This window comes from Elgaria multicarinata, chromosome 11, assembly GCF_023053635.1.
Source record: "Elgaria multicarinata webbii isolate HBS135686 ecotype San Diego chromosome 11, rElgMul1.1.pri, whole genome shotgun sequence".
In the NCBI taxonomy this organism is placed as follows: Eukaryota; Metazoa; Chordata; class Lepidosauria; order Squamata; family Anguidae; genus Elgaria; species Elgaria multicarinata.
Window position 1 is genome coordinate 10,376,158 of NC_086181.1, and position 288,358 is coordinate 10,664,515.

At 43.8% G+C, this 288,358-nt stretch overlaps 3 protein-coding genes across 5 annotated transcripts; 1 reads left to right on the top strand and 2 right to left on the bottom strand.

Annotated features, from left to right (window-relative positions):
- Window positions 1-366: 366 nt before the first annotated feature.
- CISD3 (CDGSH iron sulfur domain 3) lies at window positions 367-5,140 on the bottom strand. The gene is made up of 3 exons (XM_063136505.1): window positions 4,916-5,140; window positions 3,530-3,658; window positions 367-3,093 (listed from the first exon to the last, which is right to left on the bottom strand). The coding sequence occupies exons 1-3, from the start codon at window positions 4,988-4,990 to the stop codon at window positions 2,908-2,910; spliced, it is 390 nt and encodes a 129-aa protein (XP_062992575.1). The 5' UTR covers window positions 4,991-5,140; the 3' UTR covers window positions 367-2,907.
- Window positions 5,141-17,955: 12,815 nt separating this feature from the next.
- On the bottom strand, window positions 17,956-137,425 carry MLLT6 (MLLT6, PHD finger containing). 3 transcript variants are annotated; one of them, XM_063138509.1, is made up of 20 exons: window positions 137,295-137,425; window positions 113,168-113,247; window positions 107,002-107,056; window positions 103,095-103,204; window positions 102,392-102,495; window positions 101,053-101,146; window positions 95,662-95,766; window positions 76,435-76,533; window positions 48,094-48,271; window positions 45,837-46,433; window positions 35,734-35,918; window positions 34,281-34,398; window positions 32,659-32,725; window positions 30,859-30,998; window positions 27,179-27,367; window positions 24,098-24,186; window positions 22,604-22,959; window positions 20,980-21,088; window positions 20,513-20,869; window positions 17,956-19,767 (listed from the first exon to the last, which is right to left on the bottom strand). In XM_063138509.1, the coding sequence occupies exons 1-20, from the start codon at window positions 137,401-137,403 to the stop codon at window positions 19,723-19,725; spliced, it is 3,186 nt and encodes a 1,061-aa protein (XP_062994579.1). In that variant the 5' UTR covers window positions 137,404-137,425; the 3' UTR covers window positions 17,956-19,722. The 3 variants fall into 3 exon arrangements, with proteins under 3 accessions (XP_062994579.1, XP_062994580.1, XP_062994578.1); XM_063138510.1 differs by having other exon boundaries at window positions 27,179-27,361; window positions 95,662-95,769; XM_063138508.1 differs by having other exon boundaries at window positions 95,662-95,769.
- A 54,748-nt stretch (window positions 137,426-192,173) lies between these two features.
- Window positions 192,174-197,448, top strand: EPOP (elongin BC and polycomb repressive complex 2 associated protein). The gene is made up of 2 exons (XM_063137463.1): window positions 192,174-194,244; window positions 196,858-197,448. Exon 1 carries the CDS (start codon window positions 192,308-192,310, stop codon window positions 194,210-194,212), a length of 1,905 nt encoding a protein of 634 aa, XP_062993533.1. The 5' UTR covers window positions 192,174-192,307; the 3' UTR covers window positions 194,213-194,244; window positions 196,858-197,448.
- The last annotated feature ends 90,910 nt before the right edge of the window (window positions 197,449-288,358 follow it).

Sequence of the window (288,358 nt, forward strand, 5' to 3'; positions counted from 1 at the left end):
AGTTGGAAGGGGCCTATAAGGCCATTGAAGCCAACCCCCTGCTCAAGGCCTAAAAAAAGAAGCCGAAAGTTTTGTATAATAAACTTTTCTAATAGCATCCTGAGGCTTCGCTCCCTTTTTGTGTACATTTTGGATGCTCACCCGCCTTGCACCATCATTGCGGTCAATCCACCAGCATTGTCAATACATACATGAGGGATCTTTTGGCGTTGAACTCTGGGTGCTTAGGAAAAACTGATACCCCTAAAAGCTGAGAGAATGAGAGGCTATAACAAGGTATTTCAATGCAATTCTTTATCAAAAAAAGAATTTAAAATGAATGAAAATTACACATCAGGGTAATTAGAACCATATAGACATCTGGGGAATTAGAATCATACATTCATACTGATTAAGGTTAAAGATAATCAAGCATTTAAAGTTAATGGTGAAGCTAGCAACACTGGGATGCATAGAAAATCGTAGTGTTTGTATTCAAGGGAAGTTTTAATTTTTAGCAAGGGGTGTGTGTGTGTACATGTGTGTTTGCGGCTTATCATAGAGAAGGAGGAAGAGAAAGAAGTTTCAGCCTGGGGTAATTTCAATGGGGAACAGACTGTTTTGGAGGATTGTGAGAGAGTTTTGTAGGAGGGGGTTAGAGCAATTGTAGGGGTTTGGAAGAAAGTGGATGGAGAGGCATGAAGAGCCATAGAGATCCAAAGCCAAGGGAGGAAAAGAGAATAATTGGAGTATGGACTACTTAGAAGGAAAATGAAAGATAATGCAAAGATTTACCTTTCAATACCTGCTGACTTGCAGTGATGGGAAATTCTGTTGGAAAGGGGAGACAGAGAGTAGGAAAGGGGGACAGCAGGGGTTGCTCTTCCAAATAGGAAGTATGAGGGGCCCATGAGGGAGGAAGGAAAAATCTTTTTCGCCTATCTCCTTCTTTGTGTAATCTATGAATTTGCAGATTTTATTCCTCCTCTCTCATAATTTAGTCATCAAAATAAATCAAAAAAGTATTTCTTCTAAGATTACTCATGGATGTTGGAAAATGAATTTTTAGGTGCCAGGCATCAAAGGAAGAAAGACAATGGGCTCCTCTTTCCTTCCTGATGTGAGAAAAGGATGGGAGTTGATAGGTGCATCTCTCTTATCATAAATCCAGGGATGTCAAAAAGAGTCATTTAGGCATGCCTGTTTACACCATGTTGGGTTTGGAGTGGGTGGTCCAACAGCTTTAAAAGACACTGAATTCTTTATTTTTCCTTGCAATTTAAACAAGGTCAGAAATCAATGTAAGATAATTCATGGTTGGAAATCAGTGTAAAAAGGTTCATGGTGGAGTCTTCTGTGGTTGTTGTCCTAAGGCAAGATCTGAAATTTGCAAGTGTTAACACCAAGGAATTAAGGCAATCAGAGCACAATGGCTGGCCAGAAAGTTGCATGCAAAAGGTCTGCAGCTCCATTTGGATTGTGGGGAGGCCTCAATATCCCATTGAAGCTGTTTTCTGCTCTTCTCCAAGACCAAAAACGCTAGTCCCCTTCCAGATACAGGCCCCTTCATCCCAAAAGAGCAGAATGTGGGGGCTCTTCGTAACCAAGGCTGGAAGGGGAGATAGTGTGCCAAAGATTAACTCGCCTCCCCCTTGGCCTCTGCCCCCTCACCCTCTGCAACTCATTTCCCCTCAACTTCTATTATTCCCTCCCTTGCCCCCAAACACATTTGCATGTCCATGTTATGGGCACATAAAAGGCTCTCTATATTCCATGAGTCTAGGGCAATGAAGAAAAAGTGCAGATTGCAGTACTAAAGCCCAAATCCAGCTCAAGAATCAGTTCATAGCCTTTCTGGTTGTGTAGAAAAGTGTGTAGGCAATGCATGGTGAGCCTAAAATGGTGGCCTTCCTGCCTTGACCAGAAGCACAATAAATTACGCAAAACCACCCAGATGCAAATTTGCATTAATAATCAGGGTCACAGAATTCAGCCTACTTTGGTGCAGAATGTTGATTTCTTTTTCTACTACTTTTTGTATTTTAAATTAACAAAGTACCCAAAGGTGCAATCACGCAGCGCAAACAGATTGTTGCTACTTGGGAATGTTTACCTGTTGGTTTGGGGATAGGTGAAAAATCTTCCACCAGGTGTGTTTGAGCTGCAACAGCTACCTGTTTTAACATTCTTTCCCCACCCCTGCATCATTTGTTAATCCTGAACCTCTTCCTCCAAGTTCCAATCTTGACCATCTAGCCGTCTGGGGTGGAGGCCACATCCTTTCTTTGTTCTTTGCAGTGCCTAGAACATGGAGTTGTTGATGTGATGTGGTCAGCAGTAGCTACCAATGAAAATCTACGGGCCATGTTATTTGAGTTGTGGGCCTATTGGTAGCAGGTGAATCAAATAAACAGTTTTTTAAAAAAGTTTACAGGGTATTTTTATTTCAAGGGGGTGTGAGGAAGCAGGCAAATCTCTTAGAAAAGAGCAAAACTCCCCCCTGCCTCCACCAGTGGAGGCTGGTGGCTCCAATGTCAGTGGGGCTGCAAATCCGCTCTAGGTTTCAATCAGAATTCTAAAGAACCAATCCATGGTGCTGAACTCAATCCCTCCCAAAACGGGTTCAGGAACTTGGATAGTTCCTTTAGAGTTTTGACTGGTTCTAACTGAAACCCAGAGCAGATTCACAACACCACTGACATCACAGCTACCAGCCTCCTTGCCTTCCACGTGAGGATGGCCAATGTTCACTCATGTCATATAGCATTCACAGTCTTTGCTTAGACACCAGGGGCACAATGCAGAGGCATAATTCCCATTCCTTTCAATTACACTTGTGCAGAGCACCCTGGTACATCGCACCCAAGGTTTTTCTTCTGGTAATTTCTGTATTTCTTCTGTTCTTCAAAGGTCTCTCGTTCTCCCACATCACACCTGTGGCTGGGAATGAAGATCAGCTTTTTGCACGAAATCTTCCTTGTGTGTGCCATCGCAAAATGGAGGGTTCTTGGTGTATTTGCAGCCACATAGCCTGGCCTCTTTCGCTTCCTCTGGTTTGAATCTCAGGGGGGAGATTTCTGGGGCACTTTTTTTATGGGATCCATCACAGAAAGGCTGTTTGGGACACAAAACAGAACCAAGATCTGTTAAACAAACATCACAGGAGAGGTTTGCTCACTGCCAATAGATTTCACATTATGGTTTTGGTGATGATATAACAGAGTACTAGCAGACCAATTGGGACTGTATTTAAATCTGGATGGATAAGTTTCATTTTCAAGCCCAGCATTGCTTTTTGAATGGCACCTCAGTTGGGCTGCGTTAAGCATTCTGTAAACTCCTTGTTTCAGGAAACAATGTTCTCACTGGTGCAAAATAATGTTGGCCTCGCATGCTGCAGCATCACTGCTCTTCCTCCTGCTCAGCCAGTGGACCGATGCATCACCTCCTTTCAACTTCATCAAGACAGGGCTTTTGAAAAGGGAAGATCCCAGGTTACTTAGTACAAAGAGAGGTTCGCAGGAAAACTAGAGGATGGCTAGAGGGTTACCTGCTTTTGGCTGTATCCACAGGCACACCAAGCATAACCTTTCCCAGCTTTCAAGTCCACCTGAAAGGGGTGCTTGGCTGCGATCACCGGCCGGACTGAAGATGTTGAAGCGGCTGAACAGTTCCTTATCTGCAATGCGGTGAGAGTGGGTGAGGTGTATGGGGAAAGAGAATTAACATTATTTAAGGAATGAAACCACTGGCTTGCCAATGCACAGAGATGCTGGATTCAAAAGTAAAAGGGGGAAGGGAACCTCCAGGTTGCTACCTGACAACCCTAGGCACTTTGCCCATGTCAACATGCATCAGATCAGGGCTAGGCAACACAACGTCCTCCAGATGTTTTGGATGACAACTTCCATAATTCCTGACCAATGGTCACGTTGGCTGGGGCTGAAGGGAGTTGGTCCAAAGTATTGGAGGACAACAGATGTTCTCTACCTCTGCAATAGATGGTAGGAGCACAAATCCTGCATTTCGAGCCCACTCCTCCCTGTAAGGGGGAGATGTACGAGTCCCTTTTTCAGACACAATATGCTCCAGAAAGCAAGCGTGTTTCACATACAAAGCCACCCTCTGGAGCACTCAGGGTCTGACCGATGGCCATATTTTGGGTCCATGATAGAAATGTGCTGGGTTTTGCCTTGTCCTTTGGCACAAAACTTGGCTCACTTCCTCAAGTCATAACAATGTTTTGCTCAGCAGGCTGGTTTCTGCTCATGACTGTGACGGCAGTTCTGCTTTGCAGCAGAGTGTGTTGAACTGGCTGGCTTAAGCCCAGTTTCTTTCAACTCTCTGATACAAAGGTTATATCTACCATCCTCATACCACTTTAATATTAGTCGTGGCTTCCCCCAAAGAATGCTGGGAATTGTAGTTTGGGAAAAACTCTTATGTCTCTTAGCAATCCTTAGCGCACTGCCTGCAGAACTACAATTCCCAAGATTCCCAGGGGCGAGGGCACAGTTGTCAAATCTGTTATGCATATAATGTGAATTAACACCCCTGCCCACCCCCAACCTTATCAGTCTGTTGCACTCAGGAGTACTAAAGGAGCGTGCTTTAGCCTCCCAATGTATCCTTCTGGGTGGATTTAACCAGCATCGGGGGGAGGTAGGTTATACATATGGGTTCGAGAGTAGTAGTTATTCCAGATGAATGGTCCTATGCATGCTTACTCAGAAGCAAATCCTACCGAGTTCAAAACACATGGGCCAGGTTTGCAAACGAATTAAACCGGCTCTAAAAATTGCTCAAAAAATAGTAGTCAGACCCTTTGCAACCTCTGCCATGGATTTAAACGACGTCGAGGATTCATTAGTACGGCATCTAGCGAAGGGGGCCGGACAAGGGCCTTTTTGCAAACTTTCTCTTCTCCTGTGCTCACCTGAGAGAAAGCAATCCAAGCGAAGGACCCAGCCGCTGACGAGACGAGAGCGCCCGGTCTCTGCAGTCCAGGCATGGTTTGCAAGCGAGCGGCGCGGCTCCTCCCCTTGCCAGGGTCACCTTACTCGTCCCGGCCTCCCCACATCAGCCTCGCAGGAAGCCGCAGGAATTGCAACGCCCGCCTCGTTTGCGAGCCCTGAACCCGCAACAAAGGGTTCCTAGCTGCCCTTTGCCTTCATCGCGAAAGCTCGAAGTCTGCAGAACGCAGCGAGATTGAGGGGTTGTTTTTGTTGTTTTGGCCGCCTGGACTTTGGATTGTTGGAACGAACAGGTTACAGATGTAGACCTCGCTTTGGCGGCATTTTGCTTGCAAGGAATAAAACAGGTGGTAGCAATAACCCCTTTCATTTCTTTTTCAGCTGCAAGAGGAGATTGGCATTGCGGTTCAAAACAAAATAGCAATAAAGGGCGGAATCCTTTGCATGTTTAGACACAAAGAAGTCCTATAACTCGTACATTCGCCAGCTAACAATCTAGGAATTGTAGACTTTTTTTTGTATAAACATGCATAGGAGTGTGCCCACAATTAATAATTACATTAATATTTAGCGTGTAATATGTTCTGCAAAGTGTTTCACATACATTGAGAACAAATGGTCTGTTCAACAGCTAACTTGACAGTGGTTCTCACGCTTCAGGGTTTCTGGGTTGTTTTCGCTTTACAAAATGTAATGGTCGGTCTGGCCCTGTTCAGAAGACACCATAAACCACCGTGGTTATGGTGTTTTTGTGTTTTTTTCAAACAAAAAAGCCTTCACCACCATGGTTTAAGCCACAGCCTTCCTCAACCTGGGGCGCTCCAGATTTGTTGGACTACAACTCCCAGAATGCCCCAGCTGCTGGCTGGGGCATTCTGGGAGATGCAGTCCAACACATCTGGAGCGCCCCAGGTTGAGGAAGGCTGGTTTAAGGTGTCTTCTGAACAGGGCCTCTTTAAGTATAAAAATACTAGTTGTTTTTCCAACAGAGGAGATAAAAAAAAGCAGTGGTTTTATCAACTTTCTTTGTTGTTCTGTGCTTCGGTTTCCCTCACTTTCTCTTTTTAAAAGTTTTTGCTGGCATCAGTTGCTACCTTTTCTTGGGAGAAGGGTGTAACCTGAGATCGGTCACCTTGGTTTTCTGCCAGGGTTCCTGTACCTTTCAAAGCTGTGTGACAGGCAGAAATTAAGTGGAGGAAGGCATGCAGATGCAACTGTGGGAATCACTTCTGATGGATTTTTGCCCATGGTGCAGCTGATGGTATGCCAGGACAAAAAGAGACTTTAAATTGGGGCAATTGGAGCATCTGGCTCAAGTGACTTTTGCTCAAGGAACAAGGCATCTGGGCTGACAAATGTGTTTTTTCCCCCTGCTATGGACCACTTGAAAATTGCTGGGAACTTAGCAGACCATATACTTAAAAACCCACCAACTTGTTTTCTTCTTCAGTGCTATCATCAAAATCATAATAAAAACCGTAATCGTATCATGAAAATAATACACCCTAGTCAAGGCCACTGAGAAGAACCTCTTCAACTGGTAACTATTAAGGAAAAAATAAATTGATTGCACCAGCACTGTATTATGAAAGTCTTTGGCCCTAGAACAAGGCTTTGTTCGCCTAATAATCTGGCCCTGGTAAAAAAAATATGACTTTGATCTCAATCCTCAGGAAAAAAATCTCAAATGTAGGGCCAGGTACAGGAAGCATCAGCTCCAGCTTTTTGAGGGCCCTTGGGCAAGACACCTCAATGCCTCCGCCTTCTAGCTACTGTTGTCACAAGCTGCTATTACCCTATTTCTTCTATTCTAAGACACACATTTTCCCCATATAAACATCCCTAAAAATGGGGTCCTTCTTAGAATCGCGGGTGTGTCTTAGGGTTTGTTTTTTTCTGTTGGTGGTACTGAAATTAGTGTGCATCTTACAATCGAAGAAATACGGTACTCCTTCTCCTTTCTCCTCTACTGGTCCTCCTCACCACCTCAGTTTTCTGCACCAGAGCAAGATGCAGGTGAACAATCAGGTTGCAATAATGGACAACCTGGGATGTGGGCTCTTTTCAGATGCCTAACCATGCCTGTCCTTGATACCAACCTTTGAGTACAGATACTTTTTATTGTTCCACAACCTTTCCATAGACGTTAGACCAGAGTTGGAGAAAGTCAGAGAAAGATCTCTTACACTAGTCTTCTCCAGTCTGGTGCTTTCTGGATGTTTGGACTACAACTCCAAGCACTCCTGACCATTGGCCAATGGCTGAGGCTGATAGGAGCTGTAGTCCAAAACATCTGAAGGGCACCAGGTTGGAGAAGTCTGTCCTACACAGATAGCTCTGCCACCATTTTTTCCTTGTGGGGGGATGACACAATGCACAGTACACTATTTTGTCGATTTAAACAATGGCGAAAACAACAGGCTGCTCTGTTGCTTATCTGGAGACCCATTGATTAAAAATGTTGTGTAGCCGGCTCCCTCCCCCATTGAAGGCACTATTCCAGCAGGTCATAGAGTTCTCCAGCAGGAGTGGCTGAAAGCACCCCTGTCGCTCCCGTACAGCCGGCAGAACTTTCAGTGCATGATGGGATAGGGCCGGGAGGAGCACCAGCCACCCGGGAGGATGCCAGGACTTTCAGCCGCACGACGGGGGGAGGGGCATCATGTGTGTGGGAGTACCGGAAAAATAAAGAACGGTCAGTTGCCTTTTCTCCCCTCTGTTGCCTAATATGTCATCCGAACTAGGCCTTGGAGTGGGTGGGGGGAAGAATTATGCTAGCTCTGGAGCTGCCGTACCTCATTTCCCTGCAATTGGAGTAAATGGACGAGAAAAGTAAAAGAAGAAGAAAGAAAACAGACATGGGGAAAAGTGGCTCCCTTGGTTTCCCCCCCATAGGATTACTCTTTTAGACTGCAGTCCCATGCACCTGTACCTGAAGTCTCCAGTGGTCCTTACTAGAGAGTCCACATGCCTAGCAGTACACACCCTGTTTCGTTGTGTGTCCCCTGCCCCCCCCCCCCCAAACCTGGACTTGTCTCTGCTTGGGGAAGTCGGAAGCACATAGCAACATGATAATCATTTCCAGTTATTTTGGGAGTGCTAGACGTTCTATTCATAAAGCCAGATTTAAACAAAAATGTATTTTTTTAAAAAAGAAAAGGCAAGACTTGTGTGTGTGTGTGTGTGTGTGTGTGTGTGTGTGTGTGTGTGTTATTTTATTTGGAAAAAAATTCTCATTAAGAATCGAAAGAGATTCTTGGTTATACAGCAATGATTCAAAGACATTTTATTCTGCATTACACATGGCAGGTATGAAAAGGAGGATAGCCAATGGAGGTGGGGGGAAAACGAAAGTAAGTAAGCAGCAGTTGGTATCTTAGGGTTCTTCCCTGTGGGTATCCCCACCCCTGGATTTTCTCATAGGAAAAATATGTAAGACTGAAATTTAACTCATGCTTTCTCCAAGTGAGAAGTGCCTGTTCATTAAAGTGTTCTAAGAGAAATGTAATACATTCCCAGAAACTCACCTGGCCATGTTCCCCACCCCACTAAATACAGGGTTTAAAAAATAAGAAAAAAATGTACATACACCTTGGTGTTTTTTTTTGCAGTCTCATTAGTTGCTGTAATCCTTTTCTATTAGTGTTGAACTAAACACAAAAGCAATATCTGAATTCAAATGTTGGCCAATACTTCCACATTTAAAATTTAGTAAGCATTGATAATTGATGCTTTGCAGGGAGGGGATGTGTCCCCATATGGTTTGCAAATCTGCCACCTGTTCTTTGTGCATCTTTGGCATTTGCATATTCCCAGTTTTGTAACTTGCTGTCTATAACTTGGTTGGATGGTGGCATCGTACACCCGGTAATCTACAGCGTCAGTTTGAAGTATGGTTGTTAACATACATTTTCGCATAGTTTGAAGTTATGAAGGCTGAATGGCAGTAGTCAACGTTCTCTGAAAAAAGGTGCTAATTAATCTTCAGAATTCTTTCTTTCTTTTTTAAAGGGTCAGAGTTTATTTGCAAATTTAGAAAGCTCTTTTTGCCTTTACGTCCAGTCAAATCATGCTGAAACATGAATGTACTCTTAATTCAGACAAAAACGTTCAAACTCTATTGTCTTGGGAGTGCCATTGCACTGGTTTGGTTAAACCAGTTCAAGGTGTAGATACATCTTTTTCCAATTCACTTCCCATTAGCTTCATTGTGCTGCACCAGAACCAAAACTTGCATGAAACCATATTTAGGCTGTGCAATGAAAAAGTGGTCAATGAGTAAAAGGCGAAGTTCATTCTTGCAATTATATCAGGGGTGGGTGGGAATAGGTCATGTTCCATGAATGTGTGCTTCCACCCTTCAGAGCATTTGAAGATTGCTGGATGCAGTTTTCCTTTCTCTTTGCAACAGGCTTTTGCTCACCTGGTACAGCAGATCAGCTTGTTGGATCCTGTTTTTGTGCATGGAGTGCATCTACGAGAGTCAGGAGCCTTTGGACATGGACTTGACTATGAATGCTTTGCCATAATAAATGTGTTCATCTTGAAGGTGACCCAAGACTCATTCCTGTTTTCATGACAGAGAGAAGCCCTAGTTTAACTGTAGTGATATTGTCAAGAATTCCATTTTCTTGTTAAGATTTCGCTGCTTGGAAGGAAGCTCCTTTTCATGAGGAGGGCCTCATTAAAACCTTTAAGTCTCCAGGATTGTCAAGACTAGAGTAGAACTTTTGCCAAATTTGACAGACTGATCTCAGCTGGGCAGTGGCAAGAGCTTTTCTCTCTCCACCTTCCACTCCTGGAAACTGAGGAAATGGTTGGCTAGGAGACTTTCCTCACATTTGTCAATGGCCTGTTAGGTTATAAAGCCGGGGGGGGGGGGGGGGCTAGGGTGGCCATTTTGTCTTTGTTTTGGTCGTTGGTTTTGTCTTCATTCTGATCCTCAGTCTTCATCTGGCTGTGCTAACTGGCTTTTGGGCCTGGGAGCCTTTGTATCCTGAATTGGGCCCTGTCCTGTGGGAAGACCTTTACCTAGTGTTGTATAGGAGAGGCTAAGTATTGCTTTGTTAATTTTTCCTGCAGCGTTGTTCCAAATATTTTGTTGTTTCAAAGGGTTTCTCTGATTGCTTTGGTTCCCCCCCCCCCCGATTTTCTCTGATATTTGTACACTTGTTTTTTACCTCTTTCCCCCTATCATGAGTCAATTAACTCATGATAGGCTGCCGTGTCATGTGGTTTGGATCCAGATATACACTGCACCAACTGCACTGGTGGAAATGGATTTCCCTGCCCCCTCCTACCCACACCAATTCCTCCACCATCCTTAACATGCTACACAGAGTCAGGAGATCCTTCTGAATGGGGTGAGCTTCAGTGTGTGTGTGTGTGTGTAGGATCCCCAAATACCAGGTAAAAGACCTTACCCAAGCTCTTGCGGAAGTTCCCTTGCTTTTGTAGAAGGCAGATCCTGGACCCAACCCATTATATTGAAAATTTCTAACATGGATAGTTCTGACATGGTGAATTATCACATTTAAATTATCTTTACATTTAAAAAAGAAGAAAGTCACCCACCTATTCCCGCATTACCACTCTATCCTTAGTTACATTTGAAAAAAACACCCACCACTTTTCATTACTGTTGTTGTTTTAAAAAAAGTCTTTGATATTAATATTATTTATTACAATAAAGAACAATCAAGCAGCATGAAAAAAATATATCTTAGCTACATTACCTTAATTGCCAAAAATATACACATCTTTTCCTCTTATTTAATTAAAAATTACAACAACTGAGGAGGGAAGGGTGTTAGACACAGGCAATGTACTAAAATGAAATAATAGCATCAAAAGATGGGTAAAGAAGTATACCCCAGTGCAACCAAACGTAGACGTTATTCATCTTTTTCCAATGTTATTTTTGTTCTCTTCCTGCCAAGAAAGAGATATTGGTGCTCTTTCACCGCACGTTCCCAGTCTGCTTTAAATATGACTTTCTACCATGGATCTTAAAGCCTGTGCTAGCTTTCTGATGGTCAGAATTGCAAGTTGGTTTCATTCTGACGTTTGTTGGAGAGGTGCTTCAACTGCAAAAGGTGCAGAAAGAGCAATCAAATTGATCATGGAGCTTGGAGCACCTTCCCCATGAAGGAAAGGCTAAAGCATTTTAAATCATGGAGCTGAAGGGGTTCTCTGAGAACATCTAGTCCAACACCTTACCATTGTAGGAAATCCACTACTATAGAATCCCTGCAACAAAGGAGAGTCCACTGCCTTACAAGACAGTCTACTCCACCGTCCCACTGCTCGTACCATAAATTCTTTCTAATGTTTAGTCTAAATCCTTTTTTCTTGTATTTTGTACCCGCTTGTTCAGGTCCCAGCCTGTGCTGTAACAGAAAATAAATTTGCTCCGTCATCTATGTGGCAGCCCTTCAAATATTCAAAGTTCGCTATCAAATCTCTTCTTAATAATCTCTTGTTCAGGTAAAACATACCCAACTCCTTCCAGATGTGTAATGGCCAAACAAGATGTTGGAGATCCTACCTCATCAGATTTTCCATTTCTTTTCTTTTTTTAAAATTAAAAAACAGCCTATGCATACGTGTATATTGGATTAGCTTGGGACCGTGGTACTGGGGCACAGGTACACCCTTTTCCTTATCTAAGGCTATAATCCTATACATGCTTACCTGGGAGCAAATCCCATTGAACTCTACAGAACATCTAAATAGCTGTGCACGTGAGTGCACTGCCTTAGCATTCCCGGGAAAATACCAGATTGGTGGTGCTGGATATTTAGATCAGGAAAGCTGTGGCAATAATGGGGAAAGTGTTCATCCTTTCAGAATGCTATGAAGGTGGTTTGAGACAGGATTTTGTCTTCCCATAACACTAGGTGACTCATTGACATTGGATGCATTTGCACACAACAGTAAGCCAGGAATTCTGACTTATTGAACCACCATGTGAACAAGCTATGTATTGGTGCCTGCAGCCTGTTGATAACTGGTTTGGCCCTCCCACTCAAATGAGTGGGTGAACAAACCAGACACATGGATGGGATGATGGTTTATTATGATACCCAAAGCAAGTCAGGATTTGTAAGCCACCCACAAATTCTGGTTTAAAGGGGGGTTACAATCTAGTCAACTGCACCTCAAAAGGGATATTGTAGAGCAGGGAACCTCAACCTTTTTGGATCTGTGTCCACATTTTGGAATCTGAGAAACTGCTGTGGGCATCACCACAAAAGAGCTCCTGTGGAGGATGTGGCTAGTCCCATGGATGGAGCTTTTCAACCCTGCAGTCAGATGGTGCTCACAACTGGATTCTGCCCTTGGGCCAATCCCCTTTCCTTTCGTGTCATGTCTTTTAGATTGTAAGCCTGTGGGCAGGGACTGTCAAGAAATATTTTTGTAAGCTGCCGTGAGAGCCTTTTTTGGCTGAATGGCGGGATAAAAATGCTTAAATAAATAAAATAAGGGTTGCCGTGGGTGGCGGCCAGTCAAAAGGGAGTGGGTGAAGTGAGAAACAGTGAGCCCACAGGCAGAGGGGAAGAGAAAAATAGCAAGTCAAAAAAGTACAGGGGAGAGAAAGACAGAGGCTAGGAGGAGAGAGAAACAGCAAGGTATAAAGGTTAGGTGGCAGATAAATAGTGGGACTAGCGATTGGGAGATAAAGGGGTGAGTAGGAGAGAAAGAGCAAGGCTGGAGTCTGGGAGTGGAGAGACAGAGGAAAAAGCAAAAGGGAAAGGTCTGTGTGGATGGAAGACGGCTGAGTGAGACAAGGAAGCAACTCTTTCCTTCTCTTTCTGCCTGCTGAACAGCTGATAAGCGGCAGGTTCAGGAACAGGAAAGAGAGCCAGGGGCCGTAATGTTTTTCAAGTTTTTTTAAAAAATTAAAAATAAAATTCTGACAAGTAGACAAGGAATGGAGAGATTTGGGAGATGTACAATGGTGCCCACAAGTACTGCGTTCAAGACTCCAATTCTAGAGCTAGAAGCAGGCAACCAGAATGATCAGGGAGATGGAGCAACTCCCCTCTGAGGAAAGTAGTTCTAAAACCTTATTTTAAAGTGAAATGTGGTCTATTTAGGCCACTGTTCTGGTTTGTCACCAAAATTCGGTGGTAAGCCGCTGTTTTGCTGCTATAACCACAGCCAATCCAGCAGGGTGCTTGCTTATGTGCACTTGAGGCTGGGAGGGCTGCATGCAGCCATCAGGCCACGTGCAGCTGGCTCACCCTTGGCTTAGGAAAAAAGCAAGCAAGGGGGGACATGAAAGTGTATGTAATTATACATGGGATGGGGAAAACAGGCAAATATTTTTCTTCCTCATAATACTAAAACTTGGGGTCATCCCATAAAACTGGATGGGAGATTCCGTACAGATACTTCTTCAAACAGTGCATAAACTTTGGCATTCGCTACCGTAAGATGTAGTGATGGCCACAAACCGGGATGGCTTTAAAAGAGGATTAGACAAGTTCACAGAGGATAAGGCTATTGATGGCTATTAGTTCAGTATCAGAAACACTGGGCCCCTGGTGAACACAATGGGAGGGTTCTGCTGTCTTCATGTCCTGCTTGTGGACTTCACATGGCATCTGCTTGGCCAGTGAGCAAACACAATGTTGGACTAGATAGGCTTTGGTCTAATCCAGCAGGGCTTTCCTTACATTCTCCTCCATGCATTCCAGATTGAATAAACTCAGATTCCTGGCTTACCATTACATGCAAATCGTGCTACTGATTAACAGCAGATTCAAGACCACCCAGAGGCATCTGTCTGGTAACTGCTGGAAACAAGTTGCTGGCATAGATGAATCCTTGGTCTGATCCAGCAGACTCGTATCTTGTTATGCTTTGAATGTTGAATTCTACAGGCCTGATCCACCCATGCAATGCGACGGTTCTTCCATGAGGCAAGACGAGGCATTGTGTTTGGAGCAGCAGACACATCTGACCCATGCAAGCACAATCCACCAGAAAGTTCTCCTGTGCAAGAGGACTGTAGTGCAACTCCATCTGATTCATCTTACAGGTTCAATGGGAGAAATGCAGTGTGGGCATGAGACCCCAAAGGAGTGAGATTGCCCCTTGGTTGGGCAATCAGGTTTGCTGGGGGACTCCAGGGGTGGTCAGACATTTTTGAGCCTGAAGAAGAGAATCCAAATGGCACCCCCTTTCCCACAAATCAAGAGATGGCACAATCAAGTGCAAAGCCTGTTGTAATGAACTATTATACCGTTGTACAGCTCCAGCTTATTTCAATGGGGTTGCACAGAACGTCCTGGTTGATGGTGCCCCAGGAGTTAGGTCTGTCTCCCAGCCTTAAGGGCACCCAAAATCTACTGCTGCATCTTGCCTTGTGGTCAGGCTGCATATGGACCACTGTCTTTGGTAAGGTGAGGGAGAGGGCGAATTTTGACAAGCAGGAGTTCAGGTTTGGCCCAGGAAGGCCACTTGCTGACCAACCTCAACAGAACAATTTCAGGTAAAAACACAAAGACCTCATTGATCCATGCCAATAGAAAGTAATGTCCAAAATAGACTAGTCTTATAGGAGAAAACATTGCAGCTGAAACAGAGACTGGATGGAGATTGGAGCCGATACTTTAAAATGGGAGAGGATGCCTTTGGATGATGCCAGAAATAAATAAGTGCTTCCTTTCTCTATCCCTCTTCACTCTTGAACCTCCACATCTTTCTCTGCCAAGTCTCTAAAAGGAATAGCTTGAGATCAACTCTAATCCAAGTGACTGGGGAAGCCGGTGAGGATTTCCCAGCAGAATTCCGAGCTTCAACCACCACTTCCAAAATGTGTGACTTCCGTAGATACAAACAGTCTGGCCAAGCATGATTCTGCAACCTCAAGAGGTCATGCAAAGTAAGAAAACTGGAACAAAGCTGTTCATTTCACACAACTAAGGCCTTAGTTAGATCTAAGGTTTATCCCTGGGTCATCCCTGTTCATGTAAATGACACACAGGGGATCCCAGGAGCAGGCAGGGACGACCCCGGGATAAACCTTAGGTCTAGTTAAGGCCTAAGTGTGAGTAGAAATTGATTTTAAAACGAGAACTTGGCCTGGTTTATTTTCCTGTGGAGTAAGCCTGGCTTCACCACACCCACACCTCTTTCTAAATTCTTTTGGCAGACAGACTGATCAATGAATTAAACCAGTGGAGGCTGATGGCTCGAATGACAGTGGGGCAGTGAATCCGCTCCAGGCTTCAGTCAGAACCATTCAGAACTCTAAAGGAGCAGGAGAACTCTAAAGGAACAGAAGGAGCTATTCAAGATGGAGAAGCACTTTCGATAGTTCCTTTAGAGTTCTGACTGAAAGCCAGAGTGGATTCACCGCCCCACTAACATCAGAGCCACCAGTCTCCACTGAATTAAACACAGAGTGATCTCTCTTGCATTCCCCGCTATGCTTCAGGTGAACACTTGCACCCCACCACTATCTTTTTTTTAAACAACTGCTTGTAAGTTTATCCAAATGAATGTTTTCTTGGTGCCTTAAAAACACACGCCCTGCACTGTTATTAAAGGTATATTTTTTAAAAACTGCTCGTAGAGAGGAGAGGTGGGACCCCAGCCAAGCACAAGCCCCATGCTAATTAGAATAGCAGCCAGATGACTTTGGCCCTAAACACATAGAATATTTTTGCCCCAAGCTCAATCCTGCAGAGAAGATCATACATACAAAGAAAATGTGCCAAGTATGAACAAGGATGTGCTTGGATACATCTCGATATGGAATCTGATGTTCTTGGGATGCTGACACCAAACATCCCGGCTATTTTCATGGTCACAATTGTGAGGAATGCATGCAGCCCCAGCTGCATATTTTATTCCTCTCTTAGGTCAGACATGCATCTATATATCTGACTGTGAATGTGGGAAGCAAACTGAAAGGTATCCTCTTACCACAGGGATTCTGCCATTGCCAGGAGCATGATATTCCCTTCACTTTAACTTGGGGCTCAGGGTGGGTGCTGAGTGGCTTGTAGCGGCCCAATGGACAGAACGTACATGCCTGAATGCATCTCCAGAACATCTCAATAACAACAGTCAGGCAAAGATTTTAGCTGCCTGCCAAGACAGGATCCTAGACCTGAAGCCTCTGCTGCCCCGAAAGCAGAGCTATCCACTGTGTAGAGACTTTTGACTCTAGCCATGCAATCCTGATGGGAGATGAAGACGTTTTTCAGGTGATGCTATTATTCCAGGCCTGCACAATTATGACACACCCACCCTGGCCGGCCAGGCAGCCATGTACTGCGGCTCACCTGGGGCTTGATAAAATGGCCCACTTCCCTGGTTCCAGGTGAGCCCCCTGGTGGATTGTGCTGAGCCTGGCAGATGACAAGTTCTGTAGGCCTGTATCATTCCTTCAGCCAAGAGGTAGTAGTACACTGATGGTGGTGGGAGGTTAAAGGACAAAAATATCCCCACAGAAACCGCCAGGGGGCAGCAAGAAAATAGCGAGTTTAGATTTTAGCACACAAGCCTTGAATGTAAAATGGGATGGATCTGGGATTCCCCACCACCCACAAGGCCTCCTGCCTGTCAATTCTCTTCTGCAAATCTCTCTCCCACATCCCCACCTCAGCCTTGCAAAGGAAACACTGGGCTGGGAACCATGTGTTTCCCTTGTAATATGTAGTTCTATCCTCACTAAAGAGGTACAAACCTCTCCACATTGAACTGGGCAGAAGTCTCGTTCCCACCCAATGCCCAACCTCTTCCCCATTGTTTACAGAGCCTTTCCCCCATCCACCCACCCACCCATTTTTTTAAAAAAAGATCAATTTGCTCCCTTGCACCTGTCTACCATTTTCACTTGAGTGCTTATTCATTTGCCTTTGTTAAGCAAAAGGTGGCCACTTTAGAACTCCATCCGACAGTACCTTCACCTCTCCCCTCTGCTGCATCCTGCACCAAATTTAGTTGGGAATCTATAGGTTGCACAGGTATAGATGTGCAGATCCAGCATTTTATTGATGGAAAACATTAAAAAGTTAACCCTGCAACTCCAGGAAGAGGAAATGAGTACGGTTGGGAAGCATAAACCCCACAATCCAGCTAGGAGGCCAGAAGTTCACAGGCCTAGCTGGATGAGGAAATCTGCAATGGCTGCCAAAACGCCTACTTCCCCCAATCCAGCTGTTGCGTTGCACACACGTAGCTCCAGTCAGAAATCTGGAGACAACACCAACCAATTGCTTGGGACAGAGAGCAAGGGGCTGGATTTAGTCCCATCCCCACCCTACCGCTTGCTTTCTACTCCTCACCCCACAGCTGATGGATGCAACGGTACTTGTGGGGTGCTTCCAGACGACAATGGCATCCTGCAATCACCTGGCCTCAAGCATGGGATTTTTAAAGGGTGTGTGTGTGTATTAGATAACATCATCTTCCATTTGAAACCCTCCCATGTTTTCCCACTGCTTCTTCCACCTTTTTCCTTACCAGAAAAGAAAAAAATCCATTCGAGAAGAAAAGACGAAATAACTGCAGAAGGCATTTTGATTGGTAGCATCAGGAGCCCTCCGTCTGGAAGCACCCATAGACAGGGGGCAAGAAGACGAAACCACCAAGATTAGTGAAGGACCAGCATTGAATTGGAATGTGGCAGAAGTGCTGGTCTGGTTGCATTTCAAAGGTGAGTTTGCTGTCTAAGCAATAAGTGCATCCTGTGGGTGGAGGTTTCTGCCTGTCCGTTTTGTCAACACTTGGCTGAAGAGAAGGGGAGAACGTCAAGCAGTGTCCCATTATCTAGCTGCTCCTTAATTTGTGCCAAAGCTGCCATGACCACAAGGAAGGGAAGCTTCCTGTTTTCCATTTGGAATAGCTGCTGCTCTCGTCAGTTTCCAGTAGCTTTCTGTTAAACAAAATGTGTACAAACAAAACTACCTACAGACACACATACACACAAAATTCAGAGTCAAGCGCATCTGTTTGGGTAAAACAAAAGGAACAGACCAAAAGATGAAGTCCTGAAAAGTTGCTTCTATTTGCTTTCCTTCTTTTCTTAAGTGCCCAGCTCATCCACGTGGCAGGTATTTATCTTTTGTTTTCCAAAAAAGAAGGAAAAAAACCCAAAATGAAAATACACACAGGGGAGGGGGGGGGAAGATGATTTTGAACAGCAGTGGTCAATCCTGGGGTCATTAACACATGTTCACCACCAATGTTTGAAAATAGTGCAAATTGGAAGAGGTGGCGGAGATGTGCCTGAAATGACTGTATATCTAGGGAGGCGTGAAAACTTTTAAAGTCCCTAGGTGTTTCGGTCCCCCGGAGTCTTGCCCCTTAAGAGATCTGGATTTATCCAGCAAAGACAGGGCTGGGGGTTTCCTCAGAGCATCTGACCTTGATTCCCCTTTCCCTTCATCACAATATCCTTCCAAAAAAAAAAACCCCAAACCTGCTGGAAGGGAAATAGGGTGCTGGTGCCTTTCTTGAGGCATGTCGTTACAAAAAGAGACGGAAAGAGAAAAGAAGGCTTTCACTGGCGTGAAGATCAATGTTCTCCTCAGCTAGGATCTGATTTAGCCTAGATCCATCGATAGGGGTGGAAGATGTCCTTGACCAGAACGGAGCTGCTTTGGAGATGGAAGGAGCAGCTCCTGCCCTTTCACACAGTCTCCATCCTGCCTCTTTGGTGTTGGCTTTTGAGCGGCTGGCCTGACAGGGTAGGGAAGCATCAGTTATTTGAGTGCTTCCAGATGAGGCTTTTATTGTGCAATCGCCCTACCTTGTTCACAGAGTTTTACAGGAGGGTCCAGATGCCACTGTCTCCCCCTCGTGGCCTTCCTGTGTTTTCCCTCCAATTCTTTCGCCTTTTTTCTCATTGAAAAAAAAATCCATTGAGGAGAGAAAGGCGGAATAGCTGCCCAATGATTTTCGATTGGTAGTGCAAGGAGCTGGCCAGCTGGAAGCACCCTTTGTAATGGCCTTCTTAAACCGTAGGCTGCTCACGAAGGCTCCTGAAGGCGAGGAAGAGAAGAGTCTTGTCCAAACGTGGAAGCCAGGGGCTGTTTCTTTCAGGTCAGTCTTTAGGATTTGGGAGAGCCAAGGTGGCTGTTCCTGGCCACACTGAGCTTGGCTTCTTTCCCCAACAGAACCACCCTTACGCAGGAGTCAGGAAAGCCACATCTATATGCTCATCTGCAGACCTCATGAGAGTGAAACTTTTGGTGCAGCGTTCATGTACGTGCGTACGCGGGGTCTCCGACTCCGTTCTCCCCCTCATACGCATTGGAGACCTCAAATGCTCCATCTCATCCCCTTTTGCTGCGGCTGGATCTTCCTGCTGCTCAACAGCTCGATGGATTTCTTAGCCCTGGTTTGGAAACGTCCTGCTCTGCAAAGGTAACATTACCGCCAGGGTGATGCGGCCATAGCCTGGCTTGTAGATCCCACCTGTGAAGGGGCATCCTTAGGTATCCGATCCGCAGACTGCTTCCCCCTTTCCCCCTGAAGTGCAACTTCTCATGAAATAAGTGCGGCGTAGTAGACAAAGCCAGCAAAATTGGGTGGGGGTGGGAGAAGGGTTTTTTTGCTCCACCCGCCTCCTTTGGAAGGGACAACAGGTTCAGAACCAAGGAACGTAGACTCCTGGCGCACCTCTGCTTGGTGCTGCCCTGCCCGCGGCAAGGATGACTTCCCGGGAAGCCCCGCGTGTGGATGCTCTACGTGACGGGATCCTTGGCTCAGGGAGAGAACGTTTTCCTATGGCAGCCTGGCATCGCCGTTAGCCCTTGTCCTGAACTGGGGCTCCTCCCTTTTCATTCATGCTCTGGAGTGGGGGGAAATGGCAGAAGCATAGAACGGTGTGAACAGGTTGTATATCAAGCAAAAATAAAATAAAATAAAAAAGCAAGAGGGAAAGGAAAGCATCTTCCTTGGAACGGTCATTCCAAGCATCATCATCAATCCTCACCAGCATCTCCTTTCGCTCTCGGCTCCATCCTCCTTTGATTCTTGACTCCTCCACCTAACTCTCCCTTAAGCTGGGAGTAGGCAACCTAGTGCCTTCCAGGTACATTTGGAACTACAGCTCTCATAAACCCAGACCATTGGCCATGCTGGCTGGGGCTTATGGGAGTTGTAGTCTAAAACATCTGGGGGGGCAGATTGTGGACCTCTGCCTTAGGCCTCTGCTTCTCAGTTCACTGCCTGTACTCTAACCTCCTTCCTTCAGCTACTTTCACCCCTCAGCTCCTGGCCCCTCAGTCCCCTTGCCTTACAGAACCTCTTCCATTGCATTTTCCAGCCTTCAGCTTCTCTGTTTCCATAGTTCTGCTATCCCTTTTGCCAGTATCTGCAGAAAGAATGCCCCCTAACCTGTCCCTTGATTATGTATGAGATTCCCCCGCACGGCCAATATGACCTTTCACTCTCCACCCCATGCAGTTTGTGATCATTCCACAACCGACCCTTTTCTTTCAGACGTTAGAATACTTGTGTCCATGCTGTGACACCTCAGCAGCTCAACTCTACATAGGCAATATCTATTTTTAGCCTGTTTCTAAGATACCCACCATTCCTTTCTGGCTGCCGCCGTCACCCTGCAGGCTGAGGAAAGGGTTTGTTTGTGCGGTGAGGACAGGCGGGATAGTTGCCCCAGCTGTGGCTGACATCAGGCTGTTCCCAGGGGTGCTGAGCGGTGGGGAAGCCATTAAGGAGCTGGCTGGATTAAGCTGCTGAGGGGAGATAGAGGCCAGGAGGGTGCTGTTGGTGGCAGAAGGGGCAGCGCTGCTGGACTGGAGGAGGGAAGAGGAGGTAGCCGGCCCAAGGCCGGTCATGGACAGCTGGGAGGAGCCGGTCATCTGGAGCCGCTGCAGATCCCGTTTCTGCTGAATCTGTTGAATCATCTGGAACACTAATGTCTGCTGCTCCTAGAGAAGAAAGGATCATTAGGGAAGGTCCGAGCAGTTCTCCCTCCCCCACACACCTACCCTCCGCACGAATAATTGCACCAGGCAAGGGCTGGAAACGCGCTACGTACCGGGCTGAGCGGCTGCGACGTCAGGAGCTGCTGCAGTTGCTGGAGCTGGAATTCGTGCTGGCTGAGGAGCTGCCTTTGCTGCTCCGTCAGGGGATTCATGCCAGGCAGGCTGGAGGAAGGGGAGGCAAATGGAATGGGGCGGTTAGCACCATGCAGCCCTCCTGGGAAAGGGGGTCACCAGGGATAGACAAACGGGTGCTTTTGCTTCTGAAGGAAGAAGCGGTGGGACCTGGGAAGGGCTAGTTCTTGGAGATGAATACAGAAGATACGGGGTGTGTGACGCACCCCTGCTTCTGAGACAGATTCAGAGCGCTCCCTACAGCATCTGCTCAGTTGGTACCCTGCCGGGCAACCTGAATGGCTTTATCTACCCTTTTCTCACTTCTTTGTCCTCCAAAATGCAAACCAAATGCCTTTTCCTGAATAGGCTGACTTGTTCCAACCACCTTGGGTCTTTGAGGTGTAAGTTACAATCATTAAAAAGTTGCCTTGTCCAGCAACTAGGTAAATTTCTGGTTTATTTATTTATTTATTTATTTATTTAAAACTTTTATATCCTGCCCTATATCATTAAGATCTCAGACTGGCGTACAGTGGTTTGCTGGCTAGACCACTGACATCAGAAATGGAGGCTATCACGTTACTGGGCAGACCAACCATCAGTCCCTGCAAAGGGAACTGAGTGGAGATCCCCATAAAAACATCCCCCTCAGTCCTACTAGAGCTTTCCGGTATACCTTCGCTCGTTCTCAGACCATCCCCAATGCAATAAACTTGGCATATGTTCCAGGACCCAAGACTTACTCAAGCAGGCAATGGGACTAGATAAGATAGACTGACTTTTTGGATTTTATTTGGAATGCTGTGTATGTGATAGTTGCTTTCTGTAGGTTTCCCCCCTTGTTTCTCTTCCCCCCCCCCTTAAATAAACTCCTTTTTATATTTGGACATTTGGCTGCGTTGTTTCAAAAGGGATTTCTCACTGAACTCTTCCCCATGTGAAAGACTGCATGGTTACAAAGCTACCGCTTGTGTTTTAAGGTTTTTTAAAAAGCGGTTTGGGGAAGTTCTCTGTTCCTGGTTTTTGGGATGGAAAGTCCAAACCCCGGTCTTTCCCCTTTTTTCCTAGGTCTGGTCTGAAGGGAAGGGTCCTTGGCAATAGGGCTTAGAAACCCCTCAAGCACTTGCACAGCCCAGACTGTGTCAGGAGGTTCATCCTGACTGGTGGCAGCCTATCCGAAATTCCTTTCCTGGGGAACCCATGCAAAGAAGAGGTCCAACAGGTGGGAAAGTTACCCTCCCTCCTGCTCTCGTAGCATAAGGGATTCATTGGAAAGGTTATGACAGCCTTCCCCAACTGGTGCTCTCCAGATACGCAGGACTGCAGCTCCCATCATCCCCAGCCAACAGATGTAAACGTGGAAGCACAACCAGGAGCAGCAGGCGTGAGTGAAAGCTTGAAGGCCCAGGTGGCCACTATTAAATGAACTTTAAATAAAAGTTTATTTAAATTGGAACAAGGGCAAGGAAGTAGAAGCTCTTTTGGATTTGCAAACCCACCTTCCGAATCCTCCGTTCCCTCACTGGAATTGCCCCCCCCCTCCTCCCTGCTTCACAGACTCACCTGCTTTGGCTGGTGGAGAGCTGCAGGTTCTGGGGAGCGCTGCCTTGCGCCAAGAGGGGGTTCTGAGCCTGGGTGGCCACTGCTCCGTTCAGCCCTCCGAGCATGCCGTTGATGGGGACTTGCTGGCCTCCTGCCAAGCTCCCGAGGAGACCCTCCACCAAGCTGTGATTGGCCGGGCCGCCTCCTCCGTGGACCGTCCCCATTGCCCTGGCCAAGCCGTTTACTGGCGGCTGCTGCTGGAGCCCAGTTGTTAGTGGGAGGGAGGCAGGGCTCTGTTGCAACAAGGGCAGCGGGGGAGGAGTGCTGTGGAAGGAGAGGGAAGAGCTGCTCCTGCTTGGGCAGCCCGAGTGAGGATCCTGGTAGGAGGAAAGGAAGGCGGGAGGGTTAGGGCAGTGCATTGGGAACCACAGCCCCGGCACAACTCTACTGACACCTGAGGCAGGAGAGAACACGTGCTGCTGCCGCCGCCGCATCACCCCCCTCCCCACGCCTTTCTGGGTCTTTTAAGAATTCTGCAGCCGCTTCCTCTACGCCAGTCGCTCCCCGCACGATGAGAAAAACAGAGGGCCGGTGGCTGCTCTAGGGAGCCCCACCAGCCGCTCTCTCGCTGCGGCAAATGCCATGGAGGGAGAGTGGCTGTCAGGGCTCTACGGAGCACCTCAGCGGAGGGCCGTCCTGGGGGTGGGGAGCAATGCAATTCACTGCTCTTCCTGCTCTGTGGCCTGATGTGGGTGCCTCATCCTGCTTCATGGGAGGGCCAGCCCTGGGGAATCAGATCCAGGGCTGCCTGCATGCTGTACTCAAAAAACTAAAAATAATAAAAAAGCAGCCCAAATGCTGTACCGAGAAGATAGGAATTCTGCGAACTACGTTGATGGAGCAAAATGTGGATCATTTATCTTATTCTGGGCACTGAAGTCTTACACCCAACCAATAGAAACCTTTTTTTTTGGGGGGGGGGTCACAATGCTATTGAGATTTCAGCAAGCATTGCTCACACATTCTCCAGCAAATCTTTGCAGGTCTTAAAAAAACCCAAAAGAAATAAACACTGGGAATCTGAGGAAGCTGAAATCTGTCCCAAAGACTACAAACTTCAAAATGGTGGCCAAGCACATCGCCATTATTTATTTATTTACAACATTTATATACTGCTCCACATCTAGACAGATTCCGGCGCAGTGACTTTATGTCAGCAATGCTTTACCTACAGAAAGCTCCATGTTTAGCCCCCAATAAAATCTGGTGAACATCTGCCTGGAGAGCTTCAGTCAGTCAGGCTCTGTGCTCCTACACAGCTGCCATCCAACTGAAGGCAGTCGGAGCAGGAGATCTTCCTAGTCAATCAGCCTTGTCTGCCACTCAGCCAACCGTGCTTGACACCACTGAAAACACCCCACCAGAGATGGCCATGCGGTACAGCCACCTCTAGCTGGCAGGGGAGGGCCTGCTAACGGGCAGTGAAGGAGGGGAGCAGAAAGAGATACTCCATACCTCGGAGGACGTGGAGAGCGAGTTCTCGATGCCAAAGCTGTTCTTGCAGGGTGGGCTCTTGCTGATACTCAGAGAGTCGCTGTGGCACACTAGAGGGGAAGACAGAGACTCAGGTTTCCACAGTGCCTCTCAGCAACAGCAAAGCCCCTTTCCACAACTTAGTGAGGGTGAAACTGCAGGTGACATGAATCACGTGGTGTGCCCTGGAGGGTGCTGTTGTTATTATTACTAAACGGCTTGGGGCCAGGCTATCTGAAGAAACGCCTCCTCCCATATGTACCTGCCCGGACCCTAAGGTCATCCTCAGGGGTCCTTCTCCGTGAGCCCCTGCCAAAGGAAGTGAGGCAGGTGGCTACCAGGAGGAGGGCCTTCTCTGCTGTGGCACCCCGGCTGTGGAATGAGCTCCCTAAGGAGGTTCGCTTGGCATCTACATTATATGCTTTTAGACGCCAGGTGAAGACTTTTTTATTCTCCCAGCATTTTAACAGTCTATAAATAATTTTGAACTTGGTGTTTTAAATTTGTAATTTTTCATTGCTGCTGTTTTTATTTGGTTGAGCTTTTATATTGTATTTTATATTATGGTTTTATATTGTTGTTTTATACTTTGAATGTTTTTAATTTTTGTGAACCACCCAGAGAGTGCCGGCTATTGGGCGGTATAGAAATGTAATAAATAAATAAATAAATAAATAATTTCCAAACCGCCCAGTAGCCAGAGCTCTCTGGGGATGTTCACAACAATTGACAGATAAAATACAGCATAAAATTGTAAACTATACAAGATTTAAACTAATTTAAACAGCTAAAAACAATTTCAATAAAATACTAGACATGTTCAGACACCTGGCATAAATGCCCCATCATATGCCATTAAAGGCCTGGGAGTAGAGGACAGTCTTAACCTGGCACCGGAAATATGACAGTGTTGGTGCCAGGCAGGCCTCAGTGGGGAGGTCATTCCATAATCAGGGGGTCACCACTGAGAAGGCCCTCCTCTCCTTCGCTGCCACCTTCTGAGTCTCCTTTGGAGGTGGCACTCGGAGGAAGGCTACAGATGTTAGGGTAGGATTTTTCTTTGAGAAATGAGTAAGACGGGGTGGGGGGATGGGGAGAGAATTCTGGATTTGAAAGGGAAGCTTTAGATTTTTGCCTTCCATTACAATCCTGATCTGGATTGGGGACCCCTGACCTGCAATTTACATGCAAGGAAAAGTTCTCATTGAAACAAATTTATTTTTCCTCCTTAAGGAACCCAAGGTGACGTATATAATCCTCCTCCTCTCCATTTTATCCTCACAACAACTACCCTGTGAGGTGGGTTGGGCTGAGAGTCTGTGACTGGAACAATGTCACCCAGTGGGTTTCCATGGCCAAGTGGAACCCGGATCTCCTGACTCCCAATCCAACACTCTAACCACTACACCACACTGGGAACTTGTCTCCCCCACCTCCACAAAGGGTAAAGGCCCCTTCCCCCACACTAGGGCCACTATCTGGATTGGACACTCCCCTCCCCACCCACCCCACAGGCTCTTTCTCAAAGAAAAATCCTTCACTCAAAGGGGAAACCATGTGATGAATATAATGCGTAGTTTGGCTCTTAGCCTGACTGGCCCCACACATATCTGAGATTAAGGCTAAGAGCTTCATTCTGGGCCATGCAGTAGAGCTTGCCAATGGGTCTGTGCCTCTTTTTATTGTTTCAGTTTTAAAAAAATATATTTTAAAATTGATTTTAAAATTCATTATAACTGGAAACAATAACCAATACCAATACAACGCATCTCCTTGCAGGCGAACGAATCATATAATCGCATAAAGTATTGGGCGTTTGTATAATATGGTAAGTACGGTCTATAGTATGTGACCCTCTCCAACTGAGCACAGGTATCCAGTGGTTGTGGTGTATTATCTTTGTTGTTTATATATTGCATGGAACCAGACCAAGTCTCAGGAAAGGTATCAGTTTCTTGTTGCTTGTGTTGTGCTCTCTGTTGCTTGGTGAACTCTCCAGCCAAGATGATATTCCATAAATAGCTGTACCAGATGTCCAATGTCAATAATACATTTGACTTCCAATATTTTGCAACAGCAGGTCTTGCCGCTACAAACGTAAGCATCAGCATTCCTTTATATCAGGGGTGTTGCCGAACCTCTTTCAGCCCGAGGGACAAATTCAGTTCTGGAGTAGCTCTCAGGGCCAGCATTCCAGGGGTGGGTCGAGGCGAAGGGGAAAGGGTGTGTGGCCAAAATACCAAACATGCCGGCATAGTTCAGCTTAAAGCTCCTACTGCCAGTGTCTGAGCCTCAGGAGAGGCATTTCAACCTTGTAGAAGGGCGGGAAGGGGGGGGAATGCACAAAAGTCGGAAAACCACAAAATGATTGGTGGTTGGGGGAAAGAGGGTGGGGCCAGCTGGGGAATCCTAGAGGGCCAGACTCCCAAGCAGGCCAGATTTGACCCATGGGCCCGAGGTTCAACACCTCTGTTTTATATGTTAATTGAGCATTCTGATCAGAACAAATAGATCACAAAGCTAATTCAGAGTACAATTTTTACCTTTAGGATTTTCTCACATTCATTAAAGGTATCTATCCAGAACCACCTCACACTCCCACCATACATGGGACTAAATACTAGGCTATTGCAACCTCTTCAACAGTGTGAATTCATTTTGGCATAAATTCTATTTGGGACAATTGGTATTGCTTTAGTTGAATGTTAATTAATTTTTATTAAACGTATATGCCAATTTCCCAATTTCCTACTATGCACAGAAGATAAATTCACAAGATAATGCAAAGCATAATAACCACCAAACCAACAGCATACACATAAAATACAGTTTAAAAAAGCACTTTTAAAATGCAGTAAAAGGCAGCCAGCATCAACCTCATAAATATCCTTTAAAGGCCCTGGTGAATCCAAATATGTTGACCTGACAAGTGAATGATATTAATGTCGGTGCCTCCTTAGCTAGTCTGGGCAGGCCATTCCATGGATGGGGTGCCAGCACTGAAAAGGTGCCGCTTAGGAGTCAAGTACCACCCACAGATCAGGGACAGGTGAGTTTTCTTACCATTGGGAGCTAGGATGTACTGGGCCTGGCCCGAGGGCCCATTGCTGGTGGTCACCACTGGGAAAGGGACAGAGAGCTGGACATTCAGAAGCTGCAAGCGTTCCTTTTTAGCGGCCAACGTCATGATCTGCTCCTGGAGACGCTGATTCTCTTTCTGCAGCGAATGAAGCGCCTTGAGCATTTCTACAACTGCATAAAACGTGGGCAGGAAGGGGGAAGGGAGAGGAGAGAGATACGGAGGGGTGTCAGGGTGCAGAGGGATTGGGGGAACAACAGCAGTGACACAGTTAGAGCATATATGAAATGGCAGCCATGTTAAGGGAGGCACAAGGCTATCCCAAAATTCTTCCCTGAAACAGTCGTCACTCATTTGCCTATGCAGCCTTTCTCAACCTGGATGTGTGGGACTACAACTCCCATCATCCTCAGTCAGCATGGCCATTGGTTGGGGATAATTTATTTATTTATTTAATTTATATCCCACCTTTTTTCCTCCAAGGAACCCAAGGTGACGTACATAATCCTCTTCCTCTCCACTTTATCCTCACAACAACAACCCTGTGAGGTGGGTTGGCCTGAGAGTCTGTGACTGGCCCAAAGTCACCCAGTGGGTTTCTATGGCTGAGTGGGGACTAGAACACAGATCTCCCAACTCCCAGTCCAACACCTTAGCCACTACACCACACTGAGAGTTATAGTCCATCACATCTGAATGGCACCAGTTTGGGGAAGCCTGGTATATTATATTTGCCTGCCACCCTTCTTCCAAGGAGCTCTGGGTGGCATACAAGGGATTATTGCTTTTTCCCTCATAACAGCCCTGAGAGGTAGGTCAGGCTGACAAATAAGCAAGTAGGCCATGGTCCTACAATATTTCTGGATGGAAGTGTACAGTAATGTAGGTTTTCTACAATTATTATAAATTAGAACATTTTCTTGGAAACTTTCCAGGAATTTTTTCCAGTTTACCACCCACACCCACCCTGAAGGCCCTAAATCGGGGTAAAGGACCTGTGCTTTCAGGATGTTGTTGGACTACAACCTCCATCACTCCTGGCCATTGAGCATGCTGGCTGGGACTATGTGGAATTGGAGTCCAACAACATCTGGAGGACTGTAGGTTTCTCACCCTTACCCTAAATCAGCTGTGATTTGACTTGGCGTATTTGACTTATATTTAATAAACAAAACTAAGACTTCACTTCATGCTAATTTGACATGCTGTATAAATATCTCAAAATTGTTTCCGGTAGCCAAAAATATTTCAGCCAAACTCTTTAATTAAAATCTAATGAAGCATACTTAGGATACAATCCTGAAACCGCTTACCCATTAAACTCACTGGGACTTACTTGTGACTAGGCACAATCCTATGCATGTCTACTCAGAAGTAAGTCCAATGTATTTTAGTGGGACTTACTCCAAGGTAAGTGTGTATAAGCTTGCAGCCTTAGAAATTATTGCTTACTGGGATATGTGTAAATATTGTAACACATGACAATTCTATAGCATGCACCATTGGCATTGTGCTAGTGTAATTTGTGCTAGCGGAACACAATTTACATTATCTGGATACTGCTAAAATAGGGGGACCACATGGAAAGGAGGACAGGGCTCCTGTATCTTTAACAGCTGCATAGAAAAGGGAATTTCAGCAGGTGTCATTGGTATATATGGGGAACCTGGTGAGATTCCCTCTTCATCACAACAGTTAAAGCTGCAGGTGCCCTGCCCTCTTTTAAATCTGGTCACTCTAGTATATCTCCTGCAGCTTTAACTATGGTGATGAAGAGGGAATTTCCCTAGGTTCTCCATATATACAAATGATCCCTGCTAAAATTCCCTTTTCTATGCAACTGTTAAAGAAACAGGAGCCCTGACCTCCTTTTCATATGGTCACCTTAGCTATTTCACATTATCTGAAAAAATGTTAATTATCATTTTGAAAGTGCCTGATTTGACTACTGTATCCGTTCATTATATTACTAAATACAATGTAATTTTGAGGGGGAAATAGAAAAGTTAACCATTGAAAAATGCAGCAGTGGCAAAAATGTATGTGGTGTGTGTGTATGTGGAAACCTTCCGTTTAAAAAAACATTGTGTGGAACATTTTCTCTCCCACATCACTGGGGACAGGGGATTTGAGCACAGGTCTCACCAGTCTGATCCTAGCACTCTAACCCAGTGGTTCCCAGGCACAGGTCCCCAGATGCTGTTGGACTACAACTCCCATTATCCCGACACAGAATGGCTCATGATCAGGGATGATGAGAGTTGTAGTCCAACATCTGGCGAGCTAAAGTTGGCAACCACTGTATCTAGCCATCATAGCACACCAACTCTGCAGGGTCCTTCTCTCCATAGGAGAGAGAAGCCATCCCAGAAGGGTTGAGAACAGTGTGGTCCTAGGAGCTGTCTTCATGGCGACAGGTTGGCACCGCCTCCCTCCTCAGCCCCATGCTTTAACTCTCCTGAGGAAGCGTTGGGTAATTCCGATGCTGAGGAGGGAGCGCAGGGTTTCTGGGCAGCCATCCGGGTTCCGGAGCCGCTCCCGCCCTCTTCCTGGTGGGAGGCGACCAATCGCTGGTCACCTTACATCGGGCTCCACCCATGGGTTGGCCTCGGATTGCCCACGGAACGATGTTACACAGCAGAAGCCCCATGTCGTCTAATCGATGGGGCACAGATCCACAGCCCCCGCGGGGCTTTCCCTGCATGTAGACAGCCCCTTAGTCTGCTGAGAGCCACATGAACAAATCATTTGGGACAAGCTCCTCTTTTTTTCAGAGAGAGAGAGAGGAGTCTGTATTGCTTCTACCTCCTTGATTTAACACTTCTCTCTGTCTGTCCATGTACTGGCAAAACTATGAGACCTCTTTCAGCTGGAGGGCCAAATTCCACTTCAGAGAAGCTCTCGGGGGCTACATGCCAACGGGGCAGGGTTGAAAAAACCCAGCAAATTTCAGCTTAGAGCTGTTACTGCCTGTAACTAAGTTTTCAACCTGGACATCAAGTTAAAGGAAGCCAGATTATAGCTGGACATCAGGAAAAACACCCTGACTGTTAGAGCAGTACGACAATGGAACCAGTGACCTAGGGAGGTTGTGGGCTCTCCCACACTAGAGGCCTTCAAGAGGCAGCTGGACAACCATCTGCCAGGGATGCTTTAAGGTGGATTCCTGCATTGAGCAGGGGGTTGGACTCGATGGCCTTATAGGCCCCTTCCAACTCTACTATTCTATGATTCTATAAACGGGGGAGAAACTGCACAAAAGCTGGGAAATCACCAAACAATCTGTGGTTGGAGGAAAGGGGGCCCGGTCATCTGGGCAGGATTTAGCCCCCAGACCGGAGATTCTGCACCCCTGATGCACTGTGGCCTGGTTCAGACAACACACTAAGCCATGCTGCTTGCATTCCCTTAACCATTTTGTGGTTAAACAGCACGGTTTAGGGTGTTGTCTGAACAAGGCCTTTATCTCTCTCGCAGGCCTCCTGTTTTTCACTTTTTCTCTAGTGGTCACAGGCAGGTAGAAATTGAGCAGGAAGTGCTTTCTCCAGCGTGGTGATGAACTGACGGGAGAAGCTGGAGGGACAGAGGCTGATCCTGCCCTGAACTGCCCCAACCTCTGCCCTTAACCCAAGGGGCCCCTTCCATGCAATCTCCTGTGACTCACTGTTGACGCCGGCCTCCCCGTTGCCCTGTTTCTCCAGGAGCTGCTCGATGTTCGGGGTGGCCTGGGGGACATTTTCCAGCTGCCCGCTGCTAGTTGATACGGTCTGGTCAAAGAGGGTGGGGAGGCTGCTGATGGGGGACCTGCCGGGTGAAGGGAAAAAAGTCGTCAGAAGAGGGAAAGGCAGCCCACGTCCCTCCCTGTCCCATAGAAAACCATCCATTCCACCCGCCTCATGCTCAGAACTCCACGTTAGCTGGATCCAAAACATGGGAAGTTCCATTCTTCGAATTAATGCATTATAGGCAGATTCTCTATGCGTTCTGCATAAACGTCTTGTCAGCCTGACGTTCTCTGCTTTTGAGATCTCCGCCAGGTACTGTATATTTTAGGCTTATCACCAATCCGCACGGCCATAAGGGCTAGAAGCTTAGTCTCTCTTTTTAACTGAAATCTGTGTTTCTCCAGATGCTGAATTCTGCACTTGGTTCCCAACCCGGTGTTTGTAGAAATGCAGAATGCAGACAATTTTGTCAAGAGATGTTTACAAAATCCAATTATATTGAATAGGGATGCAAATCAAGATGAAAAATGTAGCTGCTGCTCCCCTCCTCCACGTGTATGGCGGTGGGTGGGGAATGACAGAAAACAGAGAGAGAAACACCTACATCAAGAACTGTAAGGGAAATTAATCAATAGCTACCTCCCAGAAAAGTACACCTTTTTCTAGAGCCGGGCTGGATAGAAGGACGATCACCAGGTGTTTTGAACTTCCAGTATTCTTGGTCATTGGCCATGCTGGCAGAGGTTTATGGGAGTTGAAGTCCAAAACAGCTGGAGATCTATCTTCTGCCCACCCCTGCTCTAGGGCACTGAGTACCCAGGATTCTGCCAAATACAGCTTTGTAAAAAAAAAAAAAAAGCCACAGAGTTTAGTAGTCTGCTTTTCTTTTCTTACTAGCCTCTTAAGAGGCTAATAGCCTGCATTTCCATGTTAGCCACAGAGGAGGAGAAGCCCTCTCTTCTACAGCCAGAAAACACAGGCTTGTTAAAAAAATAAATCTTGCCTTCTATCAAGTGGATTGATGGAGGAGGGATGAGGTGATCTCTCCCCCCTCTGCCAGCCTCCTGCATGTCCACGCTAGTTGTGGAGGCAGAGGCATAGTTTCCTCAGTAGCTAGCCCAGGTACCAAGCAGGCTGGCCGAGGAAGGAGAGATCACCCCATCCCTCCTCCACCAATCCACTTCCCCCACCAGCCTGTTCACTCGCCTGCATGGAATACCTGGTCCACCGATGGCTACCAGGATGGTTGCTAAGTTAGGGTGACCATAGTTGTATGGAAAAATTTCAGCGGGTGCCATTTGTATGCATGCAGCACCTGGTGAAATTCCCTCTTCATAACAACAGTTAAAGCTGCAGGAGCTCGGCCCCTTTTTTAAAATCTGGTCAGACTACAAAAGAGGGCAGGGCTCCTGCAGCTTTAACTGTTGCGATGAAGAGGGAATTTTATCAGGTGCTGTATGTATACAAATGACACCCGCTGAAATTCCCTTCTCTATACAACTGGATCCCCGTCCTCCTTTTCATATGGTCACCCTAGTAAGTACAAGGCTGGCCAAATGTCTAAAAAGCTGTGTTAGTAAGCCTGTTGTGCATCCGCTGGCTTTGCCTTCTCTTCAGTCTACCATGTGGGGCAACCCTTTCTCTGGATGTAGATCTTACCCTGTTCTTGATAATACGTCAGTGAATTATTTCCCCGCCCCCTGCTCCCCACACCCAGCTTTTCAGGCAAATAAACTTACATGGAAGAGAGACTTTCTTGGGGTGAGGTGCCTCTGCAGGCAAAATTGCAGTCTTCCAAATCTGGTTCTGAAAATGGAAAGAGCAACGGTGATCTTTTAAAAATAATTTACAGACAACCCCCACCTCAAGCTCTAGTTTTACCAAATGAACTAGAATTGGGATGGGCAACACGCAGCCCAATTTTGGTGGCATACTATGACCTTTTTATTTTAATCCCCCCTTTTTGGGGCAGAGTGGTAACGTGGCCTGTGGGGGCGGAGAATGGCCACCAGACTGCCTGAGCTAGAGACTAGACTACATGTGACAAGAGGAGGCCCAGGCCTACCCCTGGGAAGATGATCCTATGCTTAAGAGCAAAAGGGCCAAGTAGTTGAACGGACTGAAACCCTTCCAGCTCCCATTGTTTAACTGCCTATAGGGTCTGCCCTCCAGTGCTTTCCCCCCAGGAGAGTTCACTGCAGGGGGGGGGCACTCTGGGCATATAAGCTTCAGTGGGGGTGGGAGAGGGTTTAACATTCTCTATGCATCCTTTTTGCTCTAAAATTGGGCCCTGATTTTTAAGGGGCAGACCTGGATTTACAGAAATCAGTGTCAGCTCTAAGTTTGGGAGGCTGTTGGGCAAGATTACAGTAGGGGAGCCCTTTTCTGAATAGGCCTACCTCCTCCTCGCTCCTGTCCCTGCTGCCAACTCACTTGCCCTCTTCCTCTGGGCCCAATCCATGCAGCCGCCCAGAAGGAGAACACAAGGCAAGGCAAGGATGCTGCTCGGTCTCCTCCTCACTCTTGTCACTGCTTTTATGCTCAGAGAGGGCAGGTGGACAGGTATCAACAGCAAGGACGGAGGAGCAGGGCAGGTGCTCCAGACAGCGGGGGGCCCTGCAGGAGTGTGGGCATTGGCAGGTGCCCAATGGTGCCTGTCTCTGATGCCATCCTAGTTGTTATGTCTAGCTTGGTCTGCAAAATTCCTATGAAATTTAGCATACTAGTAATTTTGCAGAGGTGGGCCCTGACCTGGCTAGTATTATACTCCTAAATTTATAAGTGTCATATTATGCTACTTCCCAGTTGCCCTACACTCACCATTGACGCAGTTAATCTTCTACATTACAACACATTCTATGCCCCGTGCTGCTTTGAAACAAAACCCTCTTAAATCTCCCTGTGAAATTGAAAGTGTTCGATGCAACCTCCACAAACATACCCACTTCCTGACTTGAGGAATGTTGTTGCTCCCACTTGCCACCAGATGGCACCCTAGTGCAGTCATCATCTCTCTCTCTCTCTCTCTCTCTCTCTCTCTCTCTCTCTCTCTCTCTCCTTCACTGCACATGCGCGTGCCCCCTCCCCCTCTGCCTGTGTTCATTTCCCAAATGTTCTTCTAGGTCAGATTTCAGATGCTTGGCTACTGTACTTATATGTCAAAGAGCCTGGTCTTTGTAAATGGCACATTCTTCTTTACAAAATGAAGAATTAAATCTGAAGTGCTCCCTGCCCCCCCCCCCCCATAATGTGCCAGTGCTCCCTCAGATGGAAATCTCATCCACACAGGGAAGGAGGAAGATAACCCTGGATGCTTTTGAATGAGATCAGAGCTGATGTAAAATTTCCCTCCTTTGTGTACCTGTCCGGTTGGTTTCTGATTGGTTCAGCAGGGGGTTGATTGACAGTCCAGAGGTGAGAGGGCTTCCAAAAATGTGTGAGGAAGGGAGACTGAATGTAGGTCCTGCCAGAGAGAACACCTGCGAAAGAGAAAGGAGAAAACAAACACTTTGTTTTAAGAGCCTTTTTTTCCAATCTTCCCACCAAATCCTTGACTAGCACTGAAATGAAGAGGCAACTGGGCCCCTATCTTAGACAGGCTCCAAAACATTGGGTTTTCATTTTGCTGAAGAACACTAGCTGCTTTTTTCCTTAAAATGAGAACATGTTCTTTCTGCAGAAAGCTCCAGTGAACTTGAACTCTGGTCCCCTTCGAGGAAAAACCAAACTAAACCAAATCTGGTGGTATGTACACAAGTAAAGCCAGAGACCAGAATAACGGGGAGAAGTTCAGCTCTGGATCCTAGATCATCAGGTTCATATCATGGGAGGGGCTTCTGGATTATTGCTCTAGTAAAACATTAACATCGCCCTCCTCCTGTTCCTCTTCCTCCTCAATGAATAACAGCATTTACACTTTGGGCTTTTCTACACAAGGTTGTTAAATCCACTGTATCTACTTTTGGATTTGTTGCAGAATTGAGATCTGGCAACTACACAAGGAGCATTACCTTTCTTGTTTTTCCATTAAATAACCTCTAGGTGGCACTGTGTTATAGTGGAATAGCACAAACACACAAGAGGAAATAGCATTTTCTTTCACCGTTAGAAAATATATCCTATTTTCTCTGCCTCAAAAAGACTTGCAGAAAGTGCTGTTAACAAATAGAAATGAAACTGGAGGGTTATGGCATCATCTAAAGAACCTGTAAACAACCATGAGTAGGAAATGCTTCGTGTAGAGAAGCTCTTTGTTTTGTTTTTAATAAGAAGATGGTAGAATTTTTAGCTTTTAGTTAATGATGGGAACTTACAGGCTGCAAATACAAAATGAGCAGCTGCATTTACTGTGAATGAAGGACGAATGGCACTCTCATGCAGCCTTACACAGTCAATTAGCACATTCAACTAGTGAATACTGCTACTGGCCAGTAGTGTTTTTTTTCTTCCCTGACACGGGTTCTGAGTAGAATTCTGAGTAAAATAGTACTACTGTAAAATAGAAAGGGGCAAGAGCAACCTTTCTGTCCCATGTGGACTTGAAGTACTGGTATCCATAATCTTTATGAGCAGCAAACGTTCTTGATTTGCTTCATATTTTACAAATCATACCCCACAGAGATCAATCTATAAGTTACTCAAAGTAAATTTCTTTTTGGTATCCTTTAATGTCTACCTTTTACATGTATAATCTCCCAAAAGTCAGGATGGTCTTTTTGTACGTGGATGACGCCAGAGGGAATGAGCAAAAGAACTGGGAGCCTGACCCTCTCATAAAAATGAACAGGTACAACACTGATGTTTGAAGTCCTTACCTGGGTAGTGGAGACGGAAGAAGAGGAGGAAGTTGGGATGGTGCTAGCAAAGGGAGAGCGGGTGAGCTGGGGGAGCGATGAAGTGCCTTGGTGAGCCAGAAGGCTGGAGGAGAGGGGAGTGCTGCACACTGTCCTGAGCACCCCACCCCCGTGCGAAATGGGGTCCTTGTTGCTTGTATAAATCCCTGCATGAAGAAATCAGAGGGCAACTTGAGACAAGGGAGCCAGACATCAAGAAAAGGATGTCCCTGTTGTGCCTAATAACTGTTTATTTAGAATTCCCTGCCTCTGTCTGTCTCTCTCTCTTCTAGGATAGTGTAATAGCCTTTCTTTACCACCTTCGCCCTCCTGGAACAATTCCATCATGGCGTGCCAGGAATATTTCCATTTTATAGAACTGGACCAACTGCCGTTAAGGGCTTTCCCAGGGAATAGCACAACAAATGGACTCGCTTATTCTGTCATATCCAGATACAGCATTCTCCAGCCCATAAACCACAAGGTATTCCCATCAACAACATGGGAAGATGTGATTGTTCTCCCCAGCTATCAGAACCCAATGGGGTTTGGAGTGGGGTCTGGAAAGTGCACAAATCCTCTGAACAGTACCCGTGACATCACTAATGGTCAGCCCACCCATACTGTGCCTTGCCCATGTTGTGGCTCTAAAGGTAGGGTGACCATATGAAAAGGAGGACAGAGCTCCTGTATCTTTAAAGTTGTATAGAAAAGGGAATTTCAGCAAGTGTCATTTGAATGCATGTAGCACCTGGTGAAATTTTGTCTTTATCATAACAGTTAAAGGTGCAGGAGCCCTGCCCTCTTGACCAGATACAAAAGAGTAGGGCACCTGCAGCTTTAACTATTGTGACGAAGAAGGAATTTCAGCAGATGCTGTATGCCTACAAATGACACCTGCTGAAAATCCCTTTTCTCTACAACTGTTAAAGATACAGGAGCCCTGTCCTCCTTTTCATATGGTCAGCCTATCTAAAGGTGAAGATAGATGCAATGTTTTTAGAGCAATGAAGCTGATCTGGAAGTCTCCTCACTGCATCTAATCGAAATTCCTCTCTTCAAGCAAGAAAAAATGGCTTTGAAAGTTTGAAGCAGAAGCAAGTGATACACAAGTGCAGCACCAATTGGGTGGCCTCCTGTGATGTCACAAAGAATCTTTCCCCCTCCTTTCCCCCTGGCATCCCCAGAGCTGTTTTTGCACTTTTAGAAAGTTTCAGGGTTGTTGTTGTTTTTAATTAGAAAGTGGTGATCAACATTTATGAAGTGCTTTTTTTAAAATAGGACTTTCTATTTGAACCATGGCAATAACAGCTGAGCCAAGGTTGGATTCAATGCCATGTCCGCCGGCTGTCATTTCAACTGCAAAGCCGGGAGAAAGCCAGGCTTATATTGAAGCTGAAGAATTCACTGTATGCTCTGTTGTGTCCCTGCTCCCCCCTCCCCCCGGCCAATCTTCTTTGTTACACCAGCTCAGTCTGCAAAAAGGTGAATTGTTTGCAGGAAGGGTAGAGTAGCTGAAGCTGAAATTGACTGGCTTCAAGTCAAAATGAGGGGAAACTCCTAGTCAATTTCACACACACACACAAAGACACACATATACACAAGTGAGTTTAGATTTTGCTTTGAGACTTCAGGTGAATTCCAGGGATGGAGAATCAGTTTCTTAGGTCCTGTACCTTGAAACAATGGTCCCTTCTACACCTAAGGGTTATCCCAGGAAAATGGAGGGATCATCCCTGCCTGCTCCTGGGATCCCCCCTATGTGGCATTTGGATGCACAGGAATGATCCCAGGATGATCTCGGGATATAGGGCTGGTGTAGACATGCCCTAAGGCTGCAATCTTAAACATACTGACTGCTCAGTGTGACTTACTTCTGAGTAATGTGCACAGAATTGCAATGTGTGACAGTTTCCGCCTCCAACTCCCTTCTTCACAGACTGGGAGCTGGAGTGCGTGCTGTTCAACCAACAAGATACAGCCTAAGCACACTTTGAACTAATCATCTAGAAGACTGACAATTATAAAAACCCACAGTTCCATATCTGCCCATTTATAACTCATAAATAGAGAGAAATGGAGGAGCGTAGGGACTAAGAGAGGTTGAGCAATGACACGTTCCCAAAAAAGGAAAACAGATTTGCTCAGATGGCATCAGCTTTTCCTGCTTTTTAAAGAACATCTTTTGAACCAGGCTTGGCAACGCTTGCATGTGACAGTCAACCCAGATCTAGAGGGAGTAGGCAATCTACATGCAATATTATTGCCCACTTGTTAATTTTCTGCCTGCACGCTGCCTGAAGACAGATCTAGATTTGATTTCACCCTTCTTCATTTCTACATTTGGAAGATACTACAAACACACCCGAATTCCGCTAATCCAGAGGTCCATCAGATGAGTGTTTTATCGCGGGCTCATTACTGCCTACTTAGGGATGTGCGTGCGTCCTTTAGACAACATTGTCTGCCTCCCACACGCCTCCCGTTCATTTTTCTGTTGCAAAACAGACCCCTTTTCATCTGTCTTTTTAATTTTTTTTAACAGAATGTGCTGCAATCTCCTGCTGTGTGCAGGAAAAGCAGCAAGATGAAAACGGCCTCTGAATGGGCCACGTGATCTTTGTTTACTTCCTCTTTCCCCTCTGGGCAGAAAGAGGAAGTAATGAGGGACAAAAGCAAGGGCAGAGAAGCGACAGTAAGGAAATGTGATTTTCCCCCATGTGATGATGCTCCCAACCTTCTCCAGAGCGCTAGCTGTGTTACTCTGTTGCAGCAAAAGCAAACATACCAACACCACAAAGAGACTTGTGGCACCTTAAAGACTAAAAATTGATTATGGTGTAGGCTTTTGTGGACTACTGTCTGCTTCATCAGATGCAAACTGTAGGCCACAAAAGCTTATGTCATAATCAATTTATTAGCCTTTAAGGTGCCATAAGACACTCTTTTTTGTGCTAATTCCATTCCACTTCATCTTAAGAGCTGAGTGGATCCCAGGACCAGCTCCTCAGGGCCACTTTATACAATGAATTGGTGATCCAGGTTTACGCTGGATCAATTGCACTGGTGGAAGTGGCTTTCCATGCCCCCTCCTTCCCATGAGAGCCCTTCCAGCTCTCTACTCAGAGAGTCAGGAGGCCCTGATGAATGGGGCGAGCTGTAAGGGGAGGGGAGATCCCCCCAAAACATGTGGAAGGATCTTCCACAAACAGAGCCTTCCTCTTGAAGAAGGGAGATCCTGGATCCATCCCAATATGCTTTTCCACATGTAATGGCCCATGTCAGAAATATACCATGTGGTGCTTAAACACGTATTTGGCACCTAAGCATGCTTCCAAGCTCCTTGCAGCATGTCTCTGCATTGGAAGGCACATCGCTTTGAGCCATGTGAGGTAGCCTCCAGCAATCGTCCTCTAGGGGGCAAAATCCAGGGGGCTGTCTTCACAACGCACTGGCGCCACCAGCCCCCAAAACCCCACGCTTGTGCTCCTGCAGATTGTCCCCATGCTAATGAGCTAGTGAGGGGGTTGCGTCAGAGGAGACACTGCTGCGCAACTTGGCTGCTCCCTCCCCCTCTTCCCCGTCTTTTTAATTTCAATTTTTTTAAAACTCTATTGAACATGGGGAAAGGTGAAGAGGCGAGGGAGGCGAGGCCGACAAGTGGGCCTGGGCTGGCTAGAGAACGTAATTTCCCCTCACCACCACCACCTCAAGGTTGGCTGCGCATATAAACACCCCTGAGTTGGAGGCCGCAGTGGCTCTTTGTCATCTTCTTCTCGCACCCTGTCCACACGCCCCTCCATTTATGTATTTTTACCTTTCATCTTATTTTTCTCCGGAGAAGTGCGGAGGTGTTCCAGCGGCCATCTGGCTTGCTGACCTGCCCCCTCTTCCCCCGTTCAGGGATGGCGACCAATCGGGGTCACTAACGGCTGGGACATGCCTCCAACGCAACACCAGAGCAAGGTGACAGATGGCAGATGCCGCCGTCGCCTCGCTGCAAGAGGGAAAAGTCGGGATAAGTTCCCAGCTTTTTAAATTCGGAGCTTCAGGGGAAAGCCCTGGGATGGCTCTGCAATGGCTGCTGCATCATAGGAATAACATAGGCAGGATCTATACTACTGCTTTAAAATGGTTTATAACAGTAGCAACAACTGTCGGGGCTCAGGGCACACTCCATATACAGTTTTCAAACCGTTTTCAAAGTGTCATATCCTGCTTGGTGTACGTCTGGCCCTATCACCACTGTGGAGCCAGCCCAGGGCTTTCCCCTCGTCAAGACAACCCCCAGGAGTCTTGGCTCTTGAGAGCCCTCCATATCCATCTGTTGGCTACCAGATCCCTTCTACCTCCACCATCTGCGGGGTTAATCAGTCCTAGGTACTAAATCTAACCCACTAGAGCCCAGTCATGTCAGTGAATTAAGAAAAGAACACCCCATTTCTGGCTCCCCCATTTCTCCCTACACCTACGTCTCTACACTGCATGCAGAGATTTCAAAACAACTCTCCACTTTTGTTTCGCCCACCCAGATGGCGAGCAGCTCAGGAGGCAGGAAATGGAGAAAGATGAGGGGGCAAACTAAATTTGACAGGTGGGTAGATTTTTTTTGCTAATATTTTCATTTCCACTTAAGCAGAGGCCGCTTCACATGTGACATTGGTAGGTGCAGCTATGGGGTCCACCTAAAATGTGTGAATGCAGCAACCCTCTGTTTGCAAGCATGCTGTATCCTACAAGTTCCCTCAACAGGGAGCTGGACTCGGAGGCCTGCGAAAGATGTGTGGGGAAAAAACGACCCTAAGTAGGCCCGGATTGTGAGCTGTTGTCTGGCGGACCCACCACACATGAAAAACCTCCCCCTGCCCGGCTCTTTGAACACAATAGAGGGAGGGAAAAGAAGACAACCAAGAAATATATCGCCTCGGGTTGTGATTATGGGAGGCGTGCGGTTGGTAACAGCTCCTCCCTGGAAAATAATTACATCCTGGATTCTCTTGCTTTCTCTTTCCTGGCTCCTCCCCTGCCCTGAAGCGGTGAGAGTAAAAGCCCCCATCACCAGGAAACGAAATGAAGCCGAACTACGCCTCCTCCTCCTCCCACGCCGCCCTCCCTCCCTATCTATCTGCTGTGACCTGAATAGAGGCATCTGCAAACAAGCCGGCAGAGATATGGGCAAAAGCGGCTGCCAAGCAAATCAGCCGTGGCCCGCCTGGCCTCTTGCTTCCTTTCCCTTAACCCTTTCTCACAAGCGCTGCTCCTTGGCAACTGGTGTTTATTCTGGCAAATATTGGGTCATTTCCCCCACCCCCACCCCCACTGCTGGCAAGTTTCCAGAACGTGTTGTGAATGTTCTGTCTTGAGCATGCAGTGGGGATCAGTACTCAGGAGCCAAGACGATCCATGCCCTGCAATTTCACCACACGCTGGGATGTTCAGTAGACGGCTTTGTCACAGTGACATTGCTTGGGAAACATTTGACACGAGTTACGTCAATTAGGCTGCAAGCCAATATAACGACCCCGTGTGCTCCAGATGTGCTGGGCCACATCTCCCATCATCCCCAAATAACATGGCCATTCTTCTATGCATATTTGCCTGGACGCAAATTCCCACTTAAACTCAAAGGGACTTACTTTTGAGCAGATGTATGCAGCTTGTGAGCAGGGCTGTGCATGCGTGCATACTGGAAGTCTACACTAGTGCAAAGAAAGTGCAAGATGTGGTCATGGGAGCACAATTCAGGCTCCTGAAAAATCTCAGCTATCTTAAAAAAAAAGCAACTTTCATTTTTAAAATATTCAAGAATAAATAAGAAAAAGCATTATATTACTGAAAAGATCACATGTGGGTGAACAGTGTCCTAGAATGTAGTGTTCCAATATATTATGAACAATAGTCACTTGTCAATAAATGTATTTGTTCGCAAGCCAGAGCATGTTTCAAGCATGAAGCCAAGCTAAGGGATAAACTACACATTATCTCAATGCAGAGTTTGGCACTGTGTGATTCTTTTTATATTATTATTATTATTATTATTATTATTATTATTATTATTATTATTATTATTATTATCCCGCCTTTTGCCCAATACTGGGCCTCAAGGCGGTATTACAAAGTTGAAAACATACATTTTAAAACATAGGAAAAGAAATGTAAAAAAAATTAAAAGTTTAAAACAAAATTATAAGTCAGTACGGGGAGAAAACAAACCAGACAAGGGGACAGGCCCTCACCTTGGGGTCTCCCCCTTTCGGGGGGGCAACCCCGCTGGTGGCAGACCCACCCCCAAAAGAGCCTGCCTCTTAAGCTCCCAGTCCCCAAAAGTTGTTGCAGCTGGGGGTGAGATGGTTCTGTGCTGGAAGCCTGAGTCTGCTAGGAGGCAGATGGAAGGTTCCATAAACTAGGCAAACCCCCAAGGCAGGACAAGCCTTGCCAAGCTGGTGCCTTCCAGATATTTTGGGCTATGACTCCCAATAGCCCCAGCCAGCACTGGCTAGCACCTTTCCTCCCGTTCAGTGGCCATGACAAAAATCACCCTTCCTGGCTGCTATTTGGCATGGGGAAGAAGTAGCCACTGGCATCTTCCCTTCTGTGGCAAACAGCCTTGGGAGTACTGGTGGAATTTTTCTTGGGATCATGGCACAAGGGAAAAGGTGGGTGGGTGGAAATCCTCGGTGTGATCCTGATCATCCCACCCTGCACCCCATGGCTTCGATTTGAAGTTTAAAAAAGAATCACAGAACACCAAACAACGCATTTGACATAACGTATAGTTTCGCCCGATCTTGAGTTGTCTGAAAAACATGGCTTTTTAACAAAGCCTTTGATGGCTATATTCACCAAGCCTGTACATAATTTTAATTGCTTGAAAAATTTACTGTTTTTAAATTCTATACTGGTTTTAACTTATTGTTTAATTTGTTTTTAGCTGTGTATATTTATTGTTTTATATTGCTTGTATGATTTTACCCGTACGCCGCCCTGAGATCCTTGTGATATAGGGAGGATACAAATGTTTTAATAAAATAAAATAAATATTTTGCAGAATTCACCAACCAACCAATTTTGGTTGAAGGACTTGACACAGGCTTCCTCTCACAGCGCTTGCATTTGGTAGTTTTCTGTAATAATATTCCACACACCTGCATATCTGTCAGACCTAAAGCTTTTAAAACTTGATTTTGTTCTGACTTTTATACTGCCTGTTTGGTGCATTCTCTTCCCCTCCTTATTGTTTTATTATGATTTTATTAGAATGTAAGCCTATGCGGCAGGGTCTTGTTATTTATTGTTTTACTCTGTACAGCACCATGAACATTGATGGTGCTATATAAATAAATAAATAATAATAATAATAACTGTCTGACTTTTCCTCCTCTTTTGTCACTGTGAGCAGGAGAGGAGCCAGCTGAAAGCTGTGAGGGGGAAGGAAAGAGTCTGTATTTGGGAAGCCTGCAATCGTTCACCCACAAGAGAGCCCTCCGCCCCCACCCCGTCCCTCATGCCCTTTTCAAACACCCTTTTTGGGAACCGTATAGGACAGGAGTGGGGAATGCATGGCCCTCAATATGTTCCTAGACTACAACTCCCATCATCCTTGACCACTCACTATGTTGACTGGAGCTGGTGAGAGCTGGAGTCTAATAATATTGGGGAGGGGACAGGTTCCTCACCCCTGATATAGGGCAACAGCACTGCTCCTGCTGTAAGGAGGCTTTGTGACACCATCAGCTCTTATGTACCTGCCCGGACCTTAAGATCATCCACAGGGGCCCTCCTCCGTGAGCCCCTGCCAAAGGAAGTGAGGCAGGTGGCTACTAGGAGGAGGGCCTTCTCCGCTGTGGCACCCCAGAGAGGTCCGCCTGGCGCCTACACTGTACTCTTTTCGTCGCCAGCTGAAGACCTTTTTATTCTCTCAGTATTTTAACAATTTTAACTTAAATTTAAATTTTACTGTTTCTAACTCTGTATCTTATATCAATTTTGCTGCATGGTTTTATCCTGGTTGTGCTTTTGATACTGTATTTTGTATTTGTGTTTTTAACCCGTTGGTTGTTTTATTATGGTTTTAATTTTGGTGAACCGCCCAGAGAGCTTCGGCTATTGGGCGGTAGAAAAATGTAATAAATAAATAAATAAAATTCAAACCCCTTCATGCAGCTCAGAACTATTTGCAAACAACTCATTTCACACTAAGGAAAAAGGTGAAGACGGCCATGATTAATAGGCCTGGAAGCAAAAAGTCCAGAAAAACTTTGTGGGTATATAAAAGTGAGCAACAGCGAACCAAGCTACTGTTAGAAAATGCATCTGAGTAATAGCAAAGGACTCTTGGAAGAATAAAAATATTCTTAATATGGCTTAAAGGAAAGCAAATGGTTCTCGTTATGCAAACACACTCATCTCAAGGCCATGTTTCTATACACACCCCAACACTTGATGGGTGTTTCACTAGTGATCCAAACGGATTCTACTTCTGTTTTCCAAGAGGAGGGACAAGGGATATCTCAGAAGGGGTATTTTGCAAGCACTCGGAAGTCCAGCTCAAGGTCCTTCTGGCTTTTGAGGCTAGCAGCACAAACACAGATTCTGCCCTGTGTGCATGGATAGAGAGGTTAAGATACACTATGGTTGGCTGACATGTGCACTCACAACAGAAATCACACAAATACACACCGGGATGACCGTGCCTAAGGAAGATTGTGATGGGGACTGGAATCCTGAGGCAAAAACAGACAGATTTAAGGATGCCAGTAGGAGTTTGTTTGATGGTGCCTTTGCTGCCCCCACAACACAACACTTCTCTCAGCACTACACTGAGCTCTGAAGTGGGAAGAACAAACTGAGTTCCTGCACATTTTTGTCACAATTTGTGACACTGATTGTATGTTGCCTGTGATGAGTGCCTTTGGCTAGTACCCATACTTTCACCAATATGCCTCCTCTCACCTAATTCTTGAAAAATGTTTGGTAAGAGGAAAGATGAATACACACACACACACACACACACACACAGAGAGAATCATACTTAGAGATCCCATCCAATACACAAGGGAAGAGGCAAGACTGAGGGGTTGACTCAAGTGTTCAATATGCAATGCGTATACTTGTACCTAGAGTTGAAAAATCAGGTTCATGATACTATGAAGAACCTGCTTAAACCACTAAAAAAACCACATGGAAGCCAGACTCAAGGCTTCACCATACGAGAATAAAAACCCACATCCTTACCAGGGCTTCTGCTTCTGGACTCTTTGTGGGATTAAGATCAGCTCCTTTACAAAGGCTAACACATTTCTCAGCAAGTTCTATATATTTCATTTTACAGCCACTAGATGGCACTGCTGTGATAGCGCCATTACAGAAGTACACCCAGCAAATGAAGTGCTTCCTAGCACTTGCTAGAGAAAAAATAGACTCCCCCCACCCCCACTTTACAATGGTGGGATACAGGTCATAAACTGTGGGAGGGAACCTGGAGGTTGACAACATCATGTAAAGGACTCACAAACTTCCGTGAGCAACCAATCTTGATCACACAATATAAGCCCCATGTGGAGAAGCTTTAAGTTAGTTGGACATTAGACATGAGCAAAGTCTTAAGAACGTAAGAAGACCTATGCTGGATCAGACCAAGGTCTATCTAGTTCAGCATTCTCTTCACGAAATGGGCAACCAGCTGTTGATCAGGAACCCAAAAGCAGGGCATGATGGCAACACCACCCTCCCACCGACGTTCTCCTGCAACTCTTGCAAAGTGCATACTGCTCCTGATACTGGAGAGAGCACATAGCCATCACTGCTGGCAGCCATTAATAGCCTTCTCCGCCATGAATTAGTCTAATCCCTTTTTAAAGCCATCCCAATTGGTGGTGGTCACTAGTGGGATGGCTTTAAAAGGGGATTACATAGTTTAACTCTGCATTGTGGAAAGAGGTCCTCCCGATTTCCATGGGAACTCAGTGCAACTAACTCAGTGCAACTAACTAACCCTCGCTCTGAAAAAAATGGAAGCCCAGATTCTCAGAACGCTGCACCAGACGCTGCGTCCTGCCCCTACGCCCTGAGGGAGTGGTACAGACCTGATCCCAGGAGCGGGGATTCCAGACTGAGGCTTGGAAGGGTTGCGGCATGGCTGAAATTCCGCGAGGATCCGCCAATGCTGGAGCTGACCAGGGACCCGCCAGAGAAGGGTGAAGAGGAGGTAGCCGTGGACCCAACCAGCTGGGCTCCTAGGACTTCCTTGTTCTTGCTACCTTTGGGCCTCCCTGGTCCGTGTTTGCTTTTCTTGCTGGTCTTGTGCTTTTTTTCCTTCAGGACCTCTCCCTCCTCCCCGGCGAGGGACGGCACTCGCTTGTGGCTGCTTCCGCCACTGCCAGCGCTTCCTGCTGGAGGGCCACCACCTGTGTTTGAGGCCTTGTAGTCCACGGGGGAAGCGTCGCGGCCTCTCTGCTGGCTGACGGCCGAGGTGGAGAAGCGCATGATGGAGCCGAAGCCTGAGAAGATCACCTTCTGCTCAAAGACGTCCCCCTTCTGCCCTTCGTACAGCGGGGAGCAGTGCGCGGAGGAGGAGGACGACGAGACGGGCTTGCGGTATTTCTCTTCTTCGGGTGGCGGCTGCTCAAGCTTCGGGAAGGTTACAAAGTCCTGGGAGAAGGGCAAGGAGCTGCATGAGGTACCTGAAAAGGGGATGAAGGGAAATCCTGAAACCTACAGCAGGCATGGAGGGATGACAGCCAGAACTGTCACAGATCAAAGACTGTTTGTTTGCTTATAAAGCAGCTAAAGTTCATAGAATCATAGAATAGCAGAGTTGGAAGGGGCCTACTGGGCCATCGAGTCCAACCCCCAGCTCAATGCAGGAATCCACCCTAAAGCATCCCTGATAGATGGTTGTCCAGCTGCCTCTTGAAGGCCCCTAGTGTGGGAGAGCCCACCACCTCCCTAGGCCGACGAGACCACATTATGCCAATCCTTTTCCAGCTTCATTGGCTGCCAGTCCAGGTCCGGGCCCAATTCAAAGTGCTGGTATTGACATTTAAAGCCCTAAACGGTTTGGGGCCAGGTTATCTGAAGGAACGCCTCCTCCCATATGTACCTGCCCGGACCTTAAGATCATCTACAGGGGCCCTTCTCTGTGAGCCCCTGCCAAAGGAAGTGAGGCAGGTGGCTACTAGGAGGAGGGCTTTCTCCGCTGTGGCACCCCGGTTGTGGAACGAGCTCCCCAGAGAGGTCCGCCTGGCGCCTACACTGTACTGCTTTCGTCGCCAGCTGAAGACCTTTTTATTCACTCAGTATTTTAACACTTAATTTTAACTTAAATTTAAATTTTACTGTTTTAACTCTGTATTTTAATCTTATAATCAACTTTGCTGTGTGGTTTTATCCTGGTTGCGCTTTTTATACTGTATTTTGTAATTGTGTTTTTAACCTGTTGGATGTTTTTTGTGGTTTTAATTTTTGTGAACCGCCCAGAGAGCTTCGGCTATTAGGCGGTATAAAAATGTAATAAATAAATAAATAAATAAATAGGTAACTGATTTCACCGTCGCACTGCTCTAACAGTCAGGAAGTTTTTCCTGATGTCCAGCTGGAATCTGGCTTCCTTTAACTTGAGGCCGTTATTCCGTGTCCTGCACTCTGGGAGGATTGATGATTGCCTTGCACAGATACTCTTCTGCAAGGCCAGGCCAGAGATGACAGCAGCTTCCTGCCTACTGATCAACGGCCACTTGGTTGACGAAAATTACAGTCAAAAAGTCAGAATCCACCCAGGAGGACCAAATGAAGAGGAGGACAGGGCTCCTGTATCTTTAAAAGTTGTCAAGAAATGGGAATTTCAGCAGGTGTCATTTGTATGCGTGCAGCACCTGGTGAAAGTCCCTCTTCATCACAACAGTTAAATTGCATGGGTTTTTCCCGTTTTCACAATATATTTTTTGCTCTGTTTGTTTTAAACTTTTTGTTTATTGTGAATATCAACAAACAAACAGTTAAAAGCTGCAGGAGCCCTGCCCTCTTTTGTATCTGGTCACTCTAGTATAGCCCCTGCAACTTTAACTGTTGTGATGAAGAGGGAATTTCAGCACGTACTGCATGTATACAAATTACACCTGCTGAAATTCCCTTTTCTAGACAACCTGTTTCCTGAAAACTTTGGCTTAATGGCCTAATTCTTCGCTTCATCATCGCTTTGCTGTTCAATGATTAGGGTTAGAGACTTAGCTATTCTGAAACAAGGCCAGTTGCTAAAAGGGTGGTGGCCCCAGCCAATTGCCTTAGTGTATACCACTGTCAATCTGACCCCACCAGTTCTCCCAGTTCCTTCTCATCGTTCACCTGGAGGTGGAAATGCCCCACTGGAAGAGGATGAGCCAAAACCCGTTGAGCTTTTCCCACTTCCGGACTTCTTGGCCTTGTGGCTTGTGCCATGGCTTGAAGACTTCTTGCCTTTCACCTCTGACCTGATGACCTCCGAGATTTCTTTAGTGCTCTCGTGGTGGTTGGTGGAACTCGGCTGAAATGAGCAATGGGAGAAAGCAAAAGAGTGTGCGTTGAAATTGATATATTGTACCTTTTACATGCAAGTTCTAACTGCTGAGTTTGTGGGATAAAGTAAATACACTCAAGATTAACATTCTACCTCAGATTGCTTATGTTATACCTGGGATACCTCTATCTATACTTGGCAAATATTTTCAAAACCTCAATCTTCTTTTTCATATATATATATATATATATATATATATATATATATATTTGTGTGGGGGGGTGTCCTCCCCACCACAAATATCCTTGAAAAGGATGCACCTTCCAATTAGAGAAAGTGGGCTTTACTTTCCGGATCTTGATTTATATCATTGGGCCTACCTAATGCCTTGCACTAAGTTTTGGTCTTTTCCACTTAGAACAGATTTTCAACCTTGGCCAGTTTCGGAATCTTCCTGTCTGGATCCTCTCTAAAGGTTCTCAGCATATTAAAACAGACTGGGTTCTTCCCACAACTACGGCTGTTACAGACGTGTCTGGTATAATGTCACATCAATTACATTTTGATGCATTTTCTCAAGCTAAATTGAATCTGCGAGGAAACCGAGAATTAAAAACTGGTAAGAAAATGTTTTTGTGGTGGACTTGGACAGATAAGTTGACTTTTACCATGGATCAGTGGGTGCTGATGATGAGTTTTTGTCATTCTCAGCTTTACGTGCAAATAGGATTTGCCTGTTACGACTGAATAGCAATACATGCAATTGCGACATTTATTAGAATCCAGGTTTGTCCCTGCCCCTTTTACACCTTCAGGGCCTCCTTTGTTATTGGAAGCCCCTATTGAAGGTGATCAATTATATCAACCTATGATCCATGTTTATAAATGCTTATTATTGGTGAATAAATATGATACACAGGCTCAAGCCGAAATGGAATAGGGAAGTGGATTGCCCCTTTAGCGTCTGCATCTGAAGCATCTATGGATCTCAGCTTGTGCCTTATTCAGCAAATACTCATTTCGCGTCTATTGGACACCACAACATCTCTTTAATAAGGCTTTGACTAAGTTGAAATTCTTCTGTGTATTTGGCTATCCCCCAACTATGCAGAAACCACTACCTTGATTTTGGGTGGCCCCATTTTGATTCCAAACTGATAGGCACTCAATCACCTGAGTTGGTACTAGAAGGAATGATGTAAGGTGCAGGCCCCTCCATGCAAGACCAGGATGTGGGTTCTTCAGTTACAGCCAATGCATAGTGCCTGAGAAGCAGCTGAACTCCACCCACTTCCACTGTTCTTTCAGGCATATCTGATTGGTTTCTACCTAAGCCAATGAATTGTCTTGAACTCCTATAAACTCTTCCCAACCATGTCAGTCTCAGACTTTCTGTGATGCCCAACTGGGGCAACATTGTCTAAGCAGTACACTGAGGGTTCTGGAGCTAGCCAGCCACCGACCCACCCACCCACAAAGTAAGTCACAATGTGTCTTTTAGAGCTCCCAGAGGTGGAGCTCTAAAAGGACTAGAAGCTTAATGCTGAAAGGAATGAGTCATCATAAGGACTTAAGGGGGAAGACAAAAGATGAAGAGCTTTCAAAGGGAGAACACTGATATTCCTAGACAAAGTTACAGCAACGACAGGCATCCCTGAATGGGCAGGAGTTCTAAAGAATTCCTCCAGATGACATATACTCAGAGAAAATAAGCATCCTCCTTCACAAAAGAATCATCCAATGCTAGGGTGACCATATGGAAAGGAGGACAGGGCTCCTGTATCTTTAAGAGTTGTCTAGAAAGGGGAATTTCAGCAGGTGTCATTTGTATGCATGCAGCACCTGGCGAAATTCCCTCTTCATCACAACAGTTAAAGCTTTTGTATCTGGTCACTCAGGGCAGGGTTCCTGCAGCGTTAACTTTTGTGATGAAGAGGGAATTTCATCAGGTGCTGCATTCATACAAATGACACCTGCTGAAATTCCCTTTTTTATACAAGTCCTGTCCTCCTTTCCATATGGCCATCCTATGCAACACAAAAGCAGTGATACCTGGATAAAAAAATCTATTCCATTTCCCCTGGTATGTTTAATCAAGCCAACACTGTGCAACAGCTGGGAGGCTAAAATGCATTCCAGATGTGTCAGAGGTACATGGAAGAGAGAGAGGGGTGAAATTCCAAAGCAGAGGCTTGTGCCTTCTCTGGGCAGGCAACCCCTTGGATGTTAAACGTTACAAATGTTACAAACTCAGAGGGATCCGTGACAATCCATCTGAGTTTCTGCATCTGCCAAATGTGGGGAAGCACAAACGGGAAGGAGCACAGCAAGAGCAGCACAACTATGCTAAACCCTCAAGGGTAGTGCAAAAAATGACCCCTATCCCAAGCAGGTTCAGCCAGCATGCTGACCTCACTAACCACACCTCTGAAAAAGAAGACCAAAGAATTTCCTTCTTGTCTCCTTGCTAATATATTTTGGAACCCACTAAGAACAGGTGACGACGTCACAGGTGAGCTGGGAGAGATAGGGGTGGGAGGGGGGGAATAATCCAGAATCCACATCAAAGGGCTTCTTTTTAATCCACCAGGCCAAAAGATGATGGAGTGAATAATAACATTATAATGCCAGGCAACAACTTGACTCAGAAACGGAATCCTGAATGGAAAATTCATTACAGTTTCGAACAGACAGCACTAAAGTAGATATTTTTGGGGATTACTGGCACGATGTTCGGATGTTTCAATTTAACTTCGAAAACAGGCAACCAACATATGAAACAAACTTGTCACCACTCTTCTCAGGTGGTGCCTCCTCCGTGTCCCTTGGCTGGGAGTCGAGAACTTGGCATCTCGGGAGACTGGCAGATATTTCAACCATTCACCCTGCATGGGGAATCTAAAAATAGTCTCCCCCATCCTGGTGTGGTCCAACACATCTGGAGGGCAACTCCCATCATTTCCAGCCAGCATAGCCATGCTGGCTGGGGATGATGGGAGTTGTGGTCCAATAGATTTGGAGAAGGCTGGTTTAGAAGTTCTCCAACTTTCCCTGTTCTACAAGGTGTTCCATGCCCTGACTGGCTCCCAGCCTCACATTCTGACTGGCCAGGAATGGCAGCTCTCTCTACGATTCCTTCTTAATTCAAGTCACTCCCTTGTCTGCAAGCTAGGATCTCCTTTCTCTCCACCCTCCTTTGCTCACAGACTCCCTCTTGGGATGAAAACAGCAAAGAGTCTTGTGGCACCTGAAAGACTAACACATTTATTATGACCAAAGCCATCACTAGTGAAATGGTCTCGCCCATAAATGTTGATGCGTAGAGTGACCGCCATCCGCCTAACCCAGCTGCCAGCCCCAGGCCCTTGGCCAGTTGGCTTATGGCCAATCAGCTAGGCATCTGGCTGCAACTGGAATCATTTCACCACCAGTTCCTTGACTTTTTGCTTCAGCCCTTTTGAAAGCTTGTCCCCAGTCTTTCTGGGAGCTGGTTCATTCTTCTCCTTCTCTCTTCTATCTCCAGCCTCCAAGGCACGGGATCAGCAGTATTCAGAACGCAAATAAAACAATCCATGAGGGTTTAGACAGAAACACACACATACATCCCATAAACTACTACCTGGAAGAAGTATACCTGATTCTCAGTCTCTCCACCCAGTATTCCTTCAAGCTCTGCCCTGTGAAGCAAAAGAACATCTCCTGTGTTCTGGCTTGTGAGATGAACTGCTACAAGGAATGACTGAGACTAGAGGAAGCGAGTAAGCTAAATGCGGGGGGTGGGGGGAGCAGGAAAAACCACTGGCAGAAGAATTGTGTGCCTCGGATTAGACTAGGACTTCTGATAGCAGGAGGAGAGAGGAAGAACAATAAACAATCAAATGCTGACGAAAGTCCTCCCCCCCCCCCCCCGCCTGCCACTGTGTACAAACAAAACAAAAGGGATGCAGTGAAACAATGAACAAAAGCCATGTGTCACTGAGCGAAGAGCAGTGTGTTGGTTAGACATGACGTCTGTTAGAGGGGGCTGTCCATACTTGTCGGAAGAAAGCAATCCAAACCGCCTCCCCAAAGTTAGGAACTGTGTGCCACCCAGAATGCTGAGTCGACTGATCGGAGTGGCGAATTACGTGGCTCAAAACCACCTTAGCCTCGTTCTCACTAAAGTGGTCAACCTGAGTCTAGGTCAGTCTTCCCCAACCAGCTGGTGCCCTCCAGGTCTTCTGGATGACAACTCCAAGGATTCCTGGCCATTAGCTACGCTGGCTGGGGTTGATGGGAGTCGAAGCCCAAAACATCTGGAACGCTGGTCTAGGTTGTGTGTGCACGTGTCGGATTTATGAAATGGTCCTTCTCCACATAGAGAACCAGTATGTCAGTGAGAAGGGTTAATGCAGACTGCAGGCAGGTGCTCACATGATCAAATACTTCTACATGGTTATTATTTTCTAAATCCAAACACATAGAAAATTAGTGTGTCAGGGTTATGTTCTCCTTGAAATGCTAACTTTCTAAGTGGAGGGAATTTTTGCATGGAGGAACCTTCAATCATCTCCCTCTGTCTCTCTCTTACTTTTATGCACACATACCCTGCAGTCTGAAGTGGTATATCCCAGACATAGGTTTCCTAGCTCCGTGAAAAGAAGGACCCCGTCTTGTTCTGATTTGTACCCCTTTTGCGGGAGCACAGCTGAATTTTCCCAGAATTCACTTCTATGGCTCTTGGGGACACTCGCTCACTATCCCTGGATTTACCAGTATCTCCAAATGCAGCCTGCTTCCTGTCTCCCATAGAACTCAAAGGAAGCCAGTGAGTTCACTGAAGCAGGTTTGCACGTACAGATATATGATAGCTTCATTTCAATTTTTTGTTTGGTCAGGATTTACCCAGTTCATACCTTCTGGACCAAACATGAACTCAAACACAATCTGTGGTCGAAGTCTGGACATTCCTGAGATTGCAATGTGTTTCGAGGCTTCCCCGTGCTCCAAAAAAGGGGTTTGGCGGCACGCGTACATTTGAAAAATACGCATAAAAATGAGTACTATTGAAAAATGCACACGGACACGCTTTAATCAATGGGAGAGGAATGCATACAGCTAAAAGATGTGCACAATTGATGTGTACCTTTGGGAAAATATACATAAAAATACACACAGATTTGTTTGTGGAAAAAAAACCATGAAGATAATGATCTGGTTTGGATGTAAGAAGGAACGAGGTTTGAGAGGGAATTTGGGGAACTTCAGCAAACTCATGTTTTGCTTGTATGGTCATTCGAGCTGCAAGTTCAATTCAGTTATAGTACTGAACCAAATTCCTGGATTCCGAATGAGCTCAGAAGCACCCTTTCTTAAATTCTAAGTGTACACCCTTTTTGACCTGGCTCCGGGTGGTGGATTTTGAGGTTTGCATAGAAAGCAAAACAGATCTGATAACCGTGAAGTCTTCCCTGCCCTGCCCTACGCCAAGGGTGTCCTCCTTTTTTTTGCTCCCATATTATTATTATTATTTATTTATATAGCACCATCAATGTACATGGTGCTGTACAGATTACACAGTAAATAGCAAGGTACACTGTGCTCCTTCTTACCTGCGGCCCCTGCAGTGCAGTTGACCTCCAGCTTCTCTCCCTTGGAAGCCTTGATATTAAAATACTTTTAGACTACCCTTCGTAATGCAATGTGTTTTTCAACAAAACCAAGAAACCAAGAAGTGCGACACCACCATCATTAAAAAACAACAACGCAAATTAAAAATGGGTCTTGCTGCAAGTCAAAATGAATTTCAGGAGACCAGCATTTTTGGTTAAAAGCATCTCATGTAGCACAGGTGGAAATAAAGCCCATCTGAAACCTTGGAGGGCCTCTGCCACTTCAACCAAACAATAGTGGGCTACATCAGGGGAGTCCAACCATTTTGGACCAGTGGGCACATTTGGGAATTTGAGAAACAGCTGTGGGCACCATCACAAAAGCGCTCCCACAGAGGATGTGGCTAGCCACATAATGGCTAGGGGTGAGCGAACTCACCTGCGCCAGCTTCGGGGGGGCGCTTGCCCCATTGCAGCTGTCATCGGCCCCCACTCACCAGCCACACAAGCCCCTTCTGAGGCTCACCTTGGCTTGGTGAGAGCTCAGCAGCCACCCGTGTTCTGAAATCATACACTTCCCCCTTCCTGTATAAACGCCGGCCGACAATAATGCAACAGGGGGGAAGGGCACAATTTCCAGAGCCTCTTTAAATTGTGCATCCCCCCCACCCCTGCACCAATGTCGGCTTTAAAGTCCCCGGCCATTGGCGCAAGGGTAAAGGCACAAATTGCAACTATGAATCACAATAATTTTTAAAAACGTTGTGAACCGCCCTGAGAGCTTCCCTGAGAGCTTCAGCTATCGGGCAATACAGCTGAAGATAATAAATAAATAAATAAGAAAGTTGTCATATGCAGGTTGTGCAATGAAACGCAAATCAAATACACAGCGAAGTATATAAAATTATATAGAAAAACATTAGACAAATGATGGAACCTCCATGTTCTGAGTCATGGCTAAGGATGGGGGAGAAATTCACTCCATTTGCATTTTAATGCAGACTTGCTTAATTCGTACTTACTGTGATACTCACACTTTCCCTAACACTGCAATGCAGTTCTCCAATCAAAAAATGCACACACACAAATCACATACTAGTGAAAATAACATAAAATGCATTGCATTAGGGGAAAGTGCTTGCAAAATCTTCATATATCAGGCAAAGCTGCATACAAAAATGTGTGTATTAGGGGAAATGGTCACAAAAATGCATACGAATTTTCACGATGCCTTTTAAGGTTGGAAAAATGAGAAACTGAGCAAAACCAAACGGTCAGATTCATTTATTATTTGGACTGATACCTGACTGCTAGATTCAACAGATATCTCCCTCGCATTCTGCTTGTGAGCTTCCCCAAGGCATCCAGTTGGATAGTGATGGAAAAAAATGCTGGACTATAAGGATCCTTGGTCTAATCCAGCAAGCCTATTTTTGTGTCCTTACATGTGCAAAAGTGTGTGTGTGTGTGTGTGTGTGTGTGTGTGTGTGTGTGTGTGTGTGTATGAAATCAGGGCTTAATTTGAGATTGGGAAACAGTTTTAGAAGGGGTATGTATGTATGTGTTATGTATGTAAAGATAGTGCTCTGAGAAGTGTGAAACAGTCATGAAAAAAAGAGCACCTCTGAGCATGTGTAGAATATTCCTCCTATCGCACTGGTATAAGCACAACTAACCAATCCCTGAGGATGGGCCACAGAGCTTTCGAGTTAGTCAGGGCAGGATGACTCCCAGGCATGCTTGAACTGTAAGCATTTCTCATTTTGGAAATTAAGCCCTCTTTAAATCTCTTTCTCATACTGATTTTATATCCAAAAGGATTTAGGTCAGCTGGAATCTCGGGTGACATTAGGAAGCCCAGTGGGAACTCCGCCTATGGCATGACAGCATCCAATTAAAATACCTCTTCCTCTATCACAGCCTCCTGACCTGGATTATGATGAAGACTGGGGAGGGAACATGAACCAAAGGAAGCAATTGAGAGAGGAGTAGGGGATGGATTTGGAGAGCCAGATGTTGGAGGCTCTCCATTTGTGGCACTGTGCTGAATGCCTGCCAACAAGGAATCAGAAAGTTTGCAGTTCGTGCAGCAGGTGGGGGGATATCCAGGAGGCATCCAGCACTGAGGGAAAGGATGCTGGTTTAGGTCTGGTCTGCATATGCAGCAGAATCAGATGGCAGGATGGGCTGCACCACTTCAGGCAGCAAGTGAGAGGAGACCATTTTCGAATGCTCCCCTCTGCTAAACCTTCCCTGTAAACAGAGAACCAGCATGATAGATAAATATCTTGGCTCGTCAATATGCTAGTTTTCTATCTGCAGTTTGGTTTTGTTTTTACTTGGGGGAGGATCAAAACTGTATTCTGGAGTGATATGGTCCAATCTACCACCTTATTCTTTTCTGGCATGGGTAGATGAGGACCTCAGTTAAACACCAGTCAAGGGAAGAGAGGTCAGTGTATGGATCTCTTCTCGATCCTCCCAGAGTGCAGGACACGGAATAACGGGCTCAAGTTAAAGGAAGCCAGATTCTAGCTGGACATCAGGAAAAACTCTCTGACTGTTAGAGCAGTAAGACAATGGAATCAGTTACCTAGGGAGGTTGTGGGCTCTCCCACACTAGAGGCCTTCAAGAGGCAGCTGGACAACCATCTGTCAGGGAAGCTTTAAGGGTGGATTCCTGCATTGAACAGGGGGTTGGACTCATGGCCTTGTAGGCCCCTTCCAACTCTGCTAGTCTTTGATTCTATTATCCCCCAAGTGTAACGGAGGACAGAGTAACATTGGAAGCTGGCTTATGCGAAGTCAGACCACTGGCCCATGTAGCCCAGTATTGTTGACACTGGCTGTTAGTGGCTCTCCTGGGTTTCAGGCAGGTGTTTTTCCAGCCTTACCTGCAGAAGTCAGGATTGAACCTGGGGCTACTGTATGCAAAGCCGGTTCTCTACCACTGAGTTTTCCAGTACTAGGTTATCCTTTCTGAGATGAGACAAGAAATCAATGAGGAACAGAAACAAGACTGCCCCCCAAAAAACAAGATGGAAAACATATCTCTCTCTCTCTCTCTCTCTCTCTCTCTCTCTCTCTCTCTCACTTCAGTTGGCTTTAAAAGTAAAGCTTGAACTGATTTTCACTTAACAGGCTTCGAAATAACCTGCTTGTTTGCATATTGGCACAGAATGCCAACTCGGCTGCCTTAGCAACTGCGCCCCCAACTCTCTCTTTCCCAGCCAATCCAAAAGAGGCAATTGGCATTGTTGGCACTGCGTTGTAAGCCCAGGGCTACGCACTTGCTCTTGCACTTTCTTCAGCCATACAGACGCCGATCCAATTGAATTCAGAATTCAGACTCCCCTGAAAAAAGAAGGCTTCCTAGAGATTGATAAATGAGGTTAGAGATTTTTTTTAGACATTTAAAGCGGTCGCCACAAGAATGTAGTTCCAAATAGTCCGGCGTGTCTTGAGACCACAAATGGCTGCACATCTACTGGCAAGCTTTCAAGACACTGCTTTTTTTTTTTTTGGTCAAGGAACTGGCATTTGCTGAAGCACAACTGGTTACCCCATTCACAAGATGGCGACACCGCCCGTGCCAAGACTGGTCAGTTCAATCCTCAGTTGAGCACAGGAATTTGTTGTTGTTTTTTGCAAGACGCGACTACAAAATGGTGAAATGTTGCATCACCAATAAGCACAGGCAGCAGGGACAGTGTGTGTGTGTGTGTGCATGACAGCTTTCATGGAAGGCAACCTCCCTCCCTAGCCCAAACAGTTCAACCTTAAGCCATTTTGGTGGTTAAGGAGGAAGATCAGAAAGGCACCAGCCCTTCCCACTATCTAACCTGGATTAGGATCCACCGGGAAGTTCTCCTGCCTACATATCAGTGAAACAAAGTACCGTATTCTTGCACAGGGCCCGCATGTTTCAGTGGGACTTGTGCAGGAAAACTTCCTGGTGGATTCTGTCCCTTGTTAATTAAGATGTATGCATGGGGTAGGGTTGTCATCTTGCACCTAAGGTACCAAAATGGACTGGGCCGCCTGTTTCGGCCAAGGCCCTTTCCCCCACTGTCTTACACGCGACTACGTTCTGATGAGGCTCTTTTTTTTAAAAAAGGAAACAGTGGGTTAATTGTCTACAAGCCAAGCTAAGCAGCCAGGTTTTAAGTTTCACTGAGACCTTGAGAATAATCTTCTTAGCATGTCAGCTCCAGACAGCTCCCTGAATGGGGCGACTCCATGGGTGATGAAAGAGAGAGTCTAATTGCACTCATATAAGCCAGGAGAACATCGGGGAGAGGGAAGGAGGGAGGGGTGTCGGGGGCGGGGGTTGGGTTTCCACGCCACTGTAAAGAAGCAGCTACAATCTTTCCTATATGACCGCCTCCAAACACTCCATCCCAGAAATAGATATCCCATCATTCCTTGCAAGGACGGAGGTCAGTCAACAGGATGGCCAAGAGAGCAAAGACTGTAATGAATCTCACTGGGTACCCCACAACTCCCCTCAAATATTGAAATTTCTTTTTAGTGATGGTCCAGGGCCCATCTCAAAGGAGCTGTACATTGAAAGGACTGAACCGCTTCCAATCCCAAAGCCACATATTGAACTTGTGTGTGGCCAGTCTGGTATTTAATAGGGTTATTGGAGCCTAGCCTAGAATTCCGACAAGACGTACCAACTCACCAAATGGCCTAAATCAGCCTTCCCTATCCCAGCACCCTCCAGATGTGTTGGGCTACATCAAGCCATAGGCCATGCTGGACAGATGCATTTCCTAGGTTTTGGGCATCAGGTGGTATTTTTCTCCCCTTGTCCTGCACTCTGATGCTTGCTTGCTGAGGCACCTGCACAGGACCAATCCATGTAGGAGCAGCCCTATCATATTTGCCCCACCTGGGAATGATCTGTACAGCCTAATCCATGGAAAGTTGCCTTAGCTTCCATATGTACAGTTTCTGTAGATTTAAAATTGAGGCCGATTCAATAAAAATGGATCTTTCGCGTATATTGGACACCACAGAGACTTGTTAAGAGGCTAACTAGCACTGCCAGATGCTGGCAGTTAGTTTATTTATTTATTTATTTTATTACATTTATATCCCACCTTAATGAGGACAATGCCTCATTGAGGCACATGATGTGGGGATGTCCTGTAGAGGCTTCTTTTGGCCAGAAGTCATCGATTGTATACATTTTCTCCTTGAAAAATCTATGATAACAGCAAATGTCCTTGTGCTTTTAAATTACATCTCTGTGATGTAGGGAGTAACAGGTGGACAGGAAAAGTGGATTCCAAGAGCCCTTACAGTTGCACAGAGACTTATACTTCAAGCCTGGAAGGATAAATCCCACCACCTATCATTCAATGGTCAGAAGATCTTACTGCTCTTGCTACATTTGAATGTTATCTCCTATAGCTGTCAATTTCATATGGATGCTTATTTCAGTATATGGGGTGATTATTTTGAGGTACATATTTACAAAGAAAGTGTTATATTCTCCTCCACCTCATTTTCTTTCTTCTTTTTTCTTTTTCTATATCAAGGGTGACGTAAATTAATCCTATGTGTAGATCAGTTTTATTATATGGCCTTTCTTACTTTTCTCCCCACCTTTATTGGGTGGTCATTATTGTATTTGCAATATATATATATATATATATATATATATATATATATATATATCTCCTGCTTGTTCATGCGTAACTGATGTAGTTCTCTTTTTTTAGATATATTTTTTATTTTTATTACAATAATAACGATAAAGAACAAAGGAAAAAACCTACTTAATACAATAATCTAATAATGATAATAACACTAACAACAACAATAATAATGATAATAATAATAACCATAATAAAAATGATAATAATAAAAAGTGCAACCCACCCCCTGGGACCATTATTCTCCACTCCAAAATTGTAACACATCTTGTAACGGTTTACACCCTTTCCCTTTTCCTAATACAAATTTGACAAATGGTTTCCAAATCTCCTCAAAATCGTTCAGCATTAATATTCCTTTCCTAACTTTCATACACCCCGTTAGCCTATCATTAATAGCAATCTCCCAGACTTCTTTATACCATTCTTCTATTTTATATTCTCTTTGTTCTTTCCAATTCCTAGCAATTATCAGTCTAGCTGCTGTTAGTAAATTTGTTATTAATTCTTTACTATTTTGCATACATTGGACCCCTTCATATATTGATAACAATGCTATCTTTGGGCCTATTTCTACCTTCCATCCCATTATTTGATTTATTTCTTTAAATACCATTTCCAAAAACTTCTGAATATTTTTACAATCCCACCACATATGAAAATACGTACCTATTTCCTGACACCCTCTCCAACAATTTACTGAATATTTCTTATCTATCTGGTGTAATCTATCTGGTGTTAAATACCACCACCATACTAATTTGTAGTAATTTTCTTTTATTCTTGTCGACATACTCTTTAATATACGTTGACTCCATATCTTCCCCCACTCTTGACCACTTAACTGTCCTACCATATCTTGGTCCCATATCATTTTAACATGTTCTTGTTGTTTTTCCATGCTCATTAGTATCTTATACACCACACTCTTTATACCCCTACCAACTAACTTTCCATTTTTGTTTTCTCTTTGTAAAATCAACCTTTCCGTTTCTGTACACTCTATATTTTCCTCTTTCCACTTTTTTGTCCATTGTTCTAGTTGTGGTGCCTCCATCTAAGCATTTTGCCTCTCTCTTACTAACTCTTTTATTTTGTCTTTGTCCATTTCCTTCATCCAATCTTTTAATTTATTTATTCCCTTTTCCCTTAAATCTTTCTCCAATTCTTTCTTCAAATTCTCTGGGAAATTCCCCATCATCACCACTGGTGTTAGGGGTGATATCTTTGGCATTAATTTTTCTTTATGTTTGGACCAAATCTCTATTATATTTTTCATCAGGGGGCTCTCTGTTCCCATTTCTTTCTTTTTTAAAAATTATATAAAAAATGTTCTCCAACCTATACTTCTTCTCTTGCCTCTCCCATTCTAACCATTCCAAATCTTTATTTCCTATCATCCTCTCTATCACATAACTTAATTGATTTGCAATGTAATACCACTTTATATTAGGGAGACCCAATCCTCCCACTTTTGGAGATTCATACCATATATTCTTATTGATCCTTGCTTTCTTATCCCCATTACCATAATTATTATCTACTGTTTGCCAATATTTCACTTTTGCTTCCGACACTTTAATTGGTAACATTCTAAACAAAAAAATAATCTTTGGTATGATCTTCATTTTTATAATTGCTATTCTTCCAAACCATGATAATCTTATTTTCCTAAATTCCTCCATCTTTTTCTTAATCTCCTGTTTTAGCCCTTCAAAAAATTTCTCTCCCAAATCCTTTCAATCCTCAGTTATATATACTCCCAGATATTTAATAGACCTCCTCACTTTAATCTTTACATTTCTACTTATCCCCTCCTGTATTTGTTACTTATTATAATTAAATAACATCATTTCTGCTTTAGGCCAATTAATCTGTAGACCTGTCATTCCTCCAAACTCCTTCAGATGTTGTTTAACCCTTTCCATTCCCACAAACTTATTTTGGTTTCTCTCTACTTCCTATCCCTTTGATACTTTCATCTTTTCTAATCATTATTGCCAATGTTTCTATTACTAATGCAAATAAAATCGGGGAAAGGGGACATCCTTGCCGTGTACCTCGGGTTAGGAAAATTCGTTCTGTCAACCCATCATTTACCTGTACCCATGCACTATTTTTTTTATATAACTTGTTTATCATACCTTTAAATCTCTCACCAAATCCCAATCTTTCTATTATCATTTTTAGCGCTGGCCATTCCATGCAATCAAAGGCTTTAAAAATATCTAAGGCTATCAACCCTGCTTTAAATTTATTTCTCCCAATTATGTCTATTGTATTAAGTACCCTTCCAATTAAATTAGACATCTGTCTTCCTGCTACAAACCCGCACTGGTCTCTTTTAATAAAATTAGCTATAAACTTATTCATCCTTTTAGCCATAATTGCTGTCAATATTTTTGCGTCTTGATTCAATAACGAGATGGGCCTATACGACCCGGGATCTGTCGGGTCTTTCTCTGGTTTTGGTATTAACACTATCAATGATTGTTCCCACAATGGTGGGATCGCTTCCCCTTCTTGTACCCTATTATATAACACTACTAACTTAGGTATCAACATTCTTTTAAATATTTTATAATATTCTGGTCCCAATCCATCTAATCCTGGTGACTTCCCCCCTTTTAGCCCATCAATAACCTCCTCTATTTCCTTGTCCGTCACTATTCGATCCATCTCCTTTCTATCTTCATCCTGTAGCTTTATTTTCCAGTGTTCCTTTATATATTCCTCAATTTTTTCCCCTTGATTTACTCTCCGATGTATACAGTTCCTGATAAAAAATTCAAAAAATTTCTAACTTTTCTTTCATCAAATTACAATTCTTCCCTGCTTTATTCTTAATTACTCCAATTAAGTTCCCACTCTTCTTTGATTGCACTGATCTGGCCAGCCATTTAGAACTCTTATTACTATGTTCAAAAAATTCTCTTTTTAAATATAGCAAGTTCTTTTGTATTTCCTCAATGTTCCTTTCCTCCCATTCCTTCCTCTTTGCCTGCAGTTGCACATATGAATGCTTATCTCTATTTTTAATATATTCCCCCTCCAATTTTTTAATCTCCTTCTCTAATTCCTTTGCTTTCTCATCTTATTGTCTCCTCATCCTACACGTCCCCCTAATACAAATCCCTCTAGCAACAGCTTTCATCGAATCCCATAATATTGCTTGGGTACATTGTCCTGTGTCATTGATTGCCCAAATATCCTCCATTTCTTTCTCTATTTTCTTCATAATTTCCCCCCATTAAGTAATCTGTTATCTAATCTCCATCTTCTAGCATCCCTATAATCCTTCTGTATTTCGATATCTACATTAACTAAAGCATGATCCGTAACTTTGATTATCCATATTTCTGTATTTATTAATTTCAACACTAAACTCTTTGATACAAAAATGTAATCTATTCTAGAATAATTATTATGAGTGGAGGAAAAGTATGTGTACTTTGATTCATGCCCTTTAATCCACCTCCACATGTCTTGCATCTCATTTCTTTCCATAATTTTATATAACCCTGTAATATTTTTACGTTTTTCTTGTGCTGTAGGCTTCACCTTATCTTTCTTTTTATCTATAACCATATCAAAATCTCCAGCCATTATTGTTGATCCATTTTGCAGACCAATAGCTTCGGCTATTGGGCAGTATAGAAATGTAATAAATAAATAAACACTTGTTCGTAAAACTCCATCTGATTCTCATTCGGGGCGTATATATTCACCGATGTGTACTTTTCTCGGCCCACTTCTCCTTGAATTATTATAAATTTCCCCCTTGTATCCTTCTTTACTTGTAACACATTAAAACCACATTTCTTCGAGATTATCACCGCTACACCCCTAGACTTTGACGATCCATATGCTGTTTCATACGTGGTTGCCCACCTCAATTTAAGTTCGTTAACTCCTTCTTTAACTTGATGCGTTTCTTGTAAAAATATAATATCCGCTTTATCTCTGTTCAATAAAGCTTCTATTCTCCGTCTTTTTAACACTGTTCCTAACCCTTTGACGTTTAACTACTACTATTATTTATTTATTTATTTATTTATTTATATAGCACCATCAATGTACATGGTGCTGTACAGAGTAAAACAATAAAATAGCAAAACCCTCCGCAAAGGCTTACATTCTAATAAAATCATAATAAAACAATAAGAAGGGGAAGAGAATGCACCAAACAGGCACAGGGTAGAGTAAAACTAACAGTATAAAAGTCAGAACAAAATCAAGTTTTAAAAGCTTTAGAAAAAAGAAAAGTTTTTAGCTGAGCTTTAAAAGCTGCGATTAAACTTGTAGTTCTCAAATGTTCTGGAAGAGCGTTCCAGGCGTAAGGGGCAGCAGAAGAAAATGGACGAAGCCGAGCAAGGGAAGTAGAGACCCTTGGGCAGGTGAGAAACATGGCATTAGAGGAGCGAAGAGCACGAGCGGGGCAATAGTGTGAGATGAGAGAGGAAAGATAGAATCAAATTCTCATTCCATTCTCCATATAATTATTGTCTTTTCTTTCAAATGGTCCTCTAGTGAAAAAACAACAACATACATATACATACATTCCCCCCTCTTCTCCCACCCACCCTCACCCATCCCCACATTTAAGCCCTTCCCCCCCTTTCTTCTCTGGAGGTGTCCAACCTCCCGCATGGCAATTCTACCCTTGGGGTGTGTGTGACAACTCCCGGTATCTGGCAACCTCCAGTCCCCACTCCCGGTCAGTCTTCTTCTCTCTTCTCACTTCTCTGCATTCCCTACAGCGACACCTCCAACTGCTCCTTCTTCTGTTTCAGATTCCACCTCCTTGTTTTCCATCTCTTTGTTGCCTTGGATCAGCCCCAAGTCCCGCAACAATGCACATCCTTGCGAAGCCGATGTTATTCTGTGATGGCGTCCCCCATATGCAAACTTCAAAAACACTGGGTACCGCCAGCTGTAGCTTATTCTAGCTCTCTGCAAAACCACAGTGCATGGTTTCACACTCCTCCTCCAACTAATGGTTTCTGGGCAAAAATCGTTGAAAACTTGAATTGGATTTGATTTGAACACCAGCAACCCAGGAACCAGCCTTATTGCTTTCATCAGTTGGTCTTTTTTGAAAGAGCTTGCAAATCTTATGATAATGTCTCTTGGGTACATACTCCTTCTGGGGCCCATTCTGTAGACATGTTCCAGATCAGCTTCTTCCCATCCCAGCTCTTTGTTCACAGTCCCCAACCATTCCAGGATCATGCCTCTCAGAACTTTAGGGTTCTCACCTGAAACCTCAGGGACCCATCTGATGTGAAGATTGCAACGGCGCTCCCGATCCTGTAAAAAAATTATTCTTTGCTCCCATTGTTCAAATCTAACCTCATATTCTTCCAGCTTCTGATCTTGAATCAAAGACTTTCTTTGCATTTCTGCCACTTTTGTCTGCAAAACTTGTGTGTCTTTCTTAACTTCTTTAATAGCTTCTCTCATCTTCTCTTCCACTCTTTGCAGCAGTTTTTCTCTAGCTGCTTCTTCTTCCTTATGGAATGTTTGTAGCTCATCCCTTATCAGCTCTCTGACACTCCCCAGCATCTGTTCTGGAGTCATATCTGGCTTCTTAGCAACAGGAGCTGCCTTGACTCCTTTATTCCCAGTAGCCATAGGAGCGTCCACTTCCGCTTCTGTGTTATTATTGCTATGTATAGACCAGTTTTATTATATGGCCTTTCTTTCTTTTCTCCCCACCTTTATTGGGTTGTCATTATTGTATTTGCAAATATATATATCCTCCCTGTTCATTCGTAACTGATGTAGTTCTCATGGGAACACAAGCTGGTCTGAGAAACCGGTTAATGCTCCTTAACCTCTAACCTCTTAACAGTCTGAGGAAATTTACTATATGACCACAATTATCCAGACTGCCTTGGTGAGGTTTTCAAGGGCCAGCGTTCCCATCGTAGCTCTTCTGCCTGGTACCCAGGGTTGGCTCCAAGCAGTAGTACAGTTGGTCATTCACATGGCCCCAAGACCAGCCACTGGGTTCACCAACCTGACAGCACAACCACTTCCACTTTCAGAGTACCCAAAATCTAATGCATCCAAAGAGAATTCTTAGTTTGCACGCCCAGCCTCTCCCAGGCTAGGTGACCCAGTGCAGGTGCTGTGCCCCAGGCCTCCAAAATCCTGGAGCCAACATTGCTGCTGGCACCTTCTCCCTCTGAAAGCCATTGTTCACTTCCTCACCGGTTCCTCTTGCCCCCTTTAACTCTCCATTCCCCACAGCTGTTGCAGTATCACTCTCCAGTAATGTCTTTTAACCTGATGGCAAATTTAGACCAATCAAACTGTAACTGAAAGTGAAGGCCACCAGCTCACCTATCCAAAGTCTTCATCATATGATGATGATCCTCCCCAGGGGACTCATTTGCGTGAAGAATGTAACATAGGAACCAGGCCATGCCTAGATACAGCAGCAGCCACTTGAAAGAAGATGGGGTAAATTTGTGTTATTTTGTGGGATATGTGCTGCCCACAAGCTGAGAAATTGTTGTGAGGATTCTGCACTTTAATCCCTGGATGCCTTTGGTCTATACATGAATGTATTCCAAGGGATACTCAGTGAACATCCTGTGGATATGGAAGCATAGTCGTAAAGATGGCTGAGACTGAGCAAGTGGCTGAGGGGCTCAGTGGTAGCGTATGCATGCAAAAGGTCTCAGGTTTGATTCCCGGCGTCTTCAGAAAGGACAAGAAAAAATCCTACCTGAAGCTCTGGAGTGACACGGCCAGTGTCAGCAAAACTCAGCTAGATGGACCCATGGTCTGATTCAGCAGAAGGCAGCTTCTTATGACTGTTGATTGCTGCTCAATTCTGCATATTCATTCTTGGCTTTTTGCTTCCAAGCATGGTAGTCATAGGAGTTTTTGCTAGGCATGCAAATAGGTCTGAGAGGATGGTGGCGATTGGTGCAATGACTGCTGATGCCACAAAGGCACAGATGCCTCCCTAAAGCAGTGACAGCTCAGCAGGCAATTCCAAATGGGAAGAATATTGGGGAGGGGTGTGTGCTTCTCTCCCAGGTGAAACATTGTAAGTTCCCCAAGCACAGCCTATTATCTTCCCTTCCCTCTAAGCTTTCTAACAGTATCTTACCCACCTACACTGGCAAAGCAGTTCAGGAGGAAACAGACAGACTCACAGAGGTGTGGGACATTATGAGATTTTAAATCATTGATTCATCTGAATTTTATGTGTTTTTGGACTTTAATTTGTTTGCTGCTCATGTTAAATCAAAGGCAGATGAAGGGACAGTTCCGGTTCCGGTTTTCCGGTTCCGGTTGGGCGAGGCAGCATACACGTAGTTAGTAGTAATAATATTAATAAATCTTTTAGTCCTTAATCTGAATTGAAACTGAGCCTAAGCATGCTGTAAATACATCTGCTCATATTCATCCCCCAATACTTCTGCCCCTTCCCTTCTGTTGTCTCCCCCATTAATGAAATTTAAATGGTAAGCTTCTTGGGGGCGGGGATTGGTCTTTGCTGTTGGTGCTGCTGCTGTTCATATTATTCTGCAAAGTGCCATCCATGTACATCAATGACACTTATAGAAATAATACTAATACTACTACAAATAAAGAAAATTAAAATAACCTAGTTCGTGTGTATACAGGTGTATAAGCAAGCATGTGCACACCTGCATACGCACAGACACTTCTTTGAAACTATTATTATTATTATTATTATTATTATTATTATTATTATTTATTTATTTATTTATTTATATAGCACCATCAATGTACATGGTGCTGTACAGAGTAAAACAGTAAATAGCAAGACCCTGCCGCATAGGCTTACAATCTAATAAAATCATAGTAAAACAATAAGGAGGGGAAGAGAATGCAAACAGGCACAGGGTAGGGTAAGCAGGCACAGGGTAGGGTAAAACTAGTGGTGTTGTCTTCTGTGCTCTGTGGAGGTTTTTTTTCCAATGCTGAACGTGTTCATTTTGAAACCCTTGATAGGCCCCAAGGAAAAATCGTACTAATTCCATATAATCCTGACCTGTCTCGATGCCCTCCCCACAGCTCCTTGCCATTCTACCCCTGGGCCTCTCGCACATCTCCGTGGCCTCACCTTTGTCCTGACCTGGAGAGATATCCTGCTGTTTGCAGTTCCAACTCTGGGCCCCCTAACAGGTTGTCTTATGCTGCAGCGTAATTTCCTTAATGGCCAATTTTAACCCTTCCCAGGATTCTTGGAGCCATAATGGTGGTGGAGTGGAAGGTACCATGTGGAGATGCTGCTGCCTGCTCCACAATATCTAAGAATGGACATTATTGTAGGGGCTTATAAAATGGGCGGGGGGGGGGGAGAGAGAGAGAGAAATGATGTGTGTGTGTGTGTAGGGAGGGGGGGATTATTTATTTTCTCTCCAAAGTCAAGACCATTCCCAGAAAAGCTGCAGTTTTAGGATCAGAGTGCATATTTAACCTATGGAACTAATTGAGACTTGGATGCTATGAGGCAGCCTTCCGGTGCCCTCCAGATGTTTACAATTCCAAGCATCTTGACTATTGCTGGCTAGAGTTTGTGGGAGTCGGTCCAAAACATCTGGAAGGCATCACTTTGGGGAAGGCTGTGTATGAAGGGTGTAAGAACATAAGAAGAACCATGCTGGAACAGACCAAGGGTCCATTTAGTCCAGCATTTTGCTCACCCAGTGGACAACCAGCTGTCCATGGGGAACCCGCAAGCAAGATACAAGTGCAACAGCATAACTGTTAATCTTTTTAAAGGCTCTTATGACTACATGGCACAAGCTTTTTGGGTGGCTACTGGAGCATTAGCTGCCTTTCTGAACTGCAGTGACTACTCCTTTCCTTTCCTCACTGTATTCAGTTTAAACTTCTACTCCTAGTTCTTAAGTGTATACATATTATCTACCTTGTTTCCTTCTTTTTATTCTGCAACACCTTTTTTTTCATTCTTCTAGCACCTTCTTGCCTTTATGAACCTATGTTTTGCTCATCTGTTACTCATGTTCTCTCTTTCTGATCGCTACTTGAGGAACCCTCTCTTCCTTCTGTTGTATACACCACCATTTCTTCCTATAGGGCAGCCTTCCCCAATCTGATGCCCTCCAAATGTTTTGGACTACAACTCCCATTGTCCCTGACCACTGGGACTGATGGGAATTATAGTCTAAAACATCTGGAGAGCACCAGGCTTGGCAAGAAGACCGGTCTTATAAGAACTCCCTTTGCAAGTTAAGATCTTTTGGCTTCCAACTTTTCCTTCCCTTTTGTTCCTCTCTCTCTCTCTTCCTTCCTGTCTATTGATGGAGACAGACAATAGTTCTTGAGAGGGTTTAAAGTGTTGGGAGAGAGGTTTTGCTCCCAATGTGTACGCACATATGTCACTGTCCCACTGCTGCCTCTGATCAAAACAGTTTTGTGGGTTTTTAGAAGCAATACAGACTGTTGCAAAATTCGTTCAACTTAGGTGAAAGTGAGCAGCAACCTCTCTTTAAAATTACCTTCAGCTCTTTGGGGGGGGGGGGGCTTTCAGTGGCCAGAACAAAATGTTCAGCAGTTGATCCACTTTTGGGAAATCCAGATGCACTCCCACACTGATGGTGGTGGGCATTTGCACGGGAGAAGTGTCAGGCCCAAGGTGGAGTGCTCACGCCCTGCCTTTGGTCTCCTGCAGCCTTCCCTCCAAGTCACTTTCCACCCAGTTGGGGCTCTGAATGCATGTTTGCTGCATCAACTGGGGGAAGGAAGGGGAAGGGTTAAACAACTCTTCCTAGCCACACACGTCTCCCCTGCAAATTATTCTTCTGCATCACGTCTTTGTTGCACCAAAGGGCTCATCTACACCAAGTGGGATATTCCACTATGAAAGTGGAATATAAAAGACAGGAGCCACACTGCTGCTTTATAGCAGTACTGAAGTGCACTGACAACTGTTGGGGCCCATTGACCCATACTATATACCACTTTCATACTGCTGTATCCTGCTTGGTGTGGCTCCTGCCTTTTACATACCGCTTTCATAGTGGAATATCCTGCTTGGTATAGATGAGCCGAAAGCATGGGCTGGGGCCTCAGATGTGTGTTGGACCCCAAAAATGTTGTTCTAGACTACTTCCAGTCTTAGATGATGAGCCTTTTGGGAAGGGTTTGTCTCCTCTTAACCACTGTACAGCATTTAGTTATTACACTTTATGGAAAGTATATTACTATATTATTATTACTATGCTTAGAGAGTGGAGCTCTCTGCCTGGCAAGTGCTTGGGATTAGCGCCAAGGCAGGGATATTCTCATAAACTCTACTTCAGAAACTCCCCAAGACGATACCTATCTGGTCACTGCCAGTAGACAAAAGTCTTGGGGCACCTTAAAGAATGAACACTTTTCTTGTGACAGAAGCTTTTATGGACAGAACTTGCAGAGTGTCTAGGCCCCTGTCTATACAACAACGGGATTGCTCCTCATTAAATATACACCTGAATTTTCCTTGATTCGAACATAGGTAAAGAGTGCCACACTGCAGCAGCAACAGCAATTTATTTCCTGAATTTTTTTTATAGTGTAGTTATAAATGCACACATGCGCATATACACAGATTAGATGCTACGGAGTAGAGATGATGGAAACTATAAATTTTATATGCGGACCTCTGCAGATTCATATAACAGGCAAACCGGGAGTGGGGGTGGAAGGAACAAGGCAGCAGAGGAGGATGCCCGTTCCCCCTCTTTGTTTTAATAAGCTCTCTCTGCAGAGCTCCGCAGAGTCAAAGAATTCAAACTAAAATGACATGAAGGAACAAGGCAGCCAATAGGTGGAAATTCGGGAAATCGGCCAATCACGTTGTCCTACTCTCAAAGTTCTGCCCACATTTCAAAATGTGATTTAACTTCCCCAAAGACACATAACCATAATGTGGTGCAAACTCGGATGTGATCCAAAAGTCACAGCAAATAGCCACTACGAATATGCGCATCATCGTGTTAAAAACCCAGCGCTATCGCGAATGGACAGCTGCATCATGTGATCTCAAATGCGAACATGAGCATTTAAGTTGGGGTAAACAAGCTGTATAGACAAGCCCTAGAGCAGCCTTCCCCAACCTGGCACCCTCCAGATGTTAGGGACTACAACCCCCATCACCCTTGACCATTGGCCATGCTGGCTAGGGCTGGTGGCAGAAGTAGTCCAAAACATCAGGAGGAGACCAGGTTGGGGAACTCTGGTCAAGGGAGACTGGTCCAGACTTGAAAGTTTCCAACAAGAAATTACAGACTCCAGTGTGAGTAAAGCTAGTGACTGGGTTTGGACGATCATGGGGGTAAAAGAACCCACTGTGGCTTCTCCCCCTGCCCTTGCTATTCACATGATTACCCATGATGCAGTGTTGGTTGCTGTGTCATCTGAACCTGGCACGGTGCACGGCAGGGATGGCTTCTTATCAAGGCCACAAACTGTGGTCACGCACATCACACATGTGGGGAAGCCATGATGGCTTCTTTTACCCCCGTGATAGTACGAAACATACACACATACACACACACACTGATTTAGAATTCACTTTCAGATTTCATACTATCAGGTGGTCAATAGGGGTAGGGAATGGCTAGCTAGCTCACTACAGAAAAGAATTGTTCCTCCTTAGGTATTTACTGTATGTGTAAACTATTCATCTTGCTGTGCCAATTAATTACCAGTCCGGTGTGGGTCACACCCACTCTGCTCTTTTGACTGGATCACACTTGTGCTCCGCATAATAATCTCTTGTGCTGCTTGGCCTTTTGGACCTCACTTTGTGAAAACATTTCCGCACCCCACCTCCTTCTCTCTGTGTTCATGGTATATGTAACAGCCCACTGAAGGTTACCACATTATACCACAATAAATGTGTTAGTCATTAAAGCTGCCACAAGACTTTATGCTTTTTTTGCTGCAACAAAGGATCACACTATACGTTGACTTAATTTCATAGCAGGCAGCTGAGGCTTATCTTTCTTTCTTTTTTTAACTCTAGAGTAATTGTATGTGGCCCTGATTTGAATCAAGAGGATTAAACTTCCATCATTTGCTTCCTGAAATCCTGCCCCACCCCACTCTTTGTTTACATATCACCATGGCAATGCTGACTGAGAGTTATGGGAATTGCAGTCCATCTGGAGGGCACCAGGTTGGGGAAGGCTGCTCTAACATATACTATGTGGTTTCTAACCACTTGCCTACACTCTTTCACACATTGCAGAACTCAGTAGTTTGTCCCAATGGTTCTAACTCCAAACTCTTGTGAACTCTGCCCACATCCTGCCACAAATAAAGGAACATCAAAAGTTTCTTCACAGATAATCCACGATTGATCACTGTTTACTTCAGACATTAAGATGTTACCAAATGCTTAGTCTAACCTATAATAGCGAGGTGCTTGTGGGCTTAACGCAGGTTGAGCCCCACAACTCAGACCATATGGACATTCACTTAATCTCTCTAAAGGGTGCATACTTGGTATTTTAATTCTTCCATGATAAATAAACACTGTTTCAAGATGGAGGAGGCGGGGAATAAAACAGGTGGCTAGGCCTGTCCTGGACAAATCCTCAGAGAACAGAGTTAACCTAAACCAACCTACAAGATTATAAAGCCACATTCAGGCTAGGCTAAATCCAATTAAAATTATCCAGTTTAATTAAACTGGATAGGATTTCAGGGCAGACGGCAGTTTCCTCAGGAATGATTCAAATGAGAAAGAGGGTTTTTCAGGTGAAATGGTTAAACAGAAAATGTTTTTAAGAAGTGAAAGCAAGTGGGTCCCACTTACAGTTTTCCAATGGATATTTTTAATACTCCAGGTCCCACACCGGTATGGCTGAGGGCTGGAGCAAACTGACAGAACCAGAATTCAAGATCCTTCTCCTATGGCTTTCAGGGGAGGGGGCTGATATCCCAGACTGCTGGTGCTCCAGGTCACTGAGCCCGTAAGTCACTTTATAAGGTGCATATGTCCAAGTGCTGACAAAGACCATGGCTTGGGAGGCAGCAAGTCCCTGGGACAGAGTAAGCTGCCATCAAGGAAATAGGGATGGGAGAAGCAGTGATTTGCAAGCTTGTCTAAATTCTCCAAAAATCAGTCTGAAGCTCATTTTGGCTCGCTTCCATTTTTGTTTTTGACCTGTTGTTCTGCTTGTTGGAATGGGAAAAGTGCATATTTACGTGCATAGTTTTCAAAAGTGCATACTTCCCCCCCCTTTGACTAAAGCATAAACATGCATATTTATTTGGAAAATGCACCTTTCAAAAGTTGCATTAAATATATATATATATATATCCGTTTTTCAAATGTGATTGGAAATTTGGGATTTCTAAAAAAAATCCTAAAAATTTCTAAAAAAAAAAGCTTGGGATTGTATACACAACATGTTTGTGTTATTTGCAAAGAGAGAAACAAAATTCTTGTCCTTCCCTACTAGGAAGCCTAGTGGGAAAGTCTAATGGCTTCACACTTTGCATACCTCCTTTAGAGCTCTGACTGGGTCTAAATGAAACCTGAAGTGGATTCACCACCCCACTGACTTTGGAGCCGCCAGCCGTCACTGCTGCTGAAGGAGCACAGCAAATCCTGGAGCTTTATAGCAAGCACTGGGCATGGGATTGGCTCTCTGACATCACCTGATTCTCTCCCAAGACCAGGAAGATTGTGGTCTGTGGTGTTATTGACCCAGTTTGGACTTCCTCCTTTGACTAAGAGTCCCATTGCCACTAGGGTCAGAGAACTGGTGCCTGACGCCGTAATAGTTTCTGCTATGACCCTAACAGTGCCTGAAACACAAAAGTCCTTGTTTGATGGCACTCATGGACAAAGCTGCAGAGAGTGCTGGTATTAACTTTTAAAGCCCTAAACGGCTTGGGGCCAGGCTATCTGAAGGAACGCCTCCTTCCGTATGTACCCTAAGGTCATCCTCAGGGGTCTTTCTCCGTGAGCCCCTGCCAAAGGAAGTGAGGCAGGTGGCTACCAGGAGGAGGGCCTTCTCTGCTGTGGCACCCCGGCTGTGGAATGAGCTCCCTAAGGAGGTTCGCTTGGCACCTACATTATATGCTTTTAGACGCCAGGTGAAGACCTTTTTATTCTCCCAGCAATTTAACAGTCTATAAAATTTTTTAACTTGGTGTTTTAAATTTGTAATTTTGCATTGCTGCTGTTTATATCTGGTTGAGCTTTTATATTGTATTTTATATTATGGTTTTATACTGTTGTTTTATACTTTGAATGTTTTTAATTTTTGTGAACTGCCCAGAGAGCTCCGGCTATTGGGTAGTATAGAAATGTAATAAATAAATAAATAAATAATTCATTATGTTCTCTTGCCCCTGAAATCTTCCCTGGAATATATTCTGGAAGTATTCCCATACTATATATAACAACTACTAGTATTCAATATTTTCCACTGCTCCTCTGCCCTTTAGGGTGGCAACCTACACATCACCCCAAAAAGGGCATCAATTTGCATAAAATGTGCATATGCTAATTGATATGTATAGATATACATTAAGAAAGAATTCATAACTTAAACAGAAATATATCACACCATAACGGGAACGACTGTGACCAGATTACCTGTGTGCCTGCCTGCTCATTCTGCTGTTTAGGTGCTAACAGTTGGTGGCCAATTTCAAGCCCCATGCTGTCCTAGCTCCATATGGTTCTTTATCTTTATAGCAGGCTTGGACCAGACAGACCTTGAAATGGAGGATGCTTTGTAATAGAAGACTGCCCTATGGCAGCCCTTCAAATAGAGGACTGCTCTCTGTAAAGTAGGACATAAGGCCATGTGCTTTGATGAGCAAGGACCCACAATATGCTGCGTTTCAGGGCATTTCAAAACAACCCTGTGCTGAAAGCAAGAACATCCCGCTCTTCACGTAACTCAGGGTCATCCTGCAATTTGGTAGGAATCATGCTCAATTTGGCTGGGACCACAAGTAGGATTTGGTTTGCATTTGTTTTCATTGGAGCATCTTTCAGGGTCAAATATGATGTGTCTTCTGGCCGTATTTTAATCACTTTGTTTCAAACTAGCTGCATTTTTGTGATATTTGAACTCTTTCCCAGTCAACCGTCTCCTACAATCTCACAACCCCCTGCAATATCAGCTGAAATCTAGAACTAAAATATGCCTGTATGGGAACAGCCAAGCGCTTGTGCAATAAACAGAGACGCCTGTGCCTGTGCTATACTGCAGTCTAGAGCAAAAAAAAAAAAAAAATGGATGTTCTCAAGTCAAAACATTTATGCAGTCTTAAGTTTTTGAAGATTTGAAAGAGGAAATGAAGTCTGAAGAGGGATTACTGATGGTAGCATGTACCCTTATCCCACTTTCACCTCTGGCAAACAGGGTTTTTCAGACAGATGGCTCCTACCAATCAAAAGACATTGTGCAGCTTTTCTGACTTTCCTCCTTAACTGCACAGAAGAAGCAGTGCAGAAGCAGTGGGGTGGGGTGGGGAAACATGGCAGAGTTTCAAGCAGAAGATCACACTGTCTGGACTCCACATAAAATTCTGTGAATGGAGCAAGGCAACTGCATGATCAGAGCCCGTTTCAAAACCCGGCAAAACCTGTTTGGCCAGAAGCAACCTAAGGACAAAAGAAATGTATGTACCCTGACTGTGGAAAGCAATGCCTCGCTCAAGCTGCTTTCAAAAAGTACCGTGTCCATCTCCAGCTTCAAAACCCAATTATGCATTATGCCTGTGAGCAAAAACCTATGTGTGTAAGCATCCAGGGGGCTTTTACTGAATCAAACAACTGACAAAGCACGGCAGTCAGTGCAAACAGAACTGCCTGAAATTCAAGTCAATCGATGGAGTTTCCATAGAAAACCTGCCAGAGGCTTGGAAAATAGAATGAAACGGAATTCCTCTTGCTGCCCCATTTGCAATTCCCTACTTCACCCAATGGGCCAGATTTGATCTTGCCCTAGGAGTAAAAACAGATCCTGCTCGGTTCACCTGGTTTACAACTGAACTGCAGAGAGAGAGAGAGAGAGAGAGAGAGAGAGAGAGAGAGAGAGAAAGAGAGTGAAAGCAAAGCTCTGCTCTTAAGTTATTAATGGTACAGGAGGCCAGAGCAGGAACATGTGCTTCAAGAACGAGCTGGGACTTGCATCTGAAATCACTCGAGGGTTTAACTTGGCGATTATGTCGTCAGCAGCAGACAGCTGCAAAATGGAATTCCCAAGGCTTGGAGTCTGCCAATGTTGGGGAAGTGTCAGGAGGGTAGGGAGAATGCGAGTAATTAGGACCTGAAACAAATTGGGATGGGTGGGGCGGTCTTTTCCCCCCCCTCCTGTTGCCTGTTCCATTTTATTTCATTCCACTCCCATGGGAGCTATCAGCAGTGCTGGGAGTTCTCATCCTGTATGGGAGTAATCACATTTGAATATTCAGAGAAAAAGTACATTCTGCAATCTGAGAAATGAGATAAGAATTTACTGCATTTATTTCTTTTGCATGCTGATTGTGGCCTTAGCTAGCCCTAAGGTTTATCCCGGGATTGTCCCGGGGTCATCCCTGTGCATATAAATGACACACAGGGGATCCCGGGAACCGGCAGGGACGATCCCGGGATAAACCTTAGGTCTAGCTAAGGCCTATGTCTGTAAGTAACAATGGGTGGATACGCAGTGCATCAAGGGTGGCAGAGTACTGACATCCTGCTCATTCTCCCCTCCAGCATTCGAGATTTCACCATATACATTTTCAAGCCTATCTTCACAGCCATGAGGGCTAGAAACCTGCTGCCCTTTACAAAAAACGAATCCTGCAATTTTTCAGGAGGTTAAATTCCACAATGAACACCAAGTATGATTGTGCAAAGTATGGAATAGGCACAGGCCTGGCTGGCACTGCCAAAAATCCAACACATGCTTTTCATTACCTTCTCGGTGACAATGGTTGTGGAGGACAGTGTGAGATTGGTGGGTGATTCCGAATGCTTCTTGTGCTTCTGTTTAGGCCTTTCCTTGTCCTTCCGACTCTGTAAAATGAAGATCAAAAGATCAAGGTTTTCCCACTGCAAGCAGCAAGTGAGAAAAGAAGCTGTAAGGGAAAAGGCATCAAGCAAGGATGACAGCCAAGAATGTGTTACCTTCCCCCACCAACCATCCACAACAGCTCAGTCTCCTCTCCTCAAACGTCTGCCTGGAGTTACCACCCCTCCAGCTGCAGGCAACATCAGGCACACTGAAAACACTTACAGAAGAAGACCCCCCCCCCCCCCAAATCCATATCAGGTTCAGATAAGTTGAGTCAGAAATTTATGTATAACACAGAAAAAATTCAAGGTCCTTCAGCTTCCCTAGGGAATTTCTTCTTCTGGGTCAGATTCATCAGACTTTGCCTGGATTTTGCATTTACTAAAAAGAAAACATCTCTAAATCCCAAGCCAAGGTTGTCTGAGCTTTTCAATGCCCAGAAAAGCTGAATACTACAACCCAAATAATCTGTCCTTCTTAAACCTGCTTAATTTGAGTTACGGCTCATTTGTTTCTAGAGCGGGGCAAGGAATGACCGATCCAGTGGATCACTGGAAAACCTGCTCACCAAATATGGCTCACATATCGCTGCTGCCTCCGGGACTAGAAACATGCATTTCTATTAAATTCAATTCAATAGCATACCAGCTTCTGTACCTTTTATCAAAATTCCCCCCTTGTGGAGTGTCGTTTGCAGAAGTACAGAACACGCTCAGCCATGCTGAAGATTCAACTGCGGTATCGACACAGCCGCTTGTCTGTACGGGTCAATGTGCAAGCAGGGCTTCTCACTAACATTTCAAAGGCTTAGGATGTATTCAAGGGATTTCCTGGATAAATTTATGAGCATCTGGAGCCTTTTGGGATGAGCAAGAGGCTTTGCTGTTGTTGATGTTGTTTGCGTGGCCTTTGGTTCATCAGGGACAGCCATGGTTAAAGGAAGGATATTAGGCGTCATGGACTCAGGCTCATATAACGTTTTCCTAATTCATTCACTAGTTCATTCTTAACATTGACAAATACTTTTGAAGCACACCACGCAGCTAAGCAGTCGACCACACGTTCTGCATGCAGAAGGTCCCAGGCTCAATCCTGGCATCTCCAGTTAAAGCAGGACTGGGGAATCCCTTTCAGCCCATGAGCTGAATTCCATTTTGGAAAAAGTCTTGGGGGACACATTCCAGTTATGTATGTGTGTGTGTGAGGGGAAAAGACAAAGGGGGAGCGGACAAAAGCAAAAGTACCGGGCCAAAAAACCCAACAAAATCAGCATGTTACTGCCAGTAATTAAGCCATAGAGGAAGCATTACAATCTTTAGAATGGTGGGGAGAACCTGCACAGAAGTTGCAAAACCACCAAACAGAGGTTGGGGATAAGTGGATGGGAAGGGGGTGTGGCCACCTGGAGAAACTTGGAGGGCCAGGGTTGGCCCCCAGGCCTGAGGTTCCCCACCCCTGAGTTAAAGGGATCAGCTGATATGAAAATCTTGTGCCTGAGGACCTGGCCAGATGCTGCCAGTCAGAGTGGAGGCACATGGGCTTTGGATGTGTTAGCAACTACGCCACCTACGTGTGGTGCTTCTTCAGTACTCTGTACTGGTGCATTACTACAGTGTCTGCCGTTTAACCCTTCCTGAAAGCCAAGAGTGTTCTAAGCTGATTGTAACCCACTTAAGAGTGTTTTATAGAAATGCAGCGTATAAACCTTAATCATTGCTAAATAAATACATAGCTAGAAGTGATGTGGCCCTTAATTACAGCCTGCATTAGGAGGATATAAAGCAACTGCCGCTGGATACATTCTCTCCTCTCACACCTGTCCCTCAAACACAGCAGCTTTTTCTGCATGCAACATGTTCACTGGATCAAGCCATTTAAAGGATATAAAGTGGTTACCACTACCACTTTCCTACCTATAAGACATATTCAAGTGTGATGTGAAGAGCACATTTTTATTTTATTTTTAAAGCAAATGACTAGCTCTTGACCAGGACTGTTTGCATGCTGCAATTCTGAAAGTACACAGAGAATGTGTTGAGTGTACAGAATTCAGCTCCCTTCGAATCTCAACTTTCATTTTGAAAAAGCAAGTGTCTAACCTATATGGATGAAAAGATATACATGAAAATATGTGGGAAAGCCTTGATGAAATTTTAGCAGCCAGAGAGGGGGCTGTTTTGCATGAGTTGAAGCTGGTACATCAATTTTCTCACCTCCTTCTATGTCTAGCAAAATAAATTATGAAAAATATGCTTAATTTGCCTAATTTATACAGGTTGCAGAAATAAACTGTTCTTGGAACATTAATGCATGGAGTACACACAACCTTGCTTAGGGGTTAGACGCAGCCATGTAAAAGTGTGGGGCGAACACCTGGCAGACTCTCAGTCCCCAAATGCCAGAAAGAGGGCTGAGCTGCATTCCAGTGATCAGCTATCATATGTCGCTCTTTGCCCCTCCTTGTGATAAGCAAAGCGCATTATACAATTCAGCTGGATCACGTCTCACCAGTATATATATATATATATATATATATATATATATATATATTAAAAAATCACTGATGCATCAATGGTATTTGACACCACTTAATTTTAAGATGATTTAAGTTTTGTCGCAGGAGAAAATATGCATGTATTTTGGAGCTGTGATCAAATTAATAGCTTTCGGCAGTTAGTATTGCATTATACTGAGCAGATCACGAGCTGTAATATTCTAGATGAACCGTTAAGAGTGCAGTCTGATGTTTTCTGTGGTTGCTGGGTGTGGTGGGGCAGATTCCTGCTTGGATTTCGCTCCAGAGGTTGTAGCGGTATCTTTGGCCTCGGTGGCTGGGGGGAGGAGAATACGCAGTATCCTATGGTCCGTAGGATCAGGGCTGGCCCTACCAAGAAGCGGTAAGAAGTGGGCACGGACAGCGGTGGAGGATGGGAAAAGCGGCGCTCTCCCCCTACAAAGGGTCTGCTGCTATTTGGTCCTGCTGGTCGGCTGCATAGCTGGCCATGCAGGCAGCCAGCAGGATCGAGCAGCAGCAGCCACTCACTCACCCCCCCACCTCGCTGCACCCCTCCCCGTTTTGCCTTCCCATCCTGCCGGCCTGCCAGCTTACTTTCCCTAGCATGAACCCGCCTGCTGCCTGCAAGGTCTTTCTGCCTTCAGGAGCCATGCCGCACTTGCAAAAGTTGGGCAATCACAAGGAGTCCTGAAAGTTCTGGGATCTTTCGCGACACTTTGCCGGACGCCCAGGCACCACGCAGCTCCTGAAGGCAGAAAGACTTTAGGGAAAGTAAGCCGGCTGGCTGTCAGGGTTGGGAGGCACAGTGGCGAAGTGGGGGGCGAGCAAATGGCTTGCTTCTTGGGGGGTTCAAAACGCTCAGCGTTTCGGATGCCAAGATCTTTCATTAGGAGCTACAATCAAAATATAATACAAATACCATGTAAGTATACAAAACAACACCCATACTATCTAGGAAAGGAATTGTATCACACTGGTAATACAAAAGATTTAACAATGGAAATAATGTTTAGAACAGTACATCAAACCTTCTGAGAAAAATCATGTTTAATATTCTTCTAAGTATGGCTGTTGTTTTGTATACTTATATGGTATTTGTATTATATTTTGATTGTAGCTCCTGATGAAGGATCTTGGCATCCGAAACGTTGAGCTTTTTGAACCTTTTAAATAAAAATCTTATTTTGTGACAATACCATAAGAGACTTTTTATCCTACACAGCACCAGAGCCAGTCTCTCTTTTCACACCAGACAGTGGTGCTTTTTCTCCTTTTTTCTCATCTGCTTCTTGGGGGGCAGGAGGCCGGGACGGCGGAAGGAGGAGGAGGCTGCAGGTTCCGTTTCAGGCGGCCACCTGCCTTGGGTCGAGCCTGCCCGGGATGTCCTACCAGGGACCATGGCATTGCTCTGAAAATTATTATTGTTTTATTACATTTGTATACCGTCCCATAGCTGAACCTCTCTGGGCAGGTTATATAGGATAAAAACACTTAAAAACAATATACAAAAAATTAAAATCACAAAAACATACAATTTAAAACCACAAAAACGTACAAAAACAAACCCAGGCTAATTACATATTGCTAAATGCCTGGGAGAAGAGAAAAGTCTTGACTTGGCACCGAAAAGATAACAATGTTGGCGCCAGGCGGGCCTCTTCAAGGAGATGGTTCCACAATTGGGGGGCCACCACAGAAAAGGCCCTCTCTCTTGTTGCTGTCCTCCAAGCTTCCCTCGGAGTAGGCACTCGGAGGAGGACCTTGGGTGTTGAGCACAGTGTACGCGTAGGTCCATGTTGGGAGAGGCGTTGTCAGGTATTGTGGTCAGGTATTATTAAATTATTTGGAAGGATATGTTGACATAGCTGATATTCAGATGATCACAACTATATTAACAGCAACTGCTAAAATGTCCTTTACTATGTACTGGAAAAAGAAAGTGGCACCACCTCTTGGTTCTACAGGATTTGGGATATACTCAACATAATTCAATTTATTAGGCAATCAAATTCAGATTATAGCCAAAGAAACCAAAAGCAAGCAATCAAACAGCACAATGCAAGCTACTGACAATTAAAATCTATCACAAATTAAAATTCAATGTGTAATATACAGATACCCAAAGATTACAAAACTATAATTGCAGAGACCATGTTTCTTAAGCAGAACATTTATCCTCTTGGGCTATTCTGAGTTGGGCTGCTTTTACCGCAAATTTAACTGTATTAAACATCAGATTTGGATTTACTTGACAGCAAATATATAAATTTTACCATATCATTAAGATTAGCTACAGGACATAGGATATATAGAATTTGGGATATAGTTAAAATGCTTAAACTTCCATATTATATTCTGGGTTCATGAAAACCAAATGCATGAAAATCAATTTATAAGGAAATGGTAAAGTTTTGTTAATTTCTGGACTTATAAATTTGAAGGTGACATACGTTGTTCCTCATTGACCTGGTTCGCCTGACACAACAGGCCACCGTGGCTTAATTTACCCACAGAGCTGCTGCGTTGTGCCTGGTGCCTGGCTTGCTGCGGCTTGTCATATTGTACAAATTCATGAGGCAGAGGTTGTTTGAATGTTGGGACAACCCTCAAATAACCCATGTACGACAAGCCACGGCAAGCCGGGTGGCTGTGGGTGCTGTGCAAAAATGGCACCCACAGGTGCCTGGCATGACATGACAGCCCTACAGGTGGGCTGTTAGGTTGTGTGAACAAAGTCATTATTTACGTTAGTATGAATAACCAATCTCCTTTGTAATTATTCTTCTATGGTTATAAAATAAAATTTAAAAATAAAATTCATGTTTAAAATATTACGTGCTCATCAGAGGTCTTGCTTCACGTGCTTCTGCCTTCCAGCGTGAGGCAGGTGGTGGCCAAGGACAGGGTCTTATTATTTATTGCATTTATATCCTGTCTTTTCCCTTCAAGGAACCCAAGTTGGCGTATATAATCCTCCTCCTCTCCATTTTAGCCTCACAGCAACACTGTGAGGTAGGTTGGGCTGAGAGTATATGACTGGCCCAAAGTCACCGAGTGGGTTTCTATGGTTGAGTGGGGACTAGAAGCTGGACTTTCGCCACTACACCACATTTATCTAGGGTGGCCGTCTGGCAACTGAAAACTCCCTTCCCGGCATATCTATACAATGCCAAATTTACTATTTTTTATGGTGAGAAATTTAATTTTCTACTGGGACTTTAGTGGATGATTTTATTTGTTCCTTTATTGCTTTTTTTATTGGTTAGTTAACATGCTAAGCCATGGTTAGGCCGCTAACCCTTCTGCAGTAAATGATTAGTCAGCATGTTTAAACCATGGTTATGTAGCTACCATAGTTATGAATGGTTCACACATTATGGAATGGTCCATAAGGTTTTGCTCAAAATGCTTAACCACCATGACTGCATCTGAACAGGGTCATTGTGGTTTTATTCTACTTACTGTTTATAACTATTTTTTGTACTTACTAATTTTGATTGTTTTAACTGTTATTATATTCCTTGATGCCTTTAATGTCCTACCAAAAATTAGAGTGTACAAGTTTTAATAATAATAATAATAATAAAAATAATAATATTTATTTCTTACCCGCCTCTCCCTTTGGATTAGATAAAATAATGCACACATGCTTATTTTGCATAATTTATACAAGTCACCATACTGTGCTTTTCTTTGCACAAATATTTGTTCTCTTTAAATGTAACATATTGGGTTGCAATCCTATATACATTCTCATAGGAGTGAAGCTAGGAGGAGGGCTTTCTCCGCTGTGGCACCCCGGCTGTGGAACGAGCTCCCCAGAGAGGTCCGCCTGGCGCCTACACTGTACTCCTTTCATCGCCAATTGAAGACCTTTTTATTTTCTCAGTATTTTAACACATAAATTTAAACTTTGCTGTTTTAATTCTGTATTTTAATCCTATATCAATTTCTGCTGTGTGGTTTTATCTTGGTTGTGCTTTTTATATTGTATTTTGTATTTGGGTTTTTGGATTATTGGATGTTTTATTATGTTCTTAATGGTTTTAATTTTTGTGAACCGCCTGGACAGCTTTGGCTATTGGGCAGTATAAAAATGTAATAAATAAATAAATAAATAAATAAGTTCACTGAACTCAGCAGGACTTACTTCTGAACAGACATCCATAGGATTGCATTGTTAATTCCTTTTCAATAAGCAGGTACAAGAACAGTACTTTCATATGAACAAAAAATATCCAATGAACTTCTCAGAACAAGTACTTCTAAATGAAAGAATATGGAGGATTTTTAAAAACATTAATCAAAGAATATTTTTAAAAGGAAAAAACCCTTACTTCTTTGAATTCTAATTTTATAAATAACAGATTAACAATTCTTGTTTTCAGTATTTCCAACCAACATACCAACAACATCCTAAGCATTTAAACTCAGATCTAAGAAACACCAAGTTCAATGGAGCTTAATCCCAAATAAGTAGATATAGGCTTGCAAACTTAATTAATTTTGCAATGCTCATATAAATAAACAGCTTTCTGTTTATTTGGCTTACTTGCAATCTGTTGATTTATTTTCACAGTTTATAAAAGATGCCCACATTAACATAAAATATAATTGGTTTTACTGTCCCTTAATTTTAACAGAGATTTTTGTTTTGTTTTTCTAAAAGCACACAGAGTACACAAAACTCTGGTGTTCCAATTCTTGTCAAGAGATGCAGTTTGGAATATTGTATAGGAGAAACGTAACATCTGGGTCCTCTTTCTAGAGCTTGAACCCTCTTAGAGTGGGAAATGCAATGGTGGCGGGTATCATTAAGAACATGAGAATGATAGCATGTGAACATGAAACTTGCAAGCTGGAGTGACATCACAGTGGGGATGTGGGACTTTTTTTTTTAAGTATCACTTGGGAAGTTGTGCATAAATCTCTATTGCCTGTTGCTTATCCCAAACTTCTCTTCCTGCCTCTTCACCATACAAACTCCTTGCCAATTTTAAATTCTCTCCAAACTGTGCATGCAAAATGGGCATTTTTAAAAAAACAAAAATGCAAAACGAGAAACCCTGAGTCATTGGTGGTGATGCAAAACAGCCCCCGAACACGTATCTTGGGATGCCAGTGGAAGTATCTTGGAAACAAATTGATAACACACTCAACCACACTGGTATGTCCATCCACCCCTTCCCTCGAACTTTTATTACACACACACACGTACACCAGAAACTGAAAATACAACTCCACCTTCAGAAAACCTGTTTACAGGTCTTACCTGCCTTTGCTAAACTCTGGATTTTCTTACAGAGTTAGGGACAGCCTGTCATTGGGCAAGGAGGAAATGGAAGTCTGGTTGGAGGAGCCAGAGGGCCCTGACATTATTAGTTCCTCAAAATAAAAGGCCACCCCTACCTTCCCGACTCTCCTCCTTTGCAGCGGAAAGCTCCCTGGGTATGCCTGGAGGTGCAAATCGCACTGGGGTTGCCAAGTTCATCTCACTGCCCAAAGTTCACCAACAGGAAGAAAGCCTTTCCCTCCCGCACACACACACACACGCCCAGCGGTGCGAGTTCCGAGCAGCTCGGGGGTGGCATTTCAGCAGGCACAAGGAAAAGCCCGACAGTGAATGAGAAGAAGAAAGAGAAAGGGGGGGGGGGAATAGAAAAGCAGGGGAAGAGGAGGAGGAGAAGGAGGAAAGGAATGGGGAGAGGGGGAACTCTCGCCTTGCAAGCCAGGGAAGGCGGTGCCCATGTTGCACACACTAACTTGTAGATCTCCAACGTCAGGGCGAGTGAAATAGGATCCCTTCAGATGCCAGAGAGGGCCTTGCCCACAAGATCCTCCCTAGCTTACCCACCTTCCCCACCCCCCAGCCTTTCCCTGCAATTGCCTGGGCACTGCAGGAAAAGCAGAGCACCGGGCTGGCGCGGGGGGAGGCAAGACGTCTGTAGGCTTTGCCTCAACGGCAGCTGCCTCGCGTCTTCGAGGGAGCGTGAGACAAGGGCAAAGTTTTATCTGGGCGCGAGCCCACCAAGCCTCAGCCTTGGGACGTGGTTATAAAAAAAAAGGGGGGGGAGAACCTCTGAGCATGTGCAAAACGCAGGGCATCGTTTAGCCAGCATTCAGTGTTAGAACGCCGTCCTGGAATATGAATAGGGATCGTGCTTCTGGGCATGTGCAAAATATCTCTTCCTTCATTCTTCCTCCTCTCTCTCCCTCTCTCACACACTCCTGTGCTTGTGAACTGGTTGTAAGAGTTCCAAAAAAATTTCACCACATATTTAATTAATCTCCCCCCCTCCTCCACCCCAGATATACAAATTGGCTAGATACAATAATGCTTCTGAGCATGAGGAAAGTACTTCCTGTAACAAAATGAAAACCCTCAAGTACATCCCATGCTTCTGAGAATAGAGTGGGAGGACGGGTTTCCAGGGCAGGAAAGCAGACCAGTTCCACTCTGAAATACTACAAAAGAAGAGTGCCTCTGAGCATGTGCAGAAAAAGTACCACCGGGTGAATACAACCTAGCTTCCACCAGTTCAAGGTGAGTGGTGGCCACAAATTTGGGCAGCTTTAAAAGGGGATTGGATAAATTCCTGGAGGAGTTTATCAATGGTTACTAGTCCTGGTGGCTATGTGCTACCTCCAGTATCAGAGGCAGTAAGCCTATGTACACCAGTTGCTGGGGAACATGAGTTGGAGAACACAGTTGCACCCGTGTCCTGCTTGTGGGTCCTTGGTTGACAGCTGGCTGGCCACTTTATAAAGAGAATGCTGAACTAGATGGACCTTGCTGCTTGATTTTATCCTGGCTGTGTTTTTATATTGTATTTTATATTATGCTTTTATACTGTTTGTTTTATATTTTGAATAGTTTCTATGGTTTTCATTTTTGTGAACCACCCAAAGAGCTTCGGCTATTGGGCGGTATAAAGATGCAATCAATCAATCAATCAATCAATATGCTCTTACGGCTTTACTCATGTCTAACATCCAACTAACTTAGGTCTTTTCCACATGGGTCTTATATTGTGCGATCAAAATTGGTTGCTCACGACATTAATCTCCCATGGTTTATGATCTTTATCCTCCCACGGTTTATGCTAGATTAGGTGGACCCTTGGTCTGATCCAGCATGGCTCTCCTTAGTGATTTAATTTTCCAAAATAGGCTCTGGGCAGAAGGGATGTACAATTCCAAAAGATAAATTGCTGACATCACAAAATATTCAAGTGTTGCTGAAGTATAGCTAAAATACGGAACTTTCCTTAGAGAGCTCCATCACACCAGCATTTTATTGCACTCTCCTGGTTTGCCATTTTGCATCGTGGTGCTCACATGACGTTGTGCCTGTCCTGCGGTCACCCCGCCTCTTCCCCTCCATTTTCTGTGTTTTCCTAGAGCGGGAAAAGTCCGGTTTATTTCCTCCATGCGGGATTAAAGCACCCTTTTGTCCTCATGTATTGCCGTCCTTACGCTATGTCCTTTGTTGGGGGCATGTGCTTTGAAATGAGGTCTTGCTGATGAAAGAGGAGGGCAGGGTGGTTCTCCTCCTCCAGCATGCCGTGTCAAATGAATGGGCTTGTGCTGACTCAGTTGAACGGACTTTTGCTGTTCCAACCCCACTCTCATTGCCCGCAGAAATGGCCCCCAGCTGATGAAATGTTAAATCAGTAAAATGCTAGACAACAAAGCCAGAGCTCGGGTGGGTGGCGGAAGGGAGGCGCCTGTTCATCACAATGTCCATCAATGACAAGAAGCAATGAACTGGACGTGGAAGGAGAAGGGGTGGGGTGGAGTGGGAGAGCAAACAAGTGAAAGGAGATTTCACTGGTACAGCGGCGATATCACAAACACACATGAAAGGGACCATTAGCTTGTCACGCTAATGAAACAGAGGTGGAAAACACAGAGGCAAACCAGGAAAAAAAAGTAGGTGTGATGGAGCCCAGAGTATCTGTCAGAGTGTGGGGTGTTTGCCCCAAAGAATCCTTGGACCTAGCACAGACATGCTCACTTGAGAAATGCTTCTTAAGCATTAATATTGTAATCTTTATCATATATTTGCCAGAAAAACATATGAGATCATAAACTTGCATTTAATAGACATACATTAAGAAGGTGCCTAGAAGCCATTTAAAGGAAAAAGGAAAAGGAGAATCCACCATTCCTAGATGCCCCTAAGCAGAAAATGTTCTTAGAGAGAAATGCAGAAGAGAAAACTCTGGTGAAGGGTCCAGATTTAGTCAGAGTAGATACATTAAAATTAGAGTTGTGCACAAGTGCCCCCTCAAAATTCTCCACCCTATTTATGGCTAGAAAAATGGGGGGGGGGACAGTTCTCCAACAATTTCTCACAGGTAGGCATCACCATCGGCAAGGGTTGTATAAGTTTTTTTTCTTTTCCTAAAGGTGGTTTTTTTTTTGCGGGGGAGGGAGTTTGCACTGCAAGTAGCAACAGCATCAACTGTGTTGGCAGCCTGGTCCCCATTTGGAATCTTCCAGAATGCCCAATATATCTGGCATCACTCCAGGGCAGTGAGGGGAGGGAATGCAGCCACCACAAAAAACAATGGTGAAGAAAACGTGGAGAAAATTCTGAAAAGTGTCCTTGTATTTCTAGGGGATAAGAAAATAAAAAAAAAACCACCCCATGAAAGGGGCTTTTATTTTTCTGTCTCATTCTCCGGGCATTTTATAATTTATTTTGAATGTGTGTTGATATCTTTTTACCTTACCTGATCACTGTAAGGTGGCTGGGGGTACTATCTATCTATCTATCTATCTATCTATCTATCTATCTATCTATCTATCTATCTATCTATCTATCTATCTATTACACATCTCACCATTGCTCTACAGTCTCCCAGCCTGCCTGCAGTTCCTGATCTGAAAAGGCCCTATGGGAGGAATAAATTTATGATACCTTCCCCTGGCTGGGTGGGAAGTGCAGGATGTCATGGCAGCTACAAGCTGACAGAGAGATGACTGTACAGTGAAAGACAGGACACTCACACACACTCCTCAGTCATCTCAAGTAAGTTACAAACAAGAATCCTGAACCAAAACCATGAGAATTTCTCCGAAATTTCTTCTCCTTTGAATTTCTTTTCGAAAGCAATTTCTTTTCTATCAAATTGAATGAGAACAGTCAAAATTCTCATAGGAGAAATTTTCAGCACAGCATTAATTAAATTCAAGTTAGTCACGACTCACTTAAGTTCCATTGATTACATGAATCAGTAAGTATGACTAAGCCTGGATCCAATCCACAATATTTCTTATTTAATCTTGTCAGAGATGGGTATCCCTCCACTTAAGAAAAAGGTAAACAACAACAACAACAACAATTGTTAACTTATTTCAGGTCTGAGAGACAGAGGCTTTTCTCAGCCCACCCAGTATTTCACAATTTAGGTGAGAATTTAGGTGAGAGAAACAGCTATGAGCATAAAAATCTTTGGCTCTTTGTGCTCATACTCTTAACCAGGATACTGTGGTGATATGGCTAGGAGGATGAGGATTGTGCCCAGTGGGCTGGATCCTGACTAAGTTAGACATGGCTAATACTTCACATTGATTTCAATGGGACCACAGTGTGACTAAGGGAGCAATTCTATGCATGTTTAGACAAAGGTAAGAAACTTGTGTCTGGCTGTATCATTTCATACTGTTCATATGATTAAATACTCCATACAAAAAAACTCCCATCCCTGCACAAAATTCCCTGGAGAACTAGCATATCAGGAAGAGGACTAGGGTAGAACTTTTTCCTTTGGCATGCTAGTTTTCTATATCAAGGGACATATAAATATAGATATTTTCAATCATGTGAGCCCCCACCTGCAGCTATGCAGAGCACACGCTGGTTTAGCTGAGGTTAACCAACCCTGTGAGAAGGAGGATGTGATATACAAATATCTTCCTGGGGTGTGTTCAGCATATAATGCGGAAAACCACAGTACTGAAACTTTTAAAATGTAAACTATTTTGGTTTAGTCTGATGTTGCAGAGAGAAAAGGTGGTGTGTGTTTTTGAAAGACTTTTTTAATTGGACCTCTTTCTGTTGCTCTTCTAAGTTATTGACAGAAGTCTTTGTTCTTTAAGCTTTTCCAGAATAAAAAGCTCACTGGAAGCTTCTGTATTTTCAAACCGACAGAAGTTGGTCCAACTAATTATAATTGTGCCAGCTATTGCCAAATGGTGCAAGGGCATTGCAGAGGCAGATTTAAATAAATTATTGGCTAATCCAGGTGAGATCTTGGTTTGCTCTCCAATTTGGAGTTTCCGGTTTACTTCTTTATTTATATTGCGGCATCTCTTTTGAGCATTGGGATACCAGAATGAAATTTGATATGCGCATTCAGGACCTAATTCTATGTTTGACATTTAAAAATGGTCCTGATCCACCCACTCATTCTGAAGGGAAAAGGGAAGATGCAAAAGGCATTCACTGTGAACAGTAAAAACAACAACCCTGCTCTACTTGCATAAAAAAAAAAGACTGTAAGAGAAAGTTAATAGAATTCAGCTGGATTATTCTGAAACAAATCCTGGCATGTAAGTCTATCACCCCATTGTTGAGTAAACTGTCCAGAAGTTCAGACAAATTTTATGTTAAGTTTCTGTTGGAAGATAAGTCCTCAAAAGTAACTTTGAGGTTAAAAGTAAGCTAAATTTCTTTCAGTGGCGGCCAGGATCAGAGCTCTCTGTGTATTAGACGAAAGTTGACAATAGCTCTAACTGTCTGATGTTTCATGTTTGATTCTTTTTTCGTGGATCTATGGATCGCAATAAAGATGTATGGTATGTTTTAGTAATAAAATGGATCTTCATGTGCAGAAAACCTGATTCTGGGAATGAAGCAAGAGACAAAACTAGCTTACCCCAACTTGGTGTCCTCCAGATGTGTTGCACTACAACTGCCATGCTGGATGGGGAGGATTGGAAGTGCTAGTGCAACACATTTGAAGAGTGCCAGGTTGCAGGAGGCTAGCCTACACCTTCATGCTCTGTGAGTTTCCTAGAGACACCCGCCCGCCCCAACAGTAATTACACTTGCCTGTCTCATTTGCTCCGTCTTGTTCAGCTGCGACTTTCAGAGTTCAGTGTTGCGATTTCGGTGTTGGTGAAGGGGCAGACATGACTTATGTGGGAGGCTGGAGGTGGCACTGGTGAAATCACAAGGAGCGGCATGGGCATGTCTCCACTCTTGCCAGGGACAGGCCACACTGCCAGGTTTGCACTTCATGACAAGCCATCCTGAGAATAAGCCACCCTCAACAACAAATCATGGGTTCTCAGGGTGGCTTGTGCATGGTTAACAAACCATGCTGAACTGTCTGCACCGGTTTTGTATGTCATGGTAAGCTACGCTGACACAAACAAGGCTCAGAAGCCAGTGTGGTTTATTGTGTCATGCGAACCCAGTGAGTCACTTGAATCTTTTCCTCAATACAGGCAAGACCAGCTAAGGGGTGGTGGTGGTGGTGGTGGTATGAGCAGGAAGAGAAAGCATTAAGAAGTGTTGGCATTTGTCTCCAATCACAATGGCTGCATTGGACTTCCCCCCACCCCGAAAGCCCCAAAATATAACCATGAAACAACATGGTGTTCAACCCACAGCTAAATAATAATTCAGAGGGCAGGGGTAGGCAACTGGGCACCCTCCAGATATTTTGAACTACAATTCTCATCACCCTGACAATTGACCATTCTGGCTGAGCTGATGGGAGATGTAGTCCAAAGCATCTGGAGGGCACCAGGTTGCCTACTTCTGGCTTAGACTGTGTGAGAGATGAAGTTTTTTCCTCTGACTATCTCTGGAATATCCCTAGTTTGTCTGGTGTGGATATCAGAAGCCATCGCTAAGTATCTGTATCCAGCCATTCTTAGGGAAAGCTGAAGACCAACCTGGTGGCTTGTGCAGAGGAATGTCTGTTTGGAACAGGGCTATCACCTCACAACCTGGACATGGGATATAGACCTTTCAATCTGCTGTTGAAGACAGAAGACAAGCCAACTGTGGCTCCTTCCTAATTTCCATCATCCACAATGACCTCCACCTCTTCCCCCACCTGTTGTGCATCACACAGGTAGCAGAGGGGAGCAGATGACAGGATAAAGGATGGAACAAGAGGGAGGAGCAGTGGTGGAGTGGAGCCAGGGTTCGCAGGGACACAGCACTGACACTTTTTGATTAGCAGGAACGCTGACATCATCTGCCACCCCAACCCTTTCGGAGTTCCCCGTTTCCTCTGAGCTTAATTGAAATTCTCACAGCAGTGGGGGTGGGGTGGGGGAAATGAATTTTCCCAGCAACCATCTATCATTCTCTGTTATAATGTGAAGTGTTTTGGGCTGTCTGTTCCTAGTGGAGATGAAAACTGCTAGGACTGGATCAACACATCTGCCTGCAACTTTCGACTCTGCTTTTGAGGGGGGCGTGGCTATGGGGGCTGTCATGATGAGTGCCTGCACTTCAAAATGTACCCCCACAGCATTGGGGAGGAGCCACTAATGTCTTTTATCTCCCACTTTAATAGGCAGTCTAAAGGTCTAAGGTCCGTGTCTGGCTGGCAATCCTAGTCAGTGAGCTGTCTCCATGGTGGTGAGGGGCAGAGGGACCCAGGGGCCACTGCTGCTGCACACCAGGAGATCACAAGAAACAAAGAATCTCGCATCTACTCTCCACCTAAGTCTGTGCAAATATAGACTCTTCCATAGCCTGCCCAGTGTCAGCTGCTATCCAAATCACCTGCCAATCATCCCGGTTTCCTTTCCCCCTGCCTTTTTGGCGCAGGTCAGATAAAAATACTTTGTTCCATTACCACCGTTTGCCTTTCGCTGATCTCCCTCCTGCCTCTCTTTCTCTTTCCTGTTTCTGACGCTGTCCTTGGCAGCCGCCACCTTTAGGAGAGCACCGAAGCCAACCTACCTTAGGCTGCATTAAAAGCCTGCTGTGTATATGAGGAAATTGGACAGACTGCCTGCCAGCAGCCAGGCAGGGATACAGGGCTAAAGACAAACCAGCAGTTCTAAGTTTTGCAAAACGAACGACTGTGTGGAGCTCTGGGTTCTGGGGACCGTAAAATCTACTTCTAAAATGAATTTCAAGTCTTAAATGGAATAAGACAGTCACCCAATTCCCTGTTGCAAGTGGAACTGAAGTTGTTTCTGCTATTGTTCCAAACAAGGGTTAATTTCCCAAAATGAATCTGGCCAACAAGCCATTTCTTCTTACTCTCCACTCCAATTCCAGACCGGAGGTGCGCGAGAAATGCTATTATTAGGGCACTCTGCACATGCTCTTCACTATTACTACTTCTCATGTTTCAGCTTTGGCACGAAAAACAGATTCCAAGGCTTGTTCTAGCAGTAAATATGATCTGACTACACCACATTTTTGTATTCAGGCGAGTTTTGGGCATCTAAGCTATTTTGCTGTCAAACTGCGGTTTTAATTTGGAGGCTGCTGTTATTTCTTATTGATTTGTTTTTTTATTTTTATTTGTGCTTTATCTGATAAGTTTTTGAGGTGTGTTTTTAACTGATGTGTTTTTAACTGATGACTTTTAATATTTTAATTACAACGTTGTCATTTCTCCCATATTTTATGGTTAGCTGCCTTGAGTACTATTTTAGTGGAAAGATAGGATACAAATCTAATACAGGAGTTGGTGTCACATGGGCTGCATGAAACCCCTGCCATCACCACCTCCAGTATGGGGCCTGCCAATGCCCTCACCATGTATATTTTAAAAAAAGAAACAGGGTGAGAAGAAGAAAAAAAAGTGTTTTGAAATTTGGTGGCAAACCACTATGGAGTTTTAGAATGGACAACTTTAGAACGGACAAAGTGCAATCTAAAGCATGTTTACTCAGAAGTAAGCCCCACTGAACTCAATGGAGCTTATTCCCTAATAGGCATGCTTATGTTGCACTGCTTATGTTTTCTAGTAGTTACATTATTTTCAGATCTGTATTTCAAAGAGGCAGTGTAAGAGGAGAATTCTGACACAGGACGCTTCCACACTAGCAATTTTCTTTGGTACTGGTAGAGAGGTTGGCAACATTACTGATGACAGGGTAATTCTACCACTCCATCTTCAGTGGCAACCTCCTCTCTTTTGAAACTACCATCCCACCCACCCACCCCACAAAAGCGATGAAATCGACAACATTCCCACCCTCTCAGTGCAGTCTGAAAAAGCCCCATGAAACTGCCAAAGCCTGCCCACTTCACCTGGCTTTTCCAGCAGATCTCAGTGGTAGAAAAAAGGCTAATCTGAACACACAGTAATAAACAAGCTTTGATGAAACTGACAAGGCTTCCTCCACTGGACCTTTCTAGCCAGGAGAAGCCCAGTTAAATGGTGAAATTTTGTTAGTTTCACTGGATTTGTCTAAACACTTGACTTCTCAATTTCACTGTGTGTGTGTGTGTGTGTGTGTGTGTGTGTGTGTGTGTGTGTGTGAGAGAGAGAGAGAGAGAGAGAGAGAGAGAGAGAGAGAGAGAGAGAGAGATGGGGCGGTGGTGGCAGGTGGGAGGCAGACAAACAGTGGTGAGGCTTCCCCACACTTCTGCAGGGAGTTAGAGAACTCCAATGAAACTGACAATCTTGACAGTTTCACTGGGCTTCTCCTAGCTAGAAAGGTGTCCTGGGAAGGGAACCATGTGCATTTCATTTATGCTTTTGTGCTATCAGGGCAATGTAGAGGCAGCTCCACATCAAAAGGGCCCAGTCTCACCATCATCATCATCATCATAAAAAAAAAAAAGCACAGACACCTAGAATTTACTTGCTGCTGCTTTATTTTTACACAGTGCAGGTTACATATGAACCTTGGGTGCCAAGTTGGATCACTGTTGTCCCAACCTGAAGGTGACTATAAGAGGATTCACTTAGTATAGTCCCCATCTCCCTCAAACTCTGATGTTCTTTTACCATGGTCTCACACCAAGGGTCTACACCTTGGACCACAGAGGAAAGAGTGCCATCTGATTCCTTCTAGGTGCTAGGCTATTTCAGCCTGTAGAGACCAGCTGGCCACCTCTACTTAACCTACAGGGTGGTTTCCATTTGGCCTCCCTTCCAGACCTCTTAGAGCCTCTAGTAGGCCCACCCTTCTGCTCATTGCTCCATTTCTTGCTCAGGCTTCCAGGTGTTGCAGAGCTACACCTGGGAGTTGGAATTCTCCATCCATAGCAGCCAAATACTGGTGGTTCCAGGGAGGCTGCCTCACAGTTTGTGAGTGTGTGTTTATTATACAGATATACAAACAATGATGCACATACATGGCTGTTTGAAGAAAAAACCCTCCTCCTTCTTGGAAACAGGAGCAGTAGCAGTAGCAGAAAAGGGGGGCAGTGCCACTGAAGGTGGAGAGAGCTGCCCTTCCGAAGGACTGGTCTCTTTGCAAAAGACTATATCACGTGCAATCACCAATGAACATTGTTAGTGCTAGAAAAGCAATAGTATAGCATATCAGCAGTACGGTATAGTTAAAACATCATGTTTGTTGTCACCCAGAAATACCTGTGCGCTCCAGCAAAAAGCTGATTGTGAAGGACAGTCCAAAATGGCTGAGGTCTGGTTCATCTAAGTCTTGTTTGGATAATTGTGTTTAACTGTTTCACTTGGCCCAGGCCTCTGGGCCAGAGGGAGTGAGTTTGGAGAGTATCTCTCAAGGTTGATCTCATGGCTGGGTAATTGGCTGTGTTCAGCACTCCCTCCTCCTACCACAGCACCTGTGGGTTTATCAGCCTAACCAAGGTCGGGTGAATTGGGATGTTGATTTGTTTCAGCGGTGGGAAGGAACGTCCTTGTGGAGGGGGCGCCAGAGGACCGAGTGGGGCATAGGATTGGTGGAGACAGGTCACGGGGCCTGTCGACTGGCATGGGGATAAAGAAGCAAGTAGCCAGGGGCTTTTTCATCTTCCTGAATGCTACAGTATACAAGGTGGAAGATCCATTACAAGCTGGGTTGCTGCTCGCGTTCAGATAGTTTTTTTATGTTTGAAGTGTCTGGATACTTTAGGGGAGACTAGCTGCTGCTGCGGCAGGTTTTGGAACGGGGTTAATGGTTTTATGGTGTGATTGCTTGCTGCTAACCTTCCCTCAACACTTCACCTCTTTCTCCCCCTTCCTCCTTCCTCCCCGTCTTTCCTTTCCCTTCAGCTTTTGCTGCCAGACCAGAGCCTTACAAGTTAGATTTTAGTTTGTGTAAATAAACCTGCTTTGGTCCTTAAAGTGTGTGCGTGTGGTTTCATTTTCCAAAGGGCTGACTCTCCCTGACTAAGGTTGAGGCTAGGGAGGAGGATGCCTGGGAATCAGGACATTTGGTCCAGGGCCTACCTTGCAGGGACGCTGGGTGGACCTCAGCCTTCCTTCACACTGATAATTTTCCAGATGCTAAATTTTGTGGCCAATATTAATTTTGGCATGTGAGAACAAAAATTTGCAGAATACATGGGCACTGGTTATGACTGTCTATTTGACCTGCTCTGGTTTGGTATCAGAAAGGCTAAACAATAAAACATACACTATATAAATTAAGAGCTATGACCCTTCACTCTCACCCCAGATCATACAACCATTTTTGTTGTTGTTACCTTCTTTGGTTTCTCATGGTGAGACACATGCTTCTCTTGAGCTGGTGAAGTTGACCGGCTCCTCCTTCCCGTAATGAAAGAACCACCTCCGGAATGGCGTGATGTCTTCTAGAGGCAAGTGAGAAGTTGCGGGGAAGGAGGAAGGGAGTGATGGACAAGGATAGGAAAGGAACAGAAGAAAAAAATAAATGCAAATAGGATGAGCTTCCTCCCATAGGATCTTGGCTTCATGGTTTAGAAAAACGTCCTCATCTTATCTGTGTTGGAAATCCAAAATCCACAGTTGGATCCCATCTTCACAAGCATGGGAGGAGCGTGCATTGTTGTTATTTTCTGCAGTATGCTGAAATCAGCTCTGCTTTGCCAGTGTTACATGGTGGAGCCAGCTGTCCCTAAAACCTGGCCTTTCAGTGATGGAAAAAATCCTGTTTCCAGGTGGAATGGTGGGGAGTACAACCAACATTATCAAGGAGAGAGGTTTGTTACGTTCCCTTCTCCAGGCTCCCCTGCCACTACAGTTTAATGAATAGGAATGGGGGGTAACTAACCCACAATACTGGCTCTCCCCATGTGAACACCCCATCGTCACAAATAAACCCAACTCCAAAAAATATTGCACCAGCCCTAATGCTACATCAGAGAAGTGAATTAACACAGCTCCCAACTCTGGAGCTGCGTAGCTTCAGGGCTAACATCACGTTAGACAAGTGAATCAAAGCAGCTCCCTGTTTGCAACTCTGGAGCTGCACAATTACGGAGTTAACAATACATCACAGAACTGAAGTAATGCAGTGATAAGGAAGCACATAGACATCTCTCACGAAGAAAAGGAGTGAATGGGGGAAGAGGAAGCCCACGTCACAGCCAGGTTGCAGGCATGCCCAGGATTTAATGCAGAGGCACGTGGGAACATTGCAGGGCAAGTGCCTGGGAACCACTTTAAATAAAAAGAACAGAGTAAAGGGACTCTATAATACTGCAGCTTTTCCAGGCAGAAGTGGCTGGTTGGGAGGGCGCTGGCCATGACGTCATGTGCTGCAAATGACGTCACAATGCACCCACGCTGCAGGAAAACCCCGTGAAGACAGCCCCCTGGTCAATGCCTTTATTAGGACCAATCAAAATACTACAAAAATGTGCAAGCTTTGAAATTCTCTAGGATTCTTCTTCCCTGCTCAGCCCAAACACTTCATTGGATTGAGTTCTGGCCTGTCACCTTCTCTATTTATTAGTCTGAAGGCCAAACTAAATATGATACAGGACAGGAGATATTGTGACTAGGATCTCTCTAGTTGTTGTTATTGCTTTCAAACTAATTAGTAGCCCCAGCTTTGAGGATCAGAGAAGAAGTGCTCTAGGAGAGGGTGTTTTTAACCCGTTGCTCCTACGCCATTTCCCCAAGCGCTGAAACTGCTACCAGCTCCTGATGCCGTTCCTGTTTTTTCTCTCTGGTGGCATTAATAGCATCTTGGTTGGAAGTAGGGATGTACATTTTTTGTTACATCTATCCCATCTGCGTTTCGTGGATTGTCAGGTCTTTTGTTCTATCATCCACTTATTGATGGAATCAGATATTTTTTAGGTTTGTATGACCATTTTTTCCACTTGTGCATTAGTGCAAGTGCCTATTAGCATAAGTGCACATTAGTGCAAATACAAAAGTAAATAACTCGTCTGTAAGTCCACAGAATCCACATGGCTCGGAAAAAATCCAGTCTGGCACAGAACCTGCAGGCTGTATTCATAGAAGTTCGAACTCGTTTAAAGCCTTTGTGAATGGCTCTAACATCCCTAGTTGGAAGTACAATTTACATGGTAATCAACTTCTCCAAGTCTGCCATTCCTATGTCTCAATCTTCACAGCAACTGCCTGGGGCTACTAATATTATTATCTTAAAAATGGCTTTCTAATTACATCATGTCTAATTTGGTCCTCAGTACAGGTCTAAAACTAGGAATCAAAGGTGAGCCTACTAAAATGTGGTGGCCACCAGAAGTGGCAGATTTTGGGTAGCAGAATGAGAAACTGACAGATCAGATATCTGAGATGTGATGTGCTAGCGATTCTCCTGCACACGCCTCACTGAAATGAATGGAAGCTACACGGGAGCATGGAAAAGCTCATCCCTAGTTTCTTTTCCTTTCCAGGTGGTATGTGCTGGAGAACTTCCTGCTGGACTGGACTGGGGGGGGATGGGAACCATTGAGATTTCCTACCTCAGGCACCGAACTGTCTCAGGCTGGCCTTGGCCAAAGACCTGTTCCGTTAACCTGCTAACACAGAAGCCCTTGCCTTAACTCCTGGGGGATGTCTCTATGTGGGGAAAGCCCCGTGGTGGTGCTGTGGCGCTTACATGCAGCAGCCTCTGCAGAACCATCCCGGGGACTTGTCCTGACTTTCTTCTCCGGAACGAGGTGAGAATGACGCATCTGATGTCTATTGCTGCTCTGGAGTGAGGCGGAGGCGTGGCCGAGTGAATGGCGACCCCTGATTGGTCACTGTCCACCCGGGCAGTGGCAAGGAAATGGGCCAGTGAGCTGAACGGCTGCCGAAACACCCCTGCGCTGCCTCCAGCATGGAGAGAAGAGTATCCCTTTTGCTGGAGGGAAAGTTCTTCATTCCCTTGGACTCAATCTCTGTGAGGTAAGGGGGGAAAAGCCAGGAAAGGACTGGTGGCAGTGGCGGCGACTCTCCTTGATGATCCATATAAACCCTATGCTCACTCCTTCGCATGGGGGTGACATGGTGCAACCCCGCAGGCATGAAACGCAGGGTTCTGGGGGCTTGAGGCGCCAGTGCACCGTCGTCAAGACAGGACCCTGGCAAGGGCCACTCCACACAAATTCAGGGCCATTCTCCCCTTTGCTATCCCTCCTCTGTTTCCATCGTCACCATGGCATGTCAACGTAATGCACTGAGGCTGGGCCCAGGCTCCAGTTATGCCCTGGGAGTGTTCTTGCTTACCTGCCCCACTGGCCAGTCATAGTCAAACAAGATAAGAGATTGCAAAGGCAAATTTGCTCACTGCTATATAAACGTTTATTAATATTAACAATGAACAAGATAATAATGCAATTGTGCTGCTGCTTCCTGCCAACTACCAAGGGAAAAACCCCTCTTCCTCTCTCAGATTAGGAATGGCCAAACTTTGTTTCAAGGGATCAACAATGCAGTGTACACAATCAGGCGTAACAAAAAGCAGGGCGTGGAGCTTTCTGGTTTGACTTTGGGGAGGGGAGTGGTGTTATTACTCATTGTAGGTGACAGCAGTGATAACCACCCATGACTTCCAGATAGCTTGCCTTGGATTCTGCTCTCACCCGCCTTCCTTGTGGGACACCCAGGGAACCAAAGTCATCCCAGCCTTTCCTGTAGGCTGGGTGGGTGTCACTTTGCTATCAAATACTTAAATGTGTAAACATGTATGTACCACTTAAAAAAAAGATCTGAAAAAAACCCCAGGAAGGTATCACTGGGTTGATGCATAAATCAAGAGGAAAAATTAAAGGTCGACACACCACTTTGACATGGGAATGAACTCAACGATCCAAGCACTCAGCCTAGTGGTATGTACGTCTGTATACTACTGCAATGCTGGGTTCACTCCACAAGATGAAGAACCCACTGTGACCACCTTTAGAACACTACAAGATGTGAGGGGTAAGAGATGTGGCCTAGCTTTCCTCGTGACATGCTGGATTCCTACATCTAGGGATTTGTGTGGAGTGGCACATTCAGACCTATAGTTCTCCAGCTGCAGCCTGAAGTAGTAACAATTGAGGAATGGATTGTGAGTTGTTTGTTTAGGTTGGGCCTTTAAAAACCAGTAGTTCATTCACAACCAGCATTTTGGGCTCCCTCCAGAACAGTGGTGTAATGGTAAATTTTGATGTGCAGACACTCACCATGACATCCCAACACCTACATCTCCAAGGAGAGCCAAAAACTGCAGGCAACTGTGTTGATATCAACAAACCTGTTCTAACAGTTCTCATCTCCACCAGGAGCTGCTTTTTGTAAAGCCAATGGGTCTTAATTCCCCACTCTAGTCCAAGCCACCCCCCAAATACTTTGCATTACAACAGGGAACAATAGATTGTTGGTGGAAAGTTAATTTCCCCCAACAACTGTGAGGATTGCAGCTAAGCTCAGAAGGAACAGGGAAGTGTGAGTGGGTAGGTGGACGGAGGTGGGAGATGATGTTAGTGACCCTGCTAATAAAAAAGTGCCCAGGACTATGTCCCAGTAAGCCCTGGATCCACTACATCACTGCTCCAGACTTGAGTAGATTGGAGGCAGTTCCCTTGACTTGTGCTTCACTCTGCTTTAGGGCCAAACTACACCTGTTGGGGGTAGCCTTGATTTGTACTTGCATTTCTACCACGTTCAAGTATAAAGCAGGGGATGGACACACACACATGCACCGCAAAAGGGGTGTATGGGTGAGAGGAACTGAACTGTCCCCCTTCCATAGGCATATCTCCCTGTCCTCTAGATGTGATGAGGGAAATCAGGTAGGGCTGCTCAGATAGGAGAACATCTTTGCTGTGAGCAGGACCGGTGTGGGCAGCACAGCTGTCTCAGATTAAGTCAGATCAGTGGTCCATCATTCTCCAAACTAGAGCACATGTTTTGTATACATCAGGCCCCAGATTTTACAGGAGCTCTGTGAAGTCTGGTAGGTCAAGGCACTATGCAATACATTTAAATATTGGGCTCAATTTGGGTTACACATTCTTTCTGCTATACTCTTCACCCTCAGTATAGTATCCTAAATAAGTGTTTCTGTATGTTTGAATTCCTGCAGGGGTCACTGAAGAAGACACCCTGGTGTCGAAACGCGTTTGACCTGCTTTTTAATTCTTTGTTTTTGGTATTTTTGTATAACACTGATGCTATCAGATGTATACAGCAGATGCTATTGCACTTTAAAAGTTTGATACACTTGTTGAATTGTTTGTATGTGTTAAAACTTTGCTGAAACAGTCTTTTTCCTTAACCCTGTGTATTTGGATAATTGTATATTTTGTAAAGGACAACACCTTCTCTTCTTGCTTTGGCACGGTGTAAGCCAGTTTCCTACGTTCTACCTAGTCCATTTGTGTCTACTCTGGCAGTGGCTTTCCCATCTAAAACCATTCAATCTATAGCAGCATAGAGGAGTTATTCCCAGCCCCACTACCCGATTAATCTCCCCCCGCCCCCGCTAGATACCAGGTCTGTTTATATCCAAAGCGCTCACTTTACTACAGAAGCATGGTCCCTCTCCACCCTTGAATCTGATATGTAATTCAAATATTAACACACACAGACACACACAAATCTATATATATATTAAATCCAAGCACCCGATCTGCACTTTTGATGGTAACAAGAGGCTGGCAACTCACCATTTTATTGAAGTGGTACTTGCAGTAGCCACAGTATTTCACGTTGTCGACTTCTAAGACTTCTTCTTCACACAAGAGCCCAGCCATCTGAGCACTGAAATATGGAAACGTATGAATGTGAATGCAACCCTGGTCACAACAGACTGTGTCAAAAGGGCCAGACAAAGCCAGGTTCCTCTCTCCCCAGCGCACGTGCAAGTCTATTCCTCTACCTTGCTTAATCTATCATCAGCATTTCAGAATATATGTGTGTGTGTGTGTGTCTGTATGAATACACAAACACATACACGTCATATAGCCAAGAGAGATAACCTATTCCAACCCGCAGCCCAGCATGATGATGTCAGACCCATCAGTCCTGAAATGCATACATAGCCAACAGCTAAATAAAAATAATAAATACACCCATTCGTAAATAATAATACACCCATTCATAAATAAGGATTGGGGGTCCACAGAGGGTTGGGTGCCAGCTCTAAAAGCAGTATTTTCTTTTCCTCTCTCTCTTTTTTAGTCAGTCCCTCTTGAGTCTCTGTCCAAGAACATGGCAGAGGATAGGAAAAGAAATAAAGGTTCTTTCTGATAAGGCAGGGGTGGAGAAGGTGTGGCTCTCCTCTTGTTGTTAGACTGCAACTCCCATCAGCCCTAGCCAATGGTGAGGGATACTGGGAGTTGTAGTCCAACAACATCATTCTCTATCCCTGGCCCAAGGATCTTTTTGACAGGCCTACGGCCACCCTAAAGGCAGAGCTATCCTGCTCTTTTCTAGAAGGCGGAACCAAAGACTGGAAGGTCTCTAGGAAAAGGACATACAGTTTATGTCCTTCCCTGCCTTGTACCAGAAAAAGAATTAAACCCTTGCTGTCTGCGCTACTCCTCTGCCGACAGAAAAGTAGATGTTTGACAAAAGAATCTGCATCGTTGCAATATATCTGAAAGGCAGCAAAGGCAGGGTGCTACTTGTAGCAGTGAACTGGCAGGCAGGGGAGACAAGCTAAATCCTTCCTCTGCCTTCCAGCTCTTCCCTGAGCTCCCCTTTCATAGCTGCTTTCTCCAACCAGGAATTCCAATTCGTGTTTGCAGCTGGGGAAATCATGGTTGCCAGGGGAGAAGTGTCCCTCTTCAGCTGAAAATAAGGCAGGAAGGAAGGCAACCGCAAAGATTCTATCTTCCAGGAGGAAGCGACAAGACAATCTGTAATGCTCCGCATGGTTCCTCATTCATGCAGACTGTCCTTATCCCATGATTAGGGACCCAAACTCCTATGAGTGATGTGACAAACGGGTGTGTTTGGAGACAGGGTTTGGACTGTGTTAAGCAGACACAACGATGGACTCACCAGGTGACGTGGAAGGCTTGCCGACAGCCGTGACGGTTGCAAGTCATGCAGGCTCCAGAGGCCGCTTTGCTCTCCCTGCCCTGCTCTTCACAGATATAACAAGTCTGCAACCCAAAAATAAAGGTACAATGTGGATTGTATGTATTATGTATTGTACATGGTGGCGTTCTCATTGTGCGAGTCAAAACACACGTACCTAGCAATTTGGGGGTTGCCATCAGCTTGCCATTTCAGAACTAAAGCACATCCTAGGGCAGCCTAAGACAGGGGTGCAGAGCCTTAGGCTCAGGGGCCAAATCTTGCCCTCTGAGGGCCCCAAGACAGCCGTCTGGGGGTCCCAGATTGCCCTGTCCCTTTTCCCTCAACCACGGATGATTTGGTGGTTTTCCAGTTTTGGTGCAGTCCCCTTCCCCCCATTCTAAAAGACCGAAATGGCTCTGTTCAGTTACTGGTAGTAAGAACTTTAAGCTCAAATATGCTGATATTTTAATTTTTTAGCTCCACCCTGTTTTACCTTCAGCCCTGCCCACCACCAGACAGCAGCCCTCAGGAGCTTCTCCAAAACAGAATTCAGCCCATGGGCTGAAAAAGGTTCTGCACCCCTGGTGTAAGAGAACGGGAAGTCAGGATAGGGTCGTTGATTGGGTCATGAGAATCCAGGACCAAGGATGCCGAGGGCTTAGGGTGTGTGTGTCTCTCTTACCTTATTGAACCGGTCGTGGGGCACATACTGGAGGACGATTGGCTCCATGGTGAGAACATTAGCGAACTGCACCTCAGGGATGTACAGAGCGCAGACGACATGGGCCCAGCCTGGACGAAGGACCAAAGGATAACAATAAAATGAGAGGAGAAACAGAGAATGAGTTGAATCAGCTGAATGAACAGCAACTGGATTTAGTAACCAATGGGTGAGACAAGCTTGTTTTCACCAGCAGAGACTGGTGGCTCCAATGACAGTGGGACAGTGAACCTGTTCTGGGTTTCAGTTAGAACCAGTCAGAACTCTAAACGAGCTATCCTAGGTGCGAAACACCTGTAAAGCTCCTTTAGATTTCTGACTGGTTCTGACTGAAACTTGGGACAGATTAACCCCCCACTTGGAGAGCACCTTTAGAGTTCTGACTGAATCCCAGAGCTTTCACCACCCCACTGACATCGGAGCCACCAGCCTCCACTGGTTTTCACTGAGGTAATAAGTCTGCATGCTTCAGACTGTAGGTGGGGTGCTCCTCCAGACAAAGAACATGCCCTCCATATAGTAACTGGGATGTTCGGAAGAAGGGTTATTTATTTTATTTTATTTTAAAACACTTTTTTCTAGCCAAGGCTTCTCCCTGATGTGCTAGTTCTCTATGTGTAGAGAATTTGGGATATATATATATATATATATATATATATATATATATATATATATGTGTGGAGGTTATTGTGGTCATGTGTCCTACTTTACAGAGGGCAGCCTTCTAATTGAAGGCATCCTATATTTTGAGAGCTGTCCAGCCCAGGTCTGATTTTAAGATGCTGAATCATACGAAGGGAGAGCCGGCTGGGGCCCTGAATTTGCCCAACAGCAGTTGCACCTGGACAGAAGACTGAACAGGCACACAGGGGTTACCTGGCCCCAGTCTTCCCACTATGGCAAGACATATTGTATTTCTATTTAAATAATAATAATAACAACAACAACAAAAAAAAAAATGTATATCTATCTTTGCAAATTAGCATGTGTGCATTTTATGCAAATCTCTGTCCTTGTTTTTTTGGTGATGTTTCCTTTTTGGGGGTGGTGCGTAAGTGGCCACTCTAACGGATGAGTATTCAGCCATAAAAACAGGACCAGCGTCAAAGGTAAGCATGGTTGGGCAGCTGCCGAGGGGCCACACCCCACCACAGGAGCCCCCTGGACTCCTTTCTCCTCTTCACCATTCCAATCTGCTTGTTATCCCACCTCTCACTCTGGCCCAGGCAACAGGAGTGGGGAGGAGGAGGAGCAGTAGCGGCCACGGCCTACTTGCTCCCTGGCTCTCCGCCTGTCAAGTAAGCAATGAGGAGAAAGAGCAACAGGTGACAGTGGTAGTGAGAAGACAGGCTTGCTGAGGGAGGGCCCCCACTGAGGGCGCTTTGCCCCAAGAGCCCTCAAAGACCTGGAGCCGGCACTGCATGTAAGCCCCCACCTGTTGTCTCAAGTGGTGTAGCCTGGACCTCCTCAGTAAAAACAAGGCTTGTGTCCATCACTCTCCTAACAGCTCCAATATAGGGTGACCATTTGAAAAGGAGGACAGGGCTCCTGTATCTTTAACAGTTGTATTGAAAAGGGAATTTCAGCAGGTGTCATTTGTATATACGGGGAACCTGGTGAAATTTCCTCTTCATCACAACAGTTAAAGCTGCAGGTGCCCTGCCCGCTTTTAAATCTGGTCACTCCAGTATAGCTCCTGCACCTTTAACTGTTGTAATGAAGGGTGAATTGCACCAGGTTCCCCATATATACAAATAACACCTGCTGAAATTCCATTTTCTATGCAACTGTTAAAAGATACAGGAGCCCTGTCCTCCTTTTCATATGGTCACCCTACTCCAATAGCCATATTTCCCTTAGCCTCTCTTGCTTGACCATAGTTCTAATACAGCCTTTATAGCCTAAAAAAAACTTTCAGGGTGAGTTGAAGAGGCAGCAATTTTACCGCAAGGGATTGAGTAATCCCATTTTTAAAAACCAGAGTCTACCTTTTCAGAAGTGGACACTACTGGCTGCCCATCATGACAGGTGCCGGTGGTTGCTGAGGCCTATACCCATTAAGAGCCCTACAGAGAGCCCACGGTTGCTTTCACTTGGCTAGGCAGTGATTGCTGCCTCTCACTTCACTGGACACCACATCAAGGGAGAAAGTACCCAGCCCTTGTCCCCAGAGATGCCCCTCCCCTGCATCCCACAGGGGCCTACAATAACCTGGAGCCCACCCTGACTGCTTTCCATGAGCATTACAGCCAAAAACACAGAAGACTGCGGCCTGCAAGGCTGCTGAGAACCAGACGCCTGGCACTGCCAAACCAGAAATTGGATATTCCATGTGGGGCAGGAGCGGAGGAAAGGAGTTTGTTCCTAAAAACTAAATCAAATGTATAACAGCAGCAGCATATTAAGCCAGAAGGAAAATGTGGTGTCTCAAATACATTCATTCCTGTCATTCAAAGGTGCACTCAAGATTTTTGACACATATGCAAGCAGGGAGAATGCATTCGTGACGTTTGTATCTCACTCTTCCTGCAAGGTCCTGTCATGTGGATTAACTGTGCACTCTCCCCTGCTTTCCATCCCCTCCACTCTGCCCAGAAGCACAAGCCTTAAGTCTCCAGGCCAGGGGTGCAAAGCTTCAGGCCTCGGGGCCAAAGGTGTCCCTCTGAGGTATCCCAGAAGGCCGCACACATCCTTCCCCAGGCCCTGTCCCCTTTCTCCCAACTGCCAATTGTTTGGTGGTTTCCTGGCTTTTGTGCAGGTTTCCCCCCCCCCCCCCCCCATTCTAAAAGGTTGAAACACCTCTCTCCTAAGGCTTGGCAACTTTAAGAGCTTTAAGCTAAAGAGCTTTAAGCTAAAATATGCTGAAATTTTGGAATTCTCTCCCCCCCCACACCCTTTTTGCCTTTGGTCCCATTCATCAGTGGAATGTGACCCTGACGCTTCCCTGAAATGCAATTCGGCCGTTAGGCTTCTGCACCTCTGCTCTAGACTCTGCCCTCCTTCTCTTCTCTTGGCCTAGGAGAAACCCTGTGGCAGGCCTCTTTTTTGGGAGCTTTACCAGCTGTGTATAACTTTGCTGTGGTACTAACATCTCTATGGAGCCTGTCAGTAGTTAAGGTTCAACAAACAACACAAGGCCAAGGCAGCTTAAACAGTGTGTTACTAGCAGCTGATCAGAAGTATAGAAGGACCCATTAAGTAGCAGAAAGATCAAGAAGAATCTGTAAGAGTTGCATATGTGTAGGAAACTGAGGCCTAGTTCACACAAGTGGTACAGCTCAGACATGGGCTGCACCACTTCAGACTGAAGCTGGGAGCTCACTTGACTCAATGCTCTTCCACACCCAAAAAATAGATATACTTAAAAAGCAAAACATATCAAGGTAAAGGCTAAGTAGAATCCTTTTCCTAATTTGTATGGGAAAGCACTCAATTTGATTAGCCCGCTCTTGCAGTGGTATAGCCCAGACAAAAGTTTACCACTTCCAAGAGAAATATTCCCTACAAACAGCTGATGACAGCATGTCAGGGAGAAGCCTAGCCTAAACTTTCTCCCTGACATCTATTTTTCTACGTGCAGGGAATTATTTACTTAGTTTTGTACAGAAGAACGTTCTCTCATGCAAGGTCCCATCTACAGACTGAAGTGTTACTGTTCAGGCACAGTAACCTTATGTAATTTCTCTGTTGATGTTTTAAAAAACTTTGTTCAATGTCCAGAAAAGTTTAGGCACTTTATAAATAAATAGTTATTAACAACAATAACTAAGCCTAAAAAGAGTCCCACAAGCAGAAGGGAATATCCTCCCTCATTGGGTTGCTGTATGAATTCCAGGGAAGTCATGCCACTCAAGAAGGGGAATCTCACCTCCATTATCAGTCCGCTTCAGTGCTCCATCTTTATGAGGACACAGCTCACACCTCTGAAAATTCAAGTGAAAAGCCCACAGTTAGCACTTCTAAATAATAATAGCAAACTAATATTTGTGTAGCACGTTCAAGATTTTAAAGTGTTTCATATGCATTATCTAGTCCTAATCTTTACAACAACCCTGTAAGGTAGGTCAATAGGTTGCAGATGGAGTGGCAAGGGACTGAGGCTGAAAGACAGCACAACAGGCCTAAGTCCATCTGTTGAGTTCAGGGCAGAGGCAAAATTCAAACTGGAGGTGCTCTGTCCCTTTATCCACTTTGTATGTATTACTTGCATCAGCTATAAGCCATGGCAATGTGATGAAAAATGCAGGCATTGCTGGGAAAATATCCATAACCAGACAGCTAAATAATCCAAAAACAAGCAGAATAATTTTTTAGAAAACCTTCAGCTTGGCTTTTCCTGAAAGTTGCCTCTGCTGTTGTTAACTCTAAGGCCCTTATCAAGGGTGTGGGCTACTCTAAATGGAATGGGCCAGAAATAATTTTTATCTTGTAAAAAAGGTAGAATTCACTGAAGAGCACAGATGTCCAGTTGGCAGCTCACAGGTGGGAAGAGGCCCACAAAATGTCTTGATGTGTGACGCTCTGTGGTTTGGATTGTAGGCTGATCTCTGCAGGTGGTAGCTGAGTTTTGGAGCATCTGGGGAAAAAGTTGCTATAACAACCAATTTTACTGGAAGGTCATAACCCTACCCATCTTACCAGCAAAAAGACTTATTCACCATGGTTAAAGCCATGGTTTAAGGTGTCTTCTGAACATAGCCCGGCTTTCTGGCTTAACCACCATGGTTAAAGCCATGGTTTAAGATGTCTTCTGAACAGGCCAAAAGTGGACTACTGGCAAGTCTACAAGCCATGATTCCTGTTCTCCTCCCTTTTCCCTTGCGAACTGATGAGTAGGTGAGAAGCAATCTTCAATGGGCCAGATTTGGCACACAGAGTCACCAGTTCCTGTCCTCCTATTTTATAGCAAATGCTGCCTCAACAGAGAAGCTCTACATTACATGGAATATTGCACCCTGCCACTAGAGGTGCTTGATGAATATTATCTTGGCAGATTCCTGAGAGGAACGGACCTGATCCACACCTCTTGGACTAATGTGCAGATCAGAACAGTTGTCCACCAGCTTTTCTAACACAATTCTTTGTTTTAAACATGCATCAATGCTTAACATGCATAAATATGCTTATTTTAAGAAAAACAATATTTTAAAGAGGAATTTAAAATAATAATGGCAGAGTAATGCATTCCCCTACAAAAATTACAGAGTAGTGCAAAAAATGGGAGAAAACAGACTTGACGGCAGAACACATGTGAAAGAGGCATTGGACTGGAAATAAACTGTACTATGCATTGAGGTGGGTGAAGCTCCAGAACAGATAAAGGGAAGTACTTCACATAGCATAGATTTCTACTAGATGGATTTCTAGATAGACTTCTACAAGATGTAGCGATGGCCACAGGTGTTGGGATATAAAGCTCTGAATACCTTGGAACCAGGTTAGCCGGTACCTAGCCTTCCCCGATACAGACCTGTGTGATCACTGAGATCATTGGAAGAAACCTTCCTGGCTGTACTGGAACTTGCAGATTGCTATCTGGTGGCAACCCTGACAGGGGCCTTCTAGGTGGTGGCACCAACCTTATGGAATACTTCCCCCCCCCCCCACCCCGTGCTATTCAGGAGTTGACAACTGTGGCGTGTTTTACATACCAGTTAAAGATCCACCTCTTTATCCAAGTGTTCCCTAAATGGTTGCGCTGCCCAGTTAGTTTGTTAGTCTATTTATTAGTTTTAAAGATTTTAACTGATGAACATTTGTATTTATTACGATGCATTTAATTTTTTGATTTTGTAAACTGCTTAGAGATTTTTTTTTAGGTATGGTAAGCAGTATAGAATTCAATTAAATAACAACAACAAGGGCTTTAAAAGGAAATAAGATTAATTAATGCAGGATAGGGCTATCAAGGGCTACTAGTCATGATGGCTTTATATTATCTCCTGTCTCAGAACAGTCTGCGTTTCAATACCAGTTGCTTGGGAACACAAGCAGTTGCCCTCATGTCCTGCTCGTGGGCTTCCCATAAGGATTCGTTTGGCCATGGTGGGAACAGCATGCTGGTCTGATCCAGCAGGGCTTCTTGTGACTTCAGAGAGAAGCCTTCACTGCAGCTTTTAAGTGGACTCCATTCCCTACTTGCATCATGATGTTTCCTCTTCAGAAGCTGTACTTACCCTGACCCCCACCCCCAAATCTAAATACCTCCCTCCTGCTCCAGAGTACCAACCTCAGTATTTTGACCTCAGGTTTAAAAAGGGTTAATTTTATCGAAGGGGATCAGCATTAATTAAAGGGGGGATCCCTTTAATTAATCCAGGAAATTCACTCCTGGATCTGCTGACCCGGTGCTGCCGTCCCGTATCCTTTGTGCCCGATCCAAGTCGCAATGTGTCCATCTCAGATTGCATATATGCATAATACCACATGCTAGTTTGGACTGTGATATCGCCAGCCGCTGCAAGAAGTGGAGAAAAGGGTAAGGGTGATATGGGGTGGTGGGGTGGAGGAAGAGGCAGATGTTTAGGGGAGAGCTTTGGTGGGCTGCACGTTGAGGGATGGACTGAGGTCTAGGTATTCATCAGGCCTACTCCTGCAAAGGATGTGTTTGCTTGAAACTCGGAGAGACAGAAGAAGAGGAGCAGGGGTCGGTTGTGCGGCAGGTGGCCTGACATCAGGAAATTTGCACTTGAAAAGGCCCCTCCAGCCCCTTTGGATCAAAGGGCCCTCTCCCACTGCACTATTAGCAACGCTCTGATCATTAACAGGAAGGGTTAAACACAGCTCTGCCAGCCGGCCCACCCACCCTTTGGAAGACTTTAATACCCTTGCTCGAACATAACTGCTAAAGCCTTCACATGTTCATCCCCACCTTTCCCACGAATTGCCCTCCAGCCAGTCCGTCTCAAAGGGCCAGCCAGACAATTCCTTCACAAAGCAGACAGAGCTTTAGAATTTCCTTCATCTAGCATCCCCTGAGGGGCTTTGGGAATGCAAGGAAGGAATGAGAATCAGTGTGTAATTCCTAAAATCAGGAGCATCTGGGACTCAGGCCCATCTGGAAGCAGTTCATCTCAAGCATTTGGGAGCCAGCTGTGGTTACTCAGGAGTGAGCAACACTCTGCCTATGCTCAGAGGCATTCACGGCCATCTTCATATATTACATGGTTCAGCTCCAGCCAGGAAAACAGGTGCTGGGAGAGTGACTCCTCGCTCCAAACTGAGTTTTGCGCTTAATTTGAAATAGTGCTACACCTCAAAACCCATCATCCCTAATCAGCATGGCCAATGATGGCAGCTGCACTCCAACACACCTGGAGGGGAACCAGGTTGGGAGACGTCTGATTTAGGTTAAAGGAGGAATAAGCAAACAGACCTCCACAACAGAAGAAACAGAATCTCAGGTGAGTATATAAGTGTAATAAAATAATAAATAAATTGGTGCCTGTAGAAGTTTTGGACTACAGCTCCCATCAGCCCTAGCCAGCGTGACCAAAGTGCAGGTATTATCCTCACACACACCCCGTAATGATATCATCTTCCGTTTGTAACCCTCCCGTACTTTTTGACCATCTTTTTTCCTTACTACAGAAAATGTCTTCAGACTGGTAGCGCTGTCCATCTGGAAGCACCTTGATTCTACTTTTAATACTTGGGTACCGGTACCCAAGTGCAGAATATGCCAGTTGTGAACAGCATGCATGTTTTAAAATCCATTGCTCTCCTATGAAAAATACAGAGAAGCAATGACTGGGAGAGGATAGAGCTCCTTGCAATTTAAACCCACTTGAGTCATTCAGAACTGGTGATAGGCATTGTTCAAGGGCATAAAAATGTACCTGCCACACCTGCCCACTCCCCACTTCTTCATACATGGAAAACCTGCAGAACCAGGGTCCCCCCCCCTTCTTCCAAGTTTGTTCAAAGGCATACAAATGTATATGAGTTTTCTGGGCTGTGAAGGTGCTTTCAAATCACAGCCAACATACTGAAAAGGTGACAGCTATCTTCACCCTAAAAGGAGTTTTGAACCTGGAAGGATTGGTTTACACTTTGTACCACTCAGGGAACCAGGAAAAGCACCTGGGATGCTGGAAAGGCATCGCAGAAATAACTGACCAAAACTAAAGACGCTTGGAAGGACAAGAGCCTATAACTGAGATGACAAAAAAAGGACTGCATAAGAGAAAGGGGGAAGTATTGATATGGTAGACTGGAATGTGAAAAGTGACAGTTTATATGAGGATATATGAGGGTGTGTACCAAGGGTGAGTACAGACTTACATGCAAATCAGAGCTCATTTGCACCACTGAAGACTTTTTCCCTAAGGTTGTTGTACCAAAGTTCTTACCAAATGGAACACAAAAGGTTCCAAGCTCCACTGTCTTTTCACTCAAACATAAATCCAAAGCAGTTACAGAAATAATTTCCAGGTTGAAAAGATGAAAAATAACACCTGGGCCATTCCCTCCATCCCAACCTAGAGCCCTTCCGCTGTATTGGAATGCAACTCCCATCATCCCTAGCCAGCACGGCCAATGATGGGAGCTGCACTCCAACACATCTGGAGGGGAATCAGGTTGGGAGAAGTCTGACTTAGGTTAACAGAAGAATAAGCAAACAGACCTCCACAACAGAAGAAACAGAATCTCAGGTGAGTATATAAGTGTAATAAAATAAATAAATAAATAAATAAATCTGTCCTGCACAAGCACATACTGTTCCTCACCACTCCTCTCCAAAATAGGTTTGCCTATCAAAATCTCAACAGGGCACCTTCCCATTTATTCCTTCTTCAGTAAAATGGAGTCTCCAGTATAACACTGGAATCTAAATCCTGGCGGATGCCAAAGATTTTATTTTGGAAGTGCCTAGCAAATTCATTGCAGCGGGCCTCAGAGAGTTCTACCATGTCCTTGGGGCCAGCGTGTAATAGCCCCTGGACAACTTTATGCACCCTACTTTATAGAGGACAGTCTTCTCTTTGAAGTTGCCCTCTGTTCGAAGGGTTGTCTGGTCCAAGTCAGGTTTAAGGATAAAGAACCATTAGAAGGGGGAACAAGGGTCTTGAAGTTGTCCATCAACAGAGAGCACTTGGACAGCAAACTGAGCAAGGCACACAAGTCACCTGCCCACAGTCTTCCCCCACAATGGTGAGGTGTCTTGCAGTTCTCTTTAAATTGCATCTATCCATACAAAACAGCATTTGCAAATGTAATGCAAATCTGTGTCCTCTTTCGTGCATTTCCTCCAGCACAAGTGGCCATCCTACCCTTATTGTTCCTGCACATGATTGGCTCCAGAGGGTGATAAGGTTGGGCATTTGCCAGGGTCCCAAGCGCAGCAGTGGGCCCACTGCCTGAACAGTACTACCGTTTCCACCTTTGCCCAGAGTACCCAAGGCGATCAGAATACAGCATGCATATGTCCTGCATTTTCCAGGTTTTTTTGGGGTGTGTGTGTGCTCTGAAGGTGCCACACCTGAGGGCCCCCAAAATCCTGCAGCTGGGCACCTTCCCCATCAATCAAAGCACCATGATTTGGCCAGCTACACCAACATCCTTATTCTTTTGAGGGGTGAGGGGAAGCACAATGTTTTGAAGCCTATCAGATATTGGGAGACTTTTGGTCATGGTTTGGTGGAAAATATTTCAAATTTGTAGAAGCCAGCATCAAACCTCAAGGCCCCAGCTGAGGTTTCCAATTTCAGGGGAAGTGGGTGTGTAGAAATTGTCATTATTTAGTTTAGCCAATAGATGGCACTAGAATTAGCTGTGTCTGGGTGGAGTAAAGAGTTCTCCCGTTGCTGTTTTGTTCTATTGTAAGAGTGACAATAAAGTTCTTGTCTAGCTTCCTGACCAATATGTTCTTTAAGCACAAGAGAAGGGATCTATAAAAAATGTATAGAACCCAAAGGATGGGAGCGGCACTCTTCAGAATATTCTAACTAAAATCCCCCTCCCACCCCCAAGAACAATTCTCAAACCCTTTTTAATTGAACATCTCTTTTGACATGGTTTCAGCTCATACTCACCACCCTGGCGGCTCTTTCTTGGGATTCACATTTTCGGCAGAACCATGGTCCAGTGGGAACCTGAACAATTCCATAGCATGCTGTGGAAAAACAAGAAAAGAGTGCATTTGTAGGTTATATACTGTATTTCTGTTGGCGTATTCAATCTTGTTCAACTACAAATCTGAGCTGGGCCCTGGAATACAGTTTCCCATTATTCAGACAGTGGGCCCAAGCCAGACGGGGACCCTAGTGTTGTGGGTGGGTCGGTGATGGACACCTTTAGCCCTCCCCTCCCCATGCTACAGGCCCAATCTGGATTGGTGGTCATACATCTGCAATTTATATTGTAAAGTAGTGATCTATTGAATATACCTGGTCACTACGTTCAACATCTAAAGTCCTCCTCTGGGTGCCTACTCCGAGAGAGGCTTGGAGTGTGGCAATGAGGGACAGGGCCTTTTCAGTGGTGGCCCCCAGACTATGGAATGATCTCCCTGACAAGGCTCGCCTGACGCCAACGCTGCTATCTTTCCGGCGCCAGGTTAAGACTTTCCTCTTTGCCCAGGCATATGGCAGCACATCTTAATCACCCACATGTTTATTTTTTTTAACAGTTTTTAATGCTTTATGTGTGTATGTTCTGTGTTTTAAAAATTTTAAATTATGTATACTTGTTTTTATCTCAATTTTAGAATTTCTGTAAACCGCCCAGAGAGCTCTGGCTATGGGGGCGGTATATAAGTGTAATAAATAAATAAATAAATAAATAAATAAATAAATAAATAAATCTATTGAAGCAGGTGGGGGCAACATGTGGCCCCTGCTGCCCCCATCATTATTATTATTATTATTATTATTATTATTATTATTATTATTATTATTATTATTTAAAAAATGGTGCTCATACCAGCAAACTATTTGGCTTGTTTGTAAGCTAAATTTTGCCCTTTTGCCATTCCATAGCTGCTATGGAGCACCAAACAAAATAAATTTAACCCCTGTAGCACTCTATAGCGTCAAACCAGTGAATTTTTCTTTAAAAAAAATACTTGGGGATGACACCCCATAGACTATGCAGCACCCAGTGGCTTGTGACCGGGGGCGGGGGGTGCTTTGGACCTCCTGCACCTGTGGATCACTATTTTGCAATATAAATGGAAGGCACAAAGCCCCTGATGCAGATTGGGCCCATAGCGGGGGGGGGGCATGAGTAAAGTCCCATCCCCCCATGCTAGGGTCCTGATCTGGATCAGGGCCCATGTGATTACACTGGAGAGAGAGAAAACTGGGAGGTGTAGCTAGGTAATGTGTGCTTTCACCCTTAGAGTCACAGCTGGACTTCCTAAACATCATACTACAGGCAACTTGAGATCCACCAAGCTGAGTGCAGCCAACCAGCCACATACGATGGCTCAATAAACCTGTTTTTGTGGCCTGCCTGACACCGCAGAGCAGGAGGTGGTCTATCAGGTGGTTCCATTTGTCTTGGCAGGGTCATAATATGGTGCAACCTTCCCATACAGCAAACCTGTCAATTCCACCTGTTGAGACAGGAGCACTCTGTAAGCAAACCTGCCAAGTCTCCTGTCTTTGCTGTTTGTTCTGAGTAGTTTTACTTTCCAAGTGCTGGCCTTCTAAATTAAGGTAAATTGAGAGCGAACCTGAGCTTGCTAGCTCAAAGCCATTTCCCCCCTCCCCGCCCACAAGAGAACCAAACAAGTTCCTGTCTGAAGCAAGCTACTTCCCAGTCTGGGGATTGTCAGGTGATACAGTTACCTTAGCAATACTGCTCAGCTCTAAAGTCCTACAAGCAAACTGTGAAAGATTTCAGTTTTGAGCTCTGTAGCTATAGCCAGAGTGTGGCTAGGAGTACACTGCTCCACCTGGAGCCTTAATTCACCCCACCTAAGATCTCTCCCCCCCCCCCCCGCCCATTTTTAAGCAGCTTCCATTTGAAGAATGAAATCTGCTTTTACAATAGAAGCAATTTTCCCCTTGGTTTCTTTTTTTAAAACTGATTTTGTTTTCAAACAGATTTTGTATATAGCCATATCAATCTTTCTATTTGCCTACATGCTCAATAACAAACACTTTTTACAGTGTATATCATAAACATAAGAGCAAAAGACAAAATCAAGTAAAAGGAAATAAAAGGAACATAAGAAGAGCCATGATGGATCAGAGCAAGGGTCCATGTAGTCCAGCATTCTGTTCACATAGCGGCCAACCAGATGCCTTATGGCAGCCTTCCTCAACCTGGGGCGCTCCAGATGTGTTGGACTGCATCTCCCAGAATGCCCCAGCCAGCAGAGCTGGCTGGGGCATTCTGGGAGTTGTAGTCCAACACATCTGGAGCGCCCCAGGTTGAGGAAGGCTGCCTTATGGGAAAACCACCAGCAGGACATGAGTGCAACAGCAGCCTCCCACCCATGTTCCTGAGTAACTGATTAAATAGGCATACTGCTGGTAGCATATAGCCGTCAGGACTAGTAGCCATTGATAACCTTCTCCTCCAGGAATTTGTCTAACCCCCTTTTAAAGCCATCCAAATTGGTGGTCATCAATACATCTTGTGGTAGCGAATTCCGTAGTTTAACTATGCACTGTGCGATGCGCATGTTACATCCATCTCAGTGCCTGCATTTTAGTTTCCATTGTTAAGTATGTTCAATTACCAAATATGTTTGTACTTCTAGCTTGATCTAGGTTACTATTCCAGCCCAACAGAATGTCTGTAGACACACACACACTTTTAGCTTCTGTGATTATGAACACGGCAGGGTGCTTAATGGGGATAGGGGGTAACTAAAGGAAGTGTATTTATTTAAGGAAGATCCTGATTATACATGATAAAAGCTTCAAACATAAAAAGCAGTGTTCTTATTCAGCTTAAATGTACTGACATTAACAATTCATAAACGTTAAAGTACAAATTGACTCTTGGGTTTGGCGACAGATTTATGGCAGGGAGGTAGCCATGTTGACTATAAGTTCGGTGTTGGGGTTTTTTAAAGTGTGTTAGCCCAACCGAAAGGTCATTAAAAACGTGCAAGCTTTTGAGATCTTTAGATCTCTTCATCACGCAAGACATTACAAAACAGAGGTTTGGCACGGGTGGAGTGGTGGGGGATGAGGACGGGGGAAAGACGTGATGGTGAAGTCACAGTGTCTGTGTGTTCAGAGTCCCAAGTGGGAGAGGAGGGGGGGTCTGCAGACACTCAAACTGGGCTCTGCATGTTTCTTTTGGCTACAAATAAATCATTCATCTTCCATTAATTTCTTTAAAGCCGTGCCTGGAAATGTAAGTCTAGTTTCGAAGCATGGAACACTCTATCCCGTCTGTTACCCAGCACTGAAACTTCAAACCAAGCAGGAGCTGTTCTAAGGGCTAAGGCATTTGGTTGCGTGGGGAGGATGATCCAAAAAACATTCCCATCACCCCCACTAATTAACAGGGATTACAATTAATTTATTTATTAAATCGATTTGCTCCTCTTCAGACATGCTTGCAGGGCATTTCACATGAAATCCAACAAAATAAAAAGTACAACACCAAAAATGTAATCCTAAGAAAAATGCACAGAACCACAGCAGCAGCTAAAACCTCTCTCTCTCTCTTTTCAGACTGGCAAATCGCTTCATTTTAAATCCCCACCCCACTGGAAAGAAACAGCTTTGGATCCAGTGGATCCAATGCCGCTTCCACCCTTCCCCTAGAAAATCCTGTTTCAGGGCCTTAATACTTGCTACTGAAAACAGCAACACCACTCATGGTAGCTTTCTACAAGCACCATGTGGAAAGGAGAACAGGGCTCCTGTATCTTTAACAGTTCTATTTAATTTCAGCAGGTGTCATTGTATGCATGCAGCACCTGGTGAAATTCCCTGTTCATCACAACAGTTAAAGCTGCAGGAGCCCTGCCCTCTTTTGTATCTGATCAAGAGGGCAAGGCTCCTGCAGCTTTAACAGTTGTGAAGAGTGAACTTCACCAGGTGCTGTATATATACAAATGACACCTGCTGAAATTCCATTTTCTATGCAAGTGTTAAAGACACAGGAACCCTGCCCTCCTTTCCATGTGGGCACCCTACAGCTGCGCTACCAGGGCGGATGGAGCCCATGCACTGCTGGAGCTCTTGTGTGGCAGTAGGATTGTTCCTCTGCCCTGTCCTAACACACACACACACACACACAGAGCCAATGGACCTGGGAGTTACGATTGTTGTGTTATTTATTTTATTTATGTACATACCACCCAATAATGAAGGTTTGTTGGATGATTTACAAGTAAAGGATGACTTCTTCCATACACAGGCAAGTTGATGCAGGAGCAGGCATTCCTACAGGTACCTGAGTCCTAAGCTGCATGAGGCTTACCAGGTCCTGCTTTTCATATGGGCACCCTAATGGTTGCTCACTGTTATTTACAGGATGCTGGACAGCTAAAAACTTTTCTTTTTCCTAAAGCTTTTAAAACTTGATTTTGTTCTGACTTTATACTGTTAGTTTTACCCTACCCAGTGCCTGTTTACCCTACCCTGTGCCTGTTTGCATTCTCTTCCCCTCCTTATTGTTTTATTATGATTTTATTAGAATGTAAGCCTATGCGGCAGGGTCTTGCTATTTACTGTTTTACTCTGTACAGCACCATGTACACTGATGGTGCTATATAAAATAATAATAATAATAATAATAATAATAATAATAATAATAATAATAGATGGAATTTTGGTCTAAGTTAGCAACGCAATTCGTATGAGTGGAGTAGTGAGGAAAAGGGGTGGGAAGTTAAAGGTCTGTGAAAAGGGCATAAATCTCTCTCTTTCTCTCTCTCTCTTTGGGTTTTGCAAAACTTTGGCAGCCCTGAAGTCATTGGACAGCAGCCTACAACAACCCTGGCCAGATGCAAATGGAGCAGGTTTTCCTTCATGCCTCTGTCTATGGTCTGGAAGTTAACATGAGCAGAAGAAGGGTGTGTGTTTTTTAATGTGCGGAGGCAATGAAATCAAGAGGGCCTCCTCCTTCTCTTCAGAAAAGCCCAGGAGACCAGGCGCTCAGAAAACAGAAACTATATAAAAGTTCTGGCAGACGAGAGAGATTTGAGTCTCTCTTTAGCAAGAGCTGGTGGCAAGAATAACCCAGTCCCACTGGAAATTTTTATTAATATTACTTCCTGTTGAAGGAAAGAGATGGAAGAGGAAAGTTATACAGGCAGGAAAGGGAAGAGAACAGAACATGCTATAGCCAAAAGGAAAGAAAGACGGTATATTATGAGTTGGATCCAGACTTAGGCATACTTGGAGTAGACCTGTTGAAATCAAGATAGACTACAAAGTCCACTGATTTCAATAGATCTCTGTATGAATAAGTCTGGATTCAACCCTATCTGTGAGGGTATTGTTTATTTATTTATTCTACCAAAATATGGTGCTCAAGGGTAAAATCTGGATTAAAAACAAAGGGTTGTATCCCATGTTAGTCCTACCTACAGTAGACCCATTGAAGGAAGTGGGATTTAAGTTAGCATGACTCACTTCAGTCCCATTCATTTTAATGGGTCTATTCCACGTAGGCCAAACATGGGCTAAAATCCTGTATCTTAATTAAAGTATAGCATAAAAACAAATAAATTAAAAATATAACAACGTGAGAAAATAATTGATAAAAAAACATCAGAATTCCAATTTGACATGAAGGAGGGACACACAAAATATATCTCTACTTGTAAACCTTCCCATTATCATTTTAAATGTTGCTTGTCAAAAATGAAACTCTCTGTGAGATTTGCAGCTTTATAATCCTAACGTGAGAGATGACAGGGTTCAAGCCTGTTTGGGAGTCTTGGTTTCTGATCTGAGAGCAAGTCTTTGGAAGGCTAAATAAATACTGATTGTTGCTGGCTGAGGTTATACAACAGGGAGGAGAAAACACTCTGGACACGCTTTGTGGCACTTCCTTCTTCAGTACTGCTGTATGTCTTCCAGGGCCTAGCCCTCGCATTCAGGAGAAGCATTTCTTATTTCAGTAGTAGGCAGGAGGATGAGGGAGAGAAAGAAAGAGAGAGATTCTCTGTGTGCCTCTTGGATATATTCAAGATTAAAATTACCCCCCTCCCCCAAAAGCAGCTTATTTTAAGAGCATTTGATGTGGTTATTCTTCTAAAAAGAAATTCCCCATAATAATTATAGTGTTGCTGTCAAAGAATCACCCTTTCATTTCTTTTTACGAAGAAGGATTTGGGCCTTTAGCAATTGGCATGCATACCTAGTACACACATTTAATTGTTTATATGAATAGCCTTTCGGATTGCAGAACCAGTTGGCTAGAGACATAAGTCCTCCTGAGGAATAACGCCATATGATCTGAAGCACGTGTGCATGTGTCTGTGTGACCCTGCTTGCCCTCCCTAAATTGTGGCTTAAATTAAGCAGCACTGCCACTGGTCAAGACAAAAGGCTAAAGTGCTCTGCTCAGTTCTTTGCCCTCCTGCCCGCCATTAATGAAGCAGAATACAATACCCCAATTTAGTCAAAATGAGTACATTTTCTTGGTTTGCGTCACTACTGAACCCAAGCCAGCAATGTGACATGGCTGCAAAAAAGACAAATGCGATTTTAAACTACATCAATAGAATCCGAGAGTTTGGATCCAGTCTTAGCCATGCTTACAGCAGACCCATTGAAATCAACAGGGCAAGTGGGCTAATTTAAGTCCCATGATTTCAATAGGTCTACTCTAAGCATGACAATAGTCTGGATCCAACCCATGGATTCCAAGGCAGGATGTAAGAACTCCACTTTACTCTGCAGTAGTCAGATGTCACCTGGAGAACTGTCTCTAGTTCTGGGTACTGTAATTTAAAAAGGATATTGGCAAACGGACAAGTTCAAAGGAGGGCAACAAAGACAGTCAGAGGCATGGAAAATAAAGCATATGTAGGGTGACCATATGAAAAGGAGGACAGGGCTCCTGTATCTTTAACAGTTGTATTGAAAAGGGAATTTCAGCAGGGGTCATTTGTATATATGGAGAACCTGGTGAAATTTCCTCTTCATCACAACAGTTAAAGCTGCAGGAGCTATACTGCAGCTATACTGTGACCAGATTTAAAAGAGGGCAGGGCACCTACAGCTTTAACTGTGGTGATGAAGAGGGAATTTCAACAGGTTCCCCATATATACAAATGACACCTGCTGAAATTCCCTTTTCAATACAACTGTTAAAGATACAGGAGCCCTGTCCTCCTTTTCATATGGTCACCCTACATATGAGAAAAGGTTGAAGGAACTTGGTCTGTTTAGCCTGGTGAAGAGGAGACAAGTTAGCACTTTTCAAATGCACTGTTCAAAAGTAGAGGGCAAAGGCCTCTTCTGAGCTGCCCCAAAGAGCAAGACAGGGTTTAAGTGACAGGTAAAGTTTGGTTAAACATTACAGGAAACTTCTTGAAGGTAAGAGCAATTCAACAACGGAGCTAATTCCCTACAGCTGTGATGGGCTCTCCCTCACTGGAGGTCTTCAAACACAGGTTAGGCAGCCATCTTCTAAGTGGTACTCTAGCTCTGGATTTTCTATACTGAGCAGGGGGTGGACTAGATGACCCCTAAGACCCCTCCCACTCTATGATTCTGTGATGAACACGGAGATCAGAATGCAACTTCTTGCGGTGCAGAATTCCTATTTGTAAAGGGTACGTCTTAGTATCACGATCAAATAAAGCTAAGGTAGAACGTAATATTTGCTGAGTGCCACCCCAGCTGCCCACTGAGACCAATAATGCTACACAGAACAGAAGTAATTCCCCAGCAACTGTACCCTTTTGGTAACTAGGATAGAGAATTGAATATCTCATTATTCACATACACACAGAGCTAGTGTCAGAACTAGAGCAAATTCCGGTAGGATTTCCCCTAAGGTTCATGGAATGTTGGATAGCAACTCTTTGAAAATTTCTGAAACAGGAGTGCAAAAGCTTACACCTGGGGGAGGGGGGGGAGAGATCTGGCCTGCTTGGGATCTGGATCTGCCCCTCTGGATTTCGCCAGACAGTCACAACTTGGGAGCACTGATGTGGGTCCATTTTTGTCCCATTTAAGAGATCGGCATGAAGCATCAAGAGATAACTTTAAAATGGCAGCACCCTAAAATGAATCAGTGCTAGTTCCAGGGGGTGGCAGAGTTGGGCATTTGTCAAGGCTCCAAGACCAGCAGAGGGCCCACCACCCCAACACTGCAATCATTTCCATTTAGCACAGAGAGAGTATTCAAGAAGATCAGATACAGCCTAAGACAATTCTTGAGTTTGCATGTCCTGCCTCTTCTAGATTAGCGGGCCCCCCCACCTCCCATAAGGGCAAGGGCTCCAAAAATGCTGGCGTCAGCACTGAAATTAATATAGATGTATCCACTGACGATGTCAGTGAAAAAGCTCATAGGATCAAGTGCATCAGTGCAAAGTTGCAAATAATGGTATTGTGCCAGTGCAGAAATTCAAGATCATGCAACCACGAACATTAAACTTTACAGCGCAATCTTACGCATGTCTACTCAGACGAAAGCCCCACTGAATTTCATGGGACCTACTCCCAGCTAAATGTGTGAAACAGGAGCAGGTAGGCATTCAGGCTTTGGGATCTATTTTGTTTCTTACTAGAAGCCCAAGATCCAACAACCAGAGCCTGGTGACAAAGACACACATTGAAAATTAAAGAATTCTGAGCCCAGGAATTTGTTTTGAGAACGAGAACTAAGTGGTGCTCACAGTCCTTCCATATAAAAATCCACTCCTGGTTACCCCCAACCTTTCTTCAGCAGTATCATTTAGGGCAGGCAGGGAGGAAAAGACTAATTTTGTTGCTACCTTGCGAAAAAAATGGAAATCAAACATCCTTGCTGCAAGTCACCCATAGATCTACCAGTAGATCCAGATCTCCATTCCGCTCGCTCCTGCTGTATGGCAGGGATACGCAACTTTTTTGGCCCCAAAGGCCAAATCCTGTTTTGCCAAAGCACCGGGAGGGGGGGGGGATGGGACGCATGTGCATGCACACATATACACGCACACACATGCACACACACTAGAGTGGGCACACACACAGGAGTGGGGGGGGGCATCCCAGATCCCTGCTTTGCCATCTGTTAAATGGGATTGCAGCCTAGGTTGCCTGGATGGAGGCCACCTAAAAACCATAGGTTAAAAACTACTGTGAGCACCATGATGGAAAACCAGCATATGAGTTTAATAGATCAGTAAAGCAGATGTGGCTAGACAGAGGGCAGAGTGGCAATATTACGGGCCCTCTTGCTCATATTAATGCAGGTAAGGACTAGCCCCTTGCCATGGCACTGAAACAGACCTGACACTTTTCTTTTCACCAACTGAAAGCCTGCTAGCAGGTATTTTACCCTTCCTGGACACTCCATCTCTGACTTCAGGGCTGTTGTAGTTAAGTGACAACAATACCATCTGAAATCACACCCTCCAACATTTGACGGGTGAAAAAAGCAGGGACATACAATTCCCCTATTCTCAGGCTAAGGATCACCGCTCACGGTCTTCCCACTGCCACTATTACACATAGCTGAAGGCTCTGCATGTGTATCCATTTATTCTGCCATAGCCTGTCCTTTTCTAGTTTAAGAGGAGGGAGATTTGTCCTTTTAAGATATACTAGAAAAATGCAATGATCATATATTATGTTACGAACAGCTGCAATGTGAGAAATGACAGGCTGCGAGCAGTGGTGCAGTTAGGTAATTTTAGACTCTGGGCTTAATGGCCTTACAGCTCTTTAGATGGCCATGTGTATTACTTCACTTGCTTCAAAAGTTCACTTGCCTGGCTGCATTTGGGGGCCCTCCTGCTCGTCCTGCTGAGTGGGACCATGGACCTCTGCCCCAAAGCCCTGCCCTGAGTGCACCACCATCTGTGCACTGCAGGATCCTTAATGCAGGGGTGGGCAGAGGGTAGATCTAAATCTACTGGTAGATCTCTAGGTGTTTTAGAATAGACCCAAAAGGGTTCCCAAGAGCAACAATAAAAAGGCTTTTGAGAAATTAAATTCAGCAGCTGAAAGGAAGGAAAATTAGGGGAAAACCAGGAGCGGATTTTTGTGCAAAAGGACTGTAAGTTCAGATCTAGTACTGAAAATGAATTCCTGGGCTGAACATGTGCTCCAAGACACCTCGTTTCCTTGTTTTAAGTCAGGGGTGGACAACTTGTAGCCCTCCAGATGTTTTGGCCTACAACTCCCATCATCCCACACTGTAGGTTAAGCTGGACAGGGCTGATAGGATTTGTAGGCCAAAATATCTGGAGGGCCACAAATTGCCCACACCTGTTCTAATTGTCCTATTTTGCACCTGGCTCTGAGTGCAAAACTTCAGGCTTTTAATGAAAAATAAAGTCGATCTTGCAAGCCCAGTGCCTGACCCACTCCTGCCTTACTGTTCATGCATAGGCATCGACATGTGGGCACACGAAAGGCAAGATGCATCCAGCACTGCGACTCAGATATGTAGCTCATAGGGACCCTGGGGAGGGAGGGACTGCACTCCCATCCACTGGCTGTGCTGGCTGGGGTCAATGGGAGTTGTAGTACAACAGTCTGTGGGTCACCAGGTTGGGGAAGGCTGCCTAGTATCTCACATGAACAATGTTGTAACAAGGCATTCCAAAAGGCAAAATTAGGAACAGTGATCAACCAGGAACTAATGCCAGAAAATTGGGATCAGTCCTGGTAAATAGGGACAGAATCATATTTATTTATTTATTTATTACATTTCTATACCGCCCAATAGCCGGAGCTCTATTGAGACCTTGAAGATAATCTAGACCAACTCTCTTCTCAATGCAGGCCCTGCAATGCAGGATGCAGCTACAGAATGCCTGCTAGATGGCTGTCCAGCCTCTGCTTAATACCCCTTCCAGAGGAGATTCCACCACCTCTTAAGGCAGTTCCACTACTAAACAGCTGTCACTGTTAGGAATTTTCTTCTAATGTTTACCTCAAATCTGCTTCCCTCCAATTTCCACCCATTGATTATAGTCCTGTCCTCTGGAGGAACGGAGAACATGCCTGCTCCATCTTCAACATATTTGAAGACCACTATGATGTCTCCCCTTAAATCTTCTCTTCTTCAGGCTAAACATATCCATTTCTTTCAACTGTTCCTCATAGGTCTTGGCCTCTAGAAATCCTGGTTGCCCTCTGGACATGCTCAGTATGTCAATGTTCTTCTTAAAATGTGTCCGGAACTGGCCACAGTACTCCAAATGTGGCTTGACTAATGCAGAATAGAGATGACACTGTACCTCTAGGTAGTCCAAGACTTCATTAGATCTTTCAGCAGCCACATCACGCTGTTGGCTCATATTCAGCTTATGATTTACTAAGACTCCTAGGTCTTCACATGTGCTGCCGCCAAGCCAAGTTTCCCCCATGCTGTACTTGTTTTTTACCTGCAAGATTTTACATTCATCTCTGTTGAGTTTCATCTAGTGAGATTTGGCCCAGTGTTCCAACCTGTTGGTTATCCCTCTTAGCTTTGTGTAATCTGAAAATCAGATTACACCCTCTATACCCCCTTTCAGCTCATTTATAAAAATACTGACGATCACAAGGCCTAGGCACTTCGGTTCAGACCTCCCTCCAGGAAGATGCTCACATTTTACTATCCAACTCACATTTTAATATCTCGAGAAACCTTGTCCAATGCTTTTCTGAAATCAAGATGTACTATGTCCACAGCATTCCCATGATCTACCAAACTAGTAACTCTATCAAAATAGGAAATAAGGTTGGTCTGCCATGACTTATTCTTGACAAACCCATGCTAATCATTATCATTATCATCATCATCATCATCATCATCATCACCATCACCATCATCATCATCACATTATTTTCTAGATGCTCACAGACTGACTGCTTAATAATCTGTTCTAGAATTTTACCGAGTATTGACATCAGACTGACTTCTCAGAATTTTCCTGGATCCACTTTTTTATCCTTCCTCAATATTTGTCCATCTCCAGTCTTCTAGACCCTCTACAATTCTCAAATACTAGAGACAGTGGTTCTGAAATAACACCAGAAGCTCCTTCAGCACCCAGGGATGCAATTTATCTGGCTCTGGAGACTTGAACTCGTTTAAAGTAGCTAGGTGTTCTGTAGCCATCTCCTTACCTACCCAAGGCTACAAGTACCTCCTTATATCACGTGTTCTATTTATCCCAGGTTAATATTTAGGCTGCAATCCTATACACCCAGCTTCCCTAACCTGGTGCCATCCAGATGTTTTGGACTATAAATCCCATTATCCCTGACCAATGGCCATGTTGACAGGGGTGATGGGAGGTATCATCCAAAAAATGGAAGGGTTCCAGCTTGTGAATGCTGCTATATACACTTGCCTGAAAGCAAACTTCACTGAAAATAATGAGATTTGCTTCTGAATAGGTATGTATAGGACTGCACTATCAGTGCCTTTTTAACTCGCCATTCCTCCAAAGAGATTACATTAGTCTCCCCCACTCTCATGTTATCATCACAACAATGAAGTTAGACTGAGAATTGGTGACTGGCCCAAGGTCATCCAGTGAGCTCCATGGCCAAGTGAGAATTGGTCCTAGCCCAAAACTTCCCATCCTACCTCTACATCACACTGGCTCTTGATATTTAAAGCATATGGGAATTGTGTTAGACCTAGAAGACCTAGAATAAGCTTAATTGGTAAATTAATCAACTAAAAGTTTTAGTTGATTAATTCATATGGGGCATTATTTTACCCTCCAACAATTTTGGTTCTGGTGTGTTTCTAAAATAGGGAATGAAAAAGGACATATTAAAGACAGCTTTTCTAACAATGAGAGATACCTTTTGTAGATTTAATGGTAAGTTATCATACAGTTTCTTCAATATGTCGAAAACTTAAACGACACCTATATTGAGTGCTTGGCGAAATATGTGTATTGAAATTTCATTCATTCACTGGCTAAAAGGCAGATGACTAAAAAACAAAAATCCTTTTTAACAGTTGACAGATCACATCCATCCATTCACCGTAGAAAAAGCACTTATTTCTTCTGCTAATATTTTTGAGTGGGGGGAAGGAGAATGAGGAAGGAACTGGTTTCTGACCGTAATCAACCCTATTTTACAGTCCAACGGATAGTTTCATCCAGTTGTTCCTAGTGGAAGTCCTGCATAGCCTCACATACCAACTTTTGAATGCCCACATTTTCAAGACATTTCTCAGTCTTATGGGCTAGAAACTTTTTGAAATCAGATAGTCTCAGAGTACTGGATTCTGCACCCAGTATTAAAATCCTGCACCCCATTCAAAACATACACAATCCTGACCAGATCATACCCACAGGAAATGGTTTTGAAGTTGGCTTCTGCCAAAATGTTTTGAAGCTGGCTTCTGCCAAAATGGCAATTGTCTAATTTGCCCCCAAAGGCTGAAATGTTGTATATATCAGAAAGAAGGAAGGTAGGAAGGAAAAGGCAAGTAAGGCTTCCAGGTATGTGGAATTCCTAGCCTTGCAACAAGAAACTACAAAGCATGCCCTCAAAACAGAGACACCACATCCCATACTAAATTGTAGGCGTCTAATTTTAAGAATTGGACAATCTCATTCAGATCATTCATAAAAAGGTCACACATTAAGGAGTAGGCAGGGATGGCAAAATGACAAGTGAGGAAGGGGACAATTTTATGACAAGTGAGGATGATCACGTGTCTTACAAAGGATAGTCCTCTATTTCAAGGGAGGACAAACTCTGCCCCACAGGCTTAATCCAGCCTGTGGAGTACCCAATTCAGCCCCCAAAGGGTTGGCCACCTTCCACAGGGCCCTCCCGTGGCCTGGGAAGAGGAATCTCCATGTTATCTCCAATCTCTGAAAGGAGATAACAAAGGGATACCTTCCCTGCACTCAACCAGACCTTGCAGGAATGCATCCTATGACCCCCGCCAAGTCCCTTCCCATGCCACTTAACCCTGTTTGGGACATGAGTGGCATGGGAAAGAGGCCTTGAGTCAGTCAGTGCTTGCAGAAGCTGGTTCCTGCAAGCACTGGCCAAGCTGCTTTCTCCATGCAGAGAGAAGCATGGAGAAGAGGGAATTGTGTGGGAGCAAAACCAATAATATCATGGGAGGGAGTGGGGCTTTGGGAAAGGCCCACGCTAAGTCATCTGACCTGCTGGGCTTGGTCTGGGGGGAAATTGAGTCCATGGCATTCTGTATTTGAAGAGCTGCTCAGTCCAAGCCTGGTTTAAAGATCAAGAACCACTAGAAGGAAGGGGCAAGGTAGGGCCCTCAAGCTGCCTATCAACCAAGACATTTTGCTGCCTGAAGCAAACAAGATGGTGCCCCTTCCCATTCCATCTACAAAAGCCAACCAAGCTGGCAGATGAATCTGTCTTCAACACTGATGATGCTACAGCATCATCCACTGCACCTGAAGTAGGGTGACCATATTTTGGAAACCAAAAAGGAGGACAACATGGTCGGCCCCCAAGGGAGCGTGTCCAGCACCAAGGGGGCATGCCCACCCGAACATAACCTTGGTCACATGTCTGATTTTACAGCACACATTTAAGACAAATCTGTTCTACATAACATCATAATGTTAAATCACTGAAATAAAGGACAAGTGAGAGATTCAATGTATCTGAAATTAACATCACTCACTCCTACTTTTGTAGGTTTTGCTGTACTTTGAAGCTTTTGCTATACTCTGTGTGTTACATCATGCCAAGTTTCATGTCTTTATCTTTAAAAATGACAGAGTTATAAGCATTTTTGTTAATTCCCATTAGAGCTGCTCTTTGGCTGGGGAAGATTGGAAAAATCCGGATTTCCCCTCCCCCTCCCAGATTTGTCATCAAAAAACCAGACAAATCCAGGCAAATCCGGTCATATGGTCACCTTACCTGAAGACAGCAGGCTAAAGTAAGGGCATAAAGCAAGCTGAATGGCACACAGAATTTTCCTCCAAAACTTTGCTGCCAACTCTCAAGATCTGCCACCTGAGGTGATTGTCTCAATCTGCCTAATGATAGGGCCGGCCCTGATATCAACGGTGAGCCTGGGCAGCAGACTGAGCAGCCACACAGATCACTTAGGGCTCATCTACACCAAACGGGATATTCCACTATGAAAGTGGTATGAAAGCAGTATATAAAAGGCAGGAGCCACACGACTGCTTTATGGCGGTATTGAAGTGCACTGACAAATATTGGGGCTCATGACACAGACCATATACTGCTTTCATACCCCTTTCATAGTGTTATATCCTGTTTAGTGTAGCTGTGTTATGGGCCCTACCAGTTGTCAGTGCACTGCAGCACCACTATAAAGCAGTCGTGTAGATCCTGCAGTGCACTTCAGTACTGCTATAAAGCAGTAGTGTGGCTTCGGCTATTGGGCAGTATAAAAATGTAATAAATAAATAAATAAAATAAATTCTGCCTTTTATATACCACTTTCATACCGCTTTCATAGTGGAATATCCTGCTTGGTGTAGATGAGTCCTTAGTTACAGTCTTCCTTACTGTAGTGAGATGTACTGTATTTAAATTATAGTAATTCTTTCTAAATTTGCATCTATATATGGGGTCTACGAGGATAATCAGGGGTCTGGAAACAAAGCCCTATGAGAACAGACTGAAAGAACTGGGCATATTTAGCCTTGAGAAGTGAAGGCTGAGGGGAAACATGATAGCACTCTTCAAATATCTGAAAGGTTGTCACAAAGAGGAGGGGCAGGATCTCTTCTCGATCATCCCAGAGTGCAGGACACGGAATAACGGGCTCAAGTTACAGGAAGTCAGATTCCAGCTGGACATCAGGAAAAATTTCCTGACTGTTAGAGCAGTATGACAATGGAACCAGTTACCTAGGGACGTTGTGGGCTCTCCTACACTAGAGGCATTCAAGAGGCAGCTGGACAGCCATCTGTCAGTGTGCTTTAAGGTGGATTCCTGCATTGAGCAGGGGGTTGGACTCGATTGCCTTTTAGACCCCTTCCAACTTTACTATTCTATAATTCTATGTAAATCAACAAATGCAAATGTATGCAAGTATGTTTCCTCTTTTATTCTCTCTTTGGTGATGTGCATGTGGCCGCCTTGGTACTAGCTGAAATGTGACATCACACTCATGTATTTTCTTCTTCAACACAATCATTTTTAAAACAGAGCTTTTTTAGTGCAAACAGGGAAATGTCCTTGATTTCCCATGACCTCTATTTTAACATGACTTCCCTTTTGGTATAATCATTGCATGTTTTCCCTTCCATCCCTCCATCCCTCTCCTGTTTTCATCTCTTGGCTGTTGTTGATTTCCTGTACCTGTTTGCTTCCTTTTATCCAAGGAAGAGAATGTCTGTTCACAAGGGAACGAGGAGTATTTTAACCCAATGAAGAAAGAACAGCTGAAGTGTAATTTTGGAAAGTGCTGACCTGGTTCACATGTCAGAGCAGAAAATCGTGGGTTAATTAACCCAGGATTTATGGGGATGTGCGCCACACACAAGCCCCTTCCAGTTTGTTGTCCAAATAACCCAGATTAGATTCATAGGTTGTTTATCCAAATGAAAAGCAGCTCACACACACCCTGTGAGCTGCTTCCAGTTAAATCGTGGGTTAATCAATTAACCCATGATTTGCTCAGAAGTGAGAATTAGCTCAGTGTTACTCACTTTTTTGCCCTTTTCTGTAACTTATGTAAAAAAAATGATCAGCCAACTTAAGATAACCCTTCATATATCTGATGAAGTGCCAGGCATCCCCAACCTGATGCCCTCCAAATGTGTGGGACTACAACTCCAATTATCCTCAGCCAGTACAACCATTGCAAGTTGCAGTCCAATACATCTGCAGGGCACCAGGTTCAGGAAGGATTACTTATGCCATAATATATTTCTTACAGTACAATCCTAGTCTACTCAAAAGCACTAGGACAGTGTAAATAAGATTGCAGTCACAAGACCTATTCTTTTTTTGGCTGCAACAGACTAATGCAGCTACTTCTCTTGGAAAAAGAAATACTTGAGCTTGTGATCACCCAACAAAGCTGAATGATGTGGGTCAGAGACTGACACAAAGAAGTATTTATTCATGCAGTACGTAACTCACTTGCAAAATTGGCTCTAAAAAGGATTACAAAAATGAGTGGTCTACTGACAGCTATTAGGTATGATAATTAATTGGAACCTCCATGTTCTAAGGCAGTATACCTTTGAAAACAAAGAAGAGGGGAGAAAGAACCACCTTTACATACGAATGGGAGAACAAGCAATGTTCATCTGTCGAGGCTTCTCTGTTTTCCACTTTGAAGCTCGTCTCACTTTGTTCTTGCTCCAAAACCTGAGCACTTTTTTTTCCTGAACAGGAAAAATGCACATTTTCGAACACGAAAAACGTGCCCTTTTCCAAGCATGCACCTCAAATGCATACCTACCCCGTAGGCTAAAGCACAAAAATGCATTTTTGGGGAGGAAATGTGCATTTTTGGAAGTGTGCAAGTGCACACCTTCAAACACAAGCCACTTTCAAATTGCAAAAATTTCCCAAGAATTAAACTTCTGCTTGTGTGGGGGTTGTGAAGAAGACGTGTTCACATAATTTGCAAACAGAAACAGAATTCTCATGCATCCCTGCCTTTATGCCCTCTTGTAAGCATCCCAGAGGCATCTGGCTTGTTGCTGTGGGAAACAGAATGTTGGGCCAGATACATCTCAGTCCGATCCAAGAAGGCAATTCTTAGGTTCTTATGCACTTTGGCTGGGAAAGACAGAACACTAGGAAGGTGGTTTGAGAGAGTACCTGCTTTTCCTCTGATGAATCCATTTCCTCTTCTCTGCAATTTCTCCTCACAACTTACTCTTTCAGCACAGCCTTTTTCAAAAGACCCCAGCCTCCCCTTTCCTGCTTCTCCACTACTCTCACCTGTCCTCTATCTAGGGTGGCCACTTACAAATGGATCAAAAAAATGCATCACAACAAACAAACAAAAATGCATAAAATGTGCACATGCAAATGTATATGATTATAGTGTGACCATATGGAAAGGAGGACAGGGCTCCTGTATCTTTTAACAGTTGTGTAGAAAAGGGAATTTCAGCAGGTGTCATTTGTAGGCATGCAGCACCAGGTGAAATTCCCTCTTCATCACAACAGTTAAAGCTGCAGGATGAACAGCTTTAACTGTTGTGATGAAGAGGGAAATTCATCAGGTGCTGCATGCCTACAAATGACACCTGCTGAAATTCCCTTTTCTACACAACTGTTAAAAGATACAGGAGCCCTGTCCTCCTTTCCACATGGTGACCCTATGGATGCAGATTTCAAAATAATTACTACAATTTAAACAAAAATGCAATACATCTCACCAGAAGTAGGGAGACTGTGACCAAGTGACCTGTGTGCCTGCTCAGTCTACTGTCCAGGTGTGAACAGTTGATGGGCAACTTCAAGGCCCGTGTTTCCTCTCCTTCCTTATGGTTCTTTACCTTTAAACTAGACTTGGACTAGACAGCCCTCCACATAGAGGAGGCCTTCAAATAGAGCACTATCTTCTCACAGCCATTCACATATAGGACACTTTCAAATAGTGGCCTTTATCTATCTGATCCCCAATACTGATTTTAACCAACCCTAGACTTCTTGCTAATCCTTGTCCTAGTTGTCTAAGGACTGCTTAACAGGAGTTTATTTTCTTTGTAAGAAAATTGTGCAACACACTGTCAAAATGGGACAAACACACAGGGCTCCATCTACACCAAGCAGGATATTCCACTATGAAAGTGGTATGAAAGCGGTATATAAGAAGCAGGAGCCACACTGTGTTGTACCCCGCTCAATCCAGAGGGAGAGGCAGGTATCAAATAAAATTATTATTATTATTATTATTATTATTAATAATAATAATAATAATAATAATATTACACTACTGCTTTATAGCAGTATTGAAGTACACTGCAGGATCTACACTACTGCTTTATAGTGGCAATGAAGTAGACTGACAACTGGTGGGCCCCATGACACAACTACACCAAGCAGGATATAACACTATGAAAGTGGTATGAAAGCAGCATATGGTCTGTGTCATTGGGCCCCAACAGTTGTCAGTGCACTTTAACACCACTATAAAGCAGTAGTGTGGCTCCTGCCTTTTATATACAGCTTTCATACCACTTTCATAGTGGAATATCTGCTTGGTTGTAGATGAGCCCACAGACAAATGGAGAAACAGATTTGTGGGAAAGGGGAACAGTACACAGAGATTTTCAGCAAGGAAAGCCAAGATTTTTTAGCAAGGTTTACAGGCCTGTTATTCAATATTTAAAAATTAATTTGCACAAAAAGCATTATATTCAAGGAGCATTTGATGTGGTTATCCAGTGGAATTTTAGGATGTCTTTAGAATGTTTTTAGGATATTTTAACAATGTATATTATGTTTTAATTTAGTTTTATGTATTTTATATTTGCTGCTGTTCCCTGCCTTAATCAGAATGGAGAGGCAGGTAAGAAATGTTGTTATTATTATTATTATTATTATTATTATTATTATTATTATTATTGTCTTATATCCTTCATAACAACTCCAATGTCTCAGCATACAACAGTCCCCTCTTTTCCAAAAACAGAAACACAAAGGGATTTGTGCTTTAGGGCATGCATATCAAATACATGGTTTCATTTTTTGTTTACATAAAGGGCGGGCTATTTGTTTTGGCCTACAAATCCCATCAGCCCTAGCCCCATAGCCAATGGTGAGGGCTGATGGAAGTCCTAGGCCAAAGTATCTGGAAGGCCACAAGTTGACTACCCCCTGGTTTAAACCAATAGCTACTCACTGTAGAAAGCCAATGATACGGCCCAAGATATGGGTGCTCGCGAGGGCCAAATCAGATATAATGTGGGCAACCACATTTGTTGTTTTCATGTCTTTCCTATTCATATGTAAAGCAGAGGGTGGGAGAGGGTTCTAGTTTTTGCATCAAAGGATGTGTGAATATGAGGGGAGCAGAACTCTCCTCTGCCTCCTTTCCCATTCCCCATCTTGTCAAGTATCTTTCTCCCAGTCTGACTGATACCAGGCATGGGCTAGGATGCAGGGTAGAGATGTGCCTGAAGTGATGAAATGCAAGGAGGTAAGGCAGAGGAAGGTTCAGTACCCCTCACCCATATGCCTCACTTGATGTTAAAATCCGCCCCCGCCACCACACATAGACATTATACTTGAACAGGTCAGACACACAAATAGACAAATATGGCTGCCCCATCCACTTTGGTCCTAATGAATTAACACATGCAGTCTGAAAAACAGAGGAAAAGCAGAAGGGCCCCACACATCAGGGCTGGTTCCAAGCTTGAGAGGGATCAAAGTGCTCTCCGTGGGCTTCCTCCTCTGTCAGTAGGCCCTGGCAGGCTTGCCTGTTGGCGATGGTGACAGTGCCATGTTGTGTAGCAAGGTCTAGCCACCATTTTATTCTCCCACAATGCCCAAGAGTGATGCCACAGTAGAGGCATTGTGGGAAATTAAAATGGTGGCTAGACTCAGAGTCCTGAGCCAGAATTTTTTTTAAAAGTAAAGGCCCAAGGGCAAGCGTTGGTGGTGAGCTCTGCCAGCTGCTGGAGCACTACCAACTGCCTAAGGATGCCAGGTGAAGTGCCAACAACACACGTAGTGCCTGCCCTAAACAGCAGGGCTGCTTGGCTGCCACAGTCGGTAAATAACTGTCCAGTAGCAGATGGAGGCCCCCAAACCTTAGCTATAGCTAGCTAAAAACCCATTGATTTGACAGCCAGTTGGGATGTTTGAGGAGAGAGACTCCTTCCCCCTCTCATTCCCTGTGCTCCAGTTGTTTCTCCCCATTTTCTGTCTTCACTGGGTAATCAGCACTACTACTTTCAGCCAAGGGCTCTTGACCAGCAGTAGCCAATGTTTGTATGCTTGAGAGCCACAACATCTTCCAGGGCATGGGCTAAGAATCAGAAGTCTATTTTGCCATTCAGAGCACTTATGCCTCAATTTGGCTTACATGGTTTTCTCCTTTCCCCTCTTTATCCTAATAACACCCCTACAAGGTAGGATAGACTGAGGGAAAATGACTGGCCCAATGTCACCCAGTGGACTTCATGACTGAATGGGATTTGAATCTTGGTCTTCCCAATCCCTGTTTCAGAGGCCAAAGCCAGGCCAGGCACCATCAACTGGCTTCCCTAATCTAGGCCATGTATCCCTAGCAGAGCATCGCTTTTAGCAAGCAAGGACTTATTCTCTCTCTCCCATTCTGTCCTATGGTGGTACCACTGACACAGGTGCTCAGGGCAATGCGTCTGTGACTTTGTGCACAGAGGCGTATTGCTTAGAATGGTTTCCATCTCTTGAGCATACTAGAATGTGCCTGAGACACCTTCACGGAATATAGCCTGGTAGCCTTGCTGGACTGATGATGCATGCATTGTATCTAGATATTGTACAGCACATAGCAAACTGCCTACCCTTCAAGCAAAGAGATGATGCACAGATTCCTACAAAAAGGAAGACAAGTGGCATGGAGTTAGTCCTTGGGAAACCTGGGCTCAAATACTCTGCTCCTCCAACCAACTTCCCAGGCAGGAGCATAGGAAGGTGTCTTACGCTCAGTGTGGTTTACACTGACTGGCAGTGGCCCTCCAAGCTTTCAGAGAAGAGCCTTCCCCAGCCCTACCTGGAAATGCCGGAGATTAAACCTGGGACCTTTTGCATTGCAAAGGATATGCTCTACTCAGACTTGTATTTAATATGGCAACTAGGAATTCCATGCAGGAGATTGCATGCAATTCCACGAAGATGTCAGTGGGCTGGTGGAGGAGGAGTGGAGTGATCCATCCCTCCTTTGCCGGGCCAACTGGTAGCCATAGAGGAAGGAAAACCCCTTTCTCCAAGACCAGCACAGAAACGGGCAGAAGAGTGACCGATTGCTCTGTCCCTTCTCTGCCAGTTCTTTTGGTAGAAGTTTTTTTTTTAATAGCATGTTAGGAGGCTAGTAGAAGAGGGGACTTTTCCCCCCTGTGGCCAGATTGTGGGCTAGTAATTTTGTGGATTTATTTACAAGGCTGGCTCTACCACTGAGCTAAAGTGCTGTCCTACAGTGCCCTCCTTCACATGCTTCTATGCATGTCTTGTTTTGTTTTAGTGCACTGGAGATTCACAAGAGAGGGAACGTCAAAGCAAATACATGGAACTTCATTTGAAGCAGGGCTTAATTTCACACTTACTCCTGGGACCTATTTGCTTTACCAAGGGTCAGCCTGGGAACATGTTAAATTGCCACCTAGAATTTATAAGCTTAGGCAGGATAACGTATCACGGAACGTAATATTCAGAAGGAGAGACTTTTGGAGTACTATCAACATCCAGATAAATGTCTAGATAGATATTTCAATTTCTCTGCCATCCAAAGCAGCTAGCAATAAAACCCAGCTATACAAAACTAATATAAAAGCAAAACACATAGAAATGAGATAAAATACAAAAAACAAAAAACCAAATTCAGTGTATCAAGACAAAAAAAAGACCAACTTCTATCAAACCTTCAGTGCCTACCCAAACAAATAAGTTTTGATGTGTAAATGCATTGTCTGTGGTCATGGACACTGTGTCTCCCCCCCCCCCCCCGCCCCGCAATAGAATGACCTCACCAGCCCACCTTCACACAACCTGGATTAGGGGACAAGGGTTTCGAGGTCAGTAACTGGGACCACTCCAGATAACAGTTGTGCTGTTACGGCAGGACTTTAGGGCAGAGGTCCAGGGACCTCCTCAGCAGAATGAGCAGGAGGGCCCCCAAACATAGCCGGGCTGGCTTACCACATTTTGAAGTGAGTGAAGTAATACCCGTTGCCCCCCTTCCCAATACAATCATTAAGGCCAGAGTCTAAAATTACCTAACTGCGTCACTGCCGGGTAAGTTTTGAGCTCTGGCAATTCTTATTTGAGCATCAAAGCCCAGTTGGAAAGGGTTAAGCAGCCAGGCTTGAAATTACATTAATAACCCTAGATCGGTGGGGCAGGGTGCAACTGAGGTGACTCCTCCTCGGCTCTTCTGTTTCCACTGTTAATGATCTACTATAGGAAACCAGAGAAAGAGGCAAAGAGGAAGCCTGAACACACTCGCTCACTCTCACACACTTTGGCTCTATTATTTCCTTGCTCGAAAGGTATTCTTTTGCATAGAGGTGATGTGCACACATACACTCTAAACATCCTTCTTCACTAGCTTACCTTGTAACTGCAAGCTAGCAGGCCCCCCTTACTGGGGGGGGGGGAGCACTCATCACCAATGTTACATGGTGGCTAATAATAGAATCCCAGCTAATCCGGAAGGAAGCTTGTGGGAGACAGTCAGAGGTCACTGCCATATGTTTCTTTTAAAGCTACATCAAATAATAATCATAATAATAATAACAACAACAACCCACAACAAGAGACCATCGCCACCCTCTCTACCTCTAATGTTTATATGCCTCTTCCTCCCTGCACATCCTTTTACAGGCTAGTGCAATTAAAAATGAATAAGTACAAATGGAAAACAAAGCAATAAACACACACCCCACTGGAGACAGGAAAACCTAAGATCTCGCCCCTCCTATCCACACACACATCACACACTATCACAACCCCTTTTCTTCCTAAACCCTTTTGCAAAATGTTGCAGCTGCAGCCCCTTCCCCAATAAGGCCCTGTCAAGAATACCGTTATATGGAACAATAGAAATTAGAATACTTTCAATGTGCACTTTCAATGCACAATCATAATCATAATTTTATCTCTCCTCCTCCTCCAACTCTTCTTTCTACGTGTCTTAAAACCAACCCCCCCTTTTTTTGTTCAAAGCTTGCAAAGGTTGCAATGTGATGATGGATGGGTGTTCCCCCCCCCTTTTTTTAGAATTATCCTGTTTATCCCCCATCTCTCTCTCTGTGTGTGTGTGTGTGTGTGTGTGTGTGTGTGTGTGTGTGTGTGTGTGTGTGAAATCCATTCTGGCAAAGCCTCAAGAGTTAGAATGCACACAGGGGTCTTGATTGGGGAAAGGGGGAGGCGGAGTGTGGGCAAAGGTGCCTGGAGGGAGGGGGGCTCTTACCTTGATGCACCGCCACGTTACAGCCATGTCCATCACAGTACACCAGGGGGTTCTCTGCCCAGCCCCGCTCATCAGAACAGACGCAGCAACCACCCACCATCTCCTTCATTCTTCCATAAGTTTCTCTTGTGCTGATTTCCCCCCCACCCACCCTCCTGTTGTCGTGTTGTTGTTGTTGCTGCCGCTGCTGCTGCGGACGTTGTTGCACTCCCCCGTCCTTTTCTTCTTTTTATTCCCGGATTTCTCTTTCTTCCGCCGATCCGTGGTTTTTTTGGTTTTTGTTTTGTTGTTTTTTTTAGAGAGAGACACGCGCACGCACTCACAATCCCACTAGGATGGGGGGGAAAGAAGAGGGCTGGGAAGCCCTCCCCCAGGACAGAAATGCCACATTGTTATTTGCAAGCGAGAGCGCGGCGGCGGCGGCGGCGGCGGCATTGCTGGCGCTGAGCTGGAGCAGACGCGGTTGCTAGTCCCCATGCACAGCCACACACTCACATCTCTACACTCCGAGGCTCACGCACGCACACACACGCACACAACGTCGCCCGGGCTGCACACAGCCCACAAGCATCATGGCTCCATGCGCCCGTAAAGTCTTCGGTTCAGGAACAGTTGCCACGCTTGGGAGGGAGCTTTTTCGGTTTCCTTCCTCCACCCCGCGTCTCTCTGCAATCACTGAAGGGTGCTTCTCTCCCCCCCCCCCACCTCCACCCCCTTATTCGTCCTCTTCTTCCTTTCTCTTCAGCCAGGGGAACGGATCTGGCATCTGAAGTGAGTGAGCAACATTTTTTTTTTAGTGCTGTTGTTCAATACGGAGCGATGAAGCGAGGACCAAAAAGAAGAGGGGGGAAATGGGGAAGGGGGGGGGGAGAGAGAAATATCTCCCACCCGCTTAAATCCTGTTATCTGTAACATTGACAGATAAAGGTTCCACCAGCGCCACCCTTTGGCCGGTGGGGGGGAAGACGATCTTAACAAAAAGAGCGTGCGGGTTTCAAAACCTTTATATTGAAATGAGTTTATAATATTTTCCAAACTTAGGCACAATGTGAGATGACGGTGCTGAATCGTAAGAGAGAAATGGGGAAGGGGGGGGATGCCCAGAAGTAACAGGTGGGTAAATACACTTTGACCCTGTTCAGACAACGGGCTAATCCCCGGTGGTTAAGTGTTCTGAGCGAAACAGGCTTAGTGTGTCGTGTGAACCATTCCTAACCATTTTGTTGTTTATTTGTTCATTCGCTTCTGACTCTCCGTGACTTCATGGACCAGCCCACGCCAGAGCTTTCTGTCGGCTGTCGACACCCCTAGCTCCCCCAAGGTCGAGTCCGTCACCTCCAGAATATCATCCATGCATCTTGCCCTTGGTCGGCCCCTCTTCCTTTTGCCTTCCACTTTCCCTAGCATCAGCACGGTTTAAACATGCTCACTAAGAATTTGCTGCAAAAAGGTTAGCGGCCTAACCATGGCTTAGTGAGTTGTCTGAACAGGCCCTTTATGAGGGACCAAGGGAAAAGGTCACAAACAGTGTTCAGTAAATTTTGGTTTATATTTGGAAGGGGCATCTATGACAGCACTCTTAGCCTGGAGAAGGGAAGGCTGAGGGGAGGCCTGATAGCACTCTTCAAAGACCTGGGCCAGATCTACACCAAACAGGATATGACACTTTGAAAACATTTTTTTAACTGTATACGGAGTGTGTCCTGGGCCCCAACAGTTGTCACTACTGTTATAAACCATTTTAAAACTGTAGTGTAGATCCTGCCTTGGAAAGTTTTCACAAAGTAGAGGGCAAACGCTTGTTCTCTGGTGCCCCAAAGAGAAAGGCAATATGTAATGGGCTTAGGGGACAGGAGGGTAGATTTCGGTTGAACATTAGGAGGAACTTCTTAATGATAAGAACATTTTGACCATGGAGCCTAGGGGTATCAAACCTCAGGCTTATGGGCCAAATCTGACTCGCCTGCGGTCCTAATTGGCGCTTCAGGTTTCCAGATGGCCAAGTCTCCTTCCCCTAGCCCCGCCCCGTTTCCCCAACCTCCAATCAGTGGGTGGTTTCCCTACTTTAGGGCAAGTGTTTTCTTCATTCTATGCCTCTCCTGAGGCTCCATTGAAATGCCTCTCCTGAGGCTTAGCAACTGGCAGTAAGAGCTTTACGCTAAAATAGGCTGGTGTTTTTGACTCCACTTCCTTTTGCCCTCAGCCACACCCACCACTGGAATGCACCACCCCCTGACAGCTTCTCAAGCCCTCCATCCACTCTCAGTCCCATTGTTCCCATCCTTTCCCCTGGGAACATGGGCAAAAGACTGGGCACAGCAGGTGAGGTTCCATCCTGTGGCTAGGCAGAAGCATGATCATCTTCAGAGTTCAAATTTAGGGGAAGCAGATTTATTTAAAAGAGCATAAGAGTATGGAGCAGTGGAGGCTGGCAGCTCTGAAGTCAGTGGGTCCGCTCTGGGTTTCAGTGAGAACCAGTCAGAACTCTAAAGGAGCTATCCAAGGTACCAGCCCCTATTCTGAACCTTCAGAGATAAAATGCTTAAGTTACCCCATACTTTTGTCTGTCTCTCTCTCTGAAATGCTTCGTGTGACTTGCCCGCTTGTCCCATGCTGTTTTGCGTGTCAGCTGCAGATACTTGTAAGTCACTAAAGACCCCATTCCCATGTATTTTCAGACAGAAATAAGTCCTACAACTTCCAGCATTTCCCAGTCAGCTGTGCACCAGGCTGGGGAAGGCTGTCGTGTAGTTCAATGAGTGAATATGTGTTTTCTTTCTTTTAATGCAGCTTTATAGTTCCTCCATTCTAGTGGAAGCTGGTGGCTCAGATGTCAGTGGGGCTGGAGGAGAAAGGGGGACCCGGCCAATCAGGAGGGGAGTAAACTTTCCTTGGGACGCCAAAGGATCTTGCCATTAGCCCCTGCTGGCAACACAAGAGTACCCAGCAATTGGTACTCTGTGGCAGTGCTGGCCCCAGGTTTCGGAGGGCCCGTGGGCAAGACATCCCACCATGGGCTCCTTCCTTCAGTGAGCCGGAATTCTCACTGCCATTGTACCAGCTTCTGTTGCCCCTCTCTGCCATCATCATTGCTATCACTTGCTAGCATGGCAGGCAGAGAGCCAAGAAGCCAGTAGGCATCTCCTGCTTGTCCTTATTGTCTCTGTCTGGGCCAGGATGAGAGGCAGCTAAATGAGTCAGTTGCAATGGTGATGAAGTGAAGCAAGTCCAGGGGGCTCTTGCCAGTGGGCCTCTGCTGGTGCTCAAGCATGCCTACCTTTGATGCCAGCCCTGATCAGTGGCATAGTGCTTCTGAACATGGATGTACCGCTCAGCTAACTTGGGGAATACTAGGGTGACCCTATGGAAAGGAGGACCGGGCTCCTGTATCTTTAACAGTTGTATTGAAAAGGGAATTTCAGCAGGTGTCATTTGTGTATATGGAGAACCTGGTGAAATTTCCTCTTCATCACACCAGTGAAAGCTGCAGGTGCCCTGCCCTCTTTTAAATCTGGTCACTCCAGTATAGCTCCTGCAGCTTTAACTTTTGTGGTGAAGAGGGAATTTCACCAGGTGCAACATGCATACAAATAACACCTGCTGAAATTCCTTTTCTATGCAACTGTTAAAGATACAGGAGTCCTGTCCTCCTTTCCATATGGTCACCCTAGGAATACCCATTGGTAGATGTTGTAATACCCCAACATCTCACCAAGTGATGATGGGAACATCTCTTACCTGAGAGCTGCCAGTCCGAGCAGACAAAGCTGCCTAAGAATAAACCGTCCAGAGAGCTTTGGCTAGGGGGCGGTATATAAATGTAATAAATAATAATATCAAGATCTTTTCAGGCCTTGGGACCCACCATTACCTCGAAGCTGCAACACAGGACCCATGTTTTAACTGTCTTAATGTTTATGTCTGCCTCTCTCACAGGGAGGCTGCTAGGCACTTACAAGTTTCAGGGCCCAGGCTCATAGGACACAAATCTGCATGCCATCTGCATTTGCTAACTTATATCTCTATATTCATTCATTCATTTCACCACCCCATAGCTGAACCTCTCTGGGCAGTTTGCAAAGATTAAAAGCCATTAAAATACATTATACAACGTGTAAATCCATTTACATTAAAACATATAAACAGACACACAGGGACAACATATAAACAGACAGCACACATGGAGATAACATATGTTTAAAAATGAATATTTTTAAACAATCAACCAAAGACAGTCCAGGACCTGATTAAAAACCCATTATATATTGCCTGAGAGAAGAGGTCAATTTTAACCTGGCACCAAAAAGAAAACAATGTTAGTGCTAGGCAGGCCTTCTTGGGGAGATCATTCCGTAATTGGGAGGCCACCACTGAGAAGACCCTCTCCCTTGTGGCCACTCTCCAAGTCTCCCTCGGAGGAGGAACTTGGAGGAGCACTTTAGATGCTGAATATAGTGTATGGGCTAGTTCTTGCTGGGAGAGGCACTCCATCGGGTATTGTGGTTCTTTTTTTTATTATTAATTTTTTATTAGTTTTCCACATTTATTAGACATACAACATTACAATAAAGAAAACATCAAACAACTACTACATACATGTTGAATAAATGTTGAGTACATATGTATTGAGTAAATATTAACTATAAAATATCATACCATAACATAATCATTCTTAACATAAAAGTGCACCCTCCACCTCGGGATCTATTCCTGATTCCAAAATCTTATTGTTTCTTCTGCTGGCGGTTTCCCACTTCCCTTAGTAAACACAAATATTAGGAACTGTTTCCAGATTCCTTCAAACTCATTTATTTTAGTTATACCTTTTCTCCACTTAATATTACAAGTCAGTTTATCATTTATAGCTATATCCCATACTTCTTTATACCATTCTTCAATAAGGTATTCCCCTTGAATCTTCCAGTTCCTAGCTACCATCAATCGTGCTGCAGTCAGCAAACTCGATATCAGCTCTTTAGTTTCTTTTCCACATTTTAAATCTTCAAATAGTGACAGTAATGCAATCTTTGGTGTTTGTTCTATTTTCATTCCCACTATTTCTTCAATTTCAAAAAACACCATCTTCCATAATCTTTGTACATATTTGCATTTCCACCACATATGTAAATACGTTCCTTTTTCCCCACAACCTCTCCAACAATTTGCTGAATGCTGATCATTTATCTTATTCAATCTAATCGGGGTTAGGTACCACCTCCATATAATTTTGAAATAATTCTCTTTTATTCTCACTGACATACTTCTCAACACTCTTTGTTTCCACAGTCCCTCCCAGCTCTGTCGCCCTATTTGTACCTTCAAGGGTATTGTGGTTCTGAGCCATAGTCAAAAATAGCACCTTGAATCAGGCTCGAAAACACACAGCCAGCAAGTTGTCCGTAGGGGTGGATCACTGCACCTGAAGGCAGCTCCTTCCTCTGCCACCTCCCCGCATATGCTGCCTGAGGCCAGTACCTCATTCTGCCTAATGGAAGGGCTGGCCCTAGCCTCTGCACTCTCTCTTCTAAAAAGCAAGGCCTCTTGGGAGGGGAAACTTTGTCATGTAGGACAAGCACCAGCTTAGAGGTACTTTTTATTATAACAACAAGACAACTTCTGGAATTCTGCCCTGATACTGAATACAACCAAATCCCAGTTCACCATAAATTCTATCACTTCCTCTTTGCCCATCCTTACACACACACACATTCCTTTTGTCTGGCTTCCTGCCTGGTTGCTCTGGTATTATAAAGATCAAGAGCAACCCAGCTTTCCTGGGGATAAGATCATCCAAATAATTTAAAGGTTCAGATGTAATCATGCTTAGAGTAGACCCATTGAAATTAACAGTAGAGATAAATGATGATTAAATTAAGTCTCATTAATTTACTCTAAGCATGACTAAGTCTGGATTCAACTGTTTGTCTATACCTCGCCTCTCCCCAAAGAAACTGTGGCTATCCAGCCATGAGGCCAGATGTGGTGTCTGCCTCAACATAAGATTGCCCAGTGAAAATCTCCCCACAACAGAGTAGCTGATAACAGCTAAAGAGAAAAAGGGCACTAAAATCTTAAAAACATTGATGATTAAAAGCAGTCAGGTGTGTGTCAAAAAGGCCCAAGAGAACAGGTGGAATTTGCCTGATGACTCAAAGATGGTAACAGCAGTACCAGGAGAATAACCAAAATTATTAAGGGGGCTGGTGCACCTTTCCTAGAGGGAAAAGTTACAATGTTTTAAACTTAGACAAAAAGAAAAGTAAGGGGAGACATGATAGAGATGCATAAAGTTCTGTACTCAGTGTATTAAATCAGGTAGAGAAAATGGATAGGGTTTTTTTCTTCCTCTCTCATAATGCTAGAACCCAGGTCATCCCATGAAACTGAATGGAGGGAGATTCAGGCCAGATGAAGTATTACTTCACACAGTGCATAGTTGAACAGAGGAATTCTCTACCACAAAATGTAGTGATGGCTTTAAAAGGTGGTTAAATTCATGGAGGGTAAAGCTATCAATCACTACCAGTCATGAAGGCTGCATACTACCTCCAGGATCAAAAGATGTATGCTTATGTGCACCAACTGTGGGAACATGACTGGGGGCTCCCTATTGCTTTCATGTCCTTCTTGGTCTGATCCAGTAGGGCTCTTCTTATGTTCTTACACCTGTGAAGGGAGATCCATAATTCAGAAACCATCATAGAACAGCCCCTCTCTTGGTAGCCACCTGCCAAAGCCGAAAGGTGCAGGAATCTGGTGGATTATTTATTTTATTTATTTATTACATTTTTATACTGCCCATCAGCCCAAGCTCTCTGGACAGTGCACAATTAAAAACTATAAAATGCAACAAGTATAAATTTAAAACATTAAAAAGTTTAAAAGGCAATATAAAACCAGCTACACCAGGGAAAGCCTGTGTAAAAAGGTATGTCTTCAGGAGGCGTTTAAAAGATATTATGTTTTCCACCTCCCAAACCGCATGGGGGAGGGTCGTCCAGAGGGTGGGTGCAGCCACAGAGAAGGCCCTGCCACCGAGGTTCTTCATGGCGGCATTCCGTTCATCTTGAAATGGCCAGTAGGGCCTCCTGTAGTTGTCATCTGGGTGTATATAAGGGAAGGCGGTCTGCTAGTTATGCTGGTCCCAAGTTGTTTAGGGCTTTCTGGGCTAACAACATAACCTTGTACGTGGCTCTGTAGTAAGAAGGCAGCCAGTGCAGTTCTTTTAACACAGGTTTTATATGAGCCGAGCTAGGTGTCCCCGTGAGCACCCTAGCTGCTGCGTTCTGCACTAGCTGCAGCTTCCGAACCACACACATACTGAGAGAATAAAAAGGTCTTCAGCTGGCGACAAAAGGAGTACAGTGTAGGCACCAGGCGGACCTCCCTGGGGAGCTCATCCCACAACCGGGGTGCCACAGCGGAGAAAGCCCTCCTCCTAGTAGCCACCTGCCTCACTTCCTTTGGCAGGGGCCCACGGAGAAGGGCCCCTGTAGATGATCTTAAGGTCCAGGCAAGTACATATGGGAGGAGGCGTTCCTTCAAATAACCTGGCCCCAAACCGTTTAGGGCTTTAAATGTCAATACCAGCACTTTGAATCGGGCCCGGACCTGGACTGGCAGCCAATAAAGCTGGAAAAGGACTGGCGTAATATGGTCTCGTCGGCCAGTCCCTGTTAGTAAATGGGCTGCCCTGTTTTGTACCAGCTGAAGCTTCCGGACCGTTTTCAAAGGCAGCCCCACGTATAACGCATTGCAGTAATCCAAACGAGAGGTTACCAGTGCAAGAATGACCGTGGCTAGGCTATCCCTATCCAGGAACGGGCGTAGTTGGCGTACCAACCGAAGTTGATAATGGGTGCTCCGGGGCCTTCCCAAAAAAAATCTCAATTGACAAACAAGTTCATGTAGATGAACTTGTTCAAGTACAACTTTTCTTGCTCTCCCTCCCGTACACTTTCTTTCTTTTTTGCCTCCTCCTCCTCCCCCTCCCTCTCCCTCTCCCTCTCTCTCCTTCTCCTTCTGTGTAGAGGATTAGAGTGAGTGTAATAAACAACCACCTGTTGGAGAGGGTGGCAGCAACTGATTCTAGTAGCCACCCCCACCCCCTGCAAAAACCAAACCAAACCTCAAAGCCCTAAAGTGATTGGCAGTGCTAAAGAAGCGGACAGCATGGAGCAGAACACGCAAAGCCAGGTCTCTGGACTGTGCTCAAAAAGTCTAATCTTTTCCATCAACTTGCAACCATTTGGTGGGTTCCATCAGATAATGGAGTAGTCCCTGATATGGCAAAATAAAATGACAGAAAATGGGCAACAAAAGGAAACCCTTCAGTGTCTATTTTAATTCCTAGTCCTTAGGGGTTGCTATATTTAAATAGATGATTTTCAAAGCAGACTGGAGGATAGTGGCGAGAAAGGGAGACACAGACAGACAGACATGATTAACAGTACTTGTTAATCAATCTTATTGGTCCTGTTGCTAAAGAAAACTTCATCCTCTCCCATTTGTCTATGAATTGTATTGCTGTCAGTTCTAGTGATCCAATTACCAGGGATGTCTTTTGCTATCTTCACGTTTCCACCTTCTTAACTTGGTTTTAAAGTTATTTAATTTATATCTACATCCTTACCTTCACATGCCCACCTGCAGCATATTCAGTCCTCTTCATTCATCTGATAATGTAGGTTATTGCCTACACAAACTTATGCAGCATCTATGCTTCAGTGCAACATTGGAAGAGCCAGAGATAAGAAAGTGACTGTGCATTGGTGGAGGCAGAGAAGTATGTATAGCATTCTGAAGGCTGGCTCAAAATTGCCCATGTCTGCTGCAGGGACAAGCAGAAGTGCAGCTCAAACCTGGAAATTAAGGCCCCACTTAAAGAAACCTTAGGCAGTTTGTTTGTTTATTACATTTTTATACCGCCCAATTGCGGAAGCTTTCTGGGTTGTTCACAACATAAAATACAAGACAAAAAAATTACAGACAATGAAATACAATAAAAAGTATAAAAGTTTACAACTACAAAATAAAAATAATAACCAAACATAGGGTGACCATATGAAAAGGAGGACAGGGCTCCTGTTTCTTTAACAGTTGTATCGAAAAGGGAATTTCTGCAGGTGTCATTTGTATATATGGAGAACCTGGTGAAATTCCCTCTACATGACAACAGTTAAAGCTGCAGGAGCCCTGCCCTCTTTTAAATCTGGTCACTCTAGTATAGCTCCTGCAGCTTTAACTGTTGTGATGAAGAGGGAATTTCACCAGATGGTGCATGCATACAAATGACACCTGCTGAAATTCCTTTTTCTATGTATCTGTTAAAGATACAGGAGCCCTGTCCTCCTTTTCATATGGTCACCCTACCAAACAGAAGCTAGCAGCAGTGGAAAAAAATTAAAATACAATACCAGATATAAAGCAAACTGAAAAACTAAAATGCCTGGGAGAATAAAAAGGTCTTCACCTGGCACCGAAACAAGTCCAATGTAGGTGCTAGGCGAACCCCTCTCATTCCATAGCTGGGGTGCCACAACAGAAAAGGCCCTCCTCTTAGTAACCACTCACCTTACTTCCTTTGGCAGGGGCTCCCGAGGAAGGAGTGCTAAAGTTTATCTTAGGGTCTGGGTAGGTGTATATGGGAGAAGACAGTCTCTCAGGTAGCCTCGCTCCAAGTGGTTTAGGGCTTTGAATGTTAGTACCAGCACTTTGAATTGGACCTGGACTGGCAGCCAGTGCAGATCAAAGAGTACTGTCATAATATGATCATGTTGGCCAGTCCCTGTTAACAGTCTGTATGCCCTATTTTGGACCGACTGAAGTTTCTAGACCGTTTTCAAAGGCAGCCCCTCATCTAACGCATGGCAGTAATCCAAACAAGAAGTTAGCTAGGCTATCTCTGTCCAGATAAGGGCATAGTTGGTACATCAGCCTAAGCTGATAAAAGGTGCTCTGTCTGTACCATTGAATCCACCTGTGCCTCAAGTGACAGTTCTGAATCCAAGAGCACCCCCAAACTACAAACCTGATCCTTTAAGGGGAGTGCAACCCCTTCCAGAACAGGTTGAACATCCCTCAACCAGGCAAATGAACAACCCGCTAAGAATAAAGTGTATACATTTTAATTGACTGATTAATTTAAAATAAATTTGCATAGAAATAAAAGCAAGCGTTCTGAAGAAGAAAAAGCACATTTTGTCAATGATGAAGCCATGTGTCACAGCAGGTACCACCCTGAAGAGGTTTCCCCTCTGTGATTGACCAAGAAGGGGGAATGCCTTCCCTAAAGCCTGCTGTTTTCATATGTACTTGTATGAAAAACAATGTACCCAAAATCTACTGCCCCATTCACTGGGGGCAGCTTTTTTTAGTCAGCTAATCTGATTAAACCCTCTGTGAAAAAGCAAGCTAATTTTCAAGCTAATTTCCTATCCCATCCCATCAAGCGTGGGTGTTCAGGGAATCCCCCTGCCCACAGGGCTCCCTTTTCTTTCAGCAGAATAGGTCTGCTTTCTCACTGCTTTCTCACAGAATAGGTCTGTTTTTGCTCTTGCAAATTGCTCTCGGTATCAATGTGAACGGAGAGCCCCTTCACACAGGAACTCCGTTGGAGCATCACAGCACATCACTTCAGTGCATTTGTCTAGACATAAGTGGAGTGGGCAACTTGTGGCTCTCCAGGCGTTTTGACCTATAACTTCCCATCAGCTACAGCCTGCATAGCCACTAGTGAGGGATGATGGGAATTGTAGGTCAAAACATCTGGAAGGGGTTCATATTTGCAGTTACCCAAATCAGAAGATCCTCTTTGGAGGCTCTGCTCCATGTGTTCCCACCGAGTGAAGTGAGTTGGGTGGCTTCTAGGGAGAAGGCCTTCTCATGGTGACTCCCCAGCTATGGAATCATCTCACCAATGGGGCCCACCTGGGGCCTTCTTTGTGGTCTTTTTGGTACCCAGTGAAGACTTTTTTTTATTCATCCAGGACTTTTAAATACTCCTTGGGCTCTGTCTCTTTTAGTATAGTTTTCCACCTGCTGCTTGTTTTATGTTCTCTATCAGAAGGAAAGTTTAATGCAGCATTGAATTGTTTGTTGTTGTTTTTAATGCTTCCTTAAAAAAATGTTTGTTTTGATCTGTAAGCCACCCAAATAATATGTGTGGATGGATGGTCAAATACATGTAATAAAGCATCTTAAATCACTTGATTATAATTGTTCACTTGGAGCAGAAGGAATCACGCAAACAGTGATGAATTGCATGCATGAATGCGCAGCCACTACAGAGAGAGCTTTTCTATCTCTTCACATTGCAGTGTTTCAGTGGATTCAGTTCACACATTCAGCTCCCCGTCATTAAATGAACATTCAAGTGCACAAAGTGATAAGTCTACACACATGCACTCGACATGCCACCTGTTCCTTATTTCAAGGAGAAGCTCCTTATTTAGTATTAAAATCCAATACTAAACGTGGCAAACCTATGGCCCACCAGGCCTTTGATGACTAGCAGCCATGTGTGAACTGACTCCATCAAGGAGCGTTGTGTCTGAGTTGATATGGAAGTTCTGTTCATAGTATTATATTTGCGATGGCCCAATTCACATAAGCAATCGGCCTTCAGTGTCACAGCAATCAAATGATCAACATGTATGTGTGAACTAAGCCTATGTTGGAAGAATGATGGAATACGGAAGCCAAAGTTTCGCAGTTTTATTCTTGATGCGTGGCGATACAAATAAGATATGTCCCCAGCATTTTGGTAAGTTTCTATCATAACAAACAGTTCTGCTCTCCTTAAGAGTTGAGTGAGCCACCAAAGCCCTCCGTATCACAGACTTCTGGTGTCCCCCCACCCTCACCCCCAGCCCACTTTGTCTTTTTAAGACTGCTTCTGTCTTCACATCAGAGCAGGAACCCTTTCCAAACGGCCTAATAATCACTAGTTTAGGATCTTTTATGTTGCACCTGTTCAAGCGTTACATAAAGGGATGAGAAGGCAGAAACTGCCCGCTGAGACCCTGTCTCCTTTTTATTACATTCCTTTGAAAGTCGCAAGGACAGACAATATGCTCAGCACATTGCTGGAAGTTCTCTGGGCCTTAGCAATTTTTGGGAGGGGAAGTTTTAATATTTCCATCTGCATTCTGTTGCAAAGTTTTAAATCATTTCCTTCTCTTCCTCTCTCTGTCCCTCTTTCTGTTTTTATATATCAAGTTAAAAATACTTTGACTTAAAAGTTGCATTCAGCTACTGGACAAAAAGTGTGTCTGTGTTGTAGGGGGGGGACACACAGGATTCAGGAGATCTGCTTTCTACTTGGCTACATGAAAAGACACTTGGACTTGAACTGTGAGCTTGCTTTTAAAGGATTAAGTTCCAATTTACATAACTCACCCCTGTGGTGAGGGAAGGGCAGACGAAGGGAAAGTATGTGGTGGAGGGAGGGAAGGAAAAGAAAAGGCAAAGCCAACCAGAGATGTACCAGTTCAGTAAATTAATGTTAAGATTCTGCATCAAGGAACTTCCAGTTCTGCACCAAGAAAAAGATGAATTCAGCAACCTGTATACGTTACGCTGATGTGTAGTACTATTTCTTACACTGTGCATAATTCTGTTCTGCCATGTATTTTACCAGTGCAATGCTCTACTCAGAAGTAAGTTCAATGGGATTTGTTCCCAAGTGTGTATGGGATTGCAGCCTGTACCATATTTTCTGATTTTGCTAGTCATTGTGGCGGGAGAGGCTGATGCTACACTGAGCACTGTAGTCCTGTATTGGACCACTAGACATCATACTCCGCTTCTGAGATTTCAGCAGGAATTGTCCACAAACTTTCAAGCAATAAGGGGTGGGCAACTTGTGGTCCTCCAGATGTTTTCGCCTATGACTCCCATCAGCCCTGGTCAGCATAGCCAATGGCGAGGGATGATGGGAACTATAGGCCAACACATCTGGGGATGCAACAAGTTGCCCACCCTTTCAATCTGATAAGAAAAAAAGGAAATAGGAGAGAGGGGGGGCTTGTCTATACGGATTCTTTACCCCGATGTAAATGCCTAGATTCACATTTCAGGACACATGACACAGCTGCCCATTCGCCGCAGCACTGTTTTTTTAATGTGATAATGCACATATTCGTAGTTGCGATATATGGCGACTTTTGGATCAACATCCGAGTTTGCACTGCATTAGATTTATGTGTCCTTGGGAGAGTTAAATCGCATTTTGACATGTGGGTGTAACTTTGAGGGCAGGACAAAGTGATTGGCCGATTTCCCGCCTTCCCTCCTATCACGTCCTCTGGCTGCCTCATTCCTTCTCACCGTTTTCATGTTGATGGAGCTTTAAAATTAAAACAAAGGGGGGAATGGGCAGCGAGAGGGAGGAGACATGTTTAGTCCCCCTCTTGCATCCCTCTGCTGCCTCATTCCTTTCCGCCCTTGGTTTTCCTCTTCTATGAATCTGCGGAGCTCCGCATATAAAATTAATAGCTTTGCTCATCTCTACTCCATAGCATGGTATCATCGTATGTGCATATGTGCACATTAATAACTGCACTACAAAAAAAATTCAGGAGATAAATTGCTGTTGCTGCTGCAGTGTGACGCTCTTTGCATAGATTCGAATCTACGCAAATTCGGGTTTATATTCAATGAGGAGCAATCCTGTTGTATAGACAGGGGGGCAGAGAGAAAGTGAAAGAAAAAATTCTCAGGAAATTGAATTCTGGCCTGCATATGAAGAGCTCTGGATAGACTCTTTTTAGGGCACTGTGTAAAAGAATTTTAATCATGCCGGGTGTGGGTGGGTGTGTCTCCAAGCACAAGAAAGGTTTCCTACTATTCATCAGCTCTTTACTTGAGGCAACAGGTTTCCACATATGAATCTGCACTAACAAATAAAAATTGGATATTGGGAGAGGGAGGTCCAGTAATGGGGCAAACAAATGCAGAACCTCAAACACATAAACACATAAATGCAGAATCGACATTCAGTAATCTCATGTTCTTTTTCTTTTTTTCATTTAAAGGAAAAGCAAGTTTCTGGCCCTCATGGCTGTAGTAAGAAAAAAAATTAGCACCTTGAGTTTCTGTTTAGGCAAGAATAGAAAGCCAGTGAAGCAAGCTATAGTCTTATATCTCTTAAAGGAAAAGCCAAACAACTCTGCTAAAAAAAGGGGGGGAAAGGTCCCTAATAGTTATGAAAAATTCATTAAGACATTAGCACGTAAGGTGAAAACAGATGTCACATTTTAAGTGTGGTGGAAGCAGCCCAATCACACGTTTTCAGCATCCTAAGGCATCGCTTTTAGGGCAGCACTTAAAAAGTGATGCCTGTTTTCACTCAACATATTAACTATATTCTAATTGATTAATTATCTAACTTGTATGAATTTGATCAACGTTAAAGCCTTTACAGATTGTAAAACCTCAGGAAAGGTACCTTTTTGAAGTTCCTGAAAAAAAGAGAGCAAATTTGCCATCTACTTATATAAAGGACAGCTCCCCATATTCCATCTTCCTCGTCCAACATTCTAGTGCACACTATAGTGTGACCAAGAACCAGAATGCAGGGCAAAGACTTTGCAGAGAAGAACAGGTTCGATTCTCAATGTCTCCTATGGAGTTTTAGGAAGAGAAAGGGGCTGTTGGCATGGCATGAAATGACAATGCAACATAATAATAATAATAATAATAATAATAATAATAACAACAACAACAACAACAACAACAACAACAACAACAATAATAATAGGTTATTTAACCTACAGTGAGGCTGTGGAATGTGTAGTGTGTGTACAGCTAAGGGTGACCATACGGAAAGGAGGGCAGGGCTCCTGTATCTTTAACAGTTGTATAGAAAATGGGATTTCAGCAGGCATCATTTGTATGCATGCAGCACCTGGTGAAATTCCCACTTCATCACAACAGTCAAAGCTGCAGGAGCCCTGCCCTCTTCTGTATTTGGCCACTCTAGTATAACTCCTGCAAACTGTTGTAATGAAGAGGGCATTTCACCAGGTGCTGCATGCATACAAATGACACCTGCTGAAATCCCCTTTTCTATACAACTGTTAAAGATACAGGAGCCCGGTCCTCCTTTTCATATGGTCAGCATAGTGTGTTCTAGGGTTATGCAAGGATTTTTTACGTCCTCCAATTTTAATTTTCAGCCACCACAGTTGGCCATCCTGGCTGGGAATTATGGGAGTTACAGTCCAACACATTTGCAGGGCGCCAGGTTGGCGAAGTCTGCAATAAACATTGTACTTCCTTTCCATGCTCTGCTTCTCTGCTCAACGTGAGCCTCTCCTCAGGCTTTGCATAATGTGCATTTTGACCCCCAATGTCTGCTCCATTCAGAGTGGCACAGGAAAGTGTCTCTGTGTCTCTGTTCACAGAAGTGGACCCTTGAAGAACCTCACATCCTGGAGACTTTCCTTCACGTCAGCCCCACTGCTTAATCAAGGGCCAAATATATGAATCACGGATTCCAGTTTTAGCTGATGAATCACTCCATTAACCTGTTAAAACTTGCAGCACTGGGGGAAAAAGTAATCTAGTCATCGTGTGTGCAAGAGTCATATGAACTGGGTCCAAAACAGCTGTTCATTTGAATGTTGTTTGTTTGTTTTGCAAACACGCACACACACATAATAAAAAGACAACAATTAGTTGTCTTCTACTCAGATGTGGCAAAGAAAGACCCAGGAGGGATGAGGTTGTGCAGGTGGGCGGGTGAGTCTGAACATGCCGACATGGGAGTTTTGCTGGGGCAGGATGAGAGCAAAGTGAAAATCAACCTCACGTCTTGGTTCCTTTTCATTTCCTAGAATTCGCCTAGCCTCCTCACACATTCTCACTGAACAAACTGAAAGAGGAAAAGATTGGTGGTTTGGGGGTTTTGTGTGCATTTGCATGTGTGTGCGTGTGTTCGGAGATTTTAACTCCCCAGTCTCGGAAAGAACATCTAGTCTTGATGTGTGGTTTTGTATGTGGTGGGGGGAAGGGGGAATGAAGAGGAGATGTGGCAAAGCAGAAGTGGGTGGGTGGGTGTGGATGTGCTGCCTATGACAGGTTGACTAATGGACCTTTGGCAAAGAGTTGCTGCTTTGTCCACCTCCCAAAACTTGCCATTTATATGTGATTAGCAAAATGCCCGTCAACATGAGCGCAATAATAATAATAATAATTTATTACCCACCTCTCCCTCTGGATCGAGGCGGGGAACAACACCAAACACAATATAATCCATAAAATTAGTTAAAAGAGCATATAAAACCAATACAATACTAAAATAACAATCACAGCATCTTAAAATTCTTAGGTTTAAAGTTCATCTGGGTAGGCCTGCTGGAAGAGACTAGTCTTTACGGCAGACTAGTCTTTACGGCATGGTAAAAGCCGTAGCTCAGAGCACTTGCTTTGCATGCAAAGGGTCGAAGTTTCCATCCCCGGCATCTCCAGGTAAGGCTGGAAAAGTCTCCTGTTCGAAAACCTCGTGAGCTGCCACCAGTCAGTGTGCAGCTGTCATCCCACATCTGGTGCTTCCTAGGTGTGCTGGACCACCACTTCCATTATCCTCCAGCCACATGGAACTGTGATTTGACTCAGTATTAGGAAGCTTCCTAAGGTGTCCATATTGCAGGGATCTCTGACATACTGTGAATGCCACCATCCCCACTCCAACGTATTTCCCTTTGTAACATTTCCCCCAAGTTCAGCTCTTCACTTTTCTCCACATGAATACATTGCAGCTATCTACAATGAAGTCCAATGGGGGCAGTTGGGATTACCACTGAGCTGGGGACAAAGTAAAAAACTTGCTCTACATTCCTCCCCCCACCCGCTTTTTCTCCAAAGGTTTGGATTATACTGCTATGTAGTTAGGGTGACTATATGGAAAGGAGGACAGGGCTCCTGTATCTTTAACAGTTGTATAGAAAAGGGAATTTCAGCAGGGGTTATTTGTATATATGGGGAATCTGGTGAAATTCCCTCTTTATCACAACAGTTAAAGCTGCAGGACCCCTGCCGTCTTTTGTATCTGGTCACTCTACAAAAGCAGGCAGGTCTCATGCAGCTTTAACTGTTGTGATAAAGAGGGAATTTCACCAGGTGCTGCATGCATACAAATAATATCTCTAATCTGTCCCGTTTGCAGGTCCTTTTCATGACATTGTTAACCTCCAGTGCCTCTCCCATTGTTTTTAAGCTTTAGTCCGCTTTTGTTTAAATTGCCAATAGTGCAGTAATAAATATAAATCACCATAAAAGAGGTGGTGCAATATCGCAGCACCATCTACTGGCTGAATAAATGAAACATGGAGCTTGACAACAAAGGAAATGGGGGAGAAAAGTTGTGGTGGGGGAGAAAGCACATGTATTGTGCCTATCATGATCACACGAAGACTCCAGAAGATTAGGCCTTGGTAAGAGTGCAAGATTTTTGCTTCATGTAGAAATCCTCTAAGTAAAGATCTGTTGATTCTTAAAGAGGCCTTTGGCATAGATCTGCTTTACTTGCTTCTTTTCTCTTCTGCTGCTACATTGGGGGTTTATTCCTTCCTTTTACAACAGCTGATTTTGGGGTGGTGGTGGCATTTGGTTGATAACTTGACTGCGCTATGCTGCTGGTTGTGTTGTTATTACTCTGATTTCAGTGTAGATATTATTTTATTGTAATAAAATGAGTTGACCATGTTGTTCTACGCCACTCTAAATGAGTGGGCTATTAAATGTTTTACAGCAAACAATTTGCTTCACGTGCATTATCTCAGTGATCCTTACAACAGTCCTGTAAGGCAGGCCAACATTGTTACTACCACCACCGCCTCAATTGCAGATGGGGAACAGAGGTGAAAAGAACATTGTCTTGCCTAAAGCTACCGAGTGAGCTCATGGCTGGGAAATGTAGACAGGAGATCCTGGAAGCCAAATTTAGATGGCTAATAAGTAGGCTGACCATATGAAAAGGAGGACAGGGCTCCTGTACAACTGTTACAACTAACAGTTGTATAGAAAAGGGGTTTTCAGCAGGTATCATTTGTATGCATGCAGCACCTGATGAAATTCCCTCTTCATTACAACAGTTTGCAGGAGCTATACTAGAGTGGCCAAATACAGAAGAGGGCAGGCCTCCTGCAGATTTGACTGTTGTGATGAAGTGGGAATTTCACCAGGTGAATTTCACCAATACAGGAGGACAGGGCGTCTGTATCTTTAACAGTGGTATTGAAAAGGGAATTTCAGCAGGTGTCATTTGTATATATGGGGAACCTGGTGAAATTTCCTCTTCATCACACCAGTTAAAGCTGCAGGTGCCCTGCCCTCTTTTAAATCTGGTCACTCAAGCATAGCTCCTGCAGATTTAACTGTTGTGATAAAGAGGGAATTTCACCAGGTTCTTCATATATACAAATGACACTTGCCGAAATTCCCTTTTCTATGCAACTCTTAAAGATACAGGAGCCCTGTCCTCCTTTCCATATAGTCACCCTTCTAATAAGGCTTTCATGTGCAGGATCAGCTAGATAGAGAGTGTTGTGGGGTCTCGGTGCATGGATGAGATGATGGTACTGGGAGGAGAGGGTTAGATTTCTTAGGCACCTGGGGAACATTTTGGGACGAGGTGAGCCAGTTACAAAAAGGGATGGGCTCCTCTTGAACAAAAGGTTGCAAACTATAAACCAACTTTTGGAGGCCAGCAGGTGTTTAGGAGCATCTGGTTCAGGATGACTCACCCTTAAGAGATGAGAGGGTAAGGGCACAGTCCTATGTATATTAAGACAGGAAAAAGCCCTACAACTTCCAGCACGTCCAGTGCGGAAATATGCATAGGATTAAATTTTCCAGGATGTCTGAATGGGGATAGGGTGTAACTTGGCAAGGAGTATGAGGAAAAAAGGGGATTGCAGCTATTTAAATAGATCCAGGAGTCATAGGGGAAATCACATACATACCCAGAGAATTTCAGAGAGAGATGCGATGCATAGGTGTCTATAGGCCAACGTCAGGAGCTTCCTCATCTAAGTAGGTTAGCTGCAGTGCTTGGTGCTAAACAAGAACATAGATATGGTGGACAGCATGTCAGAAGCCTACAACCCTTCCTCAATCATGGAATTCCATAGGAGTTCCAGTCCAGATGTCATCATTTTCCACTTGTAACCCTCCTGTGTTTTCCCACTGTTCTTCCATCTTTTTTCTTACCGTGGAAAATGTGTTAAGAAGGGAAAGAGAATGATTTGTGACTAGAAGCATTAATAGCCCTCCATTTGGAAGTACTACCAATGAAAAGAATCAGTGGGATACCATGATTCCTGGAGATCAAATCTACAGAAAAGACTGGGAAGAATAGGTCGAGGTATGTGTATGTTGCTCTATAAGTCAAAAAGGGCTTAAGAGTCCAAACTCAAAAACCTAGGGTGCAACCCTATGCATGTTTAGATAGAAATACGTCCTACAATTGTAATTTGTATGCATGCAGCACCTGGTGAAATTCCCTCTTCATGACAACAGTTAAAGCTGCAGGAGCCCTGCCCTCTTTTAAATCTGGTCACTCTAGTATAGCTCCTGCAGCTCTAACTGTTGTGATGAAGAGGGAGTTTCAGCAGGTGCTGAAATTCTTGTTTCTGTATAACTGTTAAAAGATGCAGGATCCCTGTCCTCCTTTTCATGTGGTCACCCGAAGATATAATACATGGCTGTGCCATGGAATGGATTGGTCATGGAACCAACTAGAGGAGAGGTGACCCTGAACTTAATCTTGAATGGTGACCAGGCCCAGGAATAGTGACATGGAATAGTGATGACATTGTTCAACGTTATGTACGCATTAGTTTTACATTGGCTACTTTCAAATCATCTAATAAAGAGGCCAACTTTAGCAAGAAGTTGCATGTTTTTGTTAGGAGATGAACCATTTGACATCTGGGACCAGGTTACCTGAAGGATTGTCTCCTTCATATGTACCTGCCTGGATGCTAGGGTCATCTTCAGGGGTCCTTCTCCAGGAGCCCTTGCTAAAAGATGTGAGGCAGGTGGCTACCAGGAAAAGGGCCTTTCTGCTGTGGCACCCTGGTTGTAAAATGACCTGCCCAGAGAGATTTGCCTGGTGCCTACACTGTGCTCTTTCTGGCACCATGTGAAGACCTTTTTATTTTCCCAAGCATTTTCAGCATTTCAGTTATTAGCTCTGCTGTTTTAAATCTGCTACTGCATTTTAAATCTCTGCACCGCTGCTAGCTTTTACTCCAGTTGAACTTTTAAACTGCAGTTTTAAACCATTACGTTTTATATTGTATTTTATGCTGCATTTTGTGGTTTTTATTCTTGTGAACTGCCCACAGAGCTTCAGCTATTGGGCAGTATAGAAATGTAATACATTAAATAAAATAGTAAATATAGAAGTGGGAAATTGTCCAGAAATTTCGACACAGAGGCATTTGATTTCAAAAGTGGAGGCTTTCTGAAACTAAGAGGATTAGTTAAAAGGAAGCTGAAAAGGAGACTCAAGAGGATCAAATTTAGCCAGGATGCTTGGAGTTAGATAAATACACAGTCATAGAAGCTCAACTAGGCTATAAAACCACAAATTAGGAAAGGCCCAAATCCAAGAGGATGCCAGCATGGTTCATATGCAGAGTCAAGAAAGTTATAGAAGGCTTCCTTTAAAAAATATATATATGAATTCTACTCCAACTGAGGAAACCAAAAGGGAATACAGATTCTGGCAAACTTAAAATAAATTGATGAAAAGGCAAGTGGAAAAGAATTTGAAGAACATATTTCTAAAAATACTGATTAAAGTATATTAGGAGAAGCAGAAAGCCAGCCAGGTAGGCAGGTCGAAGGATTACTGAAAGAGGACAGGGAGATTGCAGAGAAGCTGAGTGAGTCATCGCCACGGAAAATGTTGGACCTTTCACCTCAATCACTTGCAGAGGGGGAGTGCATTTAAGTAGGAGTGGGGGACTTGTGGCCCTCCAGATGTTTTCACCTACAGCTCTCATAATTTCTCCCCATTGGCTATGTTGGCTAGGGCAAATAGGAGTTGTAGGCAGAAACATCTGAAGGACCACAAGTTGCCCAGCAGCAAATAAAATTTCTAAGGAGATAAGGGAAATTAACAAGTCACCAGGTCCAAGTTGCATACACACAAGAACTCAGATGTGAAATGGTTCATCTCCTAACAAAAACAAGCAACTTCTTGCTAAAGTTGGCTTTCTTATCAGATAATTTGAAAGTAGCCAATGTAACACTGAATTTTAAAAGGGGATTTTGGCAGAGCCAGAAAATCATAGGTCCGTTAAACTAACACCTGCCCCTGGAAAATTGGTGAACAGCATTATTTAGGGTGACTATTTGGAAAGGAGGACAGTGCACCAGTATCTTTAACAGTTGTATAGAAAAGGGAATTTCAGCAGGTGTCATTTGTATGCATGCAGCATCTGGTGAAATGCCCTCTTCATCACAACAGTTAAAAGTGCAGGAGCCCTGCCCTCTTTCAAGGGGAGGGCACCAGGTTGAGGAACGTTGGAAGATTGGGTACAGTTCTTGTCATCTCAAAATGATACTGTACAGCTATGAAACGTGCATAGAAGGTCATCCAAAATGATCAAGTTGCTGGAGCAACTCCCTTGTGAGGAAAAGTGGAAGTGTTTCAGGCTGTTTAGTAGAGCAAAAAGAAGACTGGGTGGAGATGGTGCACATTAGAGGTGTATAAAATTATTGTCTCTTTCCATATGTACCTGCCTGGACCCTAAGATCAGCTTGAGCCTCTGCCAAAGGACGTGAGGTGAGAAGGCCTTTTCTGCTGTGGCACCCCAGCTGTGGAATGAGCTTCCCAGAGAGGTTCACCTGGCACCTACATTGTGCTCTTTCCAGCGCCAGGTGAAGACCTTTATATTTTCCTAGGCATTTTAGTCTTTTAGTTCTGTTGTTTTAAATTTCTGCATTGCTGCTAGGTTGTATGTTGTGTTTAATTTTATACTATAGTTTTAAACTTTTAAATTTTATGTTGTATTTTACAATGTCTTTTGTGTTTTTAATTGTTGCGAACTGCCCAGAGAGCTTTGGCTATTAATACAATAACTAAATAAGTAAAATTATGCACTGGGGAAATTGATTAGCAGCACAGCCTTGTGGGCCCCTCTAGATATGCTCATTCCCCAATATGGCCACTAGCTTAGATGGCCTTCACCTTCATCGAGGGTAAGTGTGCCAATGGCCATGAGTCATGATTGCCATGTGCTGCCTCCAGGTTTCAGAAGCAGTATGCCTGTCAGTCCCAGTTGCTGGAGAACATGAGCGGAAGGGTGCTGTTGCCCTCGGGTCCTGCTCATGCGTTGGTCACTGTGGCCAAACAGGATTCTAGCAGAGGCTGTTCTATACTGGGGACCAGTGGGGCACTCACCCTGCATCTGTGTCCCCCACCTACTTGTGGCAGAGAGATCCCCCCACAACCATGTACATATGCAGCTGCCGAGTGCCAGCCCTGATCTTCTCCTGTCCTCCTCTGGCAATCTCATATTGAACATCTGCCTTCTCCTTTACCCTACCAGGCCCAATGGGCACCAGCCGCCACTAGATGCTAGACTAGATGGAACTTTGGTCTGATCCAGCCAGGGCTGGCCTAAGACATTTTGTGGCCCACGATGAAGGACAAGATGCCACATACAGAAGCTGAATGGCTTGGTAGTTGAATCTGAACTCAATATTGGTGTATTCTTCACTGCATGTGAGAGCAGAAAGGTAGATGAGGGTGCCCAGGGCAGGCCACAACTCACTGCTGCTTCCTGCCCCCCAGTATTTACCACCTGAGGCAATCATCTCCCTCTGTCCCTGGTGTGATGATTATATCATCTCCCTCCTATTGTGATTACGATTTTATAATCTGCTTTTCATCCTGACAGTTTCCAGGCTGGTGTACAGTAAGCAAAGTACAATGTAATAATAAAAGCAACACAATACATCGACGTTTCCTTCCTATAACAGTAAAACTGAGAGACAACAACCCCACAAAATTAGAAAGCAGTCAGAAACATGGTTGGGTCTTCTTATGTTCATAAGATTCCCAGCCACTGCAGCGACACTATCTCCGTTAACAGCACAAGAACCCAGACAGAAAGGTGGCCATTCTACTCGCTGTTCCTCCTCACCCCATGACTCACCAGAAATTCAGCGGTTAGAGCATGTTACTTCCAGTTGTATAGTCATGTGTGACTAATTTCTGACTAATAGGTTTTTCTGTCTCCCAGGAGACGATAACTTTCCAGAGTTTTCTAGTTACCCATTTTGCAGAGACTAAGCAGCTGTGACAGAAAGGGGAAAGTCCCTCCAGATGAGTGGGGTGGATGAGGTGGGGAGGGCTGTTCCTCTACATCTGAGGATCTATTGAATGCTATGTTTTCATGAGCAGTTACTTCAAGTTTCAGCCACAGTGGTTTAAGACCTTAATGCTGTTTAGCTCCTGTACTGTTTAGCTCCTGAGAGGGATGTTAAAGCAGTAGCACATTTTTCTAAATTTTTAAGCTACAGAGTTGCAAGCGGAAGGGATCAGTGAAAAATCTACTTCTTAAACTAGACAGCTATGACAAAGAATGTGATTTCATCGTAACCCCCCACAAAATCCATAAAGAACATAAGGTTAGATCCAGACGTAATCATGTTTAGCTTAAAGTAGACCCAAGTAACTTAAGTCCCACTGATTTCAATGGCCTGTTTTATGCATGACAACATCAGGATCCAACCCATACTCTTTAAAGCAAATGAGTGTATACAACTATGAGTCCGCTCCTGCCTTAGTTGATCCTATGGAAAACAATGGGACATGTTACTCATGCTTCAAGTCCCATTGATTTCAGGGAGAACGAAGTGCATCTAAGCCAATAAAAGCAAGAAAAACAATGCAGACTTAAAAATAGATCAAACCAATCCTGAATCCACTGTTTGTTTATTTAATAAATGTATATACAAAAGAATGTATCAAAGCAGTGTACAATAGAGGCCCAATCACAAATGCAATAAAATACAACATAAAAATAGTAAAATATTCACTTCAACATATACATATCTAAATAAGTAACCAGCATTACTTATTACTCAATAACATTAATCTGGAAATACTTGGGTGGGAAAAACGTTTTTCAGCATGTCCCTAAAGCTCACAATTGTTGGCACATGCCTTAATCCTAGAAGGCAGGGATAAATGCAGTAAACACCCTTTTTAAGTGGCTTCCAGATAAACCCAGGGAGTATGAGGAACCACCTGGCTTCCCCTAAGGGTGTGTGTAAGCGATGAGGTGGTCTCTCAAATACACCTTTACAACTGGCCAATATATGATGATCTCTATCCAGGCCTAACTTTAGCAACAGCAAGAACAAAGTATGATACCTGATATATTGTAGCAGCTATCAGTCTGAGTGTGCTTCCAGACAGAGGGCTAACAATCAGCACTAATCAGGAGGCATTGTGTAGCTATTCCATGTCTTGTTCCTTCATTTTTTTTCTGAAAAGAAAAAGATGGAAGGAGTGGTAGGTAAACACAGCAAGGCTACAAACAGAAGCCAATGATGTCTGCGCTCTGCACCCCCTGTAAAATCCTTTCAAAGCAATTGCACAATAAAAGCCTCATTTTGAAGCACCCTGAGCTACAAATCAGGATATCCGCAGTTTGCATCTCATCTCCACGCTGATCTCACTAGGAAGGCAAGCTGTTCTCGCCTGGGTCTTGGTACACTTGTCTGCAATATGGGCATAATAATACTGACCTACTTTTATAGCATTATTGTAAGAATTACACTGAGATAATGTATAATGAAGCCCTTTTTATTTTCCCAGGCATTTTAGCATTTAGGAACCAGCAGTCTTTTAGCTTTGCTGTTTAAAATCTGTTGCTTTTTTAAAATTTCTACATTACTGCTAGGTTTTGTTCCAGTTGTATTTTTATATTTTATCTTGTTTTACGCTGTACTTTGTGGTTTTAATTGTTTTGAACCACCCAGACAGCTTCGGCTATTGGCGGAATAGAAATGTAGTAATAATAATAATAAAATAGTTGTTTGAATGTCAAAAGAACTGTGTTAATGACATAATTAAGTTTAAATAATGTTGGCTGAATGACATGTTCTGATCATAGCTTGAAGAGAGGAGGGTGCTCATGTGTCCTGTTTTATAAAGCGCAGACCTTTATTGAAAGGACGGTTGGGTTTGAAGATCAGGAACCAGAAAGGTTGTCACACAGAAGAGGGCCAGGATCTCTTCTCGATCATCCCAGAGTGCAGGATGCAGAATAATGGGCTCAAGTTACAGGAAGCCAGATTCCGGCTGGACATCAGGAAAAACTTCCTGACTGTTAGAGCAGTACGACAATGGAACCAGTTACCTAGGGAGGTTGTGGCCTCTCCCACACTAGAAGCATTCAAGAGGCAACTAGACAACCATCTGTCAGGTATGCTTTAGGGTGGATTCCTGCACTGAGCAGGGGGTCAAGCTCAATGGCCTTATAGGCCGCTTCCAACTCTACTATTCTATGAAAGAGGGAGAGGCAGAGTTGGAGACTTGAAGTGGCCCATCAGGCATTAGCACCTAGACAGCAGATTGAGTGGCACTCAAGGTTTACCTGTGGTGAGATTATTGTATTTCTATTTCAGGAAAAAGAAAGGAAAGGAACCTCTCGTGCAAGCACTTGAGTCATTGCTGACTCCTAGAGGGACGCCTGCTTTTGCTGATGTTTTCTTGGCAGACTTTGTAGCTGGGTGGTTTGCCGTTGCCTTCCCCAGTCGCGGTTACCTTTCCCCCAGCTAGCTGGATACTCATTTTACCGACCTTGGAAGGATGGAAGGCTGAGTTGACTGCCTGAGAACCAGCTTCCACTGGGATCGAACTTAGGCCATGGGGAGAGTTTCGGCTGCAGCCGTTTACCACTCTGCGCCACACGAGGCTCCTATTTCTATTTCAGTTCTGCTCATTCTTTCTAAAGTTGCATCTATCCATATAAATCAGCAAATGCAAATTTTATGCAAATCTGTACCCTCTTTCATCCTCTCTTTTGGTGACGCACAAGTTGCCACCGTGGAAGAGAAGATCTGCTGTCTCAACTTGCTCCGCAGATACAAGATCTCTGCTGCTTTCCCCCTCCTTGCCATTTCTTCTTCCTTGCATCTTCCTTCTCAACCAGCAGTAAAGTCTGCAGTAAACCACTAGATTTCAGCCCATGTGGATACACCAAGGTGGGCAAGGATAGTTCACTCTCCACTTAGGGCTTCATCCCACGTACCTGTTTCCCTCGAATTATCCCCATAATGTAAAGCTGTCGTTGTTGTTCTTAGCTGAATCACACCCCGGCCGGCGGTGCTCCTAAGATCCTTTGCATACCAGGTAAGGGTTTAAGGGGGAGAAATGTAAAAAAAAAAAATCATATAAAATCAATGGATGACCCAATCCGATTAAAATTTGGTATGTTTAAAGCCCTCCTAAATATTGATTACTGTGCCAATTTTGATGGCTTTATCTTTAAGACTTACACAGATGTAAGCATTTGTTTAATTTGTACTTTAAACTAGGGGTGTGATCCACTCCGATTAGGAGCGTAGAAGCAGTAGCGGATTGGCCTGCTCCGCCTTACCCAGAGGCGGAGTAGGAGCGGACCGCGGACCCCCTAGAAGCAAGGCGAAGAGAAGCGCCCATTTTTCGGAGCTCCTAGTTCAGGCGGAGCGCTCCGGTCGCCATCTTGAAAACATTTCGCCATAGGATTGCATTGCGGCAAATAATCGCGCATAACTAGGTTGTTTTTGAAGCTATCGTTCTAGAAATTCTTGTGCTCAGAGAGTCGTGGATGGGGGTCATTTTGAGACCACTCTCACCTCTCTGCGTTGTCTGGGTCGCGTGCTATATTTTTGTGAAAATCGGGTCAACCGCGCGGCTCAAACGGCGTTTTCGGCTTTTCGCCCATAGGATTGCATTGAGGGAAAAAATCGGGGATAACTGGGGGGGGTTTAAGCTATCATTCTGAAAATTCTTGTGCACAGAGAGTCGTGGATGGGGGTCATTTTGAGACCACTCTCACCTCTCTGCGTTGTCTGGGTCGCGTGCTATATTTTTGTGAAAATCGGGTCAACCGCGCGGCTCAAACGGCGTTTTCGGCTTTTCGCCCATAGGATTGCATTGAGGGAAAGAATCGGGGATAACTGGGGGGGGTTTAAGCTATCATTCTGAAAATTCTTGTGCACAGAGAGTCGTGGATGGGGGTCATTTTGAGACTACTCTCAACTTTCTGCATCGTACGGGTCGCGCGCTAGAAGTTTTTAAAAAATCGGCGGGAAAAATACCTTTTTCAAAGGGCTGAGGGGCAGAGTCAGCTCCTGGTCATGATGATCCCAAAGTTGGAGGAGGGCATAGGCAAAACGGGTAACTTGGGATTCTGGGAAACTTCTCTTTCTTCATCTGAACGGGCTTTCCCCCGTGTTTTTTTAACACAGTAGCCCCACCAAATGCACAAACACAACCTGAAATCATATACTAAGCCAAGAATAAGAGATAGAAACACAGCACTGCTCCCCACCCTAACCTTGGTGAACAACTGAATAGATGTGGTGCAAGGGGATGAGCTCCCCTAGGGCATCTCATCGTGGACGTGCCCCCACTCTCTCCTGCACTGGAAGGCCATTAGAGCCTTCCAAAGAGAGTAAAACGGTGGAGCAATGCCTATCATGAGTTGAAGTGAATGGTCACTTTTCAGTGGTGGAGCAATGCCTGTTATGAGTTGAAGTGAGCGTTTTACTTCTTCTCAGAGCTGTTGGTGGCTGTCTTGAACTGGCAGCTACTTCCCCCTCCCCCGGGCACGTCCCCCTATTGCTGGTAAAAGACAGATATAGCCTTTTAAAAAAAATTCTTCTTGCTGTTTATTGAGCAACACTGCTGCTTTTAATTCCACCCCTCCTTTGTTTATTTATTGATTTATTCCATTTTATATGCATTACTGGCTTATCCTTGGCTCACTTCCTTATGCCCCCAGAAATGCCAGCTGCATGCCTGCCTGCCTTCCCTCCCTCCTCCCCTGCCCACCTCGCAGGGATGTTGTGTGTGGGGTGCCCGATTTTCAAAAATTCGCCAAAAATCAGGAGATGATGGGATTGCTTTGAAACTTGGCGTGCGTGTGTATATCCCCATGAGGTGTCATGGTGCGAAACATGAGGTTTCTAACTTGAACAGAAAAAAAGTTGTATAATTTTTTAGCTTTCAATGCAAGCCTATGGGGGGGGAAAACGGAGCTCCGGATCCGGATCCGGAGCTCCGAGCGGAGCGGAGCGGAAGTGGGCGGAGCGGGGGCGGGGCGGAGCGGCCCGATCCGGAAAATGGCGGATCTGCAAGTGAAGCGGAGCGGGGGGTCCGTGCACACCCCTACTTTAAACATATCAAATCATCCTCTTGCGCCCCCAGTGGCCGCTCAGAGAATAACAAAAGATTCGCTTCAAAAGAGGTAGCAAAATAGGTCAGTTCTTTATATATGAAGCGCAATAAAAGCAGGATGCATGGGAGTGCTTCACAGTCAAAGCAGATTATAAACTGGAAAACCTCGGAGTCGGAGTCCTTTGCATGCAATTCGCAGTAACTGCACAGTATAACCCTGGTGTGATGATGTTCTTTGTTGGGATTACAGACAATGAAGAATAGAAGTGCTTTAATACTGAAGTAAGTTACTGGTGGAGTAAACTGCTTAGAGAGTGTAGTTGTAAATAACAACAACCCTCCTCTCCCTCTGGATTGAGGCAGGGAACAACATAAAATACAAAATCTTATAAAATACATAAAACTAAAATACATAAAACACAGCAACATGTTAATGCAGAGGGACAAACACAAACTAATCAGGCTTAGAGCACACCCACTGAATAGGGTGGCCATATGGAAAGGAAGACAGGGCACTTGTATGTTTAGCAGTTGTATAGAAAAGGGAATTTCAGCAGGTGTCATTGTTAGACATGCAGCACCTGGCGAAATTCCCTCTTCACAACAGTTAAAGCTGCAGGAGCCCTGCCTTCTTGACCAGATACAAAAGAGGGCAGGTCTAGTGCAGTTTTAACTGTTGTGATGAAGAGGGAATTTCACCAGGTGCTGCATGCATACAAATGACACCTGCTGAAATTCCTGTTTCTGTACAACTGTTAAAGATACAGGAGCCCGGTCCTCCTCTTCATATGGTCACCCTACCATTAAAACCAGTGGGTCTACTCTAAGTATGATTAAGTCTTGATCCAACCCAACATATATAAATGGGACAGGTGACAGGAAACACCTAACAGCCACAAAAACTCATCTATGTAGAGACAGAAAATCTGGGGCTATTGTGCAATTCGCAGAATTTTACAGAGTGTCCAGATAACATTGTCTTCGATTTCTATGCCGCCTGTGTCTTCCCACCTCTTCTCACTTTTCTCTTAACACAGAAAATCCCTTAAGGAGAGAAAGACGGATTAGCTGCGCAGTGCTTTTGACTGCCAAGAGCCCTGCATCTGGAAGCACCCTCTGTTGCCATGATGTCCAAGCGCAGGGAAATAGTTTACGAGCCCATCTACGTGTGCATAAATAAAAAGGGCTTCTGGGATCGGGGCCAGACTCTTTAATTCTCAGGTTCTCTCTTCATACATCGGCTTTGTTTCCATAGGGTGACCCTATGAAAAGGAGGACAGGGCTCCTGTATCTTTAACTGTTGCATTGAAAAGGGAAGTTCAGCAGCTGTCATATGTATATATAGAACCTGGTGAAATTCCCTCTCCATCACACCAGTTAAAGCTGCAGGTGCCCTGCCCTCTTTTAAATCTGGTCACTCTGGTATAGCTCCTGCAGCTTTAACTGTTGTGATGAAGAGGGAATTTCACCAGGTTCCCCATATATACAAATGAACTTCCCTTTTCAATACAACTGTTAAAGATACAGGAGCCCTGTCCTCCTTTTCATAGGGTCAGCCTAGTTTCCAGCCAGCTATAGAGGGGTTTGGGTGTCTTTGCTCCATAGCAGAACACAAGAGGCTCCGTCACTGGGCTTTCTAGTTTAAAGGCTCACAGGCAGGGATCTGGAACTGCCAGGCAATGATTCCGATATGGGCTGCAGTACCTTTTCATCTGGGCTGCAGCTTCTCCTTCATGGCTCCCACCTTCCTTGGAGAGTAACGAGTTGCCTCTCCAACAGGGTTGTACAACAGCCACCTCCCCCACTGGCCTTTCCTGTGGGGAGAAGTTGGAAGGAGAGCGGCCAATTATCTATGGGGTTGCCTATACGTTGTCTTTGCCCCAGGGTGGCTCCAAATGCGCACTGCATTGGTTATGTGACGCAGCCACCGCTTCAGAGCCACCCCGGGGAAAAGTGCCAAAGATGTGGAACAGAGAAGTTGGGGATTTACTCTCAAGCGAGGTTAGCACCACTGTTCCCTGTCTGTCCTCGCTCCGGCCGCTGCTCCAGGGGGTTTCCCGGTCAGAAGGCAACCTGTCATTAGTCATTGGAAGCCACAGGAGGGGGTGGGGGTGGGTCAACCAAGCCTAATGGCTGCTGAAAAGCCCCCGCTACCTCCCTCCACCTGGATAACTTGTCACCATCCCTCACCAGCAAAACCGTGGGCTTGGGCAGCACAGCGGCACCAACTCAGCGCCATGAAGGCACCCTTCCCCAACCTGAAGGCTTCCAGATTTGTCAGACTACAAATCCCATCATCCCCAACATGGCCACTTGCTCATGCTTTAACTACCCTGTACTAATAGTGAAGTCGCTATCCAACTGTGGTTCCTTATGTAGTAAAACGGCACGATCCACACACTATCAGATAGCTCAAGGAAGCCTCCAAGGTTTGCAGAAATATTTTTATTTATTTATTCCTAAAGTGTGGGGAGAAGAACTGAAAACAGCCCATTGAGGACTGAACATGCTCAGTGGGAAGAGTGAATGCTGGGGGCAAAATAGAAAACTAAGGGGGAGAGAAACAATGGAATGGAGTATTGTGGCAAAGAACCTGGCTGGCTAGAACTTGAACAGGTGCACTCCACACTGCAGCATTTTTGTCACAGGTCCCACTTATTTACAGATTGCTTCTCCATGTTCTTCCAGAGCTGACTACAAATACAGAAATGGGTCCAAGGGAAGTGTACTAATACTTGGGGCATTGGGGTGGGGAGCTGAAATTATGGCCTGGGAGGTTTTGATATTAGATACCAACTTGATAGGAACCTGCAATTGATGCCTATACCTTGAGAGAACAGGCAGCAGGTGCATTTGAAACCACATTCCAGCACAGAGGAAACTCACTAATTTCTTGTTTAAAAGAATTATTATTTTGCTGAGTTGGTTTCATGGTAAGAAAGTGACCTCTGCTGGCCAGATGTGAGAGCTACGGGCCTTTATAAACTCCTTTCCTTACTAATAGGGAACCAGTAGGAGGCATTAAGTCACAGCTCAACCACGGTCCATCACTCCCAATTGCCGTTCAGGCTGCAATCCTAAATATTTAAGAAAATTGGTATGATACAATGTTCAAAGTTCAAATGGAGCTATGCACACTAAAATAAAATAACTAATCCATGAAAAGTAATATCAATATTAAATACTTTAACAAATACATAAAACTGAAATACAAACTAAATAGTCCACAAACATAAAACATACAGCTATCCCAAATGCGTTTTGACCCACAGGGTCTTCGTCAGTGGGATAAATTTTTTTTACAGCATTCTAGCCTCAAAAACAAAAGATTTTAATTAACTCAGTGATTCTGTTTGGACCTTCAAAGCAGAAACAAAAACAAAAGTGGTTGGTTACCAAGGCCTATTGGTACTTTCCCCAAATTAAACCCACGAATTTGAACTGGTAGTAATTATTTTACCAAGCGGTGGCACCTGTGAATCTGATCTGTGTCTGTTTATATTACTAAGAGTTTCTTAATACTTTTCATGGATTAGTTATTTTATTTTAGTATGTATAGCTCCATTTGAACTTTGAACATTGTATCATACCAATTTTCTTAAACCCTTTCTGTTTTTTTGGATTAACTTTGGTTTAAGACACCACTTTTAATAATATTGGCATTCTAAGTATGTTTACATGGAAATGAGCCCCATTGAAATCAATCAATTTTACTTTTGAGTAAAGGTGATTAGGACTGGGATGCTAGTTTTAACTTATGTTTTTTCATTATTACATTTATATGCCATCTCCCACCCACCCTTGCAATCAATCCAAAGCACATGGTCCTTCGCCTTTCCATTTCATCCTCCCAACAACCCTGTGAGGTAGGTTAGGCTGGGAGTCAGTGACTGGCTCAACATGAAAGAACTTTGCATGTTTAGCCTGGAGAAGAGAAGATTGAGGGGAGACATGATAGCACTCTTCAAATACTTAAAAGGTTGTCACACAGAGGAGGGCCAGGATCTCTTCTCGATCCTCCCAGAGTGCGGGACACGGAATAACGGGCTCAAGTTAAAGGAAGCCAGATTCCAGCTGGACATCAGGAAAAACTTCCTGACTGTTAGAGCAGTACGACAATGGAATCAGTTCCCTAGGGAGGTTGTGGGCTCTCCCACACTAGAGGCCTTCAAGAGGCAGCTGGACAAGCATCTGTCAGGGATGCTTTAGGGTGGATTCCTGCATTGAGCAGGGGGTTGGACTTGATGGACTTGTAGGCCCCTTCCAACTCTGCTATTCTATGATTCTATAAGGTAAAACTACTCAGAACAAACAGCAAAGACAGGAGACTTGGCAGGTTTGCTTACAGAGTGCTGCTGTCTCAACAGGTGGAATTGGCAGGTTTGCTGTATGGCAAGGTTGCATGATATTATGACCCCGCCAAGACAAATGGAACCACCTGATAGACCACCTCCTGTTCTGCGGTGTCAGGCAGGCCACAAAAACAGGAGGTTTATTGAGCCATCGTATGTGGCTGGTTGGCTGCTTTAGGGTGGATTCCTGCATTGAGCAGGGGGTTGGACTCGATGGCCTTGTAGGCCCCTTCCAACTCTGCTATTCTATGATTCTATCATCCAGTGAGCTTCATGGCTGAGTGGGGATTAGAACTTGGATCTCCCAAGACCCATTTCAACACTCTAACCACTACACCACACTGGCTCTTACTGCTGTCCCCCTTTGTGCATTTACTCACTTATTTCCTGACCTTCCTTGGTGTGCACGTGGAGATGCTTGTGGAAGGCCAGTGGCTGAATGAATCCAAGGAAGGCAAGGGCTGAAACTGCACTCAATCCTAGAGCTCATGCTTTGCGCGCAGAAGGTTTAAATCCTGGCATTTCCAGTTACAAGATCACAGGTAGCAAGGCTGGGAAAGACCTATGTCTAAATCCTTGCTGCCAGTCAGAGAAGGCAATAGTGATCTGTCACACTATAATACATCATATGTTCATAAGAAGTGAGAACCTATGTGGGCAGTGATTAAGAGTTTTGAACTGGGATGCCGGAGATCCGGGTTCTACTCCACACTTGCGATATACGAGAGACAGGCTCTGGTGCTATTGAAAAGAATAAAATCTTTAATAGCTCTTTTTGTATCAAAGGCTCGACGTTTCGGATTTAAACAAAATCCTTCTTCAGGAGCAGGCGCTAGACGCAGGCTGCTGTAAAACCACCTGTTCTTGTATATTAGAAAACCATACGCTTTTCTTTCTCCAAGGCGTTCTGTGAACGAACTGCGTTGCGCCGAAGAGTTCTTTCTCGTGATGACGAGTCTACGCCTATGTGGCGCAGTGATTAGAGTTTTGAACTGGGATGCGGGAGATCCAGGTTCTAGTCCACACTTGGCCATGATGCTCACTGGGTGACTTTGGGCCAGTCACAGGTTATCAGCCTAGCCTGTGTCATTACAAGGTTCTGAGGACGAAATGGAGAGGAGGGGAAGGGCCATGAAAGCCACCTTGGGTTGCTTGGAAGAAGGCAGGATATAAATGTAAGAAAAATAAATAAATAAATAAGGTTCTCCTAGCTCAGGGATGGGCAACTTGTTTTGGCCTAAAACTGCCATCATCCTTCACCTTTGGCTGTGTTGGCTAGGGCTGATGAGAGTCATAAGCCAAAACATCTGGAGGGCCACAAGTTGCCCACCCCTAGTCTGGCTTGGGTCCATTCAAAAAAGCCTTGAATGGACCCAACTAGAATGACATCTTTTTTAAAAGCAATGCCCCATACTTTTAACAGATTGGCCTTTTATTCCGTGATATTATCACTTGGGGCTGGTCCTTAACATGCAGGTTCATCACTTCGTGAGTGTTAATGATTTGAATGAGTAAATGAATGATCACAAGCCAATTCTGGTTGTGCTTTTTATACTGTATTTTGTATTTGTGTTTTAAATTTGTGGGTTGTTTATATGCTCTTCATGGTTTTAGTTTTTGTGAACCACCCAGAGAGCTTCGGCTATTGGGCGGTATAAAAATGTAATAAATAAATAAATAAATAAATAAATAAATAAATAAATGCTTCTAATAGCTAACATCTATGCATGCTGAGATAGAAAAAAGGTCTACAATTTCCAGCATGGCCCAGCCATGCATGTTGAGACAGTTTGAAGGCCTACAATTGCCAACAGGTGTTTCTCTCTCTCTCTCTAAATATGCATAGGACTATGCTCTTGGGTTGTGAGGACTGTCAGCCCCGAGTGTAGTCAAAATACAGCCACTGAAAAACAAGAGGATGTATCCACAGGCTTGGGAGAAAACTTGTATCTCGTCTCCGGTAAGAAGGACACAGCAGATAAAGTTTGGATGAAAACGGTATTTTGTTTCTTCATTTCCTTTCCCTTTTCTCTCTTCCCTCCATTTTTCCATTCTTCCTAGCATCACGTCTACCAAGAAAGGGAGCAGGGAAGGGGTGGTGTAAGGATGGAGTACATGAGCAAGAGGTTTGTACCTACCTCTGTTTAGTGTGCTGATATGATAGTCCAAACCAGGTCAAAGAGACCTGGGGTGGGTGGGAATACACCAGCGCATTCTGCCTTGGAGGAAGAACATTAACATAAATGTAAGCATATTACCATGGAGTCTGTCACATATTCAGCTGTGAGCCATTCAAGTGAGTGTGGTGTAGTGGCTAAGGTGTTGGGCTGGGAGTCGGGAGATCCAGGTTCTAGTCCCCACTCAGCCATGGAAATCCACTGGGTGACTTTGGCCCCAGGTGGACTCTGTGGCACGGAGTACTTGGGGTCAGCTTCGGCTGATCTGCCAGCTACGGCCTTTCCTGGACAGGGACAACCTAGCCACAGCAGTGCATGCACTGGTAACTTCCCGATTAGACTACTGCAATGCACTCTATGTGGGGCTGCCCTTGAAGACGATGCGGAAGTTGCAGCTAGTGCAAAATGCAGCAGCTAGACTGCTGGCGGGTACGTCTTATAGAGACCACATAACACCGGTCTTAAGGGAACTGCACTGGCTGCCTATACGCTTCCGGTCGGAATTCAAGGTGCTGGTAATGACGTTTAAAGCCCTAAATGGCTTGGGACCTTGAGGGAGCGCCTCTCCTTATATATGCCTGCCCGAGACCTCAGATCTGTTGGAGGAGCCCTTCTCCGCATCCCACCAATGCAACATATACACTATGATGAGACAAGGGAGAGGGCTTTCTCTGTGGTGGCACCCCGACTGTGGAATGCCCTCCCCTTGGAGGCCCGATTGGCGCCAACGCTGATTGTATTTTGACGCCAAGTAAAAACATGGCTTTTTAACAAAGCCTTTGATGGTTAAACTCACTGGCACATTGTTTTAACTGCTTTAACTGCTTTTATTGCTTTTAAATTATATATTGTTTTAACTTGGATCATGGTTTAATTTGTTTTTAACTGCGCATATTTATTGTTTTATACTGTATGCTTTTATCTGTACGCTGCTCCGAGATCTTAATGATATAGGGCGGGATATAAATGTTTTAAATAAATAAATAATATGCTTTGACTCTGTGTAAGGCAGCTTCCTGTGTTCCATGAGCAAAGAGCGGTCCTCCTTGTAAAGTTGCTGCAGGCTACCTTGCGAAGTTGTGTGAAAAAAAGGGAGAAGCAAATTCTCAGGATGCTGAACTTTTTATTTGTAGGTTGAAGAGCCCGATGCGTTTTGGCCTGTATCTTTTCAAGGCCTTCTTCGTAGGGCTTTCAGTTGCTATTAACAATCTGAGAAAGACATTCTGTCGATAAGAAGATTTTTGCAGACATCTTCCTACAACCCCTGAAGAAGGCCTTGAAAAAATACAGGCTGAAACGGGTCTGGCTCTTCAACCTACAAATAAGAAGTTCAGCTTCCCGCGAATTTGCTTCTGCCTTTTTTCCACCTGATTTGGGTGCTTTTCTCCTCCTGTTTTTGATTCTTACCTTGTGAAGTTGCAGGCAGGAGCCTCTCCCTATCAGTGAATCTTCGTTTGCATTAGCTCCCCCATCATGAAACAGAATACACATTTAAGTTGAAAAGGATGGCCAGGACGCTAAGAGCAAGTTGTTATGAATCAAAATTATATTACTTACATGATATAAGTAAGTAATGTCTAGACCAGCTTTATTGTAACCATTAGGCACATCAGAAGCTGCCTTAAACCGAGCCAGACCACTTGTCTAACAAATTCAGTATTGTCTACACAGATTGGCATCAGCTCTCCAGGGTTTCTGGCTACAGGGCTGCCGGGGATTTGAACCTGGGACCTTCTGCATGGAAAGAAGGGGCTCTGCCACTGAGCTACAGCTCTGCCCCACACTACTTCCTTTCTGAGATCTCTTAAAAGGCTTGAAAACGCTCAGCACACATTCTCTCCCCACCTTCACCTTTAATTGTCCTTTCTCTATGTATTTATTACCTTTCCATTCTTCCCTACCTCGGAGGAGGAGATGTTTATATCAGTGGTGGACACTGGAGGGACAAAAAGTGCATCACCAAGACAGAGCCAAAGGGCTACCAGCACACCAAATCGAATTTTTGCAATATGCAAGGCCCCCAGCACACTAAATTGATTTTTTTTAAAAAAAAAAATGCCCCAGCACTCTAAAATGTGTTTTTTTAATATCCAAGCAGCCCCAGTACCCAGGAAAGGTCATCCTCTGGCTCTTAGACAGAGTCTGGGGGCCCATAGGATAGTTTGGATTCCTGGATCTGAGGTCAGAGACAGCAGTCTGACCTTGGACCTAGGAGTCAGAGCTCCCCGCTCCCTCCCCCTCACAGCTGGTACAGAGAAAACCATGCTGACTGCCTCTCCGAGAGTCAAAGGCAACCACAGAGAAGAGGGAAAGGAGGTGTGTCAGTGGGCACGGAGGGGAGGGAACTTGGGAGGCTGCTATACACCAAATCCAGAGGCCTCTCCAGCTTCTTCCCCCCACCCCGACATCTTTGCTAAATGAGCAAAAAGCCTGTTTAGCTTAAATGCAGAGTAGGAGGCACGGAGGAGGGAATGATCGCCTCCACTGCACCCCCCACTGTGCATTGGATACTTGTAAGCCTCCAGGTTCAGAAGTTTGTGAGTATTATGGCTGGATCCAATAGGATTTCACCCTGAATTGGTTTTCTAAAATGCCTCAGCAGCCCCAGCACCCTAAACTGATGGTTTAAAATGCCCAAGCAGCCCTGGCACCATAAACTGATAATTAAAAATAAGTAGCCCCAGCACCCTAAATTGATTTTTTTTTATTGCCCAAGGAGCCCTAGTGCCCTAAATTGATTTAAAGCAGCAGACTTACCCAACCCCAGATTAAATCAAAGGGGGGAAACTCCAATAGAGGAATTTCTTCTTTTAACACCCCCAAAGGGTGGAATTTTAAGATGGAAATGAGGAGGGATGATTACGTAATGAGGGGGAAGGTTTACGCCCTGTCCCCAGACTGCTACAGACCAATCCGAATTGAGGTCATGGGCACTTAAGTAAAATGAGGCTCTCTCTACCTGAGCCAGCTTCTCTTGCTCTGAAAGTTAAGTGGGAGGAAGATAAGGCTCAGGCACTGCAGCACACCAACCGCCCTGCCCACAGGTTCGAGCCAAACTAGCCAGCCATCAAAGGATGAATGAGGCCTTCTCCTGCTGCATCATCACAGCACAGCACAACCCTCTCCCTTGGGAAGGAAGGGGTTCATTCTGACTGGCTGCCCCCTATCAGAATCCTGTGAAGAGGACTCATTCGCGTTTAAAAATGGCGGCTGGGAGGGAGCCAGCCCTCCAGGAAGCCTTTCCCTACAGAGGGGAAAGACTGCACATGCTTGCCAGATTGGGAATGTGTACTTGCCGAAATGATGCAATCCTGGACCGGGAGTTCTTTCCTAGTCCCACAGCGGCAGTGCAGCCACGGGCGGTGCACAACAGTATTTATTTATTTATTTATTTATTTATTTATTTATTTATATAGCACCATCAATGTACATGGTGTTGTACAGAGTAAAACAGTAAATAGCAAGACTCTGCCACATAGGCTTACAATCTAATACTGTTCTTTTGCAGCCTGCCTTGCCCGATTTGCTGGTTCATCCCCTGTAATCTTCAGGTAGTGTTGGGAAAGACTCCTGCCTGTAACCTGGAGGGTTTGTCCAATCAGTGTCCAATAGACAACGATGAGCACAATGAACCAATAAGAAGCTAGTCTGACTCAGGATGCGGCTGATTTCTGCATTGACTTGCCTTTTGGATCCTTGATTCGCCTTCTCTGAATCCTTCCCGGTTTGTCCACAGCATTCTTGAATTGTTTTGTGCAGAACTGATCCCAGGGCTCCAACGAGAAGTCTTGGGTGTGCCTTCTCTCCAAACTTCAGCAACTGAAGACTGGTGCGGTTTAAAGAATTCCCAACAAACAGATTTGTATTGATGAAAAATTCACACTCTCCTTCTTCACACTTTCCTCTCTTTCCTCCCTTCTTTGACTTCCCCAAACTCCATAAAGTCCTCCTTTGCACACCTACTAAGCTGGGCTCAAGTGGTCTAGGGGTTAAAGGGTCACTATGGAGGCAGTGGGGGTGAGTGTATAGCCATCCCAGGTCAATAGGCAACAGATCACGCTCGGATTCTATATCGGGACTTAAAGAAGACAGAGAAATGGGAGAATCCATTCAAGCTAATAACATCCTTGTCAATCAAGCATGAGAAATACTGGAGAGAGAGAGAGAGAGAGAGAGAGAGGAGCCATACCCTTAGCAGAGTGTGGCAAGATGAAATTCTGCCCCAGAAAATGCATCCCAAATAACCTCACTACCATTTTAAAAACAGTAAAGAGAATCCTCAAAATACCTTGCAGTGTTCTTTATAAAATGTTATTTTAAAGTTAAATCTTAAATAGGGATGGGCATTCATGTTGAGAAACAGTTAATCTATAAATTGAAATGGACCTTAATTGTATTAATTGCAGTTTTTAAACATTTATGCTGAGATGTTTCATCCGGTGTTAATTTAACATGTCTTCACCCTCAAAGAGATAAAGGAGCATAAAAGAATGAATTTGCATTTTAAAACATGGTATTAAAACAACGTGTTGGCACTCTAAGGACCTAGTTTCATCTCTACAGATTCCAGGTATTACTCTTTTTTTAAAGTATAGATGTATAAGGAAGTAAATAAAACATATGGATTCATATTATATTGGAACTTTTCATTCCAGTGCTTAGAAAGCAAGGATCTATTAGCCAAAAAAACATATTCTCTTTTTTACCTACCTTTTTAAAAACATATAAAATTCATTATTTTAAATAATGGTAGCAATGTCCCAAATGCTGCAAATAAATAAATAAATTCTGAAGTTAACTTTCTGACACTTTGCTTTTTACATTATTTGATGCATTGATGCAATCCAATATGGACTTGCAAAAGAATAAGCCCCATTAAACTCAGTGGAACTTATTTCTGAATAGACATATCTAGAACTTCCCCCTTTAGACTAAGAATGCAATCTCTCAGCATACTGAAATGTACTTCTGTTAAGACATGCTTATTTCTCTATTTATATAGAACATCTCTTTTTTAAAAAAAGAAGAAAATACATCACCATTTCAGATGCACAAAAATACAGATGAACAGAACCACATTTTTAAAATAAATAAATCAAGATACAAAACTTTAATTAACTGAAAAGATAGAGGGAAACAGCAATGAACCCCACTCTGACAGAAGAGAGGGAGAAATACTATAGTGACAATGGAAGGGGTATTTTCTTATGACAATCAAACATATTATTTAGAACATTTCTAAACTGTCTTTCCAGTTAGATTCTAAGCATGCAGGCTGTCAGGGGTTTTGAATCCAGATAGAAGGGCATTTTCAAGTATGACACCACGATTTGGGTCCGAAAGTTCCGTTCGTTCATCAAGCAGAAGAAAGTCCTATATTAATGCATTTCACTATGAAGTAAGATGGGTGTACGGATCTAATTCTCATAGGGTTAGATCCAAACATAGTCATGTTTGAAGTAGAACCGTTGCAGTCAATGGGACAAGTCATTCCCATTGAGTTCAATGGCTCTACTCCAAATGAAGTCTGGATCCAACCCATAATTTTTAATGGGAAAAAAGGACACAACCCACTGGGACGTTCTTTTGCACAAGTGCCATTGAAGTCAATGAGTGCCCAGGGGAACTTTCCAGTGAATTATTAATAAGGGTTTCAAAGGGGAAAATACTTTTTAGCCTGGACTGTGTCACTTATGAATATTATTTACGCAGCATACAAAGTTGAGGAAAGCTATTTTTAAAGTGAATATATGCTCTAGTCTATTAAGGTTTTTCATTTTATATACAAATATGGAAAATTTGTGAACCGCCCAGAGAGCTTCGGCTATTGGGCGGTATAAAAATGTAATAAATAAATAAATAAATAAATAAATATAAAATATCAAGATGATCTTAATTAAGACTGCAATCCTATACCCACTTACTAAGGATTCAGGATTCAGTGGGAGTTACTTCTGATTAGATGATTTTACAGGAGCAATCTTATATATGACTATACAAAATTAAGTTACTGCATTCAATGGGATATACTACCAGGTTGGTATGCATAGAATTGAAACTTAAGCGTCTCTTGTGAATACAAGTAGGAGAAAGCTATCAGAACAACTTTACAATTCTGTTGTTACTCAGTTAAGGAACAAAAATAACTTGTTATATAATAAAACTGATCATCTCAATGAAATAAAATGTCTTAGTTCCTTGCTAACCTTTACCTTCCCATCTGTCTAAATTTAACAGATTATAATTTTCATCAGAAAAAAGAGTTACAGAAAAAAAGGTGTATTTTTTATTTTTCTTCATAATGTGCAAGCCTTCTTTTGCACACACAAAATTGTTACTTTCTATAAGAAGCAGAGAAGGGAGCTTTTTTTCTTCTTCTTTTTAAGCAGAGAAACAAATCACTGTGTAATATGGAAAATGTCAAAGGGAGGCAGAAAAATGGTACAATTTTTCCCCCTGTCTTGAAGACTGATGCATGAATGTTTTTCCTTGGGAATGTGCGATGTCGTTCTTTTTAAAGGAAGGTTGCTATCATTTTTGGTTTGTGAGGAGGGGGAATGGGGGAATAAAGCTATTTCTGCTGGCAATACTGAGGAAGGAACTATGGAGGAAAATAGAGAAATGAATTCAGAAGAAAAAAGAATGAAATCCTTTGTTGGGAGGAGGGGACTGCAACAAAACAAAATTTAAAACATAGGCAGATTTTAAATATATGGCATTATTTCCCAATAAAAGTATATCTGCTGGGGATGGAAATTGCTTTGGTTAGGGAAAGAAGCAGCATTATAGAAACACAATTAGGTTTTTGCCTTGAAAAACCTTCAGGGTCTCTATACACAAATGTTTCAGAAGCACACCATTGTTTATAAAATGGAAAGTGGTGGTGATCGGGAATTCATTGATTCCCCCCTTTTCCCTTCCCCACTGTTGAAATTTATATTGTAAGGTCCTTGAGGCAAGGACCTTTCTTTTTCCTTTTTCAGCTTACATTACTTTACTATGCAAAGTGCCATGGATACGAAAGACACTACATGCGAATAACATTCACCAGTGAACTTCTTGGGGTTTGGGATATTCACACACTTTTGTCTTGGAAGGTTAGAACTGACAGTCATCAAATTTTGGACTCACACTGTAATGAAGATGTTCTATCTCGTAATTAATTGGGGGTTCAACAGCCCAGAGAAGAAAGCTTATAAAATAAAAAGGAAAGCTGCCAACAAAAAAATAAACTAAATTTGATTTTAAAGTGTCATTGCCAATACACATTTACATCTAGCGATGTATTTTAAAGCCTTTTCTATTAAGTTTGAAATATTTAAAATTTCATCTGAAGGAGTCTTCTCTCCCATGTGCTTCAATCTTGCAGCTTTTGTCATGGCTAGACCAGGCCTATATCCCAGGATCGTCCTGGGATCATCCCTGTGCATCCAAATGACACAAAGGGGACGCTATTTGCCTGGGATAATCCTTAGGTCTAGCTAAGGCCTAAGACTCAATTCCTTAGAACTGAACTTAGATAAAAATCCAAGCCAGGGTTTCCATGCAAGGCTGGAACAACAGCAAAGATTATCTCCTAAAAATTCCCTCCTCCTAAATTTCAAGCAAATTCATCGCTTTGCCAACCAAACTATGAAATAGTTTAATCTAAATGCAGGTTTACCACTGAGAATGAAGTCAGTGTCCCATGGAATTCCCAGAGAAGTTTAACTTATTGCAAACCTGGAAAATGTGTTTGGACTACAACTCCTAGCATCCCCCAGCCAGGGCTTGAGGACACCAAATTGGGGAAGGTTGATTTATGGCAAATTTGTCTCTTTAAGAGGATCTTCAAAGAGAATTGTTAGAAACTCTTGCACAGGAATGTTAAATAAATATGTTTACTTGCAATTATTATTATTAATTAGTATTATTAATTTTTATCCTGCCTTTCCACTAAAATTAGCATTCAAATTTGTGCATGGTTTCAATGAATGCAGAAGGGAAGTGACCATGAGGATGAAACATTTTTTGATTAAACTGAAATTGACCATGTGTATATTTTGTGCAGAAGTTTGCATACGAGGAAATTAAAAATAGCATAGATAGTCCTGTTTGTCTAGATGCAGCTGCTCGCCTCAAAGTGAACTCCTTCCAAAGGAAAAGATCTGTTTCATGCACATGTGAAACTTCCCTTGTTTTGAAACTTTGCAAACTCAGCCAGACAGCATTTTGAAGGTGATTCTGATATCCAACCCTGTTGTAACAGATAAATTTGTGCTGCATTTCCCCCTTATTTTTCAGCTCATCCATCATGTTATGAGGGACTTCTTGCACATTCTCCCCTCCCCTCCCCTTGATGTGTGGCATCAATGTCTCCCGATTTGGCACGTGGTAACCTTGTAGGGTAACTATTCCTGGGTTGCTAGACGTAGGCCATGGCCAGACCTAAGGTTTATCCCAGAATCATCCCGGGTTCGTCCCTGCTTGAGCACTGGATGCCCTGTGCGGCACTTAGATGAACAGGTTTGACCCCCGGACAATCCTGGGATAAACCTTAGGTCTAGCTACGGCCGTAGTCCTCTCTTCTTCTCTGCCACACCACCGGATTTCCAAACCTATTGTGTGAGATTTGGACATCCTGTTCCTGCACTTGGGAGTTCAGTTGCTGTATCTGTGTGCTTGTCCTATGCTTTGACAGATTACCCTGAATGCTTCTCAAAGCACATAGGGAAGACTGTATAACGTCTGTCCCTCCTTTCTGCCCAAACATACCCCAAGGCAGCTTACTGGTAGCAACTTCTAAAACAATCTAATAGCAACCTGAAGAAAACAGCTCAAATCTATTAAAATGCAAAAAGCCAGCCTAGAAATTGTGAATGCTTCCGACATTGGGTTCAGAAACTACAATTTGTCCAGAAGAGAGCCATGAGGTTATTAACTGGGACTGGGCATTATCAGTTGCATTGGCTCCCAGTCAACTTCCAGCCCAACTGAAGGCACTGGCTTTAAACTTGCCCCTGCCAAAGAAAGTGAATTCAGTGACCACTGAGAAGGCCTTTTTGCTAGTGGCATCCTTGCAACAGAACACCCTTCCCAGGGGGTTTGCCTAGTGCCATCTTTAAGGTCTTTTCAGTGCCAAACAAAGACATAAGAACATAAGAAATAGAAGTGCCATGCTGGATCAGACCAAGGGTCCATCTAGTCCAGCACTCTGTTCACACAGTGGCCAACCAGCTGTCCCACAAGCAGGACACGGTGCAACAGCACCCTCCCACCCATGTTCCCCAGCAACTGGTGCACACGGGCTTACTGCCTCAAATACTGGAGATAGCACACAACCATTGATAGCCTTTGCCTCCAGGAATTTATCCAACCCCCCTTTAAAGCCATCCAAATTGGTGGCCATCACTACATCTTGTGGTAGTGAATTCCATAATTTAACTATGCGCTGTGTGAAGTAGTACTTCATTTTATTTGTCCTGAATCTTCCACCAATCAACTTCATGGGATGACCCCATGTTCTAGTATTTTGAGAGAGGGAGAAAAATCTCTCCCTATCCACATTCTCCATACCATGCATAATTTTGTGCACCTCTATCATGTCTCCTCTCAGCCTTAATTCACCCAGGCTTTCTAAATAACTAATACTCTAGAACTCTTCATAAACGGTCCTGTACTTTTTACTTACTTGTATTGCTTTATATTGTATTTTTAATGGTGTATCGGTTTTATCAGCTGCCCAAAAACGTCTGTGTTGGGGTGGCTATAGTAAAAGCTTCCCCTGAATTTGCTGCCATAAAGGACCACTGCACAGTCAGCCGATGAACATCAAAAAGTACGTAAAAATCCCATTAGCACTGCCTGATTTTATAGCCACCATGACATGGAGCCAGAAACCATATAAGGTCTTTGGAAATGACAATGACATTTAATACTCTGCTGGAAGCCATAATGAGCAGCATTAGTAGTTAGAATGATCATTTATAGATGGCTCCTTCTATTGATTTTAGATCTGGAGTCCACCCACTCCTGAAGGCTTGGGGCAGGTTACAACGATATTTTACATAGATAAATTAAAAAACAGAGTTATACTGCTAGCCTAGAAGTTCAACTCCGTTCATATAACCATACCGGCACACAAACCCTTACACTGTAACCCTGAACAGTGAAAGCTAATCAGAAGATAAAAGGTCACATTACAGTGCTTTCAAAACTTACAGCACTTCTAAAGTTGCAAAGTGAGTTAAATCTTTTTTAAAACAAAATTATTAAAATGGTATTCACATAACACATTTGTTCCATTCTCCTAATCAATCACATCAGATACAGGCCAAAAGAATCTGAGACCATTTAGGCAACTTGTTGCATCTCCTAATTTTTATTTCAGCATCCCTATTTTTTCTTTTTTATCCAATGATTATTAAAGTAATTTAAAGCACAATCCTAACCAAGTTTAGACAGGAAAAAGTCCTACATCTCCCAGCATGCCCATCAACCATTTATAGAACTTTTTCCTGTCTAAATGTGCATAGGATTGCAATATAAATGATCTCTCTTTCTCTGGCTCACATAGGGCTCATCTACACCAAGCAGGATATTGCACTCTGAAAGCGGTATATAAAAGGCAGGAGCCACACTACTGCTTTATAGCGGTACTGAAGTGCACTGACAACTGTTGGGGCCCATTGACCCATACCATATACCGCTTTCATAGTGCTATATCCTGCTTGGTGTAGATGTGTCCTGGGCCCCAACAGTTGTCAGTGAACTTCAGTACCACTATAACGCAGTCGTGTAGATCCTGCAGTACACTTTAATATCACTATAAAGCAGTAGTGTGGCTCCTGCCTCCTATATACCGCTTTCATAGTGGAATATCCTGCTTGGTGTAGATGAGCCCTTAATTTATGTCAGTGTTCCGTTTAGAGAATGCATTAGACCTTCAACAACCATTCCTGATGACCTGGTATATGATGTCTCAGTGTTCAGTGCCTTTGCTTAATAATACAGCTTTGACTGCAAGAGATTCACAAGAAACTCCGAATCTCCTGATTTTGCATCCTTTGATCAGAAGGACCCAAAGTGCTTTTTAAAATCTTTTTATTGTAAATCTAACGCTGCCATTGTGGTCCACCTGAATGTTTGACCTCTACATACATACATACATACATACTCTTCCCCACCCCAAAGCGGGAAGACCAACACAGAGGGAATAAGCCATGTAGTGGACCTCAGGAGAAGAGCACATGGTTTAGTGGCAGCTCCAAAGGTCCAGTTAAAAGGAGCAGGGAGGAACTGATGGGAAAGAGACAGGAACCCAGCAAGCTGCCTTATACTGAATCAGACCACGGGTCCATCTAATTTTTGTAAACTGTCCAGAGAGCTTCAGCTATTGGGCAGTATAGAAATGCAATAAATAAAATAAAATAAATAAATTAGCCCAGTATTGTCCACACTGACTGGCAGCAGCTCTTCAGGGTCCTGGGCAGGATTCCTTCCTAGCCCTACCTGGAGATCGAACTTCGGACCTTCTGTATGCAAAGCAGGTGTTCTTCCACTGCGTTATGGTGCCTCCTCTGCCTGACACCCTAGAGCAGCCTTCCTCAACCTGGGGCACTCCAGATGTGTTGGACTACAACTCCCAGAATGCCCCAGCCAGCTGGCTGGGGCATTCTGGGAGGTGCAGTCCAACACATCTGGAGCGCCCCAGGTTGAGGAAGGCTGCCCTAGAGAGACAGCTAGAGTAGGAAGTATTGGGCTGTTTTCTGGAGCTGCCCCTTTCCAGCATGTAACTCCTCTGCTGAGGCTGCCTATTTGCTACTGGGCCAGGTTTAAGGTTCTTGTACTTGTGTACAAAACCTTAAACAACTTGGGACCAGGATACCTGAGAGAGCGCCTTCTCCCCTACCAACCTGCCCGGTCACTGATGTCATCCGAGGGCATGCTCCCGGTGGTTCCACATAGACCTGTCCTCCTACTGGAGTCCACCGGTGGAAGAACCTTCAGTGTGGTGGCCCCCCTCCTGCGGAATTCCCTGCTTCTGGAGGTCAGGCAGGCGCTAACTTTGTATTCCTTTCGGCGCCTCCTGAAAACGTCATTATTCCAGGGAGCCTTTCCTTAATGACCAGCCGCGGTTCCCTGTACATTTTGCTTCTTTTAAAATCTATTCTAAAGTGTTTTATTCTGCTTTTATTTTATCTTGTACACCGCTCTGACATTTTGAATGGGGAGCGGTATATAAATATTGTAAATAATAAAATAAATAGGAGGACAGTCTGACTTGTAAACCAGAAGCACACAGGCAGGGGGGGCTTCAAGGAGATGTGTGTCTAGAATTTGGGAGCAACCTGCTGTTGGGGGAGAGGCCAAGAAGGAAGCGGTTGTGTGTGGGAGACACCCGATCTACACCAAGCAGGATATAACACTTTAAAAACATTATGAAAACGGTATATGTAATGTGTCCTGGGCATGAACAGTTGTCATAACCTTTATAAACCATTATAAGCAGTAGCGTAGATCCTGCCACAGTCCCACCCATATAAGTGAAATCCACATGAGAACCTGGGTTTACCACAACACCCATCTCTCGCTGATTTCAACATGCAGCATCCTTCAGAATCTTGATGTTGTTCATCCTCACAAGAACCCTGCAAGCAGAAGTCATTGTTACATCCATTTTATGGAACAGGGAACCGGTACTAGGAGATCTGAACATTCCCAGCAAGGACACAGCTCAAGAAGAATTTTTACCCACATCTCCCAAAATCTGAAGTCCCTGTTCACAGGAGTACTTCACCTCAATTCATGCATTCAACTGGGACTCAGAAGTCTTTGGTGACCTACAGCAAATCACACCAAAGACCTGTCAGTAGACTCAGTTCTACATTCTGCCCATCCCTGCATTGCAAGGTAGTTGTAAGAGTCCATGAAATAATGTACATATAACATCCAGAAAGTGCTATATAAATGCTAAGTATTACTGTATGCGTAAATGTCAAGGTTTGCTTCTAAACTCTGCTGTATAATCTCTCTGTTTCAAATCACCCCCAAACCTGAAGATCATCCATTAAAGTGAGACTTTCACAATTTGAACTACCGTATTTCTTCGATTGTAAGACGCCATCAATTGTAAGACACACACTAATTTCAGTACCACCAACAGAAAAAACAACAACCAAGACACACCCGCGATTCTAAGATGCACCCCGTCTTTAGAGAAGTTTATATGGGGAAAAAGTGCGTCTTAGAATTGAAGAAATACGGTAATCTTTAAGAAGATCCACCTTAAGGGGCAGCTTCTGCTCTTTTCATCTTACTAGGATTTTTGTGGGATTTTTATTCCAAACATTTTTATGTGCGATTTGGGGGGGAGGTAGCAGGAAATTAATGCATAGAAATAACAAGTGGTCACTGTTAGAAAATTTTTGGAACTCACAGAGTAATATGTAACATGACAACAAAAGAATGGCTTTTATATTGTTGCAAACATGCGTGAGCCAGCTGTTTTCATACAAAACATTGTACAGCTGGAATAAGCACACAGATGTATTGTTTGGCTCTCTTTATTGAAGAAATTAACAGGGACAATGCTTCATTTGCAGTCATTGTTCTAATGCGCTTGCTCGGAATTGTTTCCATCCACAGGTAACTAAAATAGTAGGTCAATGTTTAAATGTAGTTGTAAACTCACCTGCCTCAAATCAAACAGAAAATGAGTCCCTTCTATGTGCCTTTTGGTTGTTCACAGAAGAGGCTAAAAATTGTTCTTAAGGTCACTTGCAGAAAATATCCAAAGAGATTGAGAATTGGCTGGGTTTTTGATCAGGATTTACCTAGTTCACGCCTCCCAGGCCAAATACAGACTCAAAACACAATCTGTGGCTGAATTCTGTACATTTCTGAGACTGCAATGTGGTTCACAGTCCAAAGAAAATACATTTGACACTATGCATACATTTTTAAAATGCACATTTTAAAAAAAGGAATTTTGAAAAATCTGCACAATGGGAGAAGAATGCATACATTTCAAAGATGCAAACTAGGGATGCATACATGTGGAAAAATATGCTTGACAATATGAATTTTCATGCAAAAAGGAAAACACACACCAAAGATCACATTTTGGCATGGACACAAAAAGGAACGAACTTGGAGGTGAAATCAGGAGAACTTTGACGATCTCAAGGTTTGCTTGTAACCGCATCCCTAGGATTTGCAACCAACCCTGTTCTGTGCAATCCTCTGAAACTGCTTAACAGCCTTGGGAATTTTTTTTAAAGGTTACCTGGGTGACAGGTAATATAAGGGGATGACAATCTCCTGTGGTTGATCTGGATTAACATTGAAACATATGACAGCAAAGTGTAACATCTCCTATGGCAAATAATGGCCATTTCCTACATTGCACAGAGGATAATCTGGGCTTGGCAAAAGGGTGCACTCAACAGGGAGATGCAGCCAATCTCAATTCTCTGCCAAGTAGACCCATACAGTACACGTTTGTCCCGTTCTCACATTTTGAAGCATCTTACATGGAGACCTTAAAAAAAAAAGGGGGGGAGAAACAATGTGTGAATTGGGCCCCCACTTGTTTGCTACAATACCGAAACTGGACGTGACAATGGCAGATCTGTGTGTTTAAGCCTGAATTTGTTCCAAACCCATAGAAGGGGTGGGGGGCAGCAGCAGTTTAATTTTAACATCAACAGAGTACATAGATAAGGGGAGCCAAATCCTCTCTCTTTCCCCAATTTTACCTACCTGCAGTGCATCACTACTGACCAGCTGGGCTTACTTCTTGCACTAGAGCACCAGATTCCAGGGAAGTCAACCTCAGGATAAGAATGATTCAACCCACCCACTCCTGTTGCACTTTTTGCCATTTAATACCCCTACTTTCTATGTTATTCAACACAGAGATCTGCCTCCATCAGGCCCAATTTGAGCCTTTGTAGGTAGCAGGCATTTCACTTGCTACACAAAAAATAGATTGTTGAGTTGTGCATTGGGGCCATGCCCAAAGCAAGGGATGTCAAAATCGGTGCTTGTATGTGAAGGACAGATTTGTGCAGGAGTGTGCATTGTTTGCATCTGAAAACGCACACCACCAGGAGAACCACAAGGATGAATCTGACCACCTCTGAACTACAAATTTAAGAACTTTTTTGGGTCATTGTTTGGTTTCTTGAAGTAAAAGTAAGCCAGTCTTGTGGAAGGCAATGGACACAGACCCTCAGAAAGATCTCCTGTATAAGCAAGCCAAAGTGAAATGAATGGGAGCTCTGCAACTATACAAATTTCAGCCTGGCTTGTGCAGGAGATTTTCCCTAGAGACTGTGCCCACAGAAAGCAAACCGGCTTCCCTCCAAAGCACCCTTGTTTAACTTGCTCACAGACTGAGCTGCCTGCAAATCGAGCTTTCCGTGGAAACAAAACCCACCAGCGATCCTCTCTTCACATTTGCAAAGAGGGACAACCTCCCACCCCACCCCCACCCAGTTTCTGTATGGAAATGGCTGCAAAATTTTAAAAGGGGGGGGGACTCTTAACTTAAAACTACTATAGCTGCAACAAGTAGAACTGAAATGCGTGAAATAGTCAAAAGTACACATTTTCTCAGTTGTGCAGGAAGATTGGTAGTGGATTTTTATTTCGGGGGGGGGATGGGAGGGAACATGGTAATTTTCTTAGGCAATTAAAGCTTTTTGAATTCTTCAGCTTTGTTAACAACATAAAGGCTTCTCCCATTGATTTCCGTGTTTTTTAAAAAAAAGCAATAGAAACATCAATTGGAGAAGGTTTTGGGTCACTGACGTAATTGATGAGAAATACATGCAAATCAGACCGTATGCTCCTCACTTCAAATTTCTTTTCCTTTTTCACACTGCTAATAAAGTTGTCATCTTTCAAAAACTACTCCAATAATTTGGCGAAACCTTCATATCGTCTTACCTGAGCTTTAAAAATGTAACGCTGCGTTCCTACTCCCAAGCTCCAACTTCTTCAAAGTTAAGTCTCTCTGACTGAAATGGAATTCCTCTAAGCAAGCAGGCTGCAATCTTATATACATTTACCTGGGGGTAAGTTTCATTGAACTCAATAAGATTTCCTTCTGGGTATACATACACAGTATCGTATTTTAAGGATCACACCCTTAAGTGAGCTCAGTAAAAGAAAATTTTAAAAAATCTCCAAGGAAGGTCAGAAACATGTTGACTAATTTTAAAAGATTTTCAGTTTGGGGTGGATGAGATTGTTATTTTTTGGTTTGTGGAAAAATATGAAAGAATGAAATTGTTATTTATTTCACTATGTCTAGATAGAGATAATAATGCATATTATGATGATGCATTTAAAATGTTAGTAGGGACAGGTAACCATTTTGTTTCCTCTTTATGGTTATTTTTAATTTTAGACCATGACAAAACATGTTGTCTTAAGGATAATGTCTTGAGACATTAAGTCCCCCATATCAAATCTTTATGAGAAAAAAATAATTATAAAGAAAAACAACAGCAACGACCACATGGATAACAGCAGCACTAAAGTTAAACTGTGGATGTAGGGATCCTGATGTGAATAAAACAAATGAAGAAAATTCACATCAGACTAGCTGATGATGATCTGCAGAAATAGGCAGCGAAAGTCAGCCTCTCTCCTTTCAAGGATGTCAGCAGATCTACAAATACTGGAGTAAAAAAGACCAAAGGGGTATGGTGAATCTCTGCAAAATTTGGTTTTTTACTCATAAAGATAATCCTACATTTTAAAAAATATTTTTTGAGAGGTGCCATCTTTCCTCCATGCGTGTTTTTGCCATATCAGGCATCAAGAGGGCAGAATCCAGTGTGAGGTTCTCCTGTGCAACCCCCATTGTAATGAATGGGCCTTGTGCAAGAGAACTTCCCATTCAAGTGTGCCTTGACCTACACTAGTTTAGAAGTAAAACCAATAATATTAAGATCAACGTCTACAACAATTTTGCTCTGTACTTTTTTTGAGCAATACACACCTATTCTACAAATAATAATAATAATAATAATAATAATAATAATAATAATAATAATAATAAATACTTTCCCCCAGAGTATGCTTTAGCAAAAAAGGAATGAAATGAAGGAATACAAATTACTGAATGTGGGAAGGGGTTAAGGGACGGGAAGCTAAATGGATCCTCCTCTGCCTTTTCCATCCCACACATTTCCCCAAATTGGCAGGTTAACTTTAAGATAAACAGGTAAAAATGTTCCCATGCATGTTCGGCTCTATGGGATTGGGTCCTATGGCTTCAATCCAGAGGGTTACATCATGCCCACTGCTGTACCTAAGAACACACAGCAACTAGTGTGCAAGCTAGTTTAACACCAATTTCCACAAAGGGGCGTGTATGGAACAACCCACGGGGTTAACCATGTGCTACAGACATTTGGGATACAGTGCATTGTTCTTGGCTCGGCAGGCAGGCTTCTCGGCACGTACACACCTCGAAATCTATTCCTGTACTCCAATTACGTTTGCTTGATAGGGTTTATTGTATCCATCCATCCATTTCCCCCAAATAGTTGCTTTAAAAGTCCCAACAATTTCGACACTTTGATCCTCCTCCGCATGTTTACTTGAAAGCAAGTTCCACCAAAATCAATGAGCTTTATCTCCAAAATTATCAGCAGAGCAATCCTATATGTGTCTACTCAGAAGTAAGTCCCACCGAACTCAATGAAATTTAAGGGTGCATACAACTGCAGCCAAAATTAGAATTGCGCTATGATTCTTTGATCTCAGCAACTCCAACAACCTGCAGGCTTAACAGAGGCAAATGGAGATCATATGCAAAAACTGTATATCAATGGTACTTGACACCTTACAGATTGAACAGGATTTATAAGACATATACATATCAAAGCTGGGAGCATTCAAAGACAATGCTGAACGTTTACATGTCTGGTGGGAAAGTCCCCGTGTTGAAATAAAAAATGAATTGGAAAGGGATTTTATGGAATATTTATAAGAGGTACAGAACCAAAACTTCCTTTGGCTTGGATGTTTGTAGCCAAGACCCAGGACATTGGCTTTGCCTTCAAATCTTTTTACAGCAGCAAAAATTTACTAGCCAAATACAGGAAATCACCTATGATGCCTAATCCAGATGAATGAATGAAAATGCAAGAGGCCATTCCATCTACGGAGAAGTCGACATTTGGCAGAACACAGAGCAATGTATGGAAGAGTCAAAATTGACATTAATTGCCCAGGTTTTATGTAGTGCTGGAATCAGAAGTATGAAAGTATCCTTTGTGCCCCATCAAATATTTTCATTTTTTTTAAATGGCAGTTTAAAAATGGGAGAGGGGATGAAACGCTGCAATTCTACACAACAATAAAAATCACATGGCTTTCTTACCCAAATTAAGACGAATTGATTTTAATTCTGATTATTTTTAATTGTAAATCTCTTTCACATGGCTTGGGTACTGTGGCAACAGAGCTTGAAAACCAATCTCTGCAATTTAGAAAATCAACAGAATTCACATACTGCAGCCATGTGCAGCTCCTGTCATTCCAAATGGGACTGGCACACATCGTGCTGTATATGTTTTAAATATAACAACACAATCCTATGGATGTTTACTCCAATAAGTTCCACTGTGTTCAATGGGGCTTATTCCCAAGTAAGGGTGCATAGGGTTGCAGCCTATATAAATAACAAAACAGTCAGCATTACAATAACTCTTCTTTTTTAATATAAAAAGTGAACCCATAAGAAAATATAATTGGAAAGCAAAATAATACAGAAGGTCAGCAAAAGGAAGAAAATATATACTTAAGATACTAAGGGGTAAATAAATATTGGTGGTGGGGAAACAGTAATACCCCCAAGAAAACAGAAATAATAATTACTATATTATGTAGGCTGTAATTAATGGAGAGGGGAAACAAAATTAACTGGTGTTTTTTTTAAAAAGCATGCCTTTTATATCTGAGCCCAGTGGCATTTTGGCAGAATTCTGAATTCCCCCTCTCCCAAAAATCCATTCCCAAAGACAGATATTAAAGAAAATTATCCTTTACTCCCTACCAAAAAAAGAGCTTTTCAGAACTACATACCTACATACATAATCCTATCTAGAGATTTGGTACGGGTGTGTTTTTGTGTGTGGAAACTTCATTGACAAATAGTGAGAAAGGGCATTAAAATGCATTCTATAAAATACATACAGCACTTTAAGAACAAGATTGGAAGAATCCTGCATGTGGAAGACAAGCAGATATGAGGATGGAGACATGCATAAAATATTCTTACATTTTTCTTTCTTTGAACATAAACATGTATATGGAACTCCTCTACAGCTTTGGATGGTGTCAGATTGACTCTTAAATGAAAGGGGTTTTTTATATGAGGGTTTTACATGGGGGTGTGTGTTAAATGTTGGGGGTTTTGTGACATCACCAGGTTAAAGTACCCAATCAGCTCGCACTCTGGAGAAAATTATTTCGTGGGGTGTTTCCTATAATATACTGTACTTCAAGTCTGTCTTGAAGAAAGAAGCAATGGGAAAAAAGGTGGACATGACACAGATTTTGGTGTGTGCTCTAAGGTGATTAAAAGCCCTATTTCCCCATATTTGGGGTGCTGCTGCTACTGTTTTGGGTCCCCCCCTCTCTCTTCGCCTGCAACCTTGCTTGGTTTTAGTTGCAAATGCAGAAAGGGACCTTTAAAAAGAGACATACCGAGAAGGGGGATAATTCCTTGTCCCTCCCCCGCCCGGATGGGAAAGGTTTGCTTCGAGAAGCAAAAGGTATCAGGAGGAGGAGAAATGACTAAGACGAGGCAACGTTTTTCTCCTTTGGCATCCTCTCAGGATTTTTAGCAAGGGGAGAACGGAAAAAAGGCGCCGGGGAAGAAAAAAGAAGAAGGCGGCTCCGGATCCTCAAGAGATGCGTTTGAAAGGAAAATTCATCACTCAGCGACGAGGGGTTGATTTGGGGGGGTAGGTGAGACATGGGGAGGGGTTGAGAGAAGAACCCCTCTTTCTAGCTCCCCCGCTGGCGGCTGCGAAGGGCCCCTTTTCAAATAAACAGACAAACATGTTTCTGACCTGCGGGTTGGTTCCAGCCGCCGCCGCCGCCGCCGCCACCATGGATTACAATGGAGATTTCCAAGCTGGTTTCCAAGAAATCGACGGCATCAGTTTGGGTTACCTGCAGATTAACGGCACACGGATGTTCGCTTTGACCCAGGTCTTCAGCGACCTGTTTAAGGACATACCCCGGGCCACGGTGAGCAAAAAAATGGAGAGCCTCAAGATCCAGAGCCGCCGATGCGACCTGAAGGAGCTGCGCACCCTCAAAGCCATCCAGTCTGTGCCGATGCGCGCCGTCAAGTGTTCGCTCATCTCCAAGACGGACCTGGAGGCCCTCCGCACCTCCTGCAAGGCCCTGGCCCCCAGGAAGAGGAAGAGGAAGAGGAAAACGAAGAGAAGAGACCCCGGGGACCTGTTCAGTCGGCCCCGATTACTCCCCGCGTACAGCGCATCCGACAGCGCCTTCCGTGCTAACGTGGGCGCCGGATGCGCCAAGCGGGACGCGCTCTTGGCGGGTCCGTTCAGCAGAGCATACGAGAAAGCCGCGCCGCCCGCTAAAAGCTACAACCGGAGCGGCAGAGGGCAGCTCCTGGCCGGCGTGCTGAGCGCTTACCCCGGCGACTTGCAACTCCTACACTCGGCCGTCAGGGCGCACGGCACCGGCCAACCGGCTAGCGAGCCAGATGCCGGGCGCGCCAAGCGCTCCGCTTGCGGATGCCTGAGCAAGAAGGGTCGCTCGGCGTCTTTCGCAAGCTCCAAGAGGCAAGGCACATCAGCCGGCTACTCCAGCGACTCGGACTCCAGCGGCGCCTCCAGCCTAGCGAGCTCCAGTGACTCCTCGGAAGATGAAGACGACGAGGACGACGAGGACGACGACGACTCGTCCTGTAGCAGTGAAGAGGGCAGCTCCTCCGGGTCGGAAAGCAGCTCCCTGTGCAGCGGGGACTCGGTGCAAAGCACCCGCTACAGACAGGCGGCTCTTCCCCGTATCCCACCCCAACCTGCCTCTTCCCAAGGCCTCCCCGGGGTAGCCAAAGCCTTGCGCCCCGACCCGAACCTACTCTTTTGGGCCAGGACGCTGCGCGCCTCCACTTTGGAAAGTTTTAAGCCGGTTCTTGCCAGTGCGCCAAAGGAACCCGAGCCTCGCGTAAAGCAGGAGGCGACGAGCTCGCCCGTCTCTCCTGCCCGTCCCAGCAGCCCCAGCGACGGCCCGCAGCCAAAGAATGGTGGCTTTAGGGAAGCCTCGGAGTCGTACGTCCAGGAGCGTGAAGACTTCTCCAAGGACGCAGACTCCTTGAGCTCCAGGGAGGAATTTCACGTTGACCAGCCGGATAAGGCTGAGGAAGCAGCGCTCCAGCAGGACTCCCAGGAAGGGTCGGGGAGAGAGGCTCAATTCGACAGGCTGATCAGGCAGTCCAAACTGTGGTGCTACGCCAAAGGCTTCAATGTGGACGGGAAAGGGTTGCGCAGGGCTGAGCAGGCCAAAGGGAGTTCCTCCACTCCCAAAGGCGGCCTCCTCAGCCTGGCCAGCAAGCCTTTGGAAGGGGGCAGCGACTTGGAAAGGAACGCCAAACGCAGACGCGTCGAGCAGGAAAGGCAGGCCAGGGGGAGGCCCCCAAAGATTCCGAGGAAGACGACCAAAAAGGGGGCCACCCCACCTTGCAAACGCTTGCTCAACACCAGCCCTGCTCCTGTCAGGAATCCGTTTACTCTGATGGGCACCTTCCCCTGTACGCCTGCTTTGGTCGTTGGTTCCGACGGGGATCTGTGTCCTGCGTCTTCCCTGTGCGTAAAAGACTCGTGTGTCCTTTCCAAAACGCACCCACTTTGGACCTGGCAGCTGGGGGGCAACGCCATCCCCGTGCCCCCCAGCCTGAAATTCCGGGGATACAGTTTAGAGGACTTCTAGATGGAGGATTTAAGCTGACTTACGTGCAACAGGTTGTCTTTATGGTGGAGTGGGGCGGGGGTGGAGGGAGGGGAGGAAGAGAAATGGAATATGTAGTCAAGAAAAGCAAATCTGGCATTGCAGTCGTAATTATATTTACTCGGAAGTAAGTTCATGGTTTCAATGGCCTTTCATTCCAAGAAAGTTTGCTAATGATAGCAGTTTGTGATCTTTAACCACATTTGCCTAGAATTAAGTTCCAATGAAATAGGTGGGGCTGATTTTTGGAATAACAGTGTAATCCAGTACATGACTAGAAGTAAGTCCCACTAAGTTCAATAGGGCTTACTCCCAGGTAAGTGGGTATAAGTTTTGCAGCCTAAATGTGTTCATAAGGTAGGAAGATACCCGGTTTTCCTAACATGATTTTAAAGCCCTCAAGAACCCCTTCAAATGAAATCCCTTTACTTTAAAAGAAAGCCTTTCTTTCTTTTAAAAGAGCCCTCTCATTTTTAATGTTCTTTCAAGGTCCCACAACTTCTTGCAATGTTGAAATTTGAATCTTGCTTGACAGTAGGCCTCAAATATGGAGGGAGCCAAAATAGCTGATTTTTTTTAAAAAAAACAACAACTTTCAAATACTGGTGGTGAGAGACAGCAAAAGAGATAGTAAAAGAGACTGGAGAATGAAATCTAATGTAGATTTAAAAAAAAAATGTTAGGGGAAGCAATACTTTGTAGAATTTGTACTATGGGGAGTAAGACAGGGCGAAAAATAATAAAGACAAAGGCAGTTTGGGGCAGATCTGGTCTCCCCTCTCCTTTTAACATGGAATGGTTTGTTCCATGTAGAGAAATTTGGAAGAGTTGTGGGTGGGTGTTGTAGGGAATGAGAAAGTTTCAAGCACGGCTCCCCTCCTCCTCCCAAGTGAAAGACCCTTGTCTTCTCCCCCTCCCCTGTTCACCAAGTTAAAAGTATACTCCCTCCCCCTCCCCCACCTTTCTTCCTTAATTTGGAAGAGAAATGGAATGGCCTTTCAACCACTCCACATTAAACTCATCAAAGCCTTCATCCCCCTCCCCCTGCATCCACTTCCTGATTAAAACTAAAGCAAGGCAAAAGTGACTATTTTATCTCCAGCAGCAGAAGTTTGGGGGGGGGGAAGAAATGTGCAAAATGGAATTCCTTCTTTAAGGAAAAATAGTGCCAAAAGTTATTTTTGAGCAAAAGTAATGATATTCTCCTGTGTATTGGTGGGACAAGGCAGAGAGGAGCGCAGCCTCTTTGAAAAATGCCTGATCTTGCCTGCACCAAAAAAAGAAAGGAAGAAAGAAAGAAAGAAAGAAAGAAAAGGGTTGTTTGAAACTGTTGCATTTTTAAAGGGGGCTGTTTGGTGGTTAATAGAACCCTGACTTAAGTAGCCTAAGGTAACATTCTGTTTATTTAAAAAATTACTGGGGAAAAAGAAATTGGATCCAGGGGCAAATTTTCAATGAAATGCAGATGGACAATTTGATCTCCAAAGTGGAATGCACAAAAAAAAAGGGGGGGGAAGGAAAAGGGAGGCTTTTTCTCTTGCCAGAGGAAACAGTATCCCCCTCCCCCATACAAACAACTCTTCTTTCTTTTTATTTTTCCTGGTGTGATATTCCTCTTTGTCTTCAAAGGTTTTCCTGCTTCTCTTGAAATCAAACCCAAACCAAATCTTGAACCCCAAGGGGGAGAATATATATGTATATTTGCAAGTCAATCTCTCTATTTCTTATAAACACAGTTTCAAAATCTAGCACAAACTCAGTTACTCTTGAGTAGGCTTGGAGTTGCTGCACAATCAATGAAGGTTGTAGACAGAAACATGTTTGTTTTAAGTGCAAAGCATCTTTAACTGAAGGAATTATTGGGACTTAAACCCCAAGGTCTAAACATGTTTATCTGAAAGTAAGCCCCATATCAACTGACTTTATTCCCAAGTGACAGTTTTAGGAATGAAATGCCAGTCTTTGTTCCCATTTACTCTTTATTAAAACATTTTCTCTCCCCCCCCCTCCTCAGCAATGGAGACAAAATCTTATACAGGGGAAAAAAGAAATTAAGAATGGATTAAAACCCCAGATTTCAACTATGGGAAAATTCTGGCACCTTGCATTTCACAAATTGATTTGGAATTGTCAAAGTGAAGGAAATTAAACTTGGAATATATAGAGAAACATATGTTTTAAAAGACAAGTGTTTAAGGTTGCAATCCTGAATGTAGTTACATGGAAATAAGTCCAAATGGCAATCACTGGGACTCCCTTCTTGATTAAACATGTTTAAATATTAAAATGATTTTCCAGCCAAAATATTTTGTCTTCCGTAGACTGCAGTCTTATGCTTATTTACTTGGGAGTAAGAGGTACTGACCTCTGCAGAAATTACTTCTGAGTAAACCTGCTAAGGATGATTATATTTATTTTATTTCCCTCCTTGCATTTTTGTTGAAATGGAGCTGTTTTGTTGTCAACAATAATTCTAAATGAGAGGGGGGATCAGGTGCCCTGAAATAATCTTTCTTTTTTTAAAAAAAAGAAAAATAGGAGTTAATTGTTGTTTTTATTATTATTATTTGACAAATTTGGCGCCCTAGAATGATCTTTTGCCATTTCCATTCATTTTGATTACGCAGGAGAGTTTCCTGTTGAATTATGCCCCAAATCTTTAAATAGCAACAAACAATAACAACAACAAAAGGTAAAACCAAGTTATTTATGGGAGCATTGCATAATTTAGGTGTTTTGTACATAAGGGGATAAATTGATGCTTTTCTGGCCGTAAACTCCCCCCTTTTGGTAATTGGGTTTGAACATTTGTCTCCTAGACCATGAGTTGGTTTTGCTAAAGTACATTGGGGTGAAAACACAAAAAGGATGTGTGTGTGTGTTTTAAAAGACTGTATAGCCTGGCCATTTAGGATGTGTTCTGGTGACTTGGTAAAAGGGAGAATGTGGGGGTGGGTAGGGACATTTTGCAGTTGTCTTAATTTTCTTTAAAAACAAACTAAATCACACACCTCCTCAATTCTGTCCTATTGCATTTCTGTTTCAAAATATGAGCCTGACTTGGCTTAAAAGAAAAGGGGGCTTCCTGATGTTTGCAAAGCAGTATGTGTCGTTCATTAAATGCACACAGACTATTATTTTCAAAGGAATGTGGAATTTGATGGAAGCCAAATATTGACACGTCTCCCCCCTCCTTTAATTTCTACCTTTAACTTCATTGTGAGCTTTGCAAATATGAGCCACGAAAAGGGGAGAAGAAGAAAGTAAGAGGGTGAAAAAAAAGAAAGAATAATTAAAATGAAGCCTGAAATGGAAAGAATTTGTTAAAAATGAAGGGGCAAAAAAGCTCCAAATCTCATTCTCCCACCATGACCCAGGGGATGTAGAGTGTGGATTCGGAAACTGGTTTCTAAGGCATATCTCATATAGGTGTATGGAGAAGCCTGCTGAGTAGGGGTGTGTGCATATGGGGGGTGTTTGAGAGCCTGTAGCCAGCAATGGGAATAATGCATGCCTCATACACCATAGGAGATCCCGATGCATCCCAAGGTTGTGTCATTTATCCACAGACACTGCAGTGTGTGTGTGTGCGCACACAGCCTTCTGCTGCTCTCCTGGAACTCTGGATCCAGGCCTAAACATAATGCCCCCTCCTCTCTCCCTTTCTTTATATAAAATAAATTAATACTTTAGCTATTAAAACATTGATTAGAAAAGCAGGAAAGAAAAGATTGCATTTTTGTGGGGTGGGTGGGGGTCTGCTGCAAAGAGGAGGTTGCAATTAGCAGGGTGGGAAATGCTTTCTATGGCATTAAGGGAAGAATAACCCCTCTTTTCTCCAGGCCATCGATCCAGCTTGCAAAACACCATACTGACATGGGCATGATCCACCAGGATGGTCTCTTGCGCAAGTCCCTTTGAAATGGATGGAAGCTGCGCTAAGAGCGCAACAGCGCTGTTGCGCAGCTCCTAGCAATTCCTCTAGGGATCCCCAGGTCTTTTGTGTGTATATAATGTATATAAACGCTTATACCTAGCTTCTGTTTCATTGTTCTTAAAAACGTTCATGCAGGTGTTCCTTTCTCAAGCCATGTAGGCATGGCATACTAGCATTCATTTCTCTCTCTCTCTCTCTCTCTCTCTCACACACACACACACACACACACCCTTGCACATGTAGAAAACAGCATATGTACATCACATGAATACATATATTATGAGCACATGTGTACAAAACACTTTAGTATATGTATGTGTGTATGCATGAACAAATGCATATTTACACAGATTGTATATATCTTTGCTGAATGATATTAAGCATTATAATTTAGGAAGGTGTCAATAGCTACCAGGTGGCACTTCAGAGACTCGCTGCATACTTAATAGTGGAGTAAGTCCCATTAAATCCGGGGAGTTGATCCTCTCTAAACCTGCTACAGGAGTGCAAACTTGCTTCTTCAGCGAACAGTGCCCCTCCCAAAAACCCTCCCATTGATTGCAGAAGAGCAGGGTTGTAGCTTCCTAAATACAGAGCGCACCTATGCTCTGGTCTTCACATGGTGTGTGTACATGGTTTGCCCCATTAATTTCTATGGAGGGAGCCATTGTGTATGGGCATAAAGGAAATTTCACAAAGACTTGCTTCCTCTATAGAAATGAATGGGCCCAGCCTTTGCAGGTGATTGAGTTGTTTCTGAAGTGTGTTGGAGCTGCTTCACCTATGCGAAACTGCTGGATATGTGTAAGCTTGTACTACTGCCACAGTTTAGCTTGCACTCTTAAATGATGTTCAGTGTGCCCTTAAAAGTATTTTCACACATGGCACTAAATGTGCCTTTTGTCCTTCTTGAGGATGTAATGTGAATATAAGCCCTACCTTCGCAGACTGGTGCGCTTGAGATTTTTTTTTAAAATGATACTCTTGCTTTCTATCCTACATTAATAACATTCACACATGTGTGCAAGAAAGACTGAAGTGTGCTTTTAAACTTGTGTGTGAAAACACCCTGTGTCTCCAATGTCATATTTCAATATTATTTCATTTTTATTATTTTAAAATCACCTTCCACTCAAAACACCTTCACTATGTTGAATGTAATGACTGAGACATGGGAAGTCCCCCCCCACTTTCACTATGAATGATGATCCTTTTAAATGGGACTATTAAATTCAGATTATGTGGCAGAAGGGCACTATCTTGTTTCTGTGAATAGATGAGCTTCTAAAGATGCATTTTATTGATCTGCCAATTGCTACCTTTACCATGGGAGCATCTCTACTCCTGTGGGCAGTATGCTCAGGGTGGCATCTCTACCACTAGAGCGTAATGTGTGGTCTCATTTGCAGGACGTTTTTGGTGCCAGAGGTGATCTTGTCCAAATAGTGCCACCTCCCCTAATAATAATAACAACAACGATGATGATGATGATGATGATGATGATGTAAATAGCTGACAATTTTCTTGCCTTCTTTAAGAATACTCCAAATCTTTCATCAGCTTAATCCCTCTAATGGCAGGAACTCTTTGTTCTACAAATGCAAAACCACTTAAGGTTTGGGAGAAAAATACCTAATGGAGTAGGACAAATTTTGGATTTTCGCTGCAGTATGATATACAAAGAGCCCTGGAGCCTCCTCCCACCCTACCCCTGTGTTTGTGTGTGAATGTTGGCAATGCAAGATAGACTGTGAAAGATACTGTTTCAAATCAGCTGTGCATTCTAGCCAGTAGAGATTTCACAAATGCGTTATGAAGCTCAGAAGTGCATAAGAACACATTAAATCTCTGTTTTTAGTGTCATGTATGCAAACACCTTTTCCTTATGGAGATGCAAGATATTTTTTTTTAAAAAAAAGATGTACGCCTTACTTGTAGAAGCTGACATTGTCTTTGCAGCACTATGGCACTTTTTATCCTAGAGTTCTACTTATGTCTTACGCATGTGTTTCATTAAGACACATGCATTTTATAAAGAAACAATTGGTATAAATCTGCTTAAACTGAGTTGCTTGGATTAAAATGAGCCAATTGAGGCTGCAATCCTCAGCACACTTACTACAAAATAAATCCCACTGAAAGTTAACTGAGACTTACTTCTGATTAAACATGCTTAAGAATGAGCTGCACGCACACCTATTTTGAAACAAGTTTCATGGAAATGTATCAGACTGGCTACCAAGTAAATGAAATTTGGATTAAGATGCTAGTCCCCTTTGACCAACAGGTAAATGGGTATAGGATTGCAGATTTAGAGAAGTCGTCTCTAAAGAGGCAGTCCTCTGCATGTTTACTTGAGAGTAAATCTGATAGAACAATCGTGCATAGGACTAGGATTCATGTAAAACAAATTTACCTGCTGGCTTAAATGAATCATATTTCTACAAAGTTGCTTGGAATCGCAGATTAATTTCTAGTACCTCCGATTAATTAAAGGTATATGACTTTTTTCTGTCATGCACAGGATTACAATTTCCAGCATTCCCTAGGCAGCCATGCATAGGATTGTGCTCCAAAGCATCAATTCTATGCACACTTACATGGGAGAAAGTTCCAATGAACTCAGTAGGGCTTCCTTCTGAACAGACATATATAGGATTGCTCTGTAAATTAAGGTTCAGGGCTGCGTGGTATTAGCAGATGGAGAAAATGTATATGAATGGGTATGTAAATAGCTACCAATTTTTTGAGTTGGATTTTGTGAAATACCTAAAATTTCTCTTGCACACCCTTAAGTTCTCAACTACACAGGAATTCTTTCTTTCTCTGTGCAAGAGATAAATCCTTATCTCAGCCCCCAGAAAATGCCCCTTTTTATCTACTTCAAAAATATGATTTTACCCTTTACGGACTTGCTTTTTCTTTCAGAAAGATTTTTGGCCAAATCGATTGCAATGCTATAAATAAATATAAATAACCTAAAATCACAAGATAGAAGGTGAGGCTGGGCAAATTAAAAACAAGCCAAAAAAAAAAAAGTTGACAAATGGGAAAATGTAAAGAAGCAATCATTCTTCATATGCTGTTTTAAAGAGGATGGAGGCATTAATAATGCTTTAGGGCACGTGAAACCAGCAGGAAGTTCTCCACAAGAATTTCCCACCCGATTGTCGTGAAAGCTCCTGGAATGTACAGGAGTAAAACCTATGCAGCTTGGATCCTACGGCTGTTTACTTCTAAGTATGTCCCACTGTGTTCCATGGGGCTTTCTCCCAAGATTACAATCTGCAGTGCTTAAATTCACATTTTTAAGTAAGCCCCACTGCATCAGATTGTGCTGTTAGTTATACCTCCCCAGAAAAGGTTTCAAAATTATTGGAAGCAGGAAAGACAAGCAAGCAAGCAGCAGTCTTTAGATTGTTTGTGGGGTTGCAGGGTATGTGTGAGCTGAACAAAAACTAGCAGAATACTTTATTTAAAGGGAAAAATAACAGGAACAACTTTTTTAATACCCGAAAGTTGCTTTTTCAAAAAGGTAAACAAAGAAACAAACACAGCTACCCTAGGATAGATTTTTCCAGACTCAGGTGGGGGTTGTTTGGCTGTGGGGTGGGGGATACAGAAGTAGAGGTGGTTTCTTCTGGTTCTTCTTTATTTATTTCTCTTTTTCTTTTGCATTTCTTTGCATAGTTGACTAGGCAGTGTGAGGCAGAGTAAGCTTCTGTTTTCATGTAAATCACTTGGAACTGCAAGGAAGGGCGATATATTGATGGAAAGCAAAGTGGATGTGTGTCTTCGTGTGGCGGGGAGGAGGTACACACCATTTTGTGGATTTAAAGGATCGTCTCCCATTTTTTAAAAAAAGCAATAGAAACACTACACGTACAAGTAAGGTGGTGGTAACCTGAGAATTAAGGTTGTGGTAACCTGAGAATTTCTTTTACTAATTCTAGTTTGTTGCATCTGAAACAGAGAAGAGTGATCGAGTTTGGGAAGCCAAGATTGGAAAAGACTCCAAACATAATTTTGTTATATCCTTCAAAAGGGATTGTAAATGGAGGAGTGAGAACAAGTGAAAAAATTAACGTCTTCTGGTGAACAATTTACATGACTTATTTACATGTGGCTACAATTCTATTATCCCTCTTTGGATGGGTTTCCTTAAGAAACTTCATTTCTTATCATTGTTTTGATTTGTTTTTTTCTAAAACAACAGCCCCGTTTTGAAACGCACCTCAGTAAGTGAAAACACACTAAGAGGAGAAAGAAGGAGAGTAGATCTTTCATTTTCCATCCCTACCCCTCCGAAAATACAGACTTGAGAAGACGGGGAGGGTGAGGTTCGCTTAAAGTAACTTTATTTATTTTAAGTTGTATGTACTGTATATAAGGGGTAAAACCTGTAATCGCCAGTGTGCAATATGGATACTTGACTGAGGAATAAAATACATTTTAAACAAAATGTGTGTGTGTTTAATAGGTACACAGGTATTATGTGCTTGTGATAGTTTGGTTGTTTAGTTCTTTGCCATAGTTTTCTGCAAAAGATACAAAACTTGCTGAAATTATGGTTTGGAGGAAGGTGTAGTCATGCTGAGAGTATACCCATTAAAAGCAATGAGATTTAAGTTTGTCTTGACTAATTTAGCCCATTGATTTCAATGGGACTACTCTAAGCATGGCTATATTTGAGCCCAACCATATGTTTTATTGCAGGTGTGGGCAAGTTGAGGTCCTTTAAATGTTTTGGATTATAACTCCCATCAGATCTAGCCAGCACAGCCAATGTTGAAGGATCATGGAAATTGGAGGCCAAAAATATCTGGAGGGGCACAAGTTGCCCACCTCTGTTTTCTTGGATGGAAAATAGATGCATTTAGGGTTGTGCAGGCTTTTGCATTACATGCAGAGTTCTGAATATTCTGCGATAACACAAAAAAATGGTGCTGGGTGCAAGTTGCTGGCATCCTTTCAGTGAAAAGTCATCCTCCTTTCTATCTCCTGTACTTTACCACATAGTTCACGTTTAAGGAACCTGGTGCCCTTCAGATGTTTTGGACTACAATTCCCATAAACTCTAGCCAGCATGGCTAATGGTCAGTGATTATGTGAGTTATAGCCTAAAACTTCTGTCTGCCTCTGATCTAGCTGAAGAGTTCCAAAGATTCATGATTTGAACCACACACCCTTCTGCTTTCCATTCTTTACGAATTAAGTTAACGAATTAACTCCTGTAGTGGGATACAAACCATTCAATTGCTGGAGATAGAAAACGGTATTTTCAAAGAGTCAAAGGTACTTGAAAAAGGAATTGGTGGCTGTAGCATGCGAACCTATCCAACTGTTGCCTCTGGTAAACAGGTGGCAGGTTTTTGTATGATGTTCAAAAACTGCTAGAGGTGACAGTGGAACAGCAGAAATGCATGTATGTCACGGGAAGCAAAAGATCCAAGCTATTGACCTGGTTTACACATAACACTAATCCATGGTTTACTTAAACCATAGTTGTTTCCCTAGCCAGAGTTTGTCTGGAAACTGCCATTTGTTTAAACAGCCCAGAGTTTACAACAAACTACCGGGTTCTCTTTCCAGGTTGTTCATGGTTAACAAACCATGGTTCAATAGCACAGCTGGGTTTGCACATCATGACCACCCAGAATTCAGCAACCCATAGCATGCATTAGTGTTCTGTGCAAATCAACTCATTGTCTCCAGCCATGCAGCACAAAGCTAAGAAAGGCAGTGTAATGTAATTAGAACAGGGGTAAGCAATTGGGTGTCCTCCAGATGTTTTGGACTGCAACTCCCTTCATCCCTTGCCATTTGTCATGCTGTCGGGGGGGTGATGGAAGTTGTAGTCCAAAACATCTGGAGGGCACCAGTTTGTCTACTCTTGGATTAGAATATCAGACTAGTAGAAAGGAGACCGGAGTTCAAATTCCTACTCAGCCATGCAGGTCATTGGGTGACCTTAGGACTGGTCACTGACTCTCAGCCTAACCTACCTTGCAGGTTTGTTGCAAGATAATGTTGGAAGGGGAAAGCTCCTTGGAGGAAAGGTAGAATAAGAATACAATTTATTTATGTATTTATAGCATTTCTTAGCTGCTTTTCAGGGCAGAAGCCCTCCCAAGGCGGCTTACAATGATACATAAAACAATATAGTAAATAGCATGTTTACTCAGAAGTAAACATGCCACGGGATGGGCCGTGGCTCAGTGACAGAGCATCTGCTTTGCGCGCAGAAGATCCCAGTTTCAATCCCTGACACCTCTAGGCAAGGCAGGAAAAACTCCAACTTGAAAGCCTGGAGTGCCGTTGCTGCCAGTCAGTGCCGAAAATATCAGGCTAAATGGACCCATGGCCTGACTCCGTATAAGGCAGCTTCCTATGTTCCTAATTAAGCCTCACTGTGTTCAATGGGGTTTACTCCCATGTAAGTATGCTCAGGAATAGAACCTTAATATAGTAGAGAGGAGACTCCACTACATTTCAGGTAAAATACTATTTGAATGTAGCTTTCTGAATTCGCCGCCTAGGTGGAAAATGCCAAGAAAACACACACAAGCAGATTTAAGTGTGTCTGGTGAAAATTGACATTGGTTTCCGTCATTTCAATGCTCCTTGTTCCTGTCAAAACAAAGGGCAGTTTTTAACAGGAGGTTGAGGGGTACAGTTATTATAGGGTGTAGAGCTGTAACTTTAGCTACCCCAGGTCTGCCGTATGGTTTTCCGAGATGGGTGGGTCTGTGACAGGCTTCTGCTTAGTTAAATGATTATGGGAGTGATCAGACCACGCATTTCCTGATTGATCGTGCCTGCCCTTTTTATGACAGAGTAAGTGTTGCTGCAGACAAATGAAACGTTTAAACGGAAATCAATAGACATTTCCGCCTAATTTCCAGTCCCAATTCTAAGGGAGATCTTTTGGAGTTTTTCCTACCAAAGCCTTCCCTGTCTTTTTGGAAGAAGCATTTTCTGTTGCCCATAGATCCATTCCTGAAGGATTGGCATTTCATCCAGTGGAGGCTAGTGACCCTGATGTCAATGGGACAGTGAATCCGTTCCGGGTCCAAGATTATTACCATTATCAATAGGAAGAGGCAACTAAAGATTTCAGTACTGACTTGGGAATTGGGTTTTGTGCATAGGCGTGCACAGCACATTTCATTAGGTTGTGCACCCAGGGATTTATTTATTTATTAAGGTGAATAGTTACTGAATACTCAGTCATAAAGGACATTATTTTTTATTCATTTATTAAACACCATAGACAATGATTCCCTACTTTGTGTTTGGCTTGCCTGACCATGTGAGGGCTGTTGCAGGTGGGGGTGGGGAATGAGGAGATGATCCAGAATTGGCTCCAGAATTGGTAGGGCTTTGTAGTGACACTGGTCTACTTTGTAGTGACATTAGCCTTCGGGGCCCTTCCTCCTGGCCGTTTTGAAGTGTGGCTCCCGGCAGAGCGATTCCTTTTTGCTCCTGCTGCTAGGAGCGGAACAGCCAGAGGGCAGCCAGAAGACCATTCCTGCTGCGTCTGGATCCCCCCTCTTGATCCTTACTCATTGCCCCCACCTCTCGCAATTTGGTGCTTATTGCTTGAGACATTAGGGTGCACACATCTATGTCTCTGTGAAATTTAGTTCTAAACACATTTTCTTGGGCAGGGGTACCATTAGTTTCAAAAGATCAGACTCCCAAGGTGTGTTGAGATCCTAAACTTTACAATATAAGAATTGCTCGGTTGGATCAAACCAATGGGCATGTAGTCCAGCATTCTCTTCCACAGTGGTCAGTCAGTTGCCCATGAGAAGCCCATGGGCAATTACTGTCAGGGAGGAACATTTAAAACTGCAGGAGACGACTACATGGGATCAGTGGATAAGCAGGATTTAGAACGCCCAGAGCCATGCTTTACCAGAGACTTGTTCATATATCACGGTGCCAATTCATAGGTTGTTTAACCCAGGAATTGCTGGGGACAAGCAGAGCACAAGAGCTGAGTGCTTGTTGTTTCTGATTTTAATCAGCAACCTAGGGATGCATGATTCCCAGCTTGTTTTGTGATGCATGAAACCCAGTATTGTTTACAGGTTAAACAACACAAAGTTAACCCAGCAACAAACCATGGGCAATTCTTGGGTTAACTCTAGGCTGTCTAACCCATAAACAAGCCAGAGTTTCTGGGGTTGCACATCATGAAACAACCCAGAAACAAGGCATTCCTGGGGTGTTGCTTAAAACCAGAAATGAGCGTGCAGCTCTGCTTATCCCAGCAATTCCTGGGTTAAACAATCCAGGAATCACTGCCCGGATGTACAAACTTGTCAAGCACTATTTGGTAGAGCCTACCCTGACAAAAAGGGTGAAATAGCCACATTAGATGGTAGGTTTTGAGCAGCATTACGGGCAGCAGGATATGAGACAGACTTGACTCATGGGGCAAAATCCAGAGGGACATTCTGTGCAAGTCCCATTTAAATGCATAGAAGATGCTCAAGGGCACAGGAGCATGATGTACTTCTTAATAGGCTACCACTACTGGCCTAATAAGAAATTACCTTGCTCCTTCCAAAATATGTGGATGTTAAAAACTCATGCAGCATAATGATTAAGTACAGCCTTTCCCAAACTAGTGTCTTCTAGATGTGTTGGACTGCAACTCCCATTATTCCCTGCCAGCATGGCCAATGGCAGGTTATACAGTATGCTGAACTGCTGCTAAGTGTTGTTTTCAGAAAAGCCCACTGTAGGCTGGTGGCTCCAATTTCTATGGGGCTGTGAATCCATTCTGGGTTTCAGTCAGAACTCTAAAGGAGCTATTCAAGATGCTGAACCTATTTAGGGGATAAGATTAAGCACCTTGTATAACTCCCTTAGAGTTCTGTCTGGTTCTGACTAAAACCCAGAATGGATTCACTGCCCCACCGAAATCAGAGCCGCCAGCCTCCCATGGAAAAGCCACTTTGGGAAAGAGACAACCTGGAAGCAGGTTGAGTTGTTCTCTGTTCCCATTTGCTGCCACAGCTGCTCCCTCGCCCCACAGGATTCAAAACATGTCTTTGTCCATCTTTTGAACCCTCTTGGGGGAAATATGGGACAGGGTGGACATTTGAAGAAGCTGCAAACAGGGAAATAGTTTTATTTATTTATTTATTTATTTATTACATTTTTATACCGCCCAATAGCTGAAGCTCTCTGGGCGGTTCACAAAAATTAAAACCATGAAGAGCATAAAAACAACCAACAATTTAAAAATACAAATACAAAATACAATATAAAAAGCACAACCAGGATTAAAAACCACACAGCACAAATTGATATCGGTTAAAATATGAGATTAAAACAGCAAAGTTTAAATTTAAGTTAAATTAGGTGTTAAAATACTGAGAAAATAAAAAGGTCTTCAGCTGGCGATGGAAGGAAAACAATGTAGGCACCAGGCGGACCTCTCTGGGGAGCTCGTTCCACAACCGGGGTGCCACAGCGGAGAAAGCCCTCCTCCTAGTAGCCACCTGCCTCACTTCCTTTGGCAGGGGCTCACAGAGAAAGCCCCTGTGGATGACCTTAGGGTCTGGGCAGGTCCATATGGAAGGAGGCGTTCCTTCAAATAACCTGGCCCCAAACCATTTAGGGCTTTGAATGTTAATACCAGCACTTTGAATCGGCCCGGACCTGGACTGGCAGCCAATGAAGTTGTAGAAGGACGGGCGTGATATTTTTTTTAATATAGCAACAGTGTTCTAAAACAGGTATTTGTGCGTAACATGGAATTAGTCACTTTGGCAAGTCACTAGCCTCACAGCCTCACTCCATCTACCCCATCAGCCATAATACTATTCTACCTTACACAAATGTACGAAGAGTGATTGAGGAAACGAAGTACTTTGAACATTTCAGCTGTCATAATAATACTAAGTATTATGATGTTTAATCTAACCCTAAACAGAAATATGTAAGCAGCAAGAGTTTTTATTGTAATAGGGCAAAGTGTGCAAATATTAAGTTGTTCTTCAATTGCAAGAACAATAGGATTCAATAGGGGAGGGGGCAGAATGGGAGGATTCCAGCTTAGTTTCAAAACTTTCTTGCAATCTAGTCTTCAAAGGAAATTTGCATTGTTCCAACCAAACAAAGACAACTGGACTTGGGCTTTTAACTTGAGAGTGAGGGGGACGGGATTCCAGAAAAGAACATTTTTCCTTGGTCTTCCCCTCCAAGTTGATGTCTTTCATGCCCTTACTAATATTCGGCTTTGAAATATCTTGATTTAAAACATAAAACAAAAACAAAAGAGTCCCAAGACTGAGATATAATCAAATATTAACTCCCCCTCTGCGCCAACCTTCAAACTTAACCACGAACTATGTTAAATATCATACAAAGGGATGGTTTCCAATTTCATGAAAAAAAACCCTAGTGGCAAAAGATGATTCTTACTTCAAATGCAAGCCATCCAATGCCCCCCCTCCACCGGCACCCTGTAAGAAACCAGAACAGAAACCAAAGTCTTAAAGCCCAATCCGGCTAGAAGGTCTCCTGCGCAGACCTAATTGAGATTAATATTGTTACGCAAGAGCACTATCCTCAGGAGAACATCTGGCAGGGTGGGGCCCTCTTTATGCATTTTATGACTTTGATTATTAATCATAAATTAGCTACATATCTAGAAGTGGATTAATAAGGAATTTAATTCTGTGTGGGCAGTAGCTTTGCAGAGCGGATGAATAGTTCCATCGGTGAGTTCTCTTGAGATATATACATATAGAGAGAGAAAGAGAGAGAGAGAGAGAGATGGTCTTGTTTCATTTACTTCATGTCAGGAGGATTACTGAGGGGAAAATACATGCTGTGGTGGGTTAAGGAAGGGGAGGGAGGTGTGGGAAAAGCAGAGATGAGAGGAGGGGTGTGTAGATTCCTTAATTTTAATGTGGTGTCAAAGTGTCAATGATAAATTACATAAAAGCAAGTTAAAACAGAAAACTGTGGTGGGGGGGAGGAGAGCTTCAACCCCTTAATCTAGGATCTGTTCTGGTGTGTGTGAGTGGGGGAGAGCAGAAGCCTGGAAGGGGGTTGAAGGATTAGTCCTCCTTAAAAGTCTTCATTTATTATGTTTACATATAGTCAGTAGAAAAGAATGAACAATGATTTCTGGCTGGGGAGAGAGAAGGTTTTGGGGGTGGGTTTCCCCACCCCCTTTTCTCCTTTTAACTCTTCGGTTTATCAATCTCTAAAGAGCTTGAAAGGAAGGTTCTTTCCTCTGGAAAAGTTCCTTTATTTTCTTGAAGATAAGGGAGGGAGGGGAGGGGAGGAAAGCAAAACAAAGAACCCTATAACCTCAAAACCTCTTAACCACAACAATCAGCCTGGAATTTTAACTCCAGGCTGCCAAGGTGGCGCTGTGAATATCTCTGTGCTATTAACATCTGCATGTTAATAGCTCAATGGATCCAGTTTAGGCAAATTGCAGGGAACTTACCTTAAATGAGGCCATATGGAAATAAAGGTGGGGCAGAGGACTTCATGAACTAAATGCTTAAAAAAAAAAGTGGGTCTCCTTGAAAAAGTATCCTTTGAAGAAGAGCTTTTGAGAAATTCGGGATGTATTTTATCAAGATAGGATATTACTAACTAACAACAAAAAATAGACAATGCCTCTTTGAAAACAAAGGAAATCTGGGATGAGTTTAATCAAGATATTGCTCACCCTCCCAAAATAGACTATGCCACTCTGTACTCCTTCCATTTACTTTGGGTTTCCCCCTCTTTTTGTCCTTTTCCTCCATTTCTGTCATTCTTCATTCTTCATTATTATTATTATTATTATTATTATTATTATTATTATTATTATTATTTTAAATCACAGTTTACCCGTGTGGCTAGAGCAGCATACAATCAAATATGATAAGTTACCTTAGACCAGAACAAGTTTCAATTTGAGTGTAAACAAGTGTCATGGGAAGTTAAACGACCAACATATTTATTATGGCATAAGCTTTTGTAGAAATAAATATGTTAGTCTTTAAGGTGCCGCAAGACTCTTGTTGGTTTTTTGCAACAGACTAACATGAGTACATCTCTGGAATTTGGGTGTACCAAGCAAATACACAATCAAGAACCATATCAAAGGCCTAACTAAACGTAAAATATTAAAGAAAATGTTCAGTTCAAGCGCTGAAAGCTAAATGCAAAAACAAAACAAAAACCTGACCAGGTTAGGGAAGCAATATTGATAAAAATGAGAATGAAGGCCTCTAATATGCAAAGCGTTGATGAGCAACAATATTACATCCATGACACAAATTACAAAAATTATGCAAATTAACAGCCCGATATGTATATTTATTCAAAAATAAGTTTGTCCCAGAGTTCAAAAGGAGTTAATCACAAGACAACTGCAACACATTTTATTTTTGTATATGTCCTAAAACTAGGGAACTGAAAAACTCTTGGCAACATGATATTCATCCCCCAGTTTTCTTTAACTACTCATGAAATGTCTTACCCTCTTTCAAACAAGGAATAGATGCTGCTTTTTTTTTACACAGAAAACACTCTGTTTGAAAGGAAATCCCAGTGTTTCCCCTGCCTTTTTCTTTTCCCAGACTTCTGCCTTTCGTCTTTCTTTTGAACTCACTTAGTGTGATTAAACCCTGCAACCTTAATTCTTAAAGTCACCTTTAGAGCTCCGTCCTGACCACATTTACTCAGAAGTAAGTCCCATTGCTTTCAATAAACTTAATTCTAGCGAAACTTCCATACCAGCTTTTTTTCTATGCTATTGACACTCTTTACACATTAAGTACCTGGAAAGTATTAAGTATTCCCAAACTATAGCATTCCTGTGTTTCCCCCCCAATGCCCCCTTTTTATTTTAAAGTGCTGAGCTGTTGCAGTTTTTTAAATCTTCCTGTATATTTCTGCAAGCCCTTCAGTCATGGAGAACTCACTTAATAGTCTCCTCTGAGTAGAGAAGTGATTTGGTGGCATGGATTGTTGTCAACTGGTGGGTGCAATTGCCACAGAAAAAGTAATGCTAGTACAACATTAACACACACACACACACACACACACACACACACACACACACAGAGGCAGGTTCTACACTACTGCTTTAAAATGGTTTATAACAGTAGTGACAACTGTTGGGGCTCAGGACACGCTCCATATAGTTTTCAAACCATTTTCAAAGTGCCATATTCAGCTTGGTGTAGATCTGGCCTCTGTGTGTTTAATTATTTCACCCCTGATATCTAGAAGCACCCTTATTAAGAAGTAGCCTGGCAGTGCAGTGCCATACATGTCTAATCAAAAGTAAGTCCCATTAAGTATACTGGGAGTAACTCTGAAGTAAATGGCTTTAGGATTGCAGTCTAAAATTGTTTCTGAACAGATATTTTGATTCCTGTGGCAAAGGGCAAGATGGCACCTGTCCACTCACCCCCTTCCACATATAAAAGCCAATTGGACTGGAAGTTGAATTTTACCTCAACACTGGTGATGGGACTGTAACCTCCACCTCACCTGAGGCCTGCAGGCTAACTTAGGATGGCCTGCAGGCAAAGTTGTATGTACCTGCAGGTCATCCTGCACCCCCTAAACCAGCCTGCAGGCACATACAACTTTGTCTTCCAAAGTTGTATGTGCATCCATCATAGATGGATCCATGTGTCCTACTTTACAGTCCTCACTTTGAAGGCATCCTCTATTGGAAGGGATATCCCATCCAAGTCCCATTTAAAGATTAAAAAGTCTTGGAAAGGAAGAGGCAGAGAGAAGGGGCTTTGAAGTTACTCATCCATAGTTGACACCTGGACTCCTGGAGGAGAAGGCTACATGCTACCTCCGGTATCAGATGCAGTAAGCCTATGTACACCAGTTGCTGGGAAACATGGGTGGGATGGTGCCGTTGCATGTATGCTATGCTCATGAGTTTCCCATGGCAAGTAGTTAGCCACTGTATGAGCAGAATGCTGGACTAGATGGACCCTTGTTCTGATCCAGCAGGGCTCTTATATTCTTACCAGATTCACCAGGCAGGCACACCGGTCACCTAGCTGCAGTCTTCTCCAGTAGGGTGAGATGTATTGTATTTCTATTTACAGTGATTATTTCTCAGTTTGCATCTGGACATATAAACTCACATGTGCAGCTTATGTGTTCTCACTTGTCATCATCACCATTGTTCTTGTCCTCTTTTGGGGTGATGCATTTCCTCTCTTTTGCCAATTTTAAATCTGTATTAATCTCTGCACCGCTGCTCAATTTAATCCTGGTTGCTCTTTTACATTGTACTTTTATACTGTTGTTTGTTTTATACTTTCAATTGTTCTCATGGTTTTAATTTTTGTGAACCACCCAGAGAGCTTCAGCTATTGAGCAGTATAGAAATGCAATGAATAATTTTTTTTAAAATGCATAACTGGCTACCCTAATCTCCCAGCATCTACCACCTGAGACAGCTGCCTCTCTCTGCCTAATGGCAGGGCTGGCCCTGCTTCTGGGAAAGCCATTACTTGCTTTTCAAAGCTTCCTTCACAGAAAGGACCTAGGAAGTTGCCCTCTACTAAGTCACACCACTAGTCCAAATAGCTTAGTGTTATCTCTTCACAATTTCACGCAGGAGTCTTCGCCCACACTCTTTGGAGACCCCAAGGACTGAACCTGGGGCTGTCTGCATGCAAAGCATGCCATTAAGCTAGCCTATGGATTTCCCCTGCACAATTTGATTTCCTACATTAAAAACAAGAATGCCAAGGGTAGACAGAAGGATTCTCGCAAAGAATACCGGATTCAGTGGACTTTGATGTGATCCAGCAATGCTTTTGTTATATTCTCAAACAAGTGTGTATGCCCAGAATCAGTTGCCACAGATTAGTTATGCTTTGGGTGCAATCCTATGCATGTTTAGGCAGAAAGGAAGTCCTTTCTCCTGGCAGCAGAAGAATTAAACCCCATCAGCTTTAGACTTCATGCTACTAACATGGTTAACCAGAAAGTAATTCTAGAGTGGCAGGCATAGCAGGCAGGGAGCAAAAACAGACATGTCTTGGGATACCTTCAGGACTCATAGATCGATCGTTGTGGCATAACTTTGAGTGGACTGGACCCCACTTTATCAGGTGCATGAAGTGTTATTCTCAATTGGCATGTCTATCCATCTACATTACATTTATACCCCACCTTTCCTCCAAGGAACTCATTGTTCTCCCCACCCTTAATTTTATTCTCACAACAACCCTGTGAGGAAGGTTGGGCTGAGAGTAAGTGGCTGCCCAAAAGTCATCCAGTGAGATTCATGGCTGAGTGAGGATTTGACCCTGGATCTTCTAAGTCCTAATCTGCCACTCTAAACATTACACTACACTGGCCCTTTATCTAGAGCAGCCTTCTCCAACCTGGTGCCCTCCAGCTATATTGGACTACAACTCCATCTACCCAGAGAGAGAGAGAGAGAGAGAGAGAGAGAGAGAGAGAGAGAGAGAGAGAGAGAGAGAGAGAATGCTGTTTTAAAGTGTGGTGCCAAAAGGCCACAAGCAGTGGAGGTTGGTGGCTCCAACTTGGTGGGGCTGTGAATCCACTCTGGATTTCAGTCAGGGCCAGCTGAAACTCTAAAAAACCTATCCAAGGTGCTGAATCTATTTTAGGGATAGGTCCCAGCACCTTTTATAGCTCCATCATTATTATTATTATTATTATTATTATTATTATTATTATTATTATTCCTCCGCCTTTTCCCCAGTACTGGGTCTCAAGGCAGTTTACAAGATTAAAACATATAAATATAAATTTACAAAAGTTAAAGTAGAATTAAAACCAACAGTAAAATTAAAAACATTTTTAATTTTTTTAAAAAGCAGTAACAATTAAACACACACACATTAAAACAGTTCCCGGGTATTTCCAAAAGCCTGCTGGAACAAAAGAAAATTTTGCCTGCCTCCAAAAGTGTAACAAAGAGGGAGCCAGTCTAGCCTCCCTGGGAAGACAGTGCCAGAGCCTTGGGGCAGCAACCAAGAAGGCCTTCTCCCGTGTACCCATCAGGTGTGCCTGGTATGTTGGTGGGACTGAGAGAAAGACCTCCCCAGAAGATCTCAGAGCACGGGCAGGATCTTATGGGAGAATACGGTCTTTCAGATAACCTGGACCCAAGCCGTATAGGGCCTTATAGGTGATAACCAGCACTTTGAATTGTGCCTGGAAACAGACCGGAAGCCAGAGGAGTTGTAACGGGGGAGTTGTATGCTTCCTGTAACTTCCGGCCAATAATCTGGCTGCAGCTCTTTGAACCGGCTGAAGTTTCCAAACACTCTTCAAAGGCAGACCCACATAGAGTGTGTTACAGTAATCCAAACAGGATATAACCAAGGCATGTGTAACCATGGCCAGGTCGGGCGCAGCTGGCACACTAGCTTTAACTGTGCAAATGCACTCCTGGACACCGCCGAAACCTGGGCATCCAGGCTGAGGGCTGAATCCAGAAGTAAACCCAAGCTGCGGACCTGTGTCTTCAGGGAGAGTGTAATCCCATCCAGCACAAGCTGAATCCGTATTCCCTGATCTGCCTTTTGACTGACTGGGAACACCTCTGTCTTGTCTGGATTAAGCTTCAATTTGTTTGCCCTCATCCAGTCTATTACTGCCAACAAACCGATTTAACACTGAAACTGCTTCCTTGGAATCGGGTGGAAAGGAGTAGAGTTGAGTTTTGGCTGGCTCTGACTGAAACCCAGTCTGGATTCATGGTCACCAGCCTCCACTGGGCACAAGGTAGTTCTATCACATTTCTTACGTAGAGCTTGAATAGATCTGACTAGAGAGGCCCAGTCAACACAGTAGTCCTCATTGATAATACTATATTTCTAGTTATTCTATGCTAATTTAACGGCTATAATCAAAGAGCAAAACACACTTCTGATGAAGTCGAAATCTAATAGTCAAATTTCTCAATAGATTGTAAGTTCAGCAATTTCATCTTGTAATCTCCCTTGGAGTTGTTGTTGTTTTTAAATATACTTTCACTATAGCAAAGCGTTCCGGAAGAAACTGTAACTAGAGAGAGAGAGAGAAGAATTACTGACATATCTATTCAGAAAGTAAATTCATTTGAAGACAATAAGGAAATTCTGTTCCAAGGAAATATTCTAATTCCCCATCTGGGAAACCAGATGTTTCCCAGCACTATAAATGCATTTCCTTGAACTGATGATTTATTGGGGAAAGGTGAGGTTCTTATGAAGTCATTTGATGGAAAGTACACGTCATATTTCCGCTTTTCGTCCTCTACATTTCTATCAAATCACCTTCTGTGGCTTCTACTGAGCAGAATATTTTGTGAATCAGTTCTGCCTGATGATGCAGGCCAATTACTGAGCTGCTGGATTTTGTTGCCTCCTCTTTAGTTTTGTTAGCGAAATTTCCCCTAACCCGATAGGGAAGGAACAACTCCAACAAACGGTCCAGATCCGGAGGCTCTTTATTTACTACGCACGTAGGAGACAGCTCACCTCGTACAAACCGATGGTGAAACTCTCTAGCCATCATCCCCATCAGCATACTTTTATAACATTCCAGGTCCCTCCGCATCCCAAAACAATAATCCCTCCTCCCATCTCCTGTTGATTACATATTTCTACATTTTCCATAAACGAAACTATTCTACTTAAAACAATGCCCTATATTGTGACAACTGCATCCAGTGTATGTAATTCCTTGTACTTTGATAAGACCCCCACCAAAGTCAGTCGAAAGTGTCTCCAGCCAGCCGTGAGCCACTTTTCGATGCCCACATGGAGGGGTTTCAGTTGATAACAAATATGAAATGCCTCTATGTCTGCAGGATATGGAAACTTGTTTCCAGCCTCAAGGCTTTCTTTCTGATATGTTTTAGGAACTGTAACCTTTCCCTTATGTCAGATTAGCAGGACGGATGAGTTGAGTGGGCGAAGGGTAGGGCAACCTTGAGAGGGAGACCAAGACGAGGCACTTTTGTGTCTCTTTATTGCAGAGGCACGAAGGTGGGGGGCCAGGGAGTGAGGGTGCGTGCTTGTGCGCTTTTATTCACATTAAAATGAGGGGCTTCAAAGGCCCATTTTCAGATTTCTTTGTCAGTTTCATAGTTATCTTTCTGCTGACAATTTCAATAAGGATATGTTTTTAAAGAACCTGACAACAATGGTTCCTACCTAGACAGGATTCCATAATTTGAGGTATTTGAAGGCGTTTCCCTGCTAGCTTGCTGAGAACCACAATTGCAAATGTTAAGAACCAGTTGGGAGCAGGACAGGAGTGAACACATGGTCAAAACAATCAGGGCCTCTGCAGAGATTACGGGAGGCAGTTTAAGGTATTAGATTCTAATCAGGAACACTTGAGAATCGGAAGATTCAGGAAGCAGAAATATCTAATTTGATGTAGTCAGTACTTCCCTCTTCTCGTCCCTTATCAGATTTCTCTTTTTTCTCTCCCCCACCCCCCAACCCGGCCAGGGTGCTTATATCAAGTGTCCCCACATTTTGAACTCCTGTTCTCTTTAAAAAAGGGGGGGGGAGTGAATTTTTTTTTTAATTTAAATCTTGAGTTCTCAAAGCAATTTGCAATAACTAAGGGCACAATCTTTGTTGTTGTTTTTAATTTAAATCTTGAGTTCCCAAAGCAATTTGCAATAACTAAGAGCACAATCTTTGTTGTTGTTTTTAAACGGAATTACCAGGGGAAGGAGCAGGAGACGTGCAGGAGGCTCACGACGTTGTCAAAATAGCACCCAGACTGCTGTGAGTGGCCAGTTGCGAGTGTGCTACAAATCGCTCCTTTAAGGAAGCCTTATAACAGCCTTCCCACCACCTGGGGCCCTCTAGACATGTCGGACTACAATATCCATAATTCCCAGCAAGCATTGCAGTCCAACCTATCTGGAGAGCTCCAGTTTTGGGAAGGCTGCATTAGGAGGCTCTCAGGCCACAGAGCTGGGAATGACCCTAGAGAGCTGCTGTTGGTCATAGAAGTAGCTGGTAATCCTGATCGAGAACGGATATGTAGATCAATGGTCTAACTTTTTTTTCTTTGTTGTATTTTTATCCCGCTCTTCCTCGAGCGAGCTCCAGGTAGCAGACATGGGGTAGAATGCAACTGAAGTCCTACTTAGAGTTAGACCCTTGAAATGAACGGGATTTAACTTTGTCATGGCTACCTTAAGTCCCATGCATTTCAATGGCTCTATTCTAAGTAGGCCTTTAGTTGGATTTTACCCATGGTTTTCTTCCTCCCCATTGTTATCCTCACAACAACCCTGCGAGGTAAGTTAGGTTGAGAGAGAACGGCTGGCCTTAAGGTTACCCAGTGAACTTCGTGGATGAGTGGGGATTTGAACCTGCGTCTCTGTAGTCCTCATCTGATATTCAGTGGGGAACGTGTGACTCTCCAGATGTTGGTGGGCTGCAAATCCCATCATCCCTCCCCATTGGCAACACTAGCTAGGGCTGATGGGCGCTGCAGTCTACCAACGTCAGGAGAGCCACATATTCCCCACCCTGCTCTAACCACTGCATCGCACTGGCTCTTGGGACAAGGCAGCTTCATCCGTTCATAGATGTAACCCACACCACATGCACAAAACCATCAAGGCCAGGCAAAGACATTCTGCCGCCTGAGGAGTAGGACAACACCCCCAACTCCCAGTCCCCCAAAAACCAACCTAAGAAGAGCAAGCATGCTTAGGGGTGCAGGGCAAATCACATGACAACATACACAGCATTGTCCTCCAACACCTCAGTGCTGCTTGTTCCTCTCAGCATCTGCTGCGCAAGGTGGCTGTCTCACTCTACCTAACAGTAGGGCTGGACTGACAACCATACATTTTTCAGACACAGATTAAAGGCATAATGTTGTAAACCGCCCAGAGAGCTTCGGCTGTGGGGCGGTATATAAATGTAATTAAATAAATAAATAATCTTACGCATGGTTAGACAGAAAAAAGCCTACAACTCCCAGCATGCCCCAGCCAGCAGCTACCAACATCCCCCAGATAACTGGGGCATGTTGGGAGTTGTAGGCTCCCCCCATCTGAACATACGTAGGAATGCGCTCTAGGGCTTCTCTTTGCAGAGTAGCAACAAGGTCCAAATGTTTTTTATTTGGACAAGGGTCTCTGCCTGTCTGTATCCCAGGGTGGGTAGAAGAGATTGCCTGTCTGTGTTCTCTCGACCTGACTCCTAAATCTTTCAATATCCTGCAGCTTAGATTGAAATGTAGTCCTAGCTACAGCGGAATTTAAATACAGTAATAGAGATATATTCAAAACAATATATTTCCCAAGTCTTTTATATATATACCTTTAAAAAGGCATAACATTTTAGCTTCTGTGCTAATAAGGTAGCCTAGACTGAATATGGAATGGACACAAAGAGCTAGGGCAGCTTTTCCAACCTGGTGCCCTACAGGTTGGAAATCTGTTTGTTATCCTATGTATTGAATAACAAATCCCATCATTCCCAGCCAGCATGGCCAAGTTGGGCTAGGCTGAGCTAGTAAAGTTGCCCAGAGAAAATATGTCTGCACAGCCAGCAGCAGAAAGTTTAAGGTTGCTCCAATGAACTTATTCTGCACAGTATCTAGACCAGACCCTTCAGATGTTCTTGGATTGTATGTATCATGCTGGCTGGGGATGGTGGGACTTGTCCAACAGGCCCCCAAAATAGGTTCAGCAACTTGGATAGGTTCTTCAGAGTTCTGGATGGTTTGGATTAAAACTCAGTATGGATTTTGCTACTTCTAGAATTAGAGGCAGCAAGCCTATATACAGCAGTTATTGGGGAACATGGGTGGGAGGGTGCTGTTGCACCATGTCCTGCTTGTGGGTCCCTGGTCAACAGCTGGTTGGCCAGTGTGTGAACAGAGTGCTGGATTAGATGGCGCCTTGGTGTGGTCCATCATGGCTCTTCTTATATTCTTATGATTCACAGCCCCACTGAAATTGGAGCTACCAGCCTCCACTGGATTGCCCCCACATTTGCTTGCTAATTGCAACACCTGCTACCATATCTTTCCATCCTCCACATCTACCCATTCCTACCTCCAAGCCTGCTTCCTCATTCCCTCCTCACCCAACCCCATCCATAGCACACAATGGGTTGAATTAAGACTTAGGCTGAGTTCAGATGACACGCTAATCAATGGTTGTTCCCATTCTGTTCCTATTAACACCCCCCCCCCCAATTGATTAGCGTGTCGTCTGAACTCAGCCTTAGTTGGAGTTAACACCCTTGAAACCATTGTGAAAAGTTAGTCTGATCAAGTTCAATCAATAGGAACTAAGGCTGGAATAATACCCATTTACCTGGGAGTAAGCCCTTTCAAAGCCCTAAATGGCTTGGGGACAGGTTATCTGCAGGATCATCTTCTTGCATATTTATTATTATTTATTACATTTCTATATTTCCCCATAGCCAAAGCTCTCTGGACTGTTTATCTTAGGGTCTGCCCGGACCCTAAGTTCCTTCTCTGGGAGCCCCTGCCAAAGGAAGTGAAGCGGGTGGCTACCAGGAAGAGGGCCTTTTCTGCTGTGGCACCCCAGACGTGGAATGAGCTCCCTAGAGAAGTTCACCTGGCACCTATGTTGTACTCCTTTCAGCGCCAGCCAGGTAAAGATTTTTTATTTTATTTCCCCAGCATTTTAGCATTCTAGCCTTTTAGCTCTGCTGTTTTAAATCTGTATTTATATCTCTGCATTGCTGTTAGATTTTATTTTGGTCATACTTTTATATTGTAGCTTTAAGCTTTTATGTTTTACATTGTTTTAGTTTTCCTGAACTGCCCAGACAGCTTCAGCTATGGGGCAGTATCGAAATGTAATAAATAAATAAATAAACCCAACTGAACCTAATGGGACGTACTTCTGAGTAGACATGTATAGGATTGCAGTATGCAACTAGCCACGGCTGCACCTGGGACATTGTTGTGCTGCAAGGTTGTACTCCTGTACCCAGTTACCTGGGGGGTAAGCCCCATTGAATATAGTGGAACTGACTTCTGAGTAGACATGTATAGGGTTGAGCTGGTAGTCTGGATCCAACCCAATACAGTTTATTTGCATTTAACATTTGATTTATTCATAAATCTAAATTACTTAATCATAACAATTTCCCATTATACCAGCAACGTTTTAATTTGACGGACTGCCAGAAGTAAACATGCTAAGGGCAGCAAATTGACTTGGACTTGCATTTATATAGTGCAGTATCCAAGGCGGCACTATCACTAATGTAAATGAAGTAGTGCTAGTGTAAACTGTCTCTAGCACAACTTCAATAGCACTTTCTGGTGCGGCAGGTTTCCCTGGGAAACTCATCTTGCCAGCAAACAGTATGGGTGTTGCACTAGAGCAGGGGTGACGAACCTTAGGCCCAGAGCTGAATCCATCTCTCTAGGTGTCCCCAGAAGGCCATGCCCCCCTTCCCTTAGCTCCACCCCCTTCCCCCCAGGTACTGATTTTTGGGTGGTTTCCTGGCTTTTGTGCAATTTTCCCTCAATCTAAAACTTTGAATTGCCTTTCCAAAGGCAGGAAGAGCTTTAAGCCAAACTATTTATTTATTTATTACATTTATATACTGCTTTTTTCCTCCAAGGAACCCAAGGAAGCATACATAATCCTCCTCCTCTCCATGTTATCCTCACAACACCTACCCTGTGAGGTAAGTTGGGCTGAGAGTCTGTGACTGGCCCAAGGTCACCCAGTGGGTTTCCATGGGCAAGTGGGGACTAGAACCTGAATCCCCTGACTCCCAGTCCAACACCTTAGCTACTATACCACAATGGCTCTCTATGCTGGCAGGTTTGGCGTTTCGGCCCTACCCTTTTTGCAATTGGTCCCACCAACCACTGGACTGCAGACCCGGAGAGCTTCCCCATATGGAACTTGGCCCTCGTTCTGAAAGAGGTTCTGCACCCTTGTGTTTGAGATAGTTTACACTAGCAGTAGTGCAGTGATGGATACTACTCAAAGACCTGATTTGGACGACACAATAATCACCGGGGGTGGGTGGGGAAGGCAACTTTCCGTTGAGTTGATTATTGTATTGTGGGGGCGGGAATGCACTATTCCATAGATAATAGAGTTCTCCAGCAGGAGCGGCCGAAAACAACCTGGCTGCTCCTGTATAGCCGGCAGAACTCACAATGGCTGATGGGATAGGGCCAGGAGGACTTAAGGCAGTGGTTCTCAACCTTCCTAATGCCGCGACCCTTTAATACAGTTCCTCATGTTGTGGTGACCCCCAACCATACAATTATTTTCGTTGCTACTTCATAACTGTAATTTTGCTACTGTTATGAATCGTAATGTAAATATCTGATATGCAGGATGTATTTTCATTGTTACAAATTGAACATAATTAAAGCATAGTGATTAATCACAAAAACAATTTTACCTCCAATACTGCTGCTTTCAACAAAGTAGCCGCTTTTAACAGAGTAGCTGCTTGTACGGGGTGTATGTGATAGGGTTGGCACGATGAAGTCATCACGCCGGGCACTCGTATGTGGGCGTATCTACAAGTGGGCGGACCCTCCTGGAGACGGATAGAGGAGTGGCGTCTCGGTTCCTAAGACCATCGGAAATATGTGTTTTCCGATGGTCTTAGGCAACCCCTGTGAAAGGGTTGTTCGACCCCCAAAAGGGTCGCGACCCACAGGTTGGGAACCGCTGACTTAAGGGGGAGGGAGGGAGGGAGGGGTACCAGCAGCCCAGAAGGATGCTGGGACTTTCAGTCGCGTGACACAGGGGAGGGGCAACATGCCATTTGGGGAGTACAGGCAAAATAATGACCGGTGAGTGTGCTATTCCCCTCTCCGTTGCCTAACATGTCGTCCGAACTCAGCCATAGTTAACAGTGCCTGCTCAGAATAAGTTCCACTAAGTTAAATAAGGCTTACTTGTAGGTGCATGGGTATAGTATTGAAGCCCTACAACTCCTCTTTATGATGGAAGGTAATTTCTCAAGCATGAGTTAGTTAGAGCTCAGTCCTGCTTGGGAAGGACTGGAAACCTTGTCCTCTTCTTCTTGAGGCATGGGAGAGGGCTGTGGGTCCTCTATGGCAAAGGAAAGGCATTCTGTGCATGCTTAGGAAAGCTCTCTTTACTGCTTCTCATGGTCCAGGGCTGGACTCTGACAGCGAGAACAGGCTTTGTGGCTCAAGCCCAGCTTAAACTGCAGTGTTTTAAAAAAAGCTATGAATGCTACAGAATAAAACAGGAAAGCACACCGAGACATTTATTAGGCTGGGGAGAGTATGAAAGGCAAATATTTCTACAGCTTTACAACCCTGCAGGAGTCTTAAATTTCATTTGTATTACTGAAACATATAAAAGAGTCAGATTCTACCGGGTGGTAGTTTTTCTTCAGAAAGGAAGGGTGGGGCAAATTTACCAAGCAGTGCAGTTTGTTTGCCCTGGCAATGGGGTTTACAGTGCTTACAGCCTACAGAAGACAGTGCTTACAGCCTACAGAAAAAGAGATAATAACAAGACAATGGTTTATATTAGTGAAATAATTCCACCGATGTGGTAGTACGCAAGCTTTCCACATAGGCACAAGAGCTCTTTGTCAAGAAAAGATAGCTGATTCACAGCCCTGGAAAGAAAGCAAAGATAGGGCGCTATACAGCACATGTGTAGATAGTAAAAACAAAACAAAAACTCCTACAACTCCTGCAATGCTGGAAGATGGAAGACATTTTTTCTTTCTAAGCATGCATAGGATTGCTCCTTGACTACTACAACACATTTGCACTTCCATTGGGTGGTGACTGAACATATAAAAAGGGATTCACATTTTCATGCCTGATAAAAAAAAATCTGTCTAACCTTGAAGGTTTGCTTCCTTAGGTTTGCTTCCTTAGCTAACGAGCCACCTACTAGAAATCAACAAACTGGAAAGGACTCCAGTGGTTCACCATTGTTTTAGCATTTATGCTGTTTCCCATTTGTAGTCCAGAGGGTTAGAAGATATGGAGGAATGTTTGTTTTGTTTTTCTAATGCAGGTAAAAAAGATTTTTTTTTTTACTTGCAATTCTAACAAAACATATATAAATAAAGGGGAGGAGACTACAAACAGCAACACCAATATACACAATAGTAGGAACGTAACAAACCAACCACTTCCATTAGTGAAGATAACGTTTAACTACACCATTGGTTAAACTAACAACAACAATGACGACGACGACGATTTGACCTTTCTGTTTCAAATATAGATAAATATAAGCTGACCCTGTATCTAAATAATAATAATAATAATAATAATAATATATTTATTTATTTCTTACCCGCCTCTCCCTTTGGATCGAGGCGGGTAACAACATTAGAACAGGAATCAATACATCTTAAAAAATTCTTGATTTTACATTGATCTGGATAGGCCTGCCGGAAAAGGCTAGTCTTTAAAGCTGCCTTAAAATTTCACAGAGAGTTAATTTTACGAATCTCCTCCGGCAGGCCAATACACATTTGGACAAAATGTCTGACTAACTGCAGCAAGGGCAGTAAGATCGGTCCATTCAATAATTGATGGTGGGTGTTTATCCTTCCAGGTTGAGTCTCTTTGCAACTCTTAGGGCTCTCAGAGTCCGCTTTTGCTGTCCATTTGTTAATCCCACATCACAGGGATGCAATTTAAAAGTGCATGAGCATATAATTAAAAGCACATGAAGGTAAAAATTGTAAGGAGTCCAACTGCTCAATCTGTGAAAATCCTATCCCAACTGCTCCTTTTGGTTTGTAAGCCTTTAGCAGAAACTCACATTGGTTATTTAAATATGTCTTTATAGCCAAGAGGGCTATAAAATGAATGGTAGGCCGCAATCCAGAAATAAAGCAAGCAAATAAATCTGTAATCCTATTCACAATTACCTGAGAGTAGGTCACATTGAACTCTGTAGGGCTCACTTCTGAGTAAAGATGTATAGGATTGCACTGTAAAATAAAATTAAAAATTAGCCAAACTTAAGTTTCAGCCAAACGCATGCTCAGAATTCTCCCCTTGATGTAAGAGTATTAAATGTGGCTGGTTTGTGGCCATATACTTGTTGGAAAGGGCGAGGCACCTAGATTGTTGTATTTACAAGCTGTGCAAAGCCAGAAAATGCTCCCCCAACCTCAGATCAGATAAACTAAGGCCGTTGCTAGACGATGATGCACAGGGGATTCCGGGGTCAGGCCTGAGGCCGGGGCTGCGGAAGGTCTAGCAGGGTCCGTGGCTTTTCTCGGCTGCTCGCTTACTCACGAGTAGCCAGGAGAAGCCACGGACTGGGCACAGCACTCCATAGGAGCGCTGTGCCCATCAGGCTGGGGGGGGAATCATGGCGGGGGGAGGAGATGGGGGCCAGGGGAAAGACCGGACCCGGCAGGAGAGGGGGGGGGGAGAAGAACGGGGACGGGGACAGCCATGGTGGACGGGGGGAGGAAGGGCAAGCGAGTGGGCAGGGGGGGCATCAGACATCGTGGAGGGGGGAAATCAGGGGGAGCGGGGAACCCTTTATTATTTTTTAAAAGGACTTACCTTCTTCAGTGGTGAGCTCCTGCGCACATGGCCCTTTAAGGGGGGGAAAAGCGGAGCACGCCACGGGGCTTTCCCTTGCCCTGTCGCATGTTGCCGTCTGGAAAAGGGCGACGGCGCACGCTAGCTGTAGCGCGCTGTCGCCCCTCCTTCCAGACGGATTATCTGGTAGGTCTAGCAAGGCCCTAAGTCAGTTAAAGTACAGATTGAGAGGTGGGACAGGGGCTATGAGGGGAGGAATCCTGAAATGACCATCCTTTGGTGACAGTGTGATGTTGTTTTAACTTCTCCCTTTGGGGAGCGTTTTCCACATCAGTGATTGTCATGGAGCCACACACAATCCTGTGTGCAGCCAGGGGTGAGCTGCTCCCCACTAAATTTTCCCTGGCACCCCTAAACGTATTTACAAACGAATATTTTTTTAAAAAAAAGAGTTTACAATTTTGTCTTTAATAGGCCTGCAAACCAGATGAACTGCTTCCTCTATTTATTTATTTTTGGGTGCCCTCTAGAACTTTGAGGCTGGCTACGGGCCTGTGTGCTGCCAAAGTATTTGGGGAGCATTTACTGAAGGGCGGGCTCCAGATTTGAGGGATCCCTCAATGCCCTATGCTGGGCTTCCTACTCTGCAGGTGGGATTGCCCAGAGACACAGTGGGCAGAAATACTCTGAGCAGTGCCTTATCTAACTGCCCTTTAAATTTCCCACAATGCCCCGCTGCATTAGGGCTTTGTGGGAAATTATAATGATGGCTAGAACCAGCCACGCAGTGCTGCTTGAAGGGCCAGGCTATAAACTTTAAAAACAAACAAACAAGCAATTAAACAAAAAACACAGGAACTCAGGGCGGGCTTTAGATTTGGGGCTTTGCCAGGGTCCTTAGCTTGCCAGGTGCTGACACATGCCCTGGTTTAATGACAGCACATTTGGATCATGCTAGGCACTAGCTAGTTCTCACTGTCGCTTTGTGTAAACCAGCCTCACTCAAGCAGGTGCCCTGCAGATGTGTTGGATGGCATCTTCCATCATTCCTAGCCAGGTCCAAAGGAGATGTGATATACAATAGATTGGTAATCAGATCTCTCTGTGTGTTTGTAAAACTTCAGCACAGGCACAGAGAGCTGGGGAAGGAAAGAAAAGGAACCTCTCGTGCAAGCACTGAGTCATTACTGACTCTTGGAGGGATGCCAGCTTTCGCTGACGTTTTCTTGGCAGGCCTTATAGCGGGGTGGTTTGCTGTTGCCTTCCCCGGCCGTTATTCCCTTTCCCCCAGCTAACTGGGTACTCATTTTACTGACCTCGGGAGGATGGAAGGCTGAGTCGACCCGAGCCGGCTGCCTGAAACCAGCTTCTGCTGAGATCGAACTCAGGCCGTGGGGAGAGTTTTACCTGCAGAAACTGCTGCTTTACCGCTCTCTTGATTTTTAATTACACCCAAAAGGAGCTATTATAGAAAGGCCTAATTTTTACTAGTACTAGCAGCAGCAAAAATGGTTATAACACGATACTTGAAAACGAAAATATAGTGAATGGATGGTGTCTGAAAATCAAGTGGCTCATCCTGAAAACGAACACAACATAACCGATTGATCAGAGGGATAATAAGGCAGGATTCGTTCTTTGAAATGTGTTTCCCCTTCATTACATCTGTGAATGCAGGGTTTGCTGTGAGTGCACAGCCCTGTTGTTGTTGTTTTTGAAAGGTATAACTAATAAGGCTAATGATTGAAAAGTTATTATTTTGTGGCGGTAACATAAAATTTATGCAAGAGTATGTTCTAAAATATGTATAGCCTCTGTGATGAATAATGTAAAACAGCCTGCAAGTGTTTTATGTTTTTTGTTGTTATATAATGGTTACCTTGTATTTCTTAAATTATTATTTTTTAAATGGGGGCAGGGAAAGCCAAGCCGCTATTTAACATGTGTGTGTGGGGTGGTGGGTGAGAGGTGGTGAAGGGTGCAAGTATCTATCTTTTCTCCCCAAGTGAAGCTAATAGCAGGTTCTGGGAGGTGATTTTGATTGATGAAATGGCTTTCGGGATGGAAGAGTTAAACTGCTCCGGAGCTCACTGCACTACTTTTAATATTTGTTTTAAAGGTCCGGTGATTTGACTATAGCTAGATCTCCTCCTGTGTCACATTGGTTTTGCATCCCAAAAGTGAGATCCACTGTGTTTTCAAAATGGTGTTCTTGGGAAGCTGGGGGTAGAATGGGATGTGCTCCCAGTTTCATCCAGTGAGAGAAATTCCTGGCAGGTTGAGATCCAAAGTTGCTATAGGAGTTACTTCAATGAGGAGGATTCCTTCCTTCTTCTCATTTCATAGCATATGAGTTTATCAGTGGGCTTCTAACGATGGCTACATACTGCCTCCAGGATCAGAAGTAGCAGAGCTTTGAATACCATTTGCTAGGGAACAATAGCCCTCATGTCTTCTTGTGGGTTTTCCATAGGTGTCTGGTTGGCCACTGTGGAAAAAAAGATACTGGACCAGATAGGCTTTTGGTCTCTTCTTGACTCATGTTTCCTGGACTTATGTTCTGTGCTCCTTAGCTCTGAATCAATGACCTGCACTTCTCCTCTACCACCAGCAGAGGTCAGACGGCAATCTTTTTCATTGAGCACCTATGGTCACTTACCCTATTTCTTCAATTCTAAGACACACTTTTTTCCCATATAAACATCTCTAAAAATGGGGTGCGTCTTAGAATCGCGGGTGTGTCTTAGTTTTTTTTTCTTCTGTTGGTGGTACTGAAATTAGTGTGCGTCTTACAATTGATGGCGTCTTACAATCGAAGAAATATGGTAACTTTCAGATAACCTGGACCAGAGCCATATAGGGCTTACATGGGCCTAATCTATACCAAGCAGGATATTGCACTATGAAAGCGGTATATAAAAGGCGGAGCCACACTACTGCTTTACTAAAGTATACTGACAACTGTTGGGCCCATTGACCCATACCATATACCACTTTCATAGTGCTATATCCTGTTTGGAGTGGCTCTTGCCTTCTATATACTGCTTTCACACTGCTTTCATATCCTGCTTGGTGTAGCTTAGGCCACAGCCTTTCAGTTTCAAGCAGACAAATAAAAAATGCAAGAAAGGTACCCTTTCCCCTTTAAATCAGAGGTGGGGAACCTTGGGCTCAAGTGCCAAACCTGGCCCTCCTGGGTTCCTCAGATGCCTTCCACCCCCATTTCCCAAACCATCAGTCATTAGGTGGTTTTCCTGCTTTTGTGCAGTTTTCCCTCCGTTCTAAATGGCTGAAATGCCTCTCTTAAGGCTTAGTTACAGCCAATAGGAGCGTTAAGCTCCAATATGCTGGTATTTACTCCCCGCCCAGTTTTGCCTTCAGCCCTGCCCACCACTAGAATGCGGCCCCTGACAGCTTCTCCAAAACTGAATCTGGCAATCAGGGTGAAAGAAAGAAGTTCCTTAGATTCTAAACATCACCCTAAAACAGGGATGGGCCTCTTGTGGCTTTCTAGATATTGTTGGACTGCAACTCCCACCATCCCTCACCATTGGGCTAAGCTGGCAAGGGCTGGTGGGAATTGCAGTGCAACCACTTCTGGAAGGCCACGAGTTGCCCACCCATGCTCTAAGAGATAGAATCGAGGAGATATCCTTCCACCGAGTGCATCCTCTTGCACCATGAGTAACAGGATGGTATCACTCCGCCACAGCGCCTTTGCCATTTGGAGCTAGGGAGAGGGCAGAGAAAGATGCTGTCAGAGGTCAGCACCCTTCTCCTCACGCTGCATCTCTCCCCCTCTGCCCATCTCCACAGAATGGCAGTGTTGGTTCCCACTTTCCACACTGGGACATCTTTCTCTGTGATGTCCTGATATGAAAAGCAGTAGCTAGCACTGCCCTGCCATTCGGTGGGGGGGGGGCAGGGCAAGAGCAATAGTCAGCCCTGTGTTAATAGTCTACCCTTTTAGTATATATAGTCTACTCAAAGGATGTTGTGTTGGGGGTACCCCAATGTGACATGCTAATAGTCCTCCGTGGATTGGACTATTAACACAAGGTTAACTATTGTGTCGTCCGAACGCAGCCATTGGGTTGGATACAGACTTAGAAGAACTAGGGATGTTGGAGAAATTCAACACGACTTAAAATGACTTCAGATTTCTTTGAATTTAACCAGCAGATTCTGCAGCAGTTTGGCTTTTTCCAAGTCACACAGCTTCTGTGGACTTGCAGACTATTTTTGTAATTTCTGAAATTGTATACGAATTCAATTGTATAAAAGTTGCTAGAAAATATGCTAATATATACAACTTTTTAAAAACACACACACACATTTTATACATCTCTGAGCTCTCTTCAGCCTCTGCTGTCTAGCAATTGTGTGTGTGTGTGTGTGTGTGTGTGCGTGTGCACTCTGCTCATTGATTGTACACTGAGCTAAGAAAAAATATCAACTGTTACGTGCTGGCAAAAGTTCCATAAATTGTGGCAGACTTTTCTGCAGACTTTTCCAAAGTGGTGGGAATCCAAATCTATCGATGAGAGGACAACGGAGTAAAAGAAGCCTGACAACCCACAAAACACGAACAGAACGGATTTAACAAAATTTGTACATCCCTAGAAGAGTCCCATCAAAACTAATGGAACTGGTTGAATGGGCCTTAAGAAGCATTGCTAATAACAAGGCAGCAGGAGACGACGGTATCCCAGCTGAACTGTTTAAAATATTGCAAGATGATGCTGTCAAGGTGATGCATGCCATATGCCAGCAAATTTGGAAAACACAAGAATGGCCATCAGACTGGAAAAAATCAACTTATATCCCCATACCAAAAAAGGGAAACACTAAAGAATGTTCAAACTATCGGACATTGGCACTTATTTCACATGCCAGAAAGGTAATGCTCAAGATCTTCCAAGGTAGATTCCAGCAATTCATGGAGCAAGAATTGCCAGATGTACAAGCTGGGTTTAGAAAAGGCAGAGGAACTAGAGACCAAATTGCCAATATCCGCTGGATAAGGGAGAAAGCCAGGGAGTTCCAGAAAAACATCTATTTCTGTTTTATTGACTATTCTAAAGCCTTTGACTGTGTGGATCAGAACAAACTGTGGCAAGTTCTTGGTGGTATGGGGATACCAAGTCATCTTGTCTGCCTCCTGAGGAATCTGTATAACGAACAAGTAGCAACGGTAAGAATAGTCCACGGAACAATGGACTGGTTTAAGATTGGGAAAGGAGTACGGCAGGGTTGTATACTCTCACCTTACCTATTCAACTTGTATGCAGAACACATCATGCGACGTGCTGGGCTTGACGAATCCAAGGGTGGAGTTAAAATTGCAGGAAGAAACATTAACAATCTCAGATATGCAGATGACACCACTTTGATGGCTGAAAGCAAGAAGGAGCTGAGGAGCCTTATGATGAAGGTGAAAGAAGAAAGCGCAAAAGCTGGGTTGCAGTTAAACCTCAAAAAAAAAAAAAAAAAAACCAAGATTATAGCAACCAGCTTGATTGATAACTGGCAAATAGAGGGAGAAAATGTGGAGGCAGTGACAGACTTTGTATTTCTGACTGCAGCCAGGAAATCAGAAGACGTTTACTTCTTGGGAGGAGAGCAATGGCAAATCTTGATAAAATAGTTAAGAGCAGAGACACCACACTGACGACAAAGATCCGCATAGTTAAAGTAGTGGTATTCCCCATAGTAACCTATGGCTGCAAGAGCTGGACCATAAGGAAAGCTGAGCGAAGGAAGATAGATGCTTTTGAACTGTGGTGTTGGAGGAAAATTCTGAGAGTGCCTTGGACTGCAAGAAGATCAAACCAGTCCATACTCCAGGAAATAAAGCCAGACTGCTCACTTGAGGGAATGGTACTAAAGGCAAAACTGAAGTACTTTGGCCACTTAATGAGAAGACAGGACACCCTGGAGAAGATGCTGATGCTAGGGAAAGTGGAAGGCAAAAGGAAGAGGGGCCGACCAAGAGCAAGATGGATGGATGATATTCTGAAGGTGACAGACTTGACCTTGGGGGAGCTAGGGGTGGCGACGGCCGACAGAAAGCTCTGGCGTGGGCTGGTCCATGAAGTCACGAAGAGTCAGAAGCGACTGAATGAATAAACAACAACAAAAACTCTAAATACGCCTAAATCTGGATCCAACCCATTTTCTTTAGAGACAGGAAGATTCAATTTTCTCAAGAGAGCTGTCAATCTTGTCATCCCGAGCTCTGCATTCAGCATCTCGCCTCTAGTCCAGAGGCAAGCAGAAGGTAGATCGCCATCTATTGGTAGATCATAGAATCATAGAATAGCAGAGTTGGAAGGGGCCTACAAGGCCATCGAGTCCAACCCCCTGCTCAATGCAGGAATTCACCCTAAAGCATCCCTGACAGGTGGTTGTCCAGCTGCCTCTTGAATGCCTCTAGTGTGGGAGAGCCCACAACCTCCCTAGGTAACTGATTCCATTGTCGTGCTGCTCTAACAGTCAGGAAGTTTTTCCTGATGTCCAGCTGGTATCTGGAATCCAGATGGAAGGCTCCTAACACTACCAGTCAGAAGGCATTGTGCAGTTATTTCTTCTTTTCCTTAATAGATTTTATGGAATAAGAAAAAAAGATGGAAAAATCAGTTGGGAAGCCAAGGAGGGCTACAAATGAAAGGCAAATAATATCTGGATATCCATAAAATTCCATGAATGAGGCAATGCAATTGCACAATAAAATGGAAGCACCCTTTGGGTGATTTGTAGTAGATCCCCAAACATGATGAAAACAGCTAAAATGCTCCCCATCCGTTTAGGCTGCTTAAAACAAACATAGTGAGTGGGTGGGGTGAAACAGGAGTTGATTTTTGTGTGAAGGACTTGTGAGCTTGGTTCTGGTTTCTGAAACAACAACAACAACAACAAATTTATTTCTTGCTCGCCTCTCCATTTTGATCGAGGCGGGGAACAACAGCAAGTATAAAATACATAAAATACTGATTAAAAACATAGTATACATTTTTAAAACTTCCTAAAAAACATCCTAAAAGCATACTAAAAGCACCCCAAATTCCTGGCCAGGGGCACTTTGCTCCTTAACTCTTAGTGTATGTCTGCCCACCTGAGCTGCTGTGTTGCCCCTGGCTCTGATTGGTGGACCTCTGGGTTCTAGTAAAAAACAAAGTAAATCCCGCAAACCTGCAGTCTGTCCACCTCCTGTTGTAGGCTCTGAAGAAATCACTTCTTTTATCTCCAGGGGCAGGAGCTTCTTGTTTTTTGTTAAAGGCTGTTAGATTTCTGTTTATAGAGTTGGAACAGAAAAGTGTGATGCATTTCTTCTTCCCGGAAGGAACCGTTATGAATGTTTCTCCTGACTTTTTGTCTAAATCTCCAACAAAGTAGATTTTGGTTCTGTACATCTGTGATACAGGCCAACCAGATGCCTCTGGAAAGCATCCGCACAGGACATGATAGCAACAGACATTTGTTATCGCTTGCCCACAGCATTGCGGTGGGGAAATTCAGTCATGCAGTTTTTACACCAACTGATTTGGGATCTGGAAAAGACCTGTGCTTTACCTATTTGGCACCACAAAAGCACAAAAGAAGAAGAAAAGACAGGTGCTGGGGGTTAAGCCTGCCTGGAAAACATGTTGCCTGATCTGAAAGCCTTGTGCATGGAAACAATCTGTAATTTACTCATGATGTCTCCACTGGCAAACCATAGCTGTGGTCTTTGGGAAAAAGAAAGCAGACAAGTGACTAACTTTAGAGGGTGCGAAAGGCAATTCTGCCTGAACTCGGAGCCACTCGCTCGTAGGCAAAATCCCATGCTCGGAGAGATAAAACTGGGTCAATGAAAGCAGGTTCAAGGCTTGAGCTTTGGTATGTTCTGGCTCAAATTAAGATTCTGAGAAGAGGCAAAACTTTTGGCACATAAAACAACTTTGTATTTGTGCAGTTTGGCGCCATCCTATGGTCATTGGGAGGAATTGCAACCATTAATTTTCATAGAAGGCATATGTGATTATTTGTAAGGAGCATTTGTGGATAGCGAGCATTTAGGGTTTTTCCCCCCTTTAAGAACTGGAGTCAATGGGGATTAGGTGGGGAGTCACAGGCTTTGTAAAGGTTTTCTTTATTAGAAATTTATTTCCTAGTTCTGAAAAAGTGGTCATGTTCTGTACGATTTAGTAACATATGGACTAAACATTATTAGTGCTCTATAAAAGTCAGCCAATTATGTTAAACAGGCATGCTTAGTTTCATTGTAAGCTATAATTTTATATTAGCTAAGGCTGCAATCCTATGCATTGCATATGTACCTGAAAAGAACTCCCATTGAACTTAATGGGATTGACTTCTGAGTAAATATGCATAAGATTGGGCCGTGAATTGGAAAAGCCTCTTAAAATGACATAAATTTCATAAGAATATTAAAAATGCATTATATATATATATAGAATAAAAATATTAAGTAAAGCAAGGATATTTCAATGAGTTGGGATTCTTTTGCTGTGCAGGTGGGATGCAGTTCCATTTCTTAAACATGTTACTATGTTTTTAGAACTTTACACCGCTGCTAGTGTTTACTCTGGTTTTTACTTTGATTTTATTCTGTTTCAAACTTCTAAAAGTTTTATATTATGTTTTATCATGTTGTATTCTGTGGTTTTAATCTTTGTGAACCGCCCAGAGAGCTTTGACTATTGGGTGGCATAGAAATGTAATAAAGAAAATGACGTGCTTTTACTACTCCGCTGGATCCTTTGGATGGAGTAGGCTATAAATCTAAGTAACTAAACTAATGGCACTGCATCCACATTGTGAGGGCTGGCTGCACAAATCATGATGCAGCATTGCCTACACGCCCACACAGTTTACACAGGCCGAGGACTTTTGTCTAGGATCGACCCTGCCTGGCCACAAGCTTGTCTTGATAAATGCGAGAACAGCATGGCTGGGACAGAATCACAGAAGTGGAAGGTATGAAAAATAATCCAGTGTTCAACACTTCGAAGGACAACAGGATCATCTACCCCGCTAGCCTCCAGAGCACAAGCAGAGAGCAGGTGCGTTTAGAGCAGAGAACACTAGAGAGAAACATAAGAACGTGAGAAGAGTTGTGCTGGATCTAGTCTAGCATTCTGTTTCCACATTGGCCAACTACCTGTAGATGCCTCTGAGAAGCCCACAAACAGGACTTGGGGGCAAGAACACCCTCCTGCTTGGGTTCTCTACCTCATCTTTCCCGCCAATGACAAGTAGCCATTCATAGCTGTATCTTCCATTTTTTAAAAAAATTATGTCTCAGTGGGCTGCAATGAGAAGGGAGAGGCTTTGTATGTATATATTATTGCATTTATATCCCGCCTTTTTTCCTCCAAGGAACCCAGGGCGGGGTACATAATCCTCCTCCTCTCCATTTATCCTCACAACAACAACCCTGTGAGGTGGGTTGGGCTGAAAGTTTGTGACTGGCCCAAAGTCACCCAGTGGGTTTCCATGGCCGAGTGGAGACTAGAACCTGGATCTCCCGATTCCCAGTCTGACACTTTAGCCCAGAGCTTTCCAAACTGTGTGTCGCGACACGTTAGTGTGCCAGCTGCAGTGTGTAGGTGTGTCACGCGAACGTAACAAGAAACCTGAGTCTATATGAAATAAACAATACCAACTTGCATGCATTTTTACCCAGCAAAGGTGCCGATTAGTATGGTGCACTAATATATTCCCCTTCCGTCGTATCCGTGTATGCACACCATGCGCAGTATGCATAATCGGGTTGAAACAGCTGATTCTGCATCACTTCCGGTGATGCAGCTGCACCTGAAGTGACACATTCGAGAAATTCCATGGGTCCAGTTTTTTGATAGAACACCGTCTCAACTGCCGCTCGATCGCAGCTCGACAAATTTGGTTCAATGTGAAAAGTCTTGGAAATGTATGTTATCTTGCAAATCATATATTTTAAAAAATATAAATGAAAGGTTTTCACGAGATATGTTGTGTCCCCATAGATGTCGTTATTACAATTTATGTATGTGTCTGTATTTCTTAAAAGAGGTTAGTTTAACCTCCGGTTTGCTAGTAAAAATGAATTACTGTGTCGCGAAATGATGCATGTCTAAAAAGTGTGTCACCAACATGAAAAGTTTGGAAAGCTCTGCTTTAGCCACTACACCACACTGCCTTTGCCTTCCCTGTTGCCAATCCCCATTGCTTCAAATTACACTCCCCAAAATCTCTCTTTAGGTGCATTTATATAACCTGTAGAATGATATAGGAAGCTGCTTTACACCAAAACTGACTCTTTGTCCAGGCAGTGGCTTCCCAGGGTCTCTTACCTGATATTTTTGGCTTGAATTCCATGATGGAAGAAAGGCTGGATATATAAATGCATTAAAGGAATAAATAATTCTACATCCAATATTAAATACGCAATACACAATGCTGTGGGACAAAGATTTCATAGACATCCTAAGAATGCTAAGTACCTGAGCACCGTGCTTGTGTGCAAGTGTGATAAAAGCTTGTAAACATTAGTTAAGACAAGCAATTTACCCGTTAGGTTCCACAACAACCTATAACAATTGATTAACTGTCTGTTAAAACACCCATCCCTCCTTACTGAAGCCTCTATAAAGATTTTATACATGGAATCTTAATGTACTCATTTGGTTTGGGGCACTTCTATGGTTGATGGAGGATTAAAGCCTTGCACTTCAACAATAGCAGGTCTGCTGGTTCAAATGGGCTTGAATCTAGTGAGAGGTTTTGATTTGTTCCTAATCTTTTTGGGTGTATAGTGCAAGGGTGTTGTTGTTGTTTTAGATAGGACATCTATCAAATAAAAGCAATTGAACCACCACAGTAGTTACTTTTTGAAAGGCAGGTGCTAAAGCCTGGCTGGGAATCATGCTTACTGAAGATGAAGCCTGGCCCTGTGACGTCATAGCTGATATTAGGTAGGAAGGTTCTTCCTGTTACCAGAGTGGAGCAGAGGGAGCACTCTGCATATGTTCAGAGGGAGATTTTGAGTCTCAAGGCTCAACAAGCCCAAGTAATCTAGATGAAAATTGGCAAATGTTATGGTATAATCCTCATCTGTCCTCCCCACAGTGCATGTACACACACACACACACACACACACACACACACACACACACCCCTATGGTTCACTGAAATAGAAATTCCAGTTGTTGTTTAATCTTTTTATTTGCAACACAATGCTATTAACAACAAACAAATTAACAAAAAGGCAAAGAGAAACACCCCAAAACAATTCCAGTTGTTTGCTAGCTTTGCACAATGATTTCATGTCATGTGGCAATTTGCCAGATTACCAACTCTAACATAAATGAAAGGAAGGAGGTTTTCTGCAGCCTGGTGCAGCCTCTAAGTAAGCTTTTCCCAATCTGTTTCCCTCCAGATGTATTGCAACTGCACGTCCCATAATTCCTAACCAGCATAGGGTTGGGAGTTGTGGTCCCAACACAAGTTGGGGAAAAGCTGCTCTAAGTATTAGAGCATATGCTGATTTCTTTCTACTGATGCAAATCTGTTAATGATTAGTCTAACTTAAGCAGAAATGAAATACATCTCACCATAGTGTGGGAGGCAGTGACCAGGTGACTCCTGTGTGCCTGCTCAGTCTGCTGTCCAGATGCTTACCTGTTGATGGGCGACACCAAAAACTCCTGGCTGCTCTCCCTCCTTAGTGCTCTTTATCTTTTTATTTTCTTGCAAATATATAATGTTTTCCTAAATAGAAAAATGATATTTTACACACACAAAAAACAAGAAACTACAATAAAGAGAAGGAAATATATGGTTGACATTATCCTGATATTTGCTATTCCAAAATACTGCAAATAAGGCCAACTTTTCAATACATTTATTTATCTGTGGTTCATTCCTTGATCTTCTATAATAAGTTACTTTTGATAAGATTGTAATGTTCCATTTCCTACTATGCCGTTCAGATATTGTTGAAGCGACAGCTTTCTTCCAATTTGCTGCTATACACTTTTTAGCTGCCGTGAGCAGGACTGCTACAACTTCAGGGTCAGTAGCATTAACCAAATCTTTAAGATAGCATAATAGTAGTACCTTAGGTTGCTATACTATTGAGTGCACCAGTGATTTCATTAACCAAATTAAAAATATTGATCCAAATGGGTTATATATCTGGACAATTTCAAAAAATAATCAAAAGTCTGCATGCCCCCCGATTCCCAACTCCTCATACACAAATACACATAATCAACAAACGTAATGTAAATCTGACTGTGGAATCAATTGTCACTGATATTGAATTTTTTAAAAGTTTTCTTTCAAATCAGCTAATGTTAATTGTATTTGATATATTTCTCTATGTCCATTCCCAGTCCTCTATTGGAATCTCTTGTCCCCGATCTTTTGTCCACTTTTAAAATAAAAGTAAAAGACAAATCACTTAAATCTAATAAGAAAGCATACAGTTGGCTTCTGCGACCTTTGGAATTATCAATTCCTAGCAATAATTCAAAACTATTCCTCCACCCTATATTTTCTACATAAAGATGTTGTGACGTGGAACTAAGTTTTTTTGAGGTTGGGCAGGTACATATGGGAGGAGGCATTCCTTTTCTCTTTCTTTCCTTCTTTCTGTGTTATCTTTCCTTCCTTCCCATTTTCCCTTCTCACTTTCCTGTTCTTTTGGTTACAAAAAGTTCCAGGGACAGGGATAATCATGGTTGGTGGGGTGGGGTGGGTGTGAGTCAATTGTTTATGCAGTAAGGGGGGAAAATATTAAATCCTGGTGGCCTAGTAACCACATGCAGGCAGGACAATGGTCACAGTTCCCCTCCTCTCCACACATTGATCATGAGGAGGCAAGTATGAGAAGAGTTTGGCCACAGCTAGACCTAAGGTTTATCCTGGGATCATCCAGGGTTCGCCCCTGCCTGAGCACTGGATCCCCTGTGTGTCACCTAGATGAACAGGTTTGACCCCTGGATGATCCAGGGATAAACCTTAGGTCTAGCTATGGCCTTTGTCTCTACAGTGTGCTACCTTTCATCTCTCTCTCTCTCTCTCTCTCTCTCTCTCTCTCTCTCTCTCTCTCTCTCTCACACACACACACACACACACACACACACAGAGCGCTAAGGTATATTTCATCTATAACAACTGCAGGGCAATGACGCCTTACCAAAAGAACAGATGTCCTCTTGGCTTTTAAATCTATAGAGGACATGACTGAAAACAGCCTACAGCAGGTGGTGAAAAGTATTCAGCAGAGTGTAATCGTGGGGAGAGGGGAGCAGGGAAGGCCCCTAAAGCAATCTGCAGAATGAGAACCGGAGTGTTACAAACATGTTCCTATTTTGAACTGTGAAATGCTGGAGGATACACTTCTGTTCTGTCCACACCCACCTGTTTGCACACGTACTGCCTCCATGGCTATAAGACACCCATGCACAGACATAACCTTTGAAGAAGGCGGATGTGCATAAAATCCAATGTATGTAGGCATAGGAGCAGCGGGTTCGATGTGTTGCGCACTCCAACGATATGTTACACCTATGAGTCCTGTATGCACCCAGGCACATTAGGTGGGTGGGTGCAGAGGAATGGCGTGCTGTTGCCCCCCAGCACACATAGGAAAGTGATCAGGGGTGACTATCATTTGAATCTAATACATTATTATTAATTACTTTCATGGGCAGATGGATAAACATCAGCCTAACAATGCAAGTTGGATTTTTATTTTTTATTTTTACCATTTTCGCTCAACATCAGGAAAAGAGTTCTGTGTGATTCAAAAGCTTTAAAACTACTGAGTGCAGGCAAACGTATTTTTTAAAACTCTTGAGTGCAGGCAAACGTATTGTTTCACTTGCTGAACATAAATAATGTACTCTGTCTTTTTTGAAAATGAATTGATTTATGTTCTGCTATTAGAATAGCCAGCTTTCAGTTGACACTGGACACTTCATCAGATAGAACAATTCTTTGCTCTCTACAGAGGACACTGTTTACATGCTGAGACAGATCTTTTTAGTCATTCCTAACAGGGAATTTAGCACCAGTGTCATAGGTACACGTCACCAGCTTTTCAAAACCATAATTTAACAATCGTTTTAAATTTCCCTTTTCAAAATATACTTATAGCAAGTCGGTAGTACCAATGCTGGCCACTAAGTGGCAACATTTGACTGGAAGTGTACGGGAAGACTGGAACAGAGTATTTGCACAAATTAGCCTCCAAGGTTTTCAATACACTTTTATGTTCAGGTTTAATGTTATCTGTCCTGTTTCACTCAAAAGTTGAAGTTTCCCAACCCTCCCAGAAACATTTCCTCTTTATTATCCCATGAAGAGGACAGCAGAGGATTTGTGACCTGAAGAATGTTATTTGTGAACCAAAACTTGTTGATAGTCATGTCTGAGATGAAATAGTCTTACTCCTCCTTTTATACATTCTCTTGTAGTTGGGTAGGATTAGCATCCTATATAGTGATAGTGAGAACAGAACAAGGCATCTTTGTGTATAATCTATCTGCATTGAGCAGGGGGTTGGACTCAATGGCCTTATTGGCCCCTTCCAACTCTACTATTCTATGATTCTACTTTTTAAAACATCTGTATTCTAACTTTGAGTGTTTGCACCAAACATTCACATTAGGAATATTTACATACATGTCATTTGCATAATTTGTCCTGATGCTGCTAGCCATGGGTAAGAAGCCATATTGAGTACTGAAGCCTCACTATCTGACTATTTCAAACCCTGTGCTGTATCCACTGCCTTATGACATTTCAGCAGACTTTGAGCATCATTAGATGAGCGTTTTATCACATGCTCGTTACTAGCCATTCGCAGTTTCTCGCAGGTCCTTTTAACAACGCCGTCCACCTCCCGCTCCTTCCGGTCTTTTTTCCGCCACAAAATATGACCCGGTAAATCCAATTTTGGGGGAGGGGGAAGCAAAAGAGGAATCTGTTCGTAACTATTGTGGGACAGCAGGAGACCATAGCTACAGTAGGGAAACGTGATCCCACCCACCCCATCTGATGACACTCTTTGTGCAGATATCTTTTCAGTCATGAGGACTAAAGTCATTTAAATGAAAACTGAGGTTCTCTGAAAGCCCAATTATGACCAGCAAGTGGTGTGTGATGGTGATTGAATGGAATATATGACAGCTCTTATGGAATGTTCATTTAAGAGTAATTAAACTGGAATAAAAATGTTTGATCTCGTGAAAAATGCCAGTCTATACAGCTGCTTACCCCTCCACCCTCTGTGTGAAAGACAACTATATAGTGATACACAACATATAATAAGCGGGGAATAAAGAAAGGGGGGGGGGGGAGAACTTCCAGAAATATATTCACACAAAGCAAACAACTCACTGAAGCTAGGCCACATTGCTTAAAAATCTTCATTAACATTCCATCAAAAAAGAACCAGTTCAAACAGCAATGAAGAACACATATCAGCTATCCACAATTGCAAATCTGGAGTGCGCTTGCTGTATAATAATTGTCTGGGCTACTCCCCATGCTTAAAGAATCTATAAGGATAAATTGCATATATTATTATTATTATTATTATTATTATTATTATTATTATTATATTTATTTGTATCCCGCCTTTTGCCCAATGCTGGGCCTCAAGGCGGCCTTACAAAGTTTAAAATATACATGGGGGGGGGGAGGGAAACAAAACCATAAACAATTAAAAAATACACAACAAAATTATAAAACATTAACATAGATGGAGGGCTGGATTATTCTCCAAAGGCCTGCTTGAACAAAAAAGTTTTAGCCTGCTTCCGAAAGCCCATCAAGGAGGTAGCCAGCCTAGCTTCCCCAGGAAGAGAGTTCCAGAGCACCGGAGCAGCCACCGAGAAGGCCCTCTCCCATGTTCCCACCAAGCCTGCTTGTGAAGAAGGTGGGACTGAAAGAAGGGCCTCTCCAGAAGATCTCAAAGCACGGGCAGGCTCATAAGGGAGAATACTAGGGATATAGACTAAGATAGTGGTGTCAAACTTCTTTCAGCCTGAGGGCCGAGTTCCATTTTGGTGAAGGTTTCGGGGGCCATATTGCAGTGGTGAGCAATGCTTGACGGCAAAAGGCGAAACAAAACAAAAACCCCCCACAAGTATATTTTAGCTTAGAGCTGTTACTCCCTGTAACTAAGTTGTCAACCTTTTAGTATGGGGGGGGGGGGGGGGAACGGCAAAAGCCAGGAAACCACCAGTGGCTGAGAGGAAGGGGAATGGAGAAACATATTGCCACTGTTGCCAGGAGATATGAGGAGGAGAAAGAAGTAGTTGACTGTTCCTCCCAAAGGACATACTTCTGTACTTCTGTACTGGGTAGCAGGAAATATTGCCACTGTTGCCAGGAGATGTGAGGAGGGGAGACAGGGGGTTCTTGGGAGGTCTGCAACGAGGGGTAGAACCACTGCTTTGCCTCCACAGTGTCCTTGATAGAAGCCCTTTCCAGCATCTCCAGTTAAAAGAACCTTCGATAGGAAGGCTGGGAAAAATCTATTGAAGAGTCACTGCTACTGAGAGTAGACAATAGTGGGGAGCACGGCCTTCTGGGAAACTCCAAAGGCCCAATTGGGCTCCTGGAGACCACTGGGCCTGACACTCTGCAACTATGGCCTAAGAAACCATAAACATCTTTTAAGCCATGTGCTTCAATTATATGGTCACAAATATTTCTTAGGCCTAGTTTTCACTGAGGTGGTAAATCTGTGCCTCGGCTATACCACTTCAGTCTGCAGGTAGGGTTCACAGAAAAAGGAAGCCCCCTCATGAAAAAGCATCCCTAAACCTAGAAAACTAATATGTCAAGGCTATAACCCTTCTCCTTAATATCTAGTTTTCATATTAATTATATTTATTCATTATAAGGAGAAGCATTCAGTCATGGGAGCCCCCACCACCTGCAGTTCAATGTCCTAGAGCCCCAGACAAAGGTTTACAACGTGAGGGGAAAGTGGGCACAAATTGGCCTCCTCTCTCAGGTTAGAGCCCATGATTAGAGACTGAAGAAATTTGGCTCTTCTTTCCAACTCTGTTTGTCTTCTGAAAGGATGAGGCTGGAAGAGAAGAGGCAGGCCTTTGCCCGCTCTGCAGTGCCCAAGGGGAACATGTTCCTGGTAATGAACCAGTGCAGGCCCTCTGGGGACAATGCTTTTCTGCTTTCATAGTGATGAGGGAATCAACACTTCTCAAAGAATGACCTCACTGCTGTCTTTGGCTGCTTCATTAATAGAAAGCGGACTTGACCTGTTTCCCCCTGGGACTTGGGTTAATTCACACATGCATGTGTATTATTTGAAATATCATCACCTGGTGGGTGGCCCACAACTACATGAACCGTCTCCAGTCTGTCACAGACAACATGAAATCTTTGTCTGTGGTATTTCATCTGATACGCTTGTTAACACGCATTAATGGGTTTTCAGCCATGAGTAAAAGTGGCACCTGTTGAATGTTGGCCATTCATACAGCTGCTATGGTGTAAGTGGCCACTTATGCATAGTAAAAAAATTAAAAATGCATCACAAAAAAAGAGGACACCAATGTGCATGTGTAGACGCAAATTTGGGAATAACTATAATAATTTAAATAGAAATAAAACATCTCAGTCTAGTGGGGAAGCCTCTTACCAGAAGGCCTGTGCTCGTGACCTGTCCACGGCCTAACTGTTCATGGGCAACTTTAAGACCCCTACTCTCCGTTCTCTGGGCTTGGACTGGATAGCCCTTCAAATAGAGGACACCTTCAAATAGCGGACCATCCTCTAACAGCACTTCAAAGAAAGGACTGTCCTATGTAAAGCAGTACACACATTCCCCCAAGCTATTTAAAGGCACGGAATTTGTGTGAGGGGGAAAGGGACAACCCTAATCTACTGTTTGACATAGATGTGGTTCGATGAGACAGGATGGTGCTTTGAAGTGTAGGCCACAAAGGTGCTGGGGCAGGAACTGGGGCTGGGAATTGGCCAGGCCAGGACTCTGGCACATGTTATTTAATAACCTGCTTTTCTTCCAAGGTAGAATATATGGTTCTCCTCTGCTCCCCATCATTTTATTCTCACAATTCTGTGAGAAATCCTGACCAGCCCAAGGTGAGCTTTATGGCCAAGTGGGGAACTGAACCAAGATCTCTCCAGTTCTAGCCACTCTGGTTCACATCCTAGCGAGTACAATGCCACCACAAACCACCGGTAGTTGACTGTTCCTCCCAAAGGACATACTTCTGTACTGGGCAGCAGGAAATATTGCCACTGTTGCCAGGAGATGTGAGGAGGGGAGACAAGGCGTTCTTGGGAGGTCTGCAACGACCCTTAGTTCAGTGAGAAGCCCTTTCCAGCATCTCCAGTTAAAAGAACCTTCGATAGGAAGGCTGGGAAAAACCTATTGAAGGGTCACTGCTACTGAGAGTAGACAATAGTGGGGTAGATGAACCAGTAGTCTGACTCTGTATAAGGTAGCTTCATATAGAGGCTGGGAAAGGTGGGTTGGAGCTGCACAATGCTTTTTCTTTGCCAGATTCCCTCCTGAGATACCTTTAGCAATATAATTTTTGCAGGGTTGTTGCCCGTAATTTATTGAAATTTACCTGTTCCTCAGATCAATATAAAGAGTAATTGCAACTCACCACTCTGAAGGACCATTCCCAACTTCAGCTCTTTTGGCTCTCCTTCACCTAAGTGGTCACAAGTCAACCCCCTCACAGTCCAGAGCTCCATCACACCAGTGGTTTAACACACTCTCACCACATCTGGTCTCTGGTATTGCAGCGTGGGACTTGCATGATGTCGTCCGTGTCCTGCACCCATCTCGCCACTTTTCCTTCATTTTGCATATTATTTTGGTGTGGGGAAAGTCTGGATTATTTTCCCCAAGCGGATATAATGCGCTTTTAAGCCTCCGTGTTTTGCTGTCCTCTGTCTTTTTCCTTTGTTGGGGGCATGTTCTTTGAATGGAGGAATGGACTTTTTACTGCTCCAACCACATCCTTATTGCCTGCAGAAATGGAGCCCAGCCAATGAAAAGGCAACAAAGCCAGAGTGAGCCCGGGTGGGGGAGGAGGACCCCAGCAGATCTCTATTTTTATGAACTGGAGATGCACAGCTGCGCATAAAGGAAAACAGATCCTCCAAAAATGCAAACAAGTGGAATTTCGCATTGGTGGAGCATCAGGAGAATGGCTTGAGGGGGAAAATAAATTCCTAAACATCAAGGCATGAGTGGATCTGATTCAAACCTGGCATGGCTAAAGCCTTTCTTAAGAGCTATCACAGCGCCAAGTTTCATGTCTTTATCTTTAAAAATTATGCAGATGTAAATATTTTTTTGCTAATTTCCATTTTAAAGTTCCTTAAAATCAAAGCATGAATGGATCTGATTCAAATTTGGCATGGCTACAGCCCTCCATATGAGAGACCACCATGCCAAGTTTCATCTCTTTATTTTTTAAATTACACAGATGTAAGCATTTTGGTTAGTCACAGATCATAGAATCATAGAATAGCAGAGTTGGAAGGGGCCTACAAGGCCATCGAGTCCAACCCCCTGCTCAATGCAGGAATGTCTATACCAAAGCTGTCTATATCAAAGCTACCCCTCACTCCACTTAGCCTCTTCCAAATATGGAGAGAGACTTCCTTCTGAGTAAACACATATAGAACTGACTTTTAAAAGTGTAGTCACTCAGAAGCCTTTTTTAAAAGTCTAAAACAAAACTTGAAAGAAGTGCTCTGCAACCCTATGCTTACTTCTGAGATCTTACTTCTGTTTACACAGAAGTAAGTATCTCTCTGTTCAATGGGCTTTACTTTAAAGTAAGCCTGCATGGGATTTTAGTATGACTTGGCTGTAAATGCAGTTGAAATCAATGAGATTTACTCTTGAGTAACAGAATGAGGCCCGGGCAATAAACGAGCTCCATTGAACACACACACCCCTCTCTGATTTTGCCTTAATCCACCCCTGTGCAGAATTGGAGAGGTGTGAGTGTGCATAAAATACTCTGGTTTCTCAGTGAGTGTTCATTAATGGGAAGGAATGACTGGGGGAAATTAAAAATTCCTAACAAGCCAAGGGATGAACCAATCTGATTCAAATTTGGCATGCCTAAAGCCCTACTTAAGTGCTCTCATGGTCCCAAGTTTCATCTCTTTATCTTTAAAAATGAGGGAGTTGTAAGCAGTTTGGTTAATTCCCATAGTACCACCAATGAGCAAAGGGGGAAGGCTGCCACTTCACAATGTCCATCAATGACAAGAACCAATGAACTGGAGGAGTAGGGGTGGGTGTAACAGCAGTGAGAGAGAAAAGTGAAAAGAGAGTTCACCGGTATAGTGACAATTGTGAAAAGGAGGAATGCTTGCTTAGCTTATGAATCAGGTAAAAAATGTGAGGCAAACCATAGGAAAAAAATAAGTGTGATTGAGCTCTTCAATAAGGACATGTTAGGGGCAGGGCAAACCAAGATGTGGGTTCCAACCCAACATTCAAAACATGACATCTGGAGGGCAATTTAAACACTTCCTGCTCAGTAACTGAGATTTGCCTTAAGTGCAACCTTGTGGAACCTAAGGATAAAAAATTAAGCAGCCCCCAAATCATTGCCAAATGAAAGAGCAAATAAAGCTTTTACTTCAAAGTTTAGAGGAGATGCATTATTCAGAACAGCTGTTTGAGATAATAATGCCAACTAACACACAGTTGGGTTTCTCTGCTAATGTCTTTTTCACAAACACTGATTCTGTGTTGCTTATATTCAGCATCATAGTGTCTCAACCATCTCCTTTCCCCAAAGGAACAGCCATTAGTGAATGAGATCATTCCTCCCCCTCAGTCAGCCTACACAATCCACATCACAGGGTGCTATAGACAGAGATCACATGTGCTGCAGAAAAATTACTTACAGAGTACCTAGCTTCAGATGACTCTAAAAAGTGAGTCAAGTTACATGTTAGAGCAGGAGTCTCCAAACTTTTTGGATCCATAGGCACATTTGGGAGTTTGAGAAGCTGCTGTGGGCACCACCACAAAATGGCTCAGATAGAGGATGTGGCTAGTGTGACTAGTCAAAACAGGTGGTGGTGGGAGAAATAGCAAAGTTAGAATCTGAGAAGGAGGGGAAAATAGCAAGGAAAAGGAATAGAAGGAAAAGAAAAGGGGAGCGGGGAGAAACAGCGGGGTAAAGAGGTGTCGGAGAAAAACAGCAAGGCCAGAGGCTAGGAGCAGGGAGAAACACAAAGATAAAGGGGGTGAGTGGGAGAGAAAGAACAAGGTCAGGGCACAGGAAAGGAGAGAAAGAAGAAGGGTGGTGATAGGAAAGGGAGAGAAATAGCCAGGAAAGGGGTTTGGTGGAGAGCAAGAGCAAGACTAGAAGCTGGGGACAGAGAGAGAAGAAAGAGAACAAAGGGCAAAGGTCTGTATTGATGGGGCCAAGAAGCAACTCTTTCCTTCTCTTCGTACTGCTGAATAGGGTGACCACATGGAAAGGAGGACATGGGCTCCTGTATCTTTAACAGTCACATAGAAAAGGAATTTCAGCAGGTGTACCTGGTGAAATACCCTCTTCATCACAATTGTTAAAGCTGCAGGAGCCCTGCCATCTTTTGTATCTTGTCACTCTAGTATAGCTCCTGCAGCTTTAACTGTTGTGATGATGAGGGAATTTCACCAGGTGCTGCATGCCTACAAATGACACCTGCTGAAATTCCTCTTTCAATACAACTGTTAAAGATACAGGAGCCCTGTCCTCCTTTCCATATGGTCATCCTACTGCTGAACAGCTGATTGGCAGCAGGTTCAGGAACAGGAAGGAGAACCGGGTGCCCTAACATTTTTCAAGTTTTTAAAATGTAAAAATATTTTTTGAAGGGGACAGGGAGTGGTGAGCTTTGCAGGCACTATTGGAGGCACTCACAGGTGCCATGTTGGAGACCCCTATTTTGGAGGGAAAGGCAAACAAACACACATGCTCAGGGTCTCTAACAAATATGAATGGGGGGATTTCTGCCCCCAATACGTTGATCAATCAGACCCTGTGTAAGAGCAAAACACATCAGATAGAGGGCTTATCTGCACTACAAGCCTATATTGCATTTATACCAGTTTAATTCTGATGGCTTCTACAAAGACTCCTGGTTAGTTTGGTGAAGTTGTTGAGATTGTCTGCTGGAGATACCTAGCCCCACTCATCAAAATACAATTCCCAGCGTTCTTTGGGGAGAAGAAATTACCATTAAAACAATAATAAAACCCCAGTAATATTTTGCCGCTTTTCAATGGTGACCAAACTCTACCAACTGAGACTTTGCAGTCTCCCTCTGCCTAATGGAAGGACAGGCAGCTGTGAATTTTATGTCCAAGAACACACTTTCTTTCCAAATTTCAGAGCATTCCAAATTTCAGACACTTTCCCCAAGTTCAGTGAAGCTTAAAATAGATTTAGAGAAGAAAGCACCTTTGTCTCAAACCTCCCAACTTCACAATGTTTTGATTTCAGTACAGAAATTTAAGAGTCCATTTCCGTTAAGTTTCTTGTAACGGACATGAAAGATGAATTTATGGGACATAAAAATCAGAGAGGGCAGGTGGCTGGCTGATTATTCAGCAGCTCTCCCAGCAGTGCAGGCAGAAAGAATCGAGATGTATGGCAAAGCTGTAGCCCCAGATGGTACCAGCTATATTGGTTAATCAGCCATGATCTTTTTCTAGAAAACACACGTGGGCCTGTGAGGCTGTTGAATCATCACCAGAAGAATGCAGCTCTCTCTAGCCTCTCTTCAGTCTTCTTTCCCATCCACATCAGATCTGTATACTAGATGTGCCCCAATCATTTGAAGCAGGGGGGTCTGTTTTTCAGAGCAAAAGCCTCCCATATCCAAAGTTTACCTATCCCCCAAGTGTTTTTCTCCACAGTTGAGCTCTGGCATTAGAAACAAGCTCAGTGGGGGGTGAGAGAGAACTTTTAAGTAGAAGGTTATGAGGGAGAGTAAGCAGTAGGTATGAGGAATATTCAGTTTGTCTTTTTGTTTTAAAGTCCACATTCCACACCCCCAATCCACCACCACCCTGCTTTATACATGGTTAGGGCAGAGACCCTGGACTACACAAACACATCTGCTGCTGCCATACCTAGTTGGGCATCCACAAAACTTTCACCAAAATAACAGATGAGCCATAGCCAAGTCTGCTTGGTGTCAAGGTAACCTGAAATATTAGCACAGGAGACTGGGGTCAGAAAAGAAAGCATGATCAAATTTGGTTACCCTGAGTTTCCCCAAAGAAGGACTGACACGGGGTCTGAAACATATTGGAACTGTTTGTTTTTATGGAATAAAACACCCTTTTGACATCCTTTGTGAGGTCTCCCACTTTGTTGTAACCTGAAATGTGCATCAAGCAAGGCTACATGCTGCAACCCATCTAGATTATGCAGACTGGACAATGTGTGATGTCGCTGGTCTCAAGCACCAGCCAGAACCCAGGCATGGAGGGGAAGGAGCTGAAAGAATCCAGGTTACCCATATTAACAGCAGAGGAGCAAGTTCCAGTCCCAGACCCTGGAATCCAAGACCCCTAAACCAGGATCTCCAAAGGCCCCTTCTCCTGAGCCCCAAGGGCCCAGCTGCATAATGCCAAGCACCACTACTATCCAGTTCACAGGATCTCTGGCCTATTTAATTCAGTACTGCCAACACTGCACTGACAAGCATTGACTTTTGAGGGGTTCAGGTCAGAAAAAAAGAGAGACGGGTTCTCAGGATGCACATAATTTATTCTCACGAAGCCTGATGCATTTTGGACTGTATTTTAGTCAAAGGCCTTTCCTCATGGGGCTGTAACATTAATAATACATTCAAATACATTAGGATAACACAACGTTAGAAGGTTTTTGTTATTAAGTCAATTAGGCACATTGCCACAAGGGCCTATGCCCACATGTAAGTTTTAAAATTCTTAACATTGCATGGTGCCATCACGGCCTATACACATGTGGTATTAATCAAAACAAATAAAACTGGTCTCCAACAAAAGTTTAATATATAAATCCAGGGCTGGTACTACCACAGAGGCCACTCAGGCAGCTGCCTAGAGCGCCAAGCTAAGAGGGGCGCTGGGCACAGTGCAGCACTCACGCGCGTTGGCTGTGAGCCAGGCACACCCGAGGATTCAGCTGGGCCTGGGTCCCTGGCTTTGCTTTGGCTGGGCGGGCGTGGGGCACCATCTTGTCAGCATGAGAGCGTCGTGAGGCAGGGGGCGGGGCTCAGTTCACTCGCTGTTGCAAGCGGCTGGGCCTCCAGCACCCACCCCAGCTCTGAAGAAGAGGGGGAAGAAGAAGAAGCAAGAAGAAGCAAGCCGTAAGCACCAGGAGGTGGAGAAGAAGAAAGAGAAGAAGTGAGTAAGGTAAGATTGAGGTGTGTGTGTGTGTGTGGGAGAGAGAGAATGTATGGGTGAATGGGGTGCATGGGGTCTTTGAGTGAATGCATGTATGCATGCGTGTGTTTGGAGTGAGTGAGTGATGCTGAGTGTGTGTGCGCACGTGTGTGTGTGAGTTGGGGGGGATGATTTGGAGGTGATATTCATATTAAATAATGCATTTTTGACCCATAGACATTCCTTTCCAATTTGTTTGCTATAATTGGCATGACTTATTTCTTGCACTTTAAAATAAATTTAGCAGTTTCAAGTTTTGTGCTTATTTTTTCCAGGAAACATATGTTCTTAAAATTCAAAGTTGGCATTTTTTGGGTGGGTGTGTATGAAAGTAGCTCACCTTGCCTAGGGTGCAAAATAGTCTGGCACCGGCCCTGTACAAAGCCTTACTTGTTAGAAGATAGCATCTGCAGAATTTCTTCTAGCAAGATAATTGTCTCCTGTGATAATCTATGGTGACTAGAAGAAGGGTTCAAACAGGGCTCTTTATCAACACTACCTGGAATAGATCTTTGGACTTTTATTTTACTTAGTGTGTGTGTGTGTGTGTGTGTGTGTGTGTGTGTGTGTGTGTTACCCCTTATTGCTGGTTTTATGTTGATTTTATTAGGTGCTATTTTTAATCATTATTTACTTCTTTGTATTTTTTGTTTTTAATTTACTGGCACATCTCCCAGACTCTGGACATTGCATGGTCTAAAAGTGCCATTAACAAATAAATAAGCCAAAGTTTGAACCTGAGACCCTCTGCATGCAACACATGTGCTCTATCACTGAGCTACAGCCTTTCCCCACCAATGAGAGCACCAGTTGGGAAGGTAATATAAAGATGACAAAGCCTAAAACCTGCCCTTTTAAAGTTTTCCATTCTCCAGTAAGGGTTGGGAGGCAGGTCTGGGACGGGTATTCACCTCAGGGCCTGGAGTTCGGATTTGGTTGGAGCACGTTGCTTTTTCCCACTGATCTGTCCATGGTCCTGGAAGCCTTGTGGCTTGTCTGCTTTCTCTCAGTCCTGGATCCTTACTGGTATCTTGTTTCTCGTCATCTCTGTGTCTGAAGCCTCTGTGAACCTTGTTTTCCTGAGTGATGTGTGTGTACTTGACTGCCCCCACCTTGATTCTACTTCTCCCAGTATCCTAGATAGCTGATTGGACCTCCTGGCTGTTTTGTGGACTTTGTCTGCCCCTGGACAGCACACAACGTATTTTGCTTCAGCTACTTAAATGGAAACACAGAGATGCATGACATTTTGTCATACAATTCAGTCTTCAGCGCATTTGATGCGCAGTTCCAGCTCCAGGTTTTTGGCTGGAAGGGGGATAGCGATCTTTGAGCAAGCCCACCCCACCACCATTTAACATGGAAGAGTTGGGACATGCAAACACAGAAGTCTCTCCCATGGCATTTTACATTCATGAGCACTCAGTGCAAAAGCAAGGATGGTGATATTTGAGGCAGGGGTGGAGCGTTCTTCTATCTTGGGTTCCTGGCATATGGCTCCTCCCCTTTTCCCTCTGGAACTAGTCCTGCTGAACTGAACCACATTTGGGAACTGGTGCAGTGAGTGGAAAGTCCAAGCTAAGAATAGAAGACATTTCTTTTTCTGGATCAGATCAAAGGTCCATCTTGCCAAGTGTTCAGTTTCCAACAGTGACCGGCCAGCTCACAATATCTGAGAGTCAAGAGACTTCCCTTGATCCTAGCAAACCATGGACTGCTGAAAATCCTACTTAGCACCCCGTATCCACACATACCCTTTGATCTAAAAATAAGACCTCTTACTCTACCCCCATCCACTCTATACATGATTGAGATAGAAGAGAGTTTAAATATCCTATTAGAATGTAAGCCTATGCGGCAGGGTTTTGCTATTTTATTGTTCTACTCTGTACAGCACCATGTACACTGATGGTGCTATAATAATAATAATAATAATAATAATAATAATAATAAATAAATAAATAAATAAATAAATGGGTGCCCTCACTGTCATGTCATGTTTGGCCCAGGATCAATGGAATGATACTTCCCCCCTCCCAAAAGGGGGTTAAGAAGGCACTGCCTACACATCATTAGTCCCATATTTGCAGACTTTAGGGACTAGAAATATATGTGTGTTTTTAAAAAGCTGAGATTCAGCTGGTGAAGATATATCCTAATATTAGTAGTACTTGTTGGAAATGTGAGGAAACCAATGCAGGCTTCCTTCAGACATGGGCGACTTGTAAAAATAACTAGACAGTTCTGAGGGAAAGTTATAGCCTACTTGAACAGAATGGTTGGGTATCCTACACATATGAACCCTTTATACATCTTGCTTGAATAACTTAGGGTAGAATCCTATGCATGTTTAGACAGAAAAAAGTCCTAGAACTCCCAGCCTTGCTGGCTGAGGGATGCTGCGAGTTGTAGAACTTTTTTTCTGTCTAAACACACATAGGATTGTGCTGTTAATGGTGTTGTAAGAAATGGGCATGTGGAATTGGTAGGAAATCTTTTTATAGCTGCAAAATTAGTCATAGATGCCAAATACAGACTAGCCAACATTCCTTCTTTAAAGAAATGGATTAATAAAATATGGAACATTTACTCAATGGTTAAATTAATAGAATTAGTTCATCTACATGGAGGTTGATAAGGAAAACAAGAATCTGAACAACTTTGTTATGCCATTTATTACTTATATGAAACAAAAATATAAGAACATAAGAACATGAGAAGAGCCCTGCTGGATCAGACCCAGGGTCCATCTAATCCAGCACTCTGTTCACACAGTGGCCAACCAGCCATCGGCCAGGGACCAACAAGGCAGGACACGGTACAACAGCACCCTCCCACCCATGTTCCCCAGCAACTGGTGCACACAGGCTTACTGCCTCAAATACTGAAGGTAGCACATATCTATCAGAACTAGTAGCCATTGAAAGACTTCACTTCTTTTTATTTGTCCTGAATCTCCCACTAATCAGCTTCATGGAATTACTCCGAGTTGTAGTATTTTGAGAAAAGGAGAAAAATATCTCCCTATCCACATTCTCCACACCATGCATAATTTTGGACATTATAATTTGGACCTTAATAAATATAGACCTTTTGCATTATTAGTGTAAAATTGTTAAACTATTATTAAACTTAGGAAAATTAGGAAGAATGCTTGGTGATGGATGTTAGGTGATTGATGTTTAGAAGTTGATGTTTAGAAGTACTTGAACGTATATGTCTATATATTTCATTTTGTATTTGTGAATTTTTTTGTAAGGTGTGTGATGTTCTGAAAGCTTGTATATTATTAATAATTTAACAACAACAACAGCTGAAATGATGGGTTTGATCTATACTTAATCATACTTAGAATAGACTTATTTTATGTCCAAATGATTTCAATTAGTCTATTCTAAGTATGACTAAGGCCATAGCTAGACCTAAGGTTTATCCCTGGATCGTCCAGGGGTCAAACCTGTTCATCTAGGTGACACACAGGGGTTCCAGTGCTCAGGCAGGGGCGAACCCTGGATGATCCCAGGATAAACCTTAGGTCTAGCTGTGGCCTAAGTCTAAAACCAACTTTCAGGTTGGTTTGTGCACTAAGTGCATTACTTCAGTTATTAGATGCGATCACATATCTACAGAATATACAAAGCGTTGACCATGCCTAATTCAGTGCCATGCTCAGATATACCTGAGCATGTGACTACAGAGGAAGAGGCGAGCTTCAAATTCAAATCAAGGCACCTCTTTTGCTTTTGTTTATTTATTAGGCCTTGCAGGCCACAGATTCGAGTTCTGACATTAGAATATACACCAGCCTTCCCTAGCTTAGTACCCTCCAGATGGGGTAGAGTGCAAATCCCATAATTCCCAGCCAACATGGAGTTGCAATGCAAGACATGTGGAGGGCATCAGGTCGGGGAAGGCTGATATGCCCAATGAAGCACTGAGAAAAAAGTCTCTCCAGCAGTTCAATCTCAGTCCCCAGCAGCAAACTCAAATAAGAAGGGCTTTGCAATGTTTCCTAGGAGGATTCAGGTATTCTTGAGTCTCCAGAGGAAAGATTTCCATATAAGCTTTCCCTGGTTTGCCTCTGCTCTCCCAAACATAGCACACAACAGGAAATGTAGGGAGGAGTTCTCTTTTCACTCGACCAATGCAATCCTATACATGTCTACTCAGAAGTAATCCCCAATGAGGTCAATGGAGCTTACTCCCAGGTACGACAGGCCATGGCCATGCTGGGTGGGGATGATGGGAGTTGCAGTCCAACACCTCTGGAGGGCACCAGGTTGGGGAAGGCTAGTGAGCCGGAATGCAGCCAAAGAAATCATGACATGCCAGGAGTAATCCCACTGTGAGGGTTGGAGGAGATATTTCAAAACCACAACCCTCCAACATCAATATTTTAAGCACCTGCTCTCCAAAGGCCTGAATGAATATTTCAGGCTAAAAGACCTGCGGCTAAGGATTTAGCTGATTTGATCAAATCAATATGGAATGCAGGCTCCCTTCTTCTTTGGCCTCCTTGCCTATTTGGCTACCTGGCCCACACACCTTGGTCTCCACCACAGCCCCCTGGCTTTTCCATTTCTCCCTTGCCTACTGAGCATATGACCCCATCCATGTTTATGCCTTCGACAAGGGTTTGGCCGCCATCCTTCTTTCTGCTTTTCCAAAACAAACCTTGTTGGATCAGGCCCATGTAGAGCAGCATTATGTTCCCTATATGTTACCCACAAACAGGGTCTGAATACGAGAGCCTGCCCTTGTTGTTTACACACACACACACACACACACACACACACACACACACACACACACACACACGTTGGTTTTCAGAGGTAGATAGCTTCTGAATACTGAGGTTTCTTTTAGTTATCGTGCCAGGGATCATCAAATGGGGATATGTAGCAAGGTGCCACCTGAATGCTCAGCACTATTCTCCTTCTTACCAAACTCAGGTGAGTCCACAGACATCCTGAATTAGTGCTTGTACTGAGCAATGGACTTGGTGAGGGCCAATAAATTGAAGCTTGAGTCAGAGGAGATGAAGATGTATTGGTAGATGTTTTGCCTGACTTGGATGGTGGTGGTCAACCCATTCTAGATGGGGCTGCATTCCCACTAAAGCAGCCTTCCCCAACCTGTTGCCCTCCACATACATTGGACTACAATTGCCATCATTCCTATCCAGCATGGTGGGTGGGGAAAAGAGGAGTTGTAGTCTAGTGCAGATGGAGGGCACCAGGCCGGGGAAGGCTGCCCTTAAAGGTTCAGATTTGCAATTTGGGAATGTTATTTGACCCAGCTCTATTTCTCAGTGCCCAGGTGGCACCTGTGGCATGAATTGCCAGCTATGACCCATCCTGGATGGAGAAAGCCTGGCCAATGTCATCCACACCCTGGTAACATCTAAAGTAGAATGGTGCAATGCATTATACATGGAGATGCCTTTGAAGAGTAATTGTAAACTGCAATTGGTCCATCATACTGTTGACCAGGTCCAGGCAGATGCAACCCATCTTGCCAATTTCAAATCCATTTTTCTAGCTCACTGTCTATTTCTTAGTACAACCACATTGAGTGCCCTTTTTTTGGTAAGAAGGGGGTACAAGTCAAATAAATCAATTATTCAAAGTGCTGGTTTTAACCTTTGAAGTTCTAAATGTCCTAAATCTGAAGGGCTGCCTTTTTGCACACAAACCTGCTCAAGTGCTGGAGTCCTTATCTGAAGACTGTTTATGGAAGGCCAGTCAGCAGTGGCACACTGGAGACAAAGGGAAGTCCATTTACAATGGAAAGGTTACTGCCACGACACAGGCTCTGAACAACAGGCCTGGCCGCGGACACTCCCTGCTCTAGCTAAGCCCCACCACTTGAGGAGCCTGAGCCGAGGGACAACCACCGCCTTTCTCCAAACTATGTGGAGAAAAGGGTTAAATTGGAAGGATTTCAGTAATAAATTAAAGCGCTGTGAATTATATGTACTGCGGTGAATTATTGTCAGAGTGGGTGTTAAATGTAAATAACTGCAGATGATAATTGCCAAACAGACATGAGGGATTTTTGTGGTAGTTAAAACAAACTGATTAAAATTTTATTTTAAAAGTTCACAAGCGTTGTTTCTTAATAAAGGTTTAGAAAAAACCTTTTTAAAACCTCTCATCCAATCCTTTCACTCTTCTCATACACGCTTTCCTTTCTCTCACACATTCATTCTTGAACTTTCTTTATTATCAATATTGATTAATATACACCAACTGACTATCTGCACACCACCCTCAAAAGACACCACTCTCTACACTGAACCTCAGATTCTCCAGAACTCAAGTACTCTTACACACCAAGAGCTAACATACAGAGCTAACACACAGAGAGAGCTCACAATCCCCTCAGTCCTTCCCTTATATATCACTCCTCCCCCTCCCAAGACATTCTAACTCCACCCACTCAGGTCAATATTCTAAACACACCAGACTTACAAATGCTAGACCTGCATTAGGGAACTGACTTGTGGGGTGTAATGCCACAGGTACCATCTGTGGAATGCGCCTGCCCTGGAACAATGCTTATACATGGGTTGTATAGGGTTGTAAGAGACAGAGGCCCTATTCAGAAGACACCTTAAACCATGGCTTTAACCATGGTGGTTAAGCCAGAAAGCAGGGCTGTGTTCAGAAGACACCTTAAACCATGGCTTTAACCATGGTGAATAAGGCTTTTTGCATTATTCACCGTGGTTAAAGCCATGGTTTAAGGTGTCTTCTGAACGAGGCCAGAGGATGCTATGCCAATGGGAGGCAGAAATAGAGCAGAAGGAAGGTAGATATAAGGACATAAGAAGAGCCATGCTGGATCAAGACCAAGGGCTATCTAGTCCAGCATTCCGTTCACACAGGAGCCAATCAGCTGCTGTGGCAACTCACCAGTATGGCATGAGCGCAATAGCAACCTCCCGCTCGTGTTCCCCAGCGACTGGTTGTCAAGAACTCCATTTTCTTTCTGCTCTAACTGTGTGTTTAACTCCATTTGGCCAGGCTGAAGTAGCATGAAGCGTGGAACCAGCTGCGTGCCTGTTATCCCGAGAGGCCTCTGGTCTTCAAGGCCAGGGTTTGGTTGCACTAATTGGATGGAATGATTTCAGCTCCGTTCCTGTGGGCTGGTGGCTCCAATTTCACTGGGCCTTTAAATCCATTCTGGGTTTCAATCAGAACCAGCCAGAACTCAAACCATATTCAGCACCTGGGATAGCTTCTTTAGAGTTTTGGCTGGTTCTGAGTAAAACCCAGAATGGATCCACCAACATCAAAGCCATCACCCTCCACTGTCCTCCTCTATGGGGTTTGGGAATCCTGCTCTGGTTGTCCTGTGGTTGGTTAATTAAGGTCTTCCTTAAGTTTTCATGGGTTTGAGTATAAAATTAGGGGGTTAAGAGTCTTCATCCTTATGCTTTGACTTGCTTTCGGGTTTGTGATTCTTTGGATCCTGAATTGAGACCTATCCTATGAGAAGACCCATAGTTAGGTAACATATAGTACAGATCTAGGTAATTCTTTGTTATTTTTATCTCAAGGATTGTTTCCAAAGGTTATTCAGATTTTTCTATGCTTTCTTATCCCTCTTCCCCTTTCCCTTATGTAAATAAACTTAATCTCTACCTTTAGAGATGTGTGTGCTTTCTTCCATGTAAGCCTCAATACTAAATCTGCAGCCTTCCGCTTGGTTACTTGCTACTATTTATTGTTTCAGGCTTGAGGCTTGTGAATAGAGTGGGGTGAAGCTGAACCCCTCTTCCTTAATCCTCAAGAGGGTCCAAGGCCCCTGGCTCAGGCTGAGGTGGACGTACGGGGTGGTGGCAGCCTACCGTGCCAATTGTTTGTCGCTACCGCACTGCTTGGAGTTAGGGAACCCAACTCCTCACCTTGACACTAGTATACAGAGACATATTGCCCCTGATACTGGAGGCAATATATTACTTGGATCGATCCCAGTTTGGTTTCCAGCCCAGTTTTGGGACAGAAACAGCCTTGGTCACCCTGGTGGATGACTTATGCTGGGGAATGGACAGGGTGAGTGCAATCTGGTTAATTCTCCTAGACTTCTTAGCAGCTTTCAATACTATTGAACATGGTATCTTTCTGGAATGCCTACCCAAAGTAAGGCTGAGTGGCATAGTGTTACAGTGGCTCCAAGCCTTTCTAGAAGGACATGTCCAGAAGCTGGTGTGTGAACTCCTACTCTGCCCCATGACCCTTGAGATGGCTCAGGTTTCTATTTTGTTCCCTATTCTTTTAAACAACTACATCAGTGGTTCCCAAACTTTTTCAGGTAACCACCCCCTTGGTTCCACAAACTCATGCCCAGTGCCTCCTACCCTACACAATAAAAATCATTATTCAGAATAGCCATTTTCAATGACCCACTAAAGAAGATAATTACAATAAAATTCAAAACAGTAACAATTAATTGAATATTTATTCAAAACCCGAAGCACCTGCCGCAGGCTTGCCGAGCGAGGGAGGGAAAAGAGAGTGAACGCCTCTGTTTTGCAGCCAGCGTGGTGGGGCACACCAAGCAGGGTATGTCTCTTCATTAGCATTTTGGTGCTTTTGAAACATTTGAATTCACCTTTAAAAGGACTCTTCTTAAACGGTATTAATACATGTGTGGATTCTTCCCCTATATGGCTTGGGACCAAATTACCTTCTCTCATAAAAATATCCCTGGGTTTTAAGACCTTCTGGAGAGGTGCTTCTCGGAAAAGACCACTTTGAGCGCCCCCCTATGCAATCCCACCGCCCCCAAGGGGGCAGTACTGAACTACATGAAGCCAAGGGGCATAGACTTCCAGAGATCTGGACTAAACTATTATCAATATGTAGATGACTGCAGCTCTACCTCTTGTTTCCACAAACTAGTCTCAGGGAGGCTTGCAGGCAAGAGATTCCTATACACTAGCATGGGATTTCTGGGTGCCTGGGATTTCTTTCCCCCAGTCCTGTCCTTCTAACTCTATTATTATTCTATCCATTTGCTCCAGAAGGGGAGGTGGAGCTCCTGTTCCATTTTTTCTTTGCTCTGTCCTTTTCTAGCAACAAGCTCATCCCAGCAGTCATCCTACGCACACAGCAAGAAAATCCAGCTGCTTTGAACAAGATTCACTTTCTTCCTGGAGTTTTAAGAGGATTTTCTCATTAGAACGTGCAGCTTTGCTGATTATGGAGAGACGGATGAAGACTTAAATCCTTGGCTGACCATTCAGAGACCCTTGGCTGCCTGTCTGGGACCAAAGCATGTTACGAATTCTCTATGAGTGGACTTAGGTGCTCCTAGTACGCCCTTTTTACTGTGCTGCTTAACGCAAGCCCTTTTTGTTGGAATCCACTTTTTCCAATCAAAGCTTGCACAACGATGCATTCATTCCTCTTGTCTTGCAAACTCTCAAAGCAGGAAGATAACCATGCTGAGAATAGCTCCTCTCTAACTCTTTGTTATCAGCACACTGTAGAAGATACATGCCTTAAAAAACTAAACCAAACAGAGCTTGAATTAATTTAACAGGCAAATTGAATTTGAATCCATAAATACAAAAGCTGCTGCAATGTGAATGCCCCTAAGGCCAAAGCATTATGAAACCTGACCGCCAACATTTACCAACCTCCTCCTCATGACATTTTGTCACAAAATTCAATCTTCAGCACATTTGAGGCCCAATTCCCGCTCCAAGATTTTTGGTTGGAAGGGGGAATAGCGATCTTTGAGCAAGGCACCCCTGCTCCCCAAACTCACCTGTTAAACCTAGAAGAGTTGGGATGTGCAAACTCAAAAGTCTCTCCTGTGGTATTTTACATCCATGGACACTCAGTGCAAAAACAAGGATGGTGGTATTTGAGGCAGGTGCTCCACCACACGTACTTTCCCCCCGCTTTGCCTCCGCGTTTTTTACCTCCGATGTATAAATGCGTCAAGCTCATGGTCCCTTTCACCTGAATACACTGCTCTTTCACTTGTTTGCTCTTCCACTCTACTCTACTGTACTCCACCCCACCCCTTCTCTTTCTTCCTCTAGTGCATTGGTTGTTCCTTCCCGCCACTTAACAAGACATATACAAGCAGGTCCTGTCAGATGAGTACCCAGACCGCTTTTCTGCCCGTCAAAAATGGAACGACCCTTTAGTCTGGTTCTTTGGGGGCATTAAGGGAGTACAAGCCTTTCTCTTCAGTCATTTGGGTGTTGTATGATTTAAAGAAATGCTTTCGAGCCTGGGATGCCAGGTTTGGGTTTTATCTTGAGGCTTGGAGCCGGCTGCTGGGAGAGATCACTTTTCCCTGCCAGGACCTGATGCAATCCGTTCAAGCCAACAGCAAGACTCTTGTCACAGCACACACACCCAACAAAGGAAAACATGAGAGTACAGCACTACACAGAGGCTTAAGGGCACATTAAATGCACTTAGGGAAAATAATCCAGACTTTAGGCATTCTAGGAAAAGATGGAAAAGGCTGGGGAAAAGGCGAGGTGTCAACAGGACAGGCATGGCTTCATTTGAGTACCGTGTTGCAAATCCGCACATCTGGCACGGTGAGAGTGCACTAAATCGCTGGTGTGATGGAGTCCTAGGGGACGGCTTGCACCCTACAGATGCTTCCCAAGCTCCAACCCAGTTCTGTGCCTATCTGCAACAGATGCATTTCAACACACCCCTGCATCAGCACATTCCACACCTGAGAGGGTAGAGGAAGGTTATCCCCTCCCTTAACTTCCTACTACTTCCTACTACTAGTCACCCAAAAGGACAGGAATAGAGGGCCATAAGATTACTCTCCAGGACAAAAAGAAGGCACTGGGCATTTCGACAAATTATTTGCATGCTCAAGGCTTTTGACCAGATATGCCTCAGGCAAACTAAACCTCAGAAAACCTAGTCACAGAACTCTTACGAGAGTCAAGAATCACTGAGTTGGAAGGCAACTACATAGGTGTCCGTGCCTGTAGCCAATGCCTTGTTTCCAAGCATTTAAAAAACACCTCCGAACTGTCTTAAAAAATTAAAGCATGAGCCATGCAGTCTTTGGTGTGATATGCAGCATTCATCTAGTGCTTTCAAAGTGTTTAAAATGCCTCACATACATTAACCCAGGAATCCTTAAAATAACCTTGTAAGGTTAGGTCAGCATTATTCCCATATTGTAGGAGGGGGCTGAGAAACCATGCAATGCTTAAGGCTGATGAGTGAATTCATGGCAGAGGCAAAACTCGAAGTGGAGACTTCTAGATTCACAACTCAGTGTCTTAGGCCGTACATTACAAGGCTCTTTGGGAAATGGTGAATGATTGCTTCATCATCCCCACCCAGCTTGCAGCTCACAGCACTCTTGTTCAACAGCTTTGCAATGATGTCTCTCTCTGAGAGTTACAAGTTAAGCTGGAAAAACAATTAAAATCCCTAGACACCTAACATGATTTCTTTGCATCTGAGTTAGGCTGTTTCTCACTAGCTGGTTCAACTCAACTCCAATGAACATAAAAACTTGTTCACTCTGCTTTTTTCAGAGGATCCAAGCAACATCATGGCCAGTCCACTGACTTCAATTTTTTTCCGTGTTGCCCTGCTGTCTTTTTCCAAACCTAATTAGTTAAAACTTAAGACACAATTGTCCAGCGTGGATTGGCAATGCACTAATGAAAATTCCCAGGCCTACTGTTCCTTTAATTAGAAGTTTCCTCCTTGTCCTTTCTTTAAAAGAAGCTTTGGTTCTAGGCTTCCACCACATCACTTGCCTGATCACACATCATTTCTGAAGTTAGGGCTGGGGAAGGCATGGTTGGGTACCTACCAAGGACCCACAGCCCAACAGAGGCCCACTCACAAGAAACCCGAGGAATTGCTCATGCTCTTCACCATTGCAACGTGCTTGTTCTCCTGCCTCTCACTCTGGCCCAGATAACAATGGTGGTGAGAAGGAGGAGCAGTAGAGGTAGGGTGACCATATGAAAAGGAGGACAGGGCTCCTGTATCTTTAACAGTTGTATTGAAAAGGGAATTTCAGCAGGTGTCATTTGTATATATGGAGAACCTGGTGAAATTTCCTCTTCATTACAACTGTTAAAGCTGCAGGTGCACTCTAGTATAGCTCCTGCACTTTAACTGTTGTGATGAAGAGGGAATTTCACCACATTTTCCATATATACAAATGACACCTGCTGAAATTCCCTTTTCTATGCAACTGTTGAAGATACAGGAGCCCTGTCCTCCTTTTCATATGGTCACCCTAAGTAGAGGCCACGCCTACTTGCTTGCTGCCTCTTTGCCTATCCAATAAGCAAGTGGTAGCAACAAGGAGGAGGAGCAAGACGAGCTGGTGACAATGGTGGTGAGAAAGTAGATTCACTGAGGAAGGTGGTCTGGTCTAAGGGCCCTCCAAAACCTGGGGCCTGCCACTGCCTGAATTGGCCCTTAATTAGTTAGTTCTTGTTTCCTGTGTGTTTTGCAGGGAGGGTAATTACCAGTTTCCTTTTTGCAGCCAGAGCAATTGCTAATTTTATGTTATTATTACAACTACATTGCTTCACACATTCAGAGCTAAGACACATGAAGCTTTGAAAATGTATCAGGCCTTTGCTTAAATTGAACACTAAGCCCAAGTGGGTTCCTAATTCCCTGAAGAGCATACTGGTTAAAAAAAAAAAAGTCTGGTTTGCGTATTAGCACCAGATGATTAGTGTGCATGTGTATGCATTCTCCTTTCCCCCCTCTCACCTTTGTTATTCCTGCTAGTTTCATAAAAATTGGATTTCTTTTCTTGGCAACACAAAATTGCTAGCAATTCTGCCCAGCATGACATCTTAAAATAGAAGCGCACACCAGTCTAAGTCTAACCGTCTCTCTTCCTCTGCTTATCCTTTCCCCACACACCACTTCTCATCTTCTGGAGGTGCTCTTTTTTGTGTTTCCTTGTTCTTTCCCCTTGACCACACAAAGTCCAACTGTGTGGGAGAGAGGATGAGAAAATACGACTGTTTCCAACCCTTCTCCCAAACCATATCATTCTTTCTATATATAGAGGCACAAAAGTTTACGATGACACTGTTCTTATCAGCAGAGTAAAGTGTGTATGTGAGGAGGGGTGGGTGGGTGATTGGCCGACTCTTCATGAAGAGATTAAGGCAATTTCCTCCTCCATTTGGTATGGGAATTCAGGGGTAGATCTTGGCACAATAATGAAACCGTTTACCTCTCCCCAGTCCTTCACTCCCTCCCTCCTCTCCCCACAACTAATCTATATATGATTTTTGTGGCTCACAGTCTTCCCCACACAACTTTCTTGCAATTCTATGAATTAAATTTAAAGCAGATTAAAATATAAACATATGCTTAAACAATATAACCTCCCCCCTTTTTAAAATCCACACACCACATAAAAATACATCCAACTATTCATCTTAGGAAATTTTTTTTTTTAGAAGTTTTCAGTGTTAAATAAATAAGGTGTGTCTCCGTAAACAAAGCATTCCAAAGAGGCATTCAAGAGGCAGCTGGACAGCCATCTGTCAGGTATGCTTTAAGCTGGATTCCTGCAATGAGCAGGGGTTTGGACTCGATGGCCTTATAGGCCCCTTCCAACTTTACTATTCTATGATTTTTTGGTGGAAAGGAAAGGAAAGGAACCTCTTGTGCAAGCACTGAGTCATTACTGACTCTTGGAGGGACGCCAGCTTTCGCTGACGTTTTCTTGGCAGGCCTTATAGCGGGGTGGTTTGCCATTGCCTTCCCCGGCCGTTATTACCTTTCTCCCAGCTAACTGGGTGGAAACTATGGTGCAGCCACCATCAAAAAAACCCTGGCTGCTCCAACCAAGAGATTTTACCTCACCCAGAAATGGAGCTATAAACAAAGCAGCCTCATCTGATATTAATAGGTGGGCTTGTGGAATGTGGAGGTTGGTGGTTCCCCAAATTTCTTATTTCTGTTGGGAGAGCAAGCAAGGTCTATGCCTAGAGCAGCAGTAACTAATATTTTAGTATGTATGCCACATGTCAAGTCCATGTATTTTTTTCAGCGCCAGCTGAAAGTTTTTTGTTTACTCAGGTAGTTTAATTGGTTGATTGAGTTTTTCTGTTTATTATACTTCCTGCAGTCCTTGCTATATGATGATAATGTGGTTTTATTGTTTTTATTCAATTTGTATAATTTTTAATTATATTTGTGTTCATCAACCTGATACCTGCAAGGATGAAAGGTGGTTTCAACTTATTTTAATAATAAATAAACATTAAGTCTAATGCATGCCGCTGTAGAAATTCAGTGTGTGCAGGCACAGACAAGGGTTTGATGAGGTTTGCCTGTAGTCTACTGAACCAGAGAGAAAGTAAAAGTGTAGACCTTACTGTTATTTATTGCATTTTTATTCCGCCCCATAGCTGAAGTTCTCCAGGTGGTGTACAAAAACATGCTCAAACATGCCAAACCACAGTTTGTAACCACATCAATGGTTTTGGCTTCCAAAAATACAGGCAAACAATGGTTTAGCGTCACTTGTCTGCTTTCTTTTCCCAAAAAGCCATAACTGTGGTTTAGCTAGGCAGACATCATGCCAAGTTACAGTTAGCTCAAACCATGCTTTGTAAACCCACTTTGAACCAGGTTTTTGATTCTGGTTTGCTGGCTGCAAACAATGGCTTGTCAATCCAGACAACACACCAAATCATAGTAAAGCTTCCTTAAACATGTTTTGGTGGATGTTTGAATTGACCCTTATGAATATGGTTGCTGTCATTTCCACGCCACGCAGACGAGGGAGCGGGGCGGTGGGGCCTGATCCATGATTCTTTTGGGTCAATGGTTCTAGCACAGCCGTCATTTTGGCTTCTACACCAAAATCAATTCTTGGTCTCACTTTTGTAACAAGAAGAAAAGAAACACAAGAAATCCTCCGAACTGGAGAGCTCAGGAACCAGAGTCTACTTTATCTGTTACTCTCTTTCTCGCTCTTGGCTGGTCTTCTGGTAAGTTAGGCTCTGGTTTGGTTGGTTTAATACTTGTTCTGCAGTCTCGTATTTAGTTCCTGATAGAACTAAATGGAGAAGAAGGCTTGAAAAGCACTGGATGGTTGTCCGACTAACATGCACTGAACTTACCAGGAAATATCCAATTTATAATATTTCCTGTTTGCCTCTGGTTCCCAGGGGTGGAGCCAGGGCTGGCCCAAAACATTTTGCTGCATGAGGCAAAGGACAAAATGGCACCCCATCCCACTCCATGTACAAAAGCTGACTGGACTGGCAGGTAAATCTCTTATCAGCACTAATGGTGGGACAATGTTCTTCATTGAAGTTGAAGGCAGCAGGCTAACTTAGAATGATAAGCAGCTTTCTTTGTCTTAACAACAACACATAGAATCCTAACCTTCTGGTAGCAGCAAAACAATTTATGCAGACGTCGTTGTGCTCCAACAAACACAGAGATCAAACCAAGGCCTCACCCTGTGGGACTGAACCTCACCAGCCAAGCATCAGATGGGAAGCTGTCTCGCTCCATTACAATTCAGCCCCCTTAAAATATATTCAGTATACCACAAAGTTTGAGCAAAAATAACCACTATGGCTTTCTTTTATATCCCATAAACCGCTCCTTTCCTCCCATCTGTCCCTTCCCATTTTCTTGGGACTTCCTCCTGACTCCACCCCGTTAAGCTGATTCCTCCTTGTTTAAGGAAGTGTGAGAGAGTCTTTCCGAAGGATGGGTAAAGCAGCTTTCTGTAGAGTTCATGAGATGGTAAGTTGGGGCTCAGGAGAGCCGTTGTGCAGGGAAAGCAGGCCCATGTGGAGTGTTTAGGAGTGTGGCCTAGTATGTGCTACTGCTGCTCCTTTTTGGAGGTGCCACAAACTCCCACTGCCAATTTTGGCCCAAGGGACACATTCACGCCAAGGAAGGATGTCAGGGTCATATGCCATAAGTGGGAGAGTCCAAAATGCCCTGCCACACTCATTCCCACACACTCCATTTATACACTCCCATACATCCAGGGTCTAGCTATTTACTGTGTAATCTGTACAGCACCATGTACATTGATGGTGCTATATAAATAAATAAATAAATAATAATAATAATAATAATAATAATAATAATAATAATAATAATAATAATAATACATCCATACCTATTTATGCATACACACATTACTGGAAAGCCAACAATGCACATGGAGCCGACTTCCTCAGGAGCCACTACTTCAATGCATCCCAGGCACCCTAAAGGGCAGTGCCTGGGGCAGCCAGCTCCAAGCACAACTTGCCCACCAGGAAAAGCGAGGGACGTGCAGGCTGGCTTCCTTGGGAGCCTCTTCTTCTAGGTGCTCCATATGCTGACACCTTCCCCAGCAGGATAAGCAACAGGTATACAAAGCCTTCTGGAGGGCGTCGAAGCGGCTCCCTCCACATGCCTCTCGCCTTTCCCTGCAGAGCTTTCTTGCTGCATCAGCAATGCAATATGGAAGCGGTTTGCCATGGCTGGCCTATGGTATACATGTCACCATTTGGCCACCCATGGACAAAAAGGCTGGACAGAACATGGGAAATGCAAATTGAAGCCCTAGGCAGCCCAGGCTGACATCCTTTGGTCATAGATTCATTGTGGCTCTTCAGGCTGTGAACAAGGGAGCCATGTGGCTGGGGTGGGTTGGGGGAAAAAGATCAAGCCAAGGAAGCAAGTGTGTGTGGGGGAATTGGGGACATCCTATCATAAGGACAAGAGGGTCTGAGAGGGCTGCAGTCTGGGAGAATTAAGAGCTCTTCCAACATTAGGAAATTTCGGCATGGAATTTGTATTCTGTGCACAATTTCTATTTTTTTCTGCCTGTATACATGCTACACATCTGCTGAGATAGCCTTTGTGGCTTAGAGACAAGGTACTCAAAGGATGGACTGCCTGGTGCTGTATGTGTCTACCCATTTACTGAGTTCTTCTGTTAAGGGCCTTCTGCACATGCCCCTGCTATCTGTAGCAAGGCGGGCAGTTACCAGGTAGAGGGTCTTCTTACTGATGGTGCCCAAATTCTGGAATGCTCTTTCCAGAGAGTTCTGCCTGCTTCCTACTTTGTTGTTAGTTCACTGTCAGGCTAATACATTTTTTATCTTCTCAGACCTTTTAGAGTTAATTTTTGCCTTGCTGATTGCTTTTGTCTTTCAAACTACTGCTGCCTATTTTGTGTTTTACAATTGTTCTGTTTTATTTTACTTGTATGTTAATTGTTTTGTGTTATGTAAACTGCCACTGGAATTTCTTTGGAAAGGTGGTTGGTGTGTGCGTGTGTGTGTATATGTGTGTGTGTATATATATATATCTATATATATCTATATATATATCTATATATATATAGATATTCCAACTGTGTGTGGGTGCAGCAGAACATACATACAAAAATCACTTGCAGCAATCTATGCATGAGTTGTGCAGTTATTCCAGCACAAAAAGAGTTTCCATGTTCAAATTTTGCTGGTGTTGAAGAAGCCCTCCTAACAGAGCTGGGGAAATCTAAATTTCACACTAAGTTGATGTAAATCAGCCTACTTTTTTATTTTTGGGCTGCGGGTCTCTCTTATACTAGTATTCTTGTCTTGTTGAACACACAGTTCTTGTTTTCGATTGGAGAGCAAAGGGCACTTTTTCTTCTTATTTTCTGTTCATTTCTTTATTCCCATTTAGGGCAGACTGGTACGGGTATGTATGTATGCCTGGCACAGAGGTGACCTTTTATCCAGGGCTGTGCAGTTGTGAGCAGCTGCTCTTTTAGGCTGGAGGTGAAAAGAAGATTTCCCCAATCGCAGCTGCAAAGTCGTGGGAGGAAAAGGGGGCAATACATACAGACACAAGGCAGAGAAGGGGACCTTCTTCGTTAGAGTTCAGAGAAGGGACAACTCTAGGATTGTGATGTGGGCAGGTGCTAGGAATAGGCTATGGCTCACCCAAGGTTGTAACTACTGCATGTGGGGAGCAGGAGAGAGAATGGCCCCTTCCTTGAATTTTATTTGTTTATTTTTAAAGTCCCTAACCCTTTTAACTTGCAAAGATGTGCCTTTCTCTATCTGTGGAAAAAATCTTCATGTACGCAATTGCACAAATGGAAGAAACAAACAAAAATATGTAAATCAAAGCAAAGATATTTCCCCTAGCGGGTCAAAAAATAAAAAAAAATCAGGGTTGGGAGTTGATTAAAGGGGCAATCCTATGTTTGTTTAGACAGAAAAATGTCCTACAACTCCCAGCATTCCTCAATGCTGGGAGTCGCCGGATTTTTCCCCTGTCTAAACATGCATAGGATTGCACCCTTGATTTTTTATATTTAAAAGTATGTATATCCTCCCTTTCTTTTTACCACCTAACTTGGGTTACCAGAATTATAAAATACAATAAAATCAAAAACACATACCCTAGGAAGAATAGCAAGCCAGCAGGTTAAAACAATTAAAAATGCATGTAATAAAAATATAATTGAGTAGTTTTAGATAGTGAAAACAGACGGTAGCCCAATCCAGTTCAGACTTCTTTGCAGTTTTTCTTTATTATTGGAATTACTGGGAAATACAATTTTAGATCTCATACATTTTGCCTAATTTGGCCCTCTCAGATCTGCTTAGCCCTTCTCTATGATTAGTCTCTGTCTACACTTGCCCCTAGATATTTTCCTAGGGGCAACAGTGGGGAAGACGACAGGATTGTGCAGGGGGTGCTATGTGCTCAAAATCTGTGCAGTAAGTACTAGATTTGTTCTTCCTATAGGAGCAGCAGCATATATCTTCTGCTGTTCATGTGGCCGTCTCTATCTGTGGAAAGAATCTTGATGTACACAATTGCACAAATGGAAGAAACAAACAAAAATAAAACAAGGACATTTGCGCACACACCCACACCCACACCTCGTGGCAACTGTAATTGCACTGGAAAGTAGAGAATTCTAATTGGCATTCGTTTGGCCATATCTATCTGTCTATCTATCTATATCTTTTTGGCGTCCATATTTATAATACTGCATGCAGTGCTTGTCTTTCTGTTTCAGAAAGAATATCACGGAGCTGGAGAAGGGAAAGAAAAGGGCTCCTAAATAATCAGGGAGGATGGAGAAAGCAAGCAAGACAGACATTAAAAGTGGGTTTTTTTTTTTTTTTTTAATCTTAGGGAGGTATAAAAGAAAGCATGATAGAAGCTTATAAAATTAAAGACAGGAGGGAATGAATAGGGCGAAATTATTCTTTCTCAACGCAAAGAACTTGAGGTCACTCAGTGAAACTCCTTGGCAGTAGCAGGGCTGGTGCCAGACTACTTTGCGCCCTAGGCAAGGTGAACTCACCCCCCTCTCAAAAATGCCAGCTTCGCTTCGGCTGGGTAGGCGTGGGGCGCCATCTCGCCCTCCAGGCCCAGCTGAATCCTCAGGCCGGGCCGGCTCACAGCCAACGCGCGTGAGTGCTGCACTGCGCCTGGCGCCCCTCTTAGCTTGGCGCTCTAGGTGGCCGCCTGAGTGGCCTCTATGGTAGCACCAGCTCTGGGCAGTAGGTAAACAAAACGCATGGTTTCTTCATGCAATACCTAATTAACTTATGGAACTCAGTGGCTTGGTTCACATGTCACAACAACCCAGGGCTTTTTCAAACCCTGGCATTGCATACGCTGCCTGATAGATCCTGCTGTGAGCGGAAGTAGCGAAACAAAGCAGGGACACTCCCTTGCTTGTTCACAACAACCCAGGCGGTGGTGGTGTTTTTTAAAAAATTAAACCAGTCTTTACAATCATAATCTTCAGACAAGTATTATATGTCCCACCACTACAACTTTCCTGGAACCAATTCCCACAGTATCAGGCTATCCTAGGGAGAATTTTCCCGGCTTCCCACCAGGGCCGGCGCCAGACTATATTGCGCCCTAGGCAGGTGCGTTCTGAAGCCTCCACCCTGCCCCCCCGTTCGCTCACTCACCACCCCCCTCACTCGCCTGCCCACCCGCTCGCTCGCTCGCCCCGCCGCCCCCCCGCCCGCTCGCTCACCCGCCGCCCCCGCCCGCTCGCCACTCTGACTCCCCCCTTGCTCGCCGCTCCGGCTCCCCCCTCGCTCACACGCTCCGGCTCCCCCAATCGCTCGCCCGCCACTCCCGCTCGCTCACTCACTCACCGCTACAGCTCCCCCCTTGCTCACCCACTCACTGCCCGCTCCCTCCCGCTCCCGGCTTTGAAGCCAGGACGCTGGGGTTGGGGGGCGGGGCAGAGGCTTTGAAGCAGCGCGCCCGGAAATGGCTTCTGGGCACGCCATACTGAAGCCTCCGCCTCCAACCCCAGCATTCTGGCTTCGAAGGATCCAGGACGCTGGGGTTGGGTGGAGGCTGGGGCGGCGGCTTTGGAACAGCACACCCGGAAGCCGCTCTAGGAGAGCAGCTTCTGGGTACACTGTTCGGCGCCCTCGTTTGCTTGGCGCTCTAGGCGGCCACCTGAGTTGCCTCTATGGCAGCACCGGGCCTGCTTCCCACTTTTCTAGTGACACTAAACCATAGGTATGGAAAGCACCAAGGACAGGATCTCTGGCAACAGCAGATGCCTTCTAACACATACATGTTACGCCCTATCCCAACATCCTCAGCCATGAGTCCTTACTCAGCAGCCTTGAGCAAGGCATTCTCACATTTCCTTATCTAGGGAGCTACCTCAAGATGAGTTCATCACCCAGTGGCTTTGAACAGCTACCAAATATCAAACATCCTGGGCAGAGCTGTCTTGTCACCTAACAAAGGTCCACACAATCTGTGACCCACCACCAGCAAATACAGCTTACAAGCCATATCCTACTAGGAGGAGGGCTTTCTCCGCTGTGGCACCCCGGTTGTGGAATGAGCTTCCCAGAGAGGTCCGCCTGGCGCCTACACTGTGCTCCTTTCGTTGCCAGCTGAAAACCTTTTTATTCTCTCAGTATTTTAACACTTAATTTTAACTTAAATTTAAATTTACTGTTTTAACTCTGTATTTTAATTTTATATCAATTTTGCTGCGTGGTTTTTATCCTGGTTGTGCTTTTTATACTGTATTTTGTATTTGTGCTTTTAACCTGTTGGTTGTTTTATTATGGTTTTAATTTTTGTGAACCGCCCAGAGAGCTTTGGCTATTGGGCGGTATAAAAATGTAATAAATAAATAAATAAATAAATAAAAATATCCTATGCTTCATGAGCCTCTTATTTTTGTCAAGCACCCAACAGGCTGCAAACCACAAATGCAATGATTATCAGTGGAGACAGTTCACACAGTCACCTGCAAATGCATGGTGTGGAGAATGTGTGTAGGGAGATATTTTCCTTCCTTTCTCAAAATACTAGAATCCGGGATCATCCAATGATCCTGAATGGTGGGCGATTCAGGACAGATAAAAGGAAGGACTTCTTCACACAGCACGTAGTTAAACTATGGAACTCTCTACCACAAGATGTAATAATGGCCATCAATGTGGATGGCTTTAAAAGGGGGTTAGGTAAATTCCTGGAGGCGAAGGCTAACAATGGCTACTATGTGCTATCTCCAGTATTAGAGGCAGTACCTATGGCTGCGAGAGCTGGACCATAAGGAAAGCTGAGTGAAGGAAGATAGATGCTTTTGAACTGTGGTGTTGGAGGAAAATTCTGAGAGTGCCTTGGACTGCAAGAAGATCAAACCAGTCCATACTCCAGGAAATAAAGCCAGACTGCTCACTTGAGGGAATGGTATTAAAGGCAAAACGGAAGTACTTTGGCCACATAATGAGAAGACAGGATACCCTGGAGAAGAGGCTGATGCTAGGGAAAGTGGAAGGCAAAAGGAAGAGGGGCTGACCATGGGCAAGATGGATGGATGATATTCTGGAGGTGACAGACTTGACCTTGGGGGAGCTAGGGGTTGCGTCAGCCGACAGAAAGCTCTGGCGTGGGCTGGTCCATGAAGTCACGAAGAGTCGGAAACGACTGAACGAATAAACAAACAAATGCCTACGTACACAGGTTGCTGGGGAACATGGACATGAGGATGCTGTTGCACCCGTGTCCTGCTTGTGAGTTTCCTGTCGACAGCTGGTTGGCCACTGTGTGAACAGAATACTGGACTAGATGGACCCTTGCTCTGATCCAGCATGGCTCTTCTTATGTGCTTATGTTTATAAGGAGTATCTGGGAACTGGGCATTGATGCATTTGTGAATTAGTTATCGCAGTGAAAGAATGGTCATGGGGGCAGCATTGAGAGTAGAGTTTGAGTCAAAAAGTGAATGGTTTCAGCAGTATGTAATGAAGAGTGTGTGCCATTGCTTGGTCACATACCCAGCTTTCATTTCAACATGTACTGCATCATCATTGCATGCTTCCAGTTGTGGGTTGAGTTACATTAAATGGGCATTACACAAGAATTTGCACCCACAAGAATGTGTACAGCTCCATTCAGTGCAGTCTTGCTTTCCTGGTGTAGTTGTAGGATATGGTGAGTCCATGACTCACACCTGGTGTGGACCTGTTCATGGAGCAAAAGTCCAGAGGAGACTCAAGTTTTATATGCATCCTGCCAGCTCCTTCTCTTCGTGGTCCTCTGCTAATTTATTTATTTATTTTATTAATTTTCAAAATGCATAGACAAACAAAAACATACAAACAAAGAATTTTCATTGTTGACTACTGGCAGAAGGTAGTACATTTGGCATATTTTATCCATTTCTTTACAGGTGTAGTTAGGAGCAGAATCTATTAATTAATTGGGGATTATGTAATTCTTCATAGCTTTACATTATAATTAGTCTCTCTTCCATAGTTTCAAAAAGGGCTGAGACAAGTACATCTGCATATGCCCTTGACTTGTAAATAATATAAAGTCGTGCCATATACTGTAAAAATCAGGAGTCTTTGCTTCGTCTTTAGCTAATTTGAGTTGATGTGTCAACTTTCCGGCCATAGCTATTTGCCACAATTCCATATACCAAAATTCTAAAGTTAACAATTTCTCAATTTTCCAATTTCTGGCAATTACCCTTCAAGCAGCCATCAACATGAATACTATTAATTCTTTAGACTTAACATTTACACTTTGTTCCTTCCAAATTGTTAGTAATGCTAATACTGGTTTAACATTTATAATCTGATGTGTGATCTTTTTGATTTCTGTGAATATCATATTCCCAAACTGTGACACTATAGGACAGGACCACCACATATGAAAATATGAACCTTGCTGATAACATTTTCCCAGCATTTTGTATTACTTGTATTCACTATTCTTGCTAGTCGTACTGGTGTCATATACCATCGATGTAACAGTTTTATAGAGTTCTCCCTGAGTATTGTCGATATAGTTTTCTTTGACTGAGTTGTCCAAATTTTATTCCATATATTTTGTACTATTGATATCCCAACATCCTCTTTCCATATTATTTTCAATCCATTTAACATATTTGCATCTATTTCAATAAGATAAGAATAGATTTTAGAAACTAATCCCTTTGTATTGACCATATGTTCCTATAATATCCATTCAAATTTTGTCATGTTTCTAGTCATGCTTTGTCTTACTATGGGATTCATAATAGAATAATGTATTTGATAAAAAAAAATGATCCAGTTCATTTGTGTCCCTTGAAGCATTTCTTTTAGTTTTACTACTGTGAGAGGAATGTTATTTTCATAAAAATCTCTCATTCTATAAAATCCTTTTTGTTTCTGCTCTACATAATAATCTTCTTTATTCTCATAATAACAATAGGGATATTTCCGGAATTAATTTATTTTTCCATTTCTTCCAAATTCTTAAGGTATTTATTTATTTATTTATTTAATGTACTGTACAAAAAGGGGTTTCTACCCATTTCAAATCACCTATTTCCCCCCCCCCCCCAAATACTGCTGGTTTGATTAACTGTACGTGTTTCCTCGTTGCCTAATGGTCTCTGTGAACTTCCCTCCATATATGATACTATGGATCTCAACTGATTTGCTTTGTAATATTTATGAACACTTGGCTCTCCCCAACCACCTTGATCCAATCTTAGCTAGCCTTAGCTAGCCTTGGGCTTTTCCCATGATAAATAAAATTTGTAAATATTTTTTGCCACTGTGCCAAATCTTTTGGGTCAATTATTATGGGGGGTGTTTGAAAAAAAACAATTTAATTTTGGTAATGCTACCATTTTGATAGCGCTTATTCTGCCCATTATGTAATTGTGACCATCTTTTAATATGTTTCTTTACTTGGGTAACTGCTGGATGCAAGTTAAATTGCTTGAGTTTTTTCTAAAAAAAATGGGAATAATTACTCCTAGATATTTCAAGGACTTATAGAATATTGGAATGCCTGTATGCCTTCGAATTTCAAAGTGCTCTTTGGGGTTTATATTTATATATAATGTTCCAGATTTGTTGTAATTAATATTCAGCCCTGCCACTTCTCCACATTCCCTAATGACTTTCATTAATTCAGGCAAAGATTTCCTAGGATTTATAGTTAATATTGCTAAGTCATCGGCAAACATGCTGAGCTTGTATGGTTGACCATTTATTTCTAGGCCTCTAATATTTTCATTATTCCTTATGGCATTTGCTAAAGGTTCTAAGGAGGGAGCAAAAAGTAATGGTGACAAAGGACATCCCAGCTTGGTACCTCTACTCAAAAGAAACTTTCTTGAGTCAAATCCATTTACCCTCACTATAGCATTTGATTTTTGATAGACTGATTGTATTGCTCTTATAAAACTTTGTCCCAGATTTCATTTATTCATAAGTACAAATATAAAATTCCATTCCAAATGATCAAATGCTTTCTGTGCATCAAGAGATGTAATTGCCAATGGTCTCTCTGGCCTTTGCTAGACCTACCGGATATCCCAGGATGGAGGAGGGGTGTTGTTGTCAATAACACGAGATCCCGCCCTCATCTACACATAATGCAAGGCGACTCAAGTAGAGAGCTGTTGTGTCCGCCATTTTTTTTAAAGGAACAAAGTGCACAAACACTCGTGCGCCAAGGTAAGGTGTTTTTTTTTAAAAAAAAATGGGTTACCCCACTCCCCGCACCCTGCCCCCAACGGGCGCAGCTCCTGGCTCCTTGCAAGTAATTGTGTGGAGCCGGGAAAAGCCACGAAAACGGGCCACACGCTCACAGTCTCGGGCTTCTCTTATCCGGAGTTTCTGTATGCACCCAGTTTAAGTCTCCCCCTATTATAACTTCTCCTTGTTTAAATGTATCCAATTTTTAAAGAACATCCCTTAAGAATTTAATTTGTTCTTATTTGGTGCATAAATAGAAGCAAAGGTAAATGCTTTTACAAAAATAAATCGTCCTTGTGGATCTCTAAACATTTTCTCCTTTTGAAATGAGAATACAGCTGAAAATATTATTGCTACTCCTCTTGACTTCGACGTTGCTAGGGCAGAATAATGTTGCCCATAATATCCATGTTTCAATAATCTTTCTTCTGTTTTACTATGATGTATCTCCTGAAGCATAATAACCTCAGGACGTGATTCTTTTATATAATTTGCAACCCTCCTTCATTTAATAGGGTCCCCCAATCCTCTTACATTAAATGTATAAATTTTTACATCTCCTTTAACATCCATATTCCAATGAAATTTTGCTACTTCTATATCTACCCTGCATGCCTTTCTTCATGTAGTACTTCGAGCCTTCTGCCTAATTATTTAAACTAAACACAAACTTTGTAGGTGTCATATGCAAAATCCTGCTCATGCTAATTTATCATTATGCTATACTGGGTATGTTTCCTCCTCCTGAGAAAGCCTCACCTCCCATGTAGCCCTTTTCTTCTGAGTTAGCTCCTGGCAATTGAATCATCTGGTGTACAGACAAATGTTCCTGTGGCAATTCTGTATTTGCCACCAAGGCCATAGCTAGACCTAAGGTTTATCCCAGGATCATCCTGGGTCCATCCCTGCCTGAGCGCTGGATGCCCTGTGTGGCACTTAGATGAACAGGTTTGACCCCAGGACAATCCTGGGATAAACCTTAGGTCTAGCTATGGCTCAAGTCTGCTGCCGCCTTTGTTCTGGAGACACAGAAGATAAGGGAGGCGAGTCAGGCATTGAACATTCAGGATAGGATCAAGGAGGTTCTAGAGAGGACTCTGTGAGGCATCTTCAGCCTGCGTTTAGCCTTCTGCCAGTTCCTCTGAGTCTTTCGTGGGGACACATTTTTCAGTGGATTCCAAGCTTCCTTCCTCTGAAGAGGTCTTGTCTCTCCAGGGTCTGAGTAGGATGGGTTCCTGATAGTCTTGGCTCCCAAATGAACTCAGGGATTCATGATGTTGAGTTTCTGCTGTATCTGTTACGGTTAGGAGTGGGTGGGCAAAAGTTGTTTGGGCAACATCAAAGATCCAGCACCCGTGCCACACCAGAACACACTGCTGCTAGGCTACATGTCTCTTTCTCTCTGTAAATTTCCGAGACTTGTACTGCCTGGCAGGAGGCGTTTATGAAAGAGAATTGCTAATTCAATGCAGTTGTTTGGGGGCGATTCCCCTGAGGCCTCCTTGCTTTACTACGCTGTCTGCATATCCTTTACCTTCCAGAAACGCTGAAAAACTAGGTCAGTGGAGAAAGAGAGAAAGAAAGAGGGAGGGAGGGAGGAAAGAGAATAGAATAACCATGAAGAAGAATACATGAATCGTAGTGCAAGGAACCAGGATGACACCCAGACACAGCAAGATCTGATACCTGCCAACCCTTGAAAATCTAAAAGAGGTTACTTTAGGCCAGGCTTATGCCAATGCTCATTTCTGTTTAATAGCTGCTCAGTGTGTTTTTACATGTGTTCTGTGGCTGCAATGCGAAAACACACCTACCCCTTATTGAACAGAAATGAGCATTCACATTCACGTAGCCTAAATTGACTTCTCTTGAATTTTCAGGCAGGGTTGGTAACAGACCTGTGCTATGTATGTGATAAGCAATGTTTGATCCTTCTCGAAGGGATATTTCAGGAGTAAAGTTCTGTAAAGTTCTCACACTCCATACAAAAGAGCTATCTTCCCAGCTGAAGGATCATAGGAAGACATTCAAGAATTCTCAGTTGCACTGTGTTCTAGACAGGAAGTAGGCTTTTTCTTCTCTTTAGGATGTACAGAAGCTCCCTGGGAAGGCACAACAGGGAATGTTGCTCTGGTATTGCTCACATGCATAAAGAGTTCAAGAAGAGAGGTGTGTCCATGACTCTTTGATTCTCTGACTTTCAAGTCAGCCCTTCAGGGTGTATAAGACAAATTAGAAAATGAATGGCTCAGCTCTTCCATAGAGAATGGAATGTTGACCACCCTATCTCACCACACCCCTTAACTAGCAACACTTCAAGGCAATTACAGTGAATAAAAGGAATTTATTTAAGTTAAGATAAACGGATACGGTTGTGTGGAACAAATACACAGTGAAAGAAATTTTAAAAAAATGCATTTAGGTTAATTTCTGCTAGAGGTAAAAATAGCTTTGTCCTTTTCTATATGAGGCTTTTAACCCACCACTTTATCAAGGCTTCTGCTTCCAGATCCTTTGTGGGATTCTTTGTGGGATTCTTTGCAGCTCCTTTACCTATGTTTCCCCCCCAGGGTTTTTCTTTCTCTGTCTTTCTGTATCTTCTATTACACAACTAGGTGACGCAGTAGTATAGTGGAATTGCACAAATACACCAGGATTTCATGCCACCATTTACAGAAATACCAGACTTTCTTCTTTAGATAAAAACATACTGTAATAGTTGCAAAGCACGGGAGAGCACTCCTCAGCTACCTCATAAGTAATCTCTCCTCTCTCATCTCACACTATTGCCCCGCTCGTGCTCTTCGCTCCTCTGATGCCATGTTTCTCGCCTGCCCAAGGGCCTCTACTTCCCTTGCTCGGCTTCGTCCATTCTCTTCTGCTGCCCCTTACGCCTGGAACGCTCTTCCAGAACATTTGAGAACTACAAGTTCAACCGCAGCTTTTAAAGCTCAACTAAAAACTTTTCTTTTTCCTAAAGCTTTTAAAACTTGATGTTGTGCAGACTTCTACTGTTACTTTCTACTGTTAGTTTTACCCTACCCTGTGCCTGCTTACCCTACCCTGTATCTGTTTGCATTCTTTTCCCCTCCTTATTGTTTTACTATGATTTTATTAGATTGTAAGCCTATGCGGCAGGGTCTTGCTATTTACTGTTTTACTCTGTACAGCACCATGTACACTGATGGTGCTATATAAATAAATAAATAATAATAATAATAATAATAATAATAATGTAAACAAGAACCCTGAACCAAACCCATGAGAATTTTTCTGAAATTTCTTCCCCTTTGAATTTCTTTTCCAAAGCAATTTCTTTTCTACCAGATTGAATGAGAATAGTTGATATATGGGAGAAATGTTCAGCACAGCACTATTCTCGACCAATGTGGCAGCCATTTTGCTAATGAAGTAGTAATAAAGAGCAGTTTCTCTATGTGCAGAGTGTCTTCTCTTGCCATCAAGGGTGCTTCCAGATGAGGCTTTTCGATGCCGTTGCCCTGCCCCATTCACATAATTTTACAGGAGGTCCAGAGGACTTCTTCCACTCATAACCATCCTGTGTTTTCCCACCGCTTCTTCTCTCTTTTTTCTTACTACAGAAAACCCGTTAAGGAGAAAAAGAATAGCACAATGCTTTCTAATTGGTAGTGTAAGCAGCCCTCCACCTGAAAGCACCCCAAGTAGCAGTAGTAATCTACAGATATGTAGAGCTAAGGGGAAAGGATTCCCAGTGGGTTTCAGCTCCAGTAACTCTCCTTTCAAAATTAATCAATTCAAGGCACTGTTCTGGGATCAGGTTGTGAAACAAAAGGAGGGGAAAATGAGAATTCTATTTTCACAATATGTAGCATTAGAGGACAGGATTTGGGGAGAGTTGGTTAGAAGAGGCTGCTTCCCCTCCCCTTCTTGAACTGGAGGTTTGGAGACATTGCTCTTACCTGACAGCAGGGAGGAGCTGGAAATACTGAATAGGAAATGAGGAGGAGATATATATCTCAAACAGGCCATCTGTTCTAGCTATTCCAGAAAAGGACAATGGGGAGGGGGCATTTGCTATCACCGTCTGTCTCTTGCTCCCCCAAATGTTTTGCCTGAGTATTGAGGAATTGGCAAGAGGAGTATGAGGAAAATGTCAGCGTCCCTGTCCTCCATCTCTCATCTCCCAACTTCTTGCAGCTGGTTGCCACAGCAACCGCATACCTGTATGTGTATGTCTTTCTCCATCCTGTAACATGGCCTCTCTTCACACCTGATTTGAATTGCAGTGGTTCTTCAGAAGCCACAGAGCTTCAGAGTTTCTGGTTCTTCAGAGGCCATGGAGCAAGGCTGATACCCAAGGTGGCATAAGGTCATCGGGATGCACATAAGGACTGTGCAACTGTGTTTTTTGTGAAGGGGTGGAAATTTGTCACAACACGCAGTGTTCGGCTACCTTCCTAAGATCTTGGAATACTTTCTCTTTCCTCTCTTTTCCATTCCCATATGCATTATTAATGCCTTTTGTTTGCTTTGGCTATATATTCCATCCCTGTCATGTTTCCTAAAATCTCCCGCCTTATTGGGAGACAATAAAGAGGTCTGCCATGTAATCCACAAAGCTTTATTCAGGCAATAAACATCTCTTCCCACCTGAAGAGAGTCTAACCTCTAGGAACTTTCCTCTAGGCAAAACTATGCAAACTAAGTGAGACAATTGTCCTTTCAAAAAGAAGAGTGGAAAGCCTTTTCCCAGAATGCTTTAACTTCAGGAAGACTGGTTCTGAAGAAGCCTTTGACAAGAAGCTAGCCCTTCATGGAAGGTGTTTGAACCCTCATGGCATTGATTCAAATGTACTGAATTCACAAAAGGGGCAGTTTTGGAGCCAGGGATAGGAATTTAAGAATTTCTACCAATAGCCTTTGCAATCCTGGACAAGCATCTGTCAGGGATGCTTTAGGGTGGATTCCTGCATTGAGCAGGGGGTTGGACTTGATGGCCTTGTAGGACCCTTCCAACTCTGGTATTCTACGATTCTATGATCCCACCTTCTCCAGAGCCTATACATTTCCCATCTGTGCCCATTACTTCACAGCTGCTGGGTGACCCTTTGGATATGCTGGTCAACTGCCACTCAAACCTATCACTTTTTTCCTTGTTATCAGCACCACTTCCCCCAATCCCAATTGTTCTGTTAAGCTTGCACCTCCATGACCTTCAAGATCTAAAGGTCAAGAAAGTGAGCTCCCTGAACTTAGATACGGCCAGTGATATTAAATAGGAAAAACTCCTGCAGGTTACTTTTTGCCTTGGTGATATTGTAGCTCCACCCCTCCTCCTTTAATCACACCCATTCAGCACTGCTTTCTACCTCACTGTTCTTTAGTTTCCACAACAACAGCCCACTTCTCTCCTAGAGGGTTCACTGCGGGCCAAAACAGACATTTACTATAAATGTGTGTCTAGCAGCTATGTCTTCTTTTCATTTTTATTCTATAATTGGTGCACAGGGACCAATCCAGATCTTAAAAGCCCCGTTACTCCCTGCCCCCATCCTAGGGTCATGTTCTGTATTGGGGGCCCAGTCCTTACTCTAATGGGGGGGAAAAGGGGGAAGACGTATTTTAAAAGTAATGTCTGTTTTGGCTCTGAGGGATTCTGGGGTTGAGCCCTGTCACAAATCAACCTCACTATACTTCTTTCTGTAGCACCACCTAGCCATTTCTAACCATCCTGTTAATTTAAAATCCTCCGTAAAACAAAACAAAATCCAAAGGGTAAAAACTTGGAGAAGGGAGTAGAACCTGAAGATGCCTGGTTGGAACTTGTCCCTTCCCTACCTATATCTCTTCGTAAGTATAGTTCTTCACACACCCATGAGTATTCTATATTTTCTCAAAAAAGGGCAAGAGGAATCACTTTTTTCATTGCAGTAGAAAAATTGGTCAACAGCTCTTAACCACTTTCCTCTATTGGGATGAAAAAAATACTGCTGTGAGGCAGAGACTGAATTTGGTAAGAGCTGGAACTATGAGGAACAGCTGAGGGCAAGCGCAGATGTTCAGAGAAGTAGTGATAGTAGAGGTGTGACTTGTGTTTATTGTTTTTCTCACTCCTGATGTAAAATGCAAAGGGGGAAACATACCACTCCCCTGTGGCGGACAGTGTGAGTTCCAAATGCATATGGTATTTACAGAGATCATTGTGGGAGGAGACGTGTGAGTTCCCCCTTTGCGTGTTGCACCAGAAGCGAGAAAAGAGTGAGAGTCATTTGTGTCCTGAGAAGAAAGAACAGAAGGCTACTTAACATCCAACCTAGGGTTGCCAAATGTCCACAGTTGCCATGGTTGCAAGAAAACCATATCAACCATGTTCCAAATTTGGCATGGAAATATAGCTATCTTTAATGTAGAAAACCAAATGTAGAGACCAAGGCCATAGCTAGACCTAAGGTTTATCCCTGGATCGTCCAGGGGTCAAACCTGTTCATCTAGGTGACACACGGGATCCAGTGCTCAGGCAGGATAAACCTTAGATCTAGCTGTGGCCCAAATGTAGAAAACCAAAATGGTCTTTTGTGCATGTAACATGGGATTGACAACTATCCTCCTTTCCCATGCACGAGTCAAAAATAGGCATACAGAAGTGAGCAGTTCAGGTGCACGAGGAGAGAACACTGTTAAAACCAAAGGGGAAAGATTCCTTTGCCTGCCACAGCTTGTGTGATTCAATGGGCAGAGCCAATGTTGCAGGCTCTTCAGCCCTTGATCATTTCAAAATCTACTCCTTGTTCAAAGTTGTTGCTGATAAAGGACAGGTTAACTCCTATAACAAAAGGATGGTTCCCCCTTATGAATCACACATGGAGGAGTGTTGTGTGTGGCTACACTTATCCAGAGAATAATACCCAGTCAGCCTTCTTGAGGTCATCTTGTAACAAACAGGGAAGAGAGCTGGTAGTTAACTTGGCCCAGATCATTTGGGACAGATTAATGTTAAAAATGATGTGAGAGAATGTTCTCTGTGAGTAAAATGTGGCATGTGAATATGAGTATTGGTATATGTTCTCTTCCCTGATATGTAATAATGTATAAAACTTGTAGCATGTAATTTATTCCTGAACCAACCTTGTGAAGTAGGTTAGGCTGAGAGCGACAAGCATCTGAGAGAATAATTTGCCCAAGGCTTTATGGCTAAGCATGAATTCAAATGTAGGTCTTCCCTGTCAAAATACAGCATTCTAACCATGACATAGATATTTGGTAGAAACAAGAGTTGACTCAGTTAGATCTTTTCCCTCAGTTCCTGAAGTACTAAATTTCTTTAGTCTGAACAAGTGAGAATCAAAGTGGTGAGGAGGAGGTAGAAGGATGGACTGGCAACTACCCCTTTCCAACTGTTGTGACTCCTGCTTTTTTAAAAGCAAGGTTGAGGGTCTCTTTCATACCTTCCTGAACATCTCCCTCAGCTTGCCTTCTTGGTTATCCATATCAACTGACCTATGTGACAAACAGATACAGGCTATAGATAAAACATCTACTAATTTACACATAATCTTACTCGGAAAACCAAGAAACAATATATCTGCTCTAAGGAATATGCAGGCACACAGGATATCTCAGCTGGTCCCAGTGCCTGAGGAGGAGGGGGGACTTCTAGCATGTGGTACCTCTAGAAACTGAGCCCTTCAATGGCTAAAAATAATTATCAGTGTTCTGCCCTTCGTAGTCTGACGATTGGCAAAGCACTTTGCAAACCATTAATGAGGCTGCCTGACTCCCTTGTGAGAGAGATAATTATTCTCCATCTTGCAGGCTGGAGGCAAAAAAAGGAGGGAAACGTGATTTCCATAAAGGGCAGGGGATATGAATGTGAACTCAAAAGTCCAGAATTTCTCTTGTAGCCTTTGCTGTGCTGATAGTTCCAATTCTTCCCATTTTCATTCTTAAAAGACTAAAAGGAGGGAGGAAAATATGCCTCCTCACATGCATAAATCATACCAATGAAAGAGACTCAATACATCATCTAGAGTCCAGGTTTTTGTCATCCCCCCGCCCTTAAAACAGGATATTCTACACCTAAAGCATTCCTGACAGGTACTGACCAGCATTTTCCTGAAAATCCCGAAGGAAGGAAATGCTTTAAACAGATTTTTTCATCACTAAGCTGCTCTTCAGGTTAGAAAGGCTTAAGTGTTAACATAGATCTAGTTTCTTGTAGTTTTTAAGCGCAGTGCTTTTTTGTCCAATTCTCAGTGGAGAGGGGAGAGAAATCATTCCTTCCCTCTCTTTGCGTACCCTCTGAAATATTTGAATGTGCTGTCACCACACTTCCCTTCAGAATAATCTTCTTTTTTCTGGGCTAAACTTACCTAGTTCCCTCATCCTGGTGCAGAAGGTGGCTAGATATCAGACTGCCAATTTTGTAAGTGGGGGAAAGCTTCTCCAGGCAGAATGGGATTGTCCTGATAATTGCCAAGTTTAGAATCCCGGAGGAAGCCAATGCGTGGACCCAAACTCAGACAATATGATAACCAATGGTGGTTTAAATAGTTGACAGTTGGTGATTTAATCCACCGTGGGTTATTGTGTTGTGAGGCAGGAGTTTTTTAACCAATGGTTGGTTATTTGGCCAAAATAACCAACGCAAATAACCAAAGTTGTGCAGAGTTGTCTATTTGAACCACCATTGTTATCAAATTGTGTGGAGGGCACCATTGGTTATTTCCTCAGCCACCATTGGTTGTTTCATCAGCCACAAAGTCACAAGGCAAGAGCTGCCGCTGTAGTCCAGCTGGTAAGATAAATTTTCAGCAGCAATGGCTGATGGGATACTAGTGGGAGGACTGAAGGGTGTAGAGAGGGCGAGGGGTGAGTGAGTCAACTCAGCGAGGACTAATAGTTAACTCAACGCAGATCCTAATCTACACGACGGTTGGTTATTATGTCATGTGGGGAGTACCCCCTAGATAAACAACTGTCAAGTTGATTATTACCACACTGTTGACTACAGTGCTGTCCGAATGCAGCCTTCTAACTAATCTCAGGAAGGGTGCCCTTCCAGGCCTGGTGGTTTTTATATATGCTAGAATATTGGATGTTTTGAGAGCAGCAGCAGCAGCTTTGGCTTCCATCTTGAGTAAGGGTGGAAGGCAAGCCTTCCTCTTCTGTCCTCACGTAACTCACTATCCACAGCAAGTATAACAGTTACCAGGATCAAAATAGTAGGGAGGACATCGCAGAGCCACTCCCACCCTCATTAAAGCTAGCTGGAACCATCATCATCATCATCATCATCATCATCATCATCACCATCATCATCATCTATTCTTCCTGGCCTTGTTTCTGCTTCTTTTCCCTAGACAGTCCAGGGGTCATCCTAGGCCAGGTTGTTCACGAGTTCTCCCAAAAGCTGTTGCCCCCACATGTCTGGGATGAGGGAGGAAGTCTTCTGGGCTGTTTTAAGGGCATCACATTTCTCTTTTTAGATATTAAGTATCCCCACTTTCTGTTAAAAATCCTCCCTTCTCTGTCCCTGTTTCAAGCTCTCTCCTTGCATTATGCATTAACCATCTTTTTGCCCACACAACACTAAGGGGGCGGGCGGAAGGGGGAACTTGGCTACTGGATGATAAAAGATAATGTCGTCTCTTTAACGCTAGCATGCAGGGCCAACGGTGGGAAGCCGATATATTCATGGCACATTCCGACCCACTCCCTGGGGCCTGTCCATCAAAATCCACCAAAAGGAAGAGAGAGCTTTTGATAATAGCCCTGAGAGAATCATCAGGGAAATGCCAATGAAACAGTGAGGAGAATCACAGTGGTGCAAATTACAGTGGGGCTGGGAAAGAAAACAAACCAAACAGATTTCTAGAGCGTTGGAAGACAAATTTGAAGGTTATCTAGCCTAGCTCCCTGTAGTGAAGCACAGCCCTCCTCCATTGCCAAGTACCAAAGTATAAAACATGTCATGAAACCCTAACTCATCCCTCACTTTGGAGCACTCATTTAAAAAAACCGAAGCCAGTTATAACTATTTATGTCTTCGATCAGTAACGGATTGGATGAGAGCCAATAAGCTGTAGCTCAGCCCCCATGGTTGGTGGTTTGACTGCCTGAGGAGGTGGTGTTCAGCTTCTTCTGGGCAGGATCACACTCCTTCTAAATGATCTTGTCCTAAGTCTGTGGAATCCTCAGTGATCCAGGTGCGTCACTCAATGCCCAAGTGGTATCTTTGGCATGGAATGTTTGAAATTGGAAGTATCCCCATTTCTACAGAAACATCCCCACGATAGTCTCTTTTGTTGTCCAGTGTTTCCGTGATTCCCCACTAGATCTCTATGGAGCTTGAGATAATTTTGAACATACCATGCTCACTGCAGTGCTGCCTGCCCTCAATAGGGACAGAGGCTTGCGTGCTAAGGCTGAGGTCATGGAGACCTTTGTAAGAACTGAGCTGCCTGTAAAGGCTGAGAGTCACTCCCATGCTTTGCTTATTATTGCCTTCCTTTCTTGTTAACCGAGATTTATTTAGTTGAGTATAGAGGTAGCTCCTTTTCTCTTGCATGCACTTCAGTTCATTTTCTTTTGCCTACAGGGCTAATAAGGGAACAGTGGATAAAGGAAGCAAAAAGCAGAAGAGAGAGAGACAGAGAGAGAGAGAGAGACGGAGGTATCCTTTCAGTGCCAGCTTCATCCACGTGAGTTTTCCAGTTCACTTGTTCCCTGTGGAAATTAGCTATGGACAAGCTCAAAGATGGACTGTTGGTTTCTCAGCACATTCCAGATGGAAAGAGACGGCAACAAAGCAACCCTCTCCCTTCTTGCAACAGCACACAACAACAAACATATAAAGCAGCCCTTTCAGTCGCCTGATTCTCAACATCTGCCAACAAATGCATTATTTAACAGTTATTAAGGTTTCTGCTGAGGTACAGGGGCCAAGTGGTTGGGTCAATTGATCAGATCCCAGTGGGCTGTGGTTTCATATCTGAGGGCCAATGAAATGTGCCTGCTTACTTTAAATTCAGACTCAAAATGGGGTCATGGTGGTTAACTGGCTGACTAAGCCATGTTTATACAAACAAGTACATGAGAATTAAAAATCTTTTAATGCTCTTTAACTGTTGATCTCAGTGAGGGCCTCTTCACACAACTGCTGGTCATGGAGTAGCCATGGGAGAAAGAATGAACTTGTCATCCTGTGCAAGAAATCTTTGTTGATTCATTGTATCAACTTTAATAAACCAATCATATCAATGAACTGATTAAATCAGCATACGTTTTGAACAATAGTTTCAAGAAAAAGGTATACTTAACTGTTTTGGCAATGAGTGCACATGTTGTGGCTGATGCCATCTTAGAAGAGGCATTCTGTCCAATGTTAAAGGGAAGGGAAGATGCCACTTCTAAGAGGGTGCCTGCTGTCTGTGACATTTATACAGTAAGTACTTGCATTAAAAATAAACAATTTTCTAAAAAATTGTTGCCTGATTAATCAGGGGCACTTTTTAAAATCGAGCAAAATATAATTTATTTATTTAAAGTAATTTTATCCCGCTACTCTGCCAATAAGGCTCCCAGAGCGACTTGCATATCTGATATATATAATTCAAGTCAGGAGTTAGGTGGTCATCTCTTTTTGACTCCCTTCCAATTGACTGATTCTCATGAAACACACTTCACTGGAAAGCTCTTGACACGTAGATTCCACAAATAACAATGGTTTTCATTATAATTCAACGTTGGGAATTTATTTATGTCCATAAAGCTTCTTTAAAAAAAAAAAAGAATTATGCTGTCTTCTATAACAATGAGCTATAAAGTTTTATTTTTAATAAAATAAAGTGAGGCAGGTGGCTACTAGGAGGAGGGCTTTCTCCGCTGTGGCACCCCGGTTGTGGAACGAGCTCCCCAGAGAGGTCCGCCTGGCGCCTACACTGTACTGCTTTCGTCGCCAGCTGAAGACCTTTTTATTCACTCAGTATTTTAACACTAAATTTTAACTTAAATTTAAATTTTACTGTTTTAACTCTGTATTTTAATCTTATATCAACTTTGCTGTGTGGTTTTATCCTGGTTGCGCTTTTTATATTGTATTTCATAATTGTGTTTTAACCTGTTGGGTGTTTTACTGTGGTTTTAATTTTTGTGAACCGCCCAGAGAGCTTCGGCTATTGGGCGGTATAAAAATGTAATAAATAAATAAATAAATAAATAAATATAAAAAATGCCAAGTATAATTAAACAAATGTAATTGATTGCAAATTGGAGCAAAATGAAATTTGAACACACAAAAAGTCTTTACAAACACAGATGCAGGCCAAAGTACAATGATATACCAGTAACATATGGCCTGTAAACAAATCATAAAGGGATGAAGAGACACCTACAGTTAAAAGTAAACCAGTCAAAGTTTATTTATTGCTCAGAAATTAAGTCTAGCTGTTAAATTTAACAAAATAATATTTAAAAGTTTCTGTACACATTTATAAACAAGTGCAGGCTTAAGTACAATGAATGTCAGTAACATATGGCCTGTAAACAAATCATTTAGTAATCCCTACAGAGACACCTATAGTTAAAAGTAACCCAGTCAAAATTTAATTAAACCTTTTGTTAGATTTGATTTTTCTTCGTGAACTACATTCATGGGTAACCACTTAGTAATCTATAAAACAAGACTGTCCCAGCCCAGAGGCTTACAATCTAAAAAGACACAAGGAAAAAGGAATTGGGAGGGAAGAGGGGGAAAGTCAAGCATTTCAGCAGGACTGGTAGAATGCTCCCACTTCTGCCTCTCATCTCCCTCAGTATAGCATGCTGGCATGGCTGGTGGTGGGACAGTTGAATATGTGTATATTTTAGTCTGCTCAACTAACTGATTTAGGTGGAGGTGGCTGTGGTGTAGTGGCAGAGCACTTGCTTTGCTTGCAGAGGGTCCCAGGTTCAGTCCGTTATCTCCAGGTAGGAGATAACAAGGACTGTTATCTCCTGCATTGAGCAGGGGGTTGGACTCGATGGTCTTGTAGGCCCCTTCCAACTCTGCTATTCTATGATTCTATGATTCTATGACTAGAAAGATCTCTGCCAAATGCACTCATGAGCCGAAAAAGGTTGCCTGTCCCTGGGCTGCTCTGACTTGTAGCAGATTTCCCGAGTTTCACGTAGATGTCTTTCTTTGCCCTCCTACCGGAGACCTTTTAACTGGAGATGGCAAGGGTTCAACCTAGGTCTCTATGCACACAAATGATGTGCTACTGAACCAAAGTACCCTCCCTCAATAGTGAGCAAATGCCAAAAGCACAATGTTTATGGTGGCATGCCCAAAATGAATGGAAGTAGATGTCTTTGATTGACTTGCCACAGGTTGAATGCTGATTTGTCCAGTTATCTCAGGCTCTAATAGCCTTTAAAAATCAATCAGAAAATCCTAGGCAACATCTCAGATGCTTTAGTAAACCTCCCAAACAGTTTCCTGCAGTTGCAAATGCCAGATGCTGCCACTTTCCATCCAATAGTAGATGCACCATTGCGATGAGTAAAGTTATTGCACATGGCTCAGTGAGTCTAAGGAGCTTTCAGCAAACTAGTAAAGACTTTTTTTCTCTCCTTCCAGCATGTTTTTCAAGATTAGGGGAATCCAATTAAGTTTTTTATGCGTCCCGTTGTTAACTCTCTTGTTTTATGAGTATTTTCAATGTATTGTTTTAATTAATGTTGTTTATGTTATTTATGTTTAAACTAGTAAGGCCCTTTTCGGGAGGGGGAGACTGAAAGAAGGGTTTAAAATTGATAAAATAAAATAATAAATATAGGCATATTTTCCAATGGTGACCTCATGCTCCATGCAAGTTCAAATAAAGCAAAACTACACATTACAAAGGACACAGGTTGCTGCAGAAAATGACAGTAACCTATCACATTCCATCCTCCCCTAATCCATGTCTAGCCCTTTTACCCTGTATCCTGATGTCAGTACAATGCGTGCTTCCCTAACCCATGTTCCACAGCATTGGCTGTTGCCAGTAGGGACAGAGAACTGGATGTTCTTGTAGATGGGGAGAAGGAAACTCAATACAGAGCTGTTGTTTTTGAAGGCAGCCACGTTTCCATCTTAAAGTGTCATTCCACAAAGAAAGTGAGGGAATACTAGTTAATGGCTTCTTTTTAAAGAGAGGAGACCTGCCC

Bases quoted from the DNA above. Each gene is read 5' to 3' on its own strand.
- MLLT6 (XM_063138508.1), bottom strand. From the start codon at position 137,403: ATGAAGGAGATGGTGGGTGGTTGCTGCGTCTGTTCTGATGAGCGGGGC. The intron at 95,770-101,052 runs GTGAGTTGCCAG...ACTTGCCTCTAG, and splicing joins AGTACCACTTCAATAAAATG to AAGACATCACGCCATTCCGG. The intron at 30,999-32,658 runs GTAAGTTTATTT...TTCACCCGGCAG, and splicing joins CAAGAAAGTCTCTCTTCCAT to GTCCCCCATCAGCAGCCTCC.
- EPOP (XM_063137463.1), top strand. From the start codon at position 192,308: ATGTTTCTGACCTGCGGGTTGGTTCCAGCCGCCGCCGCCGCCGCCGCC.
- CISD3 (XM_063136505.1), bottom strand. From the start codon at position 4,990: ATGCCTGGACTGCAGAGACCGGGCGCTCTCGTCTCGTCAGCGGCTGGG. The intron at 3,659-4,915 runs GTGAGCACAGGA...ACCGCATTGCAG, and splicing joins CTTGGATTGCTTTCTCTCAG to ATAAGGAACTGTTCAGCCGC. The intron at 3,094-3,529 runs GTAACCCTCTAG...TGTCCCAAACAG, and splicing joins GTGGATACAGCCAAAAGCAG to CCTTTCTGTGATGGATCCCA.